Genomic DNA, 238678 nt, shown 5'->3' on the forward strand with positions numbered 1-238678 from the left:
TATATAGCACATTTAAAAAACAACTCTCGTTGGCCAAAGTGCTTTACATTTGTTATAAGAATAGCACAACAAAACAAACTACATACATATATACATGTAGCCCTCACTCAGAGGACGTCAGGAAAGGCTTGGGAGTATAGATAAGTCTTTAGTCTTAACTTAAAAGAGTCGATGGAGGAGGCAGTTCTGACGGGAAAGGGGATGCTGTTCCACAGCCTAGGGGCTGCAACCGCAAAGGCGCGGTCGCCCCTGAGCTTATGCCCAAAGATCTTATAGCGGAGCCTTTGCTTATGCCTAGACCGTGGGATATTCAGCAACCCCAAGTCGGCCGATCTGAGGGGCCTGAAGATGGAGTGGTGGGTGAGAAGACTTTTTATGTAGGTGGGGGCAAGCCCATTGAGGGCTTTGTAGATATGGAGGAGTATTTTGAAGTTTATACGGAACCGCACAGGGAGCCAGTGGAGAGAGGCCAGGATCGGGGTGATGTCCCTTTTTCGGGTACCCGTCAGGAGTCTCGCTGCGGCGTTTTGGACCAGTTGCAGGCGGGACAGGGAAGATTGGCTGATGCCAGTGTAAAGGGAGTTGCAGTAATCTAGGCGGGAGGAGATGAATGTGTGGATGATCTTTTCCAGGTCATCAAACTGGAGGAATTGTTTTATTTTAGCTATCATCCGAAGCTGAAAGCTAGCTTTTACCACGGCATTGATTTGTTTGTCAAATTTCAGTGCCGAGTCAAATATCACGCCAAGGTTTTTGACGTGAGGTTTGAGTAGTGGGGTAAGGCTTCCAAGGCTGCCTGCTATCATTTTAATTATGTCCGAGAGGCCGAGAAGGATGACCTCAGACTTACTCTCGATTAGTTGGAGGAAGTTCTGGGCCATCCAACACTTTATATCCTCGAGGCAGTGAAGAACTTGGAGCAGGAAACTAAAGACTGCAGATGCTGGAATGTGGAGAGAAACTGAACAGACCACTTGAGGAACTCAGTGGGTCAGGCAGCATCTGTGGTGGGAAATGGACAGTCGACATTTCAGGTCAAGTCCCAGCTGTAGTGGCCATTTGGCTTATTTTGTGTGTCATTTATTATGTCATTTGTCTTATTTTAGACTGCCCGTAATTATGTGGGTGGGATTTATTACGTAGTCAAGGGTGTTTTTTGCTGCTGGGTTTTCCTGCGCTGAAGCTTAGTTGTAGTTTAGTTTTGGAGTTACATGGGGAAGGAACGCCCTTTGACCATGTGAAGTTTAACCGAGGAGTTTTCTAACGTTTAAAAGCGATATGCTGGAGTTTGACGAAGATTAAAATGTACGATTCGGAGAGGAAGGTCAGATGTATATCTTATTCTTTTTCTTCAACAATAAAGAAACTATTAATCAAAAGACTGTGTTATGAAAATTTATCTGTGAAGAAGCTCTGAAGGTCTCACGGAGAGCTCACATGCGTATTACGACATTCTCCTAAAGCCATGTAGTCTCTTTAGTGGCTAGAGGGAGTAATCTCTTGAACGATATAAAAATCTGCCGCTGCAACTTCCTCTGAACATAGCCATTTTCTACCACAAGCCTTCCCACCCTTTCAATTTGATCATGGCTGATCTGCCTCAATGATCTGTTTCATCACTTCTCTGTGCCGATTCACCATAACTCAATTCCCCCTTTCAAAAAATTATATCCTTCCTCTTTAAATACTATACTCCCAATTGCAGACATTTGTAACCCTCTGAGCAAAGTTCCTACACAGCTCAATTTCAAATGATCACCACTAAACTGGCAACTATGCCCTCTTGTTCCATATTTTCCCACAAGTGGAACATAAGACATAGGAGCGGAATTAGACCATTTGGCCAATCAAGTCTACTCCACCATTTAATAATTTGCCTTGTTTACCATTGATGCAACCCACAATTAAACATCTTCAGATTGGATTACTAACCTTTCTTTGTCATGCCTGACCATCAAGGCTGAGCAGGTGAGGAAGGAGCTGAGTAGACTCCACCCAGGCAAAGGCACGGGTCCCGATGGTGTCAGCCTTAGGCTACTCAAGGTGTGTGCCAGCCAGTTGTGCGGAGTACTCCAGCATATCTTTTTATGCACATAACAAACAAGAGGCAAGCCTGTTCTGAATCCAAACTACCAAATCACCAAATGTGCTGTTTAGTGCAAATATACCATTTCTGGAGCAGAGTGACCTTTGCCAGCCATGCCATGGGAAAGGGATCCACCACCTCTTCTCATTGCCTTGGTGTACCACTGATCAACCTCTACGTTAATTTTCAGCTAAGATGTTGAGTGAAGCTGATAACGTTAAGAACTGCAGTGAAAATTTCAGAGCACGAGGATTTCTTCCCAACTTTCAACGTTGCTGTTGTGACACAAGGTTCCCAATGTCTTCCCTGTAAATCTTGACATTTATCCTATCTTTCTTCCTCTGGATCTTATGTTTTACAATATAATTTGATTTTGAAGCACAAAATAATCTTATTGTGCTTAACAGGATTATATTGTGTATAATCTTACATCGAAACATAGAAAATAGGTGCAGGAGGAGGCCATTCGGCCCTTCGAGCCAGCACCACCATTCATTGTGAACATGGCTGATCGGCCCCAATCAATAACCCGTGCCTGCCTTCTCCCCATATCCCTTGATTCCACTAGCCCCCAGAGCTCTATCTAACTCTCTCTTAAATCCATCCAGTGACTTGGCCTCCACTGCCCTCTGTGGCAGGGAATTCCACAAATTCACAACTCTCTGGGTGAAAACGTTTTTTCTCACCTCAGTCTTAAATGGCTTCCACTTTATTCTAAGACTGTGGCCCCTGGCTCTACTCGCCCAACATTGGGAACAATTTTCCTGCATCTAGTTTGTCCAGTCCTTTTATAATTTTATATGTTTCTATAAGATACCCCCTCATCCTTCTAAACTCCAGTGAATACAAGCCTAGTCTTTTCAATCTTTCCTCATATGACAGTCCCACCATCCCAGGGATCAATCTCGTGAACCCACGCTGCATTGCCTCAATCACAAGGATGTCCTTCCTCAAATTAGGAGACCAAAACTGTACACAATACTCCAGATGTGGTTTCACCAGAGCCCTATACAACTGCAGAAGAACCTCTTTACTCCTATACTGAAATCCTCTTGTTATGAAGGCCAACATTCCATTAGCTTTCTTCACTGCCTGCTGTACCTGCACGCCAACTTTCAGTGACTGGTGTACAAGGACGCCCGGGTCTCGCTGCACCTCCCCCTTACCTAACCTAACCCCATTGAGATAATAATCTGCCCCCTTGTTTTTGCCGCCAAAGTGGATAACCTCACATTTATCTATATTATACTGCATCTGCCACACATCTGCCCACTCAATCAACCTGTCCCGGTCACCCTGCAACCTCCTAACATCCTCTTCACAGTTCACCTAGCTTTGGGTGAAAAAGGTTTTTCCACCCAGCTTTGTGTCATCCGCAAACTTGCTAGTATTGCTCCTAATTCCCTCTTCCAAATCATTAATATGTGATAGACAATTGCAGCCCCAACACCGGGCCTTGCGGCACACCACTCGCCACTGCCTGCCATTCTGAAAAGGACCCGTTCACACCTACTCTTTGCTTCCTGTCTGCCAACCAATTTTCTATATGCGTCAACACCCTACCCCCAATACCACGTGCTCTAATTTTAGTCACCAGTCTCCCGTGCGGGACCTTATCAAAGGCTTTCTGAAAGTCTAGATACACTACATCCACTGGCTCCCCTTCATCCATTTTACTTGTCACATCCTCAAAAAATTCCAAATTATTAGTCAAGCATGATTTCCCTTTCATAAATCCATGCTGACTTGGACTAGTCCTTTTACTGCTATCCAAATGCCCCATTATTACCTCTTTAATAATTGACTCCAGCATCTTTCCCACCACCGAAGTCAGGCTAACTGGTCTGTAATTCCCCGTTTTCTCTCGCTCCTTTCTTAAAATGTGGGATAACATTGGAAAATCACCAGTGCGTCCACTATTTCTAGAGCCACCTCCCTGAGGACCCTGGGATGCAGACCATCAGGCCCAGGAGATTTATCATCCTTCAGTCCCATTAGCCTACCCAATACTATTTCTCGCCTAATGAACATTTCTTTCAGCTCCTCTACCCCCTTAGATCCTCAGTCCTCCACACAAGATAATACATAATCTCATTCTGCTAAACCCCGAAGAATATACTGTACGTCTCATACTTCAGCAGCTTGTGCAAGAACAACCCTCAGCTCGGATGTTAACCTGGGAAATCTCTTTTGGACTGCCTCCAATGTCAGTATATTCTTTCTTAAGTAATAGAGGACTAAAAGTGTGGATACTACACTTTGTGTTGCCTCAACAATACCATTTGCAACTGCAACTGCAACTAGACTTGAGCAGATGAGCAGATGAGCAGATTGGTCTTCTCGCATGTCGGTCAACATGAAGCTAATGATCATATTGAATGGCGGAGCAGGATCGAAGGGCCGAATGGCCTACTCCTGCACCTATTTTCTATATTTCTATGTAACGCCCCTTTCGGGGGCAAAGAGAATAAAGACCCAGAGGCTGGGCGTGAGCCCGCAAGCCCGCAAGCCGTGAGTGAGTCGGGTCCAGAAGCCATGAGTGAGTGAACCGTGGCTCCAGCAGCCGTGAGTGAGTGAACAGTGAGCCCACCACCTGTGAGCGGGTGAGTGAACCATGGCTCCAGCAGCCGTGAGTGAACTGTGAGCCCACCAGCCGTTAGTGAGTGAGTGAACTGTGAGCCCACCAGCCGTGAGTGAGTGAACTGTGAGCCCACCAGCCGTGAGTGAGTGAACTGTGAGCCCACCAGCCGTGAGTGAATGAGTGAACTGTGAGCCCACCAGCCGTGAGTGAGTGAGTGAACTGTGAGCCCACCAGCCGTGAGTGAGTGAGTGAGTGAACTGTGAGCCCACCAGCCGTGAGTGAGTGAACTGTGAGCCCACCAGCCGTGAGTGAGTGAACTGTGAGCCCACCAGCCGTGAGTGAGTGAACTGTGAGCCCACCAGCCGTGAGTGAGTGATCTGTGAGCCCACCAGCCATGAGTGAGTGAGTGAACTGTGAGCCCACCAGTCATGAGTGAACTGTGAGCCCACCAGCCGTGAGTGAACTGTGAGCCCACCAGCCGTGAATGAGTGAGTGAACTGCGAGTCCACAGCCATGAGCGTGTGAACTGTGAGTCCACCAGCCGTGAGCGAGTGAACTATGAGTCGACCAGCCGTGAGCGAGTGAACTGTGAGTCTACCAGCCATGAGCGTGTGAACTGTGAGTCCACCAGCCGTGAGCGAGGGAACTATGAGTCGACCAGCCGTGAGCGAGTGAACTGTGAGTCCACCAGCCATGAGCGTGTGAACTATGAGTCGACCAGCCGTGAGCGAGTGAACTGTGAGTCCACCAGCCGTGAGCGAGTGAACTGTGAGTCCAAGAATTAATTCGGCCCACAATGTCCATACTAGCCCTCTGGAAACCCATCCCTTTGGCCCAGAACACCTGTACTAGCCCTCCAGAAAGTCCCCCCCCCCCCCCTACCCCCACCCCCACTGGCCACCGCCTGAAGCCGTCCACCTCCCCCAGCTGCACGACACTCCCTCCTTGCCCACTGGGCCCCGACAGCCCTGCCTGAAGCTGTGCCCCTCCCCAGGCTACAGGACGCTCATCCACCGGCCCCCGACAGCCCCTACCTGAAGCCGACCCCCTCCCCCGGCTGCAGAAAGTAACAAGAGACGCAACAAGAAAGAATGGACTAAATAAATCTCCTCGTTAACATTTAAATTGTTGTTATATTTTAAGAGTTATTCACATTTTAAGCTTTAATAAATCCCTTTTCCACTTGCCGTGCCCGTCAGCAGCACCTGCGCAGTAATACCTGCGTGTTCTACATCACAATGGGAACCCAATGGGAGAGAATGGTTGCGCCGCCGGAGAGACGCTAAGAGTGGATGGGGGGGGGGGGGGCAAGGGGCGGAGTGGGGGGGGTTGAGAGGATCAGGGGCGTCAAAACGGGAACCCTTCAGCTGCGCCTGCACAGTTGGGGGCTATGCATGAGTGGTGGAACATTGGAATTGGTGGAGAGGTGGAATATTGTGTTGCGAGACCAGGCCTCCCATGTGAGAATGGGACCCAATGGGTTCCACTTAGTCTAGTTCACTTTAAACCGGTCCCCCAAATACTTGAATTTATCCAATGATGGAAACACCTTGTTCTCACAAACTTGAATCATAAGCCATCACAATCTTCAGTCTAATTATAAAACACTATTTTTACAAAAGGTTTCACATTCACCAATTTCATACAATCTATTACATTTAACAAAAATGATGCATGTTTAAATTTTAAAACAGCAACTGGCTAATTTAAATTCAATAATATTACTAAATTAATTAGAAATTAAAAAATAGCATTAATAACAGCAATCATGAAATGACTAGATTGAAAGAGAAACCAGTTGCTTCGCAACTATTATTTACCTCCTTGCTTGCTTTGGCTCACCAGTAACTCCCTGCCCTCTTAAATAGCCTATTAGGAGTGGCCAATGAATGTCAATGATAGCCTCATCTTCAGATAATTATACACAAAGCACGATTTCAATCACATTTGTATTTTTGAACCATTTCAAAAGCTTAGCTCAGAGAAAAAATCCTGATTTTCATAGTCTCTGTTGTAACGAGTTTATCATTATTAAAAATCTCCCTTCTAATAAGCAATAAGATAACAGAGTGTGCCTTGAGTCTGTTATGGTTCTTATTGGCAAGTTCCAGATATTAGTCAGGTGGAAAGAATCAGATAGTCAGGTATCCTTCATTGTTCTCCATTGCATAGTCAGAGGAGAGAAAGTAGGAGAGTAATAGTTAGCAGAAATTAAAAAGCAGAACAATTTATTAACTTGGTTAGGGATGGTGCAAGATTAAGAATACTTTAGGCAGAGTAAGCACAAACAAGTATTACATTTAAGGAAAATGCATTTTAAGCTGTCCACATACCTTTCAAGAGGTTTGAGCCATCGGCTGCTATCACTAGGCATTAGTTCTCCTATTGAGTGTCCCACTAAGGATGTGGCACCAATTAGCAGGAAATGCCGTGTAGTTCTTCAAATCATCAGAACAAAGAATCTACAATGCAAAAACCAGGAAGTTTGAAATATAAACACCAAAATCAAGAGGGTGGAGATAAAAGAGAAAGAAAACGTTAAAATGCAATTAAACTTTAAAAATCTCAAATAGTAATTAAATTCTGAAGCCCTGACACCCTAAACTTAACTGTTAACTTTGTACAGCCAGAAAGAGAGTGTCTGGGTGTAATAAGCATTTATCATGCTACAGGGCTGCCAACTCTCACGCTTTGAGCGTGAGACTCACGCCCTCAAGCAAACTCTCACGCCCTCACGTTCATCAGAAATTTCGCACGCTCAGTGGTGAGAAATTTTGTGATCAACGAACATTTCAAAACTCGGATAAACTGCATTCCGCGGGTGTTGGAGAGCCGGGGCTGCGGGAGGGATGGAAGCAGAATCAGCAACGGGAACAGATGCGGGGAGCCGGGACGGACGAGTGTTTGCCGGGGCCGGCGTGTTGCTCGCTGCAGCTCTGGCCATGGAGCACTCCGGACAGTGCATGTCCCGGGCGTCGGAGGCGTCGGAAGCGTTGCGCCGCTGCCGCGAGAGTCTCTGTGCCGAAGGGACAGACTCTTAAAGGGAGGTGGAGAGCGAGGGAGGGGAAGGAGACAGGGAGACAGTGGGGAGAGAGAGAGGGGAGAGACAGGGGGGTAGTGAATGGAGAGAGAGAAGAGGGAGAGGGGGGAGAGAGAGAGGGGAGAGGGGGGAGGGGGGGGGAAGTGAGAGAGTGAAGAAATAGGGAAGAAAGCGGGAAGAGAGAGAGGCGGTGGAGAGGGAGGAGAGGGTAGGATAGAATGGGAGAGAGAAGGGGAAGAGAGAGGGGTGGTAAAAGGGAGAGGGGGAGAGTGGGAAAGAGAAACGGGGGAAAGAAAGAGATAGGGGGCAAAGAAAAAGAGATAGAGACAGAGGAGAAAGAGAGGGGAGAGAGGGCAGGGGGAAGAGTGAGGTAGGAGGGAGAAATGGGGAAGAGAGGAGGAGAGAGGGGGGAAGAGAGAGAGGTGAGAGGAGAGACAGAGAGAGAGGGGAAAGAGAGAGGGGAGAGTGTATGGAGAGGGAGAGAGAGGGGGAGATAGAGAGGGAGGGAGAAAGAGGTTGAGGGGACGTCTGAAGAAGGGTTTTGGCCCGAAACGTTGCCTATTTCCTGCTGAGTATCCAGCACTTTTGTCCACCTGCACAGAGAGAGAATCCGAGATCAGGATTCAACCAGAGTCTCTGAAGATGTAAGGCAGCAACACTACCCACTTCACAACTGTGCCAGCTCCTAGTTGCTCATGGGGAAGGAGAAGTATATAGCCTTACAAACTGAAGTTGACAAACCTGATGTTAGCATCACACTGCTACAACCACAGGCACATAAATATAAAAGTGAGCCTCCTGGATCTTTCTTTGGATGTTTCTTCAGATCCCCCTGGTGGCCTGTTGGATTACAGCAATGCAGCATGTCAGAGTCCAGACCAGTGACGGACTCGCTGAAGAGGGTGAGATAACACACTCCAGCAAAAGAGATAAAAATAACAAGCCTGCTGCAGTCATCCGTTTTTTTTATAAAGACTCTGCTGTTAAGCCAACTTTCAGCAGAATAGGCCAATTATCTGTTAAATATCTTTTTTTAAACCCCTGCCCCTTAAATCTCTGATCTGATTTCACCTCAAAATTAAGAAGGGCATTTTTACTGAGCACAAATGTTTTCCCCCTTTCCAATAGATTGTTGCACCGTGCAACATCAATAATACCCATAAATTAAAATATTCCAAGCCTCACATTGATGCTGATGTACGATCAAAACGCACAGCCCTTGTTTGCTACACTCATTAAAAACTATAATTTCCAATTGGTATCCGTTTAGTTTAGTTTATTGTTGCGTGTACCGAGGTACAATGAAAAAAGTTTTTGTTGAGTGCTAACCAGAGCAGAAAGACAATACATGATTACAATCAATCCATTTATAGTGTATAGATACTGTACATGATAAGGGAATAATGTTTAGTGCAAGGTAAAGCCAGCAAAGCACAAACAAGGATAGTCTAAGGGTCATCAAAGAGGTCGATAGTAGTTCAGCACTGCTCTTTGGTTGTGGTAGGATGATTCAGTTGCCTGATAACAGCCGGGAAGAAACTGTCCCTAAATCCGGTGGTGTGCGTTTTCACACTTTTTCATAGCTTTTGCCTGATGGGAGTGGGGAAAACAGGGCGTAGCCATGGTGCGACTCATCCTTGATTATGCTGCTAGCCTTGCCGAGGCAGCATGAGGTTTAATTGGAGTCAATAGAAGAGAGGTTGGTATGTGTGATGATCTGGGCTGTGCTGACAATTCGCTGCAATTTCTTGCGGTTTTGGATGGAGCTGTTCCCAAACTAAGCTGTGATGTACCCTGATAAAATGGGCGGTCACGGTGGCGCAGCGGCAGAGTTGATGCCTTACAGCGTACGCCGACTACAGGTGCTGTCTGTACGGAGTTTGTACGTTCTCCCCATGACCTGCGTGAGTTTTCTCCACGATTTTCGGTTTCCTCACACACTCCAAAGACATACAGGTTTGTAGGTTAATTGGCCTGGAAAATGTAAAAATTGTCCCTCGTGGGTGTGGGATAGTGTTAAAGTGCGGGGATCGCTGGTCAGAACGAATCCGATGGGCCGAAGGGCCTGTTTCCGCGCTGTATCTCTAAACTAAAATGCTTTCTATGGGTCTTTCATTTGCCTTGGTTGTTCAAATGGAGAAGAAACCAAATATTTGGCTGATATGTTGAGATGCTTGTTAAAATAGTTTCAGATTAGCTACACCAAAGCAAAGCTTTGAGTGTCCACATCCAGCTGCCTGGCAAAAGTGAGGTCTGCCCAGAAAAGGGACCATATCTTGAAGACATGACCCGAAAAGTTTCTGATCGCGAACAAAAACAAAAAATCCCAGATATCGTTAGCAGATCAAAAGGCTTCTTTGGAGAGCGAAACAGAGTTGGTGTTTCAGGGTAGATGGAAATAAGGGTACTGGATTAATCAGTAATGGAAATAGCTGCATGAATTAGTTTATGTTATGTTCATAATCATTCCCCACTGACTATGCACCTGAGATCCTCAATAAGGCAGAGTCCAGTCTATTGTACACTATGTAAAAGATATTCTCAAAGATACACTTACTTTTAAAGTTATTAACGTCTTGTTGTTTTATCCATTCAATGAGTGAAGTGGAAAGATCGTTGTACCATTATTGGTTTTGCCATACATATCGTATACTTAGGTTCTGTGCTCCTGGCATCAGTAAACAACATATTGTGTAATGCAAAGCTTGTCATTACTTGCTCAAGATCTAGATAAGTGATAGAGATACACAAAGGTTAAATGCTTTCAACTTATAGCTGTGTTAATGGAATGTGACAAAAAGAAAGAGAATCGACCTCTTCTTTTCAATATGCGGCTTGAATATGTGTTCAAGCTGACCAAGACTTAATCTACACCAACAAGCAATTTGTTTAGATAAGCTGGTATTTGAACAGTATTCAATGGCATATTGTTCACATGCAAAATAATATTGATATATATTTTAAAATCTCTGCTGTTGTGCCAATTTTCCACGGAATTGGTCGATACTCTCTGTGTTAACCCTGCTCTGCCCCTTAAATCTATGATCTGATTTTCACCTCATAATTAAGATGAAAACCATTACTGAGCACAGAGACTGCTCCCACGTCATCTCTTCTCTCAATTTCCCTCACAAGAGATAAAATTAGTCAATTGTTTAACCATATAACAATAACCATATAACAATTACAACACGGAAACAGGCCATCTCGGCCCTACAAGTCCGTGCCGAACAATTATTTTCCCTTAGTCCCACCTGCCTGCACTCATACCATAACCCTCCATTCCCTTCTCATCCATATGCCTATCCAATTTATTTTTAAATGATACCAACGAACCTGCCTCCACCACTTCCACTGGAAGCTCATTCCACACCGCTACCACTCTCTGAGTAAAGAAGTTCCCCCTCATGTTACCCCTAAACTTCTGTCCCTTAATTCTGAAGTCATGTCCTCTTAATACAAATAATCAGTGTCTGGAGACACATGAAACTGCAGATGCTGGAATCTTCAGCAATAAACAAAGTGCTGGAGGAATTCAGCTAGCAGGGCAGCATCTGTGGAGGGAATGGACAGAACATTTCAGATCAGGATCCTCCTTCAGACTGATGTAGTAAAGGGGAAAAAACTGAAAAATATATATATCGGGATGAGGCAAAGTCTGGCAAGTAAGATGATTGGCAGATAGGTGGAGTAATGACAACAGCTAAGGATGGAAAGACCCAAAAGGTCAAATAAGGAGAGAAGAAGAGGAGTCACCATCCTGGCCACACACTCATCTCCCTGCTACCTTCAGGTAGAAGGTGCAGGAGCCTGAAGACTGCAACGACCAGGTTCAGGAATAACTACTTCCCCACAGCCATCAGGCTATTAAACCTGGCTCGGACAAAACTCTGAACATTAATAACCCATTATCTGTTATTTGCACTTTATCAGTTTATTTATTCATGTGTGTGTATATATTTATATAATGGTATATGGACACACTGATCTGTTTTGTAGTCAATGCCTACTTTGTTCTGTTGTCAACTACCTTCTGTGGCAGAGAATTCCAGAGATTCACCACTTCACACAGAGAGTGGTGAATCTGTGGAATTCTCTGCCACAGAAGGTAGTTGAGGCCAGTTCATTGGTTATATTTAAGAGGGAGTTAGATGTGGCCCTTGTGGCTAAAGGGATCAGGGGGTATGGAGAGAAGGCAGGTGCAGGATACTGAGTTGTATGATAAGCCATGATCATATTGAATGGCGGTGCAGGCTCGATGGGCCGAATGGCCTACTCCTGCACCTATTTTCTATGTTTCTATGTTTCTATGTTGTGCTGAAGCAAAGCAAGAATTTTATTGTCCTATCAGGGACACATGACAATAAACTCACTTGAACTTGAACTTGAACTTAAAATGCAAAGCTGAGAGGATTTTGGGTGGAAAGGTGTAGGGGGATCAGTGTCTGAATTTGTCCACAAGTGTAACAAAAACTATATCTTTCCATTTCTGAAATTGTGCCATTATTTGCCTCCTACATGCTAAAGGTACGGAAAAGGAGATTAGGCTGAGAAGATTAGTTTAACATGGTGCAGTGTGGGCCAAAAGTCCTGTTCCTGAGCTGTACTGTTCTATGATCTATCTTAAATGAAATGAATGGCAATTTGGTTCACAAAACCCTGACTAACATGCAAGGACGAGGTCGAGGGAGAACAAATGACCCGGCATGGGAAACGGCCGAGAACTAAGGGATTGTGTTAAAAATTGTTTGTGTTAAAATTGAATACTTGTAACTTTATTGGCGTCCTAGGCTTGGATAGAGTGGATGTGGAGAGGATGTTTCCACTAGTGGGAGAGTCTAGGACTAGAGGTCATAGCCTCAGAATTAAAGGATGTTCTTTTAGGAAGATGAGGAGGCATTTCTTTAGTCAAGAGTGTGGTGAATCGTGGAATTCTATGTTTAGCCACAGAAGGCAGTGGAGGCCATCAGTGGATATATTTAAGGCAGAAATAGATAGATTTTTGATTAGTACGGGTGTCAGAGGTTATGGGGAGAAGGCAGCAGAATGGGGTTAGGAGGGAATAGATAGATCAGCCATGATTGAATGGCGGAGTAGACGTGATGGGCTGAATGGCCCAATTCTGCTCCTATCACTTATGATCTTTATGTGGCAACACTTTGCATATGCAAAACAAAGAATATTACTGTGACTTGTCACATTTGACAATAAAGTATCATTTGATAGAAACATAGAAAATACGTGCAGGAGAAGGCCATTTGGCTCTTCGAGCTATTCATTGCGATCATGGCTGATCGTCCCCAATCAATACCCCATGCCTGCCTTCATCCCATATCCTTTGATTCCACTAGCCTCTAGAGCTCTTTCTAACTCTCTCTTAAATCCATTGTGATTTGGCCTCCACTGCCCTCTGTTGCAGGGAATTCCACAAATTCACAACTCTCTGGGTGAAAACGTTTTTTTCTCACCTCAGTCTTAAATGGCCTCCCCTTTATTCTAAGACCGTGGCCCCTGGTTCTGGACTCGCCCAACATTGGGAACATTTTTCCTGCATCTAGCTTGTCCAGTCCTTTAATAATTTTATTTGTTTCTATAAGAATCCCCCTCATCCTTCTAAAATCCAGTGAATACCAGCCTTGTCTTTTCAATCTTTCCTCATATGAGAGTCCCGCCATCCCAGGGATCAATCTCGTGAACCTACGCTGCACTGCCTCAATCACAAGTTATGTCCGTCCTCAAATTAGGAGACCAAAACTGTACGCAATACTCCAGATGTGGTCTTAGCAGAGCCCTATACAACTGCAGAAGAACCTCTCTACTCCTATACTGAAATCCTCTTGTTATGAAGGCCAACATTCCATTAGCTTTCTTCGCTGCCTGCTGTGCGTGGCCCCTTGGGCAAGAGTGACCATAATATGGTTGAGTTCTTCATTAGGATGGAGAGTGACATTGTTAATTCAGAAACAAGGGTTCTGAACTTAAAGAAAGTTAACTTTGAGGGTATGAGACGTGAATTGGCCAAGATAGACTGGCAATTGATTCTTAAAGGGTTGACGATGGATATGCAATGGAAGGCATTTAAAGACTGCATGGATGTACTACAACAATTGTTCATCCCAGTTTGGCAAAAGAATAAATCAGGGAAGGTAGTGCATCCGTGGATAACAAGGGAAATCAGGGATAGTATCAAAACAAAAGATGAAGCGTACAAATTAGCCAGAAAAAGTAGCCTACCAGAGGACTGGGAGAAATTCAGTCCAGCAGAGGAGGACAAAGGGCTTAATTAGGAAAGGGAAAATAGATTATGAAAGAAAACTGGCAGGGAACATGAAAACTGACTGCAAAAGTTTTTATAGATATGTGAAGAGAAAGAGATTAGTTAAAACAAATGTAGGTCCCAGTCAGAAACAGGTGAATTGATCATGGGGAACAAGGACATGGCAGACCAATTGAATAACTACTTTGGTTCCGTCTTCACTAAGGAAGACATGAATAATCTGCCGGAAATAACAGGGGACCAGGGGTCAAATGAGATGGCGGAACTGAGTGAAATCCAGGTTAGCCGGGAAGTGGTGTTAGGTAAATTGAATGGATTAAAGGCCGATAAATCCCCAGGGCCAGATAGGCTGCATCCCAGAGTACTTAAGGAAGTAGCCCAAGAAATAGTGAATGCATTAGTGATAATTTTTTTAAACTCTTTAGATTCTGGAGTAGTTCCCGAGGATTGGAGGGTAGCTAATGTAACCCCACTTTTAAAAAAAAGGGAGGGAGAGCGAAAACGGGGAATTACAGACCAGTTAGTCTAACATCGGTAGTGGGGAAACTGCTAGAGTCAGTTAGTAAAGATGGGATAGCAGCACATTTGGAAAGGGGTGAAATCATTGGACAAAGTCAGCATGGATTTACGAAAGGTAAATCATGTCTGACGAATCTTATTCAATTTTTTCGAGGATGTAACTAGTAGAGTGGATAAGGGAGAACCAGTGGATGTGTTATATCTGGACTTTCAGAAGGCTTTCGACAAGGTCCCACATAAGAGATTAGTATACAAACTTAAAGCACACGTATTGGGGGTTCAGTATTGATGTGGATAGAGAGCTGGCTGGGAAACAGGAAACAAAGAGTAGGAATAAACGGGTCCTTTTCAGAATGGCAGGCAGTGACTAGTGGCGTACCGCAAGGCTCAGTGCTGGGACCCCAGCTATTTACAATATATATTAATGATTTGGACGAGGGAATTGAATGCAACATCTCCAAGTTTGCGGATGACACGAAGCTGGTGGGCAGTGTTAGCTGTGAGGAGGATGCTAGGAGGCTGCAAGGTGACTTGGATAGGCGAGGTGAGTGGGCAAATGCATGGCAGATGCAGTATAATGTGGATAAATGTGAGGTTATCCACTTTGGTGGCAAAAACAGAAAAGTAGACTATTATCTAAATGGTGGCCGATTAGGAAAAGGGGAGATGCAACGAGACCTGGGTGTCATGGTACACCAGTCATTGAAAGTGGGCATGCATGTGCAGCAGGCAGTAAAGAAAGCGAATGGTATGTTAGCATTCATAGCAAAAGGATTTGAGTATAGGAGCAGGAAGGTTCTACTGCAGTTGTACAGGGTCTTGGTGAGACCACACCTGGAGTATTGTGTACAGTTTTGGTCTCCAAATCTGAGGAAAGACATTCTTGCCATAGAGGGAGTACAGAGAAGGTTCACCAGACTGATTTCTGGGATGTCAGGACTTTCATATGAAGAAAGACTGGATAGACTCGGCTTGTACTCGCTAGAATTTGGAAGATTGAGGGGGGATCTTATAGAAACTTACAAAATTCTTAAGGGGTTGGACAGGCTAGATGCAGGAAGATTGTTCCCGATGTTGGGGAAGTCCAGAACAAGGGGTCACAGTTTAAGGATAAAGGGGACATCTTTTAGGACCGAGATGAGAAAAACATTTTTCACACAGAGAGTGGTGATTCTCTGGAACTCTCTGCCACAGAAGGTAGTTGAGGCCAGTTCATTGGCTATATTTAAGAGGGAGTTAGATGTGGCCTTTGTGGCCAAAGGGATCAGGAAGTATGGAGAGAAGGCAGGTACGGGATACTGAGTTTGATGATCAGCCATGATCATATTGAATGGCTGTGCATGCTCGAAGGGCCGAATGGCCTACTCCTGCACCTATTTTCTATGTTTCTGTTTCTACCTGCACGCTAACTTTCAGTGACCGGTGTTCAAGGACACCCAGGTCTCGCTGTACCTCCCCCTTACCTAATCTAACCCCATTGAGATAATAATCTGCCTCCTTGTTTTTGCCACATTCATTCATTCATTCAATTAACTAAAAGGGTCAACTATTAAAGTATAGCAACAAAGTGTATTCAAAGTGTATTGCCTTGCACAGTCCTGCCCTTCTCTTTTCCACATTTCTTTTCCGCTCCCATGCAATCAGTGTAAAGAAGGGTCCTGACCCGAAACGTTGCCTATTCATGTTGCTCCAGAGATGCTGGCTGACCCACTGAGTTACTCCAGCATTTTGTGTCTTTCTAAAGTGTATTCAAGAATGGATGAGATCCTCCCAGCTACACATTAGACTTTAGACTTTAGAGATATAGCTTGGAAACAGGCTCTTTGGCCCACCAAGTCTGCACCGACCAGCACCTGTACACAAGCACCATCCCCGGGCGCTCCAAAATCAAGACCAGGAGCGTGGCCTTGCATCGCCCGGCGCGGCTTTAATGGCCGCGGGACTTACTTACCATCGCCCGCCGGGGGCTTTGACTCTGACATCGGGAGGAGAAGGGAGTGCAGGGGAGAGATAAGACTTTGCCTTCCATCACAGCGAGGAGGAGATTCGCTGTGATGGATGTTTGTGTAAATTGTGTTGTGTCTTGGTTCTTCTACTTGTTTGTATGACTGCAGAAACCAAATTCTGTTTGAACCTCAATGAGGTTCAAATGACAACAAATAAATTGTATCATTGTATCATCCTACACATTAGGGACAACTTACAATTCAACCGAAGCCAATGAACCTACAAACATGTATGTCTTTGGAGTGTGGGAGGAACCGGAGTACCCGGAGACAACCCACACGGTCACAGGAAAAACGGGCAAACTCCGTACAGACAGCACCCGTAGTCAGGGTCGAACCCGGGTCTCTGGCGCTGTATGGCACTAACTCTATACCGCTGCGCCACTGTGCCGCCCAAGTTAGTGGAGAGTGGCCGGCTGCTCCTTTTCCCCTGAACGCACCCTCACCTCACAATAACCTCTTCCCCACCCCACCCTCATTCCAATCTGATGAATCTGCTTCTTCACTTATCTGGATTGCCCTGTTTTGAATCAAGATTTGCCTGCAAGGTGCCCACAAACCTGTAATCTTGGACAATTGAGCTTCATACTTCTTCTCGCTACCAATGTTCCTTTGACAGACAAAATAGCTTCCACATTTAAACAACGAGTAACAGTTCAATCTCTGTAAATAAAACCCATACAAGAATCATCATTTGGAACATTAACCTTGTAAATAATAACAATTATTATAACCTAACACTATTGTATTGAAGATAGACACAAAAAGCTGGAGTAACTCAACGGGACAGGCAGGAGTAACTCAGCGGATGCTGCCTGCCCCCCTGAATTACTCTAGCTTTTTGTGTCTATCTTCGGTTTAAACCAGCATCTGAAGTTCCTTCCTACACTTTTGTATTGAAGCATTGATCTCCTGCAGCCCACTGCTTTGATGGTTAAGATGTCCTTTATCCCAGGTTCCTTTATTTGAGATGGCCCTGGTTTCTCCATTCAGCCTCAGTGACTCATCCTGGCACCTGAGTTAGATTTCTTTATGCCCAGTTACAACATAGAGTCATAGTGTAATTGATACTAGACAAGAGGTAAGCTTCGGAGATATATCATCAAGAGAAAATCAAAATCATAGATTCTGGAAACCTGAAATAAAAAATGCTGGAAACACTCAGCAGGAAGCAAGTTATCTGAAACCGCTGAATTCAATATTAAATTTAGTTTAGATTAGTTTATTGTCACGTGTACCATGGTACAATGAAAAGCTTGTTGCATGCTAACCAATCAGTGGAAAGACAAGACGTGATTACAATCAACCCATCAACACACACATGATAAAGGGAATAATGTTCAGTGCAAGATAAAATACAGTAATGTCCGATTAGAGATAGACTGAGGGTCTCCAATGAGGTAGATAGTAGATCAGGACCACTCTCTAGATTTTGATGGAATGTTTCAGTTAAATGATAACAGCCGATAACAGTCTGTCCCTGAATCTGGAGATGTGCGTTTTCACACTTTTATACCTCTTGCCCGATTGGAGAGGGGAGAAGATGGAGTGACCGGGGTGAGACTCGTCCTTGATTATGCTGGTGGCCTTGCTGAGGCTGCGTGAAGTGTAAATTGAGTCAATAGTAGAGAGATAGGTTTGTGTGATGGTCTGGGCTGCGTCCACAATTCTCTAGAATATCTTGCAGTCTTGGATGGAGCTGTTCCTGAGCCAGAAAAGGACACAGCGTGTCTAGCTGGGTGAGATGACGAGCATCTTCCATCAGGTAACATTACAGCCTTCTGCACACAATATCAAATCCAACAACATCAATTAACTCACCATCTCTGTTTATATCAACGATGTTCAGAGGAGCAAGTTATTCTCAACCATCTCCAATATTATCTCAGTATATATCACTTTACCGACATGAACTGATTGGCAAGGCATTTTCGCATATATCCTTATTTCATCTATTATCTATCTATCTATCTATCTATCTATCTATACATTATCTAGCTATCTATCTATATCTATAGTACTAAAAGTCTGATCTTGACTGCTTTTGGCCCACTGTCCTGCGATTCAGTTGGCTGCCAGCCCAAGAATCCATTCGGCCCACAATATCTATACTAGCCCTCTGGACACCAGTACCTTCGGCCCGCAACACCCATATTAGCGCAACAGAAAGCCCCCCCCCCCCCACCCCCCTACTGGCGAGCAATATTGGAATTGGTGGAGAGGTGGAATATTGCGTTGGTGACCAGCCCACCCGTGTGATGCTGGGACCCAACGGGTCCCACAGTTTGATCTATATTACTAAAACTCTGATCTTGACCACTTTTGGCCCACTGTGCTGTGATTTCCGACAGAACGCCGTCACCTACGGCCGTCATTTTTGGCCACCTCGCTCAGAGCCCCCCTCCGCCTTCTGGGTGCGGAGGATTTTTCCCATTGATGACAAATCAGAGAGATATTAATGTTTTAATTCACCATTCTCTCTGCTGCTCCTGCTGGAGGGAGGGGCTATAAAACCAGGAAGTGGTGTGTCTCACGCAGTCTCTACAAGATGGATGAAGCCAAGGGTCACGTCTCTCTGAGCTCTGAATAACACTGAACAAATGTCTACACAACTGTGAGTCCCGTTAATGTGGTTTGAAAATGAAAATATGGTTTGTTTGAAGTAAAAAGGCACTGCCTGCAAATGGTGGCTTGGGTGCTTTGGCTTGAAGTTGAAAGGCACTACTTACTGCAAATGGTTGTTGGGTGCTTTGGCTTGAAGTTGAAAGGCACTACCTACTGCAAATGGTGGCTTGGGTGCTTTGCCTTGAAGTTGAAAGGCACTACTTACTGCAAATGGTGGCTTGGGAGCTTCGGTTTGAAGTTGAAAGGCACTACTTACTGCAAATGGTGGCTTGGGAGCTTCGGTTTGAAGTTGAAAGGCACTACTTACTGCAAATGGTGGCTAAGGTGCTTTGGCTTGAAGTTGAAAGGCACTACTTACTGCAAATGGTGGCTTGGGTGCTTTGGCTTAAAGTTGAAAGTCACTACTTACTGCAAATGGTGGCTTGGGTGCTTTGATTGAAGTTGAAAGGCACTACTTACTGCAAATGGTGGCGTGAGTGCATTGGCTGGAAGTTGAAAGGCACTACTTACTGCAAATGGTGGCATGAAGTTGAAAGGCACTACTTACTGCAAATGGTGGCTTGGGTGCTTTGGCTTGAAGTTGATAGGCACTACTTACAGCAAATGGTGGCTTGGGTGCTTTGCCTTGAAGTTGAAAGGCATTACTTACTACAAATGGTGTCGGGTGCTTTGGCTTGAAGTTGAAAGGCACTACTTACAGCAAATGGTGGCTTGTGTGCTTTGGCTTGAAGTTGAAAGGCACTACTCACTGCAAATGTTGGCTTGGGTGCTTTGGCTTGAAGTTGAAAGGCACTACTTACTGCAAATGGTGGCTTGGGTGCTTTGCTTGAAGTTGAAAGGCACTATTTACTGCAAATGGTGGCTTGGGTGATTTGGCTTGAAGTTGAAAGGCACTACTTACTGCAAATGGTGGCTTCAGTGCTTTGGCTTAAAGTTGAAAGTCACTACTTACTGCAAATGGTGGCTTGGGTGCTTTGCTTGAAGTTGAAAGGCACTATCTACTGCAAATGGTGGCATGGGTGCTTTGGCTTGAAGTTGAAAGGCACTACTTACTGCAAATGGTGGCTTGGGAGATTTGGCTTGAAGTTGAAAGGCACTTCTTACTGCAAATGGTGGCTTGGGTGCTTTGGCTTGAGGTTGAAAGGCACTACTTACTGCAAATGGTGGCATGAGGTTGAAAGGCACTACTTACTGCAAATGGTGGCATGTAATTGAAAGGCACTACTTATTGCAAATGGTGGTTTGGGAGCTTTGACTTGAAGTTGAAAGGCACTACAATGCAAATGGTGGCTTGGGTGCTTTGGCTTGAAGTTGAAAGTCACTACTTACTGCAAATGGTGGCTTGGGTGCTTTGCTTGAAGTTGAAAGGCACTACTTACAGCAAATGGTGGCTTGGGTGCTTTGGCTTGAAGTTGAAAGGCACTACTTACTGCAAATGGTGGCATGTAGTTGAAAGGCACTACTTATTGCAAATGGTGGCTTGGGAGCTTTGACTTGAAGTTGAAAGGCTACTTACTGCAAATGGTGGCTTGGGTGCTTTGGCTTGAAGTTGAAAGGCACTACTTACTTCAAATGGTGGCGGGTGCTTTGCCTTGAAGTTGAATGGCATTACTTACTGTAAATGGTGCCTTGGGTGCTTTGCCTTGAAGTTGAAAGGCATTACTTATTGCAAATGGTGTCTTGAAGTTGAAAGGCACTACTTACTGCAAATGGTGGCTTGGGTGCTTTGGCTTGAAGTTGAAAGGCACTACTTACTGCAAATGGTGGCTTGGGTGCTTTGGCTTGAAGTTGAAAGGCATTACTTATTGCAAATGGTGTCTTGGGTGCTCTGGCTTGAAGTTGAAAGGCACTACTTACTGCAAATGGTGGCGTGGGTGCATTGGCTAGAAGTTGAAAGGCACTACTTACTGCAAATGGTGGCATGAGGTTGAAAGGCAGTACTTACTGCAAATTGTGGCTTGGGTGCTTTGGCTTGAGGTTGAAAGGCACTACTTACTGCAAATGGCGGCATGTGTTGAAAGGCACTACTTACTGCAAATGGTGGTGGGTGCTTTGCCTTGAAGTTGAATGGCACTACTTACTGCAAATGGTGGCATGGGTGCTTTGGCTTGAAGTTGAAAGGCACTACTTACTGCAAATGGTGGCTTGGGTGATTTGGCTTGAAGTTGAAAGGCACTTCTTACTGCAAATGGTGGCTTGGGTGCTTTGGCTTGAGGTTGAAAGGCACTACTTACTGCAAATGGTGGCATGAAGTTGAAAGGCACTACTTACTGCAAATGGTGGCGGGTGATTTGGCTTGAAGTTGAAAGGCACTTCTTACTGCAAATGGTGGCTTGGGTGCTTTGGCTTGAAGTTGAAAGGCATTACTTACTGCAAATGGTGTCTTGGGTGCTTTGGCTTGAAGTTCAAAGGCACTACTTACTGCAAATGGTGGCATGAGTGCATTGGCTTGAAGTTGAAAGGCACTACTTACTGCAAATGGTGGCATGTAGTTGAAAGGCACTACTTACTGCAAATGGTGGCTTGGGTGCTTTGGCTTGAAGTTGATAGGCACTACTTACGGCAAATGGTGGCTTGGGTGCTTTGGCTTGAAGTTGAAAGGCACTACTTATTGCAAATGGTGGATTGGGTGCTTTGGCTTGAAGTTGAAAGGCACTACTTATTGCAAATGGTGGCGTGGATGCATTGGCTTGAAGTTGAAAGGCACTACTTACTGCCAATGGTGGCATGTAGTTGAAAGGCACTACTTATTGCAAATGGTGGCTTGGGAGCTTTGACTTGAAGTTGGAAGGCACTACTTAATGCAAATGGTGGCTTGGGTGCTTTGGCTTGAAGTTGAAAGGCACTACTTACTGCAAATGGTGGCTTGGGTGCTTTGGCTTGAAGTTGAAAGGCACTACTTACTGCAAATGGTGGCGGGTGCTTTGCCTTGAAGTTGAATGGCACTACTTACTGCAAATGGTGGCTTCGGTGCTTTGGCTTAAATTTGAAAGTCACTACTTACTGCAAATGGTGGCTTGGGTGCTTTGCTTGAAGTTGAAAGGCACTATCTACTGCAAATGGTGGCATGGGTGCTTTGGCTTGAAGTTGAAAGGCACTACTTACTGCAAATAGTGGCTTGGGTGATTTGGCTTGAAGTTGAAAGGCACTTCTTACTGCAAATGGTGGCTTGGGTGCTTTGGCTTGAGGTAGAAAGGCACTACTTACTGCAAATGGTGGCATGAGGTTGAAAGGCACTACTTACTGTAAATGGTGGCTTGGGTGATTTGGCTTGAAGTTGAAAGGCACTTCTTACTGCAAATGGTGGCTTGGGTGCTTTGGCTTGAAGTTGAAAGGCATTACTTACTGCAAATGGTGTCTTGGGTGCTTTGGCTTGAAGTTCAAAGGCACTACTTACTGCAAATGATGGCATGGGTGCATTGGCTTGAAGTTGAAAGGCACTACTTACTGCAAATGGTGGCATGCAGTTGAAAGGCACTACTTACTGCAAATGGTGGCTTGGGTGCTTTGGCTTGAAGTTGATAGGCACTACTTACGGCAAATGGTGGCTTGGGTGCTTTGGCTTGAAGTTGAAAGGCACTACTTACTGCAAATTGTGGCATGAAGTTGAAAGGCACTACTTACTGCAAATGGTGGCTTGGGTGATTTGGCTTGAAGTTGATAGGCACTACTTACAGCAAATGGTGGCTTGGGTGCTTTGGCTTGAAGTTGAAAGGCACCACTTACTGCAAATGGTGGCTTGGGTGCTTTGGCTTGAAGTTGATAGGCACTACTTACTGCAAATGATGGCTTGGGTGCTTTGGCTTGAAGTTGAAAGGCACTACTTACAGCAAATGGTGGCTTGGGTGCTTTGGCTTGAAGTTGAAAGGCACCACTTACTGCAAATGGTGGCTTGGGTGCTTTGGCTTGAAGTTGATAGGCACTACTTACTGCAAATGATGGCTTGAGTGCTTTGGCTTGAAGTTGAAAGGCACCACTTACTGCAAATGGTGGCTTGGGTGCTTTGGCTTGAAGTTGAAAGGCACTACTTATTGCAAATGGCGGCTTGGGTGCTTTGGCTTGAAGTTGAAAGGCACTACTTACTGCAAATGGCGGCTTGGGTGCTTTGGCTTGAAGTTAAATGGCACTACTGCAAATGCACTTACTCACTGTTTGCACTGTATATTGATTTTAGATAAAAACACTACCACTTACGGCTGTGATTTTTGGCCATCTTACTCAGTCCCCCTCCGCTGAGCAGGTGCAGAGAATTCTTCCCATCAATGAAAAATAAAAGTGATATTAGTGTTTAAAAAATGTTGAGAATCTCTCTCCTGTCAATCACGCCATGAAAGCCACGCCTTTTGCTGTGGGAGGGGGAAGGGTTATAATACCCGGAAGTGTGGGTGTGGTTCAGTCTCTGCATGATGGGGAAGGGAGAGGTCACGACTCTGTCTGAGCTGTGAATCAACTGAACACACTGAATGTCTACTGAACTGTGAGTTTGGTGTTTTGTGTGGTTTTATGGTGGTCTCAACCTGCATGAAATGGTATGAAGCTGCATTTGAATTTGGTGGCCTTGCACCCTGCTTGACGTGGAAAGAAACTGCACTTGAATTTGGCGGCCTTGCATCCTGCTTGAAGTGGTATGAAACTGCACTGAATTTGGTGGCCTTGCACCCTGCTGAAAGTGGTATGAAACTGCACTTGAATTTGGTGGTCTTGGATCCAGCTTGAAGTGGTATGAAACTGCACTTGAATTTGGTGGTCTTGGATCCAGCTTGAAGTGGTATGAAACTGCACTTGAATTCAGTGGCCTTGCACCCTGCTTGAAGTGGTTGGAAACTGCACTTGAATTCAGTGGCCTTGCACCCTGCTTGAAGTGGTAGGAAACTGCACTTGAATTCGGTGGCCTTGCACCCTGCTTGAAGTGGTAGGAAACTGCACTTGAATTCGGTGGCCTTGCACCCTGCTCAAAGTGGTAAGAAACTGCACTTAAATTTGGTGGCCTTGCACCCTGCTTGAAATGGTAGGAACATGGATTTGAATTTGGTGGCCTTGCACCCTGCTTGAAATGGAATTTCAAGGAATAGTCATGAGTCAACTGCCAGCCCACCAGCCGTGAGTGAGCTGCCAGCAGATCAGGCTTGAGGGACTGAGCTGCCACCCTAAGAACCCATACCAGCACTCCAGAAAGCCCCCCCACTGGCCACCAATATTGGAATTGGTGGAGAGGTGGAATATTGCGTCGGGGGACCAGCCCTCCTGTGTGAACATAGGACCCAACGGGTCCCACTAAGTCTAGTATATAACTAAAATTCTGATCTTGTGCTCTTCCGGTTTGCGCCTTTTTTCGATTTGCGCAAAAACAGTACGTGATAACGCTACAATTTTTTGCCAGGTTACTCACCGTTCTCCTGTGCTGCGAGTGCAACATGTTTCGTTCCAATCTGTGATATATTGTAAAAGTTATTGTGATTTAAAACTTAAAAACCACATGTGCGCGTGGTCAATGCCACGGTCGGGATGGCGACGCCCCTTCCTGCCCCACTGGCGGCGGCCTGTCCCGCCTCACTCACAAAATCCTCTCTCCCCTCCTCACAATGACTTGTCTATCGTCTCACCCACCACCGGCGGCGCTCGCGGTGGGGGTTCAGTGGAGGCGCTGTTCCCGTCTCTCTCTCCCTCACCACTCACCCCTCTCCCCTCCCGCCCTCTGTGGCAATGGCGGTCCCGTCTACTCGTCCCCCCGGTTCCATCTCCTCCGCCGCCGCCGTTGCGGTAACTCACACTTACGGCCATCTCGGAGGAGAGCTTCTCCACCAGCTCATCAAAACTTGTGGTGCCCACCGTGACGGACACCAACTCCATCCCGCCCCTGCGGCCCGGCGGCGGCAACGAGCAGGTAGGCGGGTGGGCAGGGCGGGGATGGGCCGAGCGGCAGCAGTGGGCGGTCGGACAGGGCGGGGACAGGCTGAGCGGTGGCTGAGCCGGAGTGGGCAGAGGGAGGGAGGGAGAGTCGGGTTGCAGAATGGCCGAGCAGTTTGCACGGAGTTTGAGTAACTCATACACACACACACACACACACCTACACACACACCTACACACGGCACGTGCCATCAGGGTGGGCAAGGTAGGCACTGCCTACCCTGACTAAAATTATAAAATGTCATTATTAAATCTAAATGGGAGAATTATGCCTATCTAAGAGATCGATCTCTTAGGTAGGCATAATTCTCCGTGCCTTTCATGCGCAGTACTAGCACCGCGCTAAAGTCTGTGCAGCTCACGTGCCGTCGGCGCTGCTTCAAGCCGTCAATTTCAAGGGGAGCTGAAGGCAGCTGAAATTCTGCCTTTGCAGTACTGCACATGCGCAGCGCTAGTTTCTTGGCGGGTTTTTCAAATATGGATTGTCATTATCTTAGTGTATCTTCGGAATCAAAGAGATAGGAATGCAGTTCGTGTACCAATAATGTGGTAGATAAATCTCTTGGTGCTATATGTTTTTAAATACCGTATTTCCCGGGGTGGGGGGAGAGCTCCTTTCACAGCGTTTGTGGAGTCTGGCCCGGGGTAAAGTTGCGAGGAGGGTAGGAGCGTTTTGAAGGAGGGGGTCGGGGATAATGCCAGTAACCCACTTGCGACGCTCCGGGCACGGAGCCACCTCATTGTGGCCGGGGAGTGAATTAGCTCGGGTGGCTGCGAGCGGCCGCCGGGACGGACAGCCTCTTCTGCCGGCCCCCGCTTACCTCTGGCATCTCTCCGTCTGAAAACCTCTCTCCTGACGCTCACCGGCCTCGCTCATGTCAGCCGCTTCCCGCAAATCCTTAAATTCCGACAGCGCGATCGAGGGACCAATTGAGGTTACTCGGCTGTGGGAATTTAAGGATTTGCGGGGAGCTGCTGACATGAGCGAAGCCGGCGAGAGGCGGGTGAGAAATGTTCAGACGGAGAGCACTGCCAGAGGTAAGCGGGTCAGCAGAAAGCGCTGAGGTCCCGGCGGCCGAGCTGCTTCCTTCCCCGGCCACAATCCGGTGGCTCCGTGCCCGGAGCACCGCGGCAGCGGTGAGTGAGTTACTGGCATGATTCCCGACCTCCTCCTTCCCAACACTCCTGCCCTCCCCGCAACTTTACCCCTGGCCAGACTCTCCACACGCTGTGAAAGGACCGCTCCCCCAATTGATCCCTTGAACAAGTGTTGTCATTCAATAAGGTGACAACTGATTCAACTTGTCCCGGTGTGCTCCCGTTTTCCCCACCATCTCTCCTCTCCACCTGCCGTCATCCTCCATCCCCCACCCATTCAGTAATTCAAAATGAAGGAAATTTCATTTTGGGCAAATTGAATTGTTACTTATTTTTATTTACTTACTGCAAATGGTTGCTTGGGTGCTTTGGCTTGAAGTTGAAAGGCATTACTTACTGCAAATGGTGGCATGTAGTTGAAAGGCACTACTTATTGCAAATGGTGGCTTGGGAGCTTTGACTTGAAGTCGAAAGGCACCACTTAATGCAAATGGTGGCTTGGGTGCTTTGGCTTGAAGTTGAAAGGCACTAACTGCAAATGGTGGCTTGGGTGCTTTGGCTTGAAGTTGAAAGGCACTACTTACTGCAAATGGTGGCGGGTGCTTTGCCTTGAAGTTGAATGGCACTACTTACTGCAAATGGTGGCTTCGGTGCTTTGGCTTAAAGTTGAAAGTCACTACTTACTGCAAATGGTGGCTTGGGTGCTTTGCTTGAAGTTGAAAGGCACTATCTACTGCAAATGGTGGCATGGGTACTTTGGCTTGAAGTTGAAAGGCACTACTTACTGCAAATGGTGGCTTGGGTGATTTGGCTTGAAGTTGAAAGGCATTTCTTACTGCAAATGGTGGCTTGGGTGCTTTGGCTTGAAGTTGAAAGGCATTACTTACTGCAAATGGTGTCTTGGGTGCTTTGGCTTGAAGTTCAAAGGCACTACTTACTGCAAATGGTGGCATGGGTGCATTGGCTTGATGTTGAAAGGCACTACTTACTGCAAATGGTGGCATGACGTTGAAAGGCACTACTTACTGCAAATTGTGGCTTGGGTGCTTTGGCTTGAAGTTGAAAGGCACTACTTACTGCAAATTATGGCTTGGGTGCTTTGGCTTGAAGTTGAAAGGCACTTCTTACTGCAAATGGTGGCTTGGGTGCTTTGGCTTGAATTTGAAAGGCACTACTTACTGCAAATGGTGGCATGAGCTTGAAAGGCACCACTTACTGCAAATGGTGGCTTGGGTGCTTTGGCTTGAAGTTGAAAGGCACTACTTACTGCAAATGGTGGCTTGGGAGCTTTGGCTTGAAGTTGAAAGGCACTACTTGCAGCAAATAGTGGCTTGGGTGCTTTGGCTTGAAGTTGAAAGGCACTACTTACTGCAAATGGTGGATTGGGTGCTTTGGCTTGAATTTGAAAGACACTACTTACTGTAAATGGTGGCTTGGGTGCTTTGCTTGAAGTTGAAAGGCACTACTTACTGCAAATGGTGGCTTGGGTGCTTTGGCTTGAAGTTGAAAGGCACTACTCACTGCAAATGGTGGCTTGGGTGATTTGGCTTGAAGTTGAAAGGCACTTCTAACTGCAAATGGTGGCTTGGGTGCATTGGCTTGAAGTTGAAAGGCACTACTTACTGCAATTGGTGGCTTCGGTGCTTTGGCTTAAAGTTGAAAGTCACTACTTACTGCAAATTGTGGCTTGGGTGATTTGGCTTGAAGTTGAAAGGCACCTCTTACTGCAAATGGTGGCTTGGGTGCTTTGGCTTGAAGTTGAAAGGCATTGCTTACTGCAAATGGTGGCGGGTGCTTTGCCTTGAAGTTGAATGGCACTACTTACTGCAATTGGTGGCTTCGGTGCTTTGGCTTAAAGTTGAAAGTCACTACTTACTGCAAATGGTGGCTTGGGTGATTTGGCTTGAAGTTGAAAGGCACCTCTTACTGCAAATGGTGGCTTGGGTGCTTTGGCTTGAAGTTGAAAGGCATTGCTTACTGCAAATGGTGTCTTGGGTGCTTTGGCTTGAAGTTCAAAGGCACTATTTACTGCAAATGGTGCCATGGGTGCATTGGCTTGAAGTTGAAAGGCACTACTTACTGCAAATGGTGGCATGGGTGCTTTGGCTTGAAGTTGATAGGCGCTACTTATGGCAAATGGTGGCTTGGGTGCTTTGGCTTGAAGTTGAAAGGCACTACTTACTGCAAATGGTGGCTTGGGAGCTTTGGCTTGAAGTTGAAAGGCACTACTTGCAGCAAATGGTGGCTTGTGTGCTTTGGCTTGAAGTTGAAAGGCACTACTTACTGCAAATGGTGGATTGGGTGCTTTGGCTTGAATTTGAAAGACACTACTTACTGTAAATGGTGGCTTGGGTGCTTTGCTTGAAGTTGAAAGGCACTACTTACTGCAAATGGTGGCTTGGGTGCTTTGGCTTGAAGTTGAAAGGCACTACTCACTGCAAATGGTGGCTTGGGTGATTTGGCTTGAAGTTGAAAGGCACTTCTAACTGCAAATGGTGGCTTGGGTGCTTTGGCTTGAATTTGAAAGGCACTACTTACTGCAAACGGTGGCATGAAGTTGAAAGGCACCACTTACTGCAAATGGTGGCGTGGGTGCATTGGCTTGAAGTTGAAAGGCACTACTTACTGCAAATGGTGGCATGAAGTTGAAAGGCACTACTTACTGCAAATGGTGGCTTGGGTGCTTTGGCTTGAAGTTGATAGGCACTAATTACAGCAAATGGTGGCTTGGGTGCTTTGGCTTGAAGTTGAAAGGCACCACTTACTGCAAATGGTGGCGGGTGCTTTGGCTTGAAGTTGATAGGCACTATTTACTGCAAATGATGGCTTCGGTGCTTTGGCTTGAAGTTGAAAGGCACCACTTACTGCAAATGGTGGCTTTGGTGCTTTGGCTTGAAGTTGAAAGGCACTACTTATTGCAAATGGCGGCTTGGGTGCTTTGGCTTGAAGTTGAAAGGCACTACTTACTGCAAATGGCGGCTTGGGTGCTTTGGCTTGAAGTTAAATGGCACTACTGCAAATGCACTTACTCACTGTTTGCACTGTATATTGATTTTAGATAAAACGCTACCACTTACGGCTGTGATTTTTGGCCATCTTACTCAGTCCCCCTCCGCTGAGCAGGTGCAGAGAATTCTTCCCATCAATGAAAAATAAAAGTGGTATTAGTGTTTAAAAACTGTTGAGAATCTCTCCTGTCAATCACGCCATGAAAGCCACGCCTTTTCCGGTGGGAGGGGGAGGGGTTATAAAACTCGGAAGTGTGGGTGTGGCTCAGTCTCTGCATGATGGGGGAGGGAGAGGTCACGACTCTGTCTGAGCTGTGAATCAACTGAACACACTGAATGTCTACTGAAATGTGAGTTTGGTGTTTTGTGTGGTTTTATGGTGGTCTCACCCTGCATGAAATGGTATGAAGCTGCATTTGAATTTGGTGGCCTTGCACCCTGCTTGAAATGGAATGAAACTGCACTTGAATTTGGTGGCCTTGCACCCTGCTTGACGTGGAAAGAAACTGCACTTGAATTTGGCGGCCTTGCACCCTGCTGAAAGTGGTATGAAACTGCACTTGAATTTGGTGGTCTTGGGTCCAGCTTGAAGTGGTATGAAACTGCACTTGAATTTGGTGGTCTTGGATCCAGCTTGAAGTGGTATGAAACTGCACTTGAATTCAGTGGCCTTGCACCCTGCTTGAAGTGGTTGGAAACTGCACTTGAATTCAGTGGCCTTGCACCCTGCTTGAAGTGGTAGGAAACTGCACTTGAATTCGGTGGCCTTGCACCCTGCTTGAAGTGGTAGGAAACTGCACTTGAATTCGGTGGCCTTGCACCCTGCTCAAAGTGGTAAGAAACTGCACTTAAATTTGGTGGCCTTGCACCCTGCTTGAAATGGTAGGAACATGGATTTGAATTTGGTGGCCTTGCACCCTGCTTGAAATGGAATTTCAAGGAATAGTCATGAGTCAACTGCCAGCCCACCAGCCGTGAGTGAGCTGCCAGCAGATCAGGCTTGAGGGACTGAGCTGCCACCCTAAGAACCCATACCAGCACTCCAGAAAGCCCCCCCACTGGCCACCAATATTGGAATTGGTGGAGAGGTGGAATATTGCGTCAGGGGACCAGCCCTCCCGTGTGAACATGGGACCCAACGGGTCCCACTAAGTCTAGTATATAACTAAAATTCTGATCTTGTGCTCTTCCATTTTGCGCTTTTTTTCGATTTGCGCAAAAACAGTACGTGATAACGCTACAATTTTTTGTCAGGTTACTCACCGTTCTCCTGTGCTGCGAGTGCAACACGTTTCGTTCCAATCTGTGGTATATTGTAAAGGTTATTGTGATTTAAAACTTAAAAACCACGTGTGCGCAGATTCCTTCAGTCAGCGCCACGCAGATTGGTCTCTTCTCCTGTCAGTCAATGCCACGGTCGGGATGGCGACGCCCCTTCCTGCCCCACTGGTGGCGGCCTGTCCCGCCTCACTCACTAACTCCTCTCTCCCCTCCTCACAGTGACTTGTCTATCGTCTCACCCACCACCGGCGGCGCTCGCGGTGGGGGTTCAGTGGAGGCGCTGGTCCCGTCTCTCTCTCCCTCACCACTCACCCCTCTCCCCCTCCCGCCCTCTGTGGCAATGGCGGTCCCGTCTACTCGTCCCCCGGTTCCATCTCCTCCGCCGCCGCCGTTGCGGTAACTCACATTTACGGCCATCTCGGAGGAGACCTCCACCAGCTCATCAAAACTTGTGGTGCCCACCGTGACGGACACCAACTCCATCCCCCCCCTGCGGCCTGGCGGCGGCAATGAGCAGGTAGGCGGGTGGGCAGGGCGGGGATGGGCCGAGCGGCAGCAGTGGGCGGTCGGACAGGGTGGGGACAGGCTGAGCGGTGGCTGAGCCGGAGTGGGCAGAGGGAGGGAGGGAGAGTCGGGTTGCAGAGTGGCCGAGCAGTTTGCACGGAGTTTGAGTAACTCATACACACACACCTACACACACACACACACACACACACACACACACACACACACACACACACACACACACACACCTACACACACACACACACACCTACACACACACACACACACACCTACACACACACACACCTACACACACACACACCTACACACACACACCTACACACACACACCTACACACCTACACACACACACCTACACACACACACACACACACACACACACACACACACACACACACACACACACACACACCTACACACACACACACACACACACACACACACACACCTACACACACCTAAACACACACACACACCTACACACCTACACACCTACACACCTACACACACGCATACGGCACGTGCCGTCAGGGTGGGCAAGGTAGGCACTGCCTACCCTGACTAAAATTATAAAATGTAATTATTAAATCTAAATGGGAGAATTATGCCTATCTAAGAGATCGATCTCTTAGGTAGGCATAATTCTCCGTGCCTTTCATGCGCAGTACTTGCACCGCGCGAAAGTCTGTGCAGCTCACGTGCCGTCGGCGCTGCTTCAAGCCGTCAATTTCAAGGGGAGCTGAAGGCAGCTGAAGTTCTGCCTTTTCAGTACTGCACATGCGCAGCGCTAGTTTCTTGGCGGGTTTTTCAAATATGGATTGTCATTATCTTAGTGTATCTTCGGAATCAAAGAGATAAGAATGCAGTTCGTGTACCAATAATGTGGTAGATAAATCTCTTGGTGCTATATGTTTTTAAATACCGTATTTCCCGGGGTGGGGGGAGAGCTCCTTTCACAGCGTTTGTGGAGTCTGGCCCGGGGTAAAGTTGCGAGGAGGGTAGGAGCGTTTTGAAGGAGGGGGTCGGGGATAATGCCAGTAACCCACTTGCGACGCTCCGGGCACGGAGCCACCTCATTGTGGCCGGGGAGTGAATTAGCTCGGGTGGCTGCGAGCGGCCGCCGGGACGGACAGCCTCTTCTGCCGGCCCCCGCTTACCTCTGGCATCTCTCCGTCTGAAAACCTCTCTCCTGACGCTCACCGGCCTCGCTCATGTCAGCCGCTTCCCGCAAATCCTTAAATTCCGACAGCGCGATCGAGGGACCAATTGAGGTTACTCGGCTGTGGGAATTTAAAGATTTGTGGGAAGCTGCTGACATGAGCGAAGCCGGCGAGAGGCGGGTGAGACATGTTCAGACGGAGAGCACTGCCAGAGGTAAGCGGGTCAGCAGAAAGCGCTGAGGTCCCGGCGGCCGCTCGCAGCTACCCGAGCTGCTTCCTTCTCCGGCCACAATCCGGTGGCTCCGTGCCCGGAGCACCGCGGCAGCGGTGAGTGAGTTACTGGCATGATTCCCGACCTCCTCCTTCTCAACACTCCTGCCCTCCCCGCAACTTTACCCCTGGCCAGACTCTCCACACGCTGTGAAAGGACCGCTCCCCCAATTGATCCCTTGAACAAGTATTGTCATTCAATAAGGTGACAACTGATTCAACTTGTCCCGGTGTGCTCCCGTTTTCCCCACCATCTCTCCTCTCCACCTGCCGTCATCCTCCATCCCCCACCCATTCAGTAATTCAAAATGAAGGAAATTTCATTTTGGGCAAATTGAATTGTTACTTATTTTTATTTTTTATTTTTACGGAGAGGAGAACAATCTGCGCATGCGAGGTTTAAGATTTATTTTGAAAAAGCTGACTGACTGCCTTCCTTGAGTAATTACTCATGGCACGTGGCTCGCACACACACGCACGCACACACACACGCGCACTCCTACGCACACGCACGCACACGCACACACCTACACACGCACTCATACGCACATGCACGCACGCACACACCCACACACGCACTCACACGCACACACACACGCACACACACACGCACGCACACACCTACGCACACACACACACGCACGCACACACACGCACGCACACACCTACGCACGCACACACACACAATGCAAACTGGTCCAATCGTCAAGTCAACGGGATCTAAACCACAGCTAACAATGAATGACCTGTGGAGGAAGGAACTGCAGATGCTGCTTTTTATGGTTGGAGGAAGGGAGTGACTGAGGGTAGGGGAAAGGAGAGGGAGGGAGAGGTAAAGGGAAGGATTGGGGAGGGGAGGAGGAGAGATCCTGGGGAGGTGAGGAGGGCGAGGGGGGTTTGAGGGAGAGGAAGGGATAGGGAGGGAGAGGGGAAAGTGGGGGAGGTGAGGGGAGTGGGGGAATAGATGGAAAGCGGGGGGGTGGGGGAGGTAGGGAGTGGGGAATAGAGGGAGAGGAGGGCAGTGGGGGACATGAGGAGGGATAGTGGGGGGATTGGGGGAGGTGAAGAGTGGAGGATAGAGGGATAGGAGGGGGGTAGGGAGGGGAGAGGAGTTATGGAGGGAGAGGGTAGGGGAGAGGAGGGGAGAGGTGAGGGAGGGAGTATGGGAGGGGAGGAGGAGAGGGGAAAGAAGAGGGAGGGTGAAGAGGAGGGGGAGGGAGTGCTGAGGGATGATGGGAAATGTGCCGTGCCTGTGCAGTCAGGGACCAGGCCTCCCGTGTGACAGGGACCCAACAGGTCCCACTTAGTCTAGTTGCTTTTATTTGTTTCATTGTGCTCGCTCTAACCCCACCAACGGCTTATCTCTATGGCAACACAACCCCATTGTCAGAATTATTCCCGTTGTCTTATTCATCCTTCTCTGCTCTCTCTGCAACTTAAAACTAACTTACTTTCTCTCTTTCCCAGTTCTGACAAATTCAACCTCAAATATTAGCTGTTTCTTACCACAGATGCTGCCTGATATGCTGAGTTTCTCCAATATTTCCTGGAGATATAATCATCTTTATTGTGGCAAGGTTTAACTTTGACTCGTTGTGCAATGCCAGCCTATAAACATCTAAATGGTGAGCTCCAATCTTATCTACCCTTTAAAAAAAGATAATTATTCGAGTCAAGGTCAAAATCTTACAATAAGTAAACAGCGGTAAAAGGAACAAAGATGACATTGCACAACTGTAAATTACAGTGTCAGACATATCAGTTTAAGGCATTTTTCTTTACCGTCCTGTAATCTCTGAACAAAGATCACAAAGTGTGAATCATCCACGTTTATCATGCCTGCTCTCACTAATATTTACTTAAGGCTTCTGGAATAATTTGTCACAATGTTCAGCATAAATTTCAAATATCATCTGAAGTAAGTATCCCGTTTCTTCAAAAGCGTTATCGTAGGATTTGGGCAAAATTAATTCTCATGGGTAAGAGCATGATGAACCATGATGTTGCCAGGATGAGAGGGCCTGAGCTACAAAGGAGAGGTTGGGCTTTATTCCTTGGACCGTAGGAGACCGAGGGGTGTCCTTATAGAGGTGTATAAAATCATGAGGGGCACAGATAAGGTGAATACACTCATTTTCCCAGGGAAGGGGAATCAAAAAGTAGAGGCCATATGTTCAAAGTGAGAGAGCAAAGATTTAAAAGTGACCCTGGGGCAACCTCGTCACACCGATGATGGTATGGTATGTGTTTGGAATGAGCTGCCAGAGAAAATGGTTGAGGTAAGTATAAACACAACATCTAAAAGAAATTTGGACAGGAGCATGGAAAGGAGAGGTATATGGGCCTAACATAAACAAATGGTTCTAACATTGATTTGTATTGACAAATCGAGCAGAAGGGCCTGAGTCCTGGATGAAAGCCTCCAAGCATCATGGAGAAGGTAAACTTTAGTGAATCCCTTTTGTAAGCTGAATATTGATAAACCCAGTGAAGGAAACTGAGGAGATATCTTCTGGTATCTTAGTAAAGATGGAAGTCATTGAAGAGACGAAGGGTGTGTGATATGGATTGGTCCAGGGGGGATAGTATGGAGTCGAGGTATGTAGAAATGAATTCAGTGAGACGGGAGCAGGCAAAACAATAGGGCTGCCAGGGTAGTTCTGTTTATAGATTTTGGAGAGAAGGTAAAACCTGAAGAAAGAGGAATAACTAATTAAATTCAGTGACATTTTGCCTAGGTTGGACTAGTAGTAGCCTTGCTCTTTCATTCTTCAGGAGCTAAACACTCAGCTGTTAGTTTCCAACATTTTCTGTTTTAATTATTCCAATATCTTGAGAATGTCATCATTCATTTCAGGAAAGGACAATAGTAAAGTCCAGGATTGTCAAGAAGGTTGATCCGCACAATCTGTCACTTATTAAAAACTGAAATGTAAAGGTTGATTTAAATTAAATAATTTGTTCTGATTTTTTTGAAGTAAAGTAACCAAATATTTAAAGTTGTTTGAAGTTTGAGGGAAGATAGTTAATGTTTATTGCAGAGTTACCTATCAGTTCTATACAATGACCTTAGATAAAATGTTTCAACGATCGATGTTCCCGATGTTCGGGGAAGTCCAGGACAAGGGGTCACAGCTTAAGGATAAGGGGGAAATCCTTTAAAACCGAGATGAGAAAAAAATGTTTCACACAGAGAGTGGTGAATCTCTGGAACTCTCTGCCACAGAGGGTAGTTGAGGCCAGTTCATTGGCTATATTTAAGAGGGAGTTAGATGTTGCCCTTGTGGCTAAGGGGGTCAGAGGGTATGGAGAGAAGGCAGGTACGGGATACTGAGTTGGATGATCAGCCATGATCATATTGAATGGCGGTGCAGGCTCGAAGGGCCGAATGGCCTACTCCTGCACCTAATTTCTATGTTTCTATGTTGATGAACTTGGTTACCTGTTTGTGCCTGGCCTTGCCATGTTAGATACTCACACTGTACAAATGCTGCTGGTTTTTCTCCCTGTTGTGTGCAGCTAATGAAAAATAAACCTGAGAATGTCAACAGATTCAATTAATAATATGAACAGATCCACATATAGTTTATAGAACCAAATAAAACTCATCCCTCAGCATTTTCTCTTCACACAGTTAGATAAAACTCCTGCTTCCAGTAGGGGAACAAGTGTAAAAGTCATTGTGCTATAACATGCATTGTGAATAACAGTGTTGCTGTACCAAAAGCTTCCACCGTTTATTTTGTTTGCCTTCAATTTAGGAATCTGACCTTCAGCAGCAAAGCCAGAATTTATTGCCTACCTCTAAATGCCCCCACGAAGCTGATGGTGAGCCACTGCAATCTTCTGGTGAATTGTCTCGACCTGAAACGTCACCTATCCATGTTCTCCTAGGATATTGCTTGACCTGCTGAGTCCGTTGTGTCCTTCTAGTGAAGATGCTCCCACAGTGCGATTAAGGAGAAAGTTCCAGCATTTGGATCCTATAACGTTAAAGGCACAGCAATTTATTTCCAAACCACACAGAGGGTAACCATTCTAACATAATCATTGTATTGGAAAGCTCTAGGTCATAGTTCACGTAAACCTGTTTAATGTGTATTGACAAAGCACTGTTTCTAGATAACCATAATCCTCCCTTGCGTCAGAAGTTTGTATACTTTAAAATTAACTTTCTTTGAAAATAACTGACTTTTAATTAGATCTGTTAAATGCATCATATCTTGTACATTAAATTAAAACATATTGAGCCAGATAGCATGCCCAAAAGGGCAGAAATTCATGTAAAAACTAATTTTAAAGCAGATTGCAAGAGAATCCCAGTATGAATTGTAGAAACAAAGAGCTGCAGGTACTGGTTAATACACTAAAGGACACAAAGTGCTGGAGTAACTCAACAGGTCAGGCAGCATCACTGGAGAACATATCAAATTCTTAAAGGATTGGACAGGCTAGATGCAGGAAAAATGTTCCCGATGTTGGGGGAGTCCAGAACCAGGGGACAAAGTTTCAGAATAAGGGGTAGGCCATTTTGGACTGAGATGAGGAAGAACTCGTTCACCCAGAGAGTTGTGAATCTGGAATTATCTGCCACAGAAGGCAGTGGAGGCCAAATCACTGGACGTTTTCAAGAGAGAGTTATATTTAGCTCTTAGGGCTAAAGGATTCAAGGGATTATGGGGGAAAAGCAGGAACGGGGTATATATTTTAGATGTGTAGGAAAGAACTGCAGATGCTGGTTTAAATTAAAGGTTGACACAAAATGCTGGAGTAACTCAACGGGTCAGGCAGCATCTCTGAAGAGAAGGAATATGTGACATTTCAGGTCGAGACCATTCTTCAGACTAATTTTAGATGATCAGCCATGATCATTTTGAATGGCGGTGCTGGCCTACTCCGGCATGGGTGGAAATCCTGGGGGGGCCGGGGGGGACGCGTTGAGAGGTGGGAGACAATCCCCCCCCATGTTTTGTAATCCAAACTTTATCAGACGCTTTCTAAGGGCTGAATCGGCCCATTTGCAGGGCCTTTCAGCGCCCGGCACGGCTAAAATCAAACTGCTGCATCGAGGCGATCGACGCTCCTGATGTTGAAGCCCCCGCCAGCTGATGAAAAACCCCGTGAATGGGCTGATTCAAGCCCCACAATTCGGGCCGGATGAAGCTGCTGTTGCTGGAGTTCGGAGTAGGTGACCAACCAGGTCAGCTCCCGATGTTATCGTCCACAGGGCCCACGGCCGAAGCCTTGCGTGTGTGCACATGCGCGCACGCGGCCAACAAGAAATTGTGCCCCTCCCCCCCCCCCCTGTTTTGATAGCGATTTCCGTGCCTGCGAGTAACTCCGCACCTATTTTTCTATGTTTCTAACATGTACAGGTGATGTTTCGGTCGAGAGCCTTCCTCAGGGTTAACTCGGTCTACTCTGCTACACATGACAGCTGCAGTAAGTGGTCGGCTCATCAGTATGCTGCCACTGTGGAAAGAGTCAGTGCACTTCAAGTCATCTCTTCATGATTGACACAGAAACTAGAGGGTGGGGAAGGGAAGGGCAGAAAATGGAGGTATTGGTAGTTAAGGTGTAAGGTAAAATCAATGCAGGGACCGGGTTTAACAGCACACTGATTGTGGCTCTGTTAAATTCTGCCTCCGTTCTCAAATTACAAATGATTCTGAGAGAGGTAGAGCCGGTGGTCGCCACTGTTGCGTTAAGGTTCATTCAGACTGCAACTGAGGGAAGTGTGCAGTTGGCTAATGAGGTTAAGGGCATCTGGTTCTGCAGATGGATGACACCTGACACATGGGTGGTATTTTAATCCACCCCACCCAATGCAGGCAACAACGGTCTTGGGCCACCATTAGCCATCTGTACAATGAAGATACTATTGCATGAATGTTTTGATCTGTGCTCAGGGCTGCCAGCAATGACATGTTTAATATTTTAAAATGACAAAGGTGGCAAGAATGTTGCCTTTGTCCTAGTGATTCCAGTTAAATTCATGCAGGATGCACATGTTGAAATGCGAGTTAACAATAACAGTGTTAAGTCACCACCTTTTTATCCACATATGTGTTGGTAAGTAATAAATGAGCAATACCAACATTGACAAAATCATCACAACCAACAGATATAAACGGAAAATGATCGCTGCTTTTAGGTGAATTGAAACGGATCCATATTCAAAACCTGTGCAAAATACTTTTACAGTATGTATTGTTTAAACATGATATCAGCTGTAAATTAATCCAATTGGTTTTGAGCTCTAAGTAACGTGTATTTGTTTACACACTCTGCAAATGCACTTGTCGAGACGTTGGAAATCCTTGGAGGTCACATATCTCACAGCAGGGGACTAAGATATCCCTGTGAGAGTTATCCCCTGTGTCCTATCCATCCTTCCCCCGCATCTCTTATCTGCAACTTAAAATCAATCCCAGTTGGGACAAAGAGTTTAACTCTGCTACGGGGAACAGTAATCTGAACTGCTAACTCTGCTCTTCTTTCCACAGATGCTGCCTGACCTGCTGAGTATCTCCAGTGTTTTCCATATATTTCGAAAGGCATAGAATCAATGTGAATGGCAAAACGCTATGAGAATGATGTTTTAACAAGATTTACTAGTTTTAGTGATCTGAAATGCATTGGCACTGAAATGCTGAAAAGGTTTTGCTAAACAGACTTAGTGGCATATTTCAACAAATAATTGGCTGATTATTTGAAGGAAAGGAAATTGTCAGAGTTACAGAAAAGAGCTGAGGATGAGTTATTCACATGGATGGCTTTACACATGGCCTCTTATAGTGCTGTATCATTCTCCGATTCTATGGAAAAAGGTCATAAGTTCCAGGAGCAGAAGTAGGCCATTCGGCCCATCAAGTCTACGCCGTCATTCAATCATGGCTGATTTATTTTTCCCTCTTAACCCCATTCTCCTGCCTTTTCCCCATAACTCCGGACACCCTTACCAATCAAGAATTTATCAATCTCCACCTTAAAAATATCCATTGACTTGATCTCCACAGCCGTCTGCGGCAATGAATTCCACTGATTCACCAAACTCTCGCTAAAGAAATTCATCTTCATCTCCTTTTTAAAGGTAGGTCCTTTTATTCTGAGGGTATGGCCTCTGGTCCTACACTCTCTCACTAGTGGAAACATCCTCTACACATTCACTCTATCCATGTCTAAAACAGTCTAAAAGAGAGATGAATATAGCATTGAATGTAGGGGATTTTTTGGCAGAGTGGAAGAAAAAGCTTTTTAACTTAGATGGTTCCAAGGCTGATTGGAGATAATGAACTGGGAAGAGATCATAGACATGAATATCCTTAGAATTTGCTTCTTTGCTGACAACCATGTTTGTGCACCAGGTACTGTGGCATTTTTGACTTGGCAGTATCGCATTTAACAGGGCTTTCATTTGTGGGCAATGCTAAAACTTAATGGGAACCTGTATTCATTGGACATCCATAGATCTGGACTTTTCAGCAGAAATCTTCACTGTGCTAACTGAGGTTGATTATTTTCCCCTCCATAGAACATAAGTATTTGTGCTGAATTCTGGCAACTGCGATGTTAATTCAGCACAGACCAAGGATGCGTGCTGAACCACACTGATTGGTGTATGTACCTACTGATTAACTGTGTATAGCTATAAAATCCTAGATTTAACAAGTCTGGTGCAGAAAGCAAGGCCAGATACCTTTAAGTATCGTCAGCCTTGCCCTGTTTGAGGACCCTGGCCTTGACTTGTGGTACGTCAGCACTTTGTCCTCCAATTCGCACCTATCTTGTTATCGATTAACATGGTCTTACATGGGCAGCAACTAATCAGATTGCAAGGCACATGTGTCACGAAATAGAACCAGCCCTACAACTAAACAGAAGGTTTAACAAACCTGTGGTTGAATAAACTTTCAGCTCAAATTATTGCCATCAAATTAATACAGCAAGAGAAGGCGCAAGGAACTGCAGATGCTGGTTTTGCAACATAAAAAAGACACAAAGTGCTGGATTAACTCATGAGGTCACAAGAGCAAGAGAAGAGTTTGTTTTAATGAGAATTCGTTTTTGGTGGGTGGGGTTTCATTTAAGTTCAAAAGTGGCCCCTTTAGGAGAGAAGGGACCCTGGCTATTTTAACCTGTGGCTTTCATTAAATACTAATTGCGGACTTTCTACTCCAGAGTAAAGCAGCACCAGGCCGCAGGACTGAGTGGCACGGTGGTGCAGGGGTAGAGTTCCTGCCTTACAGCACGAGAGACACAGGTTCGATCCTGATTACGGGTGCTGTCTGTACGGAGTTTGTACATTCTCTCCGTGACCCCGTGGGTTTTCTCTGGGTGCTCCGGTTTCCTCCCACATTCCAAAGAAGTGTAGGTTTGTAGGTTAATTGGCTTCAGCAAATTGTCCCTAGTGTGTAAGGTAGTGTATGGGGATTGCAGTTTGTCGTGGACTCATTGGGCCGAATGGCCTGTTTCCACGCTGTATCTCTAAACTAACTTAAATTAAAAAAACTAAAACTTGAAGCTGCAGCTAAGTCTGCATGCGCTGGGCCTGCAGCCAGGACTGAAGCCGGAAGGGATGTGAGGCCTCGGAGAAGTCTCCTGCTCCTCCTGCTCCTCCTGCTCCTATAAAGACACAATTTATACAAAACACAAAGCACCTGAGTAACTCAGCGAGTCGGGCAGCATCTGTGGAGGGAATGCTGCCTGAGCTGCTGCTCTGCCTCCACAGATGCTGCTGGACTCACTGACTTACTCCAGCACTTGGGGTTTTGCTAAAGGTTCCAGCATCTGCAGCTCCTTTTGTGTCCACAATTTGTCCATGTTGGCCGCGTGGGCTTTTTTTGCTCTGATCCAGTCACATGGTGAGCAGGCATAGGAACAAACTGGCTGCATTTTCCTACCTATTTGTCCAACTATGCATTGCAGACAGGTCCGTGCCTCGTGCTAATGTCTTGCTGGTTTTGGGCCGATTTTGCTGCCTGATCAGGGGCAGGAAAACCTTGTTATCTTCTCGCCTCTTCTGCCTTGGTGAGTAGCCAGGGAAATCAAAGTGACTACCTATCCTGTTTTCACTTGGTGGGTCAAGTTAACCCCAGAGTTAGCACCGTGCACAGGCTGCACGGTATTAAGCTACTCATTTGCACCTTAACACGGCTTTACAAGAAGTTTTTCAAACCTGAGGCCATTTAAATGCTCAGAACACAAGAGAGTTGAGTGTTTTATTGCCAAAAATAGACACAAAATGCTGGAGTAACTCAGCGGGTCAGGCAACATCTCTGGAGAAAAGGAATAGGTGACATTTCGGGTCGAGACCCTTCTTAAGACTGAGCGTCAGGGGAAAGGAAAACTAGAGATATGAAAAGGTACAAAGAACAAGTTAATGAAAGGTATGTAAATGGACAAATCAAAGGCAGCAACGAAGAGCAAGGAAAGGTGGAGCCCACAATGGTCCATTGTTGGCTGTGGAGAAAGAGATGGTGTGTGGATACAAACAGTGAAATTAAGCAGGACGACAGTGAAACTAGGAGGACAACTAGGGTAGGGTAGGTCCCCCAGCCTAGATGTCCCACTTGTTTCACAGTTCCTTCCTACATGTGTTGTGTCGAAATAGAATAATGAAATTCTTACTTACAGCAGCAGCACAACAGGTTTGCAAACTCAGGACTCAATTGATAACACAACAAACAAACAAAATGTATGCCCACATCTTTGGAGTTTCAGAGATAATCTGCAAGGAAGAGACCAGTGTGCTAAATGCAGCCGGGAAGGGTCATTTTTGTGTTTAATAATAATAATAATAATATATTTTATTGTCATTGCACATAAGCGCAACGAGATTTGGTATGCAGCTTCCATCCAATGTCATAACTTAAATAACTAATAAAATTTAGATTTAGATATCCCGAGAACATGGTTTGTAAAAGAACAGTAAAATAGTAAAAACAGTTCAAACAGACTAAAGTGCAGATGTGTCTGTGCGACGTGACCATCCGAGGGAGACAGTCCATGGGGGGTGGGGGGCACTCAGCAGGGCCGGTTCAGAGCAGCTATAGCTCTGGGAATAATACCAAACATGTCTCCAAAACCGGCTATATAGTAATTAGCTGCTTCATTTAAAGAGTAAATATGAATTCTAATATGTGTATTTTCCATTGTGCAGGACCCAGCGAGTAGCCTCTTTATTTGGAAATTAAGACAGGTTGCTGGGAAACTAGGCTCCATTAGTTTGTTTTGCCATAATTACAAGAGAATTACTTAATATTTGCTTTTAAATTAACATTTTCTCTTTCAGCTTCGTGCAGAGAACAGATTATACATGAAAGCACTTCTGATAAAAATCATGAGAAAATATGGAATTTATGAGCTTGCAGAATATAAAGAGCTCTTAGTCAATGTCTTAAGCAAACAGCAGCAAACACCATGAAACCATGTGACAATTGATTGCAAAAAATACCATAAATCAAATTAAATCAATGGTGGGTGATTAGACTGGGTAAAATTTGGCCGGTGGTTTTCCAGTTCCCTTATTCTTCAACACATGGTGTATTAAGACTTAAATACAAAAATGAAAAGCAACAAACTCACTTTCTGAGAAGGAGCCTAAGAGAGGTTACATGCACGTCTTCTCCGTGGATTGTCACCTTGTCGTGGTGGAGAAGCTTGTGTGGTCCTGAGATCCCGAGAGCGATGCCGCCTGGAGCTATGCTCCTTGTCGGGCCACTCATGGCAGTAAGGTTGAGGGGGAGGTCTCTGACAAAGAGCAATCCAACCAAGACCTCAACGGTGGAACAGGCGAGGGACGATGGCTGACCTTAGTGGAGCGTCACAACGGCTGGGAAGGCAGATGAAGGCTGCAGCAGACAACGGTTTCCGGTCGTCTTGGACTCCATGCCACTGGATCCTGACCCAGATCTGTCAAGGACCGTGAGGTGGCTGTCTGTGCACCAGTCTCCCCACCTTAAACAAAGTCACGCACAGGCATTCCCCATATAGGGAATAGCACCCTGGAGACACCCATGGTCAGCTTGACTGAGGGGGGCCTAAGAAGTCAGAGTAGGAAAAGGGGAACTATCCTTGTACATCAGTCACTAAAAGTAACCAGAGTGTTCAAGAAGGAACTGCAGATGCTGGAAGATCGAAGGTACACAAAAATGCTGGAGAAACTCAGCGGGTGTAGCAGCATCTATGGAGCGAAGGAAATAGGCGACGTTTCGGGCCGAAACCCTTCTTCAGACTGATGGGGGATGGGGGGGAGAAGGAAGGAAAAAGGGAGGAGGAGGAGCCCGAGGGCGGGGGGATGGGAGGAGACAGCTCGAGGGTTAAGGAAGGGGAGGAGACAGCAAGGGCTAGCACAAACCAACTGACTCACATGGCTATCTGGACTACACGTCTTCCCACCCTGCCCCCAGTAAAGACTCCATCCCCTACTCCCAATTCCTCCGCCTACGCCGCATCTGCTCCCAGGATGAGACGTTCCACACCAGGGCATCGGAAATGTCCTCATTCTTCAGGGAACGGGGATTCCCCTCCGCCACCATAGATGAGGCTCGCACCAGGGTCTCATCCATACCCCGCAACACTGCTCTCTCTCCCCATCCCCGCACTCGCAACAAGGGCAGAGTCCCCCTAGTCCTCACCTTTCACCCCACCAGCCGGCAAATACAACAAATAATCCTCCGCCATTTCCGCCACCTCCAACGTGACCCCACCACTCGCCACATCTTCCCAACCTCCCCTATGTCTGCCTTCCGCAAAGATCGCTCCCTCCGCAACTCCCTTGTCAATTCTTCCCTTCCCTCTCGTACCACTCCCTCCCCGGGCACTTTCCGTTGCAACCGCAAGAAATGCAACACCTGTCCCTTCACCTCCCCCCTCGACTCCATTCAAGGACCCAAGCAGTCGTTCCAGGTGCGACAAAGGTTCACCTGTATCTCCTCCAACCTCATCTACTGCATCCGCTGCTCTAGATGTCAGCTGATTTACATCGGGGAGACTAAGCGGAGGTTGGGCGATCGTTTCGCCGAACACCTCCGCTCAGTCCGCAATAACCTACCTGAACTCCCGGTGGCTCAGCACTTCAACTCCCCCTCCCATTCCCAATCCGACCTCTCTGTCCTGGGTCTCCTCCATTGCCAGAGTGAGCAACACCGGAAATTGGAGGAACAGCACCTCACCTTGGTTGCTTGCGTCCGGATGGCATGAACGTTGAATTCTCCCAGTTTTGCTATCCCTTGCTGTCTCCTCCCCTTCCTTAACCCTCGAGCTGTCTCCTCCCATCCCCCCGCCCTCGGGCTCCTCCTCCTCCCTTTTTCCTTCCTTCTCCCCCTCACCCCCCATCAGTCTGAAGAAGGGTTTTGGCCCGAAACGTCGCCTATTTCCTTCGCTCCATAGATGCTGCTGCACCCGCTGAGTTTCTCCAGCATTTTTGTGTACTAAAAGTAACCATGCAGGTGCAGCAGGCAGTGAAGCAAGCTAATGGCATGTTGGCCTTCACAATGAAAGGATTTGAGTATAGGAGCAAAGAGGTCCTTCTGCAGTTGTACAGGGCCCTGGTGAGACCACACCTGGAGTATTGCCTGCAGTTTTTGTCTCCTAAATCGAGTAAGGCCATTCTCGCTATTGAGGGAGTGCAGCGTAGATTCTCGAGGTTAATTCCCGGGATGGCGGGACTGTCATACGCTGAAAGAATGGAATGACTGGGCTTGTATTCACTGGATTTAGAAGAATGAGAGGGGATCTTATAGAAACATATAAAATTCCTAAGGGATTGGACAAACTAGATGCAGGAAACATGTTCCCAATGTTGGAGGGGTCACAGTTTAAGAAAAACGTTCTAACAGTTGTGAATTTGTGAAATTCTCTGCCTTGGAAGGCAGTGGAGGCTGATTCACTGGATACATTCAAAAGAGAGTTAGATAGAATTCCTACAGCTAGGGAGAAGGCAGGAACAGGATACTGATTGTGGATGATCAACCATGATCACATTGAATGGCTGTGCTGGCTCGAAGGGCCAAATGGCCTACTCCTGTACCTATTGTCCATGTTTCTAATCACCTCAGAATCGCCCATCCCAAGTAGCCTGGGGATGATATTGTTGGGCCTGCTCAGGTAGATTTTCTGGTCAGTCAAAAAGGTGTCAAGGTAATGGCCTGATTATGATGAAGGAACTGTGATTAATGACCATAACAGAATAGGGCATGACTTCAAGGGGAGTCTTGAGGCAATGGTTTCCTCACAACATTAAGGTTCTTGCCCTTCTTGGTGGTAAAGATCAAGAATGAAAGAAAGTGATGGACATTGCCCGGTTCATCATGGTTATTGACCTCCCCACTATCAAAGGGATCCACAGGAAGAGCTGCCTCAAGATGGCAGCTAATATCGTCACAGAGATTTAATTCATTGTTCTGTCCCGGTGCATATGACTGTTAAACACTTTTAGCTCTTAACTCTGGAAGGAAGGGTAGTGCGGATAAATATTATAAAAATAATCAATCGTGGCATTTATGTTGTTTAAAAATAAAGCTATTTAGGTTGGTTCCAAACTCTCCATCTCTAGCCTTGTAGATAATGGATTTTAAAATTATTCATCCAGAGCACTGTGATGGTGAGATGATAAGATATGCCAATGCATCTTGAAGGTAGTCCAGAATGTACCTACAATGCAGCAGGATGAAGGCTTTGGTAATGAGTTCTGCCGCAGACAAACTGAATCAAGCTAAATGCTCCTTTTTTTTGGATGACCTCATGAATCTTTTATTGCAGCTGCATCCATTCAGGAGAGTGATGATCCATAAATCCTTGACCTGATCATGGAGAGAGTATCAAATATTGTTCTTGTCGCCACAACATTGATGTGTCTCATCCATCCTACAGTGACTCCCAAGCAAATGGTTACGTTAACCCATCAGACAAATTTGTCTGTGCAAGATTTTTAACAGAATCTTTGCCATAGTGATAAGCATGCATGTTTTATTCATAGAACTTGTCAGAGTCCTTGACGAGACGAGAAACAACGAGATGGCCATCTCCCTTTCTGATGACCATGCCCCTTCCTTTCCCATGGCTGGGTCTGCTCACAGGTTCTGGGGTTTTCATTCCTCAGGCATTCCTCAAAACACCCTCTCATACACAGACTACCCCTACCTGCCAAGTATCTCAGTAACTTATTGCAAGCCCGAGAACTAAGTGGTAACATGCTACAATAGCAGATCCTTCAGGAATAAGAAAAATAATGCAGTTTGAACTCTTAAAAAGGTTCACAAAGCCAAATTTTGTTTATGACATTTGCTTCATCTCTCTCATTTTCAATGATATTCACCAGTTCTTATTCTGAGTACCTGGAATATTTACTGAGTGGTCCTTCAGAGTTTTTATTTTGGTTTCTCTTTTGAAATTGTTTATGATCCTTGAACTATAGACAGTAGTGCTGGTCTGTCCCTCCTATCGTGAGTGAAAAAGTCCTTGAGGAGCCATTGACCTTAGGATTTTAGTGCTTGTAGAATAGCTATTGATTGCAGCGCAGTTCAAAGTACGGGGTTTTTTTTAAAACAGGGAGAGTGTCCTTGGCTCCTTTGTAAATCTTGCGTTCATTACCTTGTTTTTAAATGTGGGAGAAAACCATTCCCCTACTATGTAGTAAATAATCATAACTACAAAAAACAGGGAGATGACAGAATTATTATCCAAATGGTTCGGCAAGTTCCCTCATTGCAAACTGAGATTTAATTTTGACAAAGGACTAAAATTGCAAAAATAAAAGCTGCGAAAACAACAATTGTAAACTACTGCAACTGTAAACTGTAATCATTATCAGACTTATTTTTTAATTTTAATTTCCAAATTGCTCCAATTGCATGCTCCCATTAATATTTTATTAAATCACGTTCCTGTTGACTTTAACTCTTGAGAAGTGTATTGATACTGTGGTGCAATGATGCTCAGCCCAAGTGATCACACTTGGCAGCATGTTTTGGTGGACCATATTGAGCTTGACTGGGTCTTTATCAGTTCCCTCAGCTCAGTCCCTGAAAATCCTTTTTCCTTGATGGATCCTACCTAAGCACAGTTGTTACAAGAAGTTTAATAGATGATTATTCTAATGTAGAATTAGGCTCCTGGTTGAAACATAGAAAATAGGTGCAGGAGTAGGCCATTCAGCCCTTCGAGCCTGCACTGCCATTCAATATGATCATGGCTGATCATCCAACTCAGTATCCCGTACCTGCCTTCTCTCCATACCCCCTGGTCCCTTTAGCCACAAGGGCCACATCTAACTCCCTCTTAAATATAGCCACTCTCCACTCTCTGTGTGAAAAATGTTTTTCTCATCAATTTCAAAAGATAAACCAAAATAAAAGCTCTGAAGGACAACTCAGTAAATATTCCAGGCACTCAGAATAAGAACTGGGGAATATAATTGAAAAGAGAGATGAAGCAAATGAAGTCCTCTGGTCTCCTCCCAAAGTAACTGTCCAGGTTAAGGATGGCAGAAGGCCATGGAACAATAGGTGAATTTGGCGGATCCAAATGAACCCCGTATATTTCAAAACTTTGCTAATTTTAAGAACATTGAATGGCCTATATTTTTTGCACCCAGGGCTTTAATGTGTAAAGAGGTTGATTCCTGTTCTTGTATATAGTTTAGTTTAACATAGAAAACATAGAAAATAGGTGCAGGAGTAGGCCATTCGGCCCTTCGAGCCTGCACCGCCATTCAATATGATCATGGCTGATCATCCAACTCAGTATCCCGTACCTGCCTTCTCTCCATACCCTCTGATCCCCTTAGCCACAAGGGCCACATATAACTCCCTCTTAAACATAGCCAATGAACTGGCCTCGACTACCCTCTGTGGCAGAGAGTTCCAGAGATTCACCACTCTCTGTGTGAAAAAAGTTCTTCTCATCTCGGTTTTAAAGGATTTCCCCCTTATCCTTAAGCTGTGACCCCTTGTCCTGGACTTCCCCAACATCGGGAGCAATCTTCCTGCATCTAGCCTGTCCAACCCCGAAGAATTTTATAAGTTTCTATAAGATCCCCTCTCAATCTCCTAAATTCTAGAGAGTATAAACCAAGTCTATCCAGTCTTTCTTCATAAGACAGTCCTGACATCCCAAGAATCAGTCTGGTGAACCTTCTCTGCACTCCCTCTATGGCAATAATGTCCTTCCTCAGATTTGGAGACCAAAACTGTACGCAATACTCCAGGTGTGGTCTCACCAAGACCCTGTACAACTGCAGTAGAACCTCCCTGCTCCTATACTCAAATCCTTTTGCTATGAAAGCTAACATACCATTCGCTTTCTTCACTGCCTGTTGCACCTGCATTCCTACTTTCAATGACTGGTGTACCATGACACCCAGGTCTCGCTGCATCTCCCCTTTTCCTAGTCGGCCACCATTTAGATAATAGTCTGCTTTCCTGTTTTTGCCACCAAAATGGATAACCTCACATTTATCCACATTATACTGCATCTGCCAAACATTTGCCCACTTACCCAGCCTATCCAAGTCACCTTGCAGTCTCCTAGCATCCTCCTCACAGCTAACACTGCCCCCCAGCTTAGTGTCATCCGCAAACTTGGAGATATTGCCTTCAATTCCCTCATCCAGATCATTAATATATATTATAAATAGCTGGGGTCCCAGCACTGAGCCTTGCGGTACCCCACTAGTCACTGCCTGCCATTGTGAAAAGGACCCGTTTACTCCTACTCTTCTAGTTTAGAACAGCCCCTTCTGCCCAGAATATCTTGCTGCACATGATGTCAAGGACAACTCTTATCTGCCTGCACGTAATCCATATCCTCCATTCCTTACATGATTGCAATTGTCATGCATCTTTCATTGCCTGCCCATTTTATTTTGCACCTGCTGACTCCTGATTCTTAGCTGCTCCATCCTCCATTAAGGAAAAGACAGTCCATGATATGTGAGGGGGTGGTTGGTCATGGACTGGTGCACCTATCAAGCTTACCATGGCCTCCCAGCAAAAAGTTCCCTGGGGAGGTTGAGGCAGAGAAATGTCAGGAGTTAACAAGCTGGAATCAGCTTTTATCTTTCACAGCATAATAGTGAATTACATGTTACATGACAGCAAAGTAGACCATAGAGCCAGCCTTCCTCTTAATCCTTCTGCTGAAATCAATGTGTAAACTCCATTCTAACTTCTCTCCCTCACATCATTGGCGGGAGGTAAACCTGAGAGTAGCACTTTGCAGTTTTTAAACATTGTTCAGATGCAGGGACATTTAAAATATATGCAGATTGCTGTAAATAAGTTAAAGTATTTTCAGAATTAAAATGATTAAAACACATTAAAACATAATCAATAAAAAAAATAAAGAACTGAATTTTTACATCCTAATTACAGATTGAGAACCCCACTCAAATGAGTGGGGTTCAGCCCAGAACCTGATGCAACTGGTGTTGAAGGACTGAGTGGCCGATGTTGCAAATACAGGTCTACATGAATTTGAGACATTCTAATTTGAGAGCAGAATGAGTTAGCCCATTATGTTATTTGCCTTCCCTCAGGCAGAGTTAATTTCGGCACTTTGATACATAAAGCAAAGCCCTCTGAATACAGCATGGTTCTCTCGTTTATAAAGCCTCAATGCATCAGCGATGTTGTGTTGGAATAGCTGCTGTAGTGACCATTCTGATATGATTAACACTTGTTAAATAGTTTGGTTACTGATCACTTTGATACGCAATCTGAAAGATGATAGGCCAGTTAATCAGTTTATATTTTGGATCATTTTGCTAGAAGTAGTAGATTTACTACTCGCTGGGTCCTATAGATCGACCCTTGGTGTTTATTTCACACAGGAGAATATCACTCATTTCCATTTTATCATTTGATTTCTGGGAACTGGGCACTGTTGGCCATGTGAGCGTTCATTACTCTTTCCTAAGTGACCTTGACAAATGTTGTAAGCTGCCTTTTGAAACTGTTGCACTCCTCTGGTGAAAGTACTCCCACAGTTGGGCAAGTCTGTAGGGCAAAGACTTCCAAGAATTACTCAGCGTCATTGAAGTGACACTGTGGTTTCCTCATACTTCAGAGAAACTTGTGCAGTGATGTCCTGGAGCTGGGATGATTGTCCTCCAACCAGGGCCGGCCTTAGGAGGTGCGGGGCCCAATTGGGAATAATGTTGGTTCCCAGCCAAGGTCTGTAGAATCATAGAAATATAAATAAAGTCTATTATAGACTTTATATCTCTATGGTAGAATGGAAAGTACTCAAAATGTGCGCTTAAAAAGTGCATGCGACTTAATGGACCAAACAGATCTAAGCTACATTTTAGTATAAAATTGCATACATGTAAGCCTACAAGTAAGCTTACAAAATGTGTAGATCGCCTCTGAAAAGTACATAGTTGCAATACCACTTGTTTTAATGACTGAAATGAAAAAAAAAAGTGATTTAATTAACTAGATCCTGGAAAACCAATAACCATTGGCGAAAAACCAGTCCAGGCATTAAATTTGGGCTTCAGCCCCATCCTAGCCTTTGGGCTTCTACCCCATCCTAACTTAGTTGTGTGTGTTTGTGTGCTAGTTGTGTGTGCGTTAATTGTCTGCCCCTTAAGAATTTTGTAAGTTTCTATAAGATCCCCCCTCAATCGTCTAAATTCTAGCGTGTACAAGCCGCGTCTATCCAGTCTTTCTTCATATGGAAGTCCTGCAAAATGTATGACTCCAACCATTGAAGTATTTTCACTATGATGCCCATTGACAATTTAACTAGGGCACCTTGATGCCATACATTTTTTAATGCCACTTTGTTGTCAAGGATATTCACTCTCAGAATGTCTTCATTTAATTCTTACCTTCTTACACAATTCTTTACTTAACTCTGGCTTCTCTGTCCTTGCGAGGTTGTTGTTTTTAGCAGTATGTGCCAGGAGCATAGTAGCACCATTATTGGCAAGTTCCTGGTGCCTGTATGAGATGTGTCACCATTGATCTCCTTCGTAGTTAGTAGAGCAGCTGGGTCACAGCACCAGAGACGCGGGTTCGATCCTGACCTCTGGTCCTGTCTGCCTAGAGTTTCCACATTCTCCCCTGTTGGTTTCCTGCAGGGGTTCCGGTTTACATTCCATATATATTCTGGTTGGTAGGTTAATTGGCCGTAGATTGTGTGCAGGGAGTGGGTGAGAAAGTAGGATAACATGGAACTAATGTGAACGGTGATCAGTGGTCGTCGTTGGCTCGGTGGCCTGTGTCCATGCTGTATCTATCAATAACATCTCTCTCACAATTACCTTGTGCTTACTTCGATTCCCTTCTCCAATAGCATCCAATAGTTTTTTCAAGTCCTCGAGATTCTTTGCCCTTCCAACCAAAGATCATAGAGCGGAGCTTCCAACCACTTCTCTACTCCCATGGCTGCCCCTTCTTCTTCCCTCCAACCAATCCATATACACCCCCCTTCTCTGCCTTATGTTGCTCCACTCACCTTTTATTTCTCTCAATCGTAATTGTATCTCTCGAAGAATGTCTCTCAACTAGTTTCTGTCCTTCACGTCCTCTGTTCTCTTCCCTCTGGACCCTCTTTTGTCGGGAACATACAGCTTCTAAAATATACAACGGTATGATATATTTTAGAAATAAACTGTTTTGTTTGCTAGAATAACAACGGCAAATTCAAATACTCAGCAAATCAGGCTGCCTCGGTGGAGACAAAAACAGTTTATAGTTGCAAGTTAATAACTTTACCTTGCACTAAACGTTGTGCCATTATCATGTAACCACACACTGTAAATGGCTCGGTTGCAATCATGTTTTGTCTTTCTGCTGACTGGTTAGCACACAACAAACGCTTCTCACTGTACCTCGGTACAATAAACGAAACGAAATTTTGTTCTCCCTTTCAATTGGCGTCGGCGGTTAGAAGGCGTACATTATAGAGATGTGAGCAAATACAAGTGATATTTCAAGGTTCTTTCTGGCTGCATAAGTCAGCCTACACACGTTCCCTGAAGTTTCAGAGCTTCGGAATTCTGTTACAACCAGATCAATTAACTGCTTCAGGTCCCTCTAAAGACTGATCCCAATCTATATGTTCTGATGGCCATTGGGCTGAACTTCAAACTGTGTCTCAATCAAACCTACACTGGTTGGCTGGATATTTCCACCGTTTTGCTTTTGATCAATTCATAACTGTGCTTGTTTGCCTCTTCTGCCTTGGTGTGACTGACTCTTGAAGTATCTTCATAGGTTCTCCAGGTGTCCCCTGCGTCGCTGGTCCAACTTGTTCTACACAGCTTGTCAAATCTTAACAGAAGTCTCGAGTCAAGTGGCATCCTCGGGGTCAGAACTTGCCTCATCTTTCTTCCCGTATCTCCAGGCCCGCTCCTGTGCTGTACTCTTCCATGTGCTTGGGACAGGCAGGCATCACCAAAGGTACTATGATCTTTGGGCATCACTGTGCGGAATCCCACCCGCTTCTACAAACAGATACGTTTATTGCGAGAGGATAACGGCAGAGGCGATCATCAGTTAACCTCATTCTTCGGAGCCTGAAGTAAGAAAGCAACAACAACAAAATCCGATAATACACCAAAGCAGTTTCGGGAACTGGACAAAGAGAGAACATGCGATCTGATGTTGTTTGCGCAAATATATCGCATGATTCTCGCGTGTGTGGGGGAGAGGCTTCACAGATAGTGTACAATGCCTTACGTGGTACTGCACCCCGATCAATCAAGGACAGATAATTGTACTGAGGGAGAGGTAAATAAAAGATGCGTTGATAATAATTCATTATTCGTGCCTTGTGCTACTAATTTTCCAGTAAGGTTGCATCTTCGCAAATGATGAATTGTGACACGGACCTATCCGCTGTCTCGGCAACAATGATTAAACAGCCCATATCTGGAAGTCCAGGCAAAGCTAATAATTGACAGGGATCAGATATAACCACCAAGTTAAACTAGCGCTAGGCTCATTCTCGGAATAATGCTACTGGGGTTCGGTGATGTTTATAGCACTATGAACTGACCGGGATCTACCTGCACACGATGAACGAGTGTGGCTTAAGGAGGCTTCTCCTAACCCTACTCTTACTTGGAGGAAGCGCCACTGTCCAAGGCGAACCAGGGGCGGGGAAAGTCGTCTGGGAGAAATGGAACCACGACTATATGAAGAACAGCAAGCGTTTTCTGTACGATTCCTTTCCTGCAAACTTTCTATGGGGCGTGGGGAGCTCTGCGTTTCAGATTGAGGGAGGTTGGAAGAAGGATGGGAAAGGACCCTCTGTCTGGGATCTCTTCACTCACAACGAGTTTTCCAGATTCAACAACACCACCGCGGATATCTCCAGCAGCAGCTACACCTTCTTGGAGAAGGACTTGGAGGCCCTTGAATTCCTGGGTGTCTCCTCTTATCTTTTCTCCATCTCGTGGCCCCGCTTGTTTCCAAATGGAGAAGTAGAATCTGTCAACGTCAAGGGCCTCCAGTACTACAATACACTCATTGACTCCCTGATCCAGAGGAACATTACTCCCATTGTCACCCTCTACCACTGGGACCTGCCCTTCGCATTGCAAGAACAACACGGAGGCTGGACCAGCCAGGCTATGGTTGACATATTTAACCAATACGCCAAATTCTGCTTTCAGACATTTGGGGATCGTGTTAAATTCTGGATCACAATCCACAATCCTTTCCTGATCGCCTGGCATGGGTATAAAACAGGAAATTATCCCCCGGGACAGAGAAATAATCTTGCAGCTATGTATACTGTGGGGCACAACATGATTAAGGTAAACATTTAAACTGAAATTACTTCCATTGTTTTGGAGTCCTTAAATATCTATTCTCTCGGTGACTATTAAAGATATTTTGCTCCCAAATAAACCACCTGCTTTGTAAGTAAAGGAACGTCCAATCTGGAATCATAACTAAAGAGAATGGCAGGCACTCTCACATTTCACACTGAAAGATTAGTTTACCCTTGCGACTAGATTATATTTATGTGATTGTGTTGCATTTGATTTACTCACTGACCTCTGGCAGTTTTGTTCTCAGTCCCTGTCCAAATCTACCATGGCCTTCACTATTCTTCTATTTTGTGAAGCATACACGGATATTTTGGAGTTTAAATGTTCTATGTAAATGTAAGTGTAGTAGGGTTATAGCAGAAGGAAATCAACTAGATTGCTTTAGTGTGAAAACCATAGAGAGTGCAGAATTTTTACAGCCCATTAAGGATGTGCTTTTCAGCCGGAACAAAGATAGTCCAAAAATACAAATGGAAGATCTAGTCCTAATCCTAGTGAATGTAGCCGGGCAAGTGGCTGATTTCTCAGTGGAAGAGTACTTTGTAGATAGTGGTTTTTAGTTATGGAAAGGGATAAGGTTGATATGGAAATTAAGGTCCTGAATTGGGAGAAGGCTAATTTCAATATCACTGCACTGAGATATGGTGAAAAACTTTGTTTGGATGCTATCCAGTAAAATACTGTACATGGGTACAATCAAACCATTATACACATACAATAGGTGTTGCAAAGAGAAACATACCAGAGTGCAGAACATAGTGTTACAGCATTATAGCATTACTGTTACAAAGGGCAATTTTGTTTTTTACGTGTAGATTTGAAATGCATAGATTGTGAGATCGGGACTATGCTTTTATCTTATGAGAGGACTGTTTAATAGTCTGATAACAGTGGGGAAGAAGCTATTCCAGAATTTGATGATTTGTGCTTTCAAGCTTTGGTATCTACTGCCTAATGACCAGGATGTAATTGGTCATTGATTATGTTGGCTGCTTGCAACAGGTCCATGGCAGATGTCATCTCATAGCTGGAATACCAGGATATTCCACTCATACGCTCATCACTGGAATATCTGGATAACAAGGACAATTACGTTAAAATCATATTTAATGATTACAGAGGACAGCATGTCTCTTGCCAACTTCTGTAGATGCACTGTAGAGAGCATCCTATCAAGTGCATCACAGCTTGGTTTGACAACAGCTCTGCCCAAGACGGCAAGAAATTGCAGAGCAGCGGATGTAGTCCTGTGTGTCACACAAGATCTAGATTTTAAAATGGGGAGATGTTTGATAATTTTGTGGTCTTTAAGGAGGATATTTCACCAAGGCATAATGAAATGTATCCCAATCTGCCTGGCAAGCAAGGGAGGAGAGAGATTTTTAAATTGTTGTTGGTCAGAGGTGAGGAACTGGGTGAGCGAAGGAGAGCTATTGCAGTGCCTTTATTCAAGAAGGGCAGCAGAAATAACCTAAATAACTGCAGGCCTGGGAGTCTAAAGTCAGTGTAGGAAATGTTATAGGAGAAGATTTTGAGGGATAAGATTCATCTACACTTAGAAAGGCAGGGATTAATCAAATATAACATGGGAAGGATGCTGTCTGACCAATTTGATAGCATTTTTCAAATAAGTAACAAAGCATTCTGGTGAGGGCAATATGGTTAATGTAGTCTGCATGAACTTCATTAAGGCCCTTGACAAAATCCCATGGGATCCAGGGCAAGTTAGCAAATTGGATCCTAAATGAGCTTGGTGATAAAAGACAGAGGACCATGGTGAAGTAATTTATTTGTTTAAGATGCTGGAAAATCGTAGGTATACAAAAGTGCTGGAGAAACTCAGCGGGTGCAGCAGCATCTATGGAGCGAAGGAAATGGGCAAAGTTTCGGGCCGAAACCCTGCCTATTTCCTTCGCTCCATAGACGCTGAGTTTCTCCAGCATTTTTGTGTACCTATGGTAAAGTAATTGTTTTGTGACTGTAAATCCATTTCCAGTGGTGCACCACTGGGATCCGCACTATACATGAATGATTCCTGTGACAGCAGGTACAATAACTAAATTTGCAGAAGTTATGAAAATCAATGGTGCTGTTGATAGTGAGGAGGATGCTTTTAGTCTACAGGCTGATATTGTAAGAAGGGCAAAACAATGGCAGATGGCATTTAATCTTGAGAAATGTGAGGTGGTGCACTTTGGGAGGCCTAGGACACTAAAATGCTCCTCCCCAGGGAAACTCTTGCTGAATATCATTTGCAGCCTCTCCAGTGCAATCATTCCCTTCCTCTCATTTGATAATCAGAACTGTACGCAGTACTCCTGCGGTCATCTAACGAATGTTTTATAATAATGTACCAGCACCCTCCACTCATATATTCCATATCATGGCCAATATTACGTTTAAATTTTTCAACATTGTACCTCTATGCTGCCATTTTCAGACACACATTAAGGCTTTTCTGTTCCTCAATACTCCTTAGGTTCCTACCATTCATTGCATGTGTCCTACAGTTTTAGTTATGAGGAGAGACTGGGAAGGCTTGTTTCCTTGGAGCGGAGGAAGCTGAGGGGAGACCTGACAGAAGCAAAGGAGGGACATTGGCAGAGGGACATAGGATTAGGTATGGGGTAAGAGGTTTTTGAGAAAATCTGAGAAAGATTTTTTTCATCCAGGGAACGATTGTAATCTGGAATGCATTTCCGTGGGTGGTTGGTGGAGGCGGAGAATGTTATAACATTTAAAAAGAATCCAGATAAGAGCTTGAATAAGAGAAGGTCATGGAACAGGTTCTGGTAAATGAGATTGGTGTTGGTAAGGCTTTATGGGGTATAGGTAGGACTTGATAGTCACCATGGCGGGACATAGGGCCTGTTTCTGTGCTGTGTGGCTTTAAGATTCTTTGACTCTATAAATTAATTTGGAGTTTCCCATCTCAAAGATTGAGACTGAGAGCTGTGTTCCCCTCGCACAGTTTCTCAGCAATTTTTGAATCACTACACAAATGTCATTTGTTGTTCAATCAATATCCTGACTCCCCAATGTGCTTCAGGAATCAGATCATTGACGTTCTTATCAATCCATATTAGTGAGCTGCGGAAAAGAGGCTGAATGCTTATTTTCAGCCATTAACTGTGTTTGTTTTAAGATTTTCTTCTTACTATACCAGCAATTTTTTGTGCTGTCAGACATGTATGGATTCTAAATCCCATTTACTCAGTCTCATCCATAAATCCATTCGAAAAACTGATTGAAGTAATTTTGTATTAAATAGGACATATTTTATGCAATGTTAAAAGAAACACGCACAAGTCCAGTAGATCAGCATTTTATGAAGTAGTGCTTTATCTTCCCAACCTCTCCAATATTAAATCGGTTTTCCTCCATTAATCAAGATTGCTTTTCTTTAATTTTTAGTGTGCATTGAAAGTTTGTGTAAATGTTCTCTGGTTTGTATTATGTGGGTGAGGAGGGAAACTTTTTTTCAGTTTCTTACCTTGCCAGAGATGCGATTGTTTTCCGGGTCGCATCTCTGGTCGCTCTGCGGCCTACCGCCAATAGAGCTGGAGGCCTCCTCGGACTGACTTGAGCCCCACCGCGGGAAGTGGACTTAACCTCGGAGCCGATCCCTTGCCTGGGATCACTCCAACCTTCTGTAAATTGTCATTAGTGTGCAGGATAAAACTAGTGTATGAGTGATTGCTGGTCAGCGCAGACTCGGTGGGCTGCAGGGCCTTTTTCCACATTATATCTCTTAAAAAACAACATTGAAACAGGCACTTTGGCCCATCAAAGGTGGACACAAAATGCTGGAGTAACTCAGTGGGCAACATCTCTGGAGCTAAGGAATGGATGACATTTTGGGTCGAGTCTTCGGGTCTGAAGAAGGGTCTCGACTCGAAACGTCTCGAGATGCTGCTTGTCCCACGGAGTTACTCCAGCATTTTGTGTCCACCGTCTATTTAAACCAGCATCTGCAGTTCTTTCCTACACACGTTGGCCCATCGAGTCCACGCTGACCATCGGTCACGCAAACACCAGTTTATATTATCCCACTTTCGCATCCTACACATTAGAGGAGATTTACAGAATAACCTACAAACCTTTGGAATGTGGGAAGAAATCAGAGCACCCGGTGAAAACTCATGCGTCCACAGGGAGAACGTACAGACACAGCACAGGCAGAACCCATAGTCAGGATCGCACCCGCAGCTCTACCCTGCACCACTATGCCGCCTGTGTATACTGTAGTGGTCCCCACACACTAAAGAAAAGCTAATGTAACCCCACTATTTAGCTGAAGGTTTTTGGTGCAGTCCCACACAGGAGGTTGGTTAGCAAAGTTAGAATATATAGGGAGGTTGCACGGCAGTCGAGGGCACGACCTGTAACCTGTACTGTTGCCATGCAACGCCTTCTGGAGTACAAGCGGTGAACGTCAGGTAAGCACTTACTATGGATGCCAGTACAGCGGGCCCGTCTTCTGTCCCAGCATCCGGACTCCACGCTGACTGGTTCCACACTCGCGGACCCCGGCCCGTCTGGCCCCGCGGCCGGGGGGGGGGGGGATCGGGGGTGGGGGGGACGGAGGGTGGTCGGGGTGCCGGTGGGGGGGGTCGGGGTGCCGGTGGGGGGGTCAGGGTGCCGGTGGGGGGGGTCAGGGTGCCATGGGTGGGTCGGGGTGCCGATCGGGGTGCTGGTGGGGGGGTCGGGGTGCTGGTGGGGGGGTCGGGGTGCCGGTGGGGGGGGTCGGGGTGCCGGTGGGGGGGGTCAGGGTGCCATGGGTGGGTCGGGGTGCCGATCGGGGTGCTGGTGGGGGGGTCGGGGTGCTGGTGGGGGGGGTCGGGGTGCTGGTGGGGGGGTCGGGGTGCCGGTGGGGGGTTCGGGGTGCCGGTGGGGGGGTCGGGGTGCCGGTGGGGGGGGTCGGGGTGCTGGTGGGGGGGTCGGGGTGCTGGTGGGGGGGGTCGGGGTGCCGGTGGGGGGGGTCGGGGGTGCCGGTGGGGGGTCGGGGTGCCGGTGGGGGGTTCGGGGTGCCGGTGGGGGGGTCGGGTGCCGGTGGGGGGGGTCGGGGTGCTGGTGGGGGGGGTCGGGGTGCCGGTGGGGGGGTCGGGGGGCGGGTGGGGGGGTCGGGGTGCCGGTGGGGGGGTCGGGGTGCCGGTGGGGGGGTCGGGGTGCCAGTCGGGGGGTCGGGGTGCCGGTGGGGGGGTCGGGGTGCCATGGGGGGGTCGGGGTGCCGGTCGGGGTGCCGGTGGGGGGGTCGGGGTGCCGGTCGGGGTGCCGGTGTGGGGGTCGGGGTGCCGGTGGGGGGGTCGGGGTGCCGGTCGGGGTGCCGGTGTGGGGGTCGGGGTGCCGGTGGGGGGGTCGGGGTGCCGGTCGGGGTGCCGGTGGTGGGGGTCGGGGTGCTGGTGGGGGGGTCGGGGTGCCGGTGGGGGGGTCGGGGTGCCGGTCGGGGTGCCGGTGGGGGGGGTCGGGGTGCCGGTGGGGGGGTCGGGGTGCCGGTCGGGGTGCGGTGGGGGGGGTCGGGGTGCCGGTGGGGGGGTCGGGGTGCCGGTGGGGGGGGGTCGGGGTGCCAGTCGGGGGGTCGGGGTGCTGGTGGGGGGGGTCGGGGTGCCAGTCGGGGGGTCGGGGTGCCGGTGGGGGGGGTCGGGGTGCCGGTCGGGGTGCCGGTGGGGGGGTCGGGATGCCGGTCGGGGTGCCGGTGGGGGGGTCGGGATGCCGGTGGGGGGGTCGGGGTGCCGGTGGGGGGGGTCGGGGTGCCGGTCGGTGTGCCGGTGGGGGGGTCGGGATGCCGGTGGGGGGGTCGGGGTGCCGGTGGGGGGGTCGGGGTGCCGGTGGGGGTGCCGGTGGGGGGGTCGGGGTGCCGGTGAGGGGGTCGTGTGCCGGTGGGGGGGTCGGGGTGCCGGTCGGGGGGTCGGGGTGCCGGTCGGGGTGCCGGTGCTGGTGCAGCGCGGTCAGTGACACTGGGTGGGCGGAGGAACCAGATTGTCCCCAACTCTGCTGCAGCTGACGGGGTCGTTGCCGGGTTTTCATGTATTTTGTGTTTTATGACCGTCCGTTGGCAGATCAATTTCCCTCCTAGGATAAATAAAGCTTTATCGTGTATTATATTTATTATATTAGATTCGACCTCTGGGAAGAAAGGTTTGTCTTGTCTTACTTCAGTACTATATGCCCCTGACACTGTCTGATCTGAGGCCTCATGATTTACTAGTCCTTCCAAGGCCAGTCAATTTCCGAAGCACTTAATTGCTTTTCTAGGCAAGCTTGCTTGCTCGAGATAGAGCCTGTTCACCAACAACATTTTAGCTGAAAAGCCTGTTTTAATCCTTCCTGGACTCAGTGGATTAATTAAGACATTGATTTGTCAAAGGAAAATCGTATTTAACCAATTTGATACGATGTTTTTGAAGAGATCACAGGTACAATTGATACATAGTCAATCCCTTTGTGGCGATGTACATCACAAATGTGGTGTAGCAGGCTTATCAGGAAAGTTGAAGCATGTGGCATTAAAAGGACACTGAAAACATGGATACAAAACTAGCTAAGTACCAGGGAACAGAGGTTCCGGTGAAATGTTGCTGTTCAGACTGGAGGTAGGTGAATAGTGATACTGATATCCGCCCTTGACTAGTGTTAAAGCCATTGCTATTTTGATCTATAATAATGATTTAACCTTGGAGATGCAAGCCGCAGTTTCTTAATTTGTGAATGTTGCAAAAGTTGCCAGTATTGTGAAACACAGAGAGAAATTGCAACAGGATATAAACTGAGTGGTGGAATAGGCTGACACATGGCAGGTGACGATTAATGCAGAAAAATGTGTGGTGATGCATTTGGGTAGGAAGAATGAGAAGACATATAAAATTAAGGCTGCTGGTCTAAAACGAGTGCAGGAGCAGAGGTATGTCCCTGTCCCACTTAGGAAACCTGAACGGAAACCTGTGGAAACTTAGCGCCCCACCCAAGGTTTCCGTGCGGTTTCCGACGCTTTTTGTCAGTCTCCCTACCTGCTTCCACTACCTGCAACCTCCGGCAACCACCAGCAACCTCCGGGAACCGCACGGAAATCTTGGGTGGGGCGCAAAGTCTCCAGAGGTTTCCATTCAGGTTTCCTAAGTGGGACAGGGGCATTACCTGGCAGGTTGTGGGAGCACATGTCATTGAAAATCGCAAACGTAAGGAACTGTAAATACTGGAACCTTGAAGTGTGCCGACCAGAAGTGTCAACCTATCCATTCCCTCCACAGATGCTGTGTGATCCACTGAGTTACTCCAGCACTTTGTGTTTTGTTGAAAGTTGCAGGATAAGTTGAAAAATGATTGGTATGGCCTCATCAATAGAGGTATATGAGTATAAAAACAGAGAAGTCATAGAATAAGAGAGAGGCTGGATAGTGGTCCAGGAGAAATATTATTTCGCTCAGAGGCTGGTGAATCTTGGGAATTAACTGCACTGGAGAGCAATGGGATCAGTGTTATCTGACTAGCTTTTTCTTTCGTGTCCATCTTCATGTTTCAAATGTTGACATCACTGTCATTGTCCGACCTGAATTGTCCGGCGACAATCAGTGGGAGCCATTACTAGTTGCAATAGATGATGGTAGTCACAGAATTAGCTCAGGGTACTTCCAGTTTCCAGCCCCGCGCCATAGACGCTTCTGCTATGGGGCCAACTGGTTAGCTCAAAACAGAGTTTAATTTCTGAATGTTTAGGGTATTAGGGGATATGCGGATGGTGTTGGGAAATGGTGCTGAGTTGGAAGATCATCCACGATCACGTTGAATGGTGAAGCAGGCTGGAAGGACTGATGGCCTAATCTTGTAACTTGGTCATTATGGAAACGTATCAGTTTTGAGATTTGTTTAAGAAGGAACTGCAGATGCTGGAAAATCGAAGGTACACAAAAATGCTGGAGAACTCAGCGGGTGCAGCAGCATCTATGGAGCGAAGGAAATAGGCAATGTTTCGGGCTGAAACGTTGCCTATTTCCTTCGCTCCATAGATGCTGCTGCACCCACTGAGTTTCTCCAGCATTTTTGTGTACCTTCAGTTTTGAGATTGGCTGCTGGTGCAGAATGAATGAGTCCATTCCCTACAAGGCGCTTTCAATCAATGCAAAGTCTGTGGTTCGTCACGTTATATGGCAGCTAAATCCTGTGTATACATTCTGTACACTTGATACATTGTTCAACAAACTCGGGCAAGGAAGTGGCCACCTTTTTGGCCCAAAAGCCCATAAATAAATATTTTCCAACATAATGGTGAAACCAAGCATTGAACTATTATTGAGTATCCCCAGATCCCTTCTTACCATAGTGGAATGGGACATACCAGAGAAACCCCATTGTTTCTGGAGGAACAGAATAGAGCAATATACGTTTAAAAAAAACACCTTAATTCTCAACAATAGACAGCTCCTAAAATTAAAATGAGCAATCAATAAGGAAATAGGAAAAAACATAAATGAAACAAGAGAATGTGTTTGAAGAAGAGTGTAGCAGGCTTCCCACTTTATACAATGTTTCTGGTTAGGTGCAGAGCAAGGTTAGGTGCGAACTGCTTGCCCTCTGGAACTCACACTTATTAAAGGAATATTTTGGACTGTTTGGTACTGATCTACAGCTGGGAAGCTAATTCCAAATTAAATCTTCCAATCCTCTTCATAGAAAGATTCAGACAGCAAGTAAGACCTAGTGTACAGCCTGAGAACATTTTATGTATATTTTTTTTTCTCTCATTTCCTCCTTGTTCTCTCCATGTTTGACCACAATCTATAGGTGCTTGAGTATCTGTACTCTGCCTTCAGTCACATAATCCAGAAAACATGCTTGGATTTTGAAGGGAAAGTATTCAGGGAGGTAACGTCATCTATTAGCAAAGCTCTCTGAAGTTACATTTTAAATACAACCTGCATTTATGTACTGTATTAACATATAAAAGGAATGATCCTGGAATTCAATCTGCCATGAAGAGTAGTGTTTAAGGAGACCACTGGGAATGAAGGACATTATTCCTGGAATTTCGATTGCCTGTCAGACAACCCTCTCTATTTTCCTTCAAGGAAGATATTTACACTATGGCATGTATTTGTGGAGAAAATAATAAATTTAGAAACTGGTGGGATAAAGCCCGGCAAGTGATAGGTGGATACAGGTGAAGATGTTTTCATTGTCAGATGGGTGGACAAAGGCTAGAGATGAAAAGGAGACAAAAGGGGGTCAAATAAAGAAAAAAGAGAAGTGAAAAGGTAAAGCAGGGCTGGAAGGGAACAAGAGGAGGGGGTGGTGGTTGCGTTGGGGAGGGGGTGTGTGGAATTCAGATGAGGTTTTGAATCTACTAATATTTCAGTGTTCCATTGTTTTCTTCTTGCAGGCACATGCAAAAGTCTGGCACACATATGATAAACAATTTCGCAAGTCTCAGAAAGGTTTTGTGTCCATCGTGTTGGGATCCCATTGGATTAAACCAAAGAATGAGAACTACAACTACAAGAATTTCCAGAGATCCATGGACATGATGCTGGGCTGGTTTGCCAAACCAATCTTTGTAGATGGTGACTACCCAGAGAGCTTGAAAACACAAACCAATCCTTCTCTGCCTATGTTCACTGATAAAGAAAAGTACTTCATCAATGGAACTGCAGACTTCTTTGCATTCTCGTTTGGGCCATATAACTTCCGATTATTGGAAGATACTCTCAAACTTAAAGATCATCTATCGCTGCACCTTGGACAAGTCTTGAACTGGATTAAGATGGAATACAATAACCCAAGGATCTTCATCGCGGAGAATGGATGGTTTTCTGATAATGTTGTAAAAACAGAAGACACAATTGCTATTTATCTCATGAAGAAATTCATAAATGAGTTGTTAAAAGGTAAGTGCATTCAAATTGTCGTAACAGAAACTCAACAGACCACTGTGTTATAGTCATTTCTGTTCTGATAAATGATTGAGGCTGGATTATGCATATTAGGTTAAAGGTGTGACTATTTTATTGCATTAACAGGATTGAAATGGGACTGATTTACCAACAACTTTTACCCCTCATGCACATTCAAGTAATATTCCTGAATCAATGAGCAGAATTGAAGATTAGTGTTTTCCAATTGAATTAGTTGTTGCACAGTTCTTCCACTTCTGGCATGGGTTTGAAACTTATTCAGACTGATGGAATCCTCTTGTCTCTTCACTGCATTTGTGCCCTGTGAACTCAATTGGGGCTGCCACAACCCAATTGGCCCTGTGAAACTGTACCTTATTTTGCAAAACTAAAGGATTTTTCACAGGGAGCCCCACACAAGCAACCTCTTTGGAAAATTCAATGGATGGGAATTATTTTCCGACACTGGCAATGAAGGCGCTTAAATTCAGGCAATGGTGTTGCAGTATAACAGGTGCCAATGACTGCAGCCCTCAACCAAGCTGGATTAGTGATGTGGGTCGCTGAAGAGTGATTAGCAAAGGTGGCACTGCATAGCCCCAGGACCCGAGGAATCAACTTATACTCAGTCATTAGTGCAGTAAAGTGACTCTGAGCTACAAGGTCAGCCATAATCTTAATGAATGGTGGGACGGGCACGAGAGGTAAAGCACTGCTCCTATTTCTTATGCTCTTGTGTCTCTCTGCCGACGCAAGTGTTGTAGAGCAGACCTTAAAAATTTCCATCATTAAGATTGATTAATAAAATTGCATCATTAAGATTCACCTGGAGTCCGGTTGGAAAGGAGCTTGTTGAGACAATGTATATCATGGGAATTCCTCACCATTGCCCCATGTACCTCCAATATCATAGACCAAGTTTAGGGACGAAGGTTGTTTGGTCATTCCCAGACAATTGCCTAGACTGCAAATTATGTTATATGGTTCCAGTTTGCTTTCCCTAAAACTGTTCTGGATGCCCAGAAATATGTTAGATGCACCCGCCCCTACATAAATTCAGCCAAATATTATTTTTCTCTTCATTCTTCTGGTACCTCCCCTTTCATTGTCATCAGTTTGCTTTTATATTCTTTGCTTCATTTTCTCTTTCAGTTTCCCCTTTTCTGCTACTTCTATTGAATCTCTCACTTACGATACACCCACAACTCCTTTGTTACTTTTTTACAGTACTCACTCTGCATTCTATCATCATCCATTCTAATCTCACTCTGTCACCCTATCCCCATTCCCTTGCTACCATGACTCCATCTTCATGAATCAGTCTCTGAAAGGGCTCTGATCTGAAATGTAACGTAGCCATTCCCTCGACAGATGCTGCCTGTCTGACCCGCTGGCTTCTTCCAACACTTTGTGTTTTGCTCACGGTTCCAGCATCTGCAGTTCCTTGTGTCTCCATCACTACATCTTCCCTCAGTATCTACTCCTCAGTATCTACCATTCTTTCATCATCAACATTAACTCTTCATTATCGTTCGTACCACATTCAGTGCTCATGGAGTAACATTTTTTTTGCATCAGCGGGCCCAAAAGTAGACTGGGCGACCGTTTCGCTGAACACTTGCGCTCATCCACCAAGATTTGCCGGATCTCCCAGTTGCTAACTCCTCTTCCGATTCCCATATTGACCTTTCTGACCCTGGCCTCCTCCACAGTCAGCGAGGAAGCTACATGAAAACTTAAGTAACAGTACTTAATATTCCACTTGGGTAGCTTACAACCCAACGGTATGAACACCGATTTCTCCGTTTTTAGGTAAATAACCCACAACACCCCCTCCTTTTTTCCCTCTCTTCCCAGTGCCCCACCCTGATGCACACCAATTTCTCCCAATATCTCTTCACTCTTTCCACTCCCTCCCGTACCCCTCCACCTATAACCCTTCCTCTAGCTTCACATTTTGTGCATCTTCTCTCCTTATCTCACAGCCTTTTGTATTTTTCTCGCTGAGTTACTCCAGCACATGGTGTCATGTTTGTATCTGCGGCTCCTTGTGTCTAATTGTATCTTTCTTGCTTGCTATCACCAACTTCTCCTGCACTATCACTACTTTCCTTCTCACTCACTACCTCGCCTTCTTTATCACCTTCTCACCCTTTCACGAGCATCCACTCTCACTACCATCCAAGCTGCCGTTTCACCGTTTACTCACTCCCCTCCTCTCGCCATTACCCAGTCGTGTTTCACAAGCAGCCAGTCCTCGCTTAGTTACTCACTTACTTCCCTCTCATTCAACCACTCATTCTCACTATCACCCTCTTCTTTATGACCCTGCACTAATCCCTTCTCACTTTCAGCCACCTCTTTCACTCTCACCCATTCCTTCTCATTGTTACCTCCTCACACCTCTCAAAGTCACCCTGCTCTTACCATCACTCACTCCCTCCCTCATTATCACTCACTTCCTCTCCCACACACGTTGCTTCTCTCGCTATCACTCCCTCTCTCACGCTCCAGGGACTAACTTTTACAGTACCACTCTACTGGGTTTTTTTTTATTGCAGTTTTTGTTTCCCTTTTTCCTTCCGCCCACAATATTTAATATGTAAAAGAATATGTGACTGTTCCATTCTGTTTGTAGTTTGTTTGGTTGTTTGGTTGTTTGGTTTTTTTGCTCAAAGTCCGCGAGCATTGCCACTTTTCATTTCACTGCACATCTCGTATGTGTATGTGACGAATAAACTTGACTTGACTTGACTTGATCACTCACTCCCTTGCTCATTGTCAGCTGCATTGCCCCTTTCATTATCACCCACACTGCCTCCCTCACTCACCCACTGTCTGGCACTCGCAAAGAATCAAGTTCTTTATCTCAACAAGGGGAAAAATAATATAATTTAGAAACAAATGTGAAAAATTATCCCATTGTGCCAGATGGAGAACTTGTCCAGAGTTACCACTCGGTTAAAATGAAAATAATGAAATAGTAATAAAGAAGTTTTGTAAACAAGCTATATTAATCTCCCAGTTCCCTTTGATCATTGATGAAACATTTTTATTGCGGGTAGTTATCCGCTTTGACGGAGTCAACGTGTTTGGATACACCGCCTGGTCTCTACTCGATGGCTTTGAGTGGCAATTCGGCTACACCATCGCACGAGGGTTATTTTATGTGGATTTCAGCAGCAAAAAACAAATCCAGGATTGCAAAATCTTCCGCCCGGTTCTACAAACAGATCATCGAACAAAATGGATTTCCGATGACCGAGGACAGCCGCCGTGTGAATGGACAGTTTCCGTGTGACTTCTCCTGGGGAGTTGCAGAGTCGGCGCTGCCGGTAAGAACCGCTCTGCCTTGTATTAGAGCAGAGATGCTGTCTGATACGCTGAGTTACATTTGTGTTTATCTTCGTCCCTTTCACAAAGCAGGTGACCCTCATCGAACCTTTTCCCGCGGAAAGTTTGAGATTAGCATGGAAGTTGAAAATGCACCAATAAATATTTCCCCAGGGTAAAGGATTCTAAAACCGGAGGGCATAGACTTAAGAAGAGAGGGGAGGGATTTAAGAGGGACCTCAGGGGCATCTTTTTTTTCACTCAGAGTTAAGTCTGTATCGGAAATGAGCTGCCAGTAAAAACTATAGAAGCGGTTACAATTACGACTTCAAAAGACATTTGGACAGATATATGGAAAGGAAGTATTTAGGGAGGTATGGGCCAAATGCAGGCAAATAATAATAATAATAATAATAATAATAATAATATATCTTTTATTGTCATTGCACGTCAGTGCAACGAGATTTAGTGTGCAGCTCCACTGATGTCCAGGAAAGGTAAATAAATACAATACATAAATAAACAAGCTGAATTGATTGACGTGACCATCTGAGGGAGACTGTCCAAAGGGGGTGGGTGGGGGGGCACTCATTAGGGCCGGTTCAGAGCCGCTATAGCTCTTGGGATGAAACTGTTCCTGAGTCTGGAGGTTCGGGCGTAGAAGGCCTTGTAACGTCTGCCGGAGGGAAGTAGTTGAAACAGACCGTGGCAGGGGTGTGATGAGTCCTTATGGATGCTGAGGGCCTTCCTGAGGCACCGCGTGTGGTAGATGCCCTCCAAGGCTGGTAGCTCTGTCCCGATGATCCTCTGCGCTCTGTTGACGACGCGCTGAAGAGCTCTCCTCTCCGCCTCCGTGCAGCTGAGATACCACACAGAGATGCCATACGTTAGTATGCTCTCTGTGGTGCAGCGGTAGAACGTTGTCAGCAGCTGTTGGGGCAGACCAGTCTTTTTTAATGTCCTCAGGAAGAACAGTCGTTGCTGTGCCTTCTTGACCAGCGCGGTGGTGTTTGTGGACCATGTGAGGTCTTCTGAAATGTGAGTGCCCAGAAACTTAAACTAGTGAAATGTGAGTGCCCAGAAACTAGTCCAGAATGCAAACTTGGTCGGCCTGGACTGGGTGGGCCGAAGGGCCTGTTTCCGTGATGTACAGCTCTGTGACTCTATGTAGAAACAACGAACTGCAGATGCTGGTTTATATCAAAGATAGACACAAAATGCTGGTGTAACTCAGCGGGTCAGGCAGCATCTCTGGAAAAAAACGATGGTCTACCTTTCGGGTCGGGGGAGGGGGGCCTTCTTCAGACTCTATGTTCCGGCTTCTTGTTTACTGTATTTCTTTTTTGTTGTTGCAGGTAAACAAAGCAATCTTTTCCCCCGAGTTTGTTGATCACAGCCTTTACATTTGGAACTGCAGTGGAGATCAGAAACTTTACAAAGTCATGGGCGTGACCAAGTGGCCCCGTCCAGCTCAATGCACTGATTTCAGCAACTTCAAACAACACGTGGCGCTGGTGAAAAAGATGAATGTGACTCAGTTCAGTTTCGCCTTCAAGTGGTCCCAGATATTACCCCGCGGGGACCGCTCCAATATCAACAGAAGCATTCTGAGTTACTACCGCTGCATCATCAGCGAGCTGTTAAAGCTGAACATTGCTTCCGCAGTCACTTTGTATCATCCAACACACCGTGATGTTGACGTGCCCAAACCGCTGCTGAGACAGGGAGGGTGGCTCAATAAGCAGACGGCCGTGGCTTTCCAAGATTACGCGAAATTGTGTTTCCAGGAATTTGGAGATTTGGTTAAATTGTGGCTCACAATGCATGAACCGAACATGAACGTCGAGGGAAGCCTGGAGCCGTACAGGGCAGCACACAACATGATTATCGCCCATGCCCTGGCGTGGCATACATACAACAGAGACTTCAGGGACAGGTACCATGGGCTGGTCTCACTCACTCTGCGCGCTGACTGGGTGGAGCCAGCAAACCCCTTCCTCGAATCCCACCAGAAAGCTGCCCAGAGACTTCTGCAGTTCCACATAGCCTGGTTTGCAGATCCCATTTTTTAAAACTGGCGACTATCCACACACTATGAGAGATTACATCCTCATGAAAAATAGAAAAAATCTCACGCGTTCATTTTTGCTCCATTTCAGTGGGGAGGAGAAAGAGATGATCAGGGGGAGTGCAGACTTTTTTGCACTGAGTCATTTCACCACAAGGCTCATTTACCCACTTGTGCACAAACCTAACACTGGCAGTAGGTATGAAATGGATCACGACGGGAGCTTACTGAGAGACGTGACTTTGCTGACAATCCCATCTCCCTCCCATCTTTTCTTCCCTTTCCCCTCCCGCCGCCACTATCGCTCGGAGATGGCAGTCACGCCGTCAGGGATACGAAGGGTTCTGAAATGGATCAAATTGCAATATGGAAATGTGGACATTTACATCACGGCAAATGGAGTTTGGGACAGTCCCGCCATCAGCGACGAGCTTCGAATATATTACCATAAACATTATATTAATGAGGTGTTGAAAGGTGAGTCCTAATACTGTACTTGGGGAAATAAAGGCAATGAAGGCTAATGACAAAGACGTGCAGGTTTGTAGGTTAATTGCCTTGTGTAAATCCTCCCTAGTGTGTAGGATAGAACTAGTGTATGGGGGATTGCTGGTCGGCGCGGACTCGGTGGGCCGAAGGCCTTGTTTCTACGCTGTTTCTCTAAACTAAACATCAGATTTAAGGTCCACTGTTAGCTGCGAATGCCAACTCACATTAACAAATTTAAACCAATTGGAGATTTTAAAAGAACAATAAATAAAGTGGGTAAAGAGCGTTTTCTATGTGGTTTGGCTGGTACAGGCATTTGCTGAAGTACCAGGCACATCTAGTGGACCCGTCAACTCAGAACTACAGCGAACTGGCTTCAACCCTGAACTTCGGGTGCAGTCGCTGGGGAAGAAACACATTCTCTCTCTTAATGTGCTTTCCTCCCATATCCAGTACACACGCGGCTTGATGGGTTAATTGCCCTGTATTGTTTGTAGGTGAGCTGTAGAACCTGGTAGGGAGCATACAATTGGAGTTGGTATAATTTTAGTCTAGTTTAGTTTAGAAATACAGCGCGGAGACAGGCTATTCGGCCCACCGGATCCACGCCGACCAGCGACCCCCGCATATTAACACCATCCTACACACATTAGGGACAATGTTTACATTTACCAAGCCAACTAACCTACAAACCTGTATGGCTTTGGAGTGTGGGAGAAACCGAAGATCTCGGAGAAAACTCACGTAGGTCACATGGAGAGTACAAACTCCGTACAGACAGCTCCCGTAGCCGGGATCGAACCCGGGTCTCTGACGCTGTAAGCGCTGTGAGGCAGCAACTCTACCGCTGCGCCACTCTGCTTAATGGTGGGCTTGGACCAGATGGGTCGATGGAGTTCATTTTATTCATCAGTTCATTTTATAACTCTAGGATGGATATGGCAACTGATTTCTGCTTCTATTCGCTTCTGTGACACTTAGAAAAAGGGGGTACAGAGTTCCCACTGGCGATGTTGGTCGATGATTCCTGCTATAAGAGGAAAGGGACAGGTTCGGGAGAAGAATGAACATCTAGGATAGATTGTAGTGCGCTGGTGGGGTTTGTATTTCACCCTATCACCAGGGCTATTCCACGACAAAATGTATCATTATAAAAACACAACCCTGTCCTCCCCTCAGCGGCACAGTGGCGCAGCTGGTTGTGTGGAGTTTGCTCGTTCTCCCTGTGACTGCGTGGGCTTCCCCCTGGTGCTCCGGTTCTCTCCCACGTAGATTAATTGGCCTCTGTAAATTGCTCCAAGTGTGCGTGGAGCGGAAGCCAAAGTAGGATAACATACAACTAGTGTGCACGGGTGATTTGGACTCGCTGGGCCGAATGGCCTGTTTCACTGCCATATCTTCGACACTGCACATATATACGTAGCAATAAGAGTTTGGAGTGTGCCCGCCTTTCCAACCTGAGCACGGCGAGTGTGAATAGTTCCAACACTAGTGCAGGCAGCTGACGAGTGGAGGAAAAGGGCCAAGCTTGGTTTGCTCCTCAAGGTAACTACAGAGACCGCGCCTTTCCTTACCTATTTGGTCACCTCATTCCATCGATGACTTCAGAGAATGTAATATGAGGCAGGGCTTGTGGTGCGGTGGGGGAATTTTATGAAATATTAAAATAATTCGATGGACAATTCAAGCCTCGCTGTTGCGAACTCTGTTCAGTCTGGTTACAACCGGGCAGTCAGAGAAGCTTAGTCATACAAGGAACGGCAGTAGCTGGTTTACAAAAAAGACACAAAGTGCTGGAGTAACTCAGCGGGTCAGGCGACATCTCTGGAGAAAATGGATAGGTGACCTTTGGTATCGGGACCCTTTTTCAGTCTGAATAAGTTGATGGGACATTTCAGTCTGAAGAAGGGTCCTGACCCGAAAGGATAAGGGAGAAATCTTTTAGGACCGAGATGAGAAAAACATTTTTCACACAGAGAGTGGTGAATCTCTGGAATTCTCTGCCACAGAAGGTAGTTGAGGCCAGTTCATTGGCTATATTTAAGAGGGAGTTAGATGTGGCCCTTGCGGCTAAAGGGATCAGGGGGTATGCAGAGAAGGCAGGTACAGGATACTGAGTTGGATGATCAGCCATGATCATATTGAATGGCGGTGCAGGCTCGAAGGGCCGAATGGCCTACTCCTGCACCAATTTTCTATGTCACCCATCCATGTTCTCCATAGATGCTACCCAATGAGTTACTCCAGCACTTTGTGTCTTCTTTTTGTTCAGAGAAGCATGACCGAGCAGTCACCGTGCGCTCGAGAACCACATGGTTTTGAAATATGGGGTTTTGATTTATTCTAGAAAGTAAATGTTCGCTTTTGTCCACAGCGCATCTACTGGACCAAGTTAACGTCAAAGGATACTTTGCCTTGACATTAAAGGATAAACATACAAATAAACAGCCCTCGAGATTTCTCAATGCTTCTGAGCCAAAGTCTTCATTAGAATTTTACAACAAACTCATCATTGCCAATGGGTTTCCTTTGGGAACAACCAGTAAACATTGCCCTCGCGAGAAAGACATTCCGGTCCAATGTCCCGTGTGTGTGTTTATAAGAGAGAAACAAATATTTATATTTTTAGGATCATGTCTCCTACTGATCGCTGTGCTGTTTGCTGCGATTATTATCATACGCAGAAGAAAATAAAACAGTTGGGTCTTTAGCCTACAACTTCACGAAGACATCCCTAACAAGTCGGTTTTCCAGTTCCGATTGTGTGAACAGTTTTGCTGGATCCATACTATTTATTATTGAATCTCCATCGCAAGAGTCGGGGAAAGATAATATTGTAACCTCGGCAGAAAGAAAAGACAACGGATAAAAGACGAGGTACATGTACCAGCCGTGTGCAACGCCAACGCTTCTGATTTCTGAATTTCGTTTGTTGGGCCGATGCAAATCATAATTTAGGGGAGCATTGGAAGGTTAAACTAAGTATTTTATCAAGATACGTATCAGAATTGTATTTTTTTTGTAAACATCCACATCCAGCAATCAACTGCACCAAGTATGTGCAGTACATAAATGATGAACGGAGCTTTGCGTGGGGTTTACAGGTAGTAGCCAAGGGGAAACTTAGATATGGAGATTTAGAACATCTAACCATACAATGTAATCCACTCTGTGCCCAATGTGAATTTACTGGTCAATAAATACTTAACCGAAGGTATAGACACAAAAAGCTGGAGTAACTCAGCGGGTCAGGCAATATCTCTGGAGAAAATGAATAGTCGACGTTTCGGGTCGAGACCCTTCTTCAGACCGAGATGTCTTAAGTATTTTATCTTTACGGGTTGGCTAAGGCTATCCCGGCACAGATGTCCACAATTCGATGATTATACACAGGGTTACTATAATGCGTCGATCATTAAGGTCCTACATCAAAAACAGTCAGCTAAAAAGCGGTGAAGATTGCGTTGAGGTATTACCACTAGCATCCACCGATGGAAAGTAATAAACAGCTTACGGTAAAGTTGTGGTTTGATGCCGTCCATGGTGCTCACTGAAGTATCCCCGAATACGTTTAAAAATGATCGAATCCTAGGCATAATGATTTAAAATTCCCAATATTGGAGCCCCAAATAAAAATTTGTGCAAAGATTTTGCGTTTTACGCGAGACGAAGGAGAAATCTGAGTCAGCCAATATTTAAACAGTAATTGGACATTATTAAACAGCGTTAAATCATACAACAATCGGTCCACCAGTAGCCGAGCAGAGGACATCCGATTTATTCAGCCGAGTAATCGAAACATCCAAAATTTTAATCAGAAACTGTGAGATTCACTTCCGATGTTCAGATGTCATTTAATTTCACTAACCTCATTTGGCTGAATTGTTAGTCGTGTTTTATGGGCCGTGAAGTGGAGATGTCAGTGAAATAAAATCGCTTAAACCATTGCTCGTTGGGAATGAAGTGAAAAAGAAACCGTGTGTGTATCAATTCAGTTTCATACATCTTCACAGAAGTAGGTTCTATCTGGAAAATGTAATTTTGAAACTTGCAGAGTATGACCGACGTATTCCTTTATATGAAATAAAATAAATTATTTTAATCAAAACGAGTAAAATGTACATCACAATATATTTATTGATCCATCGACTTATTTTTCAGCTCACCATTCAGACAATTGTTCCAATCGCAAATCACGGCTGCATTCGTCCCCCTGTCTATGATCTTTGGTCGTTATTACTCTCACAGTTTCTGTTTACCTACTTTGTCCAAGTTGGGACCAGATCTGCAGCGATTGAGACGAGCAGCCAAAGTATTTGGTGGAAAGCTGATTGACTCGATTAATTAGTCGATAATTGGCCAAGCTAAATTTATTCATGTGTACATGGCAGGAATAGCATTTATGTAAATACTCTGCATCAGTCTGAAGGGTCTCGACCCGAAACGTCACCCATTCCTTCCCTCCATAGATGCTGCCTCCACCGCTGAGTTTCTCCAGCATTGTTGTCTACCTGCATTAGACTATAAAGTGCAGCTGGTGCAGCACTAATCCCATTGTACCTAGTTTGGCACAGGACCAGCCCAATAGATGGGGTGCTGTATTGCGTACATTGATCTGAATGGCAGCTTGATACTTGAGCGACTTGCTAAGACGATATAGAGATGGAAGGGCGTTTTGTGTCGGTCCGAGACCAACATAAAACATTCAATACAAGCAAGGTTTCCTTCACTTAACATTTCTGACTGGTGGATTGCTTGAAAATCCTTCACAATTATTTGGACTGGTACCTTCTTTTTGACATGTTCTCAAGGCAATTACATATTCTAAAAATTAAGAAAGCATTGCAAGACCCACTAGAGTCACGGGGTTAAAGTCATACAGCATGGAAAGAGGCTTTGGCCCAACTTGCCCACACTGACCAAGATGCCCCCTCCAGTCCCACCTGCCTGCATTTGGCCCATGTTTCTAAATCTTCCTATCCGTGCACCTGTCCAAGGGTTTTTTTAAATGTTGTGATAGTACCTGCTTCAACAACCTTCTCTGGCAGCTCGTTCCATATACCCCAAGTTACCCAGCCTCAGGTTCCTATTATATCTTTCCCCTCACTTCAAGCCAGATCTCGATTCCCCTACCCTGCATAAAAGGCCCTCTGTGGATTTAGCCTATCTCTTCCCCTCATGATTTTAAACTCCTCTAAGATCACCCCTCCTCCTCCGGGACTCCAAGAAATAAAGTCCTAGCCTCCTGAACCTCTCCCTATAACTCCGGTCCTCTAATCCTGGCAGCAAAGTTGTAAATCTTCTCTGCACCCTTTCGAACAACATTTCATATAACAGGGTGTTCATGTGACAGGAGCAGAATTAGGCCATTCAGCCCATCAAGCCCACCATTCCAAGACCAAAACAGCCCACCCAGGACAAGCAGCGATTCACATGCACTAGGACAACCACTTCATCCGCACCACATCCCTGGCATCGCCCTGTCACAAACATTCCCTTGACCTATCTCCCACCTTCTATGCAATTTAAAATCAACTTGCTTTCTTCCATATTCTTGCACTTCTAATGCACAAAATGTCATCTTCTCTGCATCAGAAGAATGAAATACAGATTGGGGACAGATTTGTGAAACATTTAGTGTAGGAAAGAACTTCAAATGCTGGTTTAAATCGAAGACATAGACACAAAATGCTGGAGTAACAGAGCGGGGCAGGCAGCATCTCTGGAGAGAAGGAATGGGTAACGTTCGGGGAGAGTTACACCAACATTGTGTCTATTTGTGAAACATTTATATGTGTTCAGTTCATAGGTGAACCCCAGCATCCAAGCGCACACTATTTAAATTCTTCAAGTTGTTCTACATTTCTGTGGCCTCCTGCATGTGACAAGAGCCATGTGAAAGAATGAACAACATTTTATACCCATGAAGAGGAGCACCACTATCAGCCTGAGCACTTTTTGAAATTGTTGATACCCACACTAATTCCTGCCCCTCCATCCCTCACAAGAAACAAGGATTTAGTCTACACAAGGAAAGCTGTTTTGAAATTTAGTTAGGAATTTGGATGTGAGGGAAAAGTAAACCAAGAGGAATATTTTAGATAAGAATATCAAATTATCTTTATAAATAAAGACAATAACATCAAAGCTGCATTACACAGGATCAACTATTCAGAATTTGACCTGCAAATGGGGAGAGTGGAATGCGCTGGCCGCAAGATAGAGATCAGAAAGAGTGAGCAGGAAGGAACGGCAGGCAGATGCTGGTTTACACCGAAGATAGACACAAAATGCTGCAGCATCTCCAGATAGAATAGGTGATGTTTTGGGTTGGGACTCTTCTTCAGATTGTGTCAGGGAGAGGGAGAGACAGGGATAAAGCACAAGATGTGAAAAGGAGACTTCAAAGGAGATGGAGATCAAGGAAAATGTAGCATTGCTATCTAAGAGAAGGTGACAACAAAGCATACAGAGATAAAATGCAATCAGGGGACAGTCAGACTGGTTGGATAACTAGGAAGGGGGAGGGGTGGAAAGAGGGAAAGCAAGGGTTAATTGAAGTTAGAGAAGTCAATATTCATACTACTGGATGTAAGCACAAGCAAAATATGAGGTGTTGTTCCTCCACTTTGCGCTGGGCCTCACTCTGACAATGGAGGAGACCCAGGACAGAAAGGCCAGTATGGGAAATGGGAGGGGAAGTTAGTCTTTAGCAATCGGATCAGAAGGATCCTTGTATGGGGTGAAGACAGCTCTTGATGTTGGTGGCAGTAAAACATTGGTTAAGTAAACAGTCAGTCAAAGATTGAAAAAGGGCTGCAAATCAAAAAAAGGCAACAAGACAATCTTCAGATATTAAAATTTAATTCAATTGTTATAGCCAGCCTTTAAATTTGGAAACTATCCAGTGTCAAGTGTTAATCATTCTGTGGTACAACTGTGCCTTTGTCGCTCACATAGATGCCATCCAGGAATTTACGAATATCCTTCTTCTTCACCGTTGTTGCTTGCTGAATGAGTGCAGCTGAAGGCAGAAACAAGTTATTACACATCTACATGCACCAGGGCAAAACAGCAAAGTGACGTTTTAACTATCATTTTCAACCACACCCATCTTTAAAACTATTTACAACTGATACCATTGCATTCTATGTTGTCACACTTAAGGTTACGCGAGGATCAAGCCAACATTCAACTTTTCCCATTTTTACTCCACCTCACCCATTCTCATCGTTTCACGAGAAGCTTTAAAGTGCAAACTGAAGATCATAAAAGTGTTTTGCGATTATACTCTACACCTCCATCCCCCACCAGGATATGAATAACTTCTCCTTCAATTCATCCCTCCTCCAAATCCAAGGTGTAGCTATGGGCACTCACATGGGTCCCAGCTAAGGCTACCTCTTTATAGAGTACATCGAACAATCACTGTACCAGGCGTACACTGGCCTATCCCTGAACTCTACCTTCGCTACATTGACGACTCCATCAGTGCTGCCTCCTGCACCCATGCAGAACTCACTGACTTCATCAACCACGACTAATTTGGCAACACCTGTCTCTTTACCTGCCCCCTCGACTCCTTCCAAGGACCCCAACAGTCTTTCCAGGTGAGGCAGAGGTTCACTTGCACCTCCTCCACCGTATTCGCTGTCCCAGGTGTCAACTTCTGTACATCGGCAAGACCAAGCGCAGGCTCGGCGATCGTTTCGATGAACACCTCTGTTCAGTCTGCCTTAACCTACCTGATCTCCCAGTTGCTCAGCACTTCAACTCCCCTTCCCATTCCAAATCTGACCTTTCTGTCCTGGGCATCCTCCATTGTCAAGAGTGAGGCCCAGCACAAGTTGAAGGAACAGCACCTCGTATTTCACTTGAGTAGCTTACACCCCAGCGGTATGAACATTGACTTCTCTAACTTCAAATAGCCCTTGCTTTCCCTCTCTCCAACCCCTCCCCCTTCCCAGTTCTCCCACAAGTCTTACTGTCTCCGACTACATTCTATCTTGTTCCGACCACTCCAGCATTGTGTCTACCTTCGATTTAAACCAGCATCTGCAATTCTTTCCATCACAAAAGTGTTCGCTGAAAGATTATTTTTGTCGCAGTTGACAATATGTTAATAGACCAATGATTTGTAAAGACAAGGACAATATTGGACTAGGATACAATATTTCACCATAAAGTCCCCTACCAATATCATAACTGAGAGGTTTTAGATGGTAATGGCTTTTGATGACCAGAAAAACCGTATGCATTAAATAATAAATCAAGAATCACTGAGACGGTGAGAAATCTATAGAATGCACGTCAGAGGGTCATTTAAGCTAAGTTACTGTCTGTATTTTAACATTAATAATTTTCTAGCAGAGGTTATCGGGAGAGAGAAACAAAAAGCTATTGGGATTGATAATCAGCTGCAATGGCACTGAATGGCAGATAAGGCTCAAAGGGACAAATGGCCAACCCTTATTTTAATTTTTGATTTATCTTACACATTTCAAGAGTAACTCCCTCGGACATTCTTTACACAGAAATGTTCCTTATTGGCTTCAAATAAAGGTAATATAGAATCCATGGAATCTACCTGGGTACCCAGCTGTTCAAAAGCAGAAAACATTCTACTAAACTACATTCAACTGAAATTCATAAATGCTTATTTTTGCTAGTGACAATTTTCCAATACATTTTGGCAAAAGATTGTTTCATGGCATTTAAAAAAACTTTCATCAAGAATTTGTGTAGCACTACACTCCAGCTGAAAATGATTTAGTGGATCGAGAACACGTTTTTCTTTTGTCAGTTCTGGAAGACTGGCTTTGATTTGGCCTAAAAATCAAGGTGTGAAAATGTTAATAATTCCCTTCAAGACTACACATTGATATCCCCACTGTAAGGTCAATTAATGACAGTATTCATGAAGTGCTTTTGTTACTACCTGGCGTCTTGCACCAATTTGCTTTTTAATGTATCTCAAAGCTTTGTTATTTCACGATAACCACTAGAACAAAAATCTCACCAACACGTATACATTTCATTTAGTTTAAAAAAAGAACTGCAGATGCTGGTTTAAATCGCAGGTAGACACAAAATGCTGGAGTAACTCAGCGGGCGAGGCAGCATCGACACAAAATGCTGGAGATGCTGCCTCACCCGCTGAGTTACTCCAGCATTTTGTGTCTACCATGACATTTGGTTGTTGTAGCTGCTTCACACAAACCCTAATCGTCTGCTCCAGTGGAAAAAACACAAGGCACTTTCTAACCTTTAATCCATTATGTCTAAGATGAAGCCTCAACAACTGCACCCTTCTCAGAGACGTAAATACCATCCAAGAACTTTCGAATATCCTTGTTTTTGACTGTTGTTGCCTGTTGGATCAGGGCAGCTAGAAGATAATTCATGCAGGAAAATTAACCAAAAAGAGGCATCATGCATAGCGAAGCTAAAAGGGAAACTAAAAGCAGCATGTCAAATCATATTGCAGCAGCGCATAGCCCTTAAATTACCAACAAGACACATGCGGTTATAGAATAATCAGCAACTTAAGGGTGGAATTAATTAAAGCAATTTTAAAATTAATCCAGTTGAGAAAGCAAATCTTAAACTGATTTTAATTTTTCACAATTTTGCTGAGAATTAAACATTCAGAAAAGAGCGAGATAACATTCACATAGAAAAGTAGTGACTCATTACTTTCAGCATTCAAAATCTAGCATGATTTACAGGGTTGGTAAAGGAGGGATGCAGAACTAAAGAAGAAAACTAATTCTAATTCCTGCCATTTCCATCAACATATGAATCCCATTAACACAATGCAATGGACTTTGCTGTCTAATGGAAATGACGGGGAAAGCAAATTACACAATAATCATGGTGCATCAAGAGAAACTATGCAATGCACGGACCAATACCCCATCAGACTGATAATAAGTGTTTGGGAGGAGGGCTGGATGGAGGGAGGAAAAGGATTAAGTATGTTTCTCTGAGTAATGCAAAATAGTTACACAGTATGTTTATATCCTCAATGACATACCCAAATCTCCAAAATGCCACCTGGCACTCATAGGTTGGGAAGATACAGTAGTTAAAAGAAGTTACCAGAGAATGACCTAAACTAAAACTAAGGTTGACATAAGGAAATCACAAAACTGCAAAAGAGGATTTAAAGTCAAAGCTATTTGGAGAAACACAAAGCAGCAGCAAGACTGCACAGGAGATTACAACTGTTCAAACTACGATAAAAGCTTCATTAAAGTCATGATCAAAGAGGTAAACACAGTCAAAGTCCAGAACATTGCAACTATAAAACCAGTTTTAAAACCAACTTCAGCTGCATAATTTAGCAGGGAAAATCATCACTGCTACACCTATATCATCCAGTTCCACAGCTTTTCTGGAAGGTAGGAATGCAAATCACTGTAGTAATAAAACTAGATTCCTGAGGAATGAGGATTAGAATGCATCTAAAAAATACAACCACGTCAAATCAATAGACATAAGATAGCATTTAGAAGTTTAAAGAAAAGATATTCAAGTGATTAAGAAATCTGTTGAGAAAATATCCAAAGCATAGCTCTCGGCATAATTGGAGACCAGGGCATTCAATACAACAAACCAGAAAACAGTATCCATCAGCAGAGAGTTCTCAACAGCACAAGACCACACTGTGTTTCTTTATGCTGATGGGTAGCATGGATGCTGATCAGATATGCTTTCATCATATCTGACACACTCTCTTTTAAAGGTAAAGGCAGAGAAACTACTCTTCACATAAAGAGGGGCAAATAAACTGCTGACCATAACCCAAGGATGGTACATCTACCGACTGCCATGAAGTATATTATTGAGGTTACACCAGCATTTAAGTGACTGAAAATAACAAGACACTGGAGGCTCTGGTGTATTTGGCTAAACATTTTCCAGCTTTTTAAGATTCTAAACTTTAACTGCAAGGCTAAAAAATATTACTATTGGATACAACCACAAATCCAACAGAGATAAAGTACAAGTTATCATTTAAAAACGCTTTATAAATCCTGTGCTACAGACATCCTTTCATGCATGAAATATTATGCACAGTGCACAGGTCTGGTAATATCTAGCTTATATACAATGGTTGTACAAATTAGACATACATTTTCAATTCTAGTCAGACAACCCAAGTTGATGGTACCATACTAACCAGAGTTTGACACCAGTTCAATATCATTTCCCTCAAGAACAAGCTCATCTTTCTGGGCCTGGGAAACGATACATGAAACACCTGACACAAGAAAGAAAGAACAATGAATTCAGCTGCAATGAAGCTCGATCCTCTTAAACATATTTACAGTGATTTAAAATGCTCTTGCACTCACCGGACTTCATACGGACTCTACGAATAAACTTCTCTCCCAAGAAGTTTCGGATCTCTACCAGTGATCCCGTCTCTTGAACAACCACATTGATAGGGAAATGAGCATAGACAGATCTCATCTTGTAACGGAAACCCTAATTATGGAAAATTGGATAAAAGTTAAATGCATTTTTTTTGTTGAAATTTGAAACAAACAATAAAATGAAATGGCTTGAATTGGACAAGCTGAACAAAAAATGTATATCTAAATTTAACGTTAATGAATTATTAATCAAGCAATGACTATTCAGCATAATTATATTATCCCATATGAAATATTTGGTGAGATGATTTCTGAATTTTTTGAAGGAGACCAGCACAATTAGAGTGAGAAACATTGAGGGGAATAAGTTTCCATCATCAGAACTTTTAAACCGATTTATCCATACAAATTAGCTACGCTAATTTCCAATCATCATTGTTTGCTTTCATTGTTGAAAGCACACAGTGGTTGCACTGATATTAGTAAATGTGCCTAACAAATGAAGGTAGAAAAAAACCATTTTCATCAGTGGTGGGTACAATTTGGGTAAAGAAGAAAACTCAGTGCATAATTAACCACACACTACATAGGAATCAACTTCAGTACAAGTAGCTTATTCATTTTTAATTGATCACTTACCACAGTGACGCCCTTGATCATGTTCTGGACATGACTGCAGATTGTCCGTACTGTTGCTAGTTCCTTCCTGTTACCCCACCATTTGTCAACTCGAAGCTTAAAAATAGAAACAATCACGTTACTTATGGCGTAGTAAATACATCAGATTTTATTGATTTTCGGCCTACCCAGATTTAAAAAAACACACCACAGAAATATACATTCTAGCTAAATGTTTCACAGAAATACTGAAAACAAATGCTTCGGCAACATGCAATATTGAAATCAATATACGTTAAGATCGATATTCTGAATACTCAAATTCCAATACTGCAGAATTGGCAGTAAAAGGTTACAGTTTTACAGAATACATAAAAACTCAGAAGACATCACATAAACTGGAAGTTTTCAGCCCTGATATAATTTGGCAAATGGAAGATTACAGGGTCATTGCGGTTTCCATCATTATCAAAAAAAAAATTTGAGATGAGTGTGTGGCCAGGATGATGTGGGTCTTTGATGTTGTTGGCTGCCTTTTTGAGGCAGCGACTACGATAGATTCCTTTGATAGTGGGGAGGTCAGAGCCGGTGATGGCCTGGACAGTGTTCACAAATTTTTGCAGTCTTTTCTGCTCCTGGACGTTCAAGTTGCTGAACCAGGCCACGATGCAACAAATCAGTATGCTCTCTACTGTGCACCTGTAGAAGTTCAAGAGAATCCTCTTTGACATACCGAATCTCCGTAATCTTCTCAGGAAGTAGAAGCGCTGATATGCTTTCTTTATGATTGCATCTGTGGGCTGGGTCTAGGAAAGATCGTCAGAAATATGCACGCCCAGGAATGTGAAGTTTTTGACTCTCCAACATCGTCCCATTGATGTAAACAGGATTATGTCAGTTCTTTGGTTTTGCCGATATTGAGAGCCCGGTTGTTGTGCTGGCACCATATGGTCAGTTGGTCGATCTCACTTCTATACTCTGACTCATCACCATCTGTAATTCGTCCTACAACGGTGGTGACACAGTCATGAGTAGAGTGAGTAGAGCAGGGGGCTGAGCACGCAGCCTTGAGGTGCTCCCGTACTGATTATCACTGAGGATGAAGTGTTTCTGCCAATTCGAACAGACTGTGGTCTGTGGATGAGGAAGTCGAGGATCCAATTGCAGAGGGATGCGCACTGATCCAGTTCCGTGAGTTTCGTAACCAGCTTGGAGGGGATGATGGTATTGAATGCCGAGCTGTAGTCTATAAACAACAGCCTGACGTATGTGTTTTTGTCTAAGTGGTCCAGTGCAGAGTGGAGAGCCTGTGAAATCGCTTCCTCCGTGGACCTATTGTGATGATAGGCGAACTGTAGTGGGCAGAGGTTCTTATTGAGGTAGTAGTTTGGTTACCTCAGGCAACCGAACTGTCCTCTCTTCAGCTAGAGTAGACCTTCCATCTACCTTATTGTAGACTGTCCAACTATCTTTAGACTTTATCTTGCACTAAATGTTGAACCCTTTATCTGTATACTGTGGATGGCTTGATTGTAATCATGTATAGTCTTTCTTTGTGTAAGAAAGAACTGCAGATGCTAGTTTAAATCGAAGGTAGACAAAATGCTGGAGTAACTCAGCGGGTGAGGCAGCATCTCTGGAGAGAAGGAATGGGCGACGTTCGGGTCTGAAGAAGGGTCTCGACCCGAAATGTCACCTATTCCCAATGATTCAACTGCAGATTAAAACATTGTTATTTAAAAAGATAGGGAGGCTGAGGTGGTTTACAAGAATGATCCCAGGAAGGAGTAGGTTAACCTATGATGAGCGTTTGGCAACACTGGACCTGTACTCGCTGGAGTTTAGAATAATAAGGGGGGACCTCATTGAAACATACAGAATAGTGAAAGGCTTGGATGTGGAGAGGATGTTTCCACTAATGGGAGAGTCTAGGACAAGAGGTCATGGCCTCAGAACTAAAGGGCGGTCTTTTAGGAAGGAGATTAGAAGAATTTTCTTTAGTCGGAGGGCGGTGAATCTATGGAATTCTTTGCCACAGAAGGCTGTGGAGGCCAAGTCAGCGGATAGTTTTAAGGTAGAGATAGATTCTTGATTAGTACGGGTATCAGGGGTTATGGGGAGAAGGCAGGAGAATGGGGTTAAGAGGAAACGATAGATTCCTACCATACGGAACCTTGTCAAATGCCTTCCTGAAATCCATGTACAGCTCTGCCCTCATCTACCTTTTTGGTCACGTCTTAAAAATACTTAATCAGATTTGTGAGACATGACCATCCACGTACAAAACCATGCTGACTATCCCTAACCAGCACATGTCCATCCAAATCCCTGTATATACTATCCCTCAGAATACTCTCTAGTAACTTTCCAACTACTGATGTTAAACTCACTGGCCTACAGCTCCCAGCAGCCTTTGCTGAATAGAGGCACATTTGCCACCCTCCAATCTTCCGGCACCTCTACTGTATTTAAAGATGACTCGTAAATTTCAACCAGGGGCTCCTGTAACTTTCTCCCTAGTTTCCTCACAATGTCCTCGGATATATCAGATCCAAAAGGAAACAAAAGGTTCATTCAATCTACTCTAATTAGACAATCTTTCAGTTGCTGTCAGACTCGCACTACTTTTATCCGCCACCCAAATATCTATTGAATTGAAAGTACAAGCTTTGGATGTTTCCATTTAAAAATAAACAGCTAGAGAAAGCCTGGATAATTGCCCTTGTCCACAATATCAAGCTCCAACGAGTCTGTATGATATTTTTTACCACTTCCGCCTCAACTGCACTTCAGTTTCATACTGATATCCCAGTAAAAACTCAAAACTCAAAATCCATTTCCAGCCTCAATTCCAGGACCATTTCCAGGTCCTTTTAATACAGTTTGCATCACCAAATCTGTATGCATTCTTTAAGTTATATTTACATATAAATGTCATATTAATATTTCAATCAACTGCCCTGGATAAAAGACTACACTATCTATGATGCCCTTCAATGTACAAATCTGTGTAAAGAATACAACATGAGCAGGTATTTAATATTGTCTTGTTTTGAGTCCCCAAAATGTGCACCAATAAGCACTGAATGTCTTTGAAGATTATATGCTCAAACCCTGATTTATGCAATGAAACAGGATAATCCCGAAGCAAAATTAACAAAGTGCTAAAAAAAGGCACAAAGTGTTGGAGTAGTTCAGCAGGTCAGGCAGCATTTCTGGAGAACATGGATAGGTGACATACCAACTCGAAACATCGCCTGTCCATGTTCTCTAATTTTGCCATACATCAATGATTTGGATGAAGGGATTCAAAGTAACATGAGCAAATTTGCAGATGACACAAAGCTGGGTGGCAGTGTGAACTATGAGGAGGATGCTATGAGAATACAGGGTGACGTGGACAGATTGGGGAGTGGGCAGATGCATGGCAGATGAAGTTTAATGTGGATAAATGTGAGGTTATCCACTTTGGTAGCAAAAACAGGAAGGCAGATTACTATCTAAATGGCGTCAAGTTTGGAAAAGGGGAAGTACAAGGGGATCTGGGGGTCCTTGTACATCAGTCTATGAAAGTAGGCATGCAGGTACAGCAGGCAGTGAAGAAAGCGAATGGCATGTTGGCCTTTATAACAAGAGGAATCAAACATAGGAGCAAAGAGGTCCTTTTGCAGTTGTGCAGAGCCCTAGTGAGACCACACCTGGAGTATTGTGTGCAGTTTTGGTCCCCTAATTTGAGGAAGGACATTCTTGCTATTGAGTGCAGTGTAGGTTTACAAGGTTAATTCCCTGGATGGCGGGACTGTCATATGCTGAGAGAATGGAGCAGCTGGGCTTGTACACTCTGAAGTTTAGAAGGATGAGAGGGAATCTCATTCAAACATATGATTGTTAAGGGCTTGGACACGCTAGAGGCAGGAAACATGTTCCCGATGTTCGGGGAGTCCAGAACCAGGGACCACAGTTTAAGAATAAGGAGTTTAGAACAAAGAGGAAACACTTTTTCTCAGAGAGTGGTGAGTCTGTGGAATTCTCTGCCTCAGAGTGTGGTGGAGGCAGGTTCTCTGGATGCTTTAAAGAGAGAGTTAGATAGGGCTCTTAAAAATAGTGGAATCGGGGGATATGGGAAGAAGGCAGGAACGGGGTACTGATTGGGGATGATCAGCCATGATCACATTGAATGGCGGTGCTGGCTCGAAGGGCCGAATGGCCTACTCCTGCACCTATTGTCTATTCTCCTGAGGTGCTGCCTGACCCGGCTAGTTACTCCAACATTCTCTCGTTTCTGGTAAACCAGCCTCTGCTGTTCCTTGTATCTACATTTAAAGCGCTGCTCATGTCATGTAGATTTACTCCTGATTGATATATTCTCATCAATGCTTCCATTAAAATATTTCAAGGAAAGATGCTTCTTACCTTCTTCTTCTTGTTACCAAGGAGGCTGAGCTCCAAGTTGATGTGATTAAATTCCCTTCGCAATGTTCCTCGGGGCCCTTTTACAATGACAGTGCGGCCTTTCAAGGACACAGTGACTGTAACCAAGATAATGCCAATTATTTTCAAAGAAGAATCTGCAATTATATAAATCTTTTGTAAAGGAAGGATAAATTAAAGTAACTGTACCATTCTCAGGGATATCAACAATCTGGCTGCTGAGAATGGTCTTCATTCTGAAAAAACAAGAAAGCTTGGATTAAGGTATGAAAAGCAACCAAAATAGTACTCAAAAAAGGGCCTCAAAAAAGCAGAATGAAAAAACGTACATGTCACAACTCTTTTAATATGAATTGAATGTTCTGGATTCAAGAAGGGAGAGAAAGTAGATAAAATAGATTAAAATTAGATTCTGAAGGAGCCTGAAGAATGGTTCTTCCTGAAAATCCTTCCTTTCAACCTGAAAAGCCACACATCCTTTTTTTCCAGATGCTGCCTGACCTGATGATTTATTCCTGTACTTCATATCTATCTTCTTAAGGGTCTTGACAGGTGGATGTGGAAATAATGTTTTCTATTCAGCGAGAATCTATAGTGGCAGGTTGTGGGGAAGGTTTAAAGAAGATTGACTAGTTAAGATACAAGAGGCAAAGATAGCTGGGAGCACGGTCAAGGAGTCAAATGGCCAAATCCTGCTCCTAAATTAGTGCGCTGCATTATTAAATACGACCATTATTTAGATGAAATGTTAAACCAAGACTTCCACTGATATTTAATACTTCATATTCTCAAACTTCAGAGCTGGCAACATTTAATTAAAATTAAGTAGCATAACAGTTTTAGTATAGGAAAAGTTTATATAGCTATTTTACATACATCATGGTCCCAAATAAAAATGAATTGACATCTACATAACCTGTTTTAATATATCATACAATAAATATTGCCCAAGATACTCAAAAGCTGTTCTTCAAAATAGTCCCACAGAATATTTTATATCCACCCAAGATGGCAGTCAGACATCAGTTTTAATGTCAGATCTGAAAAGCGGCACAAAATCCAGCACTTCAACACCTGGAAGATTAACCCAAATTTCATTGTCACGTCTTCGCACTGAGAACCGTGACAACCTCAGAGCTAATCACCAACAATCGTATGAAAAAAAAGTATTGCAGTAACAGGCAGCATCTGTGGAGGGAATGGACATTTCAGGTTTGGACCTTTCTCCAAATTGATGGGGTGCAACAGCAAGCGTATTTACCCATTGAACATTATCACTAAAATGTGGGTTCAATGGGTTTTTAGTAAAACCAAATGTGATTGCGACGGGCTCTTCACGAGCTCGTTCTGCCTGGCACGTTTTTATCAACCCATCATCTTCGAAGTAATTATACCCCATCTCAAGTCTCCTTAAATACAGATTTGAGCAGTGTCACTGGGATCTGTTGAAAGGTTCAGATCCCCATTGAGGGGGGGAAGACAGAGGGCATCTGCGAGCTTTGCCAGGACTGTGGCTGAGGAAGTTGTGGGGACCACTTGTAGTGGAGATATTGCACAGGCCTGTCCAGCCGGCTGGGAACAGTCCAGCCGCCGGGATGGGTTGTACCCGGGCACTCATAGCTAGGGCAGGTTTGGAGGGATATGCGGCAAGCACAGGCAGGTGGGACTAGTGTAGCTGGGCCATGTTGGCCGGTGTGGACATGTTGGGCCGAAGGGCCTGTCTCCACACTGTATCACTCCATGACTCTGGGACCGGACAGGCCAATCATCGGCTACAGCGCTCCGCCGTTAAACACACATAATTGCCCTTCATCGGATAAAACAAACGCGGCGTTACCGGCCGTCCCCACAAGGGAAGGCGATACACTCTCCATTAGCGGCGATCCGGGGCCCGGAGACCACGGGATGCGCCCGATGGAGGTGGATTCAGCCGCCGCCTCCCCGCCGCCCGCTCCCTCACCTCGAGCAAGATGGAGGAAAAGGAATTCCGCGCACTTCCGCCCGCAATTGTAGGGCACGTCCCGCGTCATCGTGACGTCGTCGCGCACAGCGTCATCCCGCCGGACTGGCAGATTGACAGCAGATTGTTAAACCTGAAATACCAAAACGAAAACACTGCAGATGCTGCAAATCTGGCACGGGAAAGTGCTGTTTTAACTTTGTACAAATAAGGAACTGCATATGCTGGTTTGCAAAAAAGGACACAAAGTGCTGGAGCAACTCAGCGGGACAGTCAGCATCTCTGGGGAGAAGGAATGGGTGACCTTTTGGGTCTAGACCCTTCTTCAGCCTTGACTCAAAACGTCACCCATTCCTTCTCTCCAGAGATGCTGACTGTCCCGCTGAGTTACTCCACCTTTTGTATCTATCTTTGGTTTATATCAGCATTAAACCTTTTTACACATTTCATCTGCTCCACTGCAGCATCTGTGGGGAACATGGATAGGTGACGTTTCAGCATCCCAACCCGAAACACCATCTTCTCCAGAGATGCTGCCTGACCCGCTGAGTTACTTTGTGTTTTAATTCTGAGTGCCTTGCGCTGCAGGGACGGAGTCTGCTGCTATCCAAAGACACTGTGGAGCTCTGATACAAGAACTTTGGCAAAGTCCCACTATTTTACTCTTCTCAGATGGTGCTGAACGTACCGGGCATTTCCATCGTTCTGTTTATTATTTATTCTACTTTCTCCAAGGATTTGTGAACAAGAGTGTTTAATGATCATACGTACTGACAAGGGAACATTGCAATATTTGCTTGCAGCAGCATAACAGACCCATGAACACAATCTATGGATAATATATAATAAACACAATTCAATAAATTAATGACCCCTAAGGTGCAAAAAAAGTACAACAAATCCATTTCATCCATTCTGCTTCAGAGTATTTTGTTTTCTTCTATCGGGAATTCCTTTGTCTTGTTTGCCTTGCCGAAGACTATTACCATTCCTGAATATGAGGCATGGTTCCTCTTAATGCAGTGGTATGTTGTGCAGGAATTCAATTTTGCCAATCTTTGAAGGGGCATCACTGCAGGATTTTACCTTGGAAATGCACATGTTATGCTGCCTAGTCTGAAACTTTTCATATAAAACTGATTATAGTGGAGTGGCCATATTTAAATATGCACTCTACAACCACTTTGTGTTTCCCTTCAAGATTAAATCCCACCAGAACAGAGGATCAAAGGTAAATCCATCACATTATGTGTACAAAGGTTTACAAAGGCTGGAATACTCTAGCTGGGATATGTATTTGAAAACTCGTGATCTGCATTGCAATGGACTTAGTTCTTGAATTATGTTGGGTAACTTTTTTTTACTGGTAATAACATGATGGAGTGAATGGCCTCTTTCTGCATCATATTGGATTGGAGTGGCCTTTCCTGGTGTCGGGCCCGAAGCATCAGCAGCGGGCACAGCGTGGACTTTTTCTATCGCGGAGCGGGCGAACCCTTGCCGGGGGTTACCAGAGAGGAGTGCTCCGATCGCTGGCCCGTGGACTACGACATCCTGAAGTCTGCGGGGCTTCTAACCACGAGCGGGGCGTGGACTTTCCATCGCGGAGTCTGGGATCCCTTGCCGGGGATAGCCGGAGAAGAGCTCCGACTGCCGGCCTACGGATTACGACATCCTGAAGCCGCGGTCTCCAGTGGGAACGTGCCGATTCGGGCCCGCACTCCAAGCCGCAGAGTGTTTTCGACCGTTCATGGCCCCGACCACGGGTGAACAAGGGAGGAGGACTGGCTGAACTTTGTGCCTTCCACCAAAATGAAGAATGCTATGGTGGATGTTTGTGTTAAATCTTATTGTGTATTGTGTGTTCTTTTTAAGTGTATCGCTGCTGGCAAATTCATTTCACTGCACCTTCGGGTGTATGTGACAAATAAAATTGACTTTGACTTTGAAGCAGCTTCTAGATTCAGCTGACCTGTCAACTGCATCATAAAATGATATTTACTCACCAATAACCAGGTTTGGGTTGAGGTTTATTATTATTGTCATATGTATTGAGGTATAGTGGAGACCCTCGATTTATCTTTAATTGGACTTTACAGGCCATTATTTTGTACCAAACATCGGAGTGGCGGCGCTGCCCTGGCAGCAGCGGCTCACCGGCAGTCCCGTTTGTTTGTGTTTTTTGTGTTGTTTATTTCGTTTTGGTTAGTCTAGTTTTTGGTTCTTAATTTGTGTTTTGGGAGGGGGGGTTGAAACGGGGTTTGCAGTCTCTCCCTGCGGGGGAATACAACTTTTTTGTCGTATTCCCCTTCTCTGCCTCCGTCTGCGCTGAGGCCTAATGGAGCTGGCGACCTCGAGGCTCCGGAGGCAGAGCCCGTCAGGACTCGCCCTGAGCTCGCTCCCGTGAGGGCGGTCCGGCTCAGGGCTGGAACAGTGCTCCCGTGAGAGGTTGTGACGCTCCCGTGAGGGCGGCCAGCCTGAGGGTGGAACGAGGTTCCCGTCGGAGCGGCAGAGCTCGGGTAGGTGCGGCGCTCGCAGCCCGAGGGAGGTTCGACGCCCATGTCGGGGCGGCCCGGCCCGAGGGAGAAGCGACGCCCAAGTCGGGGCGGCCCGGCCAGAGGGAGAAGCGACGCCCAAGTCGTGGCAGCCCGGCCAGAGGGAGAAGCGACGCCCAAGTCGGGGCGGCCCGGCCAGAGGGAGGTTCGGCGCCCATGTCGGGGCGGCCCAGCCCGAGGCTGAAGATGGTACGGTACTCACGTGAGGGTGGCTGGGACGGTGTTCTGGCGGTGGTGGCCTGAGTCCGGGGTTCGGCCGCGGGCCAGCGCCTGCGTCTGCAGGACTGGTGGGCGGCAGCTTCGACCACCCCGGGCCGCGATGTTTGAGCCGCGGGACTGATTTGTAACATCGCCCGGGGGGGTATCGCCTCAGCGCAGAGGGAGAAGAGGAGGAAAGAGACTGCAGACCTAAGACTTTTGCCTCCATCACAGTGAGGAGATGCTGGGTGGACTCGCTGTGGTGGATGTTAATATGTGTTTATTGTTGTTTTTATTGTATTGTATGTATGACTGCTGAAATTTCGTTCCGACTTCGGTCTGAATGACAATAAAGGCTATCTATCTATCTATCTATTCCCATTATCCTGTATCTGTACACTGTAGACGGCTTGATTGCAATCATGTATAGTATTTCTGCTGACTGGATAGCACGCAACAAGAAAGCTTTTCACTGTACCTCGGTACACTGACAATAAACTAAACTAAACCATACAGTGAAAAGCTATGGATATACCATACATGGATGGAGTATAATAGATAGAGCAAAGGGGAATATACAGAATGCAGAATATAGTTCTCACCTTTGTAGCGGAACAGTTCCTTGGACAATGTCCAATATTCTCAGTGGGGCAAAGCTGAATTGAACAGTGGTTGCAGAGAAGAAAATAGGAGCACAAATCTGTGATTGGGTGGAGACCATACAACTATTGTAAGAAGTAATGACTGTCAGTGAGTTGCGGAGCCTTCCATCCACTGTCTATGTTAAGCTCCTGGGTTTTCTGTGCCTACATAGACTGTGCACAGTCTTCAGCCTACACCTGCTCATACTAGGAGCACCGCTGGGTGTTTGCGCTGTCACTGCACCAACAGCGGACATGAAGAGGCTGCTCCTCGACCACCGCTCTTTTCTCCTGAGGCTCGGTGGACCTTCCATTCCATGGATCCTGAGCTTTTCCGGTTAATCCTCTCCTGAAATTCCTGGCGGCTGTTGCTGCCCCCGGCGTCAGAGGGCATTGATCGCCCTGCAACTTGTTGTGTGTCGATGGCTTTTTTTTTGTGGACGGGGGGTTGTGTCTGGAGACAGCAGAGGACGGAGCTGTGGCTGGAGGCACTGCCCGCCGCTGCGGACCAAAGACACTGGTATCTTTGCTGCGGACATTACCAGCACCAGAGGGCGGCGCTGTCACTGGAGGCAAAGGTCATAGCGCGGGGCTTTGCTTTCGACTGGAGGAGCCACAGGCTGTCGCCAGCAAAGATCTATAAGATCTATAAGATCTTTGGTCGCCAGTGCTGACGGGTCCAGGGGGCGGCGCTGTCGCTGGAGGTGTCGCTGTCGCTGGAGGTGTCGCTGTCGCTGGAGGTGTCGCTGTCGCTGGAGGTGTCGCCGGCCCCGTCACTGCGCCAGCTGCGGACATGAAACGGTTGCTGCTTGGTTCCCCTCGACCGGCGCAGGTGAGGCCCCAGCGGGATGGGAGCAACGGGGAGGAGGGAGGGGATTGTCACCGACGATGGATGGGGGGTGACATAGACTGGAGGACATCAGGGGGTTGAACCACCGCAGCGGGAGGTCGCTCGGCCCGTCTGGCGGCTGCCCGCTGCCCGGAGCAACCTCACTCGCCTTGGGTGTGAAACCCCAGACACATGTCGGTCGGTCGGTAGTGGTTGGTCTGGAGTGAAGTGGCATCGTGGAGCTATGATGTTGGGACAGGGAGAGACCAGGGAGACGGAGTGGGGATTAGGGAACACCAAGCAATGTGCAGTCACTAAGGTAAAGCAAGATATGATATTAGGAGTTATATTCAGTTGGGACTGATTTTTTTAATTTAAGATCATAGTATAAACTATGACAGTTCTTCTACCAGCTATAAAGCTGGTAGAAGAACTGTAATAATGTTATGAAAATAAATTTATTTAAAAAAAAAAAGTATATAAATACTAGGGTAGTCAGGGGCAATCTCAGCTGCTTGATAAGTGATGATGGAACTGAATTACAATACAATACAATACAATACGGTTTATTTGTCACATTGCATATAAGTGCAAGTGAAATGAATATTGGAGCTGTAAATAGATATTGAATACTTGGTAAGCATACATTTTTATAGTTGAGCAAGAGGATGTAATATCTGACAGCCAAGGAAGAAAAAAAGTAAAGCAACAGTGATGACTCATTAAAATTTATGTAAGCAAAATATTAAATGAAGTTTGGGTGTTAGTGATGTTGCAGGGCCAGAGAGGGTTCATTCTCACATTTTAACAATGTGGGCAAGAACATTAGAACACAAGAACACAAGTTCATCAATCAGTTTAAAATTTGTTAACCAAAGAGTGCCAGAGTATTATAGATGGAATGACTGAACGTATTGAAAATATTCAGTGATTAGAGGGTCAGCATATATTCCATGTCCTCCATTGTCAGAGTGAGGCCAAATGTAAATTGGAGGAATGCCATCTCATATTTTGTTTGGGCAGCTTACAACCCAGTAGTATGAAAGTTGATTTCTCTAACATCATAACCCTTGCATTCCCTCTCTCTCCATCCCTCCCCCACCCACGTCATGCCAGCTTCAAAGTCGTCTTATTGAGTCCCGTTGGCTGTACTCGTTCTTACCTAAGCCACAGGTAACAATGGCCTGTTTCCTTTATCATTGTTACATTTTTGTATATCTTTTATTCATTTGTTCTATATCTCTCTACATCACCGTCTATATCTCTCGTTTCCCTTTCCCCTGACACTCAATCTGAAACATAGAAACATAGAAAATAGGTGCAGGAGTAGGCCATTAGGCCCTTCGAGCCTGCATCGCCATTCAATATGACCATGGCTGATCATCCAACTCAGTATCCTGTACCTGCCTTCTCTCCATACCCCCTGATCCCTTTAGCCACAAGGGCCACATCTAACTCCCTCTTAAATATAGCCAATGAACTGGCCTCAACTACCTTCTGTGGCAGAGAGTTCCAGAGATTCACCACTCTCTGTGTGAAAAATGTTTTTCTCATCTCGGTCCTAAAGGATTTCTCCTTTATCCTTAAACTGTGACCCCTTGTCCTGGACTTCCCCAACATCGGGAACAATCTTCCTGCATCTAGCCTGTCCAACCCCTTAAGAATTTTGTAAGTTTCTGAATCTGAAGAAGGGTCTCGAACCAAAACGTCACCTATTCCTTTTCTCCAGAGATGCTGCCTGTCCCGCTGAGTTACTCCAGCTTTTCGTATCCAGCTTTCATGTGTATCTTCAGCATATATACCTGTATGTTTGGTCTCCTGAGGATTTGCAAATGGATTTGATTGTTGTGTAACCATCAACAGACACCTCCATTTCCAACTCTATCCTGGAGCAACGTTCATTGAAGTGGATGAAGATGGTTGGATGTAGCATGTTGCCTTAAGGAACACCCACAGCAACATCCTGAAGCCAAGATGATGGTCACTGCCAACCACTGTCTTGAGATTAAGGATCTTACCCTCTTCTCTCTTTGCAAACGCTGCGTGACGCTGAATAAACTTCAGCATATTTGTTTTTAGTCACTATCATTGTTCTAGTAATGGCTCTAGCTAAAGGATCGTTTTTCTATTGATCCCGTTGGCTTCAATTTAGTTAGCGTTCCTTGACATCAAGGCAATGTCTTTACCTTTGAGATTAAACTCTCTTGTCCATATCTGCTCCAAGACTGTGATGAAGCCTGAAGTTGGGAGGCCCCTGTAAACCCAGTGAGCAGTTTATTGGTGGGTAAGTTTGGTGTGACAGGACTATTGATAACTTTTTTGCAACTTAATACAAGTTTTCAGTATCGAGGTCAAATGTGGCCGGAGCCTATAATCTTTGTTCTATTCACTGTGCTGAATTGTTTAATATGAATTTGTAGAGTGAACAGAATTGGATGAAGACTGACTGCTGTGTTGTTATGTCCTTTGGAGAAGGTTGAGATTTTCTGAATATTGCTTGAAATGCACGAGTATCTTACTGCATTTATATATAGGATACTGGTGAGATCCCAGCTAGAACCGTGTATGGTTTTGATCACTTTAGGGAAGAATATTCCTGGCTTAGAGGGAGTATAGCAATTATTTACTGGACTGTCTCCAGATCATTTGATTGGGTCCTACTTCTGTCATGGGATTCAGTAGGGTCCAGAAGTAATATCATTAAAACACAAAATGCTTAAGTCACTTGATAATGCAAAATAATGAGAATATTTATCTAGGATGTCTGGTGCAATGATCACAATCTGATAATAAATGGACAGAGCAGAGAAATATCATCATTCAATGGTTTGTGATCCTTTGGCACTCTATCCCGGACATCTGTGGGTGCTCAGATGCTGACAACATTGAAGACAGATTTTCTTGTGTGTATGACTGCAGAAACAACATTTCGTTTGAACCTCAATGAGGTTCAAATGACAAATAAATTGTATTGTATTGTATTGTAGATGAGTTTTTGGACAGTGTGGGAATCTATGAATCTGGGGTTGGTGTGAAAGTGAAACACAAAATTAGCTGCGATCACTGAGTACAGAAGAAAGTACCAGGGACCAGGTTTGCTCCAGCTTCTATTATGAGAGAAGGTCTCGGACTGGACAAAGAAAAAAGGAAGGCAGATTATTATTGGAATGATGTCGGATTAGGAAAAGGAGAGGTGCACGAGACCTGGGTGGCCTTGTACATCAGTCACTGAAAGTAAGCATGCAGGTACAGCAGGCAGTGAAGAAAGCTAATGGCATGTTGGCCTTCATTGCGAGAGGATTTGAGTTTAGGAACAAGTAGGTCCTACTGCAGTTGTATAGGGCCCTGGTGAGACGGCACCTGGAGTATTGTGTGCAGTTTTGGTCTCCTAATTTGAGGAAGAACGTTCTTGCTATTGAGGGAGTGCAGTGTAGGTTCACCAGGTTAATTCCCAGAATGGCCGGACAGACATGATGAAAGAATGGGTCGCCTGGACGTGTATTCACTGGAATTTAGAAGGATGAGGTGTGATCTTATCTATCTATCCTATCTATCTATCTATCTATCTATCTATCTATCTATCTATCTATCTAACTAAAATTCTGTTCTTGACCGGTTTTGGCCATCTGTGCTGCGATTTCCGAGAGAACGCCGCCACCTACGGCCGTCATTTTTGGCCACCTTGCTCAGAGCCCCCCTCCGCCGCATGTGTGCCGAGGATTTTTCCCGTCGATTAAAAATGACAGAGATATTAAAGTCTTTATAAAATTTCCCATTCTCTCTGCTGCCGCCGCTGGCGGCAGGGGGGAGGGACTATAAAACCAGGAAGTGGTGTTCCACACAGTCTCTTCAAGGTGGAGGAAGGCAGAGGGTCACGTTTCTCTGAGCTGTGAATAACACTGAACACATGTCTACTCAAATGTAAGTGCCCTTAGTGGTTCTAAAGCTTGCAGAATGTGTCTATTGGTTCTAAAGCTTGCAAAAAAATGTCTATTAGTTCTAAAGCTTGCAGAAAAAATGGCTATCGGTTCTAAAGCTTGCAAAAAGTGTCTCTATTGGTTCTAAAGCTTGCAAAAATGTCTATTGGTTCTAAAGCTTGCAAAAAAAATGTCTATTGGTTCTAAAGCTTGCAAAAAAATGTCTATTGGTTCTAAAGCTTGCAAAAAATGTCTCTTGGTTCTAAAGCTTGCAAAATGTGTCTATTGGTTCTAAAGCTTGCAAAAAATGTCTATTGGTTCTAAAGCTTCCAAAAAAATGTCTATTGGTTCTAAAACTTGCAAAAAAATGTCTATTGGTTCTAAAGCTTGCAAAAATATGTCTATTGGTACTAAAATGGTTCATACTAGCGCTCCAGAACCCCCCCCCCCTCTCTACCCCTCCCCCTCTCCCTTCCTCTCCCCTCCCCCCCCCTGGTTGACTTGGCTTGGGTGTGTCTTGAAATTGAAAGGCACTACTTACTGCAAATGGAGGCATGAAGTTGAAAGGCACTACTTACTGCAAATGGTGGCTTGGGTGTGGCTTGAAGTTGAAAGACACCACTTACTGCAAATGGTGGCATGAAGTTGAAAGGCACTACTTACTGCAAATGGTGGATTGGTTGCTTTGGCTTGAAGTTGAAAGGCACTACTTACTGCAAATGATGGCTTGGGTGTGGCTTGAAGTTGAAAGGCACCACTTACTGCAAATCGGGGGCGTGGGTCCATTGGCTTGAAGTTGAAAGGCACTACTTACTGCAAATGGTGGCATGAAGTTGAAAGGCACTACTTACTGCAAATGGTGGCTTGGGTGCAATGGCTTGAAGTTGAAAGGCATTACTTACTGCAAATGGTGGCATGAAGTTGAAAGGCACTACTTACTGCAAATGGTGGCTTGAGAGCTTTGAAGTTGAAAGGCACTACTTACTACAAATGATGGCTTGGGTGTGGCTTGAAGTTGAAAGGCACCACTTACTGCAAATCGGTTGCGTGGGTGCATTGGCTTGAAGTTGAAAGGCACCACTTACTGCAAATGGTGGTGCTCCTCTCCCCCCCTCCCTCTCCTCTCCCCCCTCCCTCTCCTCTCCCCCTCCCTCTCCTCTCCCCCCCTCCCTCTCCTCTCCCCCCCTCCCTCTCCTCTCCCCCCCCTCCCTCTCCTCTCCCCCCCTCCCTCTCCTCTCCCCCCCTCCCTCTCCTCTCCCCCCCTCCCTCTCCTCTCCCCCCCTCCCTCTCCTCTCCTCTCCTCTCCTCTCCCCCCTCCCTCTCCTCTCCTCTCCCCCCTCCCTCTCCTCTCCTCTCCCCCCTCCCTCCCCTCTCCTCTATCCCCTCTATCCCCTCCCCCACCGTCCCTCCCCTAAACCCCCCTCCGCTCCACACACCCCTACCCCCTTGCCTCCATTCGCCCACTCCCGCCCTGCTCCCGACCTCTCCCCATCCCCTCACCTCCTCCCCCCTCTCTCCTCCCCCCTCTCTCCTCCCCCCTCTCTCCTTCCCCCTCTCCCTCCTTCTCTCCTCCCCCCCCCCCCCCCCCCCCCCCCCCCCCCCCCCCCCCCCCCCTCCCTCCCCCCCCCCCCCCTCTCTCTCCCCCCCCCCCCCCCCCCTCCCCCTCCCCCCCTCCCCTCCTCTCCCCTCTCCCCTCTCCCCTCTCTCAGCACCCCTCTCTCAGCACCCCTTTCCCCTCCTCTCAGCACCCCTCTCTCTCCCCTCTCCCCTCTCCCCTCTCCCCTTCCACCCTCCTCCCCCCCTCTCAGCACCCCTCTCTCTCCCCCTCTCTCTCTCCTCCCCCACCTTACCCCCCTCCCCCACCTTACCCCCCTCACCCACCCACCCTCCCTCTTCTCCTCCTCTCCACCCCTCATCCCTCTTGCCCTCTCTCTGTGTGTCTCTCTCTGTCTCTGCCCCTTCTCTCTCTGCCCTCACTCTCTAGATGTGACTGCAAGTTGGGGGCTACGTGTCAGTGGATAGGGTGGTTATGAGGTAAAAGGAGCAAATTAATAATATTAATATAATATCAAGGGGGGTAATTAGCTTGAATGCGAGGGGGGGGGGAGATATTTAGTGTGTGTGACGCTGCATGCCGCCTCCCCCCCCCCCCCCCCCCCCCCACAACCGCACGTTGGGGGAACAGACCCAACGGGTCTGCACTTGGTCTAGTAGAAACATATAAATTTCTTAAGGGATTGGACAGATGCAGGAAAAAAATGTTCCCCATGTTGGGGGAGTCCAGAACCAGGGGTCACAGTTTAAGAATAAGGGGTAGGCCATTTAGGACTGAGATGAGGAAAAACTTTTTCACCCAGAGAGTTGTGAATCTGGAATTCTCTGCCACAGAAGGCAGTGGAGGCCAAATCACTGGACGTTTTCAAGAGAGAGTTATATTTAGCTCTTAGGGGTAACGGAATCAAGGGATATGTGGAAAAAGCAGGAACGGTGTACAGATTTTGGATGATCAGCCATGATCATATTGAATGGCAGTGTTTGCTCGAAGGGCCGAATGGCCTGTTCCTGCAACTATTTTCTATGTTTCTGTGATGAAGAATGAGCAGAGATTTTGTGAATTACAATGTTTCGGCTTACCATAATACAATTCAATTATACTTTATTGTCGCATGTACCTAGATACAGTGAAATCCTTTGTTTTGCAACCCGGTAAAATCATGTAGCAGACCTCACCTAGGCAGTACACAAGTGTTGGCACGTTTTTGGTACCAACAAAGTTACAAAATATCACCGAACAGTCCTACTGCCTGCTGCCGCACGTAGCTGCAGCACCAACCCCCTCACCCCCCCACCCCCTCACCGGGTCCCTCTTCGTTCTTGGTGGCCACCCCTCTCATGATTTTTTACACCTCATGCTCCTGTGTTCCAAGGAATAGAGTTCCATCCTGCTCAACTTCTCCCTGTAGCTCAGACCCTCGAGTCCTAGTAAACATCCTCTTAAATCTTCTCTGCACCCTTTCCAGCTTGCCAACATCTTTCCGAAACATCAGTTCAGTTTCGTTTATTGTCACGTGTACTGATGTGTAGTGTAAAGTTTCTGTTGCATGCTAACCAGTCAGCAGAAAGACAAATACATGATTATAATAGAGCCATTTACAGTGTACAGATACATAAGGGAATAAGATTTAGTGCAAGGTAAAACATGGTGCCCAGAACTGAACACAATAGTCGAAATGGGGGATGATGGGGCAACTGACGGTACCAGACATGGTACATTTGATCTTTTGTGTTTTGTGATGTTTCTATTTTTCTTTCTGAGTTAATTTAAGGCTGTAAACAGAAATATTCCTACTGTAATTCTGTAGCAGAAGATTGAGTAAAGCAAGGTTTGATGCAACAAGTAATATAATTGAATCAAGGTCACAAATAAAAGATTGGTACAAATACATCTATTGATGCTCCTGAACACAACATCAATGATGTAACCTGGGGTCATTGGGTGTTTCGGATCTTTCAACATCAGACACCCTCACCCAGGCGACCCAGCCGTGGTTGATCAGACCACGACGTGTTCAGGTGGCATTCGCTCCTCCCCATGGACCTCCTCTCCTGATCCAGAGCCATCTCGAGGCCTTCTCCGCTGCCTCTGTGGTATTCTTGATGGCTCTTCTCCTCGCCACTCCGTTGATGCCCAGTGCACTCAAGGCTTTGTAGAGCGATTGCCCTCCCAAAACCTCTGCAGCCAACCTCGATGAGCATACACCTTGCCTTCCAGCCCTGCTTACGGCAGTCTATGACCAGCTCTTCATACTTGGTCATCTTCCTCTCGTGGGCCTCCTCCAGACGGTCCTCCCAGGGCACTGTCAGTTCCAACAAGACGATGTTTTTGGTCGCCTCTGACACCAGGAGGATATCTGGCCTCAGGATGGGTCGTGGCAATGTGCTGTGGGAACTTCAGCTGTTTCACCAGGTCTACGGAAGGTCACAAATAAAAGAGAAGCCAATTGTACATATAATTAAATTTGTTGCCACTTAGGCCAATAAAACCAAATATACGGAAACCACGAGGACAAATGTATTTTCAAAAGTACCATTTGACAGTGAAGAGGTTTAGCAAATTTAGCGACTCTGCCCCTCAAATCTTTATTCTTATCTTCATTGACGTACCAATGATCAATAACACACGCCCCAAACCAGTCGCTGCTTACATTCCCGAACAATAATGTGACATTGCTGTTGATGTCTTGAAAGCAAAGTAATCTATCCTCATTGCTGCAGTCATTCAGGTGTTCCTCGTGTTGTACCAGACTGGAATAATGATTTATTTTGCACTTTATGTGCCACACAAAGTAGAGTTGCAATGTTGCTTGGATGTTATGTCAATGTTCATTTGGTTTCTCAGCATAGGGGAGCTTTTTTTGTATTCTGAAGAGAAGCCGTTTCCTTATAAGTTCATTAGTGATAGGAGCAGAATTCGACCCATCAAGTTTACTCCGCAATTCAATCATTATCGTACATTCTGTCTTCACCCACCAATGTCCTGAATTAAAAATAGAAAATGGTCATTAGGTCAGGCAGCATATTTGGTGAGAGGAACAGAGTTAACCTTTCAGTATATAGGGGCATTTTCTATTTATATTTCAGATTTCCAGCAACTACCATTTTGATTAACATTCTTTGAGTAATATATCCTTATCCTAGGTGGATATATCTGGGCTGTTCCTGAATGATATGTAAACTAGATGAATCTGGTGGAAGTATGAACACTTTGATGTTCCAGACTGCTTTTCAAATATTTATTTCTGTAAGTGATTCGTACTTTGAGGTACGGAATGGACATCCATCGCAGTGAGTGTGAGCTCCCTACAGAACCCGGCCGATGTCTTACCAGAAATTCATTTTCTTCAGAATTCTTAAATTTTGAATGAACAATCGCAAACATTTCTGATTAATGGATTATTTCTCACAAGATCGTCTTGGCTGGATAGTTAAAGGTCAGACATAAAAACGTTATCTCTATAAATGGAATAAATTTGCTACCTTGCTTTTTGTGATGACTGGAATGTTCGTTCAAGCTAGTTTCTGCCAGATGAACAGGGAAGGCCTTCATTGGGCCTTTTCTCAGAAAATATAATGGATTAGATTGACTCCATGATAGACTGGGTTGGACGTAACACTTTTGAGTTTCATATTATGTGGGTAATGGTAGTACAGGTCCATCATTGATTTTCCGGCAAATGGTGGTCTGGTTCCTCATTTAATCTGGACAAAATTATGAGAGTCCACTTGAAAACCCCCCCCCCCCCCCCCCCTCCCCCAACACTAGGGCGGCCGATCTCAACCTCATCAAGATTACAGCACCTGTTGATGGTATTCTGTATTAATGTATGTTGTGTAAAATAAATTGAACTTGGTGCACTATTGTCATGTTCCTTGCATTTTATCAATCTTTTAAATCTTTATCAATGTGATCTTTACCTTGATGTGCAAAATGTTTTAGGTTTATGCTCGCCTTCTCTGCAGTCAGCTAAAGACTTTCAGTACACTGCCAGACAAAAAGAAACAACTTCTAGAAGAGGGTCCTGATCTGCGGGAATTTATATCCGGTGAATTATCGGACAAGAAAACATGGGAAGAATACAAAGGCACTCTGAAACGCCCAAAGGGAGAAAGGTACAAATCTAACCATCAATTTAAATAAAAACACAAACAAAGGGAGCTATGGAGATATACGGAGTGGTTCATGCAACATCCATTATGTTGAGTTACTCCAGCACTTTGTGTCTATCTTTGGCATAAACCAGCATCTGCAGTTCTTTGTTTCTACAAATGTGAAATTACTCTATTTCTCAATCAAAATGGCCCTCAACTTGCCAGAATAAAAATGCTAGGATTTGTCTCACCTTGTATGAAATTTAATGGTTTGATGTCTTGTTGCTGCCAGCACTCTCTGGCACTTAGCAGTTATGTTTAAATATATAGAATGTTATTTCCTCAAATTTTAATTGTTAGTGATTTAAAAATACCGTTAAAAACATTTTTTTCTCTCTGTGTATTCTCTCTTTGGCTTTCAGTACTTAATTATGGCATTGAATTAACTTTTCCAACTTAGTTGTTTGTATTGCTTTGCTCATTAAGAATTCTTCTGTTTCATCACTTACCGAAAGACACAGTTCCTTGCCCTCTTAAAAAACACTCTCAGTTGCTCTGTGAATGATGTCATGTGCAAGTGTACTTCCAATCAGCACGTGCTTAGGACAAAAAACCATAGGAAGCTTGTGTGTGTGTATTTGTAAAATCCTAGCCATTGCCTGTGCCAATCTTTTAGAAATAGAATTAACAGGAGTGGAGGGAACCTGCTCACAAATAATCAGTTTGCCAGCAAAACCAAAAACCTCAGACCTCATCATAACAATGAACCAAATATGAATCAAAAAGAACTCCAGAGGTGAGGCAGGAATATCTGAAATTGATGTCAATTCAACATTTGGCAAACAGATCATGGAAGCCTAGAAAAATTGAATTCAATGTACAGGAATAACTAGCTGAGCTGGATTTTTCCTACTTGCTATAAACAGCACAAACTGGACAATATTCCACATTGGGTAGATGTCAATATTTGAACCAGGCATGAACAGCCAGGCTAGAGCACAATCGGTTTTGAACCAGAAGCCTTTGGTATGTTGTCTGGTCCCAGAGCCTCCACTGTATCCAGTGTACTCAGCCGTTTCTTGGTGTCAAGTGGAAGAGAAGTTTGTGTGACCAGTAGTGGATAGAAGAGAATGCAAGATGCATTTGAAAGCCTGTTGCCTTGCATTGACTGCACTGGAGCTTGCCTTTGATATTTTCATCCTCATTGTAGACCTCTGAACCGTGATTGCAAGTTACTAATGAACCTGTGTCTGATTCTGCAGCACAGTGCAGAGCTAATTTTCAAAGAAAAATAACTATTGAAATAGACAATAGGTGCAGGAGTAGGCCATTCGGCCCCTCGAGCCAGCACCGCCATTCACTGTGATCATGGCTGATCATCCACAATCAGTACCCTGTTCCTGCCTTCTCCCCATATCCCCTGACTCCGCTATCTTCAAGAGCTGTAAAATGATGTAATTTGTATTTTTATTCAAATTTCTAGATTAAGATTGCCTCCATGGTTAAAGACAGAGATTCCTCTTGGGAAAAATTATAATAAATTGAAAAATACTCTTCGGAATTTGAATCTGCACACTGTAAGTACTTGCCTAGAGGCTGTGTTGATGTATCTTGTACAGGCACCCCCGGAATTACATAAGGGTTCCATTCCTGAGAGATGTGGTTGAACTGATTTTTTCGCGAGTGAGAAACAAAATATTTTTCCCAACATTTGCCTGAAATAGTTGAGCCTCCTGATACACAACTTTGTTTTTTCTCAGCGCTGCTCCGTATTTTAAGTAGCTACCCACATGAATACATTTTCTATAATTTTGTTTCATCAATGGACTGTGGATCATGACAGAAGCCTCCTCGTGGCGATCCCCGGAAACGACGAGACGACGGGTGACCAATTCTGTCAACATATTGGACGACAACAGAAGCCAACAGCGAGCTATATGTCGTCTGACACACGAGCGAACGATCAATTATCTATGTTCACCCTAACACTACCCATAATTAAACCATGGAACAACTCCGGTTGATAATACATTATATAACAAGTTTGTATTTCTATAACTAACTTTCCTATATTAAAAAATTCTTTACTCAAATTGTTTCATAAATTTTAAAGTTATATTTCCATGTCAGGTTTTCTAGAACCTGTGGCGTCTTGCATATATAAATCAAGAGCACCATTATTTACAAAATGAAGTACAGGAGTTTTATAAAATAATGGATCTTTTGCCACAGAATACGGTTTTCTCTTCTCCAACAATGTGCCCAGTTTCTTTCTTAGTTAATGGAACCAAGCTGTACCAGTGTGTCCTTCAACTTCTTTAATGTTCTATGCAAATAGCAGTTTATCCATTGGAACTATTGCTAAACCTTAACCTTTCTACATTTATCTCCCGCCCAATTGTTTTCACCCCTATCAGTATATACCTACCAACTGACTTCTGATTGCCTCAACCACTTGCAAACATTGAATTTTGATATGTTCTTGTCTAATTTATCTTGTTGTTACCTTGAACCTTGCACATAATCATCAAAGATAATCATCAATTTGGATGGGGGATTAGAAGGTGGAATGATTCCAACCATTTGGATAATTGTCCCTCTTGTTTATAGATATATTATCACTGACCCAGTTTTGGGACTAAGTGATTAACTGGCATTCAGTTTCAAAATTATTTCAGGTTTTGATACAAACCTGAGCAATTTGAGTTTGTAGTTCCTTAGTGGGTGATTATTTACCTGTGCATATTGTCCATGTTATTTCCTGCTTTTAGGTATGTGAAGAGGCAAGATGTCCAAATATTGGAGAATGCTGGGGAGGAGAAAAAGGCACAGCCACAGCCACTATAATGGTGAGATGCATTCATTTGTCATTAAAGAAAATCTTGTGATTGCTAAATAAAGTTGAATTATTGTTTCCCCTTCTCTTATTTTCAAACCTTTCCAGTGAGATCCATCACTGTTCTCTATCAAGGCACCTTTTTGGAATCTTGAACAGCACAGGAACAGGTCCTTTAGCTCATGATTTCCGCCGACTATGATGCCAAATTAAACTAATCCCATCTGCCTGCACAGTCGATTTTCTTCCATTCCTTAAATGATATTCTTATCTGAGAATGAACAACATTCATTCTTTAAGCAGAAGCACTCTCCAGTAGCTGATGGAGTTCTGTTTGTAATGTTTGTATATTCTCTTAAAAGCTTGATATCAAGATTTCACACTTGATGGTGAGTTGCAGATTATTAGTAGAGCAGTGCATGCTGAAACTGACAACTGGGGTTATGAAATTTGACAACACAATACTTTAGTTAATGTTATGAGATGTCAAAGTAACGTTAGGATGCACAATGCTGTTTTAATACTGTTAAAGTGTAGAAAAACAATTTCTAGGCCCACTTAGTTTGGGGTCTTCTACTCCACCATTCCAGATTTCAGACTGCTTTGCCTGCTGATATATCTCTTCCTCATCATTGGATACATTGCTTCAGATGGGAATACAAACATGATTTAAACAAATAGTGATACAGGCAATTCAGGAATTTTAGACAAACATTACGTTAATAGCTTAGACAAACACTGAGAATGGTCTCTCCCTTCTCTTTAAATAAGCATAAAACGGACTTGAGTGCAAATTTCAATGATCACTGGCCTTTAATTTGAAGTTTCTGTATAGAGGTTTCCTACTGTTAAAAGTTCTTAAAAGATTTATATTGGAAAGTTTTTGTCTTGTACTCTTTTCCTGCTGGGCCCTCCGTTAATATATAGTTTTAGAGATAAACAGACCCCTCGGGCCACTGGATCCACGCCGACCAATGATCACCCCGTAAACTAACACTATCCTACACACTAGAAGGGTCTCGACCCGAAATGTTACCTATACCTTTTCTCCAGAGATGTCTGACCCGCTGAGATACTCCAGCGTTTTATGTCTAACCTACAAAACTGTACATCTTTGGAGTGTGGGAGGAAACCAGAGCACCTGGAGAAAACCTACACGGTCACAGGGAGAACGTACAAACTCCATACAGATAGCACCCGTAGTCAGGATCGGCCCGGGTCTCTGGCGCTGTAAGGCAGCAACTCTACCACTGTGTCGCCCCTGAATATAATCGTACCTCCTCAGTGGTAGCTAATAGTTTTGTATTGAACACTTCATTTGCCTCATCCATATGACTCCAATGTAATAAGATGTACTTGAGTATGATAGACATAGACATAGAAAATATGTGCAGGAGGAGGCCATTCGGCCCTTCGAGCCAGCACCGCCATTCATTGTGGTCATGGCTGATCGTCCCCAATCAATAACCCGTGCCTGCCTTCTCCCCATATCCCTTGGTTCCACTAGCCCCTAGAGCTCTATCTAACTCTCTCTTAATTCCATCCAGTGACTTGGCCTCCACTGCCCTCTGTGGCAGGGAATTCCACAAATTCACAACTCTCTGGGTGAAAAGGTTTTTTCTCACCTCAGTCTTAAATGGCCTCCCCTTTATTCTAAGAATATGATAGTAACATAGCTGAATCTGATCCTCCAAGATCCCCATATATCAAATACACTTTAGTGGGACTGAGTGGCTGGTTTCTTTCCTGCCGCGGTGATTCTACCCTACTCCATGCCTCCCCATGAATACGATGACTAAACAGATTGGATATTATTGCACTTACCCCTTTAACCATCAGTAGAGCTTAAATGATATCCTGTTTAAGTTTTATAGTCTTATGATGTTGCCATACTAAATAATAGGAAACTGTTGTTGATTTATTCTTGTACTTAACTTGAGGCTATATACTGAATTTATGTCTTTCAAAATATTTTCTGAGTTCATAAAATGTGTTGATTTGTCAGAGTAAATAGGGATTTGTGATTAAATATACTCTTGATACTTTATTTCTGATGCAATTCAAAGCTTTGAAGCGTCCACTTTGATAAATAAAATGAAAGTTGCATGTTACCACTTTCTGTATGCTGATTCCCCTTGATAGTTAATGGGTGACACCTGCACACGAGGCTGCATGTTCTGTTCAGTAAAAACCAGTCGAAAGCCTCCACCCTTGGATCCTGATGAGCCCATCAACACAGCAAATGCAATAGCAGAGTGGGGCCTTGACTATGTTGTGCTGACTTCCGTGGACAGAGATGGTGAGTTGCCTCAAAATTGATAGTTCATTGTTTACTTGTTTTTATAATTGTGAGGAATTTTGAATAGATATTGGTTTTCTGTTATTCTACACAATAATACCATGTTATTACAGATATTAAATTGAGGGTGGGGCAGGGAAATCTCTACTGAACCCAACAAAGATTTATATTTTTGAAACTTTGGAAGAAGTAATGAATCCATGTTTTAATTTTAGATTGAAGTCGTAGTTTTGTCTTTCATCAACCTTTGTCATGGTTCTTCTTTCTAATCACTGTCCACGTTCTCTCTATCTCTATGGTCCAACTCCTGGTTTTTCCAGTGTACAGTGGCTGCAAGAAGTGTATAGCAGGGTACAATGGCTGCAAGAAGCATCATGCAACCTTTTATCATTTCTTCACTAAGCCCTCTGATACACCATTGCCTCCAAGTTCCCGTTCCAACCATCACCATCCTCAAACCCTCCCTCTAAATCACCCTTCCCCAGCTCACACAACATGTTCCTCATTATTGCCAGGCCAATCATCTCAACTTCCTTAATTAACCATGGGAGATATCATCACCGCAAACTGAATAATTTACGATGGGCCAAGCACTTTCTCCAGAGAAGCTAAGGTTGGACAATAATGGTCCTTCTGGTGACACTACACAAGACTGAAACTAAAACTGTGATTTTTCACCAGATGCTACTTTATTCCTTTTGCTAAGCCAAAGAACGTCTCAATGTTTAGGAACAACAATCCAAATATAGCAACAAGAGTACAGTTAATATTATTTGGCAAGAGATAATAAAGAATTTTATCGATTACATGCTTCATTTTAATAAGTTTCTTTGATTTCCCCCTCAACGTTAAAACGTTTAGTTTTTGCTTTTATTTTGATTTTATTGCAAAAAAAGTGATACTTTCTAGGGCTATTTTATGTGATACCACCAGTAGTCCAAATGCCATGGTGTGGAATTAGATATCCAGTTAGAACCTGGGCAAAAGGTAACATAAGCAGCCAAAATGGAGACATCATAAATTCTCAGAACGCTGAAACGTAACATAAGATAGAGCCAATTAGCTCACCCTGAGCCAATTCTTGATATGTTTGTCCTGTGCAGTTGCTTTAGTCTCGCATTCAAACCAGTCAATGCTCGATACCCTGGAAAATCCCAGCACTGCCGATTTTACACTGGCTAAATATTGAAGACACCTTTGATCTTTTCAAGTTATTGTGTGTTTTGTTCTTCATCCACATGTTTCCCACATTACCAGCAAGTGAGTTATCCTATACTCACATGGCCATAGTGAGTGTGTAACTTGTTAAGAACATTAACATGAATTGATTGAAATACTGCTTGATAAAGAATTTTTGAAAGCTCAACTATTTGTGTTTATAAAAATATGCATATATATAAATGGAGATATGCCCAAAGGTGGTTGTCACAGAGGATATGTGAACAAGGTGTTTCCTCATTGTTCTGTTGACATGCTGGACAAAAACTGGTGAATTTTAGAGTGGCTTTTTATTTGATGCACTGCTAAACTAAATGTATATGTTATTGCACTAAGTCAGGTTATGGTGCCGGATACACATTTTGTTATGTGCCCTGCTGCTTTTCCACAGATCTTCCAGATGGTGGAGCAAAACATTTTGCAGCTACCGTCTCACAGTTAAAAGAAAGGTGAAACTGTTTCATTTACTTGTAAGTTTTTTTTAACTCTGCAAGATGACTTCCTTTATCCAGATGCTTTTATGGCTAAGTAATAAGTATAGTCAAACTCGTTCAGCTTTGGCAAAGTCTTTATCGGGAAGTCAAGGATCTTCTGCAGTTGTCTCTATCAGTAGGCCTTTGCAGTCATGATTCATTTTCAAATCGGGTAAATTGGCTCACAATTCCAAAACAAAAAGCTTGTGGCAATGCTTTTATTAATAGATGTAAACTAAATATCAATTAACATGTAATTTTTCAGTATTAATGCTAATTTGTTGTAACTAGATTATCCATTATAGGTATTCATTGCTGTAATTTATGATTCATCCATGTGAAGTCATGTTGCCTATGTTTCTGCAGACATTCCAAAATCATAGTGGAATGCCTGACCCCCGACTTCAGAGGTGATCTAAAAGCTGTTGAAACAGTGGCAGTCTCAGGACTTGATGTATATGCGCACAATGTGGAGACTGTCAGGGAATTGCAGAGGTATGATTTATGGAGTATTATTTAATCAAACTGTTCTACTATACCACACAGCGCCCCCCCCCCCCTAATTTCTTTACCCTCTGTGTCTATACAGCAATGCGAGCTTAAGGTGAAAAACAAATTAGCATATTAAACTTAGCAACTTCTCATTACCTATCCTTCGGTTTTTGATGTTTACGTTTATTGATTTCCTGCAGCTGTGGGAAATACATAATTGCTACTTTTATTGCAAATTAATAGTGTTTTTATGCAATTTCATAATCAACCTAAGAAGAGTTTGATTTAATTTATTTTATTTAATTCGCCCAGCAAAATAGGATATCATTTGAAACACTCGCTAATTTCAAATGCAAAATTATTTCTGATCTTTTCCTTGACCACATTTTCTAATTAACCCATTGGGTTCTTTATTTTATTAAAATATTTCATAATTTATGATTTAAAAAAAAAGAGGAAACATGAGGAATCTACATGGCAGCTGTGATATTAGATGCTTTAAATAATCACTCTTCAATGTTGCATTTACATTTTTACAGTATTAATTAAAGTTGAAATGTGCCATGTATGCTGACTGCTGTAATCATAATGGGGGAGAAACTGTGATCAGACAGAATAACGGTACAGCTGTCTCAGGAAAATTGGCGGCACTTGGAATAGTATGTTTAGTTTTTGCCACCCTACTGTAGGAAGGATGTAATTTAAACTGAAAAGAGTTCAGTGAAGATTTGCAAGGATGTTCTGTAGGGAGAGGTTGGGCAGGCTAGGACTTTATTCCTTGGAGCGCAGGAAGCCAAGGGGTGATCTTGTAGAAGTGTATAAAATCATGAGGGGAATAGATAAGGTGAATGCACAGAATCTTTTTACAAGAGTAGAGGAATCAAGAACTAGAGAGGGGAAAAATTAATAGGAACTTGAGGGGCAGCTTTTTCAAACAGAGGGTGCTAGGTAAATGGAACAAGCTGACAGAGGAGGTTGAAGCAGGCACAAAGGAGTATGATATTGGGTAACGGTTTCGTGTATGGACCAGGGGCTGTAGAAGAGCAAAGAAAAGTTGTTTTAGTACAAAGCATCACATAGATAAAAAAAAGCTTGTGGAATACTCACCTTTAGCACATTGAGATTGTAATACAAAAGTGAACCTTCAGGTTTGTGGTTCCTTGGTCAGTCCGTGGCAGTTTAGGGCATTATGAAAATATACTTACAAACGAACATTAGGAATAGAAACAGGACCTGGCCTCTTGTGCCTGCTCTGTTTTTTGGTAATACCTTCCATGATTCCCTTCCAAAAATCAGTCACTGTCTTGATGCCGCGCAACTGAGCTTTCACATTCCTTAGTTAGAGTATTCCAAAGAATTTGCATGAAGAAAAATCTCCTCGATTGTCAGGTGTCAGGAAATTTGTGGAGAAGGCAGGAGAATGGGGTTTGGAGGGAGATATAGATCAGTCATGATTGAATGGTAAGTAGGCTTGATGGGCTGAATGTCCTAATTCTGCTCCTATTGCTTGTGACCTTATGAATTGCCAACTCCTTTCATTGATTCAGTGACCTCTTGTTCACACATCACAGCTAGAATATTATGGATGCTGTTAACCACTATTGCCAATGATATCTGCTTCCTTTAAAGGAAACCTTTAAAAAATCAGTGTGCTTACATGATACCAAAGCATATAAAGGATATTAAGGCTGATGAATGGAAGCTTGATCAAAGCAGTAAAGGAGTGTCTTTAGGATGAAAAGAGAGAGGGGTTTTGGAGGAGAATTTTGGAACTGTGGGCTGAAGCATCACTTGTGCACCCCCATCCTCAGCAGTGTTTAAACAATTAAATCCATCTGGAATTGGGGTCTCCAATGAGTCTGTGGGTAATTACTGAGCTGGAAGAGCCAAGCTAATCAAAAGCAAGGACGATAATTCTAAATTTTAATCAAGTGCCATTACAGGTCAATGAGCACAGGAGTGATGAGGGCATGTGAGTTAGAAAGGGATACTGAGGTATCAGATGATCTCAAGCTTTTGATTATTAGATGGTTGTGATCACTGTTCCATTTATCACCTTAGGTCTGTGCGAGATCCTCGGGCAAATTTCGACCAATCGCTGAATGTGTTAAAACGTGCAAAGAAAGTAAAACCTGGACTCCTTTCAAAAACATCCATAATGTTGGGCCTTGGTGAGACGGATGAACAAGTGTATGCAACATTGAAAGGTGAGAACAGAATAGAAAACTATTTAAAGAAAGTGAGAGCTGTTCTATTTTCATTTTAGTACATACCAGCTACTTTATTTTGTTACCAGATTATTTCAAGAATGGTATCATTATCAGCATAATGAAAAATAATAATTCAGCAACAGATTAAGTTTTAATGATTGCAGGACCATTCTTTTTCAAAACCGTAAAATACTGGAATACATGACAGTTTTGGCAGCATCTGTGGAAAGAAAAATAGAGTTATTGCCTTGGGTTGTACACCCTTTGTCAGATCCAGTTGAGTGTTTCCAGCATTTTGTTTTCAGATTTTCAGCATCTGCAGTATTTTGAACTTCATGAATCTCTCCCTCCCAAACCCACTCCTGCCTTCACCCCATAACCTCTGACACCCGTACAAATCAAGAATCTTATCTACCTCTGCCTTAAATATATCCACTAACTTGGCCTCCACAGCCTTCTGTGGCAAATAATTCCACAGATTCACCACCCTCTGACTAAAGAAATTCCTCCTCATCTCCTTCCTAAAAGAACGTCCTTTAATTCTGAGGCCATGACCTCTAGTCCTAGACTCTCCCTCCAGTGGAAACATCCTCTCCACATCCACTCTATCCAAACCTTTCACTGTTCTGTACGTTTCATTGAGGTATCCCCTCATTCTTCTAAACTCCAGCGAGTACAGGCCCAGTGCCGTCAAACGCTCATAATATGTTAACCAACTCATTCCTGGGATCATTCTTGTAAACATTCTCTGGACCCTCTCCAGGGCAAGCACATCCTTCCTCGGATATGGTGCCCAAAATTGCTCTCAATATTCTAGATGCGGCCTGACCAGCATTTTATAGCACCTTGGCTTTACATCCCTGTTTTTGTACACACGCCCTCTCAAAATAAATGCGAAACATGGAAGGGTAACGTGTGGAAAATGCGAGATCAAAGGGGACGAAGATCAAGGAAAATGTAGAATAGATCATTGTTAGAATGGGAAAGATGACAACAAGGCCAACAAAGATAAAATGTAATCAGGAGGACAGTCAAACTAGTCGGAGAACTAGGATAGGGGAGGGATAGAGAGAGGGAGAGAAAGCAAGGGTTACTTGAAGTTAGAGGTCAATTATCATACCACTAGGGTGTAAATTTGCGTTGGACCTCACTCTTGACAGTGGGGGAGGTCCAGGTCAGAATGGGAGGGGAAGTTCGTGTTTTGCTAGACCTACATGAACCGGGAGTTCCTGTAGGTCTAGGCGGACTGAATGGAGGTGTTCAGTGAAACGATCGCCGAGCCTGCGCTTGGTCACCTGGAACAGCGGATACAGTTGATGAGGTTGCAAGTGAACATCTGCTTCCCCTAAAAGGACTGTCGGAGTCCTTGGATGGAGTCGAGGGAGGAGGTATAGGGACAGGTGTTGCATCTCCTGCAGTTGCAGGGGAAAGTACCTAGGGGCGGCCGGTTTGGGTGGGATGGGATTAGTTAACCAGGGAGTTGCGGAGGGAACGGTCTCTGGAAAGGGGTGGAGATGGGAAGATGTGGCTGGTAGTGGGATCCCATTGTAGGTGGCGTAATTGCCAGAGGATTATGTACTGTATGCAACGGCTGATGGGATGAAAGGTGAGGCAAGGGGGAATTGTTCCTGTTGCGACTGGGGGGGAGGGGAGCAAGAGTGGAGCTGCGGGATACCGAGGAGATCCTTGTGAGGGCCTCGTCTGTGATTGAAGAGGGGAAACCCCGTTCCCTAAATAATGAGGACATATGACCTGGTATAGAACACTTATCTTGGGTGCTCATGCAGCATAGACGGAGGAATTAGGAGTAGAAGAGTCATTGCAGGAGGCACATTGGGAAGAAGTGTAGACTAGATGGCTGTGGGAGTCAGTTGGTTTATAATAGATGTCAGTCGTTAGTCGGTATCTCCTATGATGGATCAAGAAACGGCAGGTCATACCGCAAAAAACATTTTTTTTTAATTGATCACATTTGAGAGACACGATTCCCCATGCGAAAGCTGTGCTGGCTATCCCTAATCAATCCCTGTCTATCCAAATGTTATTCCATCCTGTCCCTAAGAATCTCTTCCAATAACTTTTCCAACACTGATGTCAGATAATTTCTTGCCCTTCTCAAACAATGATACAACATAAGCCACCGTCCAGTTTCTGGAACCACCTGCTGCCAAAGATGATGCAAACATCTCTGCAAGGGCCTCCACAAATTTCCTCCTAGCTTCCCATCAGATCAGAGGATGTGCTGGGTCAGGTGCTGGGGATTTATCCACCATAATGCAGTTTAAAACCGCAGTACCTCCTTTGTGGTAGTTCGTAATTCTAAGGCATTGCAACTCCTTTGCATCAATTCCTTAGCTTCCATCATCTCCTCAGTACAAATGGATGAGAAGTATTCATTGAATCTCTCCCTCATCTCTTGTGGTTCTATATAAAGACAGTCTTTACCTATAGAATCTCTTGGGATTTTCCTTTGCTATGCCTACCTGCTCCATTTCATGTCCTCTTTTTATCTTCTTGATTACCATAATCCTACTTCTACACTTGTTATACTTGCAGACTTACACGTGTCCTATTCTTCTCCACAGCTTTTTAAAAACTAATGGAATTATGGTCACTGGTTCCAGAGTGCTCCTGCACAGACACTTCAGTCACATGATCTACCTGGTTCCCCAAGAGGAGGTCCAGTGTTGCACCCTCTCCTATATGTTGATTAAACAAATTCCACCCATCCAAGCCTTAACATTACGGGTAACCCGGTCAATATAAGGGAAGTTGAAATCTCCCACCAATACTACCCCATTGTTTTTACAACATCTGCAATAGCCCTACACACCTGCTCTTCCAATTCACTGACTATTGGGAGGCCAATAATGCCATCAAAGTGATCATTCATTTCCTATTTGTAAGTTCTACCCTTATAACCTCAATGGACGATCCCCCAAGAATGTCCTCAGTAAGCACTGTTGTTATTCTCCTTGATATGAAAGGCAACATCCCCCCCTTCACTCACCCCCCTCTTACCCAGATCTCTGGGATGCCTGCAGCATCTTTACCCTGGATCATTGAGCTGCCAACCCTGCCCTTCTCTCAGCCATGTTTCTGTTATCTTAAGTGAAAGGAGCAGAATTATGCTTTTCGGCCCATCAAGTCTACTCTGCCATTCAATCACGGCTGATCTATCTCTCCCTCCTAACCCCATTCACCTCCCTTCCCATAACCTCTGACACCCATACTAATCAAGAATCATTCTATCTCTGCTTATGTCTGTAATATCTTAGTCGCCTGAGCCAATCCACAGCCTGAGTTTGTCAACCATAGTTTAAACCATCACTCTTTTTCTCTCTTTACCATGTAATCTGCCTGTCCTGTCTGCAAACCTTGCTCACTTTGACTAAATTATTTGCTCCCAACCTCTCACTTGCCCCCTTTCTGCTCTGGGACGCTCCCCCTGACAGTCCAGTCCCTCCAAAGTAGTACTGGCATATCTACATCGCAGGATATTGGTTCCCCTCCAGTTCAGGTACAACCCGTCTCTTGTCGAGATACCAATGATCCAAAAACCTGAACCCTTGCATTGACTTTTCAACCTTGTATTTACCCTTCTATTCCTGCACTAGGCACTGGGAGAAATCCAGAGATGACCAATCTCGAGGTCCTGCTTTTTAGCCTCTTTCCTAACCCTCTATATTTACTCCTTAGGACCTCATACCTTTTCCCACTCACGTTGATATTTACTATGACCTCTGGCTGCTCATCCTGCCCCCAACCCCCCTCTCATGTCTTATTGCTCTAAGTATAGAGTGTCCTCTACCTATCGCCCTATCCTGCTGTGTCTCAGACATCCTTGGTGCCACAGACCAGGCTGCTGCTGAATTAGTGGGAGATTTCTCTGAACAGTCATCTCATCCTCCCCGTCCCCCCTCCCCGTCATCCAGCTGTAGGCAAAAGGGTATAAATGTTTACAAGAGAATGGCCACAGGGGATTCCTCCACTCTGCCAACTCCCTTTATCCTTCCTGGTGGTCATCCTTCTATTTTCTGTCTGCACCTTAGGTTAACTCTGAAGAAGGAATGCATGGTGCGGGACACCAGAGCTACAAAACTTTTGTCTGATAATGAGTGCACTGATTATATTTTGTTATCTCACAGAACTACGAGAGTCTGGCGTGGATTGCGTAACATTAGGACAGTACATGCAGCCGACAAAACGACATCTAAAGGTACACTTTGCACAAATGGAAAAGTTCCTAGTAGTGATGCCCTTGTGTCTAATTTGAATAATGTTCTATTAACGTAAGACTATTTTGGTGAGCTGGCACAGGCACTGTTCATGTTCCTTGTCAATCTGGAACACATTTTTTTTGTGCAAGTACGCATATTGAACAATGTGATTGATGTCAGTGCTTTGGAGTAATTATATTTGTTACTCCCATAAGCGTACAAAATCCCTAATTATTGTCAAATTTGGGATATTTTCCTGGAATTTAATTGTTCCAGTTCATATGACAATTAAACATTTGTGATTCTTAATCTAACAAACGGTTGACGACATGATAGATATTTCAGCTCTTCAGTCTAGATTTGAATCATTCACCAGGTTACTGGAATAAAAAGACACACTATTTGTAAATTTTGTTTATTGTGGTGCACAGTGCCCTCCATAATGTTTGGGACAAAGACCCATCATTTATTTATTTGCCTCTGTACTCTACAATTTGAGATTTGTAATAGTGCATTGTCAGATTTTATTAAAGTGTATTTTTATACAGTTTGGTTTCACCATGTGGAAATTACAGCTGTATTTATACATAGTTCCCCCATTTCAGGGCACCATAATATTTGGGACACACGGCTTCATAGGTGTTCGTAATTGCTCAGGTGTGTTTAATTGCCTCCTTAATGCAGGTATAAGGGAGCTCTCAACACCTAGTCTTTCCTCCAGTCTTTCCATCACCTTTGGAAACTTTTATTGCTGTTTATAGACAATAGGCTCAGGAGTAGGCCATTCGGCCCTTCGAGTCAGCACCACCATTCAAAGTGATCATGGCTGATCATCCACAATCAGGATCCCGTTACTGCCTTCTCCCCATATCCCATGACTCCGCTATCTAAAAGAGCTCTATCTAACTCTCTCTTGAAAGCATCCAGAGAATCGGCCTCTGAGGCAGAGAATTTCCACAGATTCACAACTCCTGTGTGTGAAAAAAACTCCTCATCTCCATGCTAAATGGCTTCCCCATTATTCTTAAACTGTGGCCCCTGGTTCTGGACTCCCCCAACACCGGGAACCTGTTTCCTGCCTCTAGCGTGTCCGAACCCTTAATAATCTTATTTTTAATAAGATTCCCTCTCATCCTAAATTCCAAAGTATACAAGCCCAGCCGCTCCATTCTATCAACATATGACAGTCCTGCCATCCCGGGAATTAACCTAGTGAACCTATGCTGCACTCCCTCAATAGCAAAAATGCTTTCCTCAAATTTATCAACATGAGGACCAAAGTTGTGCCAATGAAAGTCAAAGCAGCCATTATCAGACTAAAAAACAAGAATAAAACTGTTAGAGACATCAGCCAAACCTTAGGCTTACCAAAATCAACTGTTTGGAACATTAAGAAGAAAGAAAGCACTGGTGAGCTTACTAATCGCAAAGGGACTGGCAGGCCAAGGAAGACCTCCACAGTTTATGACAGAAAAATTCTCTCTAAGATAAAGAAAAATCCCCAAACACCTTTCCGCAGAAGACTTCATGAACAGAAATAGAGGTACACTGCCAAATGCAACCCACTGGTTAGCCGCAAAAATAGGATGGCTAGGTTACAGTTTGCCAAAAAGTACTTAAATGAGCCACAGTTCTGGAAAAAGGTCATGTGGTTTGAAAATCAAGCTTGAATATTCAGTGAAACTAAAGATCTATTTTTTAAGACATTTAAGATTTCTACTGCTATATTTACTGCACTTCCAGGAGTTGATTCTAGCAGCGAGCCTATACATTTCACATTCATTATTAACAATACATTGTCATTGACATTACTATGCCAATACATGCTCATTAACACTGATTAAATATTTGTCTTTCTGGGCTTGATGATTCTTTCCCCCATCAATAACCGTTTCACTTTCCGTAGGTGGATGAGTACATAACGCCAGAGAAGTTTAAATACTGGGAAAATGTGGGTAATGAGCTTGGATTCCTTTTCACTGCCAGTGGACCCTTGGTGCGCTCTTCGTACAAAGCAGGTGAGTAGCTAACATTTCCTAGTAACGTTGAAGTTAGACAGAGCTCTTAAAGATAGCAGAGTCAAGGGATATGGGGAGAAGGCAGGAACAGGGTACTGATTGTGGATGATCAGCCATGATCACAGTGAATGGCGGTGCTGGCTCGAAGGGCCGAATGGCCTACTCCTTCACCTAATGTCTATTGTTAAGGCCCATCTAGTCTTTACTATCAGTCCCACTTCTCCTCTTATTTCTTTATAATCTATTCTCTCTCACGTGTCCATCTCCATCCTGATTCTTCAAGCCACCAAAACAGGTGGCAATTTACAGTCGACAATTAACCCATAACTACTATGTCTTTGGTGATGTGGGAAGAAACCAGAGCAGCCAGGGAAAACTTGCCTGCTCAAAGGGAGAAGAACATGGAAACTCTTCACAGACAGCATCAGGATCAAACACTGGTGATTGGAGCTGTGGGCAGCAACATCACCTATTGTGCCACTGTGCTGTCTACATAGTTGCTGATGATACCAAGTTAGATAGGAAAGTGAAATGTGAGGATGCAAATGGATACCAACTATAAAAACCACTGTTAACAAAGTTGATCATGGGCTTTCATTTGAGAAAGAGTGAAATTGTTTACTTTAAGAATAGAAAAGATCTTTTAAATGGTGGAAAATCATTAAATATTGATGTACAGATGGATCTTGCATGTTGGTTTTTGAACTCATAAAATTGATGTTCAGTTACAGCAATCTCAAAAACAAATGGTATTTTAACCATTGAATGAGGGTTGAGTTATGAAAATAATGCAGTCTTATTGGAATTGTTACAGGCCTTTGATGAAGGCCTGTAACAAGAGAACTGTGTGGATTTTGTTCTTCATAGCTGAGAAAAGATCTAATTTACATTAGAAGAGTACAATTGGATTGATATATTTAGCCTGGCAAAATTGGAGTTTATAAGAATTAAAGTAGTTTTATTGCAATAAACACTGCTTTCTGAGAAATGGGGAGCAGAGTCTTAGAGTGAACATAGAACATAGAGCAGTACAGCGCATAAACAGGCTCTTAAGGCAATGTTTGTGTCGAACATGATGCCAGGATAAACTAATCTCCTATGTCGGCACAGGATCCACATCCCTCCACCTCTTGTATATCCATGTACCTATCTAAAAGTCTCTTAAATGCCACTATCTTATCTGACCCCTCCACCACCTGAGGCAGCACATTCAAAGCACTCACCACTCTCTGTACAAATACATTTCCCCTGCCCATTTCCTTTAAACTTTACCCCTCTCACCTTAATTTCAGTGTGGCAGCACCTTGTGGCAGCGGCTCGACTGCAGTCCATCCGTCTTTTTTTTGTGTTGTCCCGTTAGGTGTATGTTTTTGGTTTTATTTTTTAGATGTGTGTATATATATGTGGGGGGGGGGGGTTGAGGGAACATTTTATCTTGCTAGATTCTGGAACGAAATGTTGTCTGTTTGAATGACAATAAATGGCATTCTATTCTAATGCTATGCCCTCTAGTCTTTGACATTTACACCTGTGAAAAAGGTTCTGACTGTCTACCCCATCTGGTGAGAATTACGGCCACTTAGAACTGAGATGAAAACACATTTTTTCAGACTGAGGGTTTATAAATATTTATAACTCTTTACCTGCCGATGCACATTGTTGAGTATGTTCAAGTCTGGGATTGATAGATTTTGGATGATAAAAAATACAAGGCCCCTCAGCTGATAGGAAGCAATGATAAGAAAAATTGCTAATAAGATCTTTTATAACATTTTTCCTTGTTCTATTTTCATTCAGGTGAATATTTCATGAAGAAGCTCCTTAATAAACGAGTGGCTGAGCCAAGTTAGATGACACTGACAACTGTCTAATTAATTATTTGTTAAACAGTTTTTTGTACTTCCGAGCATGCCTAATTTAATGCTTTTGGATTTATTAATGGGCAATGGGCAAGTTTGGACTGTGTTATCTATGCAGAGTTGCTCAGAGAAGAACTGATAGATGGTCCTGAACCACCTGTGTTGGTAGTCAATGTTGTTATTGACCCTTATTCCAGATGGATCTCTTTTCAGTTTCTTAGAGATTTTTTTTATCTTAACAATAATCCATTTAAATTTGGCTATAATTTTGGAGGCGCATTCCACAAAAAACACCTTGGTACGTCTCGACCTTGTCTCTGCGAACAAATCGATTGATTTTCCGATGATTTTACACAGATTGGTCATTGCACAAGAGTTTGCAATGTGAATACAAGACAGCTATGTTTCTGTGCCCTGGGCAATAATGATTATTAATTTATTGAGCAATTTAGTAATTCAGTACATCATTCAAGAGAACAATCATAAGAAATTGATTTATTTTCCTACCTCATTGGTCTAAAGTGTTGATCTATATGATTTTAGGGACATTCAAAACGCTATAATTAAAATTGTGTTCCTACCAAAAGTATCCAGCCTATTGTTCTAAATTTGATTCACCTCTAGCTATGCTACCGGATTGAACCATTTTACCACCATTTAACTGAAGGTTAAAATAAATTCCTCCGTAAAATGGATTAACAGAAGTGCTATTTATGTATGCTGAGTCATGAGATGTGCACTATGATCACGATATGTTGGATGTGTGCAACATTTGATGCCTATGAATAAAAACAATGCATCTTGGTTGTGTACAGTAAAGCAACATTTTATCATACTGTACTTTTTCAGCAAATGTAAAATACAAAGTGATGCAGATGATAAACTACAACACAGGTAATTCAATTTTTACCTGTCCAGCTTACTTTTGAATTGCTACTAATAAATGGCCAGAAATTAGTTTACAAACAATGTATTCATTTTTGTGTGGAAAACAAAATATTAAAGAAAATTATTTCTCAAGCTATTTCTAACAATTATTCTTGAATTTTTGGATAAGACTCCGGGTGTGCTTTTCAGAAGGTAATCATTTGAGGGAATGCAGAATTCTAAACTTAGTCAATAAAGTATGAAAACGCTAGCATTTTACTGATGTGCAAGCTAACATGCTCTCTTCACGATCAATTTTAAATATCTAATTTCTTAGGCGGGAGAGGGGCGGGGATCAAGAGTATTTTATTGTCACATGTCCCAGATAGGACAATGAAATTCTTTGGCTGTAGGGAAGAAGCTGTTCCTGAACCTGGACAATACAGCTTTCAGACTCCTGTAGCTTCTTCCCGATGGTGATATGAGTGTGCCAGGATGGGTCTTTGATGATGTTGGGTCCCTTTTTGAGGCGGGGGGGGGGGTGAGATGGGGGGTGTGAATAACCTGGGGGGGGAGGGACGGGGCGTGTGAATAACCTGGGGGGGGGGGGAGGTGGCTCTAGGCAGCTTGAGAGCCCATTGTGATTGGTGCACTGAGAGTGGTATTGTGACATTGGAATCAAAGGTTGTCCGTGAGAAGCTGCAGTTACTGTTGGCAACGTCCCATTGTGATGTCATTTGTAAATGAGATCCATTGTGATTGGACTGGTGTCAAGTTGGGAAAAGGGGAAGTACAACGGGATCTGAGTGTCCTTGTACATCAGTCTATGACAGTAAGCATGCAGGTACAGCAGGTAGTGAAGAAAGCGAATGGCATGTTGGCCTTCATAACAAGAGGAGTTGAGTATAAGAGCAAAGAGGTCCTTCTGCAGTTGTACAGAGCCCTAATGAGACCACACCTGCAGTATTGTGTGCAGTTTTGGTCTCCAAATTAGAGGAAGGACATTCTTGCTATTAAGGTAGTACAGCGTAGGTTCACAAGGTTAATTCCCGGGATGGTGGGACTGTCATATGCTGAGAGAGTGGAGCGGCTGGGCTTGTATACGCTGGAATTTAGAAGGATGAGAGGGCATCTTATTGAAACGTATAAGATTATTAAGGGATTGGATACGCTAGAGGCAGGAAACATGTTCCTGATGTTGGGGGAGTCCAGAACCAGGGGCCACGGTTTAAGAATAAGCGGTAAGCCATTTAGAAAGGAGATGAAGAAACACTTTTTCACTAAGAGTTGTGAGTCTGTGGAATTCTCTGCCTCAGAAGGCGGTAAGAGGATACTTTCTGGATACTTTCAAGAGAGAGCTCTCGGCTCTAGATAGGACTCTTAAAGATAGCGGAGTCGGGGGATATGGGGAGAAGGCAGGAACGGGGTACTGATTGGGGATGATCAGCCATGATCATATTGAATGGCGGCGCTGGCTCTAAGGGCCGAATGCACCTATTGTTTATTATCTGTGAGTGGCATTGGGACATCATCTTTGGAACCTGCTGGAAAAAGGCTGTCTGTGAGAAGTGGTTTTTGGCTTTTTTTTAAACTTTAATCGTGAATAACTTGTGAAATACTGGACGAAATGTTAAGTGAAAGTGAGTACGGCGTGGACAGGAAAAATGTGAGAGAATATGTAAAAATTTAAGCGGTGGCGCGTAACGTTTTAAGGAAGATACTAAACAAACGGACACACGCACACAAGATGAGACTTTTATAGGTATAGAGATGAGCCAAAAAAAGGGCAGGTGGGACTAGTGTGGATGGGGCATATTGGTCAGCATAGGCAAGTTGAATAGAAGGGCCCATTTCTGTGCTATATGACCATGACTAAAGTTCTATTTATACTATGGATAAGGTGGCAACTTTTAAATAAATATTAAATTCAGAATTTAATAAAGGAAAAATATTTGTCAATAAACGTAACTGCATTTTACACGTTGTCACGATAGGTTCATTTGATAGTTGTTATGTTTAGTCTGGAAAGTTCTCACATTTAACTCCTTGTCTGTGAAGAACCATTTAATTTCAGTCAAGGTGGCAATCGGAGTAGAAAGCAAGAAATGACAGATGCTGAATCTGAAATAAAAGCAGAAAGGTCAGCATCTATGGGGATGCTGTTTGGTCGGCTGACTATTAGTTCTAAATTCAATTCCAGCAACTATTTTTTGATTACAGCTTAATTCACCTGCATTATTTCCAGCTTTTTCAGTTTTACCTTCAATTTTAAGGAAGTTGAGAAGCCTCAAGGAAGCTGAAAAATGCACATGTATGGAAGTCAGATAGAATCGCCCTCTAAGGTCATCCAATCTGTTTGTCATTTCTGCCTAGGCATACAGATAAAGTAGGCAGCTGCTGCAAATTAGCAACCAGGGAAGAAGAACAAAACTTAAGAGGAAAGAAAATATTATTATCAGTGTAGGACTACCAAAGAACAATTGTCTTTTTACAAACTAATTAGGTTATCCATTCATTTAATAAATACAATTAAAAAAATAAGGTTTTTTTGATCCAAGTGTAATTGCACAGTAAAAACATACATAATGATTATCCATATTTACAACTTGACTTTCTTCAGAGGAGGTTCCTGAAGACTGAACTTAGGAACTTCAGCTGTGGGTGTGAAAGGAATCCTCTGAACAGTGATCTTTTTGCCAATGGTCTCAACCTGGAAGCAACGGGTTCAAAGAACATTTAATCAAAATATGAAATTCTAGATTATCTGAAATCTATTTGAAAAAACTTCAAATACAGCTCTGTAAACAAATCTTTAAAATCAAAAAACTGCCTTCCTGTTAGAAAGAGAAATTCAAGCTCTTTATACCTGGAATCCCAACTTCTGAAGTTTTGGATGGAGTTCATCCAGAACTCGTCTGCCATCAAAAATAAAAGCTGGTTTCAACATGTTCTTATGAATGAGTTCATAATCCAGCAGCTGTTAAAAAAGACACATACGCATCAGATGAACAATTCTTTTTTTTTTTTCTTAAATTTTTATTGATTTTTAAGAGATATATTCAAAACAGTGCAACACCATCACCATAAATAAAACAAAGTAAGAAAAACAGCAATCAAAATAAAAAAATAAGTAGATCGGGGGGGGAAAAAAAGAAGTAAATAAATAAAAAAATTGGAATAAGACCGTGTGGTTCACTTACCAAATTAAAAAAAGAAAAAACATTACATTGATTAGTTGTCTGGAGATAATTCAACATTCATACAAACATACCATCTAGTTCTATATAACGCAATCTTCCCATATCTAGCTCGGCATTTATCTAATTGGTGTCATGGCTCAAATAAACAGTCCATTTTTCCCGGATCTTCTCAAATGAATTTTCCTTGACTCGAGGAATATGTCAATTTCTCCATATTAAAGATGTCTCGCACAATTTCTAACCACTGTTCCTGTTTTGGACTTTTTTCATTAAGCCACTGCCTGGTAATGGCCTTCTTACTTGCTGCAAGCAAAACTTTAATCAAATATGTATCTTCTATTTTTACACTATCTTTAATACGCCCCAGATACATCACAGGGCAGGTATTTGGGATTTTATAACCCAAGATATTATTTACAGCTGCATTAACATTTTCCCAGTATGGCCTTATCTTTACACAGTTCCAGAAAATATGCGAGTGGTCTGCCTCCGTACTCCCACACAGCCACCAACAGTGTTGTTGGACAGCAAGTTGTCTGCTTTTTATTTTGGGTGTTATAAAAAAGCGAGATAGATTCTCCCAGCAAAATTCTCTCCATACTAGTGAGCTTGTGGATGAACATTGTGTTTCACACATTTGATACCATTCTTCTTCTGTTATTTGAATCTTTAATTCTGCTTCCCATTTTGTTTTTATGTAGAGCGTTGATTCTCCCCCGCTTCCCACCAGAGCTTGGTAGAAAGCAGAGATGACCCGAGACCCCTTCTGTTTGTATGCATCCACAATCACCTTGATCACATTATTTGAAGTTTCATCTAGTTCTGGCCTTATCTCTTTTGTAAAGTAGTCTCTTAATTGCAAGTATCTAAAAAAATCTTTGTTTTCGAGACCATACTTTGACTTTAAATCTTGGAAGTTCATAAACTCGCCATTTTCTGAAACTGTATACATTGCCGTTATGCCTTTTTGTGCTCATTCTTTGAATTTTGAATCATACACCCCTGGCTTAAACTTTGAGTCATATGCGAACCACTTCAATGCGTGAACCCCTCTTTTTAATTTGTATTTTTCCACTATAACATTCCATATTTCTAACGTAAATGCTACTATTAGATCCATAGCATGTCTCAAAGCCCCTCTCAGATATTTGTCTCCCATCAAAATCTGGGTCTGGTAACCCTGTATCTCCCTTTCCATTTATTTCCATCGAGATTCATAATCAGGTCTACACCAACAAGCAAGAGGTCTGAGTTGAGCTGCATAAAAGTATTTCCTCAGATTTGGTAAAGCCATTCCACCCTTGCTTTTCGGCAGTTGAAGTGTTGTTAGTTTTATTCTTGGTTTTTTGCTATTCCAAATGAATCTAGAGATCATTTTATCCCAGGCTATGAATTTATCTCGGGGGACATTAATTGGGAGAGATTGGAATAAATATAGTAGTTTAGGTAGGATATTCATTTTTACCGTTTGTATTCTGGCACTGAAGTCTAGAGGAAGGGTCGACCACCTTTCAACATCCTTTTTGATGATTTCTTCAATTTTGTTATAATTAGTTTCAAACAAGTTGGAAAGTGGTGTTTTGGTTATAGTTACACCAAGATACGGCATCATTTTAGAGTTCCATTTCAGATTATATGCATCTCTGATTTGTTGGGATGGAGAATAATTGAATGAAAGAATTTGTGTTTTTGTTATATTCAATTTATACCCTGAGTAGTATCCATATGTTTCAAATAGGTTCATTAGATTTGGGAGACATATATCTGGTCGTTCAAGAAAAATAATGATATCATCAGCGAAAAGACCAATTATATGTTCTTTCCCCCCTATTTTGACCCCCTGCAGGTCTTCTCTCTGGTCATTTTCCTTTCTACTACATATGACTCTGAACAATTCTGAAGGCAACTTCCAAGTTTGTGCCGCCATCTGCCATTTCTGAAAAATCTGGACCTCCTGCCCAAAAATTCTCATCCATTTAAATTAAGGTTTTCCAGCTTCCCACTTCACTTTGTTCCATATCTAATTCTTGCTCCCCTCTGCACTTGGAATTCACGGGCTAAAGAAATGCCATTGAATTTGTTCGCAGGTCTTGGATTTAAACTTATATACATGGAAGAAAGCAAGTTTATAATGATCTGTGATTCACCTTAATAATATCCTGTATCACCTCTTTCAGAAATCCCAACTCTGAAACTGAGCTAATCCATCCTCCTTCACTGTGTGAATTCAGAAGAATTTTGAAAACCCACAAACAAGAACTAACTTTCAACAGATGTTAATACAACTATTAGTAAATGTAATAGGAATGGTTGCTAATTTAACCGATGAACTTGGAGAGCTTCTGTGAAGAAACATACACTGAGTTCCCTCTTTATCTACAATTTTAATTTTACGAAATGTATCTGCCTTTTAAAGTTATTATTAATACCTATTTCACCACAGCTTCATGTAAAACTTTCCACATCCCACAAACCTCCAAGGAAATCCTTAATTCTTCATTCTTTGGTGACAATTTTATGATCTTTGGTTTCATCCTCACCATTCCAATTCTAATATATACTTCCACGACTAATGTTAAGACAACAGAAAATAGTGATTTTTGTGTTAGCAAGAAACATTAACAATATCATAGAGTCGTAGAGTGATACAGTGTGGACACAGGCCCTTCGGCCAAATTTACCCACACCGACCAACATATCCCAGCTACACGAGTCCCATCTGCCCGAGCTTGGTTCATATCCCTCCAAACCTGTCCTATCCATGTACCAGTCTAACTGTTTCTTAAATGCTGGGATAGTCCCTGCCTCAACTACCTCCTCTGTCTCTGCGGAAAGCCAAAAGGGGAGGAGATGGGAAGATGTGGCCAGTGGTGGGATCCCGTTGGAGGTGGCGAAAATGTCGGAGGATTATCTGTTGTATGTGACTAGTGGTAGGGTGGAAGGTGAGGACAAGGGGGACTGTGTCCTTGTTACGAGTGGGTGGGATGGGCAGTGAGAGCGGACCTAAGGGATATAGAAGAGACCCTGGTGAGAGCTTCATCTATCGTCGAAGAAGGGAACCCCCGTTCCTTAAAGAATTAGGACATCACTGATGCCCTGGTTTGGAACACCTCATCCTGGGTGCAGATGTGGCGTAGACAGAGGAATTGGGAGGCAGAGGAGAGTGTCGGTAGACGGGGATTGGTTGATTCTGCGTTCGATGAAGAAACGGAGGGCTTTAAGACCCTCCTGGTGGGGGGTGGAGGTGTAGAGTGACTGGACATCCATGGTGAAGATGAGGGAATGGAGGCCTGGAAAATGGACGTCATGGAGGGGACGGAGAGCGTGTGAGGTGTCTTGGACATAGGTAGGGAGGGATTTAACCAGGGGGGATAGGATGGAGTCGAGGTATGTGGAAAAAAGTTCGGTAGGACACGAACAGGCAGAAACAGTGGGTCTGCCAGGACAATCAGGTTTGTGGATTTTGGGGAAGAAGGTAAAATCGGGCTGTGCGGGGACTGGGGAACGATGAGGTTGGAGGCTTGGGAGGGCAGGGAGCCGGAAGTAATGAAGCCAGTGATAGTGTTTGAGATAAAGGACTGGTGCTCGTCTGTGGAGTCATGGTCCGAGGATAAATAGGAGGAGGTGTCTGAGAGTTGGCGCCTGGCCTCAGCCTTGTAGAGATCAGCGCGCCAGACTTCCACGGCACCTCCCTTGTTGGTGGGTTTGATCACCCAGTCTGGGTTGTTGCAGAGTGAGTGGAGAGCTGCACATTCAGGGGGGGGGAGAAGTTAGAGTGAGTAAGGGGAGTGCAGAAGTTGATGTCCTGCAAAATGAAAAGTTCTAAAGCAGGTAGATGGTCATGAGGGGGGTGAAGGCCATGGAGACGGGAGAAGGGGTCATCACTTGGGGGTGAGGACTCCTTCCCATGGAAAAACGCTTGGATGCGGAAGGTGATAGAAAGTGGAGGAAAGACTAGGTGCTGAGAGCTCTCTAATACCTGCATGAATGAGGCAATTAAACACACCTGAACAATTACATACATCTAAAAAACACTAAAAAGCTAAAAAATAGTAAATTCTTGAGTGGCCAAGACAATCACCCGATCTGAACCCAATTGAGCATGCCTTTTATATGCTGAAGAGAAAACTGAAGAGGACTAGCCCCCAAAACAAGCATGATTTGGACGAGGGAATTGAATGCAACATCTCCAAGTTTGCGGATGACACAAAGCTGGGAGGCAGTGTTAGCTGTGAGGAGGATGTTAGGAGGCTGCAAGGTGACTTGGATAAGTTGGGTGAGTGGGCACATGCATGGCAGATGCAGTATAATGTGGATAAATGTGAGGTTATCCACTTTGGTGGCAAAAACAGGAAAGTAGACTATTATCTGAATGGTGGCCGATTAGGAAAAGGGGAGATGCAACGAGACCTGGGTGTCATGGTACACCAGTCATTGAAAGTAGGCATGCAGGTGCAGGGTCTTGGTGAGACCACACCTGGAGTATTGCGTACAGTTTTGGTCTCCTAATCTGAGGAACGACATTCTTGCCATAGAGGGAGTACAGAGAAGGTTCACCAGACTGATTCCTGGGATGTCAGGACTTTCATATGAAGAAAGACTGGATAGACTCGGCTTGTACTCGCTAGAATTTAGAAGATTGAGGGAGGATCTTATAGAAACGTACAAAATTCTTAAGGGGTTGGACAGGCTAGATGCAGGAAGATTGTTCCCGATGTTGGGGAAGTCCAGAACAAGGGGTCAGTTTAAGGATAAGGGGGAAATCTTTTACGACCGAGTTGAGAAATACATTTTTCACACAGAGTGGTGAATCTCTGGAATTCTCTGCCACAGAATGTAGTTGAGGCCAGTTCATTTGCTATATTTAAGAGGGAGTTAGATGTGGCCCTTGTGGCTAAAGGGATCAGGGGGTATGGAGAGAAGGCAGGTACAGGATACTGAGTTGGATGATCAGCCATGATCACATTGAATGGCGGTGCAGGCTCGAAGCGCCGAATGGCCTACTCCTGCACCTATTTTCTATGTTTCTATAAGCTAATGATGACTGCAATACAGGCCTGGCAGAGTATCACCAGAGAAGACATCCAACAACTGGTGATGTCCATGAATTGCAGACTTCAAGCAGTCATTGCATGCAAGGATATGTAACAAAATACTAAACATGACTACTTTCATTTACATGACATTGCTGTGTCCCAAACATTATGGTGCCCTGAAATGGGGGGACTATGTATAAACACAGCTGTAATTTCTACATGGCAAAATCAAAATGTATAAAAAATACCCTATAATAAAATCTGACAATGTGCACTTTAACCACATGTGATTTTTTTTTTCTATTACAAATCTAAAATTGTGAAGTACAGAGGCAAATAAATAAATGATGGGTCTTTGTCCCAAACATTATGGAGGGCCCTGTATATCCTCTGGTCCTCGATTCACCAACTCTGGGCAAGAGACTCTGTGCATCCACCTGGTCTATTCCTCGCATGATTTTATATACCTCTATGAGATCAACCCTCATCCTCCTGTGATCCAATGAATAGAGTTCCAGTCTAATCAACCTTTCTCTATAGCTCACACCCTTTAGTCCTGGCAACATCCTCGTAAAGATATATCAACAATTTTTTCAATCTTATTCTTATACAACACCACCCAGTCTATACCCACTGTAAATCGTTCCCATCTCCCGCCAGTCATCCCTTCACTCTAGTGATTGCCAGTTTAATGTAAAAAAAAAAGATAAGGGCAGTGTGATACTAGCAAATTAATTTGTTATATTCAGGATCCTTTCAGCAGACAAAGGAGTGTCTCATATAATCAAAGCCTGATCCATAAATAAAGATTACAAATTCACATTTATCCCATTTTGTCACCCTGCCTGACGTTTTAAATAGCCATAAATTCTGTACATTTCTTTATGTGCTTTATAAAGGTGTATCATCAATTCTTCATCTCTATCCATGTATAAAAAGGTCATAGATTTATATAGCACATGAAATTAACTTTTTAAATAGCCTTTTTCCACTATCATCTCCTTCTTCTGAACTATACCTCGTCTGTTCCTGATGGTGCCTGTGATTTCCAGAGTTTCTTAAATGTAAAAGATTCCTGTAAAAGATAATTTGAAATGCTCGGAGTAGGATTTGATTAGGAGAGACTTTATCATTTACCTTGAACTCATCCCACTCGGTACAGATGACAATGGCGTGAGCTCTGTCACAGGCTTCATATGCATCATTGCAGATTGTAACCAAGCGAGATGCTGTATACAAGGGAAAGGTTTAGTTTGGTGAATTGAAATAGATATAAACATGCATTTCTGTGCATTGTAAACATTTCTAATAACTGGTAAAATGGCTTGTTTTAAAATATACTGTTCAATATATTAAACAATTTAATGAATTTAAAGGCTAATTTAGAGAGTACTAGACCAAGTGCAGACCCGTTGGGTCTGTTTCCCCAACGCGCGTTTGCGGGGGGGGGGGGGGGGCTGCGGCATCACACTCACACTAGCCACCCCCCAAACACACAGGTGGGCGGGGGGGGGGAGGGGGAGACGGGGTGGGGAGGGAGGGAAGAGGGGGAGGAGGAAATGGGAGAGATTTGGGAGGGAGAGCAAAGCGGGGTAGGGGGAGTGAGAGGGGGATGGGAAGGGGGAGGAGAGTGGGGAGTGGGAGGAGAGTGGGGAGGGCAGGAAGGGGGGGGGAGAGGGGTAGGGGGTGGGCGAGGGGTAGCGGGGAGTGGTGCAAGAAAGAGAGGAAGGGGGTGGGGAGGAGATGGGGTTGAAGAGGGGTGGGAGAGGGGGTGGGAGGGAAGGAGGGAGAGGGGTGGGAGGGAAGGAGGGAGAGGGGTGAGAAGAGAGGGAGATGGAGGGGGGGAGAGGGAGGGGGAGGGAGAAGGGTGGGGTAAGGGGGAGAGAAGTGGAAGAGTGGGGAGGGAGGGGTAGGAGGAGTGGTGGAAGAGGGAGAGTGGGAGGGGAAGGGGGGGAGAGAAGTGGAAGAGTGGGGAGGGAGGGAGGGAGGGGAGAGGGGTAGCGGGAGTGGTGGAAGAGGGACAGGGGGAGTGGTGGAAGAGGGACAGGGGTAGGGGAAGGGGTGGGGGAGAGAGGGAAGAGAGGGGGAGAGAGAGGGGTGGGGTAAGGGGGAGAGAAGTGGAAGAGTGGGGAGGGAGGGGTAGGTGGAGTGGTGGAAGAGGAACAGGGGGTAGGGGGAAGGGGGCAAGGGGAGAGAGGGAACGGGGTGGGGTAGAGAGGGAAGGGGGTGGGGGAGAGAGGGATGGGGGTGCGATGAGGAGGGGGAGGAAAGGGAGATGGAGAGGGGGAGGAGAGAGGGGTGGGGGAGGGGAGGCAGAGAGGGAGGGAGATGGAGAGGGAGATGAGAGGGGAGAGAGGGTGGGGGAGGGGAGGAGAGAGGGTAGGGGGAGAGAGTTGTGGGGGAGGGGGGTGGGAGGCGAGGAGGGAGATGGGGTGAGGGAGGGAGGAAGAAGAATGTGGAGGGAGGGGGAGAGGGGTAGGGGGGAGAGAGGGGAAAGTGGGGAGGGAGAGTGGGAGAGGGAGGGGCGGAGAGAAGTGGAAGAGTCAGGAGGGAGGGAGGGGGAGAGGGGTAGGGGAGTGGTGGAAGAGGGACAGAGGGGTAGGGGTAAGGGGGCTGGGGAGAGATGGAAGGGGTTGTGGGAGAGAGGGATGTGAGAGGGAGAGGGGTGAGGAAAGGGAGATGGAGAGGGGGAGGAGAGAGGGGTGGGGGAGGTGAGGAGAGAGGTGTGGGGGAGGGAGGCAAGGAGGGAGATGGGGTAGGGGGTAGAGGGGGAAGTGTGTGGATGGAGGGGGAAGGGTGGGGTGGGGGAGAGAGGGAAGGGGGGTGGGGGAGAGAGGGAAGGGGGTGGGAGAGGGCAGGGGGTGGGGAAAAGAGGGATGGGGTGGGAGGAGGTGGAGGAGAGGGGTGAGGAGAGGTAGATAGAGGGGGAGGAGAGAGGGATGGGGAGGGGGAGAGAGGGATGGGGAGGAGGAGAGAGGTGTGGGGGAGGGGAGGAATGTGGTGGGGGAGTGAGGGAAAGGGGTGGGGGAGGGAAGGGGGGTGGGCGGCGGGGGGTGGGGGAGAGAGGGAAGGGGGTTGGGGAGGGAAGGGGGTAGGAGGAGGAGGCGGAGGAGAGGGAGAGGGGTGAGGAGAGGGGGAGGAGAGAATGGGAGAGAAGTGGAAGAGTGGGGAGGGAGGGAGGGGTAGAGGGGTAGCGGGAGTGGTAGAAGAGGGGTGGGGGAGTGGTGGAAGAGGGACAGAGGGGAAGGGGTGGGGGAGAGAGGGGAAGGGAGCGGAAGAGAGAGGGGTGGGGGAGGGATAGGCGTCGGGTAAGGGGATAGAAGTGGAAGAGTGGTGAGGGAGGGGTAGGGGGAGTGGTGAAAGAGGGACAGAGGGGTAGGGGTAAGGGGGTGGTGGTAGAGAGGGAAGGGGGGTGGGGGAGAGGGGTGAGGAGAGGGAAACATTGAACCATTGAAATTAAGTGCAGGAGTAGAGGCCATTCGGCCCTTCGAGCCTGCACCACCATTCAATATGATCGTGGCTGATCATCCAACTCAGTATCGTGTACCTGCCTTCTCTCCATACCCCTGATCCCTTTAGGCACAAGGGCCACAATGTATTTGAGCATCGGGCATTGTGACATCACACGATGGAACGTTCACCATGGGCTGGGGCTGGTGATGTTTCTATGGGTGAGAAGCCAGTTTATTTTGAAATATTGGGGGGGGGGAGAAGGATTTGATTAAAAACGTGCACTTAAACACGACGAAATGTAATGAGGAGTGGATACTTTGAAAGAAAAGTGAAATCTCTACCGAAATGGAAAAGATGTCGGCGATTCAGCGTTCCCCCTTATCCTTAAACTTTGACCCCTTGTTCTGGTCTTCCCCAACATCCGGAACAATCTTCCTGCATCTAGCCCGTCCAACCCCTTAAGAATTTTATACGTTTCTATAAGATACCCCCTGAATCTTCTAAAATCTAGCGACTACAAGGCGAGTCTATCCAGTCTTTCTTCATATGAAAATCGTGACATCTCAGTAATCAGTCTGGTGAACCTTCTCTGTACTGTCACTATGGCAACAATGTATTTGAGCATTGGGCATTGTGACATCACACGATGGAACGTTCACCATTGGCTTGGGCTCCTGCATAGGCATATGTAAATGAATCCATTCCGATTGGACATATGTGAACATTGGGCATTGTGACATCACACGATGGAATGTTCACCATGGGCTGTGGCTGGTGAAGCTTCTGTGGGTGAGAAGCCAGTTTAGTTTTGAAATATTGGGGGGGGGGGGGGGGGGGGGTGGGTAAGGAATTGATTAAAAACGTGTACTTAAACACGACGGAATGTAATGAGGAGCGGATACTTAGAAAGAAAAGTGAAATCTCTACCGAAATGGAAAAGATGTCGGCGATTCTGCGTCCGGTTTCGGAGTTGCAGGGAATCAATGGGAGAAATGTGGCCAGAAGCCAGGACGGAAGCCGTACATGTAAATGGATCCATTCCGATTGGACGTCTGCGAGCGTCGGGCATCGCGATTGGACGTCTGCGAGCATCGGGCATTGTGACATCGCACGGCGGGAACGAATCGAAAGGCAGGCAGGCAGCCGGACGGAGTTCCGTTTCGGAATCTGGGGCGAGAGTTTTATATAATAACTAGACCAAGTGCAGACCCGTTGGGTCTGTTTCCCCAACGGCGTTTTGCAGGGGGGTGGGGGGGCTGCGGCATTAAACTCATATTAACCAACCCCCAAACACACAGGTGGGGGGATGGGATGAGGGGAAGGAGGGGAGAGGAGGTGGAGGAAATGGGACAGATTTGGGTGGGAAAGGAGAGCGGGGTAGGGGGTGAGAGAGGGGGATTGGGGAGAGAGATGTGGGGGAGGGGGAGGATGGGGAGGTAGGGGAGGAGGGAGGGAGGGGGAGAGGGGTGGGGGAGAGAGGGGAAAGAGTGGGGAGGGAGAGTGGAGGGGGAAGGGGGAGAGGTGGAAGAGTGGGGAGGGAGGTGGAGAGGGGTAGGGGGAGTGATGGAAGAGGGACAGAGGGGTAGGAGGAAGGGGGTGGCGTAGAGAGGGAAGGGGGGTGGGTAAGAGAGGGATGGGTGGGAGAGGGGTGCGGAGAGGGAAACATAGAACCATTGAAATTAAGTGCTGGAGTAGGCCATTCGGACCTTCGAGCCTGCACCACCATTCAATATGATCGTGGCTGATCATCCAACTCAGTATCCTGTACCTGCCTTCTCTCCATACCCCCTGATCCCTTTAGCCACAAAGACCACATCTAACTCCCTCTTAAATACAGCCAATGAACAGGCCTCAACTACCTTCTGTGCCAGTGAATTCCAGAGATTCACCACTCTCTGTGTGAAAAATGTATTTCTCATCTCGGTCCTAAAAGATTTACCCCTTATCCTTAAACTGTGACCCCTTGTTCTGGACTTCCCCAACATCTGGAACAATCTTCCTGCATCTAGCCTGTCCAACCCGTTAAGAATTTTGTAAGTTTCTATAAGATACCCCCTCAATCTTCTAAAATCTAGCGAGTACAAGCCGAGTCTATCCAGTCTTTCTTCATATGAAAGTCCTGACATCCAGGAATCAGTCTGGTGAACCTTCTCTGTACTCCCTCTATGGCAACGATGTATTTGAACATTGGGCATTGTGACATCACACAATGGAACGTTCACCAAGTGCTTGTGCTCCTGCAAAGGCATATGTAAATGAATCCATTCCGATTGGACATCTGTGAGCATAGGGCATTGTGACATCACACGATGGAACGTTCACCAGGGGCTGGGGCTGGTGATGCTTCTATGGGTGAGAAGTCAGTTTATTTTTGAAATATTGGGGGGGGGGTGAAGGATTTGATTAAAAACGTGCACTTAAACACGACGACCAATGGCAAACCCGTTGGGTCTGATCCCCCAACGCAGCCGTTCCCTACCCGTAGCCCCCACTGTGGGGGGGCGGCATCACACACACTAACCACCCCCACACACAGAGTTGGAAAAGTATATAAACACCGTTCCCAACCTGTAGCCCTCAGGGGAGACGTGGTCGTCGAAGTCGGGTCCCGGCCGTCTTAAAATAGCGTATCTTGAAGTCGTCGAAGTCGGGTCCGTCTCGGCAACTCGGGGGGGGGTGGGGGGGGGTGGCGGGGCGGCATCACACACACGAAGCATCCCCACACACAGAGCCTTAAAAGTGTAATGCCCCAACGCAGCCGTTGCCTACCCGCAGCCCCCACGGGAGACGTGGTCCTCGAAGTAGAGCAGTTCCCGAAAGGCCGTTTTTAAATAGCGTTGCGTGTGGTTGTGCTGTGGGCGCCAGCAACCGTTATGGTCGCTGGCCAGCAGGAGGCGACAAAATGAGTGGGGGGAGGGGGGGGGGGGGAGGAGAAGGTACATAAACATAACGAAATGTAATGAGGAGTGGATAGCTGGAAGGGAAAGTGAAATGTCTACCGAAATGGCTGCTTGTATGGGTGAGAAGCCAGTTTTTATTTGAAAAACTGGGGGGGGGGGGGGGGGGGGGGGGGGGAGGAGGCATTACACTTTTGCGTTGGGGCATTACACTTTTAAGTGGTGAAAGTTCTGACATAACAGGAATCAGTCTGGTGAACCTTCTCTGTAATCCCTCTCTATGGCAACGATGTCTTTGAGCTTCGGGCATTGTGACATCACACGATGGAACGTTCACCATTGGCTGGGGCTCCTGCATAGGCATATGTAAATGGATCCATTCCGATTGGACGTATGTGAAGATTGGGCATTGTGACATCACACGATGGAACGTTCAGCAGGGGCTGGGGCTGGTGAAGCTTCTGTGGGTGTGAAGCCAGTTTAGTTTTGAAATATTGGGGGAGGGGGGGGGGGGGGTTAGGATTTGATTTAAAACGTACACTTAAACACGTCGAAATGTAATGAGGAACGGATACTTAGAAAGAAAAGTGAAATCTCTACCAAAATGGAAAAGATGTCGGCGATTCAGCGTTCCCCCTTATCCTTAAACTTTGACCCCTTGTTCTGGTCTTCCCCAACATCCGGAACAATCTTCCTGCATCTAGCCTGTCCAACCCCTTAAGAATTTTAAACGTTTCTATAAGATACCCCCTCAATCTTCTAAAATCTAGTGAGTACAAGGCGAGTCTATCCAGTCTTTCTTCATATGAAAGTTCTGACATCCCAGGAATCAGTCTGGTGAACCTTCTCTGTACTCCCTCTCTATGGCAATAATGTATTTGAGCATTGGGCATTGTGACATCACACGATGGAACGTTCACCATGGGCTTGGGCTCCTGCATAGGCATATGTAAATGAATCCATTCCGATTGGACATCTGTGAGCATTGGGCATTGTGACATCACACGATGGAACGTTCAGCAGGGGCTGGTGCTGAAGCTGAATCTATGAGTGAGAAGCCAGTTTAGTTTTGAAATATTTGGGGGGGGGGGAAGGATTTGATTAAAAACGTGTACTTAAACACGACGGAATGTAATGAGGAGCGGATACTTAGAAAGAAAAGTGAAATCTCTACCGAAATGGAAAAGATGTCGGCGATTCTGCGTCCGGTTTCGGAGTTGCAGGGAATCAATGGAAGAAATGTGGCCGGAAGCCAGGCCGGAAGCCGTACATGTAAATGGATCCGTTCCGATTGGACGTCTGCGAGCCTCGGGCATCGCGATTGGACGTCTGCGAGCATCGGGCATTGTGACATCGCACGGCGGGAACGAATCGAAAGGCAGGCAGGCAGCCGGACGGAGTTCCGTTTCGGAATCTGGGGCGAGAGTTTTATATAATAATAGATAGATAGATAGATAGATAGTTATGTGTTAATTCCAATGATCTGGGAATGTCGCAATTTTCCAAAACTGAAATGACCGAACTCTCCTGGAAAACAGTGAACTACTGACACAGGAAAGTAAAAAAATCTCGTACCTAAAATATGATACAAATTTTCAGGGATAGAAAATATGAGAGGTCACAGATAATGACTCTGCTTTTCTCTCTCCTCCTGTTGAGTGGTTCAGCAAACCTCTGTTTTTGTTTCAGATTTCCAGCATCTTTTTTTTATTTTTGCTTCAAGAACTGGGATTTTTGCAGACAATGAGGAATGGGCAGAGAAATGGCAGATCAAGTTTAACTCGAGCAAGTGTGAGGTGTTGCACTTTGGGAGGTTGAATATAAGGGGAGAGTATACAGATAATGGCAAGACCGTTAACAGCGTTGCTGTACAGAGGGATTTTTGGAGTCCAAATTCATAGCCAGTTGAAGGTGGCAGCACAAGCAAGGCAGTAAAGAAGGCATGTGTAAGAAGGAACTGCAGATGCTGGTTTAAACTGAAGATAGATACAAAAAGCTGGAGTAACTCAGCGGGACAGGCAGCATCTCTGGAGAGAAGGAATGGGTGACATTTCGGGTCGAGACCCTTCTTCAGATTGGTTAGGGATAAGGGAAACGAGAGATATAGACGGTGATGTGGAGAGATAAAGAACAATGAATGAAAGATATGCAAGAAAGTAACGATGACAAAGGAAACAGGCCATTGTTATCTGTAAAATCTGTATCACACTTTAGATACGAGATTGTTTTCTACTTTCCTGTGTCAGTCATTCAATGAGAAGCTAGTGCGACTTGGGTGGGGGAGGGATAGAGAGAGGGGGGATGCTGGGGCTACCTGGAGTGAGAGAAATCAATATTCATACCACTAGGCTGTAAGATGCCCAAGCAAAATATGAGATTCTGTTCCTCCAATTTGTGTTTAGCCTCATTTTGACAATGGAGGAGACCGAGGACAGAAATGTCTGTGTTGAAATGGGAAGGAGAATTAAAGTGTCCAGCAACCGGGAGATCAGGTTGGTTCGGGCTGAGCGAAGGTGTTCCGTGAAACGATCACCCAGTCTGCATTTGGTCTCGCCGATGTATGAGAGTTCACATCTTGAACAACGGATACAGTAGATGAGGTTGGAGGAGATGCAAGCGAACCTCTGCCTAACATGAAAGTACTGTCTGGGTCCCCGGACAGAGTCGAGGGAGGAGGTATAGCGACAGGTATTGCATCTTCTGCAGTTTCAGGGGAAGGTACCTGGGGAAGGGGGTGGTTTGGGTGGGAAGGGAGTTGCGGTGGGAACGGACTCTGCGGAAGGCAGAAAAGTGTGGAGATGGGAACGTGGCTCGTAGTGGGATGCCGTTGGAGGTGGTGGAAATTTTGGAGGATTATGTGTTGTATGCGACGGCTGATGGGGTGGAAAGTAAGGACTAGGGGGACTCTGTCTCTGTTGCGACTAAGGGGAGGGGGAGCAAGGGCAGAGCTGAGTGGTACCAAGGAGACAAGAGTGAGGGCCTCATCTATGATAGGAGAGGGGAACCCCCGTTCCCTAAAGATTGAGGACATCACGGATGTTCATGTATGGACCACCTCATCTTGAGCGCAGATGCAGCGTAGATGGAGGAATTGGGTGTAGGGGATAGAATCTTTGCAGGAAGCAGGGTGGGAAGAAGTGTAGTTGAGATAGTTGTGGGAGTCAGTAGGTTTGTAATAGACGTCAGTCAATAGTCGATTTCTTGTGATGGAGACTGTGAGATCAAGAAAGGGGTGGGAGGTGTCGGAGATGGTCCAAGTAAATTTGAGTGCAGGATGAAAATTGGTGGTGAAGTTGATGAAGTCCATGAATTCTGCAAGGGTGCAGGAGATAGCACGAATGCACTGATCAATGTAACGGAGATAGAGTTCAGGGATAGGGCCTGTGTATGCCTGGAATGGACTGTGCGGGGCTGGGAAACAATAAGGTTGGAGGCTGTGGAAGGCAGACAGCCAGAAGTGATGAAGTCAGTAATGGTGTTTGAGATTAAGGCCTGGTGCTCATCTGTGGGATCATGGTCCAAGGATAAGTAGGAAGAGGTGTCTGAGAGTTATCGCCTGGCCTCAGTCCGGTAGAGGTCAGCGCGCCAGACTACCATGGCACCTCCCTTGTTGGCGGGTTTGATTATCAAGTTGGGGTTGCTGCAGAGTGAGCGGAGGGGGTGAGGTTGGAGTAGGTAAGGGGTGGGAAAGTTGAGTCGGTTGTTGTCACACCGGCAGTTAGAAATAGTGAGGTCTAGAGAGAGTAGAAAGCCGTTCTGGGGAGTCCAAGAGGAGAGGGACCAGTGGAGACGGGAGAAGGGGCCATGGTGAGGACTCCTTCCCACAGTAAAAGGCACGGAGGCAGAGGTGACCGAAGAAAAGCTCTACGTCGTGGTGGACCCGGAACTCGTTGAGGTAGGGCGGAGGGGAACGAAGGTGAGGCCTCTGTGGAGGACAGACCATTCCGTATCAGAAAGGGGGAGATCATGAGGGATGGTGAAGTCACGACAAGGGTGGGGGTTGGGGTCAGAGGCGGGCCGGGGAGTGGACAAAGGCCGGGGCGAGATCTGGTGGGGGGGATGGTGGGTGTTCAGAGAGGGGGGGGGGGGGGTGAGGACTATTGTATGGGTGGGATGTGGTTGGGTTAACCTCGTTAAAAGAGGGGGAAGGGGAAGACCCATCACTACTGAGGTTCCTTGTAGGACCCAGCAGTCAGACCACATGGTGTTGGAGTCTGCATCGTGGAGGTTGTGGGCCTGGTGCTGAGCCTGGAACTCAGGTGAGGCCCACTGGTGAGCGGTAGAGAGGTGAGGGTCAGCGGGGTCACTGGTGGAGGCCCATGGGGGGCTGGAGTAGAGATACAGGTCAGCGGCAATAGCATCGATAGCCCCGGGGAGACAGTGAAGGTCAGCGATTGCGGCGGCTGTGGTCCCAGGGAGGAGGTGAGAGTCGGCAGCCGCGACCGTTTCAGTGGTCCTGGCCTGGGTTCGGACGGGAAGGCGGTGGATGTTGGTGCTGCTCCTCGTGGTGACATTCTCGGCCTTGTGGTTTTCGGGCATGCGGCGCGGTCCAGAGCTAGAGCCCCGGGCCTGTGGGTGGTCGAAGGTGGGCAACCTTTTGATCCTTGGTAGAGTCCAGGACGGCGAGGAAGCGTTTGTTGAGAGCGTGGACCTGACATTGAATGAAGTACAGTTGCAGTCCATTGCAGGTCTGGGTGAGTGAGGCCCGGAACTGCAGGAAAGTCAGAGTGAGGGCCTGCTGGTGCCAGTGCATTGCAGCCAATGTAGAACGCAGGATGTGGAATGAGAACTGTTGCGAAAAGCGGCAGTTCGACTGTCAGTACCTGTAATCCAGGTTGGGTCCGAATTGGGATGTCTGGAACCGGAGCTGGAATATCCAAGGTAGAAGATGGAGGCGCAGGCAAGCACCGAAAAAACACACGTGGCTGTGGTAGTGAGTTTGGGTTAAAACATGGTGGTAGAGTTGAAGAGCAGGAGGAATCACAGGGGTAATGATTGTATACTAGCCTTCATTGCTAGGAGCATTATATATAACAGTTAGGAAGTCACGATGCACCTCTACAGGTCTTAAGTTAGGCCACATTTGGAGTCTTGCTTGCAATTCTGGTCGCTCAATTACAGGAAAGATGTGAAGGCTTTAAAGAAGGCGGAGAGGAGGTTTATCAGAATGTTGCCTGGTTTAGAAAGTTTCAGCTGCAGGGAGAGGTTGGATGGACTTGGTTTTCTCTGGAACGTCAGAGGTTCGGAGAAAATTAGAAGAGATGATTTTTTAGGAACAAATAATCTGTAAATAGAGAATTTACAGATAGAAGTATATAAAAGTATGAGAGGCATAGAGAGGGTAGACAGTCAGAACCTTTTACCCAGAGTGGAAATTTACAACATTAGAGGGCATAGCTGTAAGGTGAGAAGGGGAAAGTTATTTGTTTTACAGTCGTGGGGGCCTGGAACACATTGCCTGGGGTGGTGGTAGCTGAGGCAGATACGATAGTGGCATTTAAGAGGTTTTTAGATAATGCAGGAAATGAAGGGTTATGGATCATGTACAGGCAGATGAGATCAGTTTAATTTGGCATTATGTGTTTGCACAAACATTGTGGGCTGAAAGGCCCATTCCCGTTCCCGTTCCCTGTGCCGTTCTATATTTTCTGACTTTCATTTTAAAAATCAATAAATCAGTAAATGTAGGATTTTTTAAATACAATGTTCAACAGAACTGAATTTCTCATATTATTCAACTGCAATGTCCTGTGCCTATCGCAGCATAGAAACATAGAAAATAGGTGCAGGGGTAGATCATTCAATATGATCATGGCTGATCATCCAACTCAGTATCCTATACCTGCCTTCTCTCCATACCTGCCTTCTCTCCATACAAGGGCCACATCTAACTCCCTCTTAAATATAGCCAATGAACTGGCCTCAACTACCTTCTGTGGCAGAGAATTCCAGAGATTCACCACTCTCTGTGTGAAAAATGTTTTTCTCATCTCGGTCCTAAAAGATTTCCCCCTTATCCTAAAACTGTGACCCCTTGTTCTGGACTTCCCCAACATCGGGAACAATCTTCCTGCATCTAGCCTGTCCAAACCCTTAAGACTTTTGTAAGTTTCTTTTGTAAGCAAATTTAGGAATAATCTATTCCAATGCAATAAAATCTCTATTTGCCTTAAATGTTCCACCTCAATCTCCTTATCATTCAAAGGTTTTTGGAATTAATCCACAATTACATCTTATTTTAGTTGCTGTCACTGGCAGATTTCAACACGTATGTTTTAAAGTAAGTGGGATGGGTTGGTGTAAAAAAACTTTTTCCAAGTGCTGATTTCCTCCTAAAAGGAAAAACTTTGCCAAAATTCAGGCCAGTAATGTACCCAGATATATGAGCAGTATTAGACAAATGTTGATTAAGAAAAAAGATGCAAATCTTAAGAGGAATTGCAACAGTTGGATAGGAAGATGATCTGTTGGTTAATGATGATGCTGGTTAATACACAAAAGGATACCAAGTGCTTGAGTAACTCAGCAAATCAGGCAACATCTCTGTAGAATATGGATTGGTGACATTTTGGGTCAAAACCCTTCTTCATTCTGAAATATCACCTCTCCATGTTCTCCAGAGATGCTGCCTGACTTGTTGAGTTACTCCAGCACTTTGTGTCCTTTAATGTAAAAGGGCATTGTTCAGAGTGCAGAATGAATGCAAATATAATACACAGAGAGCCACTGCTGGCTCCACTTCAGTCCAATAGAAGATTAAACTTAAAGGTATTAGGAACACAACTATATGTTTTTAACACAGGTACGGCCTCGGAGCTGGGGCAGTGTTCCGGCGGCAGCGGCCACCCGACCCGACCGCGGGCCCAGTGTCGGGAGCTCGCAGGTCACAGGTTGGTGACCTGTTCTCCGGAGCTCCTGCAACAACAGCTGCGTCCGCTGGACTGGAGGGCCGCAGCTTCCGCAGCTTCGACCACCCCGGGCTGCGGAGTTGAACCGGCCCGTTCGCGGAGCTCGGATTCAGCCGCGGGACTGACATTACTTACCATCGCCCGGCGGGATCACAACATCTGAAGCCTGGATCGCCTCGGCGCAGAGGGAGAATAAGAAGGGATGAGACAAAGACTTAAGACTTTTGCCTTCCATCACAGTGAGGAGGTGCCTGGTGAACTCACTGTGGTGGATGTTAATTTGTGTTTAATGTGTGTTTTTGTCATTTTGTACTATATGTAGGACTGCAAGGCAACAACATTTCGTTCAGACCGCAAGGTCTGAATGACAATAAAGGCTACTTTAACTTTCACATTCCCATGATAGGTGAAGAAGAAATGTTCTGTCATATCAAACCTTGGCCAGAAGCATCCTGAGATATGTTGGGATGTGACAGGTCACAAATGATCTGTTCTTTCCGAACTTTAGGGTCAAAGATGTGAAGATTTGCACCTTCATCCAGTAGATATTTGCTGATGTAGATACTGGAACTTTCCCTAAGGTAAAAGAAAGTTACGAGATGCGAGTCAATTTTAGTTTCTGCAGAATGAAACTAAAATATTTAAATTAACTCACAAAGAGTCTCACTAACCATATAATAACCATATAACAATTACAGCACGGAAACAGGCCATCTCGACCCCTCTAGTCCGTGCCGAACACATAATCTCCCCTAGTCCCATATACCTGCGCTCAGACCATAACCCTCCATTCCTTTCCCATCCATATAACTATCCAATTTATTTTTAAATGATAAAAACGAACCTGCCTCCACCACCTTCACTGGAAGCTCATTCCACACAGCTACCACTCTCTGAGCCAATAATACTACATCGAGGTAGAGTATTTAAATTTTCAATGCAAATCATCCCTTGTTCAGAAGGGCTGTTTCTGAGATAAGAGATCCTCAGTAATGCTGGATACAAAACAGCTTTGTGAACAACACACATTGCTTCTCTTAATTATGAGTAAATCAGCTACGATTAACTACGGGATAAATTGTAATGATTTCTTGCAAAAGCAACCGGCAGCTGATTGACTATTTGAATTTCATGGTTAACTCTGCTGGTGCAGCGAAATCTGCTTCTTTCATCAGTGTTTGATTTATTTATTTCTATAAAAACACAAATTAACATATAGATTCCTACCAGGTGAATGTCCCAATTAACTATATTTACAGTACATGCTGTTGTCAAAAATATTTTCCAATGATCCTCTTGTAATGTTACAGCAAAATAGACTGTGGCTACAATTCAGCACGCAAATTGTGAAGGATATGAAAGCAACATCATTACCGAGTATCCCCAGTGTCCTTTTTGAAAGCAAAGCCTAAAAGAGCAATCTTTTTGTCTGTTGCAGTATTGAAGAGACAGTCGATAATTCGGGAAGCAAATCTTCTCCGTTGATAATCATTCATGTCAATCACCTGAAAGATACCAAATTTGTAATGAAATATGTATCCACTATTACTTGAATGTTGTATTTTCCTAAACTACTTTGTATATCATTAAAACCCTTGGCAAGGCAAATGGGAAATAATGTGGACAGATAAAACCATTGTTCAGCTGCCTCATATTGCACAAATTTAACTACAGGCCAAGGGACATGGAGTGCCGATTCCAGAAACATATGCAAATATTATTTGCATTACTTCGATATATTTACTCCAGGACATAAATAAGTTCATAAGTGATAGGAGCAAAATTAGGCCATTCGGACCATCAAATCATCTCCGCCATTCAATCGTGGCAGATCAATATTTCCCTATTAACCACGTTCTCCTGCCTTCTCCCCATAACCTCTGACACCCGTACTAATCAAGAATCTATCTATCTCGGCCTTAAAAATATCCATTGACTTGGTCTCCACGGTCTTCTGCGGCAATGAATTCCACCCTCTGACTAAATAAGGATATCAAGATCCAGAGTAATAATCTACAACTTCAAGACCACTCATTAAGTTACTAGACTGGTGCAGAGGTAGAGCCCCACCAAATCCATACCCCATCAGGTCATCGGCATCAGAGACCAGACATTGCACAAGAGCACCACCTCATATTAATAATAAATAATAATAATGGATGGGATTTATATAGCGCCTTTCTAGAATACTCAAGGCGCTTTACATCGCATTATTCATACATTCCTCAGTCACACTCGGTGGTGGTGAGCTACTGCTGTAGCCACAGCTGCCCTGGGGCAGACTGACGGAAGCGTGGCTGCTAATCTGCGCCTACGGCCCCTCCGACCACCACCAATCACTCACACACATTCACACACAGGCAAAGGTGGGTGAAGTGTCTTGCCCAAGGACACAACGACAATATGCACTCCAAGCGCGATTCGAACGCCAGCCGAACACTTAGCCCATTGTGCCATCTGTCGCCCTTGGGTATATTCTACTTGGGTAGCCTACTACCCAATGTCTTGAACTCTCAAATTTCAGATTAACCTCCCCCTCCTTATCTATGCAGCTTTCCCTCCTCTTCCACTTGTGCATATCGTTCTCTCTACTCACTCCTGCCCCATCACCCAATTCCCTTCCCTTCCCCTCCCCTCCATCCACATCTCCCTCCCTACTCTAGGTCACTCCCTCCCTACTCTAGGTCACTCTTTCCCCCTTACATCCCACTCCCCACCATTTCAACATCCCTCCCTTTGGTTCTACATTTCGCTCCCCACAAGCCTTAGCAGATTCTACCACTGCACCCTTTTCTCCTCTCATCACCTCCAGCCTGAGTTGCTATCACCACCTTTCTCTCCATCACCCGAGTCATCTTTCAATCAACCGCTGCTCACCTGGATCCACCCATCACCTGCCAGTTCTTGTTCCACCCTTCCCCTCACCACTTTCCATCAGTTATCTGCTTATCTGCCCTCTATTCTATCAGTCCAAAGAAATGTTATCTGTCCATTTCCCTCCATAGATGCTGCCTGACTCGCTGTGTTTTTCCAGCAGTTTGTGTTTTGCTCAAGAGTCCAGCATCTGCAGTCTTTTGTGTTGCCACTGCATGGTTTTAGAAACATAGAAAATAGGTGCAGGAGGAGGCCATTCGGCCCTTCGAGCCAGCACCGCCATTCATTGTGATCATGGCTGATCGTCCCCAATCAATAACCCGTGCCTGCCTTCTCCCCATATCCCGTTGACTCCACTAGCCCCTAGAGCTCTGTCTAACTCTCTCTTAAATCCATCCAGTGATTTGGCCTCCACTGCCCTCTGTGCCAGGAAATTCCATAAATTCACAACTCTCTGGGTGAAAAAGTTTTTTCTCACCTCAGTCTTATATGACCTCCCCTTTATTCTAAGACTGTGGCCCCTGGTTCTGGACTCGCCCAACATTGGGAACATTTTTACTGCATCTAGCTTGTCCAGTCCTTTTATAATTTTACGTGTTTCTATAAGATGCCCCCTCGTCCTTCTAAACTCCAGTGAATACAAGCCTAGTCTTTTCAATCTTTCCTCATATGACAGTCCCGCCATCCAGGGATCAATCTCGTGAACCTACGCTGCACTGCCTTGAACTTACGCTGCACTGCCTAGTTTTGTAGGCTTAGTGCTTAATGTTCAAGTTTACTCATACACTTCGATTCGACAATTGTTTTGGAAACAGCTATCTTTAAACCTTGAAATAGACCTAAGGTTCCAAAAGGAGTGTTGAGTATGGAATAACCGCATGTGCATGCGTATTCCGGACACCAAGAATTGGACAGGGCACTCCACTAGTAAGCAGTTAAATATTCAGAGTGGAGTCAGAAATGATTAATTTCATGTCTCAATCTGGGGAAAAGATTGATCTTTAATTGTAAAATGCTGAATAATGCCGGAAGTGGGGGAAACTTGTTTTAGTCCCTTCCTTCGGGGGATGCAACCTTTTCTTTGTCGTATCTCCGTCTCCGTCTCCGTCTCCGCTGAGGCCTAATCGTGGAGCTGGCGGCCTCCAACTGGAATCGATCTTGAGGCTCCGGAGGCAGAGCCAGGACTCCCCATCATGAAGCTGCCCGACTTCGGGGCTGTAGTGGCGCTGCAGCGGCGGCCCGACTTCGGAGCCTCGGAGGCTTCGGTCGCGGGCCCAGTGGACGACAACATCGGGAGCTCGCAGGTCCCAGGTTGGTGACCGATTCTCCGGAGCTCCCGCAACAACAGCTTCGTCCGCTGGACTGGAGGGTGGCAGCCTAGTCCGCCCCGCGCCGCGGACTTTGAACCAGCCCATTCGCGGAGCTCGGATTCGGCCGCGGGACTTACCATCACCCGGCGGGGGGGCCCAACATCGAAAGCCTGGATCGCCTCGACGCAGAGGGAGAACAAGGAAGGAAGAGACAAGGACTTTAAGACTTTTGCCTTCCATCACAGTGAGGAGGTGCCTGGTGGACTCACTGTGGAGGATGTTAAACTGTGTTCATTGTGTGTTCTGTTATTTTATTTTCTGTCATGGCTGCAAGGTACGCAATTTCGTTCAAACTAAAAGTTTGAATGACAATAAAGGAAACTTTATACTTATACTTTATACGTTGTAAAAGTTATTCTGATAGCTGAATTCCCAACATAAAAAATTGTTAGTAAATTAATTATTTGTCATATTTTAAACAATAATTGTTAAGAATACCAAAGAAAAAGTTGCTTAGCAACGATTCATTATCACACTTATAGGATTCTCCGACACACTTGATCAGTTTACCTGCTGCCAATATTGAGCCACTTCGGGTAAGTTTAATGCTTCACACAAGTACACAAGGTTTAGAACATCTTTCTGGAAACAACTCCCTCCAAATCCTGAAATAGATCAAAAGCCCTGGATATTAAAAATGTATGAATGAATGAATGAATAAGTTTATTGACCAAGTATGTACACATACAAGGAATTTGCTTTGGTGCTCCGCTCGCAAGTAACAACACGACATAGAGTAACAATTAAGAATGACACATAAAACATTAAATACTAATAATAAAACATTATAGTTTAAGCATGTGAATGAAATAAAATACCAGAGGAAAAATGAAGCTACAGACTTTTGGTTATTGAGTAGAGCTACTACTCATGGAAAAAAGCTGATTTATGTCTGGCTGTGGCAGCTTTGACAGTCCGGAATCGCCTTCCACAGCGAAATGCTTCAAAGAGTTTGTGGCCAGGGTGAGAGGGGTCAGAGAGGATCTTACCCACTCGCTTCCTGGCCCTTGCAGTGCACAGTTCGTCAATGGGGGGAAGGTTGCAGCCAACAACCTTCTCAGCTGATCGGGCGATTCGCTGCAGCCTCCAGGTGTCGTGCTTGGTGGCTGAGCCAAACCAGACCATGATGGAGAAGGTGAGGACAGACTCTACGATGGCCGTATAGAATTGGACCATCATTGCCTGTGGCAGATTGTGGTTTCTCAGCTGCCGCAGGAAGTACATCCTCTGTTGTGCCTTTTTGACTGTGGAGTCGATGGTGGCCCCCCATTTCAGGCCCTTGGAGATGATGGTTCCAATGAACAAAAGCATCTGTAAATCCCAACCACACTTGGTAATAAAAGATTTGGATCTCCATATCATAAAAACAAATTACTAACCAACACTGGCTTTGAGAAATTTGCTTCCAATTCTGTGATCCATGCCAACAGCACAAGCAACATCTTCAATATCAGCACCAGTTGCCTCACACAGAGCACTGATCGAGTTAATACTGCTTATTCGCTGAGCAAGAAATGCATTGGATGCCTAATGAAAAGGAAACAAAATAAATATGACTGAAGCATCTTCTCTCAGCACACTGTTTGGCAAGAATCTCATATGTACCTTTAACCCCTCCACACTCGCTTGTTTGTTTTTGTTTATCTTCCTTCAGTTAACTCTCAATAATCAGAGACAGATCCAAAGCTCTGCGGCCTATGTCCGAACTTGCACTGTCCCAATCACCGATCACCCGGGTGGGTGTTGACGTACATTGATCTCCAGTTAAGTAACATCTTGATTTTAAAACTTTCCCACTATATGAAAGCAGAAAATACTGGAAACACCCAGCAGATCAGGCAGCATCTGTTAAAAGAGAAAATGATGAGCGATCTTTGATCTAACTCTTTATCTATCCATAGATGCCACCTGACCTGCTGAGTGCTTCTTGCATTTAAAAATTTAAATTTAAATTTTTAGCAATGTTTAAATTTCTTCTCCCTCTTTATCTCCATTCCTACATTTTTTTTAAACATCTCCACTACTCAAATTCTGGACCATTCTTGAATGTTATTTAGTTTAGTTTAGTTTAGTTTAGAGATACAGTGCGGAAACAGGTCGTTTGGCCAACAGAGTCTGCGCTGACCAGCGACCCCGCACACTAACACTACCCTACACACACTAGGGACAATTTTACATTCATACCAAGCCAATTAACCCTCAAACCTGTACATCTTTGGAGTGTGGGAGGAAACAGAACATCTCGGAGAAAACCCTCGCGGTCACGGGGAGACATACAAATTCCCGACAGCCAAACACCCAGTCAGGATCAAACGTGGATCTCTGGAGCTGTAAGGCAGTAGCTACCGTACAGTTTCTACATCAATGGCTCCCATGGTCTTAATGCTCTGGAACTCCTTCTCTGTGGTCTGGCCACCTCTCATTCTTTCACTGACATTTTTAAAAGTCTACGTATTTGACTAACTTTTTTTCCTAGCATCGCCTGAAGTGGTTTATAGACAATAGACAATAAACAATAGGTGCAGGAGTAGGCCATTTGGCCCTTCGAGCCAGCACCACCATTCAATGTGATCATGGCTGGTCATCTACAATAGGTACCCTGTTCCTGCCTTCTCCCCATATCCCATGACTCCGCTATATTTAAGAGCTTTATCAAGCTCTCTTCTGAAAGTCTCCAGAGAACCGGCCTCCACCGCCTTCTGAGTTAGAGAATCACAACTCTCTGTGAAAAAGTTTTTCCTCATCTCCGTTCTAAATGCCTTACCCCTTATTCTTAAACTGTGGCCCCTGGTTCTGGACTCCCCCGACATTGGGAACGTTTCCTGCCTCTTGCGTGTCCAAACCCTTAATAATCTTATATGTTTCAATAAGATAACCTCTCATCCTTCTAAATTCCAGAGTATACAAGCCCACCCACTCCATTCTCTCAGTATATGACAGTCCCACCATCCCAGGAATTAACCTTGTGAACCTACGCTGCACTCCCTCGATAGCAAGAATGTCCTTCCTCAAATTAGGGGACCAAAACTGCACACAACACTCCAGGTGTGGTCTCACTAGGGCCCTGTACAACTGCAGAAGGACCTCTTTGCTCCTATACTCAACTTCTCTTGTTAAGAAGACCAACATGCCATTCGCTTTCTTCACTGCCTGCTGTACCTGCATGCGTACTTTCATTGACTGCTGAACAAGGACCCCCAGATCCCGTTGTACTTTCCCTTTTCCCAACTTGACACCATTTAGATAATAATCTGCCTTCCTGTTTTTGCTACCAAAGTGGATAACCTCACATTTATCCACATTAAACTGCATCTGCCAGGCATCTGCCCACTCACCCAACCTGTCCAAGTCACCCTGCATTCTCATAGCATCCTCCTCACAGTTCACACTGCCACCCAGCTTTGTGTCATCTGCAAATTTGCTAATGTTACTTTGAATCCCTTCATCTAAATCATTGATGTATATTGTAAATAGCTGTGGTCCCAGCACCGAGCCTTGGGGTACGCCACTAGTCACTGCCGGTCATTCTAAAAGGGACCCGTTAATCCCTACTCTCTGTTTCCTGTCTGCCAACCAATTTTTTATCAATGTCAGCACTCTACCCCCAATACCATGTGCCCTAATTTTGCCCACTAATCCCCTATGTGGACATTATCAAATGTTTTCTGAAAGTCCAGGTACACTACATCCACTGGCTCTCCCTTGTCTATTTTCCTAGTTACATCTTCAAAAAATTCCAGTAGATTAGTCAAGCATGATTTCCCCTTCGTAAATCCATGCTGACTCGGACCGATCCTGTTACTGCTATCCAAATGTTCGGCTATCTCATCTTTTATAATTGACTCCAGCATCTTCCCCACCACCGATGTCAGGCTAACTGGTCTATAATTCCCTGTTTTCTCTCTCCCGCCTTTCTTAAAAAGTGGGATAACATTAGCTACCCTCCAACATAAAAAGTGGGATAACATTAGCTACCCTCCAATTGACCTCTGCAAGTTACCACCTCATGCCTCCAAAATTGGGCTTACCCCAACTTCGGACCTTGTGGGCTTGTCCTATTCTTCTCCGCAACTTTTTAAAAACTAATAGAATTATGGTCACTGGTTCCAGAGTGCTCCCGCACAGACACTTCAGTCACAAATGTGCCACTATTTCATCTTTTATGATTGACTCCAGTATCTTTCCCACCACCAATGTCAGACTAACTGGTCTATAATTTCCTGTTTTCTCTCTCCCGCCTTTCTTAAAAAGTGGGATAACATTAGCTATCCTCCAGTCTACAGGAACTGATTCTGAGTCTATAGAACATTGGAAAATTATCACCAATGCATCCACAATTTCTAGAGCCACTTCCTTAAGTACCCTGGGATGCAGACCATCAGACCCTGGGGATTTATCAGCCTTCAGTTCCATCATTCTACCCAACACCGTTTCCTGCCTAATGTGGATTTCCTTCAGTTCCTCCGCTACCCCAGATCTTCTGGCCACTAGTACATCAGGAAAATTGTTTGTGTCCCCCTTAGTGAATGTTAAGTTTTGTTTGACAACCCTCCCATGAAACAAGTTAGGATGTTTTGCTATATTCTTTTAAATTAACATTATACCATTCAAGTTATTAATCTTGTTAGTATCTATGTGATTGTATTCAGTGCAGTGGACATGGCAAAACTGTCCAGTGGTTAGGAAAGGCTATGTAGTATTATTCTATTTACTGGAATTAAAGGGAGGTTGTGATGTCTTTGTAATGTACTATATGTAATATATGTAATGTTAATATATAATGTAAATGCCAGTGCCCCTTGAGGCCAAAAGAGAAGCTGGCAAATGTACCTGTGCCTCGTGACTGAGGTCGTGACTTTCTGGAAGTTTCAGTCATAGCAGATTAAACTTATCTTACACGATGGCGGACGTGAATTCATTGTGCTAGTCACAACAGGGCCTGACAGAGAACATTACAGGGGTTATCCAGGTGCCAAAAATGGTGCAGAACCTAATACTAATTCTCAATGTTTCGAAGATAGAATGATGTAGAATACCTTGATTAGCATAGGTTATTCATTATCAAAAGAAAACATAATTTAAAAAAAATTAAGGCCACTTGATGGATCAGAGGCAATCAAATACTTTTCAGCTGTGAGTAAAAGTTCATACAACTTAAATGACTGCTGTAAAATAGCAAATTTTAAAGATCTTCGTAAAGTCCAATAACACATTCTACTTTTAGGCAATTGCAAAATCCACTGAAAACTGAGTAAAAATATTTCATTAATGACAAATTAATTACTTGGATTTACAGCAGGCTCTTATATATAAATTGCCACATTAAAATTGCCACATAAAATAAATGATATGGCAGTTTAGAACAAAATATGATTATATAATATGATTATATAATATGATTATATAGGAATCAGAGAAAACTGGATTTTTGGAAAATAACACAGGATTTATCAGGCATTTTTAGAAGTTTGCTTCAAAGGAAGACGTTACCAACACAATTCGATGGTGAATTGTGGCAAAGATAAAAGTGAGCATACCAACTTGGGTAGACAAAAATGCTGGAGAAACTCAACGGGTGAGGCAGCATTTATGGAGCGAAGAAAATAAGCAACGTTGCCTATTTCCTTCGCACCATAGATGCTGCCTCACCCGCTGAGTTTCTCCAGCATTTTTGTCTACCTTCGATTTTCCAGCATCTGCAGTTCCTTCTTAAACATACCAACTTGGAAAGCTCCGAGGACCATGTGTTAGTTGTGATGATTTTGTTTTTTGGTACCCAATGTTCATACACGGCACAAAGTGCCTGGATCGCCTCCTGACCTTCCGGTGTATCATCACCACCAATCAGCACACGGTCTGGGTTCTTCAGATCATTAACCGCTGTCCCTTCTGCCAGAAATTCTGGGTTTGAGAGTACCTGCATGAAACAGAGGCCCCTGGTTAGAGTGCGTGGGAGTTGTGTGAGGCAACCTATTGCAAGCCAGATCCCAGACCAAGGGCTGGCTACCCTTTTCTGAAGAAGAGTCCAGACCTAAAATGTCACCCGTCCATTCTCTCCATAGATGCAGCCTAATCTGATGAGTTACTCCATATTCGAGCATCTGCAATTCCTTGTGTTTCTATCCTTTTCAATTCTTGAGTTAAACTTTATTTTCTAATATATTCAGTAATATTGTTAACCAGCACTTTACTAACATCTGCAATGTTGCTATGTCTAATGCAGGGAGATTACTTTCTCCAAAAATTTGAGTTTTTTCTAATGCAAACGAGTATATCTTTGACCTGCACATTAGCCGGCAGAACAATGCCTGGTCTCACCTGGAGATTGAGGTCTGGCTTTATGTTTGATTGGAATATCCTCCGAATGCTCTCAGCAGCTCTCACTGGCACAGTGCTTTTCTCAGTGACTATTTTGTACCCATTTGACACGGCCACGATTCTTCGAGCACAGGATTCAATGTGCTTCAGGTCCGCAGCGCGACCTTTTCCCATTCCATAAACCTTCGTGGGTGTATTCACCTATTACAAAGACAGCAGAACATTTAAGATAACATTTATGTTAACGTTTAAGTTAAGACCTGTCTCATAATGAACGCAAGTCAACCTCTACATGATTATAATTTTCAATATGCCTTTTACATAACTCAGCAATTTCAACTCATTACCATTGCTCCCACTTCTGTTGCTGGCAATGAATCTACCTTTGTCATTTTATCTCCTACAGATACACCTGTTATTTTATTGCACCATAATCCTTTAATAACATCCCTCAGCCTCCTGCGCTCCAAGGAACAAAGTCCTAGCTTGCCCAACCTCTCCCTACAGCTCAAGCCCTCAAGTCCTGGCACCATCCTCGTAAATCTCCTCTGCACTCTTTCCAGCTTAACAATATATTTCCTATAAAAGGATGACCATAACTGAACACAATACTCCAAGTAGGGCCTCACCGGTGTCTTGTACAACTGTAACATAACATCCAAACTTCTATATTCAATACACTTCTTGATCAATATACCAAAAGTCTTCTTGACTACCCTTCCAGCCATTTTCAGGAACCATGTATCTGCACTGCTGGATCCCTCTGCTCTGCAACACTCTGGGCCAAGCCATTCACTGTGAGGATCCCTGGTTTGACTTCCCAAAATGCACACCTCACATTTATCTGTATCAAACTCCAGCAACCTTTCCTCTGCCCACTTGCCCAACTGATCAGGATCCAGCTGTGATTCTTGATAATAATCTTCAAACTAGTATGTAAACTTACTAACCATGCCTCGCTCATACAAATCATTAATATAAACCACAAACAGCAATGGTTCTAGCACGGATCTCTGAGGCACTAGTCACATGCCTTCAGTCTGAAAAACAACCTTCCACCATCACCCTCTGCTTCCTTCCATGAAGCCAATTCTCTATCCAGTCAGCTAGCTCTCCCTGGATTGCATGCGATCTAACCTTCCAGAGTAGCCTACCATGCAGAACCTTATCAAATGCCTTGCTGAAGGCCATACAGACAGTTTTGCCCTCATTAACATTTTTGGTCACTTCTTCAAAAAACTCAGTCTTCTCGCTAATCACACACCTGTTTCCTTCCCCATACCCAGATACTATGCCCTCTTGCTTTTGCTGCCCTCTTAAAGTCCATTGCAGCTCAACTATTTTTCCAGTACTAATGGAGACATTAATCTGAAATGCTCCATTTGTTTCTCCCTCTGCAAATACTGTCTGACCACCTCAATATTTCCACCATGTTCTGTACTATTATAGATTTCTAACATCTTGTTATTTTGTGTTGGTATTGGTCTACCCGTTCACCTGCAAGGATCACTACCTTTAAAGGAGAAGAGGTGGGAATTTAGTTCACTGCACAAACCTCCTCCATTGTCTCTCCAGTTGGGTGGAAGTCCAATTGGTCTGGTTCTATTCTGCTCTATAGGAGTGTCTGCAATGACATTTTCCCCCACTTTCTGTTTCCCCTGGGGTCCCCCAAGCATCTCACCTTAGCTTTCCCCATTTTGCATTACATTGATCCTCAGTAACGTCATCAAAAAACACTGGATCACCTTCCACACATCCAACTGCAAATTCCACCACCAACTCTTCTTGACTACTCCAATGTCTCTCAATTTACCGATTACCTGTTCAACACTCAATACTAGATGGGAAGGAATTTACTTCTCTTAAATATGAGGAAGACCAAAGATATTGCAAGCAGGTCTGTATTCCACCAATTCCAACTCTCTCACTGACATCAGTGAAGCTAAACCGGTGTGTTCCCAACGTTGCTGTGATACTGGGATGAGTTCCTGACCACGTAACTGTGTAACTATTTTCACCTCCTTAACATCACTCAGTTAGAGTTCAGCCTGAGATAGACAATAGACAATAGGTGCAGGAGTAGGCCATTCGAGCCAGCACCGCCATTCAATGTGATCATGGCTGATCATCCCCAATCAGTACCCCGTTCCTGCCTTCTCCCCATATCCCATGACTCCGCTATTTTTAAGAGCCCTATCTAGCTCTCTCTTGAAAGCATCCAGAGAACCTGCCTCCACTGCCCTCTGAGGCAGAGAATTCCACAGACTCACCACTCTCTGTGAGAAAAAGGGTTTCCTCGTCTCCGTTCTAAATGGCTTATTCCTTATTCTTAAACTGTGGCCCCTGGTTCTGGACTCCCCCAACATCGGGAACATATTTCCTGCCTCTAGCGTGTCCAAGCCCTTAACAATCTTATGTGTTTCAATGAGATTCCCTCTCATCCTTCTAAACTCCAGAGTGTACAAGCCCAGCTGCTCCATTCTCTCAGCATATGACAGTCTCATGACAGTTTATTTGAATATTACCATGTGCTTACTGAATTGCATTGCCTCCTATTTACGCAATTTATTAATTTACTCTTGATGGCCTTCTTCCCTATCTCTGCACTCTCCTACAGCCCTTTGACTCACCAAGATATCTACACCTGTCCACTTGAACATCTTGAATTTTCCTAAACAAAAAATGTCAATCTCTCATTGTCAAGTGTATCCTCAATTCCCAAGCAATGAAAATTGCTTTTGAAATCTCTGCCTCTACCTCTCTTATAAGACATTACATTAAACCCAGCACTTTGGCCACGATTCTGGTTGCTTGTTCTCTTATGACCTTGTGTGCCTTGGTGTAAGATATGGTTTGATAAAGTCTCCTGTGAAATGCGTGGAGTATTTTGCTACTTTGAAAGTGCCATTCTGTTGTTGATAAAAAAATTACCGAAATAAATATGAGGTCGGATTCTTGAATGGCTTTGTCGATGTCAGTTGAGAAGAACAGGTTCTTTCCTCTGCACAATTCTACCACTTCCTTCAAACCAGGCTGAAAAAAAAGAAACCAGCAAGTAACATTTTATACTATCAGAATGGCAATCAGTAAAAAACGATATGAGCAATACATTGGATTCATATTTCAATGGCGTACCTCATAAATTGGAAGTGTATTTGAGTTCCAGGCCTCTATTCTTGCCTGGTTAACGTCTACAACTGTAATGCGAATCTCGGGACACATGTGAGCAATTACACTGCATGTTGGACCACCGACATATCCAGCACCGATGCAGCAGATTGTCTTAATTTCAAACATAGCTGCAGAAAAATAAAGACAGTGTGAAAAATAGATATTTTTAAAATTCTGTCATCAGGAATTCCTCATCACTGTCATTTTGCTTCTTCTTATCGAGTCCACATCACAAGATTAGAAATTGTTCTGCCAGAGTTGAACACACTTCTCGGCATCTGCATACAATGCCGTCTTGCGCATCTTGTGCGTGGTGGTGGAAAGATTGGTGGAAACAGGGGCGTGACGTGAATGCTCTTTCCTTGACCCAATCATTTTGCTGAGTCTCCAGCAAGCTCTCTGTATTGGGGAACAAGAAGCAAACCAAGGAGCAGAGTTCCAATGCCCCCCGCAGTCCCGTGAACTTCTCCTTTGACCATCTACTTCCATCGTTAGGATCTTGTACCACACATCATTGCTATCATAAAGGATGAGACATAAACTCCTCTTGGATCTTTTGCAGTGTACCTGAAGACATCTAGACTAATTTAGCTGTTGACTTTTATTTATGTTTTCCATGGGGAAAGCTTTAGATCTTTGATACAATCTGCCAGAAAAGTGTTAATTGCCTTCCTGAATTGTGCAAGCTACCCATGTACCACAGTTTTAAAATAATACAATACAATACGGTTTTATTCGTCACATTGCACATAAAGTGCAAGTGAAATAATAATGGAATTCTTACAAAGTAACTTCTTGTCAAAAGAATTTAAAAAAACAGTTTTTACTCCACAGTTGTGCCTTACATTTCTTTTACTATTGGCTTGTCCTAGAGATGATGGATTTTCATAACTGCAGCTTTAACACGACACACAATTAACCCGCCACACTCTTCAGAAAATATCATATCTACTAAAGTAAATAGACAAGGAAATTCTTGACCCACCTTAGGATAGCACCATTACCATGAATATTTTATTATAAATAAGGTTCTGGTCTTATATTTTCTCTTGAGCACAGCGCATCACTCCCACAATCATTCTAAACATCTTTAATAAAAGTATCAAATACTACAGTACAGCCAAATCCAGGATTGCAAGGCAAAATGGCCACATGACCAAGATTTTCACTTTTAATCTGTGCCCTTCAGCCTCTATGAATGCAAACCAAGAATAGAGTTAGTAATATGAGAGAAGTTACGAATCTGCTGTAATCACAAATCTTTCTGCTGTTTTACATTAGGTTATCAATGAAACGGAAGAACAATGATTATACATTCAGTCTGAAGAAGGTTCCGACCCAAATCATCGCCTAACCATGTCCTCCAGAGAAACTGCCTGAACTGTGATCTGAACAAAAATTATGATTGGACAGTACAACTTGTCAGCATATAAATATACAATTTACAAAGGACACATGGCATAAAGGTCGGCCATTTGATCCAATCAATCCACATCTATGTTTATGTTCTACACGAGCCTCTTTTACATCAGGGGGTTAATTTGCTGCAATTAGTTTAACTACTTTATATTGTGTCTCATAAGGTCATAAGGAATAGGAGTAGAATTCGGCCCATGTCTACTCCGCCATTCAATCATGGTTGATCTATCTCTTCCTCCTAACCCCATTCTCCTGCCTTCTCCCCATAACCTCTGTACTAATCAAGAATCTATCTTTCTATCTCTGCCTTCAAAATATCCACTGACTGCCTCTACAGCCTTCTGTGACAAAGAAGTCCACAGATTCACCACCCTCTGACTAAAGACATTTTCCCTCATCTACTTCCTAAAAGAACGTCCTTTAATTATGAGGCTATGACCTCTAATTCTAGACTCTCCCACTAATGGAAACATCCTCTCCACATCCACTCTATCCAAGCCTTTCACTATTCTGTACGTTTCAATGAGGTCCCCCCTCATTCTCCACCGTGTACAGGTCCAGTGATAACAAATGCTCATCATATGTTAACCTACTCATTCCTGGGATCATTCTTGAAAACCTCCTCTGGACCCTCTCCAGGGCCAGCACATCCTTCCTCAGATATGGTGCCCAAAATTGCTCACAATATTCCAAATGCGGCCTGAACAGCGCCTCTGCGATGCAAAACAAATTTCAGACTCGCTCTGACATCGTATTATAGAGCACTATATTATATTACATATACATATATTATTATAGAACATTACATCCCTGTTTTTGTATACAAGCCCTGTTGAAATAAAGGCTAGCATTGAATTTGCTTTATTTACTACTGATTCGACTTGCAGATTAACTTTTGGGGAATTCTGCACCAGCGCTCTCAAGTCCCAATTTCTGGATTCTCTCCCCATTTAGAAAATAGTCTATGCCTTTATTCCTACTACCAAAATGCATGACTTCACACGTTGTTACACAATATTCCATCTGCCACTTCTCTGCCCACTCTCCCAACCTGTCCAAGTCCTTCTGCAGAGTCCCTGCTTTCTCTACACTACCTGCCCCTCCACCTATTTTTGTATCATCCCCAAACTTAACCACAATGCCCTCGTCCAAGTCAATAACATACATTGTGAAGAGTAGCGGCCCCAGCACCGACCCCTGTGGAACTCCACTATTCACTGGCAGCCAACCAAGTCTCGACCCAAAACTTCACCAATCGACGTTCTCCAGAGATGCTGCATGACTTGCTGAGTTACTCCAACACTTTGTATCATTTTGTGTAGTAACTAGCATCTACAGTTCCTTGTTTCTACTTTGTTACAGTCTAACTTCCTATGTAACAAAAAATATTTCCCAGTAAATTTCAGTTTTAAAGTCCAGACTAGCAGTTTTCTTGTCTATCTTACCTTGTGTTGGGCAGAGGCTCTGTACAAGACAATGTGTAATGAAATTATATTGAAGACTCAAATGGAGGGTTCAGAAAACATGAGGATATTTGACATTGTAGGTCGTCATTTTTTCCAGGAATAAACTTTATTCAGAATGAAAAATATATACAAAACAGTGCTTTCTGGAGGCAGTGGTCATAGAGGAACACCATGTAATGTCAGCTTGTCTGACCATGACGGTCTTCGACGTGAAGAGGAAGTCTGTCTAGGACCGAGGTGAGTCGCCTAGTCTCGACCAGGAGAATTGCGGCTGCAATCCACCCGCAGGGTTGCTGGAGACATCGCACGACTTTGCATCTTTGACCGTCTCCATCAGGAGCCAGGAGGCCCTGTCCAGTCCGCTCTCAGCACCACCGGATCGTCCAGCCGCATCGATGATGCAGTAGAAGTCACTGACCAGAACGACCGACTGAGCCATGGGAGCTGCTGGAGGGCAGCCAGCTGCTCGCTCTGCACAGGCGAGATGTACACGTCGGTTAGCCAGAGCAGAGTTACAATACATTACATCCGCCATGAGGAGACGCTCCCCATCTACCTCCCTGACTTTAGTGATCGAGAGGTTGCCTCCCTGCAACAGGATCCCCGGTTGGCAGCGTAACAATATAACGACAATCATGGGGCCACCATCGTGACCACCTTCAATAGCTTTGGAGGTGTGACTGCCACACTCTGTTTAAAAGTCACATTTGCCTTGACCTTGGCAAGGTACACAATGCACAATGCTCTTTACACTGCATACATTTAGAGATGCCAATTTTACCTCCATTACAATCTTGGGAGTTCACTGTCCTGAGCCCTCCTGCCCACAGCATTGGTGAACTTAAGCACCGTTTCCAGGCTCAGGTACTGGGGTGTCATCTTTCTCAAGGGAGGCATCTCCTCTGGCAACGCTGGTGGTATTGCTTGGACGAGATCCTTCCTTGATCCTCTCTGCACCCTCCACCTCCCCGAGCTGGGGTCCGTTGGGCAGTTCACTGCTCCAGGTCTCGTGGAACTGAGCACTTTACTGTACCCAGTCTCCCTGAGCTGAGATGCGCTGAGCACTTTACTGTTCCCAGTCTCCCTGAGCTCAGTGCTTTACTCCTCCCGGTCTCCTGAAGCTGGGCTGTAATGGGCAGTTCCCTGCTCCCAGTCTCTTGGAGCTTGGATGTGTTGGGAGATTCGAATATCATAATCTCCCGGAGCTGGCGTGTGACAGGCACATTTCTCCCCTTGTACGTGCCTATCGGTTGGTCCTTCCTGAGCTCTGTAATGTTTCCGCTTTCTCTGCCTGCATCATAGGCTCTTTAATTTGGATTCACCCTTTGACGAGGAGAGGTTGCTGGCACCAGTCTGTGGCAGCACTTTTTTTGCCAATGCCGTTGTTCGTTAGTCCGTCTTCAAAGGCTTTTTCTTCTTTACCACCATCTGCCATCGGCCCTTTTTGTTCTTCCCCGACTCTCTTTTTTATTGATTATCCCTCCTGGAGTGGGTTCAGTGGGTCCATGGCTGGAGTTTGGGAGCTCACTGTGGTTGGGCTACCCGTACACTTCCTGGTCTCGAGAAAGTGTAGCTTAACCTTTGCAAATCTCTGTGTAGGCATCTAGTGCAACATTGTATACAATTCTGGCCACCACATTTTAGGAAGGTTGATCTGCCTTGGAAACTTTATTGAGGAGATTTACCATGGATGACATTTTTATGAAGTATCTTAACCTAGAGTCAAAGTTTTACAGCATGGAAACAGGCCCTTTGGCCCAACTTGCCCACGCTGGCATGTCCCATCTCCACTAATCCCACCTTCTTTTGTTTGACCCATATCCCTCTAAACCCGCCCTATCCATGTGCCTGCCTCAACTACCTCCTCTGGCAGCTCATTCCATACACCTTCCACCCTTTGTGTGAAAAAGTTACCCCCCAGATTCCTACTAAATCTTTCCTCTCTCACCTTAAACTCATGTCCTCTGGTTCTCGATTCCCCTTCTCTGGGCAAGAGAATCTGTGCGTCTACCCAATCTATTCCTCTCATGATTTTATACACCTCTATAAGATCACCCCTCACCCTCCTGCACTCCAAGGAATAGAGTGCTAGCGTGCTCAATCTCTCCCTAAACTTCAGGCCCTCGGGTCCTGGCAACATACTCGTAGATCTTCTCTGCACCCTTTTCAGCTTGACATCTTTCCTATAATATGATGCCCAAAAACTGAGCACAATACTCTAAAACCAATGTCACACGGGGTAGGAGATTGCAACCTTCACGTGGTCCGCCCTGTTTCAACAAATGCAATCAACCTGCTGTGCACATTCAAACAAGATCAAATAGAACAAGTTGTCCTACAACTTTAGGCTGTGCACGCCATACGTACGAAGAACAATGTCACACAACTGCAGCATGACCTCCCAACATCTATACGCAATGTTCTGACTGATCAAGGCCAATGTTCCAAAAGCCTTTTCAACCACCCTATCTACCCATGATGCCACTTTCAACAAACTATGTACCTGTACTCCTACTAGATTCCTCTGCTCTATACTCGGGTCACTGCATTGAAGGCAGCCTCTGCCTACAGTCCGTTTGTTTTTTAAATCTTTTTTTATTATTTTTCGTCACAGTTTAAAAGTTTGTTTTGGGGAATCTTTAGCTTTTCTATGTGGGGGAGGGGGGTAGGGTAAGGGGGAAACTGTTTCCCAGTCGCTTCCTGGCGGGGACATGACTATTCTCCGAGTCGCGTCCTCGCCCCCCTCCACCTGGATTGTCGCGGCCTTTCCTGCCGGGGACTGGACCAGAGTTTCAACAGCGGCGGCGCAGTGCTGGAGTCACCGCGGAGCGGGCGATGCCGACCTGGATCGCCGTTTGGAGCTCTGGAGCATTGTGCCGCTGCTCCAACATCGCTGAGCTGTGGTTTGGGAGAGCTTCCATCGTGGCCAGCGCTGAACACATCGCGGAGTCCTGGAGCCCTTTGCCGAGGGCCGCCAGCGTTGCATCTCCACCCAGCGTGGCCTGAGGACTTCGGGAGCCGCGGAGGTGCCCGACTCGGATGTCCAAGCCACTGAGGAGGTCCTCCAGTCCCGATGTCAGACTTCCATCACCCCGGCGAGCGGGCCTGAACATAGGGCCGCCCGGAGCTGCGAGAGCGGGGGATTCGGGAGCCCCCCCGAACACGGGAGGCCAACAGGGGAGGACGACTGCATTTTTGGAGCATTCCCTCACAGTGGGAATTTGATCCCGCTGTGTGGGGATGTCTGCTTACAAAAAAAAAACTATCGTGTCCTGTGCTCTTTATTATTTATTTGTATGGCTGTATGGCGAACACACATTTCACTGTACCAATTGATACATGTGACAAATAAATGTATCTTGTATCTATCTTGTATCTACAACACTACCCAGAGCCCTACCGTTTATTGTGCAGGTTCTGCCCATGTTAATGCTCCCAGAATGCAACACCTAATATTTCTGTGTATTAAAACATATAAACATAAAAAATAGGTGCAGAAGTGCGCCATTCGGCCCTTCGAGGCAACACTGCCATTCAAAATTATCATGGCTGATCATCGAAAATCAGTACCCTGTTCCTGCTTTTTCCCCATATCCCTTGATTCCGTTAGCCCTAAGAACTAAATTAACTCTCTCTTGAAAACATTCAGTGAATTGGCCTCCACTGCCTTCTGTGGCAGAGAATTCCACAGATTCACAACCCTCTGGGTGAAAAGGTTGTTTCTCATCTCAGTCCTAAATGGCCTACTTATTCTTAAACTGTGACCCCTGGTTCTGGACTCCGCCAACATGGGGAACATTTTTCCTACATCTAGCCTGTCCAATCCCTTAAGAATTGTATATGTTTCTCTAAGAACCCTCTCATCCTTCTAGATTCCAGTGATTACATAGAAACATAGAAATTAGGTGCAGGAGTAGGCCATTCGGCCCTTCGAGCCTGCACCGCCATTCAATATGATCATGGCTGATCATCCAACTCAGTATCCCGTACCTGCCTTCTCTCCATACCCTCTGATCCCCTTAGCCACAAGGGCCACATCTAACTCCCTCTTAAATATAGCCAATGAACTGGCCTCGACTACCCTCTGTGGCAGGGAGTTCCAGAGATTCACCACTCTCTGTGTGAAAAAAGTTCTTCTCATCTCGGTTTTAAAGGATTTCCCCCTTATCCTTAAGCTGTGACGCCTTGTCCTGGACTTCCCCAACATCGGGAGCAATCTTCCTGCATCTAGCCTGTCCAACCCCTTAAGAATTTTGTAAGTTTCTATAAGATCCCCTCTCAATCTCCTAAATTCTAGAGAGTATAAACCAAGTCTATCCAGTCTTTCTTCATAAGACAGTCCTGACATCCCAGGAATCAGTCTGGTGAACCTTCTCTGCACTCCCTCTATGGCAATAATGTCCTTCCTCAGATTTGGAGACCAAAACTGTACGCAATACTCCAGGTGTGGTCTCACCAAGACCCTGTACAACTGCAGTAGAACCTCCCTGCTCCTATACTCGAATCCTTTTGCTATGAAAGCTAACATACCATTCGCTTTCTTCACTGCCTGCTGCACCTGCATGCCCACTTTCAATGACTGGTGTACCATGACACCCAGGTCTCGCTGCATCTCCCCTTTTCCTAGTCGGCCACCATTTAGATAATAGTCTGCTTTCCTGTTTTTGCCACCAAAATGGATAACCTCACATTTATCCACATTATACTGCATCTGCCAAACATTTGCCCACTCACCCAGCCTATCCAAGTCACCTTGCAGTCTCCTAGCATCCTCCTCACAGCTAACACTGCCCCCCAGCTTAATGTCATCCGCAAACTTGGAGATATTGCCTTCAATTCCCTCATCCAGATCATTAATATATATTGTAAATAGCTGGGGTCCCAGCACTGAGCCTTGCGGTACCCCACTAGTCACTGCCTGCCATTGTGAAAAGGACCCGTTTACTCCTACTCTTTGCTTCCTGTTTGCCAGCCAGTTCTCTATCCACATCAATACTGAACCCCCAATGCCGTGTGCTTTAAGTTTGTAAACTAATCTCTTATGTGGGACCTTGTCGAAAGCCTTCTGGAAGTCCAGATACACCACATCCACTGGTTCTCCCCTATCCACGCTACTAGTTACATCCTCGAAAAATTCTATAAGATTCGTCAGACATGATTTACCTTTTGTAAATCCATGCTGACTTTGTCCAATGATTTCACCACTTTCCAAATGTGCTGCTATCCCATCTTTAATAACTGACTCTAGCAGTTTCCCCATTACCGATGTTAGACTAACTGGTCTGTAATTCCCCGTTTTCTCTCTCCCTCCCTTCTTAAAAAGTGGGGTTACGTTTGCTACCCGCCAATCCTCAGGAACTACTCCAGAATCTAAAGAGTTTTGAAAGATTATTACTAATGCATCCACTATTTCTGGAGCTACTTCCTTAAGTACTCTGGGATGCAGCCTATCTGGCCCTGGGGATTTATCGGCCTTTAATCCATTTAATTTACCCAACACCACTTCCCGGCTAACCTGGATTTCACTCAATTCCTCCAACTCCTTTGACCCGCGGTCCCCTGCTATTTCCGGCAGATTATTTATGTCTTCCTTAGTGAAGACGGAACCAAAGTAGTTATTCAATTGGTCCGCCATATCCTTGTTCCCCATGATCAACTCACCTGTTTCTGACTGCAAGGGACCTACATTTGTTTTAACTAATCTCTTTCTTTTCACATATCTATAAAAACTTTTGCAGTCAGTTTTTATGTTCCCTGCCAGTTTTCTTTCATAATCTATTTTTCCTTTCCTAATTAAGCCCTTTGTCCTCCTCTGCTGGTCTCTGAATTTCTCCCAGTCCTCCCTCCCTGCTGCTTTTTCTGGCTAATTTGTACGCATCATCCTTCGCTTTGATACTATCCCTGATTTCCCTTGTTATCCACGGATGCACTACCTTCCCTGATTTATTCTTTTGCCAAACTGGGATGAACAATTTTTGTAGTTCATCCATGCAGTCTTTAAATGTCTTCCATTGCATATCCACCGTCAACCCTTTTAGAATTAATTGCCAGTCAATCTTGGCCAATTCACGTCTCATACCCTCAAAGTTACCTTTCTTTAAGTTCAGAACCATTGTTTCTGAATTAACAATGTCACTCTCCATCCTAATGAAGAACTCAACCATATTATGGTCACTCTTGCCCAAGGGGGCACGTACAACAAGACTGCTAACTAACCCTTCCTCATTACTCAATACCCAGTCCAAAAAAGCCTGCTCTCTCGTTGGTTCCTCTACATGTTGATTTAGATAACTATCCCGCATACATTCCAAAAAATCCTCTTCCTCAGCACCCCTGCCAATTTGATTCACCCAATCTATATGTAGATTGAAGTCACCCATTATAACGGTTTTGCCTTTGTCGCACGCATTTCTAATTTCCTGTTTGATACCATCTCCAACTTCACTACTACTGTTAGGTGGCCTGTACACAACACCCACCAGTGTTTTCTGCCCATTAGTGTTTCGCAGCTCTACTCATACCGATTCCACATCCTGCAAACTAATGTCCTTCCTTTCCATTGCGTTAATCTCCTCTCTAATCAGCAACGCTACCCCACCTCCTTTTCCTTTCTCTCTATCCCTCCTGAATATTGAATATCCATGGATGTTCAGCTCCCAGCCTTGGTCACCCTGGAGCCATGTCTCCGTGATCCCAACTATATCATAGTCATTAATAGCTATCTGCACATTCAACTCATCCACCTTATTACGAATGCTCCTTGCATTGAGACACAAAGCCTTCAGGCTTGTTTTTACAACACTCTTACCCCTTATACAATTTTGTTGAAAAGTGGCCCTTTTTGATTTTTGCCCTGGATTTTCCGGCCTGCCACTTTTACTTTTCACCTTGCTACCTATTGCTTCTACCCTCATTTTACACCCCTCTGTCTCTACGCTCACACATTTAAGAAACCCTTTCCCTTTAACTCCATCCTCCACTAGCCCATTCGACACCCCACCCCCCTTATTCAGTTTAAAACCACCCGTGTAGCAGTGGCAAACCTGCCTGCCAGAATGCTGGTCCCACACCTGTTAAGATGCAATCCGTCCCTTTTGTACAGTTCCCCCTTACCCCAAAACAGATCCCAGTGATCTAAGAATCTAAATCCCTGCCCCGTGCACCAGTTCCTCAGCCACACGTTCAGGTCCCGTATCTCCCTGTTCCTGCTCTCGCCAGCACGAGGAACTGGAAGCAAACCGGAGATAACAACCCTGGAGGTCCTGCTTTTCAGCATTTTTCCGAGCTCTCTAAAGTCACGCTGCAGAATAATCATCCCCTTCTTTCCGACATCGTTTGTGTCGACATGCACTACCACTTCCGGATGTTCACCTTCGCCCTTGAGGATTTTCTGCACTCTGTCCGTGACATCCTGGATCCTGGCACCAGGAAGGCAGCACACCATCCTCGCATCCCGTCTGTTGCCGCAGAAACCCCTGTCCGTACCTCTCACAATGGAGTCTCCCACTACAATGGCGTTGCCCGACTTTGGCCTTTTTGGTTTTGGCTCAACAGCCCTTTCCCATTACCGATGTAAGGCTAACTGGTCCATAATTCTCAGTTTTCTCTCTCCCTCCTTTCTTAAAATGTGGGGTTACATTGGCTACCCTCCGGTCCACTGATCCAGAGTCGAGTGAACATTGGAAAATGATCACCAATGCATCCACGATTTCTAGGGCACCTCCTTGAGTACTCCGGGATACAGGACATCAGGCCCTGGGGATTTATCTGCCTTCATTCCCAACAGTTTACCTAACACCATTTCTTGACTAATGTGGATTCCATTCAGTTCCTCTCTCCCATTAGATCCTCGCCCCCCTAATATTTAAATTCCATCAACTATTCTTCACCCACCTACACAACCGATCAAGATCCAGCTGTAATTTTTGACAACCATCTTCACTATCTACAATACCACATACTTCTGCAAACTTGCTAACCATCCAACACTCTCATCCAAATCAAACCTTGGTAAACTCTTACTACAGCAGAACAAATTAAAAGGGGAAACCGAGCACAACTCTTAAAGACTGAATACTTTTCATTAAATAAGAAAGAGGAACTTTGCAAAATGAAAGGGATCCGTGTAATCGGTTACATGGCCGAACAAATCTGAGGAAGGACATTATTGCCATAGAGGGAGTGCAGAGAAGGTTCACCAGACTGATTCCTGGGATGTCAGGACTGTCTTATGAAGAAAGACTGGATAGACTTGGTTTATACTCTCTAGAATTTAGGAGATTGAGAGGGGATCTTATAGAAACTTACAAAATTCTTAAGGGGTTGGACAGGCTAGATGCAGGAAGATTACTCCCGATGTTGGGGAAGTCCAGGACAAGGGGTCACAGCTTAAGGATAAGGGGGAAATCCTTTAAAACCGAGATGAGAAGAACTTTTTTCACACAGAGAGTGGTGAATCTCTGGAACTCCCTGCCACAGAGGGTAGTCGAGGCCAGTTAATTGGCTATATTTAAGAGGGAGTTAGATGTGGCCCTTGTGGCTAAGGGGATCAAAGGGTATGGAGAGAAGGCAGGTACGGGGTACTGAGTTGGATGATCAGCCATGATCATATTGAATGGCGGTGCAGGCTCGAAGGGCCGAATGGCCTACTCCTGCACCTAATTTCTGTTTCTATGTAACACCCCCCTCCCCCCCCCCGAACCATGTCGCAAGGAAATATGAAGAAACACCGCCATGAAAATACCCAGAATTGACACGATAAAGTACAGTGGTTGGAAAGCTTTGTTGTAAACGTGGGGGAGTCAGATATTCTAAGAACTTTCCAAAGATAAAGTGCAAGTGTTAACAGGACGGGACCAAACTGCTCCGGCCTGTTGCGCGGAGTAACCTTGCCCGGTGCAATTCCGACAGATATCTGGCCACGCCCACGCCGCACACAAAACCAACAAGACATTTATTTAATCGCAACGGTTGAATTTTGTTAAACTCATACTCTTAAAATAAACTGACGAACAAGCTGTCTTAAAAAGGACGGATCTGCCGTGAAAAGAGGTCCGCATCAGAAACGTGGCGCTCAGTTACAGAGAAACAACGGGACTGCGTTTCCCCGTGGAGGAACAGCGGCGGCTTGGAGCTGGGGAGCTGCTTCACCCTCTCCTTCCTTCACACACTCAAGAGTCAAGACTGCCCCGCGTCTGGCATCCCCGCACCCAGAGCGCAGGTCCCACTTCCGTCCAACCAAATATTTACCTTCTGTCAAGTTTCGGAGTTGCTGCTCCATTCAAAGTTTGAATGCTTCTTCCGTGTCTCACGGCGCATGGTCGACATTTGACCTAAAACATGAAACGAATAATAATGAGGTGACGGCCGGTGAAGCGCAGCCCATCCCCCTGGCGGGTCCAAACTCAGAGCAACTCTTGGATCCGCCGAGACATGGACTCACTGAGAGACGCAAAACACAAACTGCTGGAGTAACTTAGCGGGTCAGACAGCATCTGTGGGAGGGATGAACAGACGACATTTCGGGGTCGAGGCCCTTCTTCGGAACTGAAGGAGTGGGGGAGAGGAAGCTGAAGAAGAAGGGGAGGGTGTGGGGCAAAGCCTGGCGAATGATTCTAGCAGTCTGAAAGGTTCCGACCCGAATTGTTGCCTCTGCAATTGTCCACCAGTGATGCTGCCTGACCCACTTTGTGCGTTACTCAATATTCTAGCATCCGCAGTTCATTCTGGCAAATGATAAGTGGATATAGGTGAGGGGAGTAATTGGCAGATGGGTGGAATAAGTGACAAAGGTTGGAAGTGAAAATAAGGCAAAAGGGTGTCAGATAAGGGAACCTTGAGCCGGAGGGATTATTTGGTGGAAGAGGTTGGGGGAAGGGGGAGGAGGGAGGGCATAGGGGTGGAAGATGAACGTAGGGAGGAGGGGGAAGAGTAACGTGTCTGGGGTGGAATGGGAGATGGCGGTAGAAATATATGTGCGCGAGGGAGCACACGGGTAAAGAAAGAGGAGCAGTGCGATAACACTTGGTATTTGAGAATTCAGTGTTCATAACAGGGTTGTAATGAAAGTAAAATTACTTTCACAAGCCTTGGTGGACCGATCGCAAGTACTTTCACCAGGGCCAGATTTAGATGAAGAGAGGCCCTAAGCTATTTCACTTGTGAGACCCCCCCTCCCCAATCCCCCACCCCCACGACTGGAGGACCATGACTACCCGACAGTAACAGTGTTAGGCCTGCTGCTTCAACATCATGGAGTTGTGGTTTGTGGAGCTCCCATCCTCGGGCAGCGCTGATTTCAATATCGTGGAGCCCTGGGAACCCTTTGCCGAGGGCCGCCAGCGTGAATCTCCGCCCAGCTCAGCCTGTGGACTTCGGGAGCCGCGGTCTCCGGTAGGAAGTGGCCGATTCGGAAGTCCAAGCTGCTGAGAATGTTCTCCCATTCCGACATCGGATGGTGACCTCCAAATTTCATTGTACCAATGGCCATGAGGGGGATCCAAGAGGAGGGGGTGCATTGGAGACGGGAAAATGGATCATCAATGGGGGCGAGGACTCCTTCCCATGGAAGAACGGTGTGAGGCGGAGGCGATGAAAGAAGAGCTCCAAATCGTGGCGGGCGCGGAACTCATTGAGGTGGGGACGGAAGGGACAAAGGTGAGGCCAGGGCCGGCCTTAAGTCGATTGGACCAATTGCTTCCAATTGGTCCAATCGGGGGGGGGGGGGGGGGGGGAAGATTTTATTTTATAGAAGTGTACATAAAAATGTCCAAATGTTTTGAGGAGTGCATGAGTGAATGTAAAAGAGAAATCGCTAGCGAAATGGAAAAAATGACGGTTTCAGCCTGTGGTGCTGGCGGACCAAGGAATCAAATGCCGAATCACATACACCCACAAACACACACACACACACACCCACACACACACACCCACAAACACACACACACACACACAAACACATCCACACACACACACACACACACACACACACACACCTACTCACACACACACCTACTCACACACACACACACACAGTTTTTTATTTCTATGAATCTACAGACCTTGGCTGGGAACCTGGGGCTCACCAAAATTGTTCCTCCTAAGGCCGGCCCAGGGTGAGGCCTCTGCTGCGGACAGACCATTCGGTATCTGAGAGGGGGAGGTCAGGGGGGGGGGGATGGTGAACATACAGCAGGGATGGGGGTTGGGGCCGGAGGAAGGCAGGTGAGCCACTGAGGTTACCAGGGTTGGGGGGACTAGTGCTAAGACCCAATGCAGTCAAACCCAGGGGAGTTGGAGTCTGCAACGTGGAGACTTCAGGCCCGGTGCTGAGTCCAGGCTGCAGGTGACGGCGACGGCTGCTGGAGGGCGGTGGAGTGGTCAGGGTCAGCGAGCAAAGAGTAGCAGGTCCCGGTGGGCCGATGGTCGGTGCGGAGGTGAGGTTCGACGGGTCCGGTGAGGCAGCGAGGTCTCGAGGCCCAAAGCTTAAGCTTGTCTAGCTTATACGTAAATCCGGCCCTTACTTTCACTGAGAGTCGGGACTCGGGCACAACATTTAGAACAGTGTGGGACTTCTGCACTGACTTAGGTTGCGATATGAATCCCACTCTCTCCCACTAACAATAATCTCTATCGCTGCCCTTCTTTCCCCAAGGGAATGTTGCCGATACCATAACTATACTGGAACAGTTTGTCCAGAGACGCAGCTAGTTCTGAACATGACACGAGTGCAGCAGGGCATACACTCATGTCATGTTCAGACGACAGGAATCGGTCGTACGGCCCTGAGAGGGCGCCGCCATTTAATATGATCTGATCTGATATTGCACCCACCTGTGGATAAGGTGTCATGATTTGCCTCCAACACCCATCAGCTTCTTAATTTGTATGAATTGTAATTTTAGCAGATGGAATGTTTTGCTCAGATTCCTTTGATTATAGTTTTACAAGGGTTCCTTAATGATGCGTTCATTTGTTGTTCATTTATACCCAGAGATAACAGAATAAGTGTGTCCGAGGGAAGTCTGTTCCTACAACCCTTGACAAGTGCCTTGCGTAAATTTCGCTTTCATCAGCAGTCCAGTCCTGTGTTTAGTTTAGAAACACAGCAGGAAACAGTTCCTTCGGCTCACTGCGTCCACGACGATAATTGATCACCTGTTTTATTGCTTTTCGTTATCCTGCTTTCTCATCCATTCCTTACATACTAGTGGCAACATACAGAGGCCAATTAACATACAAATCCTACATTGTTTGCTGCATACAGGCATGTTCTATTACATTACTGGAGGTAACCTGTATGGAGCTGAACACAGTGCAAGCAGCATCAAAATGCTGCGCTTCAGACTAAATGATGAATGGAGGCTACAATTGTGCTTTGAATGGCTGTACTTTAAATACTTCCCTCAGACACACTTTGCAGTGACAACCTGTGGATAAGGTGTCATGATTTGCCTCCAACACCCATCAGCGTCTTAATTTGTACGAATTGTAATTTTAGCAGATGGAATGTTTTGCTCAGATTCCTTTGATTATAGTTTTACAAGGGTTCCTTAATGATGCGTTCACTTGTTCATTTATACCCAGAGATAACAGAATAAGTTTCAGTTTAGCTTATTGTCACGTGTACCAAGGTACAGTGAAAAGCTTTTGTTGGTGTACTATCCAGTCAACAGAAACATCATACATGATTACAATCAAGCCATTTACAGTGTATTGATACATGATAAGGGAATAATGTTTAGTGGAAGGTAAAGCCAGCAAAGTTCAATCAAGGATCCGAGGGTCACCAAAGAGATCGATAATAGTTCAACACTGCTCTCTGGTTGTGATAGGATGATTCAGTTGCCTGAAAACAGCTGGGAAGAAACTGTCCCCGAATCTGGAGGTGTGTGTGTTCACACATCTATACCTTTTGCCTGATGGAAGAGGGGAGAAGAGGGAGTGGCCGGGATGCGACTCGCCATTGATTCTGCTGCTGGTCTTGCCGAGGCAGCGTGAGGTGTAAATTAAGTCAATAGAAGGGAGGTTGGTTTGTGTGATGGTCTGGCCTGCATCCACAATTTGCTGCAATTTCTTGCAATCTTGGATGGAGCTGTTCCCAAACCAAGCGATGATGCATCCCGATAAAATGCTTTCTATGGTGCAACTGTAGAAGTTGGTGAGAGTTGTAGGGAATGTGCCATGAATAGACGTGATGTGCTTTCTTGGTCGTTGCTTCAATATGGGTGGTCCAGGAGAAGTTGTTGATGATATTGACTCCTAGGAATCTCTACTTCGGCACCGTCAATGCAAACTGAGGTAAAGTGCCCTCCATAATGTTTGGTACAAAGACCTATCATTTATTTATTTGCCTCTGTACTTCACAATTTGAGATTTGTAATAGAAAAAAATCACATGTGGCTAAAGTGCACATTGTCAGATTTTATTAAAGGCCATTTTTATACAGTTTGATCTCACCATATAGAAATTACAGCTGTGTTTATACATAGTCCTCCCATTTCAGTGCACCATAATATTTGGGACACATGGCTTCACAGGCGTCTGTAATTGCTCAGGTGTGTTTAAATGCCTCCTTAATGCAGGTATAAGAGAGCTCTCAGCACCTGGTCTTTCCTCCAGTCTTTCCACCGCCTTTGGAAACTTTTATTGCTGTTTATCAACATGAGGACCAAAATTGTGCAAATGAATGTCAAATAAGCCGTTATGAGACAGAGAAGCAAGAATAAAACTGTTAGAAACATCAGCCAAACCTTAGGCTTACCAAAATCAACTGTTTGGAACATCATTAAGAAGAAAGACAGCACTAATGAGCTTACTAATCACAAAGGGACTGGCAGGCCAAGGAAGACCTCCACAGCTGATGACAGAAGAATTCTCTATATAATAAATAAAAATCCCCAAACACCTGTCCGACAGATCAGAAACATTCTTCAGGAATCAGGTGTGGATTTATCAATGACCACTGTCCACAGAAAACTTCACGAACAGAAATACAGAGGCTACATTGCAAGATGCAAACCACTGATTAGCCGCAAATATAGGATGGCCAGGTTAAAGTTTGTCAAGAAGTACTTAAAAGAGCAACCACAGTTCTGGAAAAAGGTTTGTGGACAAGTGAGACGAAGATTAACTTATATCAGAGTGATGGCAAGAGCAAAGTATGGAGCAGAGAAGGAACTGCCCAAGATCCAAAGCATACCACCTCATATGTGAAACACAGTGGTGGGGGTGTTACAGCCTGGGCATGTATGGCTCACTTATCTTCATTGATGATACAATTGCTGATGGTAGTAGCATAATGAATTCTGAAGTGCATAGACACATCCTATCTGCTCAAGTTCAAACAAATGCCTCAAAACTCATTGGCCGGCGGTTCATTCTACAGCAAGACAATGATCACAAACATACTGCTAAAGCAACAAAGGAATTTTTCAAAGCTAAAGAATGGTCAATTCTTGAGTGGCCAAGTCAATTACCCGATCTGAACCCAATTGAGCATGCCTTTTATATGCTGAAGAGAAAACAAGCATAAGCTAAAGATGGCTACAATACAGGCCTGGCAGAGCATCACCAGAGAAGACACCCAGCAACTGGCAATGTCCATGAATCGTAGACTTCAAGTAGTCATTGCATGCAAAGGATATGCAACAAAATACTAAACATTACTACTTTCATTTACATGACATTGCTGTGTCCCAAACACTATGGTACCCTGAAATGGGGGGACTATGTATAAACACTGCTATAATTTCTACATGGTGAAACCAAAATTTATAAAAATGGCCTTAATTAAAATCTGACAGTGTGCACTTTAACCACATTTGATTTTTTCAATTACAAATCTCAAATTGTGGAGTACTGAGGCAAATAAATAAATGATGGGTCTTTGTCCCAAACATTATGGAAGGCACTGTATGTGTACCCTTCTCCATGGATTGTCACATTGTCGTGGTGGAGAGGCTTGCGTGGTCCTGAGAGCGATGCCGTCTGGAGCTATGCTCCTGGTAGGCCCACCCATGGTGGTAAGGTCGAGGGGGAGGTCTCTGACAAAGAGCAATCCAACCAAGACCTCAACGGTGGAACAGGCGGAGGATAATGGCTGACTTTAGTGGAGCGTCACAACGGCTGGGAAGGCAGATGAAAGCTGCAGCAGAAAAGGGTCTACGGTCGGCTTGGACTTCATGCCACTGGATCCTGACCCAAATCTGTCAAGGACCGTGTGGTGGCTGTCCATGCACCAGTCTCCCCACGTTAAACAAAGTCACGCACCGGCGTCCTCCCAAAAGAGGACAATCATACTAGTTTCGAATGACTGCCGATGAATGATGTATGTGTACCGCTTTGCTTCCTGACGTTGATCACTATCGCTTTTGTCGTACTACATTGAATAAAAGGTTGTGGTCTTGATTTCAGGACACAAGGTGAATGAGCATTATTTAGCTAACATCAGTTTAATTTTCCACAACTGAGATATTTATGTACATTAGATACTTGATACATATTGGATCTGTGTCATGTTTATTTCAACAGCTTATTTAGGCTATTTTGCTCCAGTGGGCCCTGTCCTTATCCAAAGAACATAATTTCAAATCGTAAGTTTAGATTTAACTCTAAATTTAAGACGAGATTTAGGAGTTTGATATCTTAAACTCGTGACTCTAATTGTAATTTCCATTTGATGGTCTGGGTTCAGCTGCTGTTTTTAACTTGTTGATGCTCAAATTGTGTTGCTGCTCACTGTACACATGAATTCTACTACACATCTTTACGAATGGTGTTTTCTCCAGGCTTATGCTTATCAAAGTCAAGTCAAAGTCAAAGTATCCTTAATTGTCATTCAGACCTTTCGGTCTGAATGAAATTTCGTGCCTTGCAGTCATACATATAATAAAAAAAACACACAATAAACGCAGATTTAACATCCACCACAGTGAGTTCACCAGGAACCTCCTCACTGTGATGGAAGGCAAACGTCTTAAAGTCTTTGTCTCTTCCCTCCTTGTTCTCCCTCTGCGCTGAGGCGATCCAGGCCGAAGATGTTGTGACCCCGCCGGGTGATGGTAAGTAAGTCAGCCCCGCGGCTGAATCCGAGCTCCGCGAACGGGCCGGTTCAAACTCCGCAGCCCGGGGTGGTCGAAGCTGCTGAAGCTGCCGCCCTCCAGTCCAGCGGACGAAGCTGTTGTTGCGGGAGATCTGGAAAAACAGGTCACCAACCTGTGACCTGCAAGCTCCCGATGATGTCGTCCACTGGGTCCACGGCCGAGCCTCCGATGTCGGGTTGCCGCCACCGGAACGTCGCCACAGCCCCGAAGTCGGGCCGCTGCCGGAACGCCGCCACAGCTCCGAAGTCGGGCCGCCGCCGGAACGCCGCCACAGTCAGGAAGTCAGGCCGCCGCCGGAACGCCGCCACAGCCCCGCGGCAGCCAGCTCCACCATTAGGCCTCAGCGCAGACGGAGACGGGGGACACGACAAGAAAAAGTTGCATCCCCCCGAAGGAAGAGACCAAAAACATGTTTCTCCCCCCCCCACATACACAACCTAATAAACTAAAATTAATTAAAACAGGACAAAAGAAAACAACAAAAAAGAAAATACAGATGGACTGCAGGCAAGCCGCAGCTACTAAGGAAGCGCCGCCACTTCCGGATCCATTCTGGAGCTTCACCTTATTAATAACACATATCACTATTTCAGAATGCCCTAAAAACTAATGTTGCATTGGAAGGAAATGTGGTAGCTAATTTACAAATGAACAATATGTTAAATAATTTATGTCATGGAAACAGCCTGTTTAAACCAAGTAGTCTTTGCTCTTTATTAGAAACTGCTTTCACCCTACTTCATCTAATTGTTTCAACATATCCTTATGTTCCTTTCTCTCTCATACACTTCCCCTTAAACACATTATGTTATGCCCCTGTCCCACTTAGGAAACCTGAACGGAAACCTCTGGAGACTTTGCGCCCCGCCCAAGGTTTCCATGCGGTTCCCAGAGGTTTTTTTCAGTCTCCCTACCTGTTTCCACTACCTGCAACCCCCGGCAACCACCTGCAACCTCTAGGAATCGCACGGAAACCTTGGGTGGGGTGAAAAGTCTCCAGAGGTTTCCGTTCAGGTTTCCTAAGTGGGACAGGGGCATTAGTTGCTTCACCTATTCACAGTGGTTGCAAGTTCAAGATTATAACCTGAATAATGACTATCTTATATTTGTGGCCTCGACATCTGGTTTAGCTCATAATCTTTTCAGCCAAAAATTGAATCAGTTTAGTCATTTTTCCAGCTTTTCCAGAGTCTTCTTACCCAGAAACAAACAAATGTTTGTGACGTCTTAAATGCATTCTAAGATATGTCACGGATTTGAAATACCGTAGCTTGTGTTTTTTTGTTCCATTCCTGCAGTTATCAACAGGTCATAGAGTCATTGCGCCTTACAGCGTGGAAACAGGCCCTTCGGTCCAACTTGCTCATGCAGGCCAACATGCCCCATCCACACATCCCTCCTGCCTGCTTTTGGCCCATATCCCTCCAAAGCTGTTCTCTCCATGTACCTGTCCAAATGTTTCTTAAATGTTGCGATAGTACCTGTCTCAACTACCTTCTCTGGCAGCTCGTTCATACACTCACCACCATTTGTGTGTAAAAGTTACGTCTCAGATTCCTATTAAATCTTTCCCCCTCACTTTAAACCTATGACCTCTGATTCTCGATTCCCCTACTCTGGGCAAGAGCCTCTGTGCATCTACCCGATCTATTCCTCTCATGATTTTGTACACCTCTATAAGATCACCCCATATCCTCTTGCACTCCAAGGGATAGAGTCCTAGCCTGCTCAACCTCTTCCAATAGCCCAGGCCCTCGATTCCTGGCAACATCTTCGTAAATCTTCTCTGCACCCTTTCTAGCTTGACAACATCTTTCCTATAACATGGTGCTCAAAACTGAACACAATACTCTAAAAGCGGCCTCACCAATGTCTTGTGCAACTGCAACATGACCTCCCAACTTAATCATATTCATACTTTATTAGCCAAGTATATTTTGCAACATACGAGGAATTTGATTTGCCATAGTCATACCAATAACATCTTTTGTGCTTGGTTTGATTTGGTACTATGATCTTATTATTCTGCAATAATAGTTTCAGTGGTCTGTATCACAAATCACTCTGCCTATTTGACACTCTCCAAGGCATATATGGCCTCCTTATTCAACTTCACATGTACAGTATTCATATTACCAAATTACATCCCCAATATTGACATAGAAACATAGAAAATAGGTGCAGGAGTAGGCCATTCGGCCCTTCGAGCCTGCACCGCCATTCAATATGATCATGGCTGATCATCCAACTCAGTATCCTGTACCTACCTTCTCACCATACCCCCTGATCCCTTTAGCCACAAAGGCCACATCTAACTCCCTCTTAAATATAGCCAATGAACTGGCCTCAACTACCTTCTGCGGGAGAGAATTCCACAGATTCACCACCTCATCTCGGTCCTAAAAGATTTCCCCTTTATCCTTAAACTGTGACCCCTTGTTCTGGACTTCCCCAACATCGGGAACAATCTTCCTGCATCTAGCCTGTCCAACCCCTTAAAGAATTTTGTACGTTTCTATAAGATCCCCCCTCAATCTTCTAAATTCTAGCGAGTACAAACCAAGTCTATCCAGTCTTTCTTCATATGAAAGTCCTGACATCCCAGGAATCAGTCTGGTGAACCTTCTCTGTACTCCCTCTATGGCAAGAATGTCTTTCCTCAGATTATGAGACCAAAACTGTACGCAATACTCCAGGTGTGGTCTCACCAAGACCCTGTACAACTGCAGTAGAACCTCCCTGCTCCTATACTCAAATCCTTTTGCTATGAATGCTAACATACCATTCGCCTTCTTCACTGCCTGCTGCACCAGCATGCCTACTTTTAATGACTGGTGTACTATAACCCAGGTCTCGTTGCATCTTCCCCTTTCATAATCGGCCACCATTCAGATAATAATCTACTTTCCTGTTTTTGCCACCAAAGTGGATAACCTCACATTTATCCACATTATACTGCAGCTGCCATGCATTTGCCCACTCACCCAGCCTATCCAAGTCACCTTGCAGCCTCCTAGCATCCTCCTCACAGCTAACACTGCCCCCCAGCTTCGTGTCATCCGCAAACTTGGAGATGTTGCATTCAATTCCCTCGTCCAAATCATTAATATATATCGTAAATAGCTGGGGTCCCAGAACTGAGCCTTGTGGTACCCCACTAGTCACTGCCTGCCATTGTGAAAAGGACCCGTTTACTCCTACTCTTTGCTTCCTGTCTGCCAGCCAGTTCTCTATCCACATCAATACTGAACCCCCAATACCGTGTGCTTTAAGTTTGTATACTAATGTCTTATGTGGGACCTTGTCGAAAGCCTTCTGAAAGTCCAGATATAACACATCCACTGGTTCTCCCTTATCCACTCTACTAGTTACATCCTCGAAAAATTCTATAAGATTCGTCAGACATGATTTACCCTTCATAAATCCATGCTGACTTTGTCCAATGATTTCACCACTTTCCAAATGTACTGCTATCCCATCTTTAATAACTGACTCTAGCAGTTTCCCCACTACCGACGTTAGACTAACTGGTCTGTAATTCCCCGTTTTCTCTCTCCCTCCCTTTTTAAGCATTGAGATGAATGATTAGTTAATCTGTTTTAATTATTTTGGTTGAAGGATCATATCGGTCAGAACACTGGTAGAACACCAATGGAATGGAAGGCCAAATGCAACCTCTCATCTAAACGAGGAGGATTTGTTATCTGAAGAATTGAGGAGTGTTGAGAAATAATCAATTGTTTCATTAAAAAAATCCCTAGCATGTGTTAAATGACTTGCCAGATATGATGAAGTTGATGCCTTTGCACTTAATTGACTGGATTATTTATTTTTAGGATTGGTTTGTAGAATCAATTATAGATACCTTTCCATCTCTAATCCGTTTGTGCTGGGTCAGTAGCTAGTGGAGGATTGTGTAGTCCAAAGCTTATTTTCTTCAGAGCATTTTCAGGTCTCTTCATCAAAGTACTTGATATCGAGGGAATATCTGCCAGAAGAAATAACCTTGAAATTGTTTTTATCCCATTTCCTTATCACATAGAAGGCGATATTACTCTGTCCAATTTGAAGTAAAGCTATTTATGTATAGCCCCCAATAGAAGACTTAAAGTTTATCTGTCCAGCCTTTGTTGATAAATTAACATGTTCAACGAAAGATAAATGCATTCACGTGAGATTTGCATGTCCACTGAGGATTCATGCCTGTAATTTTCCACTTGAATTGCTAAACATTATTTTCAGGGCAGTAAGAAGGTGCTGTGATACCAGTGCCAGTCACATCTCAGTGGCAGCTTTCTTCCTTCGAGCCAGAAAATTCTGGATTCTGGACCCATCATATGTAAAGTGTGGTCCATGGTCCAACTTTAAGGGATAACTGTACTTTAAGATATATCACTTTTCAGATGATTGTTAAATTAAGATTTCAGCTCTCTGGTAAATTAAAAAAATTCCATGACACCATTCTATTATAGAGCACAAATACATTTTTGACAGCGGTGTGGCCAATACATCTAACAGTTTGGCCAATAGACTTTTCCCACCCTGGTCATTCCTTCTTCTCCACTCTCCCATTAGGCAGAAGGTCCAGAAGCTTGAAAATGTGCACCATCAGACTCAGGGACAGTTCTCCCCATCTTATCAAGCTAGAATACTGTCCGATTCATCTCTACCCCATTGGGGACATTAGAATTTCTCTATAGAATTGTTGCGCTACAATGCTGGGAACTATATTTGTCATCTTTGCTCTACTTAAACTAAACTACTTGAAATTGCAGAATTCAATATTCAAACCATTTTTGAAACATTTTAGGCTACTAAAACAGAATAGCATAATTTCAAACTCCTGTTCACTGTGCATGGCTCGATTGTAATCATGTATTGTCTTTCCGCTGACTGGTTAGCACGCAACAAAAGCTTTGCACTGTACCTTGATACATATGACAATAACCTAAACTAAACTTATTGGACTTGAGTTTGACTTGTATTTGCGTATAGTACTATCTGATCTGATTGGATAGCATGCTAAACAAAGCTTCACATACTACCTCAGCACGTGTGTCTATAATAAACCTATTCTGAGATAGCCCTCAATCAATATCAATAAAAGATCAATACACTGTTACTATATTTCTCAATCTGCTTGCTTGCTGCTTGCAGTGTAGCTGCTGCTGCTTGCTGCTGCTGGCGCCGACGATGGCGGCCACGGTGTACTGCTCCTTGCTGTTATGTATGTGTTTGTTCGTTTGTGTCGTCTGTGAAAGCCCTACAAAGATTACTTTTACGAGAGAGGGGTGCTGAGGAAGAGGATTTCTTGGAATATATGCGGGATAGTTTTCTAAACCAACATGTAGAGGAACCAACGAGAGAGCAGGCTATTCTAGACTTGGTATTGAGTAATGAGGAAGGGTTAGTTAGCAGTCTTGTTGTGCATGGCCCCTTGGGCAAGAGTGACCATAATATGGTTGAGTTCTTCATTAGGATGGAGATTGACATAATTAATTCAGAAACAAGGGTTCTGAACTTAAAGGTAACTTTGAGGGTATGAGACGTGAATTGGCCAAGATAGACTGGCAATGAAACTACAACAATTGTTCATCCCAGTTTGGCAAAATAATAAATCAGGGAAGGTAGTGCATCCGTGGATAACAAGGGAAATCAGGGATAGTATCAAAACAAAAGATGAAGCATACAAATTAGCCAGAAAAAGCAGCCTACCAGAGGACTGGGAGAAATTCAGAGTACAGCAGAGGAGGACAAAGGGCTTAATTAGGAAAGGGAAAATAGATTATGAAAGAAAACTGGTAGGGAACATAAAAACTGACTGCAAACGTTTTTATAGATATGTGAAGAGAAAAAGATTAGTTAAAACAAATGCAGGTCCCTTGCAATCAGAAAATGGTGAATTAATCATGGGGAACAGGGACATGGCAGACCAATTGAATAACTACTTTGGTTCTGTCTTCACTAAGGAAGACATAAATAATCTGCCGGAAATAGCAGGGGACCAGGGGTCAAATGAAATGGTGAAACTGAGTGAAATCCAGGTTAGCCGGGAAGTGGTGTTAGGTAAATTGAATGGATTAAAGGCCGATAAATCCCCAGGGCCAGATAGACTCCATCCCAGAGTACTTAAGGAAGTAGCCCCAGAAATAGTGGATGCATTAGTAATAATTTTTCATAACTGTTTAGATTCTGGAGTAGTTCCTTATAGAATTTCTCGAGGATGTAACTAGTAGAGTGGATAAGGGAGAACCAGTGGATGTGTTATATCTGGACTTTCAGAAGGCTTTTGACAACGTCCCACATAAGAGATTAGTATACAAACTTAAAGCACACAGTATTGGGGGTTCAGTATTGATGTGGATAGAGAACTGGCTGGCAGACAGGAAGCAAAGAGTAGGAGTAAACGGGTCCTTTTCACAATGGCAGGCAGTGACTAGTGGGATACCGCAAGGCTCAGTGCTGGGACCCCAGCTATTTACAATATATATTAATGCTTTGGACGAGGGAATTGAATGCAACATCCCCAAGTTTGCGGATGACACTAAGCTGGGGGGCAGTGTTAGCTGTGAGGAGGATGCTAGGAGGCTGCAAGGTGACTTGGATAGGCTGGGTGAGTGGGCAAATGCATGGCAGATGCAGTATAATGTGGATAAATATGAGGTTATCCACTTTGGTGGCAAAAACAGGAAAGTAGACTATTATCTGAATGGTGGCCGATTAGGAAAAGGGGAGATGCAACGAGACCTGGGTGTCATGGTACACCAGTCATTGAAAGTAGGCATGCAGGTGCAGCAGGCAGTGAAGAAAGCAAATGGTATGTTAGCATTCATAGCAAAAGGATTTGAGTATAGGAGCATGGAGGTTTTACTGCAGTTGTACAGCGTCTTGGTGAGACCACACTTGGAGTATTGCATACAGTTTTGGTCTCCTAATCTGAGGAAAGACATTCTTGCCGTAGAGAGAGAACAGAGAAGGTTCACCAGATTGATTCCTGGGATGTCAGGACTTTCATATGAAGAAAGACTGGATAGACTCGGCTTGTACTCGCTAGAATTTAGAAGATTGAGGGGGGATCTTATAGAAACGTACAAGATTCTTAAGGGGTTGGACATGCTAGATGCAGGGAGATTGTTTCCAATGTTGGGGAAGTCCAGAACAAGGGGTCACAGTTTAAGGATAAGGGGGAAATCTTTTAGGACCAAGATGAGAAAAACATTTCTCACACAGAGAGTGGTGAATCTCTGGAATTCTCTGCCACAGAAGGTAGTTGAGGCCAGTTCATTGGCTATATTTAAGAGGGAGTTAGATGTGGCCCTTGTGGCTAAAGGGATCAGGGCGTATGGAGAGAAGGCAGGTACAGGATACTGAGTTGGATGATCAGCCATGATCATATTGAATGGTGGTGCAGGTTCGAAGGGCCGAATGGCCTACTCCTGCACCTATTTTCTATGTTTCTATAAATATCGGACATACGGTACCAGCAAACATCTTTCCGGATTTCTGTCACTCGCTGAATTATTTGGACATACTCGTCGGCGGGGCTGTGGCTGCGTTCAAGGTTTTGAGACAGAGGAGGACCCGTAAGAAGCGCTATGGAGCACTCACCCGACTCCGGCGACGAAGCTCACGCACACCACTCCCGAGTATATTCCTGCAAACGTACGTTCTCTCAAGAACAAAGTGTACGAATCGCAACTCCTGCACCGGACAAACATGGACTTCTCTCGAGCTGCTGCCCTGTGTTTCACCAAGACCTGGCTTTGTGAGTCGAGCCTGGACAGCGCGCTGCAACTGGCTGGCTTCCAACTCCACAGAGCGGACCGCGAAGTGGAGGCAGCGGGGAAATCAAGAGGCGGTGGAATATGCTTCTATACCAACCAGGACTGGTGCAGCGACATCACGGTGATGTCAAATTTCTGCTCTCCCAACGTAGAATCCCTCTTTATAAACTGCAAACCCCTCTACTCTCCGAGAGAATTTAACTCTTTTATTCTCGCTGGTGTTTACATTCCCCCCCAAGCCTGCGTACCTGAGGCACAAACACAACTCGCTGACCAGGTATTGAGGGTAGAGAGTGACTTCATGGACTCCATGGTCATTGTTTTGGGGGACTTTAACAAAGCTAACCTCAGCCGTGACCTTCCAAAATACAGACTTCATGTTACCTGCCCCACCAGAGGGGAGAGAACACTCGATCACTGTTATACGGCAATCAAGAACGCATATCACTCTATTCCCCGGGCGGGCCTGGGTCTCTCTGATCATTGTCTAGTTCACCTTATTCCGACCTACAGGCAGAAACTAAAAGTTGCTAAGCCTGTGGTCAGAACAACGAAAAGGTGGACAAGCGAGGTCATTGAGAACCTACAATCCTGCTTTGACTGCACGGGTTGGAATGTGTTCAGGGAAGCAACCACAAGCCTTGATGAGTATACGGACACTGTATCACCGTATGTCAGCTTTTGTGAGGACAGTTGCATTCCAACTAAGACCCGGACATGGTTCAACAACAACAAGCCCTGGTTCACTGCAGAACTCAGACAGCTCCGACAGTCTAAAGAGGAGGCCTACAGGAGCGGGGATGCAGACCTCCACAGGCAGGCCAAGTACAAGCTGAGAAGAGGAATCAGAGCTGCCAAGGAAAGGTACTCTGAGAAGTTGAGGAGCAAGTTCTCAGCTAGTGACTCTTCTTCAGTTTGGAAGGGCTTGCAAGAAATTACCAGCTACAAGAGGAAAGCCCCCCACTCTTTGGACAATCGTCAGCTGACCAATGACCTGAATGAGTTTTACTGCAGGTTTGAAAATCAGAAACGTAACCCAAGTACCCCCCCCCCCCCCATCCCAACCAACACAGCCAGACCCCAGTCTACAAAGAATGGACCCTGCACCCCGGCACAACAGAGGATGCACTTCCTATGGCAGCTGAGGAAGCACAATCTGCCACAGGCAATGATGGTCCAATTCTACACGGCCATCGCAGAGTCTGTTCTCACCTTCTCCATCATGGTCTGGATTGGCTCAGCCACCAAGCACGACACCTGGAGGCTGTAGCGAATCGTCCGATCAGCAGAGAAGGTTATTGGCTGCAACCTTCCCTCCATTGATGAACTGTACACTGCAAGGGCCAGGAAGCGAGCGGGCAAGATCATCTCTGACCCCTCTCACCCTGGCCACAAACTCTTTGAATCACTTCCCTCTGGAAGGCGACTCCGGACTGTCAGAGCTGCCACAGCCAGACATAAAAACAGTTTTTATCCACGAGTAGTTGCTCTACTCAACAGCCAAAATCTCTAGCCTCCCTTTGATCTGGCATTTTGTTGGTTCACATGCTTGATCAATGGTGTTTTATCATTAATGTTGTATTGTTATTAATGTTTAGTGTTTTCTGAGTCATTCGTAACTGTCTGTATGTCATGTTGTTACGTGGGCAGAGCACCAAGGCAAATTCCTTGTATGTGAATACTTGGCCAATAAACTTACTTACTTAAAAAAATATGGAAGATTGTACATTAGCAGTTGAACTTTGTTGGCAGATTAATTAGTCACTCAAATTGCCCCTAATGTATAGGCAAGTGGTAGAATCTGGGGAGAATTGATAACAATATGGAAATAATAAAGTTGGATTAGATTAACATAGGATTAGTATCAATGGGCAGCTGATGGTCAACAAGGTCACAGTGAGCCAAAGGGCCCTTTTTCATGCCATATCTATTTCTCACATTTCAACAGCCGTAGCCCATGATATAACTTGAAGAAAATTGGGTTGTTGAAATCAAACTTTGGGAACTAACGTTGAAGTAAAAAAGTTCCTTCAAAATCAGAATTAAATTTATACTGAAGTTTTTCTATATGGAGAACTCTGAATTTATTTGAGCCTTGTTTCTTTCTTTGCATTGTCACAGTTCATTTCATAGTTTTAATATAGCTTTATTCATGATTTCTGTAATTGACCCACACATTAATCACAGGATCCAGTTTAAAGTTTATCCCCATAACCCTGGCCTTACCCTCTTAGAAATATTCTCCTTCACTAATACATCTACCATTGACAGTTTCTGCAAAAAAACTAACTTGTTTGCTCTCTTTGAACTGAAACATTGCCCTGTTGAGTGTTTCCAGTATATTCTGGTATTGGTATAGCTGCAACATAGAGCCATTCATTAACATTGATCTGGCTTTTCTGACTACTATTACATGTTTAAAAAAAAAAGAAAAAAGAAAAACAATTATTGGCTGTAACCACGTAGCTGTATCTTCTATATCATCAAGATGGCTTAAGAAATTCTACAACAGAAGGACAAATGAGATAGTAGAATCTAATTAAAGCATTTACCCTTAATGCTAACTTTACATCTTGATTCTGTAGACTTAACAAAAAATCTATAACCTCAGTTTAAAAAAACTGACCCCCATTAATAGCTCTTTCCTGGGAACCGCATTAGAGATTTTTATTGCTCTTTAAGTGAAGGAGTGTTCTGAACATCACTCTCATCTTAGCTCCAGTATAAGGTTTGCTCCGTTGTTCTCAACTCCCCTCCAGTGAAAACACATACTATGTAATAATGGGGCATTTGGATAGCAGTAAAGAGATTAGTCCAAGTCAGCATGGATTTATGAAAGGAAAATCATGCTTGACTAATCTTCTGGAATTTTTTGAAGATGTGACAAGTAAAATGGATGAAGGGGAGCCAGTGGATGTGGTGTATCTAGATTTTCAGAAAGCCTTTGATAAGGTCCCGCACGGGGGACTGGTGATTAAAATTAGAGCACATGGTATTGGGGGTAGGGTGTTGACGTGGATAGAAAATTGGTTGACAGACGGGAAGCAAAGAGTAGGAGTGAACGGGTAATTTTCAGAATGGCAGGCAGTGGCGAGTGGAGTGCCGCAAGGCTCGGTGTTGGGGCCGCAACTGTTTACCATATCTATTAATGATTTGGAAGAGGGAATTAGGAGCAACACTACTAGCAAATTTGCGGATGACACAAAGCTGGGTGGCAGTGTGAACTGTGAAGAGGATGTTTGGAGGTTGCAGGATGACCTGGACAGGTTGATTGAGTGGGCAGATGCGTGATAATATAGATAAATGCGAGGTTATCCACTTTGTTGACAAAAACAAGGGGGCAGATTATTAGCTCAATGGGGTTAGGTTAAGTAAGGGGGAGGTACAGCAAGACCTGGGTGTCCTTGTACACCAGTCACTGAAAGTTGGCGTGCAGGTGCAGCAGGCAGTGAAGAAAGCTAATGCAATGTTGGTCTTCATAACAAGAGGATTTCAGTATAGGAGTAAAGAGGTTCTTCTGCAGTTGTATAGGGCTCTGGTAAGACCACATCTGGAGTATTGTGTACAGTTTTGGTCTCCTAATTTGAGGAAGGACATCCTTGTGATTGAGGCAGTGCAGTGTAGGTTCACAAGATTGATCCCTGGGATGGCGGGACTGTCATATGAGGAGAGATTGAAAAGACTAGGCTTGTATTCACTGGAGTTTAGAAGGATGAGGGGGATCTTATAGAAACATATAAAATTATAAAAGGACTGGACAAGCTAGATGCAGGAAAAATGTTCCCAATGTTGGGCGAGTCCAGAACCAGGGGCCACAGTCTTAAAATAAAGGGGAGGCCATTTAAGACTGAGGTGAGAAAAAACTTTTCCACCCAGAGAGCTGTGAATTTGTGGAATTCCCTGCCACAGAGGGCAGTGGAGGCCAAATCACTGGATAGATTTAAGAGAGAGTTAGATAGAGCTCTAGGGGCTAGTGGAATCAAGGGATATGGGGAGAAGGCAGGCACGGTTATTGATTGGGGACGAACAGCCATGATCACAATGGCGGTGTTGGCTCGAAGGGCCGAATAGCCTTCTCCTGCACCTATTTTCTAGGTTTTTATGTACACAACCAAGAACTTTAAATAATCTTGACCTCATTAATTAAGATGGCCCTTCGTTGTCCATGCCAAAATATACCATTCTAGTCAATGCAGCATATCTTTACAATGTAAATCATTTAATCCCAGTACTTTTTCAACGAATCTTCATTGCACCCTTACCAATACAAACTTTCTGGGATAAATTGGCCAGAATCACACACGGTGGTCCAAATGTAGTATAACTGGAGCTGTAATTGCATTAACAAGTCCAACCCCTTCGAAAGGCCAATAAGTCTGGAATTCAAATTAACTGTGTCCTCTTAGCTGGTGATTTTATGATTCCAAAGTTAAAGAATAAACAGGCGGACTTGCAGTTTATGTTACAGGGAACAATGGATCAGGAGCTACTGCTTTTCCATATGACCAGTAGCTTTACTCAATTAATTTACTTTACTTTATTTACTTTACTCAATTAATGCAATAGCTGTGTTTGTGCTTTCATTTGACTGATATTGAAAAGTGCAAGGTAAGGAAATACAACCCTCTCGTAAAGGATTCTGTTGGGAATTATACAGATGCAATTTAAGAAATTTGGAGTTGTACAAAATAATATTACTTTGTATCATTTCTAGCAAGGAAACATTTTGATTTAAGGATTACAATAACTTTGATTTTTGTGTAATAGTGAGTGGCTAAACCTTGAAACGTTTTTGATCAAACACACTATATGAATACCAGAACCTATCAAGATATCATCTCTTGGTTGGCTCAATGAAAAATAAGTATGGTCTGATGTTAGTTTTATGCTCAATCTGAATTGCCAAAATCCAAGCATTAAAATGTTGAACAGTTTAAAAAGTAGCACATACAATTAAGTATATCTTATTTATATGCACTAAATAGATCAAATACAAATTGAAAAGATCATAAACGAAAGCTGCTGTGCAGTGGGAGAAGTTATGTTAAAAGCCAATGACAGTTCGAAGTTTTAATATGCATTAAATGGTTGAGTTCAAACAGCTGCTTCTGCTGTCATGCACTCTAAATAAAAAAGACAATTTATTCCATGTTTATAACCATATAAACTTTTAATATGGAACAAAGTGTGCAAAGTAGAAGCCATCATCCCAATGACAATTCCTTAAAGTTTTTAAAGGCCATGAAATGGCACTAATTATAGTACAAGCAGTATCAAGAGTTAACAATTATTTTACACACGTTTAACATGGCTACAACTTTGTTGGCATATTTATAAATTTAATTTACACCATTTTGAAAAAGCAAGCAATGCATCCCATAACTTGCGACAGCAATATAAATAATATTGCAAGTTTCCCCAAAAGCAATATTACCCACAACTCCCTCTTGCACCACTACATCTTTTATAGCCGAGAAAGTTGGCAGTCATGTTCTCTGCAGTTTCATTTGTATGATTGCATTTAATTTGGTTTCACACGAGTCTGCAAACCCAAATGTAATTTTATTTTGCTTTAGGTGGGACAACTCTCACTTGTTCCCAAATGGTTCCAATCTAGTATTGATTAGCAAGATGGAGACAGAAAGGAGGTCAATCATAGACCTTAATTATGGAGTACAACATAAATCAGCATGAATACTATAATTAATAATGTCTTCCTTTAAATTAAAAATTGCAATATCTAAATCCAAACAAAATATCCTAAGAGCTGCAAAGATGATATCAACCTTCATATTAAACAAAACAAATTTTACCTTGAATAAAATGAAACAAACATTTGACCCAGAATTATATGAATATATAGTACGCGCACCATACATCATTTGTTTGATAACATGCATTATCAAACTGTGATTCAGAAGTGATGCTGCAATAAAATAACCCTGGGATAATTTTTTTTAAAGTGCTCAAAATATCAATAAACCCTTTAAGTAGCATTCCCATTCAATGAAATTAGATGGCTTAGTGGTATCAATAACACATTTTAAATGATTAATAAATGGGAATAATAATGAAAATTGGTATATTGCAATGTTTTTCTTTAAATTGTTGGCAGCCATTTCCATCTGACTTCAACAGGAGTAAGAATAAAACCAAAGTAAAAAGTGGCGAATCAAACTGGACAGTAATATACAGCAGTTTAAGTCAGATATTACTTGTTCAAATTATTAAAATGCACTATTATTATAGATCAAAAACATTTAAAAATAGATATTACTTTTCTTTCCCCCTAGATTTGGTTCAATGGGAATGTCAGCAACATTTATCTTGGTAAATGGGGAACTCTCCTCACCACTCCCAGGTGTTGAAGTCTAACCACTCTTCCATAAGCAAGTTATGAATTATTTTCTGGAAACCAGAATCTCCTGATTTAGCAACTCCGTAACTAAATATTAGGAAAACAGCAAGTGACATGTGTGTAACGTAATGGACTGAACCTCTTGTATTACGATATGCGAGAATGTAAGGTCCTTAAAAACATTCCACTATCAGAGAATTTCAACGGTAGAAGGTAACCAGTGGTTATGACAAATAACAAATAGCTACAAACCCAGCATGGGTGAAGGTCATCCCAACATCAGTTGTGAATACCAAAACCTTATTTGACAAGGTTTGCACTTTATTTCATCCCAGTTCCTTATTTGCCATATCATTAATATGGCTTATAAAATACAAAACTGAAAAATATACTTTTTAAAAATACTCACAGGGTCTTAAAATTAGGAGATACTTTAAGTAATATTCAACATTCTACTGTATATAACTCCTCTGATCAGGCTCTAAGCCATTCTCTGGGGGCACATTTCCACTGGTGACAGTTTGTCCTTCATAGCTTGTAACAATCATTATCTATCTGTTAGTATTATGTTTTGTGGCTATTCATCCTCAAAGATTATTAAAGCAAAGCTTAATATTACCTTTCCCAATATTTACACATGAAACTTCATCAGTAACCCCAAATAGCAACATTGCCAAATGTAACATCCCTGCCCCAAGTGCTACCTTGGCCAAAATAAGTGGACTGAGCTTTGCTGACTACGAGACAAAGATTATCTCAAAAGTTTTCAATACACAATTTACCAGAGACAGTGATCCATTCAAACAAAAAATAGAGCAATATAATTAAAGAAAATATGAAAAATGAAATCAGAATTATTCTGAAGACAATGTGAACTTGCGGGGTCTTCTGTGCTTGCAAAGCAGGTTGATCTAGTCTGTAAGTTGAAGTTCAAGTTTCTTATTTTACACCCCATTTCAGATCCTACTGCTCCTAGCCTTCACCTATGCAATACTATAATACGTTTTAGGAATGTAGGAGTTTAGATTATTATCCAGATTTCCTAAACCATCCCCATCCATATCATGCATCCCACGGCAACAACACTCAAAAGAAACCGAACTGAATAAGGAATTGTGAACATGAGTTAAGAGTGTTGCTGCTCCACATACATAACATACTAGCCTTTCACCCGAAGATTTTACTCACATAAAAATCAAATGCATCGTTCACGGATGTCCACAATTATATAAATGAAGAAAGACATTTCAATTGAATGTATGCATTTTAAAGCCTAATTCAAGCATTGTTTTCTTAAGTGCAAAGATATTTGTGTCATAAAATGCCATCTGATCAGAGACGCAGCAAACATTTTGTCCAATGTAGCAGGTACCACTACACAATGACTTTGAATCTAGTGTGCAATAAACGCTCAGGTCCTTATCGAATGTTAGGGGAGAAACATTATGATAGAGATGTCTTCCCTTGGAACTCAGATTAAGACAAAATAGATTGCCTTCCAATTGAACATTACAAATTGGCATACAAATTCAGAACAGCATTGGCACTGGAAATGTAGAGAAGTCAGTAGTGCATCCTTGAAATTGATGGATGCTAGTGTACATTTAAATAATACATATACGCAGTATAGGTAGGCACTGGTATACATCTTACAGTATCCTGAATACCAGAACATTTAAATGAAATATACTGATAAGCCAAAAAGTGTGTGGAATATACTGCACTGTGCAGAAAGTAAGAATTTCCAAAGGTCTGCATTTTACAGGAATGGGATTTTAAAACAACTATTTCAAGCAAATTACAGATAAAATCTAATGGCATCAAAAATCTGAAAGGAGGAGTCACTGTAACAATGCTCAAGCCATCTCTGTCTAATTATCACCCCAAAACTGGCATGAAAAGTTATAATAATCTTATTAGGGCAAATTAACAATGATAAGGATATCCTGCTAGCGTTGTACCCCAATATAAAGTACAGTGACAGATGTAATATTGAAAATATCCCACTCTCCCACACTTCTCATGGACAACATCTGTTCATAACATCACTAGCAGAGATCTACCATAGGGATACTCATCTTTCCCCAAATTCTTTTAAAAGGAATGTTTTCATTTGTCTAAAATAGAAGAGGTTTTTTTTTTTAAGTATTGCAATTAACTGTTCAACTATTATAGGTACTATATTGGGAATAGTGATTTTTTATGAAAATATCAGTAAAATATACATCAGTAAACTAACAGTTTTGGCAATTATTCAGGCCAGTTATTGGTTTGGTCAGCTGGTTTCTTAGCTGGTAATTGTAAGAAATTCATATCCATAAAGCTAATCCACAGGAGGAGAAGGAGGTTCTTGCCTTGGATTCTGGAAAACAAATTGAATGGCATTACAAATCATAAATAATATTGTAAATTTTCACAATGTGCTCTCAGTATTCAAATGGCTTCATAAATACATAAGAGGGCACGTCAATGAGTGGAATAAACGGATCCACCTTATCCTGTTCATGTACCATCCTAGAACAAAAATACAAAGTAACATTTCACAGTTCAACAACAGAGTAAACAAAGGATATGGTTAAACAAAGGAAACTATTGCACATGGTTGACGTTGAAAAGATAAAATCCAGCTTTTCTTATAGCTAACAAATGAGTTAAGTAAGAATGAAAAAGGAGACAAGACCACCATAGATTACAATGCTTTGAAGAATGAGCAATATAATGGATTAAAATACAGTGTATATTATCCAGCAGTCTGTCTATGCCAAACAAATAATGATAAATTGCCCCTGGATCCTCTCCAGAGCAATTGCACCCTTTCTACAATATGTCATAATCTTCCAGCATGGAATCAGGTCCTTCATCCCAACTTGTCCATGCAGATCAAGGTGCCCCATTTAAACTAGTCCCATTTATCCACATTTGGCCCATATCCCTATAAACCTGAAGAAGGGTTTCGGCCCGAAACGTTGCCTATCTCCTTCGCTCCATAGATGCTGCTGCACCCGCTGAGTTTCTCCAGCATTTGTGTGTACCTTCCCTTTAAACCTTGTGTGTGTCAGTGTGTGTGTAAGGGTGCGTGTAAGGGTGTGTGTCAGTGTGTGTTAGGTTGTGTGTGAGAGTGTGTGTTAGGTTGTGTGTGAGAGTGTGTGTCAGTGAAGCGGCGACAACACCCGGAGTGAGCGGAGACTTGGCGATGTCCGGGAAGCATTTCCCTGCCCCCCCCCCCAGGAATGCGGGCCGGCCCAGGTGCTCTGTGTCCAGCTGGGGTCCGGGGGAGGTGAGGGACAGTGACCTGGGGGTCGGGCATCGGAGTGGAGCCTTAGCCGGAGATTCATCCCCGCGGCTCCGGAGGCGGCACTGACGCCCCCACTCACCCGGTCCGCTCCTGGCACCGGGCCGGGGTTAAAACTCCATGGGGTGTGGACAGAGTGGCCGCCGGACACAGCCGCTGGAGGTGAGGGTGGGAGGTGTGAGCGGTCACGGTGTCTCGGGGGGGGGGGGGGGGGTCGATGCTGGGACCACCGCCGTGTCTCACCTTTCACACCATCTGTACGGGAATGTGAATGCGGGTGAGCAGTAGACAAAAATGCTGGAGAAATACTTGAGTCTGAAAAAGGGAAAACTCAGACATAGATGCTGCCTCACCACCTAAGTTTCTCCTGCATTTTTGTCTATATTGCAATTTAAAATAGTGTGCGATGGGCTTAAGCCAATCAAATTGCTCGTTCTTTATGGGAAACCCACCGACAGAAAACTATTCTCATTGTTGAGTGTGGAGTGTGGCTTTATTTATTTATTTATGTTTTTTGAGCGTAAGAACTTCTGTCATCAGCGTGAGAGCGTGAGAAATTCATGAAATGCGTGAGTCTCACACTCAATGCGTGAGAGTTGGCATTCCACTGTTTACTCTCCTGTCTGAGCATCTATATCTTGGTTATCTCTAGACTTGAGTATTTCAACATAATTGTGTTCAAGGCTTTTATTCTAACTTCCATAAATCCCAAATCACTCACAACTTGTGCCAGTATATCCCAATATGCAAAAAGTTCCAGTACCTCAATGCTTGCTGGCCTATGACAGATTCCAGTTAAGTTATGCCTTTTCTTTTTTTCCACTTAAGTTTTTATTGATTATTCACAGAGATATATACAAAACAGTGCAACACCATCACCATAAATAAATAAAATAAATTAAAAAATTTAAAAAGGGATAAGGTTATGCCTTTTCAATTACTCACCTGCTTTTTCTACAGAGTGTTCTATGATATCCAATATTTTCCATTTCTGTCCTCTAATACCCAATTGTATGTCTTAAACTGTCAAGGCCAGCAATATATTTCCTAACCATTTTGCCTTGTTATAACTGATTAGTATGGCAAAATGATGTAAGAATAAGAGTTGTGACTGGAATTCTCAGCCTCAGAGGGCGGTGGAGGCTGGTTCTCTGGATGCTTTCAAGAGAGAGTTAGATAGAGCTCTTAGAGATAGCGGAGTTAAGGGATATGGAGAGAAGGTAGGAACGGGGTACTGATTGTAGATGATCAGCCATGATCACATGAATGGCTCGAAGGGCCGAATGGCCTACTCCTGCACCTATTGTCTATTGTCTAATGCTCTGCTCAAGATGACAAGAAATTGCATAGTGTTATCAGACTCTTGAACTGACTTCTCATGTTAAGGATGTATTCATGATCATCCAATCTACTTCATTATGGTTCCTGTGTGATCTACTCGGACCGTGCGCAAAACAAAGATTTTCAACTATATTTTGGTAAATGTGACAATAATAAACCAATGCCAATTTTCTCCAAGATCCTCCTTAATACTCCCCTACATGAAAAAACTAGGAGAGCTAAGCCAACATCTCCCTATGTGGATTTGTGTTATGTTATTTTGATAATAGTCCTGCTTTGCAGGACTATTAACAGTTGATTACATTAACAATGCTGCATAAGTGTAAGTTGCATTTTACTTCTGATAAACAATGCAGCCAATTTTTCAGTCCTATCTTTAATAGAAAATCTTGTTGGCAAAGGACAAATAATCAGCACTGTAATGGGGTAGCTTTGTCTGAAGCATAGCTATTGAATAACAAACATGGGTTTAAAACATCAAACATATTCAGAACAATAACGACAGCTAATGTCATTGTGAATTTAGTTAACTCAGAATAATTCAGAAGGCATGCAAATTTTGTTGGTGTTGTTATGCAAGTCAGCCAACTTACATTGTGTGGCCCTTGTGATTTTCCACTCGTTCGATATCCTCTCAGGCTAGCAGGTCTCATCAGGAACAACACAAGTGCAATGACCATCCAAGCCATCATAATCATAGAAATTGTCATTCCATTATCATTGACAGTGTTTGGTCCAGGCACTGAAGAGAAAGAATGAATATTGAAATTACTGTTCAGATGGATGTCGTGGGGCTTCTCAACCTAACCTGTTCCCTGGCAAATATACAGGGTCAGGTGCAACATTGATTTTACACACCCTTCTATATATTACTTCTAAATGACAAAGAAAAATGGGCTGCTTTCTACACAAGTCCCTAGTGCACTCAAGACAGTTCATAGTTTAGTTGGAGTTTAATAGTGTCCTTTAGCCTGATGGTTTGGAGTTTAGAGATACAGCATGGAAACAGGTCCTTTGGCTCACTGAGTCCACACCGACCAGGGAACACTAGTACTACATTATCCACTTTTGCATCCTAACACTAGGGGCAATTTACAGAAGCCAATTAACCTACAAACCTGCATGTCTTTGGGATGTTCGAGGAAACCGGAGCACTCGGACGAAACCCACATTGTCACAGGGAGAACATACAAATTCCACACAGACAGCGCCTGAAGTCAGGATCGAACCCAGGTATCTGGCTCTATGAGGCAGCAGCTCTACTGTTGTGCCACTGTGCCGCTCCAGGGACGGTTGATGGGAAGAAGTTGTTCCTCAACCCAGAGGTCACAGTTTTTAGACTCCTATACCTTCTTCCCAATGGCAGGAGAGGAAATGAGGCGTAGTGTGGGTTCTTGATGATGTTGTCAGCCTTTTTGAGGCATTGCCTCCTATAAATCGCTTCAATGGTGGGGAAGTCAGTACCCGCAGTGGACCAGGCAGTGTTCATCGATTTTGTAATCTCCTTTGTTCCTGGGTGTTTGAATTGCCGAACTAGGTTGTGACGCAATCAGTTAATATGCTCTCTACTGCTGTTCCCCTGTAGAAGTTCAAGAGAGTCTTCGTTAACATACCAAAGCTTCTCAATCTTCAAAGGAAGTAGAGGTGTTGATAGGGTTTCTTTATGATCGCATCAATATGCTGGGCTCAGGATTGATCTTCAGAGATATGCACGCTCAGGAACTTGAAGTTGTTGACTCTCTCGACCGATCCGTCGACGAGGACAGATTCGTGGATCCTCTTAAAAAGTCAATCAGCTCGTTGGTTTTAATGATGTTGAAAGCAAGGATGTTGATCTGGCACCAATCAGACTATCGACCTCTCTTCTACAATCTGACTGATAATTTGTCCAACAACAGTGGTGTAGCAGCAAATTTAAAAATGGAGTTGGATACTGTGTCTGGCTACATAGTCATATGTATAGAGTAGAGAGCAGGGCACTGAGCACACAGGCTTGATGTGGTCTTGTGCAGATGGTATTGAGGAGGAAGCATTGCTAATTCGTATCGATTGTGTTCTGTCGATGAAAAAGACAAGGATCTAATTGCCAAAGGATGTTCAGAGACGCAGTGCCCTGAGCTTAGTAACAAATTTGGAGAGCATGATGGTGTTGAACACTGAGTTATAAGAGGTCTCATAAACCTTTGGTGTAAAGTGCTGCTGCAAACCACTCCTCCTAACTAATTGGCTAAGCAATCCTTAGGGTAAAAAAGAAAAAAGTACTGAAGTAACTCAGCGGGTCAGAGAGCATCTCTGGAGAACATAGGTAGGTGCTTTTTGGGATGGGACCCTTCTTTAGATATCGGTTGTTTTTCTCTCAATCGTTTTCTGTCCTATTTGCTTCTTCAAGCAAAATAACCACAGACAAAAAGCTGGGCAAAGTTCCTGCATCTGAAGCGTGTGAGAAATAAAAAAGATTATTCCAATAGAATAGATGTGCTAAAAATGGTAAACGCTCACCATTTCCTGGAGTGTCCATCCATTGTCATTCCATTTTCATACTTCAAGACAATAACCAATTGACCATGCTCCAGGTAAGTTCTAACTTTATACATGGTTACTGGGCAGGACAAAACCCAAATTCGACTTCAGAATAATCAGAGGTAAACTCAGGTTTGAGTCCAGGATAACCTGGGATAATGCCAGATTACACCAATGTGCCACCTACCCTTCAGTAGTTCAGGTGCATTGACTCATGTTGGCTTGGAGAGGATGTCCAATGACATAGGAGCCAAAAGATTCCACTGGGTTACTGAGATACTGAGTTCCGTTAAGACCTTGGCATTATAATGGAGGCCCCTAAAAGATGAATTGGAAGGCAACTGGAAAATAGATCATGGGCACCATCAACTCTTTGCCTGTCTTCCATAAGTTCATTAGTTCATAAGTGATAGGAGCAGAATTAGGACATTTGGCCCATCAAGTCTACCCCACCATTCAATAATGGCTGATCTATCTTTCCCTCATAACCCCATTCTGCTCATAACCCCCAACATTTCCAATAGGAAATCCCTGCAAGTGCTGATAATTGTGATGGTATCCAATAGTAGGGTTTTGGAAACCTGACCCAATATTACTCGAGTTGGCACATGATAATCAATATGCTCTGTACAAAACAACTGTATCTCATACTTGGAATTTCATTACACACTGCACCTAAAATTGCTTTCTACACCTGTAGTATTTTTCAGACTAATGCCTTACTAATGCCTAATCAATGTAACATCCACCATCCTTTCCTCATCAATCACCTTTGACATGACCCGCCGCAGACAAAGCTATGCTGACTCTCCACGATGAGCCCATTCTGTTCCAAATGTAAGTAAATGGGCAGCATGGCTGGCAGAGCTGCTGCTTCACAGCACCAGACACCCGGGTTCAATCCTGACCTTGGGTGCTATTTGTGTGGAGTTTGCATACTCTCCCGTGACAGTCAGGTTTTTCTCTGGGTGCTCTGGTTTCCACCCACATCCCAAAGATGTGTGGGTTTCTAGTGTAATTGACCACTGTAATGTGCCCTTAGTATTTAGGGAGTGTATGCGGAAATGGACCATAGAACTAATATGGATGGGTGATCGTTGGTCGTCGTGGTCTTGGTGGGTTGAAGGGCCTGTTTTCATGCTGTATCTCTAAAACAGAAACTTAAATCTAAATTATATCCCAAAGAATCCTCTCTAATAGCTTTTCAACCACTGTGTTAGGCCTTCTTTGCCACACTATCTACCAACGACACCACTTGCACTTGTACTCCTATATTCCTTGGCTCTACAGGAATCTACAGGGCCCTACCATCAACTGTGAAGATCCTGCCCTGGTTTGACTTCTCAAAATGCAAAACCCAACACTTACCAGAATTAAACTCCTGCTTTCCCAATTTTCATTTCAATTTCACTTCTACACTTGCCATACACTTACATGCTTTCTACTGCACCAAGCAGAGTGTCAAGCAGAAAACTTCCTTATGTAATTGTCTATTTATCATGTCATGCATGGGGCTGTAGAATTAGCAGCCCCACTTTTTCTTTGTCATGACATGTTTACCCCGAATTCTTTGTATCAGCTTCTTAAATATCTCCCATTTCACTGAGACAGTTATATTCAAGTTGATGTTTCCAGTCGATTTTTGACAAATCAGTTAAATAAAACTAGCTTTACCCCCAATTTACTGCATTTACTCCTATACATCCTTTATCCAGAATAGTGCTAAATCTGTGAATTACAATCACCATCACAAAAATGCTGTTCCGCTAGCATCCGTCCATCTGCCCAGCTTCTTCATTGAAAATAAAATTGTGAAATGCTGACACTATATTTTATACTGATAAAAAATGTTCTCCTGGTTGAAATCTAGAAATCTGTTACCTCTACGCCCCTGTGAATCCCTATCCTTATTCACACTGATTGTTTCCCAGATACTATTAGAATAATTGAAATCCTCCACTATTACGTTTAGTTTAGTTTAGAGATAGTGTGGAAACAGGCCCTTTGGCCCACCGAATCCACACCGACCAGCGATCCCCGTACATTAACACTATCCTACACACACTTGGGACAATTTTGACATTTATACCAAGCCAATTAACCTATGAACCTGTATGTCTTTGGAGTGTGGGAGGAAACCGAAGTTCTCGGAGAAAACACACGCAGGTCACGGGGCATTGATTGCAAGTTTTAATGCCCAGATGTACAGTATCATCTTGTGCTCCAATCAAAGCAGGAGGTTTCCACACGTAAAAGTCATTCAAAGAACTATCCAACTTTAATATTATTATTTTTTAACAAATAAAATGATTGTTCAATGAAATGGAAGTGTATGTAGAAAATACGGTATGGGTTATTATATTTTAAAAATGTTTTTAACCAGATAAATCTGTTTCCCACCCTCCCAAGAACAGAACCCTCATAACCTGCCTATATGCAGTAGGAAAGAGAAGATTACCAATTCCCAAATGGTAAATATTTTTTGTTGACAGAAGATCAATGACCTCCAAATCAACCACCAACATTTACACAATTTGACCGAATGATCAATTTAAACTAAAACAGAACTTACATTCCTGCAGACACTCATTGTCTGTGCAGTATGATTGTGATTGCCGTAGCTGAAAAAGAGAAAAGGGAGAAAGTGTGATTCTCTATTTTGTGAAAGGCAACAACTTAGCCAAGTATCTTTTATCAGACTGAGGCAGAGAATAGGTTAGTTTCACTGTCATGATGGAAACATTTCTCCATTACTCGGAAGGTTCCCAACCCAAAACAATCCAGCAATTTGCTTTTTTCCCCCACTCAAGATTCCAGCATCTACATACTCTTGTGTTTTCAACTCAGTCGAGCAGATTATTTGCACTCCTTTCTAATGCAGGTAACCCAGGCCTATATTCAAAAAACAACTGCAGCTTAATATAATGAATGCTGTAATAGGAATGAAGGTTCCTACAATTTTACAATCTCAGATCTTCTGGAGTGCGAAAAGGCCACTGAATGTCATCTTTTAGATCATCATTCCCATTCCCAAGAACAGGTCCAAACCTCCAGAGTGGTGGAGGCTCAGGTTAAATGTTGAAGAATTATTTCAGGAAGTTACCTTTTTTGGGTGGAAAGCTGGTTGATACTGCCTGAGAACAACCTGTCTTTGTTGGCATTTTGGTTCTAACACTGGACTCCGTGTGAATTCTTTCTGTCTACAAATAGGCGCTGCGAGCAGAGTCCATCTGGGACGCTGGACTAACAGAACACTGAGAGTCTGAGAAGATGACAACCGGGGACCAAATCAACACAGCCTAGCGCACCCGTCCATTCGCGCCACCTCTGCCTTGGTCGCGGCCAAGTTCGTCTGGCATGGGTTGAGGAAGCAGGTCGCAGCATGGGCCCGTTCCTGCATCCCATGCCAGACTTCCAATGTGCAGAGACATGAGCGACCGCGTGTGCAGGATTTCGCTGTCCCGGACGGCAGGTTCCTGCACATCCATGTCGACCTAGTGGGTCCCTTGCCGTGTTCGCGCGGGGCTACTCACCTACTGACTACCGTGGACAGGTTTACCAGGTGGGCGGAGGCGATACAGTTAACAGATACCTCCGCTGAGGCGTGCGCGAGGGCCATCGTCTCGAATTGGATCGCTCGTTTCGGGGTTCTCTCCGATATCACTACTGATCGTGGGGCCCAGTTCACGTCCTCCCTGTGGTGTGGTATGGCGCAGCTGTATGGCGCGAAGCTGCACCAGACCACCGCGTATCACCCAGAGTCCAACGGTTTGGCTGAGCATTTCCGCAGGCACCTCAAGTCAGCGTTGAAAGCTCGGCTCACCGGCCCCGATTGGGTCCTCCTAGGCATCAGAACAACGCCCAAGGAGGACCTCAACGCCTCCTTGGCCGAGTTGGTTTACGGCTCGGTTTGCGAGTACCTGGGGATTTCCTGCTCGATCAGGAGATCCCGGCTTCGGCGGTGTTAGCTGACCTTAACGAGCGGGCGCGCGCTTTGGTCCCAGTTCCCACTTCCCGACACGGGTCGTCCGCGGTGCATGTGCCTACTATGTTACAGGATTGTGCTTATGTTTTCCTTCGTAGGGATGCTCATCGCTCGCCGTTACAGCGGGTGTACAAGGGTCCGTACAGGGTGCTGAGGACTGGTGCCTTGACGTTTACGTTGGACATGGGTGGCAAGGAGGAGTTTGTTTCCATGAGCCGCCTTAAGCCAGCACACATCGACGAGGATAGCCCAGTGACGGTGGCCACTCCGCGGCATAGAGGCCGTCCACCGGCCATTTTGCCGCCCTCTGCACCTGTTACCCCCGGTTATGTTTCTCCCCGGTCCCCTCTGTTACGCCCGTCCCTCGTTCGCGTTCTTCGCGTCCCTCCGGTTCTGTTATGCCGGCCCCTACCGTTACGCTCGCCCAGACGTGTCAAGTGAGCCTGTGTACTGAAGAGTGAATTTTTGAATGAAAGTTCGTTTAAAAGTTCAGTTGTCGTTCTTGCGACCGCCAAAAGTTACTATTTAATGACAAGACCCATACAATTTTGGTTGCAATTGCCAGTGTAAGAAGAGAAGATGGGTCGTGGCAGGTAAGATAGTTGAGGAGAGAGAAAATGAGAGGCAAGCTATGTCCCAAACCTTAACCCACGACTGCCAAAGAGCCAGACAGTGAACATAGGTTATGTGGCCATCCTTTACATTGTTTTATAGCTACGTGGCATAACTACATCGTTTTATAGCTACGTGTGCCATGAAATACATTTGCAAACAAACACCCTTATAATTAAGCAATAATATATCAATCCTAAAAGTTGCTGTTGCTAACAAAAATATTTATTTTTCCCAGGTTTAAAATATGTCACTCAAGACCTTTGATAGCTGATTTTAAGTTTCAGAGTTCCTTTGAAAAACGTGTTTTAATGTAAATCATAGTGCTTCCTATAAAATACCAATAAGAGCTCAGTTTAAATGATGGGCTGGTGCAAATGGCAGTGCAGCATTTTATTTACATTCAGCCCTAACATTAGTAGCAGAATACTCAACGTTCTAGCTGTCGTTGGATGCTTGAATTAAAATGTCAGTCAGCCTGTCTCTGCAGGGTTGAGATAAAGCCGCAAGATGTATTTAAAGTTCCTACTTTCCTTGTAGATAATCTCAATCATACTGGAGAACAGCATGTGTGTAGTGGACAGACAGAACAGCATGCCAGACAGGAGGCGGGAGAATGGCCTGTGATATTGCTCCGATGTCTCAAACAAAAGCCTCTAAAATTATACAATTGGTCCACAGTTAAAGTCCTAAATTGGTGCAAAGCCAATTTTTATGGCAGGCACTGTTAAAAGCAAGAGAGTGGGAATTCGGGACCAGCCTGTTCCTGTTAGAGCGACGGGCAAAGTTGACAGGAGTAGGGAACCATGGATGACGAGATTGAAGCTCTGGTCGAGGAAAGGAGGAAACATCATTCTGGAGTTTAACTCTGACATATGTATGGTGATGCATTTTGATAAGACAAAGCTGGCCAGGAGTTACACTGCAAATCATAGGACCCTGGTGACTGTTGTAGAACAGAGATACTGAGGAGTACAGGTATAAAGTCCCCTGAAAGTGGTGAAAGCAGTGATTGGCAAGATTGCCTAGATTAGTATGGGTATTGGATACATGAGTTGGGATATCATGCTACATCTGTATAAGCCGTTGGTGAGTTCAAATAAGGCTTATCCTGCCAAGATGTAGCACCTCACACTTATCAGCATTAAACTCCATCTGCCATCTTTCAGCCCATTCTTCCAAATGGCCTAAATCTCTCTGTAGACTTTGGAAATCTACTTCATTATCCACAACACCACCTATCTTAGTATCATCTGCATACTTACTAATCCAATTTACCACACCATCATCCAGATCATTGATGTACATGACAAACAACAGTGGACCCAACACAGATCCCTGAGGCACCCCACTAGTCACCGGTCTCCAACCTGACAAACAGCCATCCACCATTACTCTCTGGCATCTCCCATTCAGCCACTGTTGAATCCATCTTGCTACCCCTGCATTAATACCCAACAATTGAACCTTCTTAACCAACCTTCCATGAGGAACCTTCTCAAAGGCCTAACTAAAGTCCATATAGACAACATCCACTGCTTTACCCTCATCAATATCCCTAGTAACCTCTTCAAAAAATTCAAGAAGATTAGTCAAACATGACCTTCCAGGCACAAATCCATGTTGGCTGTTCCTAATCAGACCCTGTTCATCCAGGTGCTTATATATATTATCTCTAAGTATCCTTTCCATTAATTTGCCCACCACTGAAGTCAAACTAACAGGTCTATAATTGCTAGGTTTACTCTTAGAACCCTTTTTAAACAGTGGAACAACATGCGCAGTACGCCAATCCTCCGGCACTATTCCCGTTTCTAATGACATTTGAAATATTTCTGTCATAGCCCCTGCTATTTCTACACTAACTTCCCTCAATGTCCTAGGGAATATCCTGTCAGGACCTGGAGACTTATCCACTTTTATATTTTTCAAAAGTGTCAGTACTTCTTTTTCTTTGAATCTCATAGTTTCCATAGCTACTCTACTTGTTTCCCTTACCTCACATAATTCAATATCCTTCTCCTTGGTGAATACCGAAGAAAATAAATTGTTCAATAACTCCCCCATCTCTTTTGGCTCTGCAGATAGCCGTCCACTCTGTCTCTCTAATGGACCAATTTTATCCCTCGTTATCTTTATGCTATTAATATAGCTGTAGAAACCCTTTGGATTTACTTTCACCTTACTTGCCAAAGCAACCTCATATCTTCTTTTAGCTTTTCTAATTTATTTCTTAAGATTCTTTTTACATTCTTTATACTCCTCAAGCACCTCATTTACTCCATGGTCTCAGTCATGTATAGACTCTCGGGCTATTTACGTTGCAGGGGAGGGGAGTAGGAGACTGAGAGCATGTTCACAATCCTGTGGTGGAACAAACAAGGAGAAGTTGTTCCAAGAGACGTACAACATGGACTTCGGATGATCACACCAGAGGCAACGGCAGACGACAAACTCGGCAGAGAGTGGAGAGACAGCGCTTCAGGAGACCCTTCACAAAGAGGGCTGGGCCTAGCACTGAAGGGGAAAGCTTGTAAAAGTCTGGGAGGAAGGGCAAGGCAATAGGGGAGATAGACACAAAATGCTGGAGTATCTCAGTAAGGCAGCATCTCTGGAGAAAATGAATGGGTGACATATCGTTTCGGGTCAAAAATAATAATCACCTGCTATCTCTCATGTAGGCCCTACATTCTAAAAATACTTCAAACACAAAACATTGAAATCATACTTCTACAATGCACTAAAACATGATTTTAATATATCAAATTTCAAAAAGTCCCTACCGTGGGAGGGGGTTGCCCCCCTCCCCCACCCTTCCACCGCTCAGTTGCTTTGCACGCTCGCTGGGTACCCCCGAGGCCGGTGTTCAGTGATCGCTCAGCCCCCCCCACTTTCAAAAACGCTCCGTGGCCCTTGCAACTACAGATGTTAAGCTCACTGGCCTACAGTTCCCAGCATTTTCCCTGCAGCTCTTCTTGAATAAAGGCTCAACATTTGCCACTCTCCAATCTTCCGGCACCACTCCTGTATTTAAAGATAATTTCCCCCTTTATGTATTTATAAAATCACTTAGGATTGTACTTAATGCTATCTACCAGAGCTACCTCCTGGCCCCTTTTTGCCCTACTGATTTTCTTTACTTGACTCCTTAGTTCCCGAAACTCCTCCAGGGATACACTTGATCCCAGCTGCGTCCCATGTGTCCTCCTTATTCTTGACCAATGCTTCTATTTCGCTCGTCAGCCAAGCTTCCTTACGTTTGGCTGCCTTGCCCTTCACTCGGACAGGGACTTGCATATCCTGAGCTTTTGTCAGCACACTTTTAAAAACATCCCACTTGGCTGATTTCCTTTCCCCTCAAACAACCTGTTCCAAATCAACTTGAGCGAGACTCTCAATTTAGCATTTTAGCATTTTAACACAAGGGCCCCTCTCTGTCCCTATCCATAGCTATCTTAAACCTAATCGAACAGTGGGCACTGGTCCCAAAAGGCCCCCCAAAACACTTAATTCACTTACCCTTCCCAATTTCCCAAGAGTAGATCAAGTGTTGCCCTCTCACGTGGGGCCCTCTATATATTGCTGGAGAAAACTCCTGAACAAAATTCCCCAGTTAATATTGGGAAAGTTAAAATCCCCTACTATAACAACCGTATTTGACTTGCAGCTGTCTGCAATCTCCTGATATATTTGTTCTTCTAATACCCATTGTTTATTTGGGGGTCTGTAGTACACCCCCAACAAGGTGATCATCCCTTTTTGTTCATCCACTCCACCTATAGCCACAATAGATGAACCGTCCGTAATGTCACCTCTGATTCCTGCCGTGACATCCTACTTAACCAATGATGCATTCCCCCCCCTCATCTTTTACCATTACCCGTCTCTCCTGAAGCACCTGTATCCCAGAGCATTGAGCAGCCAGTCCTGTCCCTCAAAATTGAAAATCCATTTGGCTTTATGGTTACTGTACTTGTTTGTAGCAGTTTGGTACATTGAATTGACTGCTGTCAACTCCGAAAACAGTGTCAACCACTTAGTAGACACAAAATGCTGGAGTAACAGGCAGCATCTCTGGAAAGAAGGAATGGGTGACATTTTGGGTCGAGACCCTTCTTCCGTGTCAACCACTTTGCTTTAGTCTGAAGCTGCATGTGGGTCAAACTATTTAGTTTGGCACACATGCAGCTCCAGACTAAAGCAAAGTACAGTCCACAGATTTTCTTTCCTTAATAAGGGCCCTATCCCCCTTGATAGGTTAACTGACGACAAGCCATTGAGCTGAAATATCAACTCTATTTCTTTCTTAATAAAAAGCTGCCTGGCCCGCAGGGTATTTTCAGCACTTTTTTTCTTTACACCAATTCTAAAGTATCACGAGTGACATCACTGCCAATATCCTTTTATTCCAGAATCACTTAATTATACAAATTTATATTTCCTGGCAGTAGAGGAAAGTGAAGTCATGTTGCTTGTAATTTCCAGTCACATAACCATGATATACCCTGGTTCATTAATCTTCACATAGGGGACCTCATTGAAACATACAGAATAGTAAGGCTTGGATAGAGTGAATGTGGAGAGGATGTTTTCATTAGGGGGAGAGTCTAGGACTAGAGGTCATAGCCTCAGAATTAAAGGACGTTCTTTTAGGAAGGAGATAAGGAGAAATTTATTTAGTCAGAGGGTGGTGAAACTGTGGAATTCTTTGCCAAGTCAGTGGATATTTTTAAGGCACAGATAGATAAGATTCTTGATTAGTACTAGACTCCAGATTCAAAATGTCTGGTTTTATTGGAGGAGTCCTTATTATTAAGCACAGCACTGTTGTTTATGAATTGAATTGAATTGAATTGAATACCTTTATTGTCATTCAGACCTTATGGTCTGAACGAAATTTCGTGCCTGCAGTCATACATACAATCATACAATAATAAACAACAATAAACACAAATTAACACCACCACAGTGTATCCTCCAAGCACCTCCTCACTGTGGTGGAGGCAAAAATCTTAGGGTTACTGTCTCATCCCTCCTCTTCTCCCTCTGTGCTGAGGCGATTCCCCACCGGGCGATGGCACAACAGTCCCGCGGCTCACCGAACCCCGCAAACGGGCCGGTTCAAACACCGCGGCCCGGGGGTGGTCGAAGCTGCCGCCCTCCAGTCCAGCACACGCAGATACAACATGGAAACAAACCCTTCAGCCCGCCAAGTCCAAGCCGACTGTCGATCACCCGCAGGGACATGGATCATGCATATGCAGATGATATTACAATTATCCCAGTTCTTTGAACAAGATGAGAAGATTGAGTGGTAAATAAGGCTTAAGGCATGCTTGCCTCCATAGGATGGAGTATTGAGTACAAGAGTCAGGAAACCATGTCGTTTTTTAAAATTTTGGTTAGTTTGCATTTGGAGTATTGTGTTGCACTCTGGTCGCCCCATTACTAGAAGGATGAGGTGGCTTTGAAGAGGCTGCAGAAGAGGTTTACCAGAATTATACCTGGATTAGATGGTATCATATCATATATTGGATATGTGTGGGTGCGTGTGTGTCATTTTGTGTGCGATTCACATCTCCTCGAAAACCCGACTCGGTAACGGAGAAATTTGTACATATTCCGGTAGAGATTTACCTCATGATTTCAAAAATCCACTCATCTGTAAATTTGATTCATTATTTCCTGAGTTTTTTTTACTGAAATTGTTCACCAATCTGACATATTTTTCAAATCTAAGTGCTGAAGCGAGCTGATGACGTCACAATGCCTTTGCTCGTGGCCCACCCGGCTTGAAGCCCAGACCCCCCTCTCTGCAGCAGCTGACGAGTTACGTTAACCCCTCTCCCCCCACTTTACAATCCGAACAGCTTTTTAAAATCTAACGAGCTGGATGACGTTACAATGGCTCTCACCCCCACCCCCCAGGCTCTGGATTAAAGCAGCTGACAAGTTACGTTAACCCCCCCCCCCCCCGACTCAGTCATTTTGTCGCCTCCCGACTCGCTGTGCTGTCGACTAGCACTCGCCCGGCCGTCCACAGCGCAGCGCCCAGCCCCGCCCACAGCCCAGCATCTCAACACGAAGTACACTCGCGCCTCGGTTCCCGCAGTGCCCAGCCCCACCCACAGCCCAACCGCTGAACAAGAAGTACGCTCGCGCTTCGGGTTCTAGAACATGGCAGCGGCCGTTATCATCGTGCGGGCGCAGGGCAACGCGATGGGAAGGTGGCCCTGGCGGCCATTACTCTCTATGGGAGAGGCCGTCTATGGAGACCTGCGATTCCTCTGTTGATCGCAGGGACACAGGGAAACGTGACACCTTTTCCTCACTGGAGATCCCGATCCCACCTGGCGATCTCTGGCTGTCACAAGGGACGACCTCCTCTCCGTCTCCGCCCTTTTATTGCCCTTTTAGTTATCTTCTGTTGCTCTTTAAAAGTTACCCAATCCTCTGGCTTCCCGCTCATCTTTGCTATGTTATACTTCTTCTCTTTTATTTTTATACTGTCCATGACTTCCCTTGTCAGCCACCGTCACCTCTTATTCCCCTTAGAATCTTTCTTCCTCTTTGGAATGAATTGATCCTGCTTAATTCCCAGAAATACCTGCCATTGTTGATCCACTGTCATCTCTGCTAGGGTATCTTTCCAGTCAACTTTGTCCAGATCCTCCCTCATGGCTCCATAGTCCCCTTTGTTCAACTGTAATACTGACACCTCCGATTTTCCCTTCTCCCTCTCAAATTGTAGATTAACACCTATTATATTATGGTCACTACCTCCTAATGGCTCCTTTACCCCGAGTTCCCTTATCGAATCCGGTTCATTACACAACACTAAATCCAGAATTGCCTTCTCCCTGGTAGGTTCCAGTACAAGCTGCTCTAAGAATCCATCATGGAGGCATTCCACAAACTCCCTTTTTTGGGGGTCCAGTATCAACCTGATTTTCCAGTCTACCTGCAAGTTGAAATCTCCCATAACAATCGTAGCATTACCTTTTTGACATGCCAATTTTAACTCTTGATGATTCAACTTGCACCCTATATCCAAGGCCACTGTTTGGAGACCAGTAGATAACTCCCATTAGGGTATTTTTACACTTACCATTCCTTAGTTCTATCCATACTGACTCTACATCTCCTGTTTCAATGTCACCCCTCGCAAGGGACTGAGTTTGATTCTTCACCAACAGAGCTACCCCACCCCCTCTGCCCACCTGTCTGTCTTTTCGATAGGACGTATACCCTTGAATATTCAGTTCCCAGCCCTGGTCCTCGTGCAGCCATGTCTCTGCATTTCCCACAACATCATACTTGCCAATTTCTAACTGAGCCTCAAGCTCATCCACTTTATTTCTCTTCTTCGCGCATTCATATACAGCACTTTAACTTTGATATTCATCTCCCCTCTCACACCGGTCACTATTGGCCCTGACCTTACTCTCTTATCCCTTCTCAAACTTTTCTTCCCATTAATTCAGGAGTCTTTTGTAACCTTTCCTGTACTCACTTCCCCTTTAACTCCATCTTTATACTCCCATTATGTCAACCCCCCCCCCCCTACTATTAAGTTTAAACCCACACATGTAGCCCTAGCAAACCTGCCTGCCAGAACAGCTTATTTCTGCTTCTATGTTGTACATTTTTAAATACAGAACTGTCTTTATTTTTGCTCCAAGATAACTTTTGTTTTAGGTTTCAGTTCCTCATTGACTCAAACCGGCGTCTGAGTGAAAAGGAAATAACGAATGTTGCTAAATAGAGATAGTTAATAACTTATGTATTATTTCCAATTCTGCCGACACAAAATTTACATATGCAAACCATCCTCCAAAATGATGAATAACAAACTCATGTTTATATGACTGGCAGTATAATGCAAACTGTTATGGCAAATCAAGTGAACATTTGCACCAACAGCTACTGATTTTAACACACATTTAGACAGAGCTGCAAAGGCTACTTCCCTGCTATAATAAAAAGCAAACAAACTGTATTTTCCAGAAATCCAAAAACAGATCATAGAATTGATGGAACTATTCAGACAGGTCAGGAATCACTGAAGAGAGACTAACAAAGTTACAATTTCAGGTCGATTACTTTTATTTAGAACTCATTGAATGGAATTCACGTATCACTGCACCTTAATTGGTACACGTGACAATAAAAGACTATTGAGACGTTTAAAACCTTTCAACATTTTCTGCTTTTAACTACTCTACTCTAAATAGACAAACTGACTATTTAATCAACGAGAGTGACAACTGTAATTGTCTGCTGAAAGATACAAGAATACAAGATACATCACCGGGTGGTGGCGCATGATGGCAGTCTCACTAACAGTCTGTCTCGTCCTTTTCTTCTTTTGTTGTTTTTAGTCTGTTGTTAAATGTATGTTTTAGTGTATCTTTTATATTATGTGTGGGGGGTGGGGGAAACCTTTATCTCTTTCCTCGATGGAGATGCAACTTTTTCTGTATTGTATCTCCGTCCGCACGCCGGCCAAACATTGTAGCTGGCGGTCCCTTTGCTGGGGATCGACTTCGGGAGCTCCGACCGCAGGAGCTTCGACCGCCCTGACTGCGGATGGTTCGACTACCCCGACCGTCGGAGAAAAGGAGGGAAGGTGATAATATGTTATTGCCTTCCATCACAGTGAGCTGTGGTGAATGTTTATGTTAATTTTTATGTAGTTGTGTGTCTTGCTGCGTTTTTGGTATGACTGTATGGCAAGTCAAATTGTTTGTTTGTTCTTACACACTTGGCTAATAAATTCTTTGTATCTACCTTGAACAATCTGGAAGCTCTTCAGTGATTGGTTAAAAGAAAGATACAAACACTTGTATTTAGTCGTAGAAAAGTAGACCGGAGAACTTCCTTAATGGCGTTTATTAATGTAGTAAGGAATTTTAACCATTGACCAGATGGTAAAAGAAACACAATAGCAGCTGAGTCAGGTGGGAAACTCTTGAAAAATCATAAATTACGATCTTTGGTTTCTAATGCAATGTTAATAGCATTCTTTGCAGAATTGGTAATGTTCAAACTAAACGTGTTACGGGATCTGATTCCTGCAAAGGAAACGTTCATCTATTGCCATTCGCTTAGAACCGCGAAGTCGATCTATGAACCCCAAACCCAGCTCTGAACATTGGCAGCAATTTTACATTCCTTAGTCTCGGCAATTGATGTACGGAAGAGAATAAAAGAGTAACTCCCTGTAGCCCTCATAACCAGCCTTACCAAAACTAGTCTCTGGCTGAAATAACAAAGTGACCACAATGTGAGCGGTGTTCAAGAATAATCAAGATAATAGAAACAAAGTACGAGAGGTAAGTTGAAGTGATAGATTGGCAAACTATGTTTATGACCAGGCCATGGAAATTGAAGGAAATAATGCAGCAAAGATATATAACCATAGAGGTACTTTCACATTCAGTCCCTATAAACTAGGAACGATTTTTACAGAAGCCAATTAAGCTATAAACCCGCACATCTTTGGAATTTGTGAGGAAATCAGAGCACTCAGAAGAAACCCATGCAAGGGAGAATATGCAAACTCCACACAGACAGCACCCGAGGTCAGGATCAAACCTGGGTCTCTAGTTAAACTCAATAAATCAAGAGCATCTGCGAGTGGACAAGAATCATCAACTTTTCGGCAAAATACTGAATCGGGATTCGTAGTGGAGAGTGGAGATAGACAGTATGAAGAGAGGAGGAATGGTGAGACAGAAGTGAGAGGTACACCAGAGGGATGACAATAGACAATAGGTGCAGGAGTAGGCCATTCGGCCCTTCGAGCCAATCTGATCATGGCTGATCATCCCCAATCAGTACCCCATTCCTGCCTTCTCCCCATACCCCCTGACTCCACTATGAAGGATAATGGGCATATAGAGCCAGGTAGGGGAGGGGTGGATTTGGTTGGCAGAGGCAGGTGGATGCTGGATGGAAGCAATCATAAGAAAATAAATTCCAATGTTGAATTTCAGTATTCGATGTTAACATTCTCGTCACCCCAAATTCAAATCAATCCACTGGCGACCAAGCCTTCAGTTACCAATGTTCTGTTCTATGTAGCTCCGTCCTCATACCCCCATCTCCAATTCCAACTTTAAGACATCTCACAATCTCCTTGGCTCACTGTGAAATTTTGAAAATAAACACCTGTAACATATCGTGAGATGTTTTGCTATGTCAAAGGTACTTAATTAATATGGTTTGTTATTTCTACTTTGTAAAACCAGACAGAGGTGAACTTTGAAGAGAAAGATTCCAATTATTCCCTTAATAATGGAGACTCATTTATGTAACAATTGATTATGGTGTGCAACTTCTTACCAAATTTATCAGCCTTCTCATAGCACGCTCATGTGAGCATATGCATTCACAAGGGTCAAAACCTCCTTCCGCCATCACTGGATAAAGCTTCCTCCAGCCAGTCTCTGGTAATTATCAAAGAAAACAATTATAGTAGAAATTAACAGGGGAAGTCCTCATTCAAAGTATAATTTACAATTTTAAGAACGTCTGCAGATCCTTAAATCGGCAAACTGTTAAGTACACGTAATAGCTGTATGGCATATTTAGACATTTGTGTTACCATTTCATCACTTAACCCAGTTAAAGTTAAACATACATCCACTTAAATCCTTTGTCTTTCATTAGTTCAATGTTGTGGGAATGGATGGAAGCAAAATGCAAGTGTTAATTAGATACCATCTTGTGCCATATTCCAGTGATTAAAGATGTAACAGTGCATGCCATCTTCATACAATGCAAAATAAAATGTGTTTAGAATCTCAAGATTAAAAAATGTTTGCTGTGGTATTTTGCCTGCTGTGCAATTGTAATGCAGATTTGGTGCAATTTTTAACATATAAAATACTTGTCCTAGATTGATTACAAGGAAGTAATCCAAAGCACTGGGTTCAGATGGTCACAGAAATTAATGCCAATTGGCAGTTTGCTTTACCTTCTTTAGCCCTGTCATTCAAGTATGAAAGCAAATTAGCTGCAATGAGGTTGTACAATGAAATGTCTGTTGCTATTGCAACAAAAAAATTCTGTTGTCTGGAATGTTAAAATCACAAATGAGTTATGTAAGTGATTTAATTTAGAAGATCAAAAGATAGAGATATTTTGGGTAATTCCAGTACTCTCACCTTCCGGATTTGCCATTAACCTGATGCTCATTTTATAGATTATCAGACGAGGTCTGGATGCATTAATTTTGTACAATCTGGTGTCACAAAACAGTTGCAGCTATTAACTTATCAAAAAAAGGGGAGGAGGGGGGAAGAAGAGGGGGGGGGGGGAGAAGAGGGGGGGGAGAGGAGGAGGAGGGGAGGGGGAAGGGGAAGGGGAGGGGGAGGGGGGAGGAGGAGGAAGGGGAGGGGAGGGGGAGAGGATGGGGAGGGGATCGAGGAGGAGGGGAGGGGGAGGGGAGGGGTGGGAGGAGGAGTGGGGAGGGGAGAGGAGAGCGGGAGGGGAGGGGGAGGAGGAGGAGGAGGCGGACGGAGGGAGGAGGGAGTGGGAGGAGGAGGAGGAGGGAGAGGGGGAGGCGGGAGGGGAGGAGGAGCGGGACGAGGATGAGGACGGAGAGGAGAGGGGAGGAGGCGGGAGGAGGGGGACGGGAGAGGAGGCGGGAGGAGGGAGGAGGAGGAGGGGGGAGGAGGAGGAGGAGGCGGGTAGGAGGGAGAGGAGGAGGGGAGGAGAGGAGGACCGGGCGGAGGAGGAAGGAGGAGGAGAGGAGGAGGGGGAGGAGGAGGAGGAGGAGGGGAGGCGGAGGAAGGAGGAGGAGGAGGAGGAGGCGAGGAGAGGGAGGGGAAAGGGGGGAGTGGAGGGGGAGGAGGCGGGGAAGCGGACGGCGGAGGGAGGAGGGGTAGGGGTGAGGGGAGGAGGAGGAGGAGGAGGAGGAGGAGGAGGAGGAGGAGGAGGAGGAGGAGGAGGAGGAGGAGGAGGAGGAGGAGGAGGAGGAGGAGGAGGAGGAGGAGGAGGAGGAGGAGGAGGAGAAGGAGAAGGAGGGGAGAGGAGGAGGAGGAGGAGGGGGAGGATGGGGGCAGGATGGGGGGGAGGAGGAGAGGAGGAGGAGGGGGAGGGGGGGGAGAGGAGAAGGAGGGGGGAAGAGGAGGAGGAGGTGGAGGAGAAGGAGGGGGGGGAGGAGGAGGGGGGAGGGGGGGAGGAGAAGGGGGAGGAGGAGGGGGGAGGGGGGGAGGAGAAGCGGGAGGAAGAGGGGGTGGAGGAGGAGGAGGGGGAAGAGGAGGGGGAAGAGAAGGAGGTGGGGGGGAAGGAGGAGGAGGGGGAAAGGAGGAGGAGGGGGGGAGAGGAGGAGGAGGTGGGGAGAGGAGGAGGAGGGGGGGGAGGAGGGGGGAAGAGGAGGAGGAGGGGGGAGAGGAGGAGGAGGGGGGAGGGGGGGAGGAGGAGATGGGGGGGAGGAGGAGAGGGGGGGGAGAGGAGGAGGAGGGGGAAGTGGAGGAGGAGGGGGGAAGAGGAGGAGGAGGAGGGGAAGAGGAGGAGGAGGGTAGAAGAGGAGGAGGACGGGGGGAAGAGGAGGAGGGGGGAAGAGGAGGAGGAGGGGGGAAGAGGAGGGGGAGGGGGGAAGAGGAGGGGGAGGGGGGAAGAGGAGGGGGAGGGGGAGGGGGGAAGAGGAGGAGGGGGAGGGGGGAGGAGAAGGGGGAAGGAGGAGGAGGGGGAGAAGGGGGGGGGGGAGGGGGGGGGGGAGAGGGGGAGGAGAAGGGGGGAGGAGGAGGGGGGAGGAGGAGGGGGAGGAGGCGGGAGGAGGAGGAGGAGGGGAGGAGGAGGGGAGGAGGAGGGGGGAGGAGAACGGGGGGAGGAGAAGGGGGGAGGAGAGAAGGGGGGAGGAGGAGGGGAGGAGGGGGAGGGGGAGGAGGGGGAGGGGGAGGAGGGGGGAGGAGGAGGGAGGGGAGGAGGAGGGAGGGGGAGGAGGAGGGAGGGAGGGAGGAGGAGGGAGGGAGGGAGGAGGAGGGAGGGAGGAGGAGGAGGGAGGAGGAGGAGGGAGGGAGGAGGAGGGAGGGAGGAGGAGGAGGGAGGGAGGGAGCGGGCTTCAACCCAAAGGACTGTGATTTTGGCGGCTTCATTCCAGGGCGCGACATGCTCGTTAGGAATAACGGGAGGAGGAAGTGGTGGGGGGGTGACGTCACTCGCAGCCCGAGAAGGAGGAAAGCAGATCCATTGTGACATCAGCGAAAGACGGTCATTTCTATTTCAGTTTTGTCAGATTTGTGAACATTTTCATTAATAACTCGAGAAATAAAGCATGACATTTTCAGATAAGGCGATTTCGGACTCCAGGGGGAAAATCTCTACCGGAAAATGTAAAAATGTTACCATTAGCGCTTCGTTTTTTCGAGAAGATGTGATTATACACAAACAAATAAACACACACACACACACACATATACAAGATCTGAGTTTTAAGGAAATAGATATTGTGAATAAAAAATACATTAGAAGCAAATGCGAGTAGAATAATACATTTGCATAGTGCATTGATGCTTTTTGAAACAGCTGTGCAGTATGTAAATATTTGGTCATCTATTTATAAATAAACTTCTCCATCGGATGTAAAATGCAAATAGAAATTACTTTCACTAGTCCTGTTTCAAATTCACTTGCTAACATCTGTGATCTTACAATTTTCTTCAATAGTAATACAGGTGTTATCTTCATTTAAACAATTCTAGGTATTACCGATCAGAATATGGCCAAACCGAAATTATATATGGGCATTCAGAACATTTAAAGCTGAATAATTATTCCACTGTCATCCAAATTGTAGCTGGATTGGGGCTTCCATGTAAAAGGGAAAAAACAAAGCAACTTAAATCTGTAGATTACAAGCGTTAAATGTCACTGATCCAAGACGGGTTTGATTGTGGGGCAATCGGTGTAAAAACAGAATTAACGGGCAAAATTTATTAAGATCTTGAATTTATCTAATGTACCCGAGTCCAAATTGAAACTGTTAACTACGGTAGACCCAAATAAAGAAAACGGTAAGAAAGGGAATTTGTGAATCGGACCAATTTATATGATGAATCAGACTCAATCTATGTACGCACAGACGGATGACACTTTTAACCCCTAGGAATCTGCGAAATTATAGATGTGCAATTTTTAAAAATACACTTCCTGCATACACTTACAACAACGCCAATTTGCATAAGTAAACTAAAACAACCGAGGAAAGACACAGCGGGTCAGACATCTCTGGAGAACATGGATAGGTGACGTTTCGGACCGGGACCCTTCTTCAGCCTGATTGTCGGGATATGAGGAAATAGAAGTGGTCCCGCCAGCATTTTGTGTCTTCCTTCGGTAAACCAGCATCTGTAGTTCCTTATTTCTACTAAAGCAACCTAACTGGAAGTGGGAAAAACTCGGCCAAAACAAGTAAACAAGACTTCAATGTCTCATCTTGAATAGTTTGATCATATCCATAAAACGCAGCAACGATAACAACGTAATTAAATCATAACACTTGGGCCTAAAAACAATTCATATTATGGGGATCTCTCCAGAGGCGATCGTGAATTATATACAATGCTGAGTTGCTTGACACAAATGTTTTCCTTTCTGCACCGCATCCATCTGCGAAATTGGACGTGGCACAATCCTCAGCCGGTACCGGAAAACTCCTGCGTTGTAGGATGCCTCGGGCGGGGGCTCGTCTCATCCTTCACCCTCACCCAGGGGGCTCGTCTCATCCTTCACCCTCACCCAGGGGGCTCGTCTCTTCCTTCACCCTCACCCAGGGGGCTCGTCTCATCCTTCACCCATGGGGCTCGCCTCATCCTTCACCCTTACTCGCGTTGCCCCCCTCCTCCCCGGGGGCTCGCGTACTCTACTCACACGCGTCTCCCATTCCCACCTTCTCATGCCCCTCCTACACCCCCAGCAATCCATCATCCCCGTCTCCTCACTCCTTACCCGTCTCCCCCCATCCCCGGTCCCCCTTCACCCTCACGGTTCGTGTACCCACCACCCACATTCCCATGCCCTCCTCCTCTCCCTCCCTCCTCCTCCTCCTCCTCTGCCGGCGGGCCTGGCGTCGCTTACCCGGGCTGTCTCTGTCTCTGTCCCGGTCCCAGTCCGTGTGTCTCGGCCGTTCCGGGCCGCGCTCCCTCACTGTTTTGACACAATGAGCACCAACAGCCGCGTCACGAGGAGGCGGGGCGACGGGACCCGGATCTCTGCCACCTGGCCCTGTGCTGCTGCTGCTGCCGTCGCCGCCGCGCTCGTGCCCGTGCCCGAGGCGTGCGCGTACTCGCCGGGACTTCCCGGGCAAGTCAGTCAGACAGTCGAGATCAAAGATTAGATTGATGTGCCAGCCGGACCTTTTTTTATTGGTAAACTAGCATCTGCAGGTCTTTGGGTGTCCCTCTCTATCTTATTTAGTCAGAGGAAAATAATAATTAATAACAATAGACAATGTAATGCCAGCACCGCCATTCATTGTGATCATGGGTTATAGCAAAGATCTTTGGGTTATAGGGTTTAGTTAAAACCAAAGATCCTATAGCGGAGCTATCTTTGGTTAAAACGGCCGAGCGAATGCATGAGCAACAGGGTCCAGCCCAGCCCAGCCCAGCCGCTGGAGGGCGCTATGCGGGGCGGGCCGATCCGCATCGCGCTCGTTCCGGCGCCGTGTCAGTCTCGGGTTGGTTCGTGCGCGCGGCGTCAGCGACGGTTAGTGGCGACGTGCGCGTGCGCCGGGCCGGGCTCGGCCCCGCCTGCGCCCCTCGCTCCGCGCCCCTCGTCCCCCGCCGCCGCCGCCCGCTCCTTCCTGTGCTCTACCCGCCCGGTCCGCTCCGTCTCCGCCACCGGCGGCGCCGCAACACAACAAGTGCTTCCATGTGCGGAAGACTTTCACCCCCAAGGGGTGGGCGCATCCAGGGAGGAAGTAATTCAAATACGGGTTAAGCAGTGGTTCTCAACCTTTTTTTGGCCATGCCCCACCTAATCACCTCTAAAATCCTGATATCCCCCCCCCCCATATTTTAGCACGAGCAGACAAAGAAATAATTCTCAGAAAATGGAATTTACTCAAAATAACATCTGAAACATAAACTACATATGTTTACCTGATGCCCCCCTTAAAAATCAAATTGCCCCCCTTAAAAATCAAATTGCCCCCCTGTGGGGCGTACGCCCCACGTTGGGAACCACTGGGTTAGAGGGAAGTATTACATGTATTTTGAGAGAAGGAAGCTGGAATGTGATTGTACTATCACTGGAAACGCCCCGTGGACGCAGATCGAAGCAGACGGCTCAGTGCGTTGTAAGTCGACGTATAAATGATTACACATGTAAATAAAGAAAACAACTTAACAATTATTTTTACAACTATTGGTTGGTGGGAACGTCCCTAAACTTCGGGAGATTTCTTTGGGGCCTCATCCGGTCTTCCTGACTGACAGACCCCAGTCTGTTATAATTTGTCATAACATCTCTCCCCTGACTCTCGACGCTAGTGCCTTTGCTCCACTTCCTGTACACCAGTGACTGTGGCCAAGTACGCCGCCAACTGGATCTTGAAGTTCACCGATGATACCACCGGTATTAGCAGAATGTAAACAATGATCAGGCAGTATAGAAAAGTGACAGGACAATAACGTAGCCAGGTGTCGGCAAAAACCCGAAGATGTGAACATTTAAGATAGACTCAAAATAGGCCAAACGTAGATTGGGTGATCGTTTCGCCGAGCACCTTCGCTCAGCCTGCCTGAACCAACCTGATCTCCCGGTTGCTAGACACTTTAATTTTCCTTCCCATTCCTATAGGGAGGTTTCACGAAAGGTCACTGGAGCGTAGATCCGCACCCACGTGACCGCAAAATTTTCATTTTGCATGTTAAAACCCACCTGAGATGCATGGGCGATTTTGCAATTTTACTGAAGGATTTCTAACTTTTAATACTTTTCATCCAACAAATGAATAAAGATAACAAAGCCAATAATGCCTTACTTTTGATGAAATGCAGCGAGCAAACGCGATAATTCCCGATATTTTGGATCTTTAAATCTCCACGACAAATGTCCGCTAACAACTTCCGCTGTTTTTGCACCTTCAGCTCCCTCTTGAATTTACCTTAGTTTCTATCTTTTTTTTGGACTGTAAATTTAGGTAGCTGTGCCTCACGGTCACCCCGACTCGTACAGTAAATTGCAGCTCAAAAACTGGCCGTTTTCGATGTTTTTAACGGGTGTGAAAGTGCGTGTTTTCCCATTCATTAACATGTACCGGAAGTGACGCTTGTCCCCCAATTAAATTTTGCGGTCACGTGGGTGCGGTTCTACGCTCCAGTGACCTTTCGTGAAATCACCCTATAGGGAGGTTTCACGGCAGTCGGGTCACGACCCATGACCCGTACTGTTGCTACGCTACTCCAAGTGGAGTACACACGATGAGCTGCAGGTAGGCACTTACCATTGTTTTCAGCGTAGCAGGCCCGTTAAAACCCGCTGAAATTGTCAATTTTTGCGCTGTAAATAATTATGGAAATCGGGATAAGCGTGTGAGACATTTACCCTACTTCAGAATTCCAAAAGTGAGGAGAAATTACGGCAGATAGAAACGAAAGCTGAAGGGACAACAACAGCCAGAGTGCTTGGCGAACATTGGCCGTTTGCTCACTGCATTTCATCAACTAAGGTGTTTTTTCTTGATTCCTTTGGCATCTAAAAAGTTTCAGGTGATAAATCTGGCTGTAATTTTTTTAAATCGCCCATAGTTCCCGTGGGTTTTTACATACAAAATGAAAACGCATCTGAAGAAAAATTTACAGCCAGATTTATCACTTCTGAGATTTTTTAGATACAAAAGGAATCAAGAAAAAACACAAATAATGCCTTACTTGATGAAATGCAGTGAGCAAACGCAATAATTCCCAATATTTTCAAGCACTTTAGCTGTTGTTGTCCCTTCAGTTCTCGCTTCTCTATACCTTCATTTCGCTTCACTTTTGGAATTCTGAAGTTGGGTGCATGCCTACTATTTTGTAGTAAATGCCTACTATTTTCTGTGTGCTTAAGCAAAGCAAGAATTTCATTGTCCTATACAGGGACACATGACAATAAACTCACTTGAACTTGAACTTGAAGTCTCTCACACTTACCCCGACTCCCACAATTTTTTTTCAGCGCAAAAATTCAACATTTTGGCGTTTTTTAACAGGTAGGAAAGTACGCATTTCTAGCATTAATAACATATACCGGAAGTGACGGATGTCCTCCAGTTGGATTTAGCGGCTCCGTGCGTCGAGCCCTCTGACCCAGTGACCTTTCGTGCAACCCCCCTATAAAGACCTTTCTGTCCTAGGCCTCCTCCATTGTCAGAGTGAGATCAATCGCCAATTGGAGGAGCAGCATCTCATATTTCGCTTGGGCATCTTACAGCCCAGTGGTATGAATATTGATTTCTCTCACTCCAGGTAGCCCCGGCATTCCCTCCTTATCTATCCCTCCACCATCCAGGTCACACTTGCTTCTCGTTTTCACCCTACAAACAGCTAACAGTGGCCTGTTTCCTTTACCATCGTTACTTTTTTTACATTTTATTCATTGTTCTTTATCTCTCCACATCTTTGTCTGTATCTCTCGTTTCCCTTATCCCATACCAGTCTGAAGAAGGGTCTCGACCCGAAGCCTCACCCATTCCTTCTCTCCAGAGATGCTGCCCTCTCCGCTGAGTTACTCCGGCATTTTGTGTCTATTTTCGGTTTAAACCAGCATCTGCAGTTCCCTCTAACACACAATATTGGTCAGCGGGTCAGGCAGCATCTCTGGAGAAAAGGAATAGGTGACGTTTTGGGTCAAGACCCTTTTTCAGACATTGAATCAGCTTACAACCTAACGGTCTGAGCATTGAATTCTCCAGTTTTATGTAACTACTAGACTGTGGGACCCGTTGGGTCCCATGTTCACACGGAGGGGTGGTCCCCAGACGCAATATTCCACGTCTCCACCAATTCCAATATTGGTGGCCAGTGGGGGGGGGGGGGCGCTTTCTGGAGAGCTGGAATGGGTGTTGTTGGCTGCAGGGACTACTGGTCTCCAGAGGGCTCGTATGGACATTGTGGGTTAAATGGATTCTTGGGGTGGCAGCTCAGTCCCTCAAGCCTGATGTGCTGGCAGCTCACTCACGGCTGGTGGGCTGGCAGTTGACTCACGGCTATTCCTTGAAATTCCATTTCAAGCAGTGCAAGGCCACCAAATTCAAATCCATTTTCCTACCATTTCAAGCAGGGTGCAAGGCCACCAAATTCAAGTGCAGTTTCTTACCTCTTCGAGCAGGGTGCAAGGCCACAAAATTCAAGTGCAGTTTCATACCACTTCAAGCAGGGTGCAAGGCCACCAAATTCAGGTTCAGTTTCCTTCCACTTCAAGCAGGATGCAAGGCCACCAAATTCAAGTGCAGTTTCCAACCACTTCAAGCAGGGTGCAAGGCCACCAAATTCAAATACAGTTTCATACCATTTCATGCAGGGTGCAACTACGCCACGCTCAAATGCAGATTCATACCATTTCATGCAGGGTGCAAGGCCACCACATTCAAATGCAGTTTCATACCATTTCAAGCAAGGTGAAACCACCATAAAACCACACAAAACACCACACCCACAGTTCAGTAGACATTCAGTGTGTTCAGTTGATTCACAGCTCAGACAGAGTTGTGACCTCTCCCTCCCCCAGCATGCAGAGACTGAGCCACACCCACACTTCCGGGTTTTATAATCCCTCTCCCTTCCACCGGAAAAGGTGTGGACTTCATGGCGTGATTGACAGGAGAGAGATTCTCAACATTTTTTAAACACTAATAACACTTTTATTTTTCATTGATGGGAAGAATCCTCTACACCTGATCAGCGGAGGGGGACTGAGTAAGATGGGCAAAAATCACAGCCGTAAGTGGTAGCGTTTTACCTAAAATCAATATAGTGCAAACAGGAAGTTGTCAAGTTTAGACAAACAGCCCTTTGCAGTGCCTTTTCACTTCAACCCAAAACCCGCCCAAACAACCATTTGCAGTGCATTTTCACTTCAACCCAAACAACCATTTGCAGTGCATTTTCACTTCAACCCAAACAACCATTTGCAGTGCATTTTTACTTCAACCCAAGCAACCATTAGCAGTGCATTTTTACTTCAACCCAAACAACCATTAGTAGTGCATTTTTACTTCAACCCAAACAATCATTAGCAGTGCATTTTTACTTCAACCCAAGCAACCATTGGCAGTGCATTTTACTTCAACCCAAGCAACCATTGGCAGTGCTTTTACTTCAACCCAAACAACCATTAGCAGTGCATTTTTACTTCAACCCAAACAACCATTAGCAGTGCATTTTTACTTCAACCCAAACAACCATTAGCAGTGCATTTTTACTTCAACTCAAACACCCATTAGCAGTGCATTTATACTTCAACCCAAACAATCATTAGCAGTGCATTTTTACTTCAACCCAAACAACCATTTTCAAACAACATTAAGGGCACTCACAGTTGAGTAGATATGTGTTCAGTGTTATTCAGAGAGACGTGACCCTCTGGTTTCCTCCATCTTGCAGAGACTGAGTGAGGCACACCACTTCCTGGTTTTATAGTCTCTCCCACTCCCTCCAGCAGGGGCAGCAGAGAGAATATGGCAAATTTTTTTTAAACATTAATATCTCTCTGATTTTTCATCGATGGGAAAAATTCTCTTGTCCCGGTAGGCGGAGGGGGGCTCTGAGCGAGGTGGCCAAAATGACGGTCGTACGTGGCGGCGTTCTCTCGGAAATTGCAGCACAGTGAGCCAAAAGCGGTCAAGATCAGACTTTTAGTAATATAGATAAGGTAAATACCCCTCCTTCCCCCCCCCCACTTCCGTGTCCTACCTGGATGCTCACCCATTTCTCCCACTATATCTTTGCACTAAATGTTGTATCCTTTATCTTTACACTGTAGATTATTTGATTATTTATGAAAAGTCTTTTTCCTAACTGGATAGCATGTAAAAAGCTTTTCACTCCAACCACATGGGACAATAATAATCTAAACTAAAACAACAATCCTGTCCCCGTTCACCTATGTCCCTTCCTCCGGCTTCACGTTTCATGCTTCTTCTCTCCTTATCTGACAACTTTCTGTCGTTTGATCCTTGGCTTTTGTCCAACCATCTGCCAATCAATGCCCCCCCCCCCCCCCCCCCCATTTATCTCTTGCCTGGTTTTGTCATGCCCCACCTCTCTTCCAGCTTACTACAATTATTCTGAAGGACACGCATCAAAGCGTCACCTATTAATGTCCGCCAGAGAAACTGCCTGACCTGTTGAGTTACTCTAGCATTTTGTGTCTTTCTTTGTGGCAACTGCTCTGTTCTTGACAACCTAAACCTGTAGAGAGCATTGAACACAGCCCAGCTCATCAGAGGATCATCACTTCCTTCCATCCAATCCATCTTCACTCTGTTGCATCAGTAAACCTGGAAGAATCGTCAAGGATGCCTGCTGCCGTGCCATTCCCTTTACGCTCTTCTACTGTCTGGGAGAATATATAGGATGTTGAAAACTCACATGTTCAGACTTCCAAACAGTGTCTTACCTAATGCTATCAGACTCCTGAACAAATTGGTTGGTAGTGTTACTCCCTTGTAAGCTAATAACAAAATCTTTAATTTGAATACCAAAGAAGGTTGACACTGCAGCAGTGCTGAAGAAATCTTCCATCTTTAAGCTAAAATGTTTGCACTTTCAGAAGATGCTGTTGCACTTATTCACTATTTGATATCCTAGCCAATTTTTATTCCTCAATCCACTGCTGAAACATTGTTCAATAATTGTCAAATTGTTTGTAGTGATTTTAACGTTTTGCAAACTGAATTCAATTTGGAAGTATTTAATGATGCCCTAAAAGGATAATGAAAATTATGTAATTACAAATACTTCTTTTGATGTATGTGGTTGAAGGATGGTGCTCACTTTTTTTCTTGTAATCACTACTATCACATCCCTTAAAATTTCTTGCTTAATCTTGTTTCACCGCTCCTAAATAATTATAAAAACAGGTCTTAAATTTACCTCCAAAATAAGTTATTTTTTATATATCTTTTGTGTAAACTTTTATCAGTCGTCTCTGGGAATTTAGTGTTGTAACTTCTCCAGAAATGTTATGCTTTGTCAGTGTCTCTGAAGGAATCCAGTATTTTCTCCTCTCCTGATGTGAAATTGAAAATAACTCTGTTTAGAGATACAGAGTGGAAACGGGCCTTTCAACGAGTCCATGACAACCAATGATCACCTGTACACTAGCAGTATCCTACACACTCGGAACAATTTACAGAGGCCAGTTAACCTACGAACCTGCAAGTCTTTCGAATGTGGGAGGAAAATGGAGCACCCGGACAGAAACCCCATGCGGTCACAGGGAGGACATCCAAACTCCATACAGACAGCACCCATAGTTAGGATTGAACCTGGGTCTCTGGCACTGTAAGGCAGCAACTCTGCTGCCCCGTCATTCTTCTATTTTTTTCCCTTCCTACTTTCTTTAAAGAAATATTAGTTACGACTTTCCTGTCAAGGACAAAAAAAGAAGTGCAGTCACTCGTCATCCCCAAATTGTATTGTATTGTTTTTGAATATAACATGGTAATGTTTACATGTGTTCCCCACTCACAAAAAAAAGCAAATATATTTTTCTGTACATGCTGTGTTGCAAAGGCAGAAATCCTAAATCTAAAGCTTTGTGCGATTCAGTTTAGTTTGTCACGTGTACAGTGAAAAGCTTTTGTCGCGTGGTAACCAGTCAGCACAAAGACAATACACAATCAAAGTATTTACAATGTAATCAGTGTACATGATAAGGGAATAACGTTTAGTGCTAGGTAAAGCCAGCAAAGTCCGATCAAGGATAGTCTGAGGGTCATCAAATAGATAGATAGTAGTTCAGCACTGCTCTCTGGTTTTGATAGGATGATTCAGTTGCCTGATACCAGCTGGGAAGAAACTGTCCCCGAATCTGGTAGTGTGCGTTTTCACACTTCTATAGCTTTTACCTGATGGGAAAGGGGAGAATGACTAGAACATTTAAATTTCCTCACTTTTTTACTGGCTGAGGTAGAAGGCATCTACTCTTGAAGATTTGCAGACCTTATAGAGTCATACAACACAGGAAACGGCTCTTTCACCCACCACTTCCGTGTTCATTTTTTGTGCCGACATTTTGTCCATTTCCCTGCATTGCAACCGTAGCCTTTGATGCCTTGTCTATTCTATAATGTGGTGATGCCCCATTACATTCTCTACTACTAAATCCAATATGTTTGTTGGAACATATCTGATTTTCAAGGATGTTTAGAGTCTGGTGGTAGGGTGCAAGGCTTCTTTATTCACAGCTTACATTTCTGACAAGAGGAAAATAATCCACCAAAACAAACTAAAATTCCAAAGATCACTGCTTGTACAAGCTTACTTTATACAAATAATTTGACTATCTATCTCTGCCATTCTTCTCACTGGCCGAAAACCAGTCTCTCAGGTCATGTCCTCATCCCGTCCTTATTGGTCCTGATCCCAGGCATTACTTCATGACCTTTGTCCAAATAAAGGTTTGGGTTACACATATCGAATTCGGTTTTGTCAGTTATAACCTGTTCAGGCTAGTGGCAGGACTCAGGTTACCTGAGTAACAGGCTGTTCTTTGTCCCTGGGTTCAAGTTACTTCAGCTCACAGACTGTTTCAGAAGGAACTGCAGATGCTGGAAAATCGAAGGTAGACGAAAATGCTGGAGAAACTCAGTGGTTGAGGCAGCATCTATGGAGCGAAGGAAATAGGCAACATTTCGGGCCGAAACCCTAAAGAAGGGTGTCGGCCCGAAACGTTGCCTATTTCCTTTGCTCCATAGATGCTGCCTCGCCTGCTGAGTTTCTCCAGCATTTTTGTCTACCTTCAGCTCACAGACTGTTCTTTTCAAGGAGTCAGCAGTTTCAAAGGCTCACTCCATCAAATATGGTGTAGATCGGGCCCATAATATTTAATGCAAAATTTCTCCACTTTAACTACACCAATGGGGGACAGTTGGGACTTGACCAAAGATTGATATTTTACTACTTTGTGTTTTCTTTAAAGTTTGCTGGTGTAACAACAGATTAAAGGATGCACAATTGAATAGGCATACAGGACATGTCTTCAACAAGTTGGGTCAAATGGTACCTTGTGTAATATATATTTCTATATTTATGATTTCTTGGTGCTTCTACAATAAAATAAAGTTTGAAATGTTAAGAATCCACATTGGAATGACACAAACGAGCATTGTGCAAAAAAAGCTGGAGTAACTCAACGGGCCAGGCAGCATCTCTGGAGAGAAGGAATGGGTGATGTAGAAGGGTCTCAACCCAAAACATCACCCATTCCTTCTCTCCAGAGATGCTGCCTGCTCGCTGAGTTACTCCAGCTTTGTGCGTCTATCTTCGGTTTAAACTAACATCTGCAGTTCCTTCACACCTATGAATGTACTATGTCATTTTTTCTATGGTATCTATATTACAAAAAGTCTGATCTTGACCGCTTTTGGCTCGTTGTGCTGTGATTTCCGAGAGAATGCCGACACCTACGGCCATCATTTTTGGCCACCTCGCTCATAGCCCCCCTCCGCCTTCTGGGACCAGAGGATTTTTCCCATCGATAAAAAATCAGAGAGATATTAATGTTTTTAAATAATTTGCCATTCTCTCTGCTGCCCCTGCTGGAGGGAGGGGGAGGGACTATAAAACCAGGAAGTGGTGTGCCTCACTCAGTCTCTGCAAGATGGAGGAAGCCAGAGGGTCACGTCACTCTGAGCTCTGAATAACACTGAACACATGTCTACTCAACTATGAGTGCCCTTAATGTTGTTTTAAAAATGAAAATATGGTTGGTTTTATAGTAAAAAGGCACTGTCTGCAAATGGTTGCTTGGGGGGGTTTGGGTTGAAGTGAAAAGGCACTGCCTGCAAATGGTTGTTTGGGGGGGATGGGGTTGAAGTGAAAAGGCATGAAGGCCACACCTTTTCGGTGGGAGGGGGAGTGATTATAAAATCCGGAAGTGTGGGTGTGGCTCAGTCTCTGCATGATGGGGGAGGGAGCGGTCACAACTCTGTCTGAGCTGTGAATCAACTGAACACACTGAATGTCTACTGAACTGTGAGTGTGGTGTTTTGTGTGGTTTTATGGTGGTTTCACCTTGCTTTAAATAGTATGTAACTGCATTTGAATGTGGTGGCCCTGCACCCTGCATGAAATAGTATGAAACTGCATTTGAATATGGTGTCGTTGCACCCGGCATGAAATGGTATGAAACTACATTTGAATTTGGTGGCCTTGTACCCTCCTTGAAATGGTATGAAACTGCACTTGAATTTGGTGGCCTTGCACCCTGCTTGAAGTGGTAGGAAACTGAACCTGAATATGGTGGCCTTGCACCCTGCTTGAAGTGGTAGGAAACTGAATCTGAATTTGGTGGCCTTGCACCCTGCTTGAAGTGGTATGAAACTGCACTTGAATTTTGTGGCCTTGCACTCTGCCCGAAGAGGTATTAAACTGCACTTGAATTTGGTGGCCTTGCACCCTGCTTGAGGTGGTTGGAAACTGCACTTGAATTCGGTGGCCTTGCGCCCTGCTTGAAGTGGTAGGAAACTGAACCTGAATATGGTGGCCTTGCACCCTGCTTGAAGTGGTAGGAAACTGAACCTGAATTTGGTGGCCTTGCACCCTGCTTAAAGTGGTATGAAACTGCACTTGAATTTGGTGGCCTTGCACCCTGCTTGAAATGGTAGGAAAATGGATTTGAATTTGGTGGCCTTGCACTCTGCTTGAAATGGAATTTCAAGGAGTAGCCGCGAGTCAACTGCCAGCCCACCAGCCGTGAGTGAGCTGCCAGCACATCAGGCTTGAGGGACTGAGCTGCCACCCCAAGAATCCATTTGACCCACAATGTCCATACTAGCTCTCTGGAGACCAATAGTCCCTGCAGCCAACAAAACCCATACTAGCGCTCCAAAAAGAATTGGTGGAGAGGTGGAATATTGCGTCGGGGGACCAGCCCTCCCATGTGAACATGGGACCCAACGGGTCCCACTTAGTCTAGTATATTATATGAAAAGGCTCACACAGAGAGATAAAGCAAAATAAAACTTAAACTTCACAAATAATTTTCAGTCATTAGGGGTTTTCCTTCCAATTTCATTGTGATTAATTGATACTGCAAGGTGATAACGATTTGTAAGAGATGCCCATTACCCAGTAATATTGTGCGAACTTACTCAAGTCTTACAGCTTATTTAGAACATTGCAGAACAGCTCGGGCTATTTTCATTTGGCATTTTAACTACATTCAACTTGAAATACTTACAATCTTTTCAATTTTGAAAATTAAACAACCAATTAACATCATCGCATTTGCAGGAAAGGAATCATCTTGCCACCTATTTGAATTCTGCTGCAGGTCATTGGTAACAGAATTTCAAATCTAATGATTTGAGCACAAATATTAAATTATTGGTTGAAAGAATGTGACACTGTTTTACCAATGCAATTTACAAAAAACAATGAATCATCTTTCCTCCATTTGGATCACGTCCCAACATCTGGTCTTAACAATGTTATGAACATGTGCAAAAAAACATAAGCTGACTGTATTTACAGTCACCTTGTGCAACACCGCTTATTACTGCAAGAGCTTTACTTGAATGCCACCAAACAAAATTTGACACAATGCCATATTAGAACAGGTGACCAAATGGTGGTTGAAAGAAGTATGCTTTCAGAAACTTTTTAAAGTGGAAGAGCAATAAACAAGCTTGAGGGAATTCCACAAATGTGGACCAAGCTAGATGAATTCACAGATGGTTTAGGTACAATGATGACAATCAGGAAGCACAATATTTCATACTGGAGGAACACTGATTTTAAAGATACACAACTAGAGGCAAAAGTTTCCTCCAGATGTTGCATTTTGAGACGTCATGCCAGGTCAGGACCTTCAAGGTGAACAATTGTGCCCTTGGGAATGTGGTAGAGCAGAGGGATCATAGTGTCCTGAGAGGTAGATGGGGCGGTGAAGAAGGCCTTTCACTTGTTGGCCATCATCAGTCAAGGAATTGAGTGCTGAAGTAGGGACGTTATGTTACAGTTATTCAAGACATTGGTGAGGCTGCACTTAGAGTATTGTGTTCAGTATGGGTAACCCCGCTATAGGAAAGATAGCACTAAGCTGGAAAGAATGCAGAAAAAATGAACAAGGATTCTGCCAGGACTTGAGAGCCTGAGCTATGGGAAGAGGTTGGGCAGACTGGGACTTTATTCCTTGGAGCGTAGGAGGCTGAGGAGTTATCTGAATTTGGAGTCTGTTTGGAATTTGAAGTTTTCAACCATTTCCATGTCAGCACCATCAATGCAATGTATGTGTACTGCTTCGCTTCCTGAAATCGATCACTATCCCCTTTGTCTTGTTGACATTGAAAGAAAGGTTTTCTCAACAGCAGGCACAAGGTTTTCAATCTCCTTTCTATACTTCATCTCATTATTATTTGATATCTGGCCCACAATTGTGGTGTCGTCTGCGAATTTGTTAATTGAATTAGATTTGTGGATGGCTGCACAGTCGTGGGTGCCGAAGGAGTAAAGAAGGGGGCTGAGAATGCATCCTTGTGGAACACCAGTATTGAGGATTATCATAGAGGATGATTTGTCTCCTCACTGATTTGGATATGTTGGTCAGGAAGTCAAGGATCCTGTTGCAGAGATGAGTGCTGACTCCAAGTACCACCAGGGGCGCCGGGGAGATGGCCAGCCCTGCCGGCGGTCTGTTCGTTTTTTCAACTTTTTGTTATTTTTAGCGTCTGTTTAAAGTTTTTTTTAATGTTCTTCAGTTTGTTTAATGTGGGGGGTGGGGAGAGGGGACCGGGGGAAACTTTTTTTCAAGTCCTTACCTTCCCGGAGATGTGATCATTTTTCGGGCTCTGCGGCCTACCAACGCTGGAGCTGGGAACCGCCTCGGACTGTCCCCCCGCTGCGGGGTGCGGACTTACCAACAAGGGCTCACAGTCTCGACCAGCCCCGACGCGAGGTTCGATCACCCGGCGCGGGGGAACTGACATCCCCTCCGATGCAGGAGCTGAACGCCTCGACGCGGAGGGCCCGAACGCCGCCGTCAATGGGAGTTACGGCCGTCAATGGGAGTTACGACCGTCCCGTCAACGGAGGGCTTGAGGCCCCCGACCAAGGAAGAACAAAGGAAGAGACTTGAACTTTATTTCGCCTTCCATCACAGTGAGGAATGTGTAGGAGTCACTGTGGTGGATGTTCATGTTAAATATGTTTTTGAATCTGTTGCTTTTAATTGTATGACTGACCTGGCCAGTGAAATTCCTCGTATGTTGCAAAACATACTTGGCGAATAAAATCTGATTCTGATTCTGATTCCGATTCTGAAGTATCGCGAGTGTGGTGATTAGCTTGGAGCTGATGAACTTGTTTTCTCAGTTTTGATAAGAAGTCTTTGACCTAAAATGTTTACTCTTTTTCCTTGTTTACATAGATACTGCGTGACTTGCCGAATCCAGAACTCTGTTTTGTTTCAGAATTCTTTGGGGTTTTTTGGATCGTTTTTTTGGTTTGCAGGGCTGAATTATTGTCCCATCAGTTTTTTAAATCTTTCTTGCTAGGATACTGCATCTCAGTTGAGCACATATTTTTAACATGATGAGTGTATCCAGAACTAGAAGGCATAGGTTTTAGGTGAGAATGATAAGATAAGGGACATAAGGTCATAAGTGATAGGAGCAGAATTAGGCCATTCGGCCCTTCAAGTCTACTCCGCCATTCAATCATGGCTGATATATCTCACCCTCCTAACCCCATTCTCCTGCCTTCTTCCCAAATCCCTTGACACCTGTACTAATCAAGAATGTATCTATCTATGCCTTAAAAATATCAATGACTTGGCCTCCACAGCCTTCTGTGGTAACGAATTCCACAGATTTACCACCCTCTGACTAAATAAATTCCTCCTCATCTCTTTCCTGAAGGACCTGAAGAGCAACTGTTTCATGCAGAGGTTGGTGCATATGGAACGAGCTGCCAGAGGCTGTAATTGAGGCAGTTACAATAACAACATTTAAAAGACGTTTGGGCAAGTACATGGATAGGAAAGGTTTAGAGGGATATGGGCCATTGTGGGCATATGGCACTAGCTTAGATGGGGCATCTTGGTTGGCATGGATGAGTTAGGCCCAAGGCTCTGTTTCCATGCCGTCAGCCTCTATGACTGCTAAAGTGAGATGGGATTGGTACCCAAGCAATTAATTTCTCTTTCGTGATTATCCATTAAAAACTTTAGGATGTAAGGTCATAAGTGATAGGAGCAGAATTAAGCCATTCGGCCCTTCAAGTCTACTCCGCCATTCAATCATGGCTGATCTATCTCTCCATCCTAAAGGGGCTGTCCCACTGCGGCGACCTAATCCGCGAGTTAAGAAGAGTGTCTTTGACCTTCAAGCTCGAGGGCACTCTCCTGGAAAACCTCGAGCTGGATCGACCGTCAGCGTTGAAACCGCGAGCTGGATCGACCAACCGCACACACACACACACACACAAACACATCGCAAAGGCGGTGGCCAGGGAAATCGGGGGAGCGCTGTCTGAAATTTAGACCCGCGATGAAGAGGAAGGAAAGATGGCTGCACAGTGTATGGTAAGTCCTTTAGAGAGCACGGGGGGGGGAGGGGTTGGGGGGGAGAGGGGGAGAGAAGGAGAGAGAAGGGGGGGAGAAGTAGTGGAGACACTTTTAAGAAGTATAATAAAGTTTAGCGGGCATTTTACCTACCGGTCGGTTTTCCTGTGTCCTGAAAACTCCAATGAGCCAATCAAAATGCCCGGTCAGCGAAGGAGATTGTCTACAGCTGCGCTCGACTGCCGGTAACTAAATAGCAACCCCACTCCACTGCACTACGAGTTAAAAAGAACCATGCCAACCAAAGGCCGCGAGTATTCGGGAACTTCCCTTGAGCATGAAGGAGAGTTCCAGTGACCTCATAGGACCTCCTAGGACCACGTGACGACCATGCTAAGAGTTTGAGTCGAGAGCAAACTCTTCTAAACTTGCAGATTCGGTCGCCGCAGTGGGACAGCCCCATAACCTCATTCTCCTGCGTTCTCCCCAAAACCCCTGACACCTGTACTAATGAAGAATCTATCTCTGATTTGTAATTTTACAAATCTGGGAGATTATTGTTAGAATATTTCTACAATCCAGTCATCGATGAAACCTTGAAATTCTCAGGTGCATTTATGAGGTCAATCAGATTCAGCATTTATTTTATTATTTTATTATTATATGATTTTTATTACCTTAATAATGCTTGTCATTGCAGCAGCTAACTGATAAGGATAATTAAAAATATTCTATAAAGAAAAGATTTCATTGTTCCATGCCCAATTAGCTTCCAGTAAATTGAGCATCAGAACCTATAACTTGTCATGTCCACGTTTAAGAAATGCTCCTTCTAATGTTGATTTTATGAGAATTCATTTTTATCAGTTGCTTTTGGTGTAGAATCTTTTACATTTAACTGACATTATTGTAATTACTTGGGATTATTAAGTTAATTTGCTTTTCTTTCGCATCATTGCAGACGTTAATCTAGTGGAATCATTTTCTATTTTTTTGTAGAGACACAAATTAAAACATCAGTTACAGAATAAGAGGAGGAACATTGATCAAGTATCTACACAAATTTCCATCAAGAGTACCTAAGCAATAATTCCAGTGGTGTCAATTATTACATGTAAGCATTGACCTTCTGTAACATCCTTTATATTCATGATTATCTACAGAATTCTAGTGAATACTAGACTAAGTGGGACCCGTTGGGTCCCAGCATCACACGGGAGGGCTGGTTACCTAACGCAACATTGCAGCTCTCCACCAATTCCAATATTGCTGGCCAGTGGGGGGGGGGGGGGGGGCTTTGTGTTGCACTAGTATGGGTGTTGCGGGCAGAAGGTACTGGTTTCCAGAGGGCTAGTATAGACATTGTGGACCGAATGGATTCTTGGGCTGGCAGCCAACTGTTGCAACGATTTTAAAAGCCAAGCCAAGGCAAACAATTTGGCTGCAGCCACCCGAAAACCAAAATTCATTTTGTGAACACAAACTTTTTAAAAAGGTGAGGCAAACAATCGGGCAGCATTTTAGAACCAATAGACACTTTTTGTAAGCATTTTAGAACCAATAGAGACACTTTTTGCAAGCATTTTAGAACCAATAGAGAAACGTTTTGCAAGCATTTTAGAACCAATGGACACTTTTTGCAAGCATTTTAGAACCAATAGAGACACGTTTTGCAAGCATTTTAGAACCAATTGACACTTTTTGCAAGCATTTTAGAACCAATAGACACTTTTTGCAAACATTTTAGAACCAAAAAAGACAATATTTGCAACCATTTTAGAACCAATAAATACACTTTTTGCAAGCATTTTAGAACCAATAGAGACACGTTTTGCAAGCATTTTAGAACCAATGGACACTTTTTGCAAGCATTTTAGAACCAATAGAGACATGTTTTGCAAGCATTTTAGAACCAATGGACACTTTTTGCAAGCATTTTAGAACCAATAGAGACACGTTTTGCAAGCATTTTAGAACCAATGGACACTTTTTGCAAGCATTTTAGAACCAATAGACACTTTTTGCAAACATTTTAGAACCAAAAAAGACAATATTTGCAACCATTTTAGAACCAATAAATACACTTTTTGCAAGCATTTTAGAACCAATGGAGACACTTTTTGCAAGCATTTTAGAACCAAAAGTCACTTTTTGCAAGCGTTTTAGAACCAAAAAAGACAATATTTGCAACCATTTTAGAACCAAAAAAGACACTTTTTGTAACCATTTTAGAACCAAAAAAGACACTTTTTGCAAGCATTTTACAGGGCTGCCAACTCTCACGCTTTGAGCGTGAGAATCACGCCCTCACGCTGATCAGAAATTTCTCACGCTCTGTGGTGAGAAATTCTGTGATCAACAAAAATCTCAAAACTCGGATAAACTGCATGGTCCGCGGGTGTTGGAGAGCTGGGGCTGAGGGAGGGATGGAAGCAGCGGGCGGATAGAGATGCGGGGAGCTGGGGCTGGTGAGTTTGCGGGGCTGATGAGTATTTGCGCGGCTAGCGAGTCGCTCGCAGTGCGAGTGTCCCGGGTCGTCGGAGGCGTCAGAAGCGTCGGAAGCGCCGCTGCCGCGAGAGTCTCTGTGCCGAAGGGACAGACTCTCAAAGGGAGGTGGAGAGAGAGGGGATGGAGACAGGGAGACAGGGGGGAGAGAGAGGGGAGAGACAGAGAGGGGGGGTGAATGGAGAGAGAGAAGAGGGAGGGGGAAAGAGGTAGGGGAGAGAGAGGGGGAGAGTGAGGTGGGAGAGGGGGGAAGAGGTAGGGGAGAGAGAGGGGGAGAGTGAGGGGGGGGGAGAGGGAGAGGGGTGAGAGGGAAGAGAGAGGGGGTGGGGAGGGAGGAGAGGGTAGGAGAGAATGGGAGAGAGGGGTGGTAAAAGAGAAAGGGGGAAGAGGGAGAGGGGGAAAGAGAGAGAGAGATGGGGGGCAAAGAGAAAGAGGAGATAGAGGCAGAGGAGAAAGAGAGAGGGGAGAGAGAGCAAGAGCGAGTGAGATGGGAGGGAGATATGGGGGAGAGAGGGAGAGAGAGGAGAAAAGGGAGATGAGAGAGAGAGAGGAGAGAAGAGAGAGGTGAGAGGAGAGACAGAGAGAGAGAGGGGAGAGTGTGTGGAGAGGGAGAGGGAGAGAGATAGAGAGGGAGGGAGAAAGAGAGAGAGGGAGAAAGAGGGGGAAGCGTGGGAGAGAGAGAGGAGAGAGAGAGGGAGGGAGAGAAGAGGGGGAGAAGAGAGGGGAGAGAGAGTTGGGAAAGAGGTTAGAGAGTTAGGGGGAAGAGGGGAGAGAGAGTTAGGGGAAAGAGGGGGGAGAGAGGAGAGGGGACGAGAGAGGGGGGAGAGTGAGGTAGGACGGAGAGAGGGGGAAGAGAGAGAGAGAGGGGGAGAGAGGGGAAGAGGGGGGGAGAGAGAGAGAGGGAGAGAGAGGGAGGGAGAGAGAGGGGGAGAGAGAAGAGAGAGGGAAGGGGAGAGTGAGAGGGGGATCAGGGGAGAGGTGTGAGGAGAGACAGAGAGGAGAGAGAGAGAGGGAAAAGAGAGATGGAGGGGAGAGATAGAGGGGGGGAGAGAGAGAGGGGGATTGAGAGGAGAGAGAGTGCATCCTGGGGACAACCAGTGGCTGCTGGAAGTAAGTACCAAGCACTGGGTAGAAACAATGGAAGATAGTGGACTTCAAATGGGGGTGGTTGGAAAAAGCATCCTGCTTGCCTGCTAGATTTTCACTTACTGTAACTGCAGAAAAAATGTTCCCGATGTTGGGGGCATTCAGAACCATGGGTCACAGTTTAAGAATAAAGGGGGGGCCAGTTAGGACTGACATGGAGGACAAACATTCTTCACGCAGAGAGTTGTGAATCTGTGGAATTCTCTGCCACAGAAGGCAGTGCAGGCCTATTCACTGGATGTTTTCAAGAGAGAGTTAGATTTAGTTCTTGGGGCTAACAACATCAAGGAATATGGGAAAAAAACAGGAAAGAGGTACTGATTTTAGATGAATAGCCATGATCATATTGAATGGCAGTGCTGGCTCGAAGGGCCGATGGCCTATTCCTGCACCTATTTTCTATGTTTCTATGCTTGAGTATATGGCAATAAAACTCGATCACTTGATTTTGAAGTATTCATGCATGGTGGAGGTATAATGTAGTCATAGAGTGATACATTGTGAAAACAGGCCCTTCGGTGCAACTTGCCCACACCCGCCAACATGTCCCAGCTACGCCACCTGCTTTTGGTCCATACCTCCAAACCTGTCCTATCCATGTATCAGTCTAACTTTTTCTTAAATGTTGGGATGGTCCCTGCCTCAACTACCTCCTCTGGCAGCTTGTTCTAAACCCATCACCCTTTGTGTGGATAAAGTTACCCCTTAAAAAGTTACCTCTTAAAAATACTTCATACAAAAAACATTGAAATCATACTTCTACAGTGCACTAAAACATGATTTTAATACATCAAATTTCAAAAAGTTCCCACCCTTGGAGGGGGGACCCCCTTCTTCCACACCCTCTCCCCACTCGGTTGCTATACTCCCTCACCGGGTACCCCCAAGGCCAGTGATCAGTGATCGCACAGCCTCCCCCCTTTCAAAAATGCTCCAATCCTATTTAAAGCATATATATTGTATTCAAGTGTAAGTTAAAAGACTCGCTGCAGTATGCACCATATTGCACAATTCCAATGGGAGGGGGACACCCTCCTCCCACCCACCCCCCTCCTCCCCCCCTCCCCCGGTTGCTATGCTCCCTCGGGCTTTGTCTCTCGTAATTTCTCACTCCCAACTCTCACCCAATGTTGGCAGCCCTAATTTTAGAACGAATAGACACTTTTTGCAAGCATTTTAGAACCAATAGAGACACTTTTTGCAAGCATTTTCGACCCAATAGACACTTTTTAGAACCAAATTAAGGGCACTCACAGTTGATTAGACATGTGTTCAGTGTTATTCACAGCTCAGAGAGACGTGACCCTCTGGCTTCCTCCATCTTGCAGAGACTGAGTGAGGCACACCACTTCCGGGTTTTATAGTCCCCCTCCCTCCCTCCAGCGGGGGCAGCAGAGAGAATGGTGATTAAAAAAACAAAACATTAATATCTTTCTGATTTTTCATCGATGGGAAACATCCTCTAGTCCAGGAAGGCGGACATGGGCTCTGAGCGAGGTGGCCAAAAATGACGTCCGTAGGTGGCGGCGTTCTCTCGGAAATCACACCACAGTGGGCCAAAAGCGGTCAAGATCAGACTTTTAGTAATATATACTAGATGAAGTGGGACCCGTTGGGTCCCATGTTCACACGGGAGGGCTGGTCCCCCGACGCAATATTCCACCTCTCCACCAATTCCAATATTGGTGGCCAGTGGGGGGGCTTTCTGGAGCGCTGGTATGGGTTCTTGGGGTGGCAGCTCAGTCCCTCAAGCCGGATGTGCTGGCAGCTCACTCACGGCTGGTGGGCTGGCAGTTGACTCATGGCTATTCCTTGAAATTCCATTTCAAGCAGGGTGCAAGGCCACCAAATTCAAATCCATTTTCCTACCATTTCAAGCAGGGTGTAAGGCCACCAAATTCAAGTGCAGTTTCTTACCATTTCGAGCAGGGTGCAAGGCCACCAAATTCAAGTGCAGTTTCCTACCACTTCAAGCAGGGTGCAAGGCCACCAAATTCAAGTGTAGTTTCATACCATTTCAAGCAGGGTGCAAGGCCACCAAAATCAAATGCAGCTTCATACCATTTCATGCAGGGTGCAACGCCACCACATTCAAATGCAGTTTCATACCATTTCACGCACGGTGCAAGGCCACCACATTCAAATGCAGTTTCATACCATTTCAAGCAAGGTGAAACCACCATAAAACTACACAAACCACCAAACTCACAGTTCAGTAGACATTCAGTGTTCAGTTGATTCACAGCTCAGACAGAGTCGTGACCTCTCCCTCCCCAATCATGCAGAGACTGAGCCACACCCACACTTCTGGGTTTTATAACCCCTCCCCCTCCCACCAGAAAAGGTGTGGCCTTCATGGCGTGATTGACAGGAGAGAGATTCTCAACATTTTTTAAACACTAATAACACTTTTATTTTTCATTGATGGGAAGAATGCTCTGCATCTGCTGAGCGGAGGTGGACTGAGCAAGATGGCCAAAAATCACAGCCGTAAGTGGTAGCGTTTTATCTAAAATCAATATACAGTGCAAACAGGAAGTTACCCAAAGCACCCAAACCACCATTTGTGGGGACTATGTGTAAACACAGCTGTAATTTCTACATGGTGAAACCAAAATGTATAAAAATGGCCTTTATTAAAATCTGACAATGCACTGTAACCACATGTAATTGTTTTCTATTACAAATCTCAAATTGTGGAGTACAGAGGCAAATAAATAAATGATGAATATTTGTCTCAAACATTATGGAGGGCACTGTATCTTGGTCTATCATTATTCATAAAATATTCTGATCTGCATTTCTCAGATTTAAGAGTTTGTTTAATCTGATAATTTAGGTATACAGCTGTCTTAACATCCAGATTATTTGCATACATTGTAGAATGCTGAGCCACAGTAACATTCCTGTATCTTTTCATGCTACTTTATGAGGTTCCATGTACTTTCTGTTTATTATTTTAGATTATCTCTTGAAAGGAAACTCATCTAGCTTTTGGAAATCCCCATTGATACTTACTTCCGTGGTGCTTAAAGTCTGTAATTTGATTGGCTATTTTTGAATTTGAAAGTGAAAGGTAAAAATGGGAATTTTTATTAAATATATTTTGAGTATTTTGTTTTAAACTGACCAAGCACTGTTGAGGTTTAATTAGATTTTTATTAATAGCAGGGATTGTTGTATTGTGTCCAGTAACAAGTAATATTTTCCTGCCAAGATGCAGGTGTGTTAAACTGACCTTTATGTTCACAGTCTAATTGTTACACATGGATAAACCTAAACTCAATTTAGTGTAAATTGTTGTTTTCAATAGAAATATAGTGTGACAGCTAAATTCTAAGGAAACCTGAATTAAATTAACGTTATTTTTACTACTTTCAACATTTTGACATGAATGTTGATTTGAGAAAGACAAATTGCATATTCAACTCTTTAATGATATAATGATAAAGGATTGAAATCTTTTATGACTTGTCCTCCATAGGCATGGTAAATATGTTGCCACAATTTCTAAACGTATTTTGCGCCACAGAAATTAGACGATAAGTACCATTTCAAAATCATTTATACAAAAAGAAGTGATAGTGACTAAAATTGTTCCTAATTTGCGTGAGAATGCAGGATGTTCTGAGGAAGGAGATTAAATTCAAGGATATCTGTAAAAAGTATCAATTATGCTGAATAAACATGCATGGCATTGAATACGAAGTGTTACCATAAATACAAATGTGATTATAAAATGAATGAGCCATCATTTAAAAACAACTAGGTGTTCGGTCGTATGGTGGTCTATTGATTGTTTTGTAAATTAAAAATATACTATTTGTTTTACATACATCTCAAAAGTTCCAGAACATTTTAGATTGTAAGCTTAAATCCAATACCAGAAGATTGGAGGAAAGGTGTGATAGTGAAATTGCCAAAGAAATGATATCTTACTGACTGTGGATACTGGAGAGGGATTACGTTGCTCTCAGTCCCAGGAAAAGTGCTTTGTTCTGTACAGCAGCTCTGGATATGAAACTCCATGATGAACAAGCAGGATTCCACATGGGGAAGATCCTGCAGCGAACAGATCTTTGTGTTACGAAATGTGGTAGAACAATGCCTGGAATTTCAGAAACCAATACTAATAAACTTTGTTAATTTCACAGACATTTGATAGTGTACATAGAGACACCCTGTGGCAAATTCTTAAAGTGTATGGCATCCCAGAGGCTTTCATAAACATCTTCAAGAACCTTTACGAGGGATCCAATTGCTGCATCAAGGTTGATTCAGGAAACACAGAATTCTTTGACATTGTCACAGGGGAAGACAAGGTTGCCTTCTATCCCCCTTACTGTTTATTGTCACTATCGAATATATAATGCGGAAGACAATGAACAAACCTGTCTTTGGAACACCGTGGAGAACAGGAAAACGCCTCACAGACCTAGATTTTGCCGATGACATTGCACTACTAGCAGAGTCGAGACACACCCTTCAAGAGATGACAACCGCTCTGGAGGGGAATGCATCAAAGGTTGGATTAAAGATCAGCAGCCAGAAGACTAAGACCATGCAGACTGGAGACCAG

The 238678-nt window shown here is 44.6% G+C and overlaps 5 protein-coding genes and 1 long non-coding RNA gene across 8 annotated transcripts; 3 read left to right on the forward strand and 3 right to left on the reverse strand.

Annotated features, from left to right (window-relative positions):
* Positions 1-53324: 53324 nt before the first annotated feature.
* klb (klotho beta) lies at positions 53325-74061 on the forward strand. Its single transcript, XM_033027143.1, is given in 7 exon segments — positions 53325-54157; positions 63549-64053; positions 67125-67249; positions 67251-67394; positions 68748-69458; positions 69460-69937; positions 72324-74061. Coding segments are annotated over 7 exon segments (3027 nt in total). The 5' UTR covers positions 53325-53413; the 3' UTR covers positions 72644-74061.
* Positions 74062-76796: 2735 nt separating this feature from the next.
* Positions 76797-88364, reverse strand: rpl9 (ribosomal protein L9). The gene is made up of 7 exons (XM_033027155.1): positions 88340-88364; positions 86569-86615; positions 86362-86477; positions 81970-82065; positions 81310-81442; positions 81135-81215; positions 76797-76973 (listed from the first exon to the last, which is right to left on the reverse strand). The coding sequence occupies exons 2-7, from the start codon at positions 86612-86614 to the stop codon at positions 76867-76869; spliced, it is 579 nt and encodes a 192-aa protein (XP_032883046.1). The 5' UTR covers position 86615; positions 88340-88364; the 3' UTR covers positions 76797-76866.
* A 4055-nt stretch (positions 88365-92419) lies between these two features.
* Positions 92420-120773, forward strand: lias (lipoic acid synthetase). Of its 2 annotated transcripts, XM_033027184.1 has the most exons (12): positions 92420-92437; positions 92492-92565; positions 101977-102149; positions 103612-103705; positions 104900-104977; positions 107107-107263; positions 108873-108930; positions 109321-109449; positions 111508-111653; positions 115805-115875; positions 117783-117894; positions 119692-120773. In XM_033027184.1, the coding sequence occupies exons 2-12, from the start codon at positions 92527-92529 to the stop codon at positions 119742-119744; spliced, it is 1110 nt and encodes a 369-aa protein (XP_032883075.1). In that variant the 5' UTR covers positions 92420-92437; positions 92492-92526; the 3' UTR covers positions 119745-120773. The 2 variants fall into 2 exon arrangements, with proteins under 2 accessions (XP_032883075.1, XP_032883068.1); XM_033027177.1 differs by having other exon boundaries at positions 92423-92565.
* A 1811-nt stretch (positions 120774-122584) lies between these two features.
* ugdh (UDP-glucose 6-dehydrogenase) lies at positions 122585-168142 on the reverse strand. The gene is made up of 12 exons (XM_033027167.1): positions 167982-168142; positions 155812-155975; positions 155608-155709; positions 152677-152877; positions 152078-152275; positions 147738-147885; positions 146869-146963; positions 143489-143619; positions 142551-142690; positions 129994-130085; positions 123487-123597; positions 122585-123330 (listed from the first exon to the last, which is right to left on the reverse strand). Exons 1-12 carry the CDS (start codon positions 168010-168012, stop codon positions 123220-123222), a joined length of 1524 nt encoding a protein of 507 aa, XP_032883058.1. The 5' UTR covers positions 168013-168142; the 3' UTR covers positions 122585-123219.
* On the forward strand, positions 151078-168662 carry LOC116977020. Its single transcript, XR_004413103.1, has 3 exons — positions 151078-151190; positions 160297-160301; positions 168652-168662. It is a non-coding gene; the product is annotated as an uncharacterized LOC116977020 (long non-coding RNA).
* A 19101-nt stretch (positions 168663-187763) lies between these two features.
* Positions 187764-216013, reverse strand: smim14 (small integral membrane protein 14). Of its 2 annotated transcripts, none has more exons than XM_033027203.1 (5): positions 215815-216013; positions 211075-211178; positions 198703-198751; positions 194204-194352; positions 187764-191339 (listed from the first exon to the last, which is right to left on the reverse strand). In XM_033027203.1, exons 2-5 carry the CDS (start codon positions 211147-211149, stop codon positions 191301-191303), a joined length of 312 nt encoding a protein of 103 aa, XP_032883094.1. In that variant the 5' UTR covers positions 211150-211178; positions 215815-216013; the 3' UTR covers positions 187764-191300. The 2 variants fall into 2 exon arrangements, with proteins under 2 accessions (XP_032883094.1, XP_032883103.1); XM_033027212.1 differs by having other exon boundaries at positions 211075-211179; positions 215796-215997.
* Between the last annotated feature and the right edge of the window lie 22665 nt (positions 216014-238678).

This window comes from Amblyraja radiata, chromosome 1 (assembly GCF_010909765.2).
Source record: "Amblyraja radiata isolate CabotCenter1 chromosome 1, sAmbRad1.1.pri, whole genome shotgun sequence".
NCBI classification, from domain to species: domain Eukaryota; kingdom Metazoa; phylum Chordata; class Chondrichthyes; order Rajiformes; family Rajidae; genus Amblyraja; species Amblyraja radiata.

Coding starts and splice junctions, on each gene's coding strand:
- smim14 (XM_033027203.1), bottom strand. CDS start 211,149: ATGGCGGAAGGAGGTTTTGACCCTTGTGAATGCATATGCTCACATGAG. Junction 198,752..211,074: donor TGAGAAGGCTGATAAATTTG/GTAAGAAGTTGC, acceptor TCTCTTTTTCAG/CTACGGCAATCACAATCATA. Junction 194,353..198,702: donor CAATGAGTGTCTGCAGGAAT/GTAAGTTCTGTT, acceptor CTTTCTCTTCAG/TGCCTGGACCAAACACTGTC.
- lias (XM_033027184.1), top strand. CDS start 92,527: ATGAAACGGTTGCTGCTTGGTTCCCCTCGACCGGCGCAG. Junction 103,706..104,899: donor GGAATTTGAATCTGCACACT/GTAAGTACTTGC, acceptor TCCTGCTTTTAG/GTATGTGAAGAGGCAAGATG. Junction 115,876..117,782: donor CGACAAAACGACATCTAAAG/GTACACTTTGCA, acceptor CACTTTCCGTAG/GTGGATGAGTACATAACGCC.
- ugdh (XM_033027167.1), bottom strand. CDS start 168,012: ATGGAGCAGCAACTCCGAAACTTGACAGAAG. Junction 155,710..155,811: donor ATACACTTCCAATTTATGAG/GTACGCCATTGA, acceptor CTTTTTTTTCAG/CCTGGTTTGAAGGAAGTGGT. Junction 142,691..143,488: donor AAGGACACTGGGGATACTCG/GTAATGATGTTG, acceptor CTTTTACCTTAG/GGAAAGTTCCAGTATCTACA.
- rpl9 (XM_033027155.1), bottom strand. CDS start 86,614: ATGAAGACCATTCTCAGCAGCCAGATTGTTGATATCCCTGAGAATG. Junction 81,216..81,309: donor TAGAGTCCGTATGAAGTCCG/GTGAGTGCAAGA, acceptor TTCTTGTGTCAG/GTGTTTCATGTATCGTTTCC. Junction 76,974..81,134: donor TGAACTGGTGTCAAACTCTG/GTTAGTATGGTA, acceptor TTCTGCCTTCAG/CTGCACTCATTCAGCAAGCA.